This window comes from Rana temporaria, chromosome 1 (genome assembly GCF_905171775.1).
Source record: "Rana temporaria chromosome 1, aRanTem1.1, whole genome shotgun sequence".
Lineage (NCBI taxonomy): Eukaryota > Metazoa > Chordata > Amphibia > Anura > Ranidae > Rana > Rana temporaria.
In genome coordinates, this window is record NC_053489.1 from 62,311,397 (window position 1) to 62,599,754 (window position 288,358).

General features: G+C 44.7%; 2 protein-coding genes across 3 annotated transcripts in view; both read right to left on the minus strand.

Annotated features, from left to right (window-relative positions):
- Nucleotides 1-29,506, minus strand: part of RICTOR (RPTOR independent companion of MTOR complex 2) — a 214,684-nt gene extending 185,178 nt beyond the window's left edge. Inside the window, 1 exon segment of the mRNA XM_040338626.1 lies at nt 29,256-29,506. Coding sequence (XP_040194560.1) covers nt 29,256-29,304 — 49 coding nt within the window. The 5' untranslated portion in view covers nt 29,305-29,506.
- A 31,504-nt stretch (nt 29,507-61,010) lies between these two features.
- Nucleotides 61,011-225,621, minus strand: FYB1 (FYN binding protein 1). 2 transcript variants are annotated; one of them, XM_040338638.1, is made up of 19 exons: nt 225,364-225,621; nt 165,559-166,621; nt 139,728-139,866; nt 133,479-133,513; nt 126,956-126,975; nt 119,086-119,135; nt 116,014-116,122; nt 114,342-114,498; nt 107,500-107,641; nt 99,294-99,310; nt 94,753-94,816; nt 92,298-92,426; nt 79,016-79,035; nt 74,815-74,872; nt 73,279-73,381; nt 70,620-70,782; nt 68,054-68,087; nt 63,793-63,827; nt 61,011-61,362 (listed from the first exon to the last, which is right to left on the minus strand). In XM_040338638.1, exons 2-19 carry the CDS (start codon nt 166,586-166,588, stop codon nt 61,340-61,342), a joined length of 2,328 nt encoding a protein of 775 aa, XP_040194572.1. In that variant the 5' UTR covers nt 166,589-166,621; nt 225,364-225,621; the 3' UTR covers nt 61,011-61,339. The 2 variants fall into 2 exon arrangements, with proteins under 2 accessions (XP_040194572.1, XP_040194580.1); XM_040338646.1 differs by lacking the exon at nt 92,298-92,426 and having other exon boundaries at nt 225,364-225,620.
- Between the last annotated feature and the right edge of the window lie 62,737 nt (nt 225,622-288,358).

Consider the following 288,358-nt stretch of genomic DNA (forward strand, 5'->3'; position numbering starts at 1 on the left):
GGAACTACAAGAAAAACAGAAATGCGAGCGCGCAAACACATAGTACATTACCAGAGATAATTTATTAATAAGAAAGGTTTGTGTAAAAGTGGGTACTCACAAAATACAACTGACAAAAGGCCATAAACACAGTGCATGGACATGCACAAAATACAGGGTACACATTTCAGAGGCGCACCCCATGTCCAGTGTGCATGAGGCCTGAAGATTTGGACATGTGGGCACCCCAGACAATTTTCGGATCAGCTCTCAGGTGCTGCCATTCACATTAAAAGAAACCGGAAAAAAAGCCTTCCCTGAGTTGCGCTTTGTAACTGGCCTGGCAGTAGAGCTGCACGATTCTGGCCAAAATGAGAATCACGATTTTTTTGGCTTAGAATGAAGATCATGATTCTCTCACGATTCTCACGGCCTATAATCTTTTACATTTATACAAAAAAAAAAAATGGGCTAACTTTACTGGCTATTTTTTTTCAAAAAAAATTGCATTTAAAAAGACTGCTGCGCAAATACAGTGCAACATAAAATATTGCAGCAACCGCCATTTTATTCTCTAGGGTCTCTACTAAAAATATATATAATGTTTGGGGGTTCTAAGTAATTTTCTAGCAAAAAAAAATAATGATTTTAACTTGAAAAGAGCTGTCAGAAAAAGGTTTGGTGTTTAAGTGGTTAAACGTTCCTAATTTACATACAGAAGTTTATTCCTTTGATGTACAAGTCAATGTGATACAATGACTTTCCACTGATAAAGAATGTTTTCAAAACTTGGCAGATTGCCCAGACTTTGACTTTTGGCTGAGAGCAGAGAGGAAATTCTTTGCATAACAAAGTGCAGAGAGAAAACTCTTTTCATGTCAAAGATCATGAAACCCTGTGTCAAGAATCACAACGGGAAAAAGATCGCGATAACGATTCTTGACGATTAATCATGCAGCTCTACCTGGCAGCAAAGGAAATAGGAGGGGAGTCGAACTTCTGAGGAACGGCTCTGCGGCATTGTCAAACAGTAAAACAGGTCAAAAACATGTACCCGTTCCCCACCTGGGGGGGGGGGGGGCATATAGGGGGTCGAACTCCGCTTTAAATGTTTGGGCAGCTGTCAGTTTACAACTGCAGAGAACCGCGGTGTGGGGGCGGTGTGATGCGCATTTCAGTGAATTACACTCTTTCACCCCTTTAAAACTTTATAGGAAGTACACAAAGTGACGCTTCATTCATGTCTCCGCACAGCAGCACGGTGCGTTGTGACATGCAGTGCTTACCTCGGCAGCATGTTTACCGCAACTCATTGCACTTCCCACCTGCATTGCAGTATGGACAGCGCACATAGAACATACAGTGACTGTTTTCTATTACTTATTAACCACTTGAAGCCCAGGCCAATTCTGACACTTGGCTCCTACATGTAAAAATCATATTTTTTTTTTGGGCTAGAAAATTACATAGAACGCCCAAAAACTATATATGTATTTAGCAGAGACCCTAAAAAATAGGGTCAATGGATGAGGAGGGCAAGGGCCGATGGAGGAGGAGGGCGAGGGCCGATGGAGGAAGAGGGCGAGAGCAAGGGCCGATGGAGGAGGAGGAGGAAGAGGGCGAGGGCCGATGGAGGAGGAAGAGGGCAAGGGCCGATGGAGGAGGAGGAGGAAGAGGGCAAGGGCCGATGGAGGAGGAGGAGGAAGAGGGCAAGGGCCGATGGAGGAGGAGGAGGAAGAGGGCAAGGGCCGATGGAGGAGGAGGAGGAAGAGGGCAAGGGCCGATGGAGGAGGAGGAGGAGGAGGAGGGCAAGGGCCGATGGAGGAGGAGGGCGAGGGCCGATGGAGGAAGAGGGCGAGAGCAAGGGCCGATGGAGGAGGAGGAGGAAGAGGCGAGGGCCGATGGAGGAGGAGGAGGAAGAGGGCAAGGGCCGATGGAGGAGGAGGAGGAAGAGGGCAAGGGCCGATGGAGGAGGAGGAGGAAGAGGGCAAGGGCCGATGGAGGAGGAGGAGGAGGAAGAGGGCAAGGGCCGATGGAGGAGGAGGAGGAAGAGGGCAAGGGCCGATGGAGGAGGAAGAGGGTGAGGGCCGATGGAGGAGGAGGAGGGACGGAGGAGGAAGATGAGGGTCAGACGGAGGAGGAAGAAGAGGGTCGGACGGAGGAGGATGCGGGTCGGACGGAGGAGAATGCTGGTCGGACGGAGGAGGATGCGGGTCGTACGGCGGAGGATGAGGGTCGGACGGTTGGAGGTTGAGGGTCGGACGGAGGAGGGTGAGGGTCGGACGGAGGAGGTGGAGGGTCGGACGGAGGAGGTGGAGGGTCGGACGGAGGAGGATGGAGGGTCGGACGGAGGAGGGTCGGACGGAGGAGGATGGAGGGTCGGACGGAGGAGGATGGAGGGTCGGACGGAGGAGGATGGAGGGTCGGACGGAGGGACGGAGGAGGATGGAGGGTCGGACGGAGGAGGAGGGTGAGGGTCGGACGGAGGAGGATGGAGGGTCGGACGGAGGAGGATGGAGGGTCGGACGGAGGAGGAGGAGGATGGAGGGTCGGACGGAAGAGGAGGGTGAGGGTCGGACGGAAGAGGAGGATGAGGGTCGGACGGAGGAGGGTGGAGGGTCGGACGGAGGAGGATGGAGGGTCGGACGGAGGAGGATGGAGGGTCGGACGGAGGAGGATGGAGGGTCGGACGGAGGAGGAGGGTGAGGGTCGGACGGAAGAGGAGGATGAGGGTCGGACGGAGGAGGGTGAGGGTCGGACGGAGGAGGTGGAGGGTCGGACGGAGGAGGTGGAGGGTCGGACGGAGGAGGATGGAGGGTCGGACGGAGGAGGATGGAGGGTCGGACGGAGGAGGATGGAGGGTCGGACGGAGGAGGATGGAGGGTCGGACGGAGGAGGATGGAGGGTCGGACGGAGGAGGAGGGTGAGGGTCGGACGGAAGAGGAGGATGAGGGTCGGACGGAGGAGGGTGAGGGTCGGACGGAGGAGGTGGAGGGTCGGACGGAGGAGGATGGAGGGTCGGACGGAGGAGGATGGAGGGTCGGACGGAGGAGGATGGAGGGTCGGACGGAGGAGGATGGAGGGTCGGACGGAGGAGGATGGAGGGTCGGACGGAGGAGGATGGAGGGTCGGACGGAGGGACGGAGGAGGATGGAGGGTCGGACGGAGGAGGAGGATGAGGGTCGGACGGAGGAGGTCAGGACTTGCATATAAAGTCCTACATATCTGGATCTGATTTGCAGATAAACAGTGGAAGTACTCTCTGCTTATGCATGATTTCACCTTTTGCTGTTTGAATTGCCCAGTTTTATAACTTGGATTATATTTTCTTTCTATTTAAGTAAACCCATGAAGAACACGTGTGCAATGAGAATTTCATGTGACAGTTATCATGTGATTTCAGCCTTGAAGGCGCAGACATTCAGAAACCAGTCTGCACCACAGAGAATCACCTGCAAGGAGCCGACCTCCTGCACTGGAAGAGAGAGGACATTCTACAAACAGAACAACAAGGTTTAATATTTCCAGAATTAAGGGATTATCTCTGCCGGTAAACTCTTCCATACAAGCAGCCTTACAGGGCAGATCTCCGTCATCACAAACAAGAGCTCTGATATCAGACCATGAACACACCACATGGAGAAGTGCAATCAAATGACCAAATGAAAGAAAACTCTTACAGTAATGACTAACAACAGTGCTGTAATGCAAGACTCCGGCGTGACTCATCCTTTGCTTCAAAAAAAAACAAAACTTCCCAACACACGGCCTTGTGGGAAATAAAAGGATACGTGTGCTGCAACAATTGCCATTGTTCTGGAAGCGGACTATTACATGGAGATTAAAGGGAAACGCGCACAAAAAGCTCAGCAACAGTGCAAACGTCATTTCCAATCCTAAATACATTTCAGAATTTTAGTTCATATCTCCTGATTTTTTATTTGTTTTTTCACAAGGAAAACTGACCCAAAAAAATTGTTCTATATACTTTAGCTGTTTATCTCATGCCGCTACTATGAGATCACAAATGTGTATATTACTTGACTAGAAATAAAAGTTTTGTTATTTTTTAGTTTTCGATTGTTGAGATCTAGAGCAGGGGTCTCAAAACTTTCTAAACAAAGGGCCAGTTTACTGTCCTTTAGTCCTGGCTCACACTTGTACGCTCTGCAATATCGCATGAGATTCGCACTGCAGTGCAAATCACATGCAAAGTCCGTGCAATGCGATTTCAGCCATACAGTATGGCTGATATTGCATCGCATTCGCATCAATGTCGCGCGAGACCCCTTTTTTGGTCCACACCGGAATCAGATCGCATGGGTGTTCACACCCACGCAATCCGATTCATGTCCAAACTGTCAATTCACAGTGCGATATGCGAGCTGAAATGGGGGTGTCATTAACAATGTATTGACACTCCAAGCAGTTTGCATATGGCAGTGTGAACTGCTCTGCGAGTCAGGTGCGATGCTGGAACTCGCAGTGGATTCGCAGGATTTTCGCATCGCACAAGTGTGAACCCAGCCTTACACTTTAGGGGGACCCAAATTGTAGTCAGCGACAGTAGAAAATGCCCTGTTATAAGTAGGAGCAAACAATGCCCAATCGTTGGGGGTCAGTGGAAGGAGTAGCGCCCCATCGTTGGGGGGTCAGTGGAAGGAATAGCACCCCATCGTTGGGGGGTCAGTGGAAGGAATAGCGCCCCATCGTTGGGGGGTCAGTGGAAGGAATAGCGCCCCATCGTTGGGGGGTCAGTGGAAGGAATAGCGCCCCATCGTTGGGGGGTCAGTGGAAGGAATAGCGCCCCATCGTTGGGGGGTCAGTGGAAGGAATAGCGCCCCATTGTTGGGGGTCAGTGGAAGAAATAGCGCACCATCGTTGAGGGGGGGCAGTGGAAGGAATAGCGCCCCATTGTTGGGGGTCAGTGGAAGGAATGGCGCCCCATCGTTTGTGGTCAGTGCAAGGAGTAGCGCCCCATTGTTGGGGGGTCAGTGGAAGAAATAGCGCACCATTGTTGGGGGGCAGTGGAAGGAATAGCGCCCCATCGTTGGGGATCAGTGGAAGGAATAGCGCCCCATTGTTGGGGGTCAGTGGAAGGAATTGCGCCCCATCGTTGGGGGTCAGTGGAAGGAATAACGCCCCATCGTTGGCGGTCAGTGGAAGGAATAGCGCACCATCGTTGGGGGGTCAGTGGAAGAAATAGCGCACCATTGTTGGGGGTCAGTGGAAGGAATAGCGCCCCATCGTTGGGGGGTCAGTGGAAGGAATAGCGCCCCATTGTTGGGGGTCAGTGGAAGAAATAGCGCACCATCGTTGGGGTTCAGTGGAAGAAATAGCGCACCATCGTTGAGGGGGGGCAGTGGAAGGAATAGCGCCCCATTGTTGGGGGTCAGTGGAAGGAATGGCGCCCCATCGTTTGTGGTCAGTGCAAGGAGTAGCGCCCCATTGTTGGGGGGTCAGTGGAAGAAATAGCGCACCATTGTTGGGGGGCAGTGGAAGGAATGGCGCCCCATCGTTGGGGATCAGTGGAAGGAATAGCGCCCCATTGTTGGGGGTCAGTGGAAGGAATTGCGCCCCATCGTTGGGGGTCAGTGGAAGGAATAGCGCCCCATCGTTGGGGGTCAGTGGAAGGAATAGCGCACCATCGTTGGGGGGTCAGTGGAAGAAATAGCGCACCATTGTTGGGGGTCAGTGGAAGGAATTGCGCCCCATCGTTGGGGGTCAGTGGAAGGAATAGCGCCCCATCGTTGGGGGTCAGTGGAAGGAATAGCGCCCCATCGTTGGTATAATAGGAGGAATATCGCCCCATAAATCTTAATGGCACCTCCACGCATCGGAATATGCGGTGCTGTTCCATGCGTCAGGGACTTTTTGTAAAGCATCCCATTCAAATTTAAGGAGACGTTCAGCTCAAGTTTGTTAGGCTGGGTTTCTCCTCTGGGTCACAGGAGTGCAAATCATTTTGCACTCCTTTGACCCGTTTTCAGCAGACATCCCTTGACCCGTTTTCACTGACATCCCACAGAGCAGTCCAGGCACCGCGTCATCCTGACTCTGAAACTTTAGATCCGCCAAGTGCCTGGACTGTTGGATGTCTCAGCCTCTCAGCTCCTCGCTAAGATGGCCGCTCCCTGCCCCTCTCCACAGCTCAGCGCTCCAATGAGCGCGGTGGAGCAGAGCAGGAGAGATGCTGACGAGATCCGAGCCATCGTCGGTGTTTGATCACTCGGTCCTCAGTGCAGAGACGCCGGGGGACAGATGCAGCATCCACCTAGGTCAGTATAAAAGGGGGGTAAAACACACTTCTCCTTTAATGACCTGCTCTGCCTACACTCTCATCAAAGAGAGATAACAAAACACTGCAGATATATGTGCCCAGCTCAAAGTTCATGAATTGGGTTTACATCCGCCTTCCACGTACAGCTATTATTGCGGCCCCACTGATAAGCAAAAAAGCAACCTGCTGTTTTAAACATCAAAATGCCAACCTACCATGCCACAACCACATGCATTTCATATACGGTACTTGCAGGGCGGTTTTGGCGCAGCCCCATTTACATGAATTTATTGGTTGCAGGGAAGAAATGTGCATTGTCTATGGCATGCCTAAACCCCCATTCACACGGGCTGAATGTCTGGTGACATCGGCCGATTCCATGAAAACTGGCTGAAATTTGACCGGTGTGTGCTGCAGCCGGTCCGATAGACGCTCATCATTCTGCTGGCTTCTGTTGATAGGGCATGATGGAAAAAGGTCTGCCGAGCGGTGTGTTCTGGCGTCCCCCTGTCAGAACACAACAGAACAGCAAGGGAGATCGCTGGACTAACAGTGGATTGTTAGTATAGCGGGTTCAACCTGAGCCGTCAGGTTTTTTTTTTCATTCAGAACGAAAAAAAATAAAATGGCAGTTTATAGCACCATTTGTTAAAATCCCTTCAATATACATAGATGACCCGGGCTTCGTGTTTTTTCACCTTAATTCATCATATGCATTAAGGTGAACAACACACCTTGCTGTGTTTAACTGACCTGAGCCCCGAATTTCCGTGAATGCGATCCCACGTTGCTCTCCCCACGGCTTCTCGGCACTTCATTGGACAGATTGATAGCAGCGCAGCCATTGGCTCCTGCTGCTGTCAATCAATTCCAATGATGCAGCCGCTTGGGGGGCGGGTCCGAGTCATACACTCGGCTGCTATGGACGTCAAGTGTATGACACGGGAGCGCGCCCGTAAGGTAACCCCCTCGGGAGAGAGTTTGGACGCCGAGTGTATGACACGGGAGCACGCCCGCAAGGTAACCCCCTCGGGAGAGAGCTTGGACACCGAGTGTGTGACACGGTAGCACGCCCGTAAGGTAACCCCCTCGGGAGAGAGTTTGGACGCCGAGTGTATGATACGGGAGCCTGCCCGTAAGGTAACCCCCTCGGGAGAGAGTTGAAGCCGAGTGTATGACACGGGAGCACACCCGCAAGTTAACCCCCTCGGGAGAGAGCTTGGACACCGAGTGTGTGACACTGTAGCACGCCCGTAAGGTAACCCCCTCGGGAGAGAGTTTGGACGCCGAGTGTATGACACGGGAGCGCGCCCGCAAGCTAACCCCCTCGGAAGAGAGCTTGGACACCGAGTGCATGACACGGGAGCACGCCCGTAAGGTAACCCCCTCGGGAGAGAGTTTGGACACCGAGTGTATGACACGGGAGCGCGCCCGTAAGGTAACCCCCTCGGGAGAGAGTTTGGACGCCGAGTGTATGACACGGGAGCACGCCCGCAAGGTAACCCCCTCGGGAGAGAGCTTGGACACCGAGTGTGTGACACGGTAGCACGCCCGTAAGGTAACCCCCTCGGGAGAGAGTTTGGACGCCGAGTGTATGATACGGGAGCCTGCCCGTAAGGTAACCCCCTCGGGAGAGAGTTGAAGCCGAGTGTATGACACGGGAGCACACCCGCAAGTTAACCCCCTCGGGAGAGAGCTTGGACACCGAGTGTGTGACACTGTAGCACGCCCGTAAGGTAACCCCCTCGGGAGAGAGTTTGGACGCCGAGTGTATGACACGGGAGCGCGCCCGCAAGCTAACCCCCTCGGAAGAGAGCTTGGACACCGAGTGCATGACACGGGAGCACGCCCGCAAGGTAACCCCCGCGGGAGAGAGCTTGGACACCGAGTGTATGACACAGGAGCACGCCCGTAAGGTAACCCCCTCGGGAGAGAGTTTGGGCGCCTAGTGTATGACAAGGGAGCACGCCCGCAAGGTAACACCCACGGGAGAGAGCTTGGACACCGAGTGTATGACACGGGAGCACGCCCGCAAGGTAACCCCCACGGGAGAGAGCTTGGACACCGAGTGTGTGACACTGGAGCACGCCCATAAGGTAACCCCCTCGGGAGAGAGCTTGGACACGAGTGTATGACACGGGAGCACGCCCGCAAGGTAACCCCCACGGGAGAGAGTTTGGACACCGAGTGTATGACACGGGAGCACGCCCGTAAGTCAACCCCCTCGGGAGAGAGTTTGGACGCCGAGTGTATGACATGGGAGTGCACCTGTAAGATAACCCCCTCGGAAGAGAGCTTCCCAGAGGGGGTTATCTATTGTGGGGAAGAGTCGCGAGAGCCGCCAAGGGACCCCAGAAGACGACGATCTGGGCCACTCTGTGAAAAACAAACTGCACAGTGGAGGCAAGTATGACATGTTTGTTATTTTATAAGAGAAAAAAAACCTGAACCTACGGTATCACTTTAATCTGTAATGTAGGACAAAGTCAGGTGGATGATCTGACGGGAAGAGTGGAATATTGTTTTTTTTCCCCTTCTCTATGCAGAGAGTCCTCTTCACACCACATGCAGCACTGCCCTCCACCCACACTGCTGACAAGGGGCATCCTCCTGTACTGCGCTTCTTACCTGAGCTTGTGAGGAAAATCATGCAAATCACTAAATCGGGAATTTGCTTACAAGTGGCAAAATACGGGTTAAATATTGAACCTTACGGGCAGGTTTCACCACGTAAACAACATTTATCACACTGAGATCACAAAGCAGAATGGTGCCCACCGACAGCCAGCAGACGAAACCTGACCTGAAGCATCTGTAATGAGCCAAGTGACAACTGGCCGGAGCGGGACGGTCACTAGGGGGCAGTACTTTGATGTCACTGTCACTTCAAGCCCTGGCTCTGTTCCTCTACCACAAACATGTTTTGAAAGCATCTTCTCCCCACTAAAAGGAAGTGGGCTCAAAGCTAGACTGTACAGCGGGTGCTCGCTACTTCTTTCCAGTGTAAACAACTCTGAATGAAAAAAACAGGCAGGCCTATAGTAAGCGGTAACAGCAATTGACAAAATCCGACAGACTAATCTGATATATTCATGCTGTAAGCAAGCCTGGGCCTACACAAACACACAGCCCAGAGACAATATGTTACAATGTATTTTACCATTACAAAAACACAGGGAGGAAATGCAAACAAGGATGGAGGGTGAGATATCCCTGCAATATATAAAATCAGCAAGCTGGCCATAGACGGTTCGAATCTCAGCAGGAACCGGCCCGAGATTCGAACCCTGAGTGGTCAGACAATGTACCAAGTTGATCGATCAACTTTGGGTACAACCAGCCTGCCGGATTCACTTGCGATTATTGCTAGCGACTGCTATAGCCGCTAGCAATAATCACTGTCTTCTCCCAGCGGGGACGGCGTCCAGACAATTGCTAGGCAAGAGGGATTCTTCAGTCTGCAGTGTCTGTGTTAATGGAGGAATCATGTCATATGGCACCGGCTATGGCCTGCCTTAGTCTAGAATGGCATCTGTGCGGGTAGTGCCCCTCAACTTTGTGCAGACACAGCAGCACATTAATTTGAATACCTGTGTTTCCCACATGGAAAAAGTCCCTGACCCCGTTTTTTTTTTTTTTAAACGCGTTCACAAGGAAACACATAGCGCTCTGGCACTATGCAGTTTCACTCACCCAAAAACACGCCACATTTCCTGATGCATGGAGGTGCCAGTAAGACTTAGACCCCTTTCACTATGAGGTGTTTTTCAGGCGCCTTTGGGTTAAAAATATCGCCTGTAAATCGCCTGAAAAACACCTCCCCTGCAGTCCCCTGGAGCGGTGCGCTAGCAGGACGTTAAAAAAAGTCCTGCAATCAGCATCTTTGGAGCAGTGAAGGGGCAGCGTATACACCTGCCCATTAAAATGAATAAGCATCGCTGGCGAAACGCCTCAGGAGCGGTGCTACACCGGTGCATTTAACCCTTTATTGGGCCGTTAGCATGGGTTAAAAGCACCCCGCTAGCGGCCAAATAGCACTGCTAAAACTAGTGGCAATTTACTGTCAACACCCGCCTGCCCCAGTGTGAAAGCACCCTTAACCTCCTGAGACCCGCGCTATAGCCGAATGACGGCTACAGCGCGAATCTTAAAATCCAACTAGACGTCATTTGACGTCCGCCCCTTTGGGCGTTCCCCGCGCGCGCAGCGGGGAAACTCTGTGTTGGCCGTGTCCCTTGGACACAGCCAATTACAGATCGCCGCGAACGGCCAATCAGAGTGGCCGTTTGTGATGCTATCTGTGCGGCCAATGAGAGATGATCTCATATGTAAACATATGAGATCATCTCTCATTGCCGGCTCACACAGAGACAGCGTGCTGTCTCTGGAGAGAAGACCGATCTGTGTCCCTTGTACATAGTAAAAAAAAAAAAAAAAATAAATAAAAAAAATTCTGTCCCCTATTTTGTAGGCGCTATAACTTTTGCGCTTGTTGCGATTTTTTTTTTTTTTTTACCAAAAATATGTAGAAGAATACGTATCGGCCTAAACTGAAAAAAAAAATGTGTTTTTTTTTTAATTGGCATATTTATTATAGCAACTAGTAAAAAATATTGTATTTTTTTTCCAAATTGTCGCTCTTTTTTGTTTATAGCGCAAAAAATAAAAACCGCACAGGCGATCAAATACCACCAAAAGAAAGCTCTACTTGTGGGGAAAAAAGGACGTCAATTTTGTTTGGGAGCCACGTCGCACGACCGCGCAATTGTCAGTTAAAACGATGCAGTGCCGGAAGCTGAAATTTCACCTGGGCAGGAGGGGGGTATATGTGCCCAGTAAGCAAGTGGTTAACCATTTCCCGCCCGGCCTATGGCCGATTTACGTCCGGGAAGTGGTTATGAAATCCTGACAGGATGTTCTAGAACGTCCTGCAGGATTTCATGCCGCGCGCGCCCGTGGGGGCGAGCATCGCGGCGATCGGTGATGCGGGGTGTCAGTCTGACACCCTGCATCTCCGATCTCGGTAAAGAGCCTCCGGCGGAGACTCTTTACCACGTGATCAGCTGTGTCCAATCACGGCTGATCACGATGTAAACAGGAAGAGCCGTCGATGGCTCTTCCTCACTCGCGTCTGAAAGACGCGAGTAGAGGATAGCCGATCGGCGGCTCTCCTGACAGGGGGGGTTAGCGCTGATTGTTTATCAGCGCAGCCCCCCCCTCGGATCGCCACACTGGACCACCAGGGATGCCCACCCTGGAGCACCAGGGTGGGCAAAAAAAAAAAAATGGCAGAAAATAAATAAATAAAAAGTCTAAAAAATAAAAAAAAAAGCATAAAGAAAAAAGATGCCAGTCAGTGCCCACAAATGGGCACTGACTGGCAACCTGACAAAAATCAGTGCTGCCACCCCAGTGTCCATCAGCGCCACCCCAGTGTCCATCAGCGCCACCCCAGTGTCCATCAGCGCCACCCCAGTGTCCATCAGTGCCACCCCACAGTGCCCATCCATGCCCAGTGCCCACCTATCAGTGCCCATCTGTGCCACCCATAAGTATCCATCAGTGCCGCCCATGAGTGCCCATCTGTGCCGCCTATGAGTGCCCATCAGTGCCGCCTATGTGTGCCCATCAGTGCCGCCTATGTGTGCCCATCAGTGCCGCCTATGTGTGCCCATCAGTGCCGCCTATGTGTGCCCATCAGTGCCGCCTATGTGTGCCCATCAGTGCCGCCTATGTGTGCCCATCAGTGCCGCCTATGTGTGCCCATCAGTGCCGCCTATGTGTGCCCATCAGTGCCGCCTATGTGTGCCCATCAGTGTCGTATACCAGCGCCGCCAATCAGTGCCACCTCATCTGTGCCCGTCAGTACTACCTCATCGATGTCCATCAGTGCCATCTCATCGGTGCCCATTAGTGCCGCCATATCAGTGCCCGTAATTGAAAGAGAAAACTTATTTACAAAAAAATTAACAGAAAAAAATAAAAACTTAATTTTTTTTCAAAATTTTCAGCCTATTTTTAGTTGTTGTGCAAAAAAAAAAAATCGCAGAGGTGATCGAATACCACCAAAAGAAAGCTCTATTTGTGGGGAAAAAAGGACGCCAATTTTGTTTGGGTACAGTGTAGCATGACCGCGCAATTGCCATTCAAAGTGCGACAGTGCTGAAAGCTGAAAATTGGCTTGGGCGGGAAGCTGCGTAAGTACCTGGTATGGAAGTGGTTAAAGTGGAGTTCCACCCTGGAAAAAAAAAAAATCACCAAAAATCTACAAAAAATAAAAAATAATTTTACTTACCAGAAAAAGCAGTTTTGCTATGCGAAGTTCCTAATCTGCCTGTTCCTCGTCCTGGGTAATGGGGCATGCTGCCTTCTGGGAACTGTGTGTATCCCAAAGAGCAGCCGCCCATTCAGAAAACACTGCGAGATTCGGGCATTGCGCAGTAGGAAACGGGCAGTGAAGCCGCAAGGCTTCACTGCCTGTTTCCCTTAGTGAGGATGGCAGCGCCAGGAAACCTTCCAGGATCGATGGGTCGGCCTCGGGGGGCCAACATCGCGGGTGCCTAGGACAGGTAGGTGTCCTTATTAAAAGTCAGCAGCTACACTGTTTGTAGCTGCTGACTTTTAAAAAAAATTATAATAATCGCGGGTGGAATCCCTCTTTAAAGAAGCAGTAAACCTCCTTGTATTGTTTGTACCTATAGACAAGCCTATAATAGGGGTGCCTTGAAAAAAGTATTCATACCCCTTGAAATTTTCCACAGTTTGTCATGTTACAACCAAAAATGTAAATGTATTTTATGGGGATTTTACGCGACAGCCCAACACAAAGTGGCACATAATTGTGACGTGGAAGTGAAGTGGAATTTTGGGGTAGGGCTTATATTTCAGCCATCATAGAAAATATAGAAATCATAGAAACGCACGCTAGGTTTAATTTTTTGGGGTAGGGCTCTTTTTTAGTTTTTTTGTTTTACAGCTTCAGGTGTTTTTGTTTAGCCAATAGAAAGCAATAGGGGGAGGAGAGGGAATTAGGGGTGGAGAGCTGGTGTCCGAGCAGAAAACACGCAACAAAACGATCGTAAAACGCTTCTATTGAAGTCTAAGTCTATGGGGCCAAAAAGGTTTGTGATCAGCCAAAAAGAAGCTCATGTATTTTTCTGAGCGACGGGCGTTTTGCTTCAGGTGACAAAAATCTCAGATGTGAACAGGGGCCATTGAAATGAATGGGATTTGGCTTGTTGAGCATTTTAGAGCTACAAGGAGAAAATCGCTGTGGGGCCTTCGTAAAGCAGAGATTTGTAGGAAAATATCTGCATTGAGACTCGCGGCTCATTTTTCAGCAGGGAAATTATCTACATGGAAATGATGGCCCAGATCCACAAAGAACTTACGGCGGTGTATCTATTGATACGCCTCGTAAGTTCTACGATGCGCCGGCGTATCTTTGTTTTGTATCCACAAAACAAGATACACCAGAATGTAGGCTAGATCCGACTGACGTACGTCTTAGTACGCCGTCGGATCTTAGGTGCATATTTACGCTGGCCGCTAGGTGGCGCTTACGTTGATTTCCGCGTAGAGTATGCAAATTAACTAGATACGCCGATTCTCAAACGTACGTCCGCCCGGCGCTTTTTTTTACGTTGTTTGCGTAAGGCTTTTTCCGGCGTATAGTTACCCCTGCTCTATGAGGCGTATGCAATGTTAAGTATGGACGTCGGGCCAGCGTCAAATTTTTTACGTTTTACGTTGTTTGCGTAAAACGTTCGCGAATAGGGCTTTTGCGTAAATTACGTTCACGTCGTCTAGGCATTGAGCGGGCGTAATTTAATTTGAAAATTCAACGTGATACTGAGCATGCGCGCACATGCGCCATTCGAAAAAAGCGTCATTTACTTGGGGTCATGCTTAGTTTACATAAAACACGCCCCCTGTTCCTCATTTGATTTAGGCACGCTTACGCCTTCCCATTTACGCTACGCCGTCGTAACTTTAGACGAAAGTGCTTTGTGAATACAGCACTTGCCTCTCAAAGTTGCGGCGGCGTAGCGCAACTACGATACGCTACGCCTATTTAAATTTACGCCTATCTACGTGGATCTGGCCCGATATGTTCTCTCACAGTTTGTGTAGGCCTGACATCCCACAATACAAATTAAAACTTCTGCCTTCTCACAAAATAGTTTTTTAGGATTGTTGTGACTATATTATACACCGGTATATCAATATCGAGGAAGGAATGATGAGCAAGATTTGAAGTGCTCTGTAAAGCAGGCAAGACAGGGAAGTCAGTCATAGCCACTTCAAGTGAAAGTGGAGAAGCTACATACCATGCAACAGTATTAGCAAACTTTGTTAAGAATCTCAAAATCAGCACTAAAACTTGCTGCATAGTAAACAATGACAGTGGGAGAACTATGCAGCAGCATGAAAGGGGTTGTAAAGGCAGAAAGTTTTTTTATCTTTAACATTTTATGCATTAAAGGGGCTGTAAAGGTATTTTTTTTTTAACCACTTAAGACCCTGACCTTTAGGCAGCTAAAGGACCCGGACAGTTTTTGCGATTCGGCACTGCTTCGCTTTAACTGATAATTGCGCGGTCGTGCGACGTGGCTCCTAAACAAAATTGGCGTCCTTTTTTTCCCACAAATAGAGCTTTATTTTGGGGGTATTTGATCACCTCTGCGGTTTTTATTTTTGCGCTATAAACAAAAATAGAGCGACAATTTTGAAAAAAAAATCAATATTTTTTACTTTTTGCTATAATAAATATCCCCCAAAAATATATATAAAAAAAAATGTTTCCTCAGTTTAGGCCGATACGTATTCTTCTACCTATTTTTGGTAAAAAAAAAAATCGCAATAAACGTTTATCGATTCGTTTGCGCAAAATTTATAGCGTTTACAAAATAGGGGATAGTTTTATTGCAATCAATCAAACTAAGCAAAAAAAAAAAAAAAAAAAGACTTTTTCAACTTAAGGTTGAACTGTGAGACGAACAAATATTGTCCAAATACAAGAGGCTTGTGTATTATCGGTGTGCTTTGTGTATTTCTCCCAGATCTGTGCAGTAATCCAATGTGAAACACTACCTCTGTTCAAGATCTTCCTGTAATAAAGACTGATCACTGCTGCTCTCTCTCCTTGTGCAGGGTGACTGGTCTTGTCTCCGCCCCCTACTGTAGTTTTCTGCAGGAAGCCTTAGTAGGTGGGGCCTGCCAGGTCCCACCCACAGCTCTGTTTGCAGCACAGACCATGAGCAGCACATTGATCACCGCTAGTTTTAAAAAGTAATAATAGTGTTTGCATAGGAACTTATATTCTTTGTGGCTAACAAGGAATACATAAATTCTTCCCACTGACCTAAAATGTAAGGGGCATTCTTCCCACTGACCTCCAATGTAAGGGGCATTCTTCCCACTGACCTCCAATGTAAGGGGCATTCTTCCCACTGACCTCCAATGTAAGGGACATTCTTCCCACTGACCCCCAATGTAAGGAGCATTCTTCCCACTGACCTCCAATGTAAGGGGCATTCTTCCCACTGACCTCCAATGTAAGGGGCATTCTTCCCACTGACCACCAGTGTAAGGGGCATTCTTCCCACTGAGCACCAGTGTAAGGAGCATTCTTCCCACTGACCACCAGTGTAAGGAGCATTCTTCCCACTGACCACCAGTGTAAGGAGCATTCTTCCCACTGAGCACCAGTGTAAGGAGCATTCTTCCCACTGAGCACCAGTGTAAGGAACATTCTTCCCACTGACCCCCAATGTAAGGAGCATTCTTCCCACTGACCTCCAATGTAAGGAGCATTCTTCCCACTGACCTCCAATGTAAGGAGCATTCTTCCCACTGACCTCCAATGTAAGGAGCATTCTTCCCACTGACCTCCAATGTAAGGAGCGTTCTTCCCACTGACCTCCAATGTAGGGGAAATTCTTCCCACTGACCTCCAATGTAAGGGGCATTCTTCCCACTGACCACCAATGTAAGGAACATTCTTCCCACTGACCTCCAATGTAAGGGGCATTCTTCCCACTGACCTCCAATGTAAGGGGCATTCTTCCCACTGACCTCCAATGTAAGGAGCGTTCTTCCCACTGACCTCCAATGTAGGGGAAATTCTTCCCACTGACCTCCAATGTAAGGGGCATTCTTCCCACTGACCTCCAATGTAAGGGGCATTCTTCCCCCTGAGCACCAGTGTAAGGAGCATTCTTCCCACTGAGCACCAGTGTAAGGAGCATTCTTCCCACTGACCACCAATGTAAGGAGCATTCTTCCCACTGACCACCAATGTAAGGAGCATTCTTCCCACTGACCTCCAATGTAAGGAGCATTCTTCCCACTGACCTCCAATGTAAGGGGCATTCTTCCCACTGACCTCCAATGTAAGGAGCATTCTTCCCACTGACCTCCAATGTAAGGAGCATTCTTCCCACTGACCTCCAATGTAAGGGGCATTCTTCCCACTGACCTCCAATGTAGGGGACATTCTTCCCACTGACCATCACACTATTGTACTGTGAGCTGTAAATGTAATAATTAGCAGGGATTCCCTGAAACCAAAAAATATTTCAAGGGTTCCTGCGGGAAAGGCTGATGTATATGTATAAATGGATGTGTGTGAGGTGGGGATATGTAAATGATTGGCACTATATCAATACCTGTAGAAAATAAGCAATAGCGGTAGACTGGCCACAAGCGCAATTTAATTAAAGCGGAAGTAAACCCATCGACATAACAGTTTCAAAAAGCAGTTACATTTCCGGCATGCCGGGATTGCTAACTGTCACATTGGTTGTGCTCTCAACCAAACTGTCAAACCATCCAATGGCTGGTGTCATAACTGATCACATGTGCAGCATCATAGCAGTTGAAGATTAAACATAGGCCAAGATGGCAGCTTCCTTGCCTGAAAATGATAGGTGGGTTTACTTCCACTTTAATTTCTCAGACTGACAGAATTGGGTTCCTTCATCATTACCAACTGATCAGTCTCAGTGTGGAAATATAAGGAGCACCACTGGGCATTCCTTTGGCATTGGAACCGTTTTACAAAATACCTCACCAAAAATCAGAGGCGTAACCAGAACCTTCAGGGCCCCTGAAGCAAGAAATCAAGCAGGGCCCACTACCGAGGCCCTTCCCACTGATCCTGGGGTCTTTATTACGGTCCTGCAGTGGGCCACCTTGGGGTTCCCCCCCCGTATGGTGGTAGAACGCCAAAGCCCATTCGCAAGTGCGACCCTGGTAGTTCCGGCGCTGGTGTCAGTACGTTTCTTTTTTATTATTTTGTTACTATTTTATTTTTATATTTTTGAAATATTTTTTAGGACCCCTGTTGGGGGGCATTAGTGAAATATCAGGGGCCTAAACAAACCCCTGATGTCTCACTTTCATCAGTCCCTTTCTCTACAACAGCTGGAATAGCTTTGTACAGAGCTTCCAGTTCATTCATAAACTGAGGTAAAGTAAACACAGTTTAAAAAAAAACAGTGAGTGATCGGCATGGATCACTGACTCTATTCAAAGGATCGGGTATAGGACACATTTACCAGCTCCTTCTCCTCTCTCCAGCCTGACCGATCCCCTGCAGCATCTGGTGGGAGGAGGAGTGGTGCTGCAGTGGGGCCAAAGAAGCACACAGGAGCCCGGGACAGCAGGACAGCAATAGGGAGGCAGTGGGAGCGGCCCGTGGAGGAACCGATGGCCTCCATTTCTGTCCTGCAGCGGCTGAACGTCTTCAGGAGGGAGAGGAGGAGAAGCGGGCATTCAGCTGTTACATGGAGGGATTTGGTTCCTCTACATTTCACAGCCCTCCTTTCCAGGCGTACAAGGGGGCCACACGGAGCATGGGGCCGGGCTGCAATGGTGGCCCCTCTACGTACGCCCCTGCCAACAATTCTACAGATGAGGCGATGCATTGTATAAAAAAATAAAAACCTCAAGGGTACTATATTGCAAGGATATAATATTTGATTTTTTTTTTGTTTTATAAAATCATAATGGATGCTGAACACTGAACCACAGAGGGAAGTGGGGGACCAATGTCTGAACATTCAGTTTCTCTTAAAGTGGAGTTTCCATCCCCAAATTTTTTTTTCATTATTGTGCTCATTAGACCTAAAAAAGAAATTAAAAAATAGTTTTACTCATCTGGAAATGCCTGTTGCTATGCGGTCCCACGAAATCTGCCTTTGGAATCACCTAGGATTCTGACATCATCTCCCTCTAATGCTCCTGGGAAATGTGTGTCATCATTTCCCAGGATGCAGTGCGCTGTTCAATTATCACTTCCCATCCAAGACTTCCAGGAAGTAAGTGCTTGTGGGCTTCACAATGCCCACAAGCAAAATGACAACGGTGTAGATATAGTTTTATAAACTATCTTTTTTGAATAACTATGCGGAGCGGCGGCGGATTGTAAAATAGTAAGTCACCGGATTTATATTATAAAAACGCAGGATGAAAGCACATACATTTAAAAAATGCTAATTGTGGTTGGAACCCCGCTTTAACTACCTGAATGGACTGGCAGCAGGAGAGGGGAGTGTTAGTCATTTTCTTTGCAGGGAGAACTTTTTAGCAAGCCAGAGCCAAGCAATTCGATTTCAGAAGGGGGCCAGCAATGGCAGAGCTATCCTTTTATCACGCCAGGAGTCTTTTAACCACTTGCTTACTGGGCACATATACCCCCCTCCTGCCCAGGTGAAATTTCAGCTTCCGGCACTGCGTCGCTTTAACTGACAATTGCGCGGTCGTGCGAAGTGGCTCCCAAACAAAATTGACGTCCTTTTTTTCCCCACAAATAGAGCTTTCTTTTGGTGGTATTTGATCACCTCTGCGGTTTTTATTTTTTGGGCTATAAACAAAAAAAAGCAACAATTTTGAAAAAAAATCAATATTTTTTACTTGTTGCTATAATAAATAGCCCAATTTTTTTTTCCAAAAAAAAAAATTCTCAGTTTAGGTCGATACGTATTCTTCTACATATTTTTGGTAAAAAAAAAAAAATAAGCAATAAGCGCTTACAAAATATGGGACAGAATTATTATTATTATTATTATTTATTTATTTTTTTTACTAGTAATGGCGGCGATCTGTGATTTTTTTTATTGGGACTGCGACATTATGGCGGACACATCGGACACTTTTGACACATTTTTGGCGCCATTCACATTTATACAGCGATCAGTGCTATAAATATGCACTAATTACTGTATAAATGTGACTGGCATTGAAGGGGTTAACACTAGGGGGTGAGGAAGGGGTTACATGTGTACCTGTATTGTGTTCTAACTGTGGGGGAAGGGGGGTTACTGGGGGAGGTGACCGATCTGTGTCTCTATGTACAAGGGACACAGATCGGTCTCCTCTCTCCCCTGACAGGACGTGGAGCTCTGTGTTTACACACAGAGCTCCACGTGTCCCTGCTCTGTCATTACCGATCGTGGTTACCTGGCGGACATCGCGACCGCCAGGCACACGCATCGGCATCTCGGGGACGCGCCCCCCAGTGGCCGGAGGAATCCAGGACGTCAATAGACGTCCTGTTGGATTTTCAGAGCCACCGTGAAGACGTCATTTTACAATGACTGGGGGCTCAAGTGGTTAAAGTGACCCCGCTGAGTCCTTTAGTGACACAGGGGTCAGAGGAAGGAACGGCAGCACGTGGTATCTGACGCACCCGGAAGTATTGAATGGCAGAGACATTGACAGAGGCTGTAGTGCTGAAACGGGGAGGAGCTAGGACACACAGGCTGCTGAGAGCTCTTCTGTCACACTACTTAGCATTTAGGGCCGCTATAGGAAATGTGAACATATCTATAAAGCCCTATGACTATGCACACGACTATACTGCTGTGGTCTGCACTGCATTTTAATTCATACGAGAACTTTTGTCCGTATGGTAAAGATGTGTACTAACTACAATGTGCGCATGCCCCGCCAGCACCTACACATTGTTGATGTTTACGTCGCCTTGAATGAGTCATTCACACGGCGGTGGCGCATAGGTAGATCGACGTCAGCTTCTGTCATTCAGAATGGTGAAAGCCAAGGTCATTCTGCACCCGCCCCGCCATCACTGACTATAGATATGAAATCAAACATAAAAGAAGGCCAGTTCTAAGAGAATTCAGAAATAAACCCTGCACAGTTCTAAGAGAATTCAGATATAAACCCTGCACAGTTCTAAGAGAATTCAGAAATAAACCCTGCACAGTTCTAAGAGAATTCAGAAATAAACCCTGCACAGTTATAGGAGAATTCAGAAATAAACCCTGCACAGTTATAGGAGAATTCAGAAATAAACCCTGCACAGTTATAGGAGAATTCAGAAATAAACCCTGCACAGTTCTAAGAGAATTCAGAAATAAACCCTGCACAGTTCTAAGAGAATTCAGAAATAAACCCTGCACAGTTCTAAGAGAATTCAGAAATAAACCCTGCACAGTTCTAAGAGAATTCAGAAATAAACCCTGCACAGTTCTAAGAGAATTCAGAAATAAACCCTGCACAGTTATAGGAGAATTCAGAAATAAACCCTGTACAGTTATTAGAGAATTCAGAAATAAACCCTGCACAGTTCTAAGAGAATTCAGAAATAAACCCTGCACAGTTCTAAGAGAATTCAGAAATAAACCCTGCACAGTTCTAAGAGAATTCAGAAATAAACCCTGCACAGTTATTAGAGAATTCAGAAATAAACCCTGCACAGTTCTAAGAGAATTCAGAAATAAACCCTGCACAGTTATAGGAGAATTCAGAAATAAACCCTGTACAGTTATTATAGAATTCAGAAATAAACCCTGCACAGTTCTAAGAGAATTCAGAAATAAACCCTGCACAGTTCTAAGAGAATTCAGAAATAAACCCTGCACAGTTCTAAGAGAATTCAGAAATAAACCCTGCACAGTTCTAAGAGAATTCAGAAACAAACCCTGCACAGTTATAAGAGAATTCAGAAATAAACCCTGCACAGTTATTAGAGAATTCAGAAATAAACCCTGCACAGTTCTAAGAGAATTCAGAAATAAACCCTGCACAGTTCTAAGAGAATTCAGAAATAAACCCTGCACAGTTCTAAGAGAATTCAGAAATAAACCCTGCACAGTTCTAAGAGAATTCAGAAACAAACCCTGCACAGTTATAAGAGAATTCAGAAATAAACCCTGCACAGTTATTAGAGAATTCAGAAATAAACCCTGCACAGTTATAGGAGAATTCAGAAATAAACCCTGCACAGTTATAGGAGAATTCAGAAATAAACCCTGCACAGTTATAAGAGAATTCAGAAATAAACCCTGCACAGTTATTAGAGAATTCAGAAATAAACCCTGCACAGTTCTAAGAGAATTCAGAAATAAACCCTGCACAGTTCTAAGAGAATTCAGAAATAAACCCTGCACAGTTATAAGAGAATTCAGAAATAAACCCTGCACAGTTATAGGAGAATTCAGAAATAAACCCTGCACAGTTATAGGAGAATTCAGAAATAAACCCTGCACAGTTATAGGAGAATTCAGAAATAAACCCTGCACAGTTATAGGAGAATTCAGAAATAAACCCTGCACAGTTATAAGATAATTCAGAAATAAACCCTGCACAGTTATAAGAGAATTCAGAAATAAACCCTGCACAGTTATAGGAGAATTCAGAAATAAACCCTGTACAGTTCTAAGAGAATTCAGAAATAAACCCTGCACAGTTATAGGAGAATTCAGAAATAAACCCTGCACAGTTATAGGAGAATTCAGAAATAAACCCTGCACAGTTATAAGATAATTCAGAAATAAACCCTGCACAGTTATAAGATAATTCAGAAATAAACCCTGCACAGTTATAAGAGAATTCAGAAATAAACCCTGCACAGTTATAGGAGAATTCAGAAATAAACCCTGCACAGTTATAAGAGAATTCAGAAATAAACCCTGCACAGTTATAAGAGAATTCAGAAATAAACCCTGCACAGTTATAAGAGAATTCAGAAATAAACCCTGCACAGTTAAGCGAAAACAGGACAGGCGGTTTCCCTAAAGAGAGTCAGGCTGCGTGCTTCTTCCCTATTCAGAAGCCTTGTATTTTTATCAATGAATTCCTCTGACTGGAAGAAGAGGTGGAAATCGTGATGTCATCTGCCCATCTCCTCACCTCAGCCAGCCAATCAGAGGCAGTCTTGTATTCATTGATAAAAATAAAAGGCTTCTCCTGAATGGCAAAGAAGCACTCAGGCTTGGCTTGGTTCTGGCAGCAGACGGGAAGTCACTCACTGTATGTAGCCGACTATATTACAGTACATTGCAGTGTACACAGAGGCCGCCATCAGTGATTAATGGAGATGGGTGGTTTGGACCATCTTGTCCCAAGTAAACTGAAAGTTGGAATTCTGCTTTAATTTCCTGATATATACAGGCTGCTCTAACCTACTGATAGAGTATAAAAGTGTCAGATCTAAAATCAACCAGTACAGGCATGGTATAATCAAGTCAGATCTTCCATTGGTCAGTACTAAGAAAGTGTCAAATCTGGGAACAGCAGGGTCCGGGCAGTCAGTGTTGGAGGAGTATCACGGGGTGCGGGCAGTCAGTGTTGGAGGAGTAGAGTGGGGTCCGGGCAGTCAGTGGTGGAGGAGTATCACGGGGTCCGGGCAGTCAGTGGTGGAGGAGTATCACGGGGTGCGGGCAGTCAGTGGTGGAGGAGTAGAGCGGGGTGCGGGCAGTCAGTGTTGGAGGAGTATCACGGGGTGCGGGCAGTCAGTGTTGGAGGAGTAGAGTGGGGTCCGGGCAGTCAGTGGTGGAGGAGTATCACGGGGTCCGGGCAGTCAGTGGTGGAGGAGTATCACGGGGTGCGGGCAGTCAGTGGTGGAGGAGTAGAGCGGGGTCCGGGCAGTCAGTGGTGGAGGAGTAGAGCGGGGTCCGGGCAGTCAGTGGTGGAGGAGTAGAGCGGGGTGCGGGCAGTCAGTGGTGGAGGAGTAGAGCGGGGTCCAGGCAGTCAGTGTTGGAGGAGTAGAGCGGGGTCCGGGCAGTCAGTGGTGGAGGAGTATCACGGGGTGCGGGCAGTCAGTGGTGGAGGAGTATCACGGGGTGCGGGCAGTCAGTGGTGGAGGAGTATCACGGGGTCCGGGCAGTCAGTGGTGGAGGAGTATCACGGGGTCCGGGCAGTCAGTGGTGGAGGAGTATCACGGGGTCCGGGCAGTCAGTAGTGGAGGAGTAGAGCGGGGTCAGTGTTGGAGGAGTAGAGCGGGGTCCGGGCAGTCAGTGTTGGAGGAGTAGAGCGGGGTCCGGGCAGTCAGTGTTGGAGGAGTAGAGCGGGGTCCGGGCAGTCAGTGGTGGAGGAGTAGAGCGGGGTCCGGGCAGTCAGTGGTGGAGGAGTATCACGGGGTCCGGGCAGTCAGTGTTGGAGGAGTATCACGGGGTCCGGGCAGTCAGTGTTGGAGGAGTAGAGCGGGGTCCGGGCAGTCAGTGGTGGAGGAGTATCACGGGGTCCGGGCAGTCAGTGGTGGAGGAGTAGAGCGGGGTCCGGGCAGTCAGTAGTGGAGGAGTAGAGCGGGGTCAGTGTTGGAGGAGTAGAGCAGGGTCCGGGCAGTCAGTGGTGGAGGAGTATCACGGGGTCCGGGCAGTCAGTGGTGGAGGAGTATCACGGGGTCCGGGCAGTCAGTAGTGGAGGAGTAGAGCGGGGTCAGTGTTGGAGGAGTAGAGCGGGGTCCGGGCAGTCAGTGTTGGAGGAGTAGAGCGGGGTCCGGGCAGTCAGTGTTGGAGGAGTAGAGCGGGGTCCGGGCAGTCAGTGGTGGAGGAGTAGAGCGGGGTCCGGGCAGTCAGTGGTGGAGGAGTATCACGGGGTCCGGGCAGTCAGTGTTGGAGGAGTATCACGGGGTCCGGGCAGTCAGTGTTGGAGGAGTAGAGCGGGGTCCGGGCAGTCAGTGGTGGAGGAGTATCACGGGGTCCGGGCAGTCAGTGGTGGAGGAGTAGAGCGGGGTCCGGGCAGTCAGTGTTGGAGGAGTAGAGCGGGGTCCGGGCAGTCAGTGTTGGAGGAGTAGAGCGGGGTCCGGGCAGTCAGTGGTGGAGGAGTATCACGGGGTGCGGGCAGTCAGTGGTGGAGGAGTATCACGGGGTCCGGGCAGTCAGTGGTGGAGGAGTATCACGGGGTCCGGGCAGTCAGTAGTGGAGGAGTAGAGCGGGGTCAGTGTTGGAGGAGTAGAGCAGGGTCCGGGCAGTCAGTGTTGGAGGAGTATCACGGGGTCCGGGCAGTCAGTGTTGGAGGAGTATCACGGGGTCCGGGCAGTCAGTGTTGGAGGAGTAGAGCGGGGTCCGGGCAGTCAGTGGTGGAGGAGTATCACGGGGTCCGGGCAGTCAGTGGTGGAGGAGTAGAGCGGGGTCCGGGCAGTCAGTGTTGGAGGAGTAGAGCGGGGTCCGGGCAGTCAGTGTTGGAGGAGTAGAGCGGGGTCCGGGCAGTCAGTGGTGGAGGAGTATCACGGGGTGCGGGCAGTCAGTGGTGGAGGAGTATCACGGGGTCCGGGCAGTCAGTGGTGGAGGAGTATCACGGGGTCCGGGCAGTCAGTAGTGGAGGAGTAGAGCGGGGTCAGTGTTGGAGGAGTAGAGCAGGGTCCGGGCAGTCAGTGTTGGAGGAGTATCACGGGGTCCGGGCAGTCAGTGTTGGAGGAGTATCACGGGGTCCGGGCAGTCAGTGTTGGAGGAGTAGAGCGGGGTCCGGGCAGTCAGTGTTGGAGGAGTATCACGGGGTCCGGGCAGTCAGTGTTGGAGGAGTATCACGGGGTCCGGGCAGTCAGTGTTGGAGGAGTAGAGCGGGGTCCGGGCAGTCAGTGGTGGAGGAGTAGAGAGACATGGGATAGGTGTATAGAATGGATGTAATAACAGGTATACGTGTACAGAGTGGATACACACAATGACGGGTATAACAATGTATAGAGTATGTGGTATAGGAGGGGAGCAGAGATAAAGGTGGGGGGGGGGGGGGTAATAGAAGGTGTAGGGGTCCTCTGATTATATATACAGACAAGTATATGGAGATGTGTGGTATATAGGGGGTAAATGGGGTACACAGAACAGAAGGGAGGGGGCGGGGTATAATAAAGGGCAGTATTTTGATTGACAGGTAGTAGGGAGGATGTGGAATATATTAGGGGTATAATTAAGTACATCAAAGATGAACACAGAGGAGAGTCAGTCAGTGTGGAATGATGTAAAGTGAGGTCAGATCTCAGGTCAATCAGATGTATGGAGGGGGGGGGGGGGTGTCACCTGTATGAAGGAGGGGGGGAGTGTCAGCTGTATGAAGGAGGAGGGGGGGGTGTCACCTGTATGAAGGAGGGGGGGTGTCACCTGTATGAAGGAGGGGGGGGGGAGTGTCAGCTGTATGAAGGAGGGGGGGAGTGTCACCTGTATGAAGGAGGGGGGGAGTGTCAGCTGTATGAAGGAGGGGGGGGTGTCACCTGTATGAAGGAGGGGGGGGGGGAGTGTCACCTGTATGAAGGAGGGGGGGGGAGTGTCACCTGTATGAAGGAGGGGGGGAGTGTCAGCTGTATGAAGGAGGGGGGGGGAGTGTCAGCTGTATGAAGGAGGGGGGGGAGTGTCAGCTGTATGAAGGAGGGGGGGAGTGTCAGCTGTATGAAGGAGGGGGGGGGAGTGTCACCTGTATGAAGGAGGGGGGGGTGTCACCTGTATGAAGGAGGGGGGGAGTGTCAGCTGTATGAAGGAGGGGGGGGGGGTGTCACCTGTATGAAGGAGGGGGGGGGGAGTGTCACCTGTATGAAGGAGGGGGGGGTGTCAGCTGTATGAAGGAGGGGGGGGAGTGTCAGCTGTATGAAGGAGGGGGGGGGAGTGTCACCTGTATGAAGGAGGGGGGGGGAGTGTCACCTGTATGAAGGAGGGGGGGGGTGTCACCTGTATGAAGGAGGGGGGGAGTGTCAGCTGTATGAAGGAGGGGGGAGTGTCACCTGTATGAAGGAGGGGGGGGAGTGTCAGCTGTATGAAGGAGGGGGGGAGTGTCAGCTGTATGAAGGAGGGGGGGGGTGTCACCTGTATGAAGGAGGGGGGGGGGGGGAGTGTCAGCTGTATGAAGGAGGGGGGGGGGAGTGTCAGCTGTATGAAGGAGGGGGGGGGGTGTCAGCTGTATGAAGGAGGGGGGGGGGGGAGTGTCACCTGTATGAAGGAGGGGGGGAGTGTCAGCTGTATGAAGGAGGGGGGGGGAGTGTCAGCTGTATGAAGGAGGGGGGGGGAGTGTCAGCTGTATGAAGGAGGGGGGGGAGTGTCAGCTGTATGAAGGAGGGGGGGAGTGTCAGCTGTATGAAGGAGGGGGGGGGGGAGTGTCAGCTGTATGAAGGAGGGGGGGGGAGTGTCAGCTGTATGAAGGAGGGGGGGAGTGTCAGCTGTATGAAGGAGGGGGGGGTGTCAGCTGTATGAAGGAGGGGGGGGAGTGTCACCTGTATGAAGGAGGGGGGGGGGGCACCTGTATGAAGGAGGGGGGGAGTGTCAGCTGTATGAAGGAGAGGGGGGGGAGTGTCACCTGTATGAAGGAGGGGGGGGGAGTGTCAGCTGTATGAAGGAGGGGGGGGGGTCACCTGTATGAAGGAGGGGGGGGGGGGGTCAGCTGTATGAAGGAGGGGGGGGGGAGTGTCAGCTGTATGAAGGAGGGGGGGGGGAGTGTCAGCTGTATGAAGGAGGGGGGGGGAGTGTCAGCTGTATGAAGGAGGGGGGGGGAGTGTCAGCTGTATGAAGGAGGGGGGGGGAGTGTCAGCTGTATGAAGGAGGGGGGGGAGTGTCAGCTGTATGGAGAAGGGGGGGGGGAGTGTCAGCTGTATGGAGGAGGGGGGGGAGTGTCAGCTGTATGGAGGAGGGGGTGGGAGGAGTGTCAGCTGTATGGAGGGGGGGAGTGTCAACTGTATGAAGGAGGGGGGGGGGGGTAGATGTATGGAGGGGGGGGGGGTGTCAGCTGTATGAAGGGGGGGTGTCAGCTGTATGGGGGGGGGAGGGGAGTGTCAGCTGTATGAAGGAGAGGGGGGGGAGTGTCAGCTGTATGAAGGAGGGGGGAGTGTCAGCTGTATGAAGGAGGGGGGGGGGAGTGTCAGCTGTATGAAGGAGGGGGGGGAGTGTCAGCTGTATGAAGGAGGGGGGGGAGTGTCAGCTGTATGGAGAAGGGGGGGGGGGAGTGTCAGCTGTATGGAGGAGGGGGGGGGAGTGTCAGCTGTATGGAGGAGGGGGTGGGAGGAGTGTCAGCTGTATGGAGGGGGGGAGTGTCAACTGTATGAAGGAGGGGGGGGGGGGTAGATGTATGGAGGGGGGGAGTGTCAGCTGTATGAAGGGGGGGTGTCAGCTGTATGGGGGGGGGAGGGGAGTGTCAGCTGTATGAAGGAGAGGGGGGGGAGTGTCAGCTGTATGAAGGAGGGGGGGAGTGTCAGCTGTATGAAGGAGGGGGGGGAGTGTCAGCTGTATGAAGGAGGGGGGGGGGGGGTCAGCTGTATGAAAGGGGGGGGGAGTGTCAGCTGTATGAAGGAGGGGGGGGAGTGTCAGCTGTATGAAGGAGGGGGGGGGAGTGTCAGCTGTATGAAGGAGGGGGGGTGTCAGCTGTATGAAGGAGGGGGGGGTGTCAGCTGTATGAAGGAGAGGGGGGTGTCAGCTGTATGAAGGAGAGGGGGGTGTCAGCTGTATGAAGGAGGGGGGGGGTGTCAGCTGTATGAAGGAAGGGGGGGGGGGGTGTCAGCTGTATGAAGGAGGGGGGGTGTCAGCTGTATGAAGGAAGGGGGGGGGGTGTCAGCTGTATGAAGGAGGGGGGGGTGTCAGCTGTATGAAGGAGGGGGGGTGTCAGCTGTATGAAGGAGGGGGGGGGGTGTCAGCTGTATGAAGGAAGGGGGGGGTGTCAGCTGTATGAAGGAGGGGGGGTGTCAGCTGTATGAAGGAGGGGGGGGTGTCAGCTGTATGAAGGAAGGGGGGGGGTGTCAGCTGTATGAAGGAAGGGGGGGGGGTGTCAGCTGTATGAAGGAGGGGGGGGAGTGTCAGATGCATGAAGGAGGGGGGGGTGTCAGCTGTATGAAGGAAGGGGGGGGGTGTCAGCTGTATGAAGGAGGGGGGGGGGGAGTGTCAGATGCATGAAGGGGGGGTGAGATGTATGGAGAGGGGGTGAGATGTGGGGAGGGGAGTGTCAGATGTATGGAGAAGGGGGAGTGTCAGATGTATGGAGGGGAGGGATGGGGTGTCCCCCTGTGGTGGAGGAGGGGGTAGGTGTCCCCCTGTGATGGGGGAGGGGTGTCCCCCTGTAGTGAGGGAGGGGTAGGTGTCTCCCTGTGATGGGGAAAGGGCGGGTGTCCCCTGTGGTGGGGGAGGGGTAGGTGTCCCCTGTGGTGGGGGAGGGGTGTCCCCCTGTGGGGGGGGAGGGGCGGGGTGTCCCCCTGTGGTGGTGGGTGTCCCCTGTGGTGGAGGAGGGGGTAGGTGTCCCCCTGTGGTGAGGGAGGGGGTAGGTGTCCCCCTGTGGTGAGGGAGGGGTAGGTGTCTCCCTGTGATGGGGGAAGGGCGGGTGTCCCCTGTGGTGGGGGAGGGGTAGGTGTCCCCTGTGGTGGGGGAGGGGTGTCCCCCTGTGGTGGGGGAGGGGCGGGGTGTCCCCCTGTGGTGGTGGGTGTCCCCTGTGGTGGAGGAGGGGGTAGGTGTCCCCCTGTGGTGAGGGAGGGGGTAGGTGTCCCCCTGTGGTGAGGGAGGGGGTAGGTGTCCCCCTGTGGTGAGGGAGGGGTAGGTGTCTCCCTGTGATGGGGGAAGGGCGGGTGTCCCCTGTGGTGGGGGAGGGGTATGTGTCCCCTTGTGGTGGGGGAGGGGCGGGGTGTCCCCCAGTGTCGGTGTCACACACTCAGGGAAGGTAGGTAGCCGGTGTTGTTGTCTCTCTCCCGGTCTCAGTGACACATTACGCCCCTCCCATCTTCCTCCCCTCCCTAGGGGCCCCTCAGTCCCCCTCTAGGGGCCCCAGCCCTCCCCGGTGTCCCCCTTACCTCTTATTCTGAGGTGGCGGAGGGAGCGGGCGCGGATGCTGGCCGCCATGTTGCTCGGAGGGGAGACATTCACAACACCGGAAACCTCGTGAGATCCCGCGAGAAGACGGGAAGGGGCGGGGCGAGTGGGGAGGTCGGTGTCCGGGGAAGTGTCGGGATCTCGGATCACCACAATGATTTCTCTTTGGTTTGGCTGCAAAGGGATTTTGCCGTCAGTGACGCCATCTTTGTGATGGGCAAAGCGCTGGGTTGGGAGCACGGACTGGAGTAACCCTCACTGGCAGCACAGGAAAATGATTCGTCTACTGTGAATCACCATCGGCCATGTTTGTTGTGGGCACATCATTGTGTTGTGATGGAAACTGAGGAATTATCTAGGAACCGTCTTTAGTTCCTCCTTAACGGGATTAGATTACAGAGAACGGGCCGGACAGACCAGCCTGAGGTGGAGATGTGGTCTGTAAAGCCGCAATACACTACTAGGTGGATTGGACAAGGCAGCGGCTGGGCGCGGACTCACAGCTCAAGGAAATGGGACGTGCTGTGTGGATGCTGCGGCCGCCATGTTTGTTATGGGCAAATTGATCTATTTACACAGGCATGATACATGCAAGATAGGATGTTATTTTCCTAACTGTAAGTGGCGTCAGCTTTCCTCGTATTTCTGACATATTTTATGATACACTTGGCTCACAATGCAGTGTAGTCTCAGCTGTGTGCCTCCAGGGTTGCCCATAACAAAGATGGTGTAATAGCTGATATGAAATAGCTGGGCAGTGGGTGTCTAGGACCCCCTAGTGGCAGATATTCTGAACTGGTAACAGTGACTGTGGAATCAGTGCACATGATCTACATATTGGGGGAATTTACTAAGACTGGAGCAGCTGTGCATGGCAACCAATCACCTTCTGGCTTTCATTTTCAATGAAATGCTTTTCACACAGGCGTGGCAATTCTATGGATTCCGCATGCTCAGTGGGAGATCGATCCTCTGAGCAGACGGATGACGGGTCCTGTCCGCTCACTGTACAGAGACGGACCTGTCAGAGATAAAAACAGACCGCCTGTCTGCTTTCATCCGATCTGCCAGACGGATGGAATATAGGACCACAATGCACCTGGATTTGGCGAACAGGATTGGATCGGATAGCGGCGGGTGTCAGGGGAAGGGGTTGCCACATGTCCGGGATTCACCCAGACAGTTCAGGTTTGGAATCATGCGTCCGGGTTTCAGACCGTCCGAAACCCAGACGCATTATTCACCCTGGACAATGACTTCGCTGCAGGGTTGCTGGCTGTAGTCTAAGCTGAGAGTGTCTGTTACACTCTCTCTCACACTCCCCCCCCCCCCACATACAGATGGGAAAGGAGAGAGGGATCGATCTGCACCTCTTCTTCCCACCCCTACCCATCTGTGTCTGCCCACACTCCAATCCCTGGCTCTGTGCCTCAGAAAAGGAAGGTGGGGACCGGAAATTTGTAGCCCAGCAGCCACAGATATATCTAGATGAGAGGTGCTGACTGCCAAGGGGTGAGCTGACCATCCATCCCTGTCTGTGACTGAAGTCTCCCCCATTCTCTCTCCTGCCTCTGAGTGAGCACACTATGTTAAATCAGGGTTCTCAGAGCACTCCTTACATCAGAGTTCCTCTTTACACCAGAGGCAGAAATGTTTCCCCTTACATCAGTGTCCTCTCTATACATCAGAGTTCTCAGTGTTCCCCCTTAAATCCATGTTTCCAGAGCATCCCTTATGTCAGAGTCACCAGAGTTCTCCTTAAAATCAGAATCTACAGTGTAAGGGAAATCTGCAAGTTCACATGTAAAGGGGGGCTTTGTGGATTGAGATGTAAAAGGGGGGCTTTGTGGATTGAGATGTAAAAGGGGGTCTGTGGACTCAGATGTAAAAGGGGGTCTGTGGACTCGGATGTAAAAGGGGGACTCTGTGGACTCAGATGTAAAAGGGGGTCTGTGGACTCAGATGTAAAAGGGGGAGCTCTGTGGACTATGATGTAAAGGGGGATCTCTGTGGACTCCTATGTAAAGGGGAAACTCTGTGGACTCCTATGTAAAGGGGGAACTATGTGGACCCTGATGTAAAGGGGAAACTATGTGAACGCTGAGGTAAAGGGGAAACTATGTGGACTCTGACGTAAAGGTGGAACTCTGAGGTGAAGGGGGATCTCTGTGGACTCTGATGTAAAGGGGGATCTCTGTGGACTCTGATGTAAAGGGGGATCTCTTTGGACCCTGATGTAAAGGGGGAACTCCGTGAACGCTGATGTAAAGGGGGAACTACCGTATTTTCCGTCGTATAAGACGACTTTCTAACCCTTAAAATCTTCTTAAAAGTCGGGGGTCGTCTTATACGCCGGTAACCTAACATCTTACCTTACCAGAATCGCAGCCGTACGATTTTTCAAAAGCCGCGCCTCCGACGTCTTCTGTTCCGTGATAGGCGGAAACAATCAGCTTCCCAGGAGGCACTGTGTTCAGTGTCCGCCTATCACGGAGGGCCTCTCGTCCTGTGTTTAGTGTCCGCCTATCACCGAGGCCCTCTCGTCCTCGGACGAGAGGCCCTCCGTGATAGGCGAACACTGAACACAGTGCCTCCTGGGAAGCTGAATGTTCCGCCTATCACGGAACATAAGACGTCGGAGGCGCGGCTTTTGAAAAATCGTACGGCCGCGATTCTGGTAAGGTAAGATGTTAGGTTACACGTCCGCGATTCGCATGGGATAAGGTAAGGGCACGGTCTGGTCATGTAATGGGGCACAGTCTGGTCATGTAATGGGGCACAGTCTGGCATGTAATGGGGCACAGTCTGGCATGTAATGGGGCACAGTCTGGCATGTAGTGGCACAGTCTGGCATGTAATGGTGGCACCGTGAGGCGAGGCATGACTAGTAGGAAAGGGGGTAGTCTTATACGGCGAGTATATCCCAAAACCAACATTTTAGCTGGAAATTTAGTGGGTCGTCTTATGTAAAGGGGGACTCTGTGGACTCTGATGTAAAGGGGGACTCTGATGTAAAGGAGGAGTCTTGTGATTAACTTCATATGATTCGAATTGTTATTTTATTGCAAAGTATAGTTTATACTATAAGTGAAAAGAATTATCAGAAGAATTGTCCAAGAGCCAAGGACTACTTGCAAAATGGCAGATAGATCACTTCCTGATTTTCAATTTCTCGAAAGAGCAGTTTTGAGAGGCTATATGAACTATAGCCTGTCCTCCCTGACAAAACGCGTTGGATAGGACACACGAGTGCTGTTGTCAGGTCACTGTCTGATATCGGGGGTTGGCAGTGGCACTGATTGTCAAATGTTTTTATGATTTATTTTATTTTGTTTTTTAACATGTAAATCCAATAAATCCTACACCATGGAGACTTCATGGCAACCAGTGAACTTTACTTACCACAGCTACCGTATTTGCCGGCGTATAAGACGACCCCCTAATTTTCCAGGAAAAATATTGGTTTTGGGATATACTCGCCATATAAGACTACCCCCTTCTTACTAGTCTGTCTGGAAGCTGAGGGGTAGCCAGAACCACTGACAGAAACAGGTTTTTTTCAAATCTCACTGTGCCATTACATTACATGCCTCACTGTGCCATTACATTACATGCCCCCACTGTGCCATCACTTGCCCCCACTGTGCCATCACTTGCCCCCACTGTGCCATTACATTACATGCTCCCACTGTGCCATCACTTGCCCCCACTGTGCCATTACATTACATGCCCCCACTGTGCCATCACTTGCCCCCACTGTGCCATCACTTGCCCCCACTGTGCCATTACATTACATGCCCCCACTGTGCCATCACTTGCCCCCACTGTGCCATCACTTGCCCCCACTGTGCCATTACATTACATGCTCCCACTGTGCCATCACTTGCCCCCACTGTGCCATTACATTACATGCTCCCACTGTGCCATCACTTGCCCCCACTGTGCCATTACATTACATGCCCCCACTGTGCCATCACTTGCCCCCACTTTGCCATCACTTTCCCCCACTGTGCTAACAGTGCCATTACTCACGTTTTGTTGATTCTGACAAGCCGATGACCGTCTCCGTGCTGCGAGCGTCCATGATTTAAAAGCCGCGCCTTCTTTTCAGACTGTCCTGTGATAGGCGGAACACAAATTTTCCCAGCAGCGCCTCTGTTCTGTGTTCCGCCTATCACGGACATCCTCTCGTCCGAGGATGAGAAGGCATCTGTGATAGGAGGAACACAGAACAGAGGCGCTGCTGGGAAAATTTGTGTTCCGTCTATCACAGGACACGCTGAGAAGAAGGAGCGGCTTTTAAATCAGGGACGCTCGCAGCAGACGGAGACTGTCCCCGGCGTATAAGACGACCCCCGACTTTGGATGCATTTTTTTGCATCCTAAAAGTCGTCTTATACGCCGGAAAATACGGTATCCTCTGGATGTTGCTGAAGAGCCTTCCCCACAACAGATGGCAGATCTACACTGAGCGCGTGTTTGCTGCTGTAACGGCAGCCAGCTTTTCCAGTGAATGTCCATTTCGCAGGGGTGCGTTGGATGATTCTGGAGCACTGTACTGGATCACCTCTTCACTTTTCAAGTCTCCACCAATTTTTTTGTGCACATCTCTGCACTGAACTATTGTGTTTTTACTAATAATTTTAAATTGCTGATAGAGCTGCACGATTCTGGCCAAAATAAGAGTCACGATTTTTTGGCTTAGAATAAAGATCACGATTCTCGCAGCGCAACATCATCTTTCACATTAACCAAAAAATTTGGGAACAAAGATTGTCTCTGGACAGCCGCACTCTGAACAAATTGTAGCCTTTTATTAAAAGAAGGACAGCACTACAAGTCACAGCAAAATAAAACCTGCTGACGCGTTTCGCACTAAAACTAGTGCTTAGTCATAGCTCAACATCATCTTTCACATTAAACAAAAAAATTGGGTTAACTTTGCTGTTTTTTTTTTTTTTTAAGTCATTGAAGTGTATTTTTTCCCCAAAAAAATGCATTTCAAAGACCATTGTGCAAATACAGTGTGACATATTGCAACAATCGCCATTTTATTCCCTAGGGTCTCTGCTAAAAAAAATATATATAATGTTTGTGGGTTCCCATTAATTTTCTAGCAAAAAATACTCATTTTAACTTTGTAAGAAACAAGTGTCAGAAAAAGGTTTAGGGCCAGATCCAGAGAGAATTGGATCCGCGAAGCGTATCAGAGATACACTACGCCGCCGTACCTTACCTGGCGGAATTTCGAATCCTCACCGATTTCGCGCCGTAAGTTACGGCGGCGTAGTGTATTTCTGGCGGCGGAATTCAAATCGGCGATTAGGGGGCGTGATTCATTTAAATGAAGCGCGTCCCCGCGCCGAATGAACTGCGCATGCGTCGTCCAGAAATTTCCCGCCGTGCTTTTGCGCAAAATGACGTCGCAACGACGTAATTTTTTGAACTTAGACGTGAGTTACGTCCATCCCTATTCACGGACGACTTACGCAAATTTTTTTTTTTTTCAAATTTCAACGCGGGAACGACGGCCATACTTAACATGGAAAGTCTATCTATACCCCGCAAAATACCAGATTTAACTATACGCCGGAAAAAGCCGACTACAGACGACGTTAGAAAATGCAACGGCCGCGCGTACGCTCGTGGATCGTCGTAAATCGCTAATTTGCATACCCGACGCGGAAAACTACGCGAACTCCCCCCATCGGGCGCCAAAGTATTGCATCCTAAGATCCGAAGGCGTACAAAGCTGTACGCCTCTCGGATCTTAGCCAAATGCCGTCGTATCTTTGTTTGAGAATTCAAAATAAAGATACGACGCGGCAATTTTGAAAGTACGCCGGAGTATCAGCAGATACTCCGGCGTACTTTTTCTGTGAATCTGGCCCAATGTTTCTACTTATCTACTAGCACAGACAATATTATTAAAAACTTGACAGACAGCCCTTTTTTTTTCTTTTGACAGCTGAGTGAGCAGAGAATTCTCTACACTTACATGAAAGAATCGGGAAACTCTGAATAGAGATCGTCAGGGGGGTTGAATTTTTAATGACTAATTGTGCAGCTCTAATTGCTGATTCTATCATGGGACTGTGGATTTAAATATCTTTATTTTTCATTATATTGTTTTTTTATTGTTGATTTTCATTCTAGATTGGATGGATATATATATATATATATATATATATATATATATATATATATATATATATATATATATATATATATACAGTTGCAATAAAAAGTATGTGAACCCTTTTGGAAGGATATGGATTTCTGCACAAATTGGTCATAAAATGTGATCTGATCTTCATCTAAGTCACAACAATAGACAATCACAGTCTGCTTCAACTAATAGCACACACAAAATTAATTGTTACCATGTTTTTATTGAACACACCATGTAAACATTCACAGTGCAGGTGGAAAAAGTATGTGAACCCTTGGATTTAATAACTGGTTGAACCTCCTTTGGCAGCAATAACTTCTACCAAACGTTTCCTGTAGTTGCAGATCAGACGTGCACAATGGTCAGGAGTAATTCTTGACCATTCCTCTTTACAGAAATGTTTCAGTTCAGCAATATTCTTGGGATGTCTGGTGTGAATCGCTTTCTTGAGGTCATGCCACAGCATCTCAATCAGGTTGAGGTCAGGACTCCGACTGGGCCACTCCAGAAGGCGTTTTTTTCTTCTGTTTAAGCCATTCTGTTGATTTACTTCTATGCTTTGGGTCGTTGTCCTGTTGCAACACCCATCTTCTGTTGAGCTTCAGCTGGTGGACAGTTGGCCTTAAGTTCTCCTGCAAAATGCCTTGATAAACTTGGGAATTCATTTTTTATTTGATGATGGCAATCCGTCCAGGCCCTGACGCAGCAAAGCAGCCCCAAACCATGATGCCCCCACCACCATACTTCACAGTTGGGATGAGGTTTTGATGTTCGTGTGCTGTGCCTCTTTTTCTCCACACATAGTGTTGTGTGTTTCTTCCAAACAACTCAACTTTGGTTTCATCTGTCCACAGAATATTTTGCCAGTACTGCTGTGGAACATCCAGGTGCTCTTGTGCAAACTGTAAACATGCAGCAATGTTTTTTTTTGGACAGCAGTGGCTTCCTCTGTGGTATCCTCCCATGAAATCCATTCTCGTTTAGTGTTTTGCGCATCGTAGATTCGCTAACAGGGATGTTAGCATATGCCAGAGACTTTTGTGAGTCTTTAGCTGACACTCTAGGATTCTTCTTCACCTAATTGAGCAGTCTGCGCTGTGCTCTTGCAGTCATCTTTACAGGAAGGCCACTCCTTGGGAGAGTAGCAGCAGTGCTGAACTTTCTCCATTTATAGACAACTTGTCTTACCGTGGACTGATGGAACAGCAAGGCTTTTGGAGATACTTTTATAACCCTTTCCTGCTTTATGCAAGTCAACAATTCTTAATCGTAGGTCTTCTGAGAGCTCTTTTGTGCAAGGCATCATTCACATCAGGCAATGCTTCTTGTGAAAAGCAAACCCAGAACTGGTGTGTGTTTTTTATAGGGCAGGGCAGCTGTAACCAACACCTCCAATCTCATCTCATTGATTGGACTCCAGTTGGCTGACACCTCACTCCAATTAGCTCTTAGAGATGTCATTAGTCTAGAGGTTCACATACCTTTTCCACCTGCACTGCGAATGTTTACATGGTGTGTTCAATAAAAACATGGTAACATTTAATTCTTTGTGTGTTATTAGTTTAAGCAGACTGTGATTGTCTATAGTTGTGACTTGGATGACGATGAGATCACATTTTATGACCAATTTGTGCAGAAATCCTTATCATTCTAAAAGGGTTCACATACTTTTTGTGGCAACTGTATATATATATATATATATATATATATATATATATTTCCCGCACTTTTTTGGACTTTATTTCAATGTGCTGTGACTTTATAACACACATATATACAGTATATATATATATCTATTATAATAAATATAATTAATTATTATACATTATATAGAGACCATTATCCTAAATACAATACATTTTGACAGTTTAACAATTTTCTCATCATTTTAGAATTTTTTTTAAATAACAATTATGCATAGTATTTAAATCAAAGAGGGGAAAAAATAGAACACAAGAAGAATATTGTGTAGTATATTCTTGATCATTGATATTATTATTATTAATGTGGGGATGCAAAAATCGAATTCCAGTATATACACCATAGCAAGAAAGAAGAGGAGCATCCAAACAGCACAACAGGCTCAGTCCATGAAGCAATGCACCATCATAGAACAAAAAAAAAAGGAAGGGGGAAAAGAAAATAGGGAGGACAGATGAATAAATAATAATAGATGGAGCAAAAGAGGAGCTCCAGACGTTGTACAAACAGCCAAATATTAAGGAGCCTTAAACCGGATGTGTGGCAGCCTGCCAAACAAAAATAAGTAGAGTAGAGTTATCTGCGAGACACACATTGCAAATTCTAACCTCTATAAAGTTGCGCTTATCATGATATCCTCAATTGTGAACAAGAAAAAATATATGAAAGAAAGAAAAAGTCCATATATTGACAATGTCCATCCAAATTTGAATACACCATTAGTCACCGAAACGTGCATAGTATAAAATGTAAACCCCCACCTTAATGAAATGCTCGTTTACCAGAACTTATCGACCTCCTATTACAGAAGGTCAATCTTACCTGCAGCTCATAACCCAGCCAGGGCCTTTGTGTCCGTCCGAGACAGGAATGGCCGTAATGCCGAGATCCACCACTTTACAGGTATTCGATCATTTAGACTCTCCAAAAAAACATAAACTTGCCATAGCATAAAATCCTTTCAAAGTTTATTGCTTTAAAAAAACAGTTGTACTTACATCAAGTACTAAGAAATCGGGCATGTGAAAAAAAGCTGTCCGGCACCAACTGCAGCACGTCCTTCCGGGAATTGCGTACGCGGTGACGTCAGCACGTCGCTCCACCCGACGCGTTTTGTTAACGTGTGCACGCTCACCACGCAATACTCCCTTGCCAAAAAAAAGCATGTTGAAGCTCGTTTAAAGTTTGCTGCACAACATTTTGACAAGGCTTTGAAATACTGGGAGAATATCGTCTGGTCAGATGATACCAAAATTTAACTCTTTGGATGCCATAATAAACACTGTGTTTGGAGGTCAAATGGCACATCACCCCAAAAACACCCCCATACCAACAGTGAAGTTTGGAGGTGGGAACATCATGATGTGGGGCTGTTTTTTTCAGCATACGGTACTGGCAAACTTAATGTGGTTGAACACAAGCTGGATGAGGTAGACACGGGCTGGATGAGGAGGGACACAGGGTGGATGAGTGGTGACACAGGCTGGATGAGGGGGGACACAGGCTGGATGAGGGTGGACACAGTGGGGATGAGGTGGGACATAGGCTGGATGAGGGGTGAATGGCTGGATAAGGGGTGACGGGGACACAAGCTGGATGAGGGGTGACACAGGCTGGATGAGGGGGGACACAGGCTAGATGAGGGTGATGGAGACACTAGCTGGATGAGGGGGGACACAGGCTGGATGAGGGGGGACACAGGCTGGATGAGGAGTGACAGGCTGGATGAGGGGTGATGGGGACACAGGCTGGATGAGGGGGGACACAGGCTGGATGAGGAGTGACAAGCTGGTTGAGGGGTGACGGGGACACAGGCTGGATGAGGGGGGACACAGGCTGCCCTCACTTACCCCTCTACTTCCCACCCTCCCCTTACCCCAGCCTCGCCCAACTCCCTAACAACCCCCCCCCTGCCAAACCATCCTCCTACCTAAGCGATAGGTATCGGTAATTGGTATCGCCGAGTAAATGAGGTAAAGTATCGGTACTCGTACTCAGTGTTAAAAAAGTGCCATCGGTGCATCCCTAAAAAGAACTAAAGATAAGAGTTCATAGAAGAGGCCTACAGAACCTTCAAGATTTGTGTGGAAGAATGGGCCAAAATCACACCTGAGAAATGCATGCGACTCGTTACTCCATACAGGAGGCGTCTTGAAGCTGTCATTACCAACAAAGGATTTTGTGCCAAGTATTAAATACATTTTAGTTACATATTCAATACTTTGTCCCTGTGTCATTCCATTTTATTATACATAACTTAATCTCTGAATTTATTTGTTTGGGTTTCTTTGTGTGTATGGATTGTATGGCTTGTTACCGACATGTGGTGAACATTTCATGTCGGCAGCACCTTTAGAAATATATTTACCTAGAAAGATGATTTTATTTATATAAAACCTTAAAAAAATAGCTGTAACGGCTTATAACATGTTAGCTGGAGTTTGACTTCAGTTTGATAGATGTACAAGCAGATTTAAATACAATAACACTCCCCTATCCTTGACTAGCAATGCTGCTGTCCAAAGGCGCCACCTGTTCTCCTTCATCCAGAGTGGAGGCACTTTAACCACTTTGCGTCCCCCCTATAGCCGAATGATGGCTACAGCGCGGACCTACTTTGCCGGGAGGCCGTCAATAGACGTCCTCCCATGCTCGAGCGGCCTGCACGCCCACTGAAGGGTGTGGCTCGCTCTGTGATCAGTGAGTCGATCCCGACCCCTTACCACATGATCAGCTGTCAGCCAGTGACAGCTGATCACGTGACGTAAACAGAGCCAGTAATTGGCTGTTTTTTCTCCTCCGGTAGGTGACAGAGGGACATCGGTCCCGATCAGGGAGAGCTGCCCAGCTCATCTGTGCCCATGTGTGCCACCTGTCAGTGCCACCTACCAGTGCCCACCAGCACCACCTACCAGTGCCCACAGTGCCACCCATTAGTGCCCACAGTGCCATCTATCAGTGCCCACAGTGCCACCTATTAGTGCCCACAGTGCCACCTATCAAAGTCACTAATCAGTGCCTCATCAACAGTGCTGCCCATCATTGTTACCTACCAGTGCATATCATTGTCACCTACCAGTGCCCATCAGTGTTAACTACCAGTGCCCATCAGTGCCATCTATCTGTTCCCATCAGTAACACCTATCAGTGCCACCCATCAGGGCCCATCATTGCCGCCTTATCTGTGCCCATCAGTACCACCTTACCTGTCCCCATCAGTGCCACCTTATCTGTGCCCATCAGTACCACCTTACCTGTCCCCATCAGTGCCACCTTATCTGTGCCCATCAGTGCAGCCTATCAGGGCCGTCTCATCAGCGCATATAAATGAAGGAGAAAAATTACACGTTTTGCAAAATTTTATAACAAAATATAATTTTATTTATTTTTTTCAAAATTTGCCATCTTCTTTTTTTGTTTAGCAAACAATAAAAACCCAAGTGGTGATTAAATACCACCAAAAGAAAGCTCTATTTGTGTAAAAAAAAAATTATAACATTTTCATATGGGTACAGCGTTGTACCGTGCAACTGTCATTCAAAATGCATCGGCGCTGAAAGCTGAAAATTGGTCTGGGCAGGAGGGGGATTTAAGTTCCCGGTAAGCAAGTGGTTAATACTGTAAAGGAGGTGTGTTACTATCCAGATCACTAGGTGAAAATAGAGGGGGAAAAGTCTAAAAGAAAGAAAATGAATGCAGCCACCACATCTAATGATTGGTAACCTGCAATATATTACAGTTTTGGGTTTAGTACCGCTTTAAAGTTCCTCTTTAAGTCATGTTTTATTGCTTCAAATCTATAAATCCTGTTTGATTGTTATTGATGTGTTCATTGCGTTTTACAGCTGTGAAGCTTGAGTGACCCCTAGTGGTGACTATGTGATATTGGCGTACATGGGGACACATCAGCATAGAATAGTCATGCATCCTCCTTCCCGGAACACAGAGGTGGAAGGACTGAGGTGCACAGAACAAAGTCCGTCTTATACACAAAGGCTAAAAGTGTCTGCAGGCACCAATTCCAGCTATTACATGCAAAAATTGAAGAAAGAGCTGTAGCGTGTGTAATAGGGAACTTTGCACTTTGGAGGGCCTGAGAAGAGAAATGTGCCACCAGCCAGACAGAAAGAGGAAGTAAACTTCCAACACTGAATTTTATCTATAGGTAAACCTATAATAAAGTCAGTGGTGTATTTAGGTTTTGTGCTGCCCTAGGCCTGACTAAACTTATGCACTCCCTAATTTAAAAATGACCCACCCCTTTCTGTCAAGGTCACACCCCTTCCTGTTTAAGACCTGCCCTGAACGTTCTGAGGGCCTTGGGGGAGGGATTTCCTTAATCTGCAGAGATTTCCTCCCACTTCCTGTTTGGCTATGGTGCAGGAAATGAAGGGAAATGAACGAATGACAAAAAAAAATAACAGGGGTATCCTGGCCTAGGGCAGCACCTTGCAGGGGGCATCACGGAAAGAGTCCCCGCCAGCTTGCGCTACACTGTTAGTGTAGCGCCAGTCTTATAGGGGGGGACTGGGCTGAGAGGCAAATTAGTAAAGCACCCCCATAAAGGGGCCTCACTGCTTTTGGTATGCAGTTCGCCGGCCTTCCGCAATTGTGGGGGGGGGGGGGACGCTGCTTCTAATTTTGACTTTCCTATCATCCTGGACCACAAAACTTCCTCACTGTGCTATATGTTTTCTGCTGCACCATTGGCATGGTTATATCTTCTTAGTCCTCTCCATAAAATTATCTTTTTTTTTTCCATTTTGGATAGAGTATATGGCTATATATGGTTATAGCCCCTGCCAGTTTATTTTTTGCAGAGATTTCCCTTCACTTCATGCCCCATAGCCAAACAGGAAGTGAGAGGAAATCTATGCAAATTAAGGGAATTTCTTGCCCCCCCCCCCCGGCCCTCAGAACTAGTTTCCCCACTCAAAAATCTCAGGGTGGGTCTTAAACAACAAGGGGTGTGGCCTTGACAGAAAGGGGTAGGTCATATTTAAATTAGGGGGTACACGAGTTTAGTCAGATCTAGGGACGCACAAAACCGAAATACACTACTGTCCAACATGGAAAAGAAAGTGTTGCCTATAGTTCTACTTTAAAGTGGAGTTTTCATCCCAACATTTTTTTTCCATTATTGTGCTCATTAGGAAATGAAATCTCGCGCCAATATATTAGTGAAATAAATAAAATAAATTAAGCAATATATGGATAGCCGAGCTGCTCTCTGTGAAATTACATAAATGTAATTTTTGGACAGTGAGGTGAAGTTTAGAGGCGCTAGCTGATAGTGTGTGTACACTGAATAAATAGTAAAAATTGTATGCATCAATAGTTAAATATAAATAAGTGGATATAACAATGACATGTGAATAAATAGTGACCATATATAGAAATTAAACCACAATGGTGGTTATAAAACAAATGGTGATAATCCACAATACAAATGGAAATAGGAAATAATAATTGTGCCAAAACTAAAAATAGAGTCCATATATATGATGAATCTTCAAAAGCGTGACCTGTAAGCCTCAAACAGGTCACGCTCGACCCACCCACTTCCTGGTCCCGCTGGCTCTCTCATCCTGGAGGGTGGAACGCACGCCAACAACGTTAGTGCGGCTCTGCACGGTTCTTACACCGGCCACGGGACTCCATCTATTCTCCCATATACATCCACGCTTTTAACCTCAGTGCCGGGGCTAGGCACCCCATCAAGTAGGAGGCCATTTGGCGTTTTCTTTCTCTGTTTTACCAAATAAAAAACAATATTATTCTATGGCGTTTTTCTCTCTCTTGCTCTAATTATCCCATGTGGCGTGGAGTATTGCTCTATCAAGACAGTTGAGACTGAGAGATCTGGGTCTGGAATATTATCTTTATCTGCCTGATTGACCTCTTTTTAATTAAAGTGGTCCATTATTTGCGGTAAGGTGCCATCCATGAGCACTTTTTTGGTGGTCTTTCTTTATCTTGGTGAAGGTGGAAGATCTTCTGTCTATGGTTTTGAAGATTCATCATATACCGTATTTATCGCGGTATAACGCGCTCTGGCGTATACCGCGCACCCCCAAAGTGGCCCCCAATCCTGTGGGAAAAAAAGATTTTTTGTTGTTTTGTACTTACAGTTTTGCGCGGTGTCCATCTGCGGCCTCGTCGGGTCCGGCGTCCTTCTGCGGCCTCGTCGGGTGTCCTCTTCGGCGGGTCCGGCGTCCGTCTTCGGCGGGTCGGGCGTCCATCTTCGGCGGGTCGGGCGTCCATCTTCGGCGGGTCCGGTGTCCATCTTCGGCGGGTCCGGTGTCCATCTTCGGCGGGTCCGGCGTCCTTCGGCGGCGTCCTCCCGCTCGTTTCCCGCCACGACTTTGAATACTGCGCCCGCATATAGCGAGCGCAGTACACTCGTGAATCTTCGGGCAGGCTCGGGCGCCTCTCGCACTGACGTCCTGTACGCTCAGGACGTCAGGACGTCAGTACGAGAGGCGCCGAGACTGGCCGAAGATTCACGAGTGTACTGCGCTCGCTATATGCGGGCGCAGTATTCAAACTCATGGCGGGAAAGCGGGTATCAGCGTATATCGCGCACCCACGATTTTGCCCTGATTTTCAGGGCAAAATAGTGCGCGGTATACGCCGATAAATACGGTATATGGACTCTATTTTTAGTTTTGGCACAATTATTATTTCCTATTTCCATTTGTATTGTGGATTATCACCATTTGTTTTATAACCACCATTGTGGTTTAATTTCTATATATGGTCACTATTTATTCACATGTCATTGTTATATCCACTTATTTATATTTAACTATTGATGCATACAATTTTTACTATTTATTCAGTGTACACACACTATCAGCTAGCGCCTCTAAACTTCACCTCATTGTGCTCATTAGACCTAAAAAAGAAAAAAAATTTTTTTTTTACTCATCTGGAAATGCCTGTTGCTATGCGGTCCACAAAATCTGCCTTTGGAATCACCTAGAATCCTGACATCATCTCCCTCTAATGCTCCTGGGAAATGTGTGTCATCATTTCCCAGGATGCAGTGCGCTACCCAATTATCACTCCCCATCCAAGACTTCCAGGAAGTAAGTGCTTGTGGGCTTCACAATGCCCACAAGCAAAATGACAATGGTGTGGACATAGTTTTATAAACTATCTTTTTTGAATAACTATGCGGAGCGATGGCGAATTGTAAAATAGTAAGTGACTGGATTTATATTATAAAAACACATGATGAAAGGACAACCTGCCAGCAAGGCGTGTCACCTTGGATCGTCGGGGAGAAGTTATCCCCACGACCGTGTGAATGTGGTATGAATGGACAGCAACACCATTGGGGCCTTGGCGTGGCGTTGCTGCTCCCAAGTCCTGCATGGTGGGCTTGGGCTAATCCAATATGAGGTGGATGTGGTGTGTGTGAGCTAGTGTGGTGTGCATGCGTGCATTCTCCTTGTGCCATGATGAATGTGTGTGTTTAACGTGCAAAGATACGTTCCACGAGGCAACTCCTGACTGCTGTTCCTTCAGCAGACAGGGTAGCCTCGGTTAGGGGGGGACTGTCTTTTTCGGGGGTCAGGTCATCATTTATGTCAATCTCCAGGCCCTTTCTCATGGCGTAGTTCTGCAACATGCAGCGATGATCTGGCACACAAAGTTTGGGGAATACAACAGGGTCCCCCCAGACTTATCCAGGCATCGGAAATGGGACTTCAGGATGCCAAATGTGCGCTCCACCACTGCACGGGTGCGTATGTGTGCAGCATTGTATCTTCTCTCTCCTATGGTTTGGGGGTTCCGGTATGGAGTCAGGAGATGGGGCCCAAGTGCATATGCAGAGTCACCTGGAAGGGAAAAAACAGGAGTATGTCAGTCATGCATGTACCCCTCGTGATGTTTGCATCATGGGGGGGGGACAGTCATGCCTGACACCCATGTCACTCACCAACCAGCCAGCTGTCCCCATACACGTTCTGTTCGAATTCTGTTGGGATGTTGCTTTGACTGAATATGTAGCTTTCGTGGCTGGACCCTGGGTGTTTGGCACGGACGTGCCATATGAGGCATTGGGCATTGGCTATCACCTGTACGTTGATGGAATGCCACTGCTTACGATTACGGTATATGTGCTCTGTGGCACGGGGGGCTGTAGTGCCACATGTGTGCAATCAATGGCCCCCACAGTGTGTGGGAATCCGGAAATTCTGCATTGCCTTCTGCCGCAGATGCTCCTGGGTGGGTCTGATGATGTGGTTGGACATGCGTCTGAGGATTGCGGGGACAACCTGGTGCACGCATCTGCTCATGGTGGATTGTGACATCCCAGACACGACTCCACTTGTACGCTGGAATGATCCACTGGCTAGGAAATGCAGTGTTGCCAGTACCTTGACCAGTGGCTGCACTGCATGTGACCGTTGTGTCTGGCTTGTGATGTCATCATATAGGAGATATAAAGATATGAGGCTTATAGTTGTTAAATATGTAAATAGGTCAGGTTTCCAGTCCTATAACTGCATATATGAAAAAATTGTTTGAACAAGAGGGTCAAACCGAAAAGAAGGACTATAAGGAAATACACCTGACTAAATAATTATTCAAAGGTAGAAAATGTTTTAATTAAATATTAATAGTACATATAATGGAAGAACTTGATTGGATAAGGAACAATATTATTAAAAGATTGGCTGCAGTGCGGTTCACCGACTATAGGGTATATTGAGACCAGCAAGGCAGCCTCCACATACTAACAATTAATTGCCCACGATACGCCGGCGTAGGCAAGTTACGTCGGTCGGATTAAGCCTATTTTCTGGCGTATCTAGTTTTGTGGGCACGGCACACAGATACGACAGCGCATATTTGCACTTATGCGGCGTATCTGTAGATACGTCGGCGTAAGTGCTTTGTGAATCCGGGCCAAAATCTTTATCCCAAAAGGAGAAAAACAGCTTTTAGGCGATTGGCTTAAATTTTATTAGAACATATAACACCCCCCTCCCCCCAGGCTGACAATGCTGCTGTCCATAGGTGTCTTTGTTCTCCTTCATCCAGAGTGGGGGCACTCTAATACAGGAGGTGTGCTACTGGCCATATCACCAGGTGAAAAAAGAGGGGGGGGGGACTAAAAAAGAAAACAAATGTAGCCACCACATCTAATAAATGGTAAGCTGCAATATATTACATTTTTGGTTTTGGGTTTAATACCAATTTATTTAATGTCTGTGGGAGCAACAAATGGTAATGTAAGAAAGCAGCACAGTGGCTTAGTGGTTAGCACCTCTGCCTGGCAGCAATGGGGTTCTCAGTTCAAATCCTGGTCAGTATATTGTCTGCATGGAGTTTGCATGTTCTCCCTGTGCTTGTGTGGGTTTCCTCCTGCCCTCCAAAATACATGCTGGTTGGATTATTGGCTGCTATCTACATTGGCCCTAGTTTGTGTGTGAGATCGGGATCTTATATATCTTCAACCACTTGCCAATCAAGTTATAGCCAAATGACAGCTACAGCGTGGCTCGTGCTTCTCGCACGCCCCCTGGGGCACGCATTCGGAAGTGTCTGTGATAGCTGGGTCTGCAGTATTTGTGCAGTGGGTTTTCAAACACAAATTTTTGGGACAAAATACATTTTATTGAATTAAAATTTAAAAACGTAATTTATATAACCCATTTTTTTTTTTAAATATGAAAAATGATGTTATGCTGAGTAAATAGATACCTAACATGTCTCGCTTTAAAATTGCGCACACTTGTGGAATGGTGCCAAACTACGGTACTTAAAAATCTCCATAGGCGACACTTCAAACATGTTTACAGGCTACCAGTTTAGAGTTACATTGGAGGTCTAGTACTCACAATATTGCCCTTGCTATAATGTTTGTGGCGATGTGTGGTGCGGACACAGTTTACATATGTGTTCGCCACTGCACGCAAGAACGGGGAATTGGGCTGCTTTATATATTTTATTTTTTTCATTTTTTTATTTTTACACCTTCATTTTTTTTTTGCCACAAGAAATGTAAACATCTCTTGTGACAACAATGAAGCATGACAGGTCCTCTCTATGAAAAGATCTGGGGTCAATAAGACCCCACATCTTTCCTCTACAATGAAAAGCATCAGATCAAAAAAATCCTATTGGTCCAATGCTTTCCAATAAAAAAAAGCCTTGTTTACATCTGCTGTGAACCAGAAGTGACATCATGATATCACTCCCGACCTCCTAAGCCATAGAGATGAGTGAGGCCATCTTTCCTCTGCTAATCTCGATGGCATGGCCAGCCGCTGCCACTGCCGGATTGGTTCCTGGGCTTCCCGATGAGCCAGGTAAGCCCGAGAATTACCGGAATGTGGCAGAAGGGGGGCACAGCATTTTTTTTTTATTTGGCGTGGGGTTCCCCTTAAAATCCATACCAGACCTAAAGGCCCTGTATGGATTTTGGGGGGGGGGACCCCCCACGCCATCTTTTTTTTTATTTTGGCGTGGAGTTCCCCTTAATATCCATACCAGACCCGAAGGGCCTGAAAATGGACTGGGGGGACCCACACTGTTTTTTTTTTTCAATAATTTTTATGTACATTGCCGGGATCTGACAATAAATTACAGCTGCAAGCAATTTTAAATTACATTTTTTCCTTTAGAAATTTCATTTTGCTTTGGTACTGTTATAAACATGGGAAAGAGGCGCTACCTTACAGGCAGACTAAAGGGATCCCCAGGCACGATATTTAAAGGAATATTTCATTTTTATGCATTATTAAAATCACTACTCCAGAAAATGGGTGTTTTAAGAGCTTTTTTTTTTCATTGATACATGTCCCCTGGGGTAGGACCCGGGTCTCCATACACTTTTTATGGCAATAACTTGCATATTAACCTTTAACGTGAACCCTTTTGATTTTTCACGTTCGTATCCCATACACTTTAACGGTGTTGCTATGTTCATAAAAATGTTTTGTCTGTTCGCATGTTCTGGTGCGACCCGAACCAGGGGGGGTGTTAGGCTCATCCCTAGTGGCTAATTAGCTTTTAGCAGAAAAAGGGGATATGGCATCTAGCTGCACCCATAACCCCGGTATTGAACTGTAAATGAATGATGTATCTTCCCTGTTAGGCAGTCAGCAAGTGGATATGCTTTGGGGAACAGAGTGGCATGGGAGGGAAGAAAAGATGAGTATAGACTGTTGGTAGAACCAACTTGGTGCTTTCCTTGTATGGGCTAAGCACAGGTTCACTTTAAAGTGATTGTAAAGGATCAGTTTTTTTTCTAATAACAAACATATCATACTTACCTCCACTGTGCAGTTCGTTTTGCACAAAGTGGCCACTAACACCATTTTCTGGGGTCTCGCGGCTCCTCCCCGCATCAGATAACCCCTCTAGGAGAAGCACTCTCCTGGAGGGTTACCTTGCAGGCGCCCTCCCGAGTCATTCATTCGGCGTCCATAGCCGACGAATGTATGACTGCCCCACCCCCCCGGCATCCGCATTATTGGATTTGATTGACAGCAGCGGGAGTCAATGGCTGCGCTGCTATCAATCTATCCAATCAAGAGCCAGGACACCGTGGAGAGAGGAATAGTGCGTCCCCGCAGAAGGAAATTCGGTGCTCAGATAAGTAAAATGTGGGGGCTGGGGGGGCCGGTGACTGCCAGTTTTTTTTTTTTTTTTTTTTCATAGGATGCATTAAAGGGGTTGTAAAGGTTTGTTTTTTTAATTTTCCAAATAGGTTCCTTTAAGCTAGTGCATTGTTGGTTCACTTACCTTTTCCTTCGATTTCCAATCTAAATGTTTTTTTTCTTTGTCTGAATTTCTCACTTCCTGATCCTCCTCAGTAAGCTGTTCTGGCTGACTAACCCCCAGCCAGAACGGCTCGGATGATGGGGGCAAGCTTACTGAGGAGAAACAGGATGTGAGAAATTCAGACAAAGAAAAAAACATTTAGAAGGGAAATGGAAGAAAAAGGTAAGTGAACCAACAATGCACTAGCTTAAAGAAACCTATTTAGGAAATAAAAAAACGAACCTTTACAACCCCTTTAACCACTTCCCGACGGCTGTACGACTATATACGGCCGCAGGGTGGTTCTACTTCTCTGGGACGCCGTCTTTTTACGGCCGCCCCTTTCCTCGTTCCCCTTGGACACAGCCAATCACGGCCAAATGTGCGGCCAATGAGAGATGATCTCATATGTAAACATATGAGATCATTTCTCATTGCCGGCTCTCAGAGACAGCGTCCTGTCAGGGAGAGAGGAGACCGATCGGTGTCTCTTGTACATAGGGACACAGATCGGTCACCTCCCCCAGTCACCCCCCTTCCCCCACAGTTAGAACACTATACAGGGTACACATTTAACCCCTTCCTCACCCCCTAGTGTTAACCCCTTCCCTGCCAGTCACATTTATACAGTAATTAGTGCATATTTATAGCACTGATTGCAGTATAAATGTGAATGGTGCCAAAAATGTGTCAAAAGTGTCCGATGTGTCCGCCATAATGTCGCAGTCCCAATATAAATTGCAGATCGCCGCCATTACTAGTAAAAAAATAATAATAAAAAATAATAATTCTGTCCCTTATTTTGTAGGCGCTATAACTTTTGCGCAAACCAGTCGCTTATTGCGATTTTTTTTTTTTACTAAAAATATGTAGAATACTTATCGGCCTAGACTGAGGATAATTTTTTTTATTTTTTTTAAATTGAGCTATTTATTATAGCAACAAGTAAAAAAAAAATGTTTTCAAAATTGTCGCTCTATTTTTGTTTATAGCGCAAAAAATAAAAACCGCAGAGGTGATCAAATACCACCAAAAGAAAGCTCTATTTGTGGGAAAAAAAGGACGTCAATTTCGTTTGGGAGCCACGTCGCACGACCGCGCAATTGTCAGTTAAAGAGACGCAGTGGCGAATCGCAAAAAGTCCTCTGGGCAGGAAGGGGGTTTAAGTGCCCAGTAAGGAAGTGGTTAAGGTGGAAAAAAACAAGGGTTTACAACCCCTTTAAGCATAATATTAATTTTAATTTTAATTCCATACCTGGAATTTCATAAATGTGGAGACAGACAGTAGACAGTAATTTTGGTAGTTGTATTTCATATTTATTCTTCATTCTTTGTCCTTACATATGAACTGAAAACATCATAACTAGTACAACGCTTGGAAAGCAAAATGTGGTCATATTTGATACGTTTGACCTTGTACTACAATTTTGTACTTTAGTAAAATTCAATAAAAACTATTGAAAGCAAAATGCATATTTACAGACAACCTTATATAAACATTCTGTTCCAGTGCATGATATTTTATCAAAGACTAACAAACTAATGGCACATTTATTTTGTTCTTAGAATGTTAATACAAAGTAGCAATTTATTATTACAGCATATCTCAGGATTTAAAGCGGGGGTTCGCCCTGTAAAAAAAAAAAAAAAAGTTTTTTTTTATTAGACAATTAAATTCGGCATCGTAGCGCGAGCTACGGTATGCCGGTCTTACATTTTTTATGCCCGTACTCACTGCGGTATCGTTGATTGAAGAATCCGGGGAATGGGCGTTCCTCTGGTGAGAGAAGGTGATTGACGGCCGGCCCTGGCACGTCACGCTTCTCCGGAAATAGCCGAAATAGGCTTGGCTATTCACGGCGCCTGCGCATAGCCTGTGCGCAGGCGCTGTGAATAGCCGAGACCTACTCCGGCTGTCTTCGGGGAGCGTGACGTGCCAGAGCCGGCCGTCAATCATCCTCCCTCTCCATAGGCACGCCCATTCCCCGCGGGAGTCGGATTCTTCAATCAACAATAGCACAGTGAGTACGGTGTTTAAAAATTTAAGACCGGCATACCGTAGCTCGCGCTACGATGCCGAAAGTAATGGAATAATGGGGTGAAGGAGGGTGAACTACCGCTTTAAAGATTTAAAAAAAAAAAAAAGTAAATTCAAGTACAGTACATACATCAATATTCTGCAATAAGGCTGATGTCAGATGGGCGACCTGGCTTCTAGTGACCCTGCGTTTTTTGATTGGTTGCAATCAGGTGTGGCAGGATCCACTAGGGAATCACAAGAGATTCAGCAGAAATGGGAGGGGGATTGAGTTGCCTCAGCTGACAAGGGCGAGATTCCAACTGGGGAAAAACAAGGAAACCTCCTAACAAATCTGATGCTGTTGATTTTGTCACTTTCACCAAAGTCACCCATCTGACATCGGGCAATGGCAGTGATATTTTTAACAGACAGTAAAAGAGACCACATAGAGAAATATAGTCAAATCTGAACTGTTTTATAGTCATTTTCATACAGTGAATCACGTTCCTCATCTTTAATCTGAAAGGCAGGTTTGATCTGCTCTTGTCCTCCATTTGCATGCCTGTCATTATTGTACGGCTCTTTCCTATTATATGCAGTAGCAACCTATAACCAGATTTATACCTTCTTCTCCTAATATTGGGGCCAATATGTATTCTGCTACATGTCTTTGGTAAAAAATAAAATACAATTTTCCAATAAGCGTATAGTGATTGATTTGCGTAAAAGTTATAGGCCCGGATTCACAAAGCACTTGCACCGACGTATCTTGAGATACGCCGCGTAAGTGTAAATATGCGCCGTCGTATCTATGCGCTGGACTCTGAAACCAAGATACGCCTGAAAATAGGCTTCATCCGAACGAACGAACGAACATTGGGCGCATATTTACGCTGGCCGCAAGTTGCACCCCCATTGATTTCCTATTCACATATGCTAATGAGGAAGATACGTCGATTAACGAACGTAGTTGCGCCCGGCGCATAATATACGCGGTTTGCGTAAGACTTACGTCCGGCGTAAAGTTATTCCCCATATAGGAGGCCAAGTCATGCAAAGGTATGGACCAGGGAACACAGCCGTCGTATTTTACGTCGTTTACGTAGTACGTGAATAAAGCTGGGCGTAGGTTACGTTCACGTCGTAGGCAGTGATTCGACGTATCTTAGGCAGTTGTTTCGACGTGATCCTGAGCATGCGAACTGGGATACGTCCACGGGACGGCGCATGCGCCGTACGTTAATCGTATCTTTATGACGCTCAGTCCATCATTTACATGGGGTCACGCCTCATTGGCATGGCTCACGCCCACTTCCACCTCTGCTGACTTACACCGAGGAAACCCAGCGTATCTTTAAGGCCCCGTACACACGACCAAACATGTATGCTGAAACTGGTCCGCGGACCAGTTTCAGCATACATGTTCGGTCGTGTGTAGGCGCGAGCGGGCCGAATTTCAGCAAACATTTGCCCGCCGGGCCTTTTCCCAGCAGACAAATATTCCTGGACGTGTTTTAAAACCGTCCGCTGGAATCCTGCCCGCTCGGACATGTACGGTCGTCAGTACAGACCTACCGTACATGTCCGAGCGCCCGCCGTCCCTCGCATGCGTCGAATGACTTCGACGCATGCGTGGAAGCCTTTAAATGGCAGGCCCGCCCACGTCGCCGTGTCATCGCCGCGGCGACGACGCGGACACGCCCCGCGTAGTGTTTACGCGCGGACTTCTGTACGATGGTTAGTACAACCATCATACAGAAGCCCTCTGGCAAGCATGTACGGTGAAAACGGTCCGACGGACCGCTTTCATCGTACATGTTTGCTCGTTAGTACCCGGCCTTAGAGCGAGTGGGAGCAAGCCCAGAGGCGATTCAGTTCGCATGTGCCGCGCTATATAAGTTTTTCATTCATTCATTCAAGTGCTTTGTGAATCCAGTGCTTGCCTCTGTGCGCTGCGTCAATATGCGCCAAGGTATGTGAATCCGGGCCATAGTGTCTACAAACTAATCTATATATATAAAACTCAACGTGTGTGTGTGTGTGTATGTATGTATGTATGTTCCAGCATCACGTCCAAACAGGTAAAGATATTAACATGAAACTTGGCACACATGTTACTTATATGTCAGCAACAAACATAGGATAGGCGGTTTAACCCTTACCCACCCCCATTTGCCATGGTCGGGGTTTTTCTTTAAAGTCCCATTCAACTCTATGGGAAATACATGTTACTTCATAACTTCCAAACGGCTGTAGATATTTCGATAACACTTGGTCACATGTTACTTATATGTCCACTTAAACTATAGGATAGTTAATTTATCCCTTAACTACCCCCATTTGTGAGGGTCGGGGTTTTTGTTTAAAGTCCCATGCAAATCAATGGGAAATGTATGTTCCCACATAACTTCTGTACGCCTGGAGATATTTCAATAATACCTGCTACACATATTACTTATATGCCAAATAAAAATATATGACAGTTAAATTAACCCTTACCTACACCCTTATATAAAAGATGGGTATATTTATATTACTATGATTTTCCTTCACAAAAAGGTTAAGATAGGAAGACCGGGCAACGCCGGGTATTCAGCTAGGATATATATATATATATATATATATATATATATATATATATATATATATATATAATTTGAATTTTGTTTTCATTATTTTATACTATTAATGGCGGCGATCAGCGACTTATAATGGGACTGCGATATTGTAGTGGATAGTCTGACAATAACTGACACTTTGTGAGAACCAGTGAAAGTTCAATACAGTAATCATCCCCAAAAAATGCACTTTCACTGTACTAATGACACCGGCTGGGAAAGGGTTAAACATCTAGGGTGATCAAAGGGTTAAATGTGTGCCTAACCAGTGTTTTTGTGTACTATGTGTGCTGCTTTCACTAAGGGATGTGATGGATTTTCTTTCTCTGCTTTGCATTACATCCCCGCCAACAGAACAAAGCTCTGCATTGTTTACATATGCATAGCTCCGTCCTGTGTCTCTCCTAGACAATAAGCAGGGGCCGGTGGTCATCCATTGGAGGGCACCCAGTAATCGGTGTGCCGGCAGCACTAAAGTGCAGAATCACACACATATATATATATATATATATATATATATATATACACACACACACACACACACGATTCATAATGGCCACTCTGTAGCAGTAAATCTGACACTTTTATGGGGACAAATGACATTATTACAGTGATCAGTGCTAAAAATATGCACTGTTACTGTAATAATGACACTGGCAGGGAAGGGGTTAACATGAGGGGTGATCAAAGGGTTACGTGTGTCCCTAGGGGGTGCCTTTTAAGTGTGTGGGGGATGGACTCACTGGACGAACAGATAGATCCGTGTTCCTGCTTAGCAGGAACACAAGTTTACTCTGTTCATCCCTGTCCTAACCGCGATCTGCCTTGTTTACCAACGGCAGATCACCGTTCTGTGTCTCTGAGGAGAGATCGCGGGTGGTCAGCGGACATCGCGTCTGCCGGACCCGTTGATTGGCTTTACCTGTGGCCAATTAGCGCACGCTCCCCCTGGCTATTGCACGAAATGACATACAGGTGAGTCGTTTCGTGCAATAGAGCCGATAGTATATGAACTGCGGTCAGTCGGCAAGTGATTAACTACACTACCAACTGCCCGTGTAATGGAGATGAAGAGATACAGACATATTTGTACTGCATAATAGAAGAACAACCTAGGGTGACATCCATGATTCCCTCCATAGATACAGTAGGGGAATGACGTAGCCAATCCCAGTGCGCATGCTCCAAATGACGTCGGCAACTCGTCATGCTTTCGTCGTGAACGTAAATTGCGTCCAGCCATATTCGCGAACGACTTACGCAAACGGCGTAAAAATTTCAAAACTCGGCGCGGGAACGACGCCCATACTTAACATTAGCTACCCCTCATATAGCAGGGGTAACTATACGCCGGAAAAAGCCGAACGCAAACGACGTAAAAAAAAAGTGCCGGGCGGTCATTCGTTTCTGAATCAGGGTAACTCCTCATTTGCATATTCCTTGCGTAATAATACGGAAGCGCCACCTAGCGGCCGGCCTGGAATTGCAGCCTAAGATCTGACGGTGGAAGACACACCTGTCGGATCTTAGGGATATCTATGCGTAACCTGATTCTATGAATCAGGCGCATAGATACGACCATCGGAACTCGGAGATACGACGGCGTATCAGGAGATACGCCGTCGTATCTCTTTCTGAATCCGGCCCAGTAAGTGTGTTATTTGCAGGGTTACCAGGCAAAAATAAAGCAAAAGAAGCTTGAAAAGAGAAAATTAATGCAATCGCCACACTAAGCACTAGTGATTTGCAAAATCTTAAATTTTTGGTTTAGATACTCTTTAACCTCTTCCCGACAGGGCCATTGTAAATTGACGCCGGCGGGAACCCTCCCTTGATCCGGGTGGACGTCATATGACGTCCTTTGTTCCCGGCGATCTAGAAAAGCAAGATCGCCGCCATTACTAGTAAAAAAAAATCATAAAATAAAAATGCCATAAATCTATTTTGTAGACGCTATAACTTTTGCGCAAACCAATCAATAAACGATTATTGCGATTTTTTTTAACCAAAAATATGTAGAAGAATACGTATCTGTCTAAACTGAGGAATATATATATATATATTTTTTTAATTGTGATATTTATTAAATAAAAAAGTGAAAAATATTGTGTTTTTTTTTTTAAATTGTCGCTCTTCTTTTGTTTATAGCGCAAAAAATAAAAACCGCAGAGATGATCAAATACCACCAAACAAAAGCTCTATTTGTAGGGGGGAAAACATAAAGATTTCATTTGGGTACAGTGTTGCATGACTGCTCAATTGTCATTCAAAGTGCAACAGCGCTGAAAACTAAAAATTGGTCTGGGCAGGAAGGGGGGTGAAAATGCCCTGTATGGAAGGGGTTAATGGAATTTGTGCTGGCTCTCCTTTTCTGCTAACTGCTTTGCTGCCATGCTTGATCAACGCTGCATGGGAAACGCACACAGAACGCAGGTTTTCAGCTCCCAGCGCTGCCATCCTTACTGAGGGAAACAGGCAGTGGAGCCTTGCGGCTTTACTGGCTGTTTCCTACTGTGCATGCGCGAGTCTCGCAGCGCTTTTGTGAATGGGCTGCTGCTTTCTGGGATACACACAGTTCCCAGAAGGCAGCGTGCCCCATTCCCCAGAAGACAACGTGGGGAGGACGAGGAAGAAGACCTGCCGCGGTATGGGAAGAGGCAGATTAGGAACTTCTGCATAGCAACAGACATTTCTGGTAAGTAAAAAAAAAATATATATATTTTTTTTTTTTTACGGGATTTTTGTGTATTTTTTTTTTTAAGTGGAACTCCACTTTAAGTGCCATTTTTATTTAAAATGATTACACAGCATATACCTATTATCATTTACAATTAATTAGGGATCCCCAACCTTTTGTATTGAATGGTATTGTAACTGTACTGTCTCCTTTTTTTTTATTATAAAGTGCTGTTGGCGTTATATAAATCCTGTGTAATAAAAATTATAATAATTATAAAAAGGCTTTATTTGTAGGCACTCATACCTTTATCACATACAAATTTTAACATTTAAATCTTCTTCTCTTTTTGAGGTTATTTCACTTCTATGGCATATCATTGCTGAATAGATCTGAATCAGGAACAAAAACGTATTTTGATTCATTGGAATCTCTCCCAGCTATGCAACTGTTGACGTAGATGTGTTGATGTTCAAATGCAGTAGCATAGAGCAAGTAATCATCGATTGTGTAATTATATTCTAATTACTGAAATGTGATGAACGGTGGATTCTGATTGGTTACTAAGAAAGATATGAAGACATTTTACATATACACAGAAATATAGTAGTCAACTAGCTACAATGTAGAAAAGACTGTCAGAAAATGGCTCTATAGCACCACATGGTGGTCAAACCGGTTATTAATGGTCTATTTTACACATTTATTTAAAACATAACTACTCTGACATTCACAGACATGACTAGGCATGATGGGAAATGTAGTTCTGAACAACTGGGGGGGGGGGCATAATTTGGAGACACCTGATTTAAAGGATAAGTTCACCTTTTAAAAAGAAAATGCATTTTTTTTTGCCAGCAAAAAAACTATGCAATTAGCGGACCTCCAGCACTTGCAGAACTACAAGTCCAATGAGGCATAGCAAGACTCTGACAGCCACAAGCATGACATTCAGAGGCATGATGGGACTTGTAGTTTTGCAACAACTGGAGGTCCGTTAATTGCATATCCCTGCTGTAAAAAATTGCACCCACGATCAGTAGATCGCGGGTGCCACACAGGACTCCTGCAGACTGTCAGGGTAGCTGTCTGCTCGTACCTCGTACGGACAGGCAGATACACAGAGGGGAGATCCCCAGCTTGCTGTCACTTTTTTTTTTCTTCACCAAAAAGAACAGACACAAGAGCCAATAGTGGTCTTTTTGGAAGTAGGATGGTGGATCTTTTTTTTTCTCTTCCTCTCCCTTTTCTCTCGGGGTATAGAAGGACATAATAGGAGAACACACGATTCAAGTAGAAGAAATGGAGTGTGTAGAGACAGAGCAGACATACCCCACCGTAGCGAGGGGTGATGCGGAAGAGGGGAGGTGAATTATAATTCTTTTTTTTTTTTATATCTTTCTTTACCTTTTTTTTTGGGGGGGGGGTAGCATAATTGATAAGTTTTTGATATGACAATCTTAGATTTTCCCTGCAATGTTCAATTGAGTCTAGTATGTAAATGATGGAACGTAAGAATGTACAATGTTGTATGGAATATTGTTACCAATAATAAAAAAAATTGATTATAGAAAAAAATAAAAAAGGAAGGGGAAAAAAAGAAAGCTTGCTGTCGCTAGACGTAACGGATTGAGTGCCAGCTGCAGGAGTGGAAACATGTAACGTTCCCAAAGGTTAACTTATCCTTTAAAGTGGCACTAAAATCACAATTTGTTTTCTATAAAATAAAAAAAATGCATTGGGCCAGATTCTCGTAGTTTCGCGTAACTTTGTGTGGGCGTAACGTAACCTATTTAAGTTACGCCTCCGCAACTTAGACGGGCAAGTGCTGTATTCTCAAAGCAATTGCTCCGTAAGTTGCGGCGGCGTAGCGTAAATAGGCCGGCGTAAGCCCGCCTAATTCAAATTTGGAACAGGGGGGCGTGTTTTATGTAAATGTTCTGTGACCCGACGTGATTGACGTTTTTCACGAACGGCCCATGCACCGTCTGTGGAAGTCTCCCAGTGTGCATTGCTCCTAATACGCCGCAAGGACGTATTGGTTTTGACGTGAAAGTAAATTACGTCCAGCCCCATTCACGGACGGGGCTGGACGTCCAGCCCCATTTACGCAAACGACGTAAAATGTTCAAATTTCGTCGCGGGAACGACGGCCATACTTAACATTGGTACGCCGCACTTACGCCACCATATAGCAGGGGTAACTTTACGCCGGGAGAAGCCTAACGTAAACGGCGTATCTGTACTGCGTCGGCCAGGCGTACGTTCGTGAATTCGCGTATCTAGCTGATTTACATATTTCGACGCGGAAATCAGCGTACACGCCCCTAGCGGCCAGCGTAAATATGCAGTTACGATCCGACGGCATAAGAGACTTACGCCGGTCGGATCTAATAGAAATCTATGCGTAACTGATTCTATGAATCAGGCGCATAGATACAACCGGCCGGACTCAGAGATACGACGGCCTATCTGGAGAAACGCCGTTGTATCTCCTCTGAGAATCTGGCCCATTATGTTTAAATATAAGTAGAATGTGCCATGTATTTATCTCTCAAATGCAATCTTTATTTTCTGCTATGATTAGACTTCCTGGTATAGGGTGGCTACATTTGTTCTCTATGCCTCCTTGTGTATGTGAATGTAGCCACCCTCTCCCGCTCACCCTCCCGCTCACTACACATCTATGTACAGATATATTCAGTGCTATGGGAATTGTAGTACTCAGAGAGGAGTATGTGACCAGAAAAAACAGGTACTGTGGGGGGTTGGGGGGGGGGGGGTACATCTTCGGAGGATCGATAAGAGAATCTGAATCCTGAACATAATAAATGGTAGGAGGCTTTTTTGAAAAATGGCTTACTTGATATTTTAGAACAATTGATGTAATAAACATTTAGATCAGTGTCACTTTAAGTTGTCCATACACTAATAGAATTATTTCATTCTGCCAGCTATGCAGTACAGATGGACAAATATGCAGTGCCAGCAGCTAGCAGCTGTCAAAATACTTAAATAGGGGTTGCATCTGTTTGGATGCAGCTGCTGTTCGCCCATCGATTTTCCACTAGGCTCCTTCGATTTTTCGAAGAATGTTGTGTGGAGGATTTCATCAGGGACTAATCAGAATTCACCAGCTTTAGTAATATATCCTTAATTTGAATAGCAAAACATATTTTGCTAATCCTCTAAAATGTTGGAAGCAGTACAATATGTATTGTCTGCTGATTGCTAAGACCACAGAAATGAATCGAATGCCATCATGGGAGTGTCATTAAAGTGGTTGTAAACCTTTGAAATGAAACATAAAGCATATCCTTCTACAGAGTGTATTTGCCCTGATCCAAAGCACCTAGTGGTATTTCTGGCTCCTGTCTCCTTCCTCTGCTATCTGCATGAGTAACTACTGACAGTCTATGCCAGGGTTGTGAATTAACCACTTAAGCCCCGGACCATTTTGCAGCTAAATGCCCAGGCCAGGTTTTGCGATTCGGCACTGCGTCGCTTTAACAGACAATTGCGCGGTCATGCGACGTGGCTCCCAAACAAAATTGGCGTCCTTTTTTCCCCACAAATAGAGCTTTCTTTTGGTGGTATTTGATCACCTCTGCGGTTTTTATTTTTTGCGCTATAAACAAAAATAGAGCGACAATTTTGAAAAAAAAATCAATATTTTTTACTTTTTGCTATAATAAATATCCCCCAAAAACATATATATATAAAAAAAAAAATTTCCTCAGTTTAGGCCGATACGTATTCTTCTACCTATTTTTGGTAAAAAAAAAACGCAATAAGCGATAGTTTTATTGCATTTTTATAATTTTTTTTTTTTACTACTATTGGCGGCGATCAGCGATTTTTTTCGTGACTGCGACATTATGGCGGACACTTCGGACAATTTTGACACATTTTTGGGGCCAAAAAATGCATTTAAATTGCATTGTTTATTGTGAAAATGATAGTTGCAGTTTGGGAGTTAACCACAGGGGGCGCTGTCCGTGGCAGTGACGTAGGTGGCACCGCCCTCTCAGAGGAATTCCACGATACCCCGGGGCGAGAGGCGGCCGGAGGCGGAGCGCCCGCAGCCTATCTGCGCTCGCCTCGCTCCAGCCCCCTCGAAGCATAGGCCGCAAAGCCGCGGCCTCAATTAGCGGCGATCGCAGCACGACGAGATCGCGGGTGGGGGCCGGATTAAAAGGTCCGCTGGGCCGTATACGACCCGCGGGCCGTAGTTTGCCCATTCCTGTTCTATGGCTACACCAAGCAATCCCAGGAAAGCCCCCCCCCCCCAATCACAGCACATACCATGTGATTGACAGCCTCAAGTGTGCATGTTTTCCGATGAGACTGTGGGTGTGTTCTTTGCCCCACTCAGGTCTCAGATTACACTCAGCTCCTTGCTATATACTGTGCAATGTGTGATATCAGATCTTCTGAATCTCAGGAATGTTCTGCAAAATGTGTGCTTTAGGAAGCTGTAGAGGAGAGAGGTCAACAGATACAACTTATGTGGAAGGATTTGTTTAGGTTGGTCACTTCAGTGGGTATATAATGAATGGTTTACAACCACTTCAAGCTAAATGTTCAAAGGCCCAGCTAAGGTTATAGAAAGCTTGGAAAACATTAGGCTCTCCAAGGTAGCCTATCCTACAGGTAACGTTCTTATTACTGGGCTTTTGCATGACTGTGTCAGATAAGTGCGCCCCCTAATGCTACAAGCCTGAATGTGAAATATTACCAGAAAAATATGGCACAACGAGAACATAAAACATTAAAACATGTTGAAAGATGTTTGGCCATGCATAAACAGAAGAATGCTTGCTGAACATATACAATAGTCACTCCGTATGTTGAGTGAATAATACGTCACATTGATAGGAAATTTAAAGAAATTCGATTTTTTTTTTGCCACAAGTAATTTTCCTTTATAGAAAGTACTTGCAGCTCATAATTTTTTTTTTTTCCAAGAAAACACAAGTGCAAACTGAAGTGATCATATTTACAACAATATTTTGTATGACGCGACAATCCTGGCGAGTAAAATCCTATAGGGAGGGTGATGTATGAGGTTGCAGGAAAATGTCATAGTAGGCTCAGTCATTGTCATAGATGCAATCTGTGAATAAAGAATACAAAAACATCATTTGTCTGTTCTATCGACTAACCGTAATGTCCGAAGATGTTTCTGTTATAATCCTGAGGCCTCATGCACACTGGACGTTAAAATGATGTTATAAAAACGCCAGTAGCTCTGCAGTGAGTTTTTCAGCTTTTTTCAACGTTCTTTCAATAGCGTTTATTAGCGTTTTTCCGCGTTAGCGTTCTTTAGCGTTTTTTGTTGAAGAAAAAAAAAATATTTTTTTTTATTTATTTCAATGGATCAAAAACGTAAAAAACGCTGTTGAGTGTTTATCGACGTTTATCAGCGCTAGGCTGCTTTCACATTGAGGCGTGCAGCCGCGGTGACGGTATAGCCGCGCTATTTGTAGCGCGGCTATACCGTTGTATTTACCGCGATATTCGGGCGCTAGCGGTGAGGTTTTAACCCCCGCTAGCGGCGGAAAAAGGGTTAATACCGCCCGAGCTGCGGGCGGTATTACCGCGCTTTCCCATTGATTTCAATGGGAAGGCGCGGTATAGGAGCGGTGAACACACCGCTCCTATACCGCGGTAAAGATGCGGCTAGCAGGACTTTTGGTGCGCTCCTGCTAGCGCACCGCTTCAATGTGAAAGCCTTCGGGCTTTCACATTGAACACTACAGGGCATGATTTTTCATGCGGTATAGCAGCGCTATTTTTAGCGCTGTACCGCATGAAAAACGCCTCAATGTGAAAGGGGCCTAAGGCTGGAATCACACTAGTGCGGTGCGAATTTCAGCTCTCTTATCTCTGCAGAGAGATAAGAGAAGTGTTCAGCAGATTAGCAACGGTTTAGATGAGAATTTGGAGACCTGGGAGAAGTTACGGGTGAGAGGAGAGTGGGGGAGAAGTGTATTGAGCTGAATGAGAGAAATTCCTGAAGAGAAATGAACACATCTGCGAATCAGCTGCGTACCTATAGAAGATAATGGGCTTGAATTCGCACCTGAGCCGCACCGCAATGCCTAAAAGCCGCACACGGTTTGGCGGCAATGCGCAGTGCGAATGCATCGCACATATGTGAACCAGCCTCATTGAAAACAATGTATTTTAAAATGTTCTGCGAATTGGATGTGGTTTAAGCCGCACTCAATTTGCATAGGTGTGAACCTGGCCTAAAAGTTTCAATTTGTATGCAATCAGGCAGGCCCTTGCACTACATGGTTTTGGTAAAGCTAAAGCCTTATACACACGGTACGATTGTTGGCCAACCGAGCGTCTGATTTTTGTCAAAAGGGCGTGTGCTAGGATCTTGTCTTGAATACTAATGTTACACAAATTGTCGTGCCACAAACACGAACGTAGTGATGTACTACAAGGAATTTCAGCTCTTGAGCGCCACCCTTTGGGCCCCTTCTGCTAATTTCGTGTTTGGTGAGCATTGATTTCTGAGCATGCGTGTTTTTACTTTTGTGTGACGGATTTGTATACTGACCATCAGAAAATCTGACGTCAAAAAACGTTGTCCGCCGAAAATTTACTAGCCTGTCATCCAACATTTGTTGGCTGAAAGTTGGACAGCAATTGTCAGAAGGATATAAAGACTGAACCTGCGCTGGGACTAGGATAAAGGCTGCTGCCCCCCTAAAATCTGTCCCCCTAGGGAGAAAGGTGATAAGGTGAAATGCGTTGGGCCAGCGCCACCACCCCAACGCATTTCATCAAATTGTCAGAAGGAGCGTACTAACGGTCAGATTTTAGGACAACAGTTTGTCAACAGATAATCCCCTGCCAACAATCGAACCATGTGTACGAGGCTTTAAGGGAACCAGACAACAAAAGTTGTATAATGTGTATGGGGTCTTAATAAATCCACCCCAGTGTCTCTTTAGGCTGGGTTCACACTATTGCACATTGGCTGCATTTTTTCCACATACAATTCGTAATAGCAATAGATTTTGACCGGCGCGTATAGCCGTAAGCAGTCTTTGTTTTATGTTCATTGTAAATCCAAAAATATCTGCACTGATTCTAAGGCCCCTTTTTACAATGGGGCGGGAGCCGCGGTGGCGGTATAGCGCCGCAAAAAATACCGCTATACCGTCGGATTTGCGCTAGCGGTGCGGTATTTACCCCCGCAAGCGGCCGATAAAGGGTTAATACCGCCCGCAATGCGCCTCTGCAGAGGCGCATTGCAGGCGGTATTGCCGCGGTTTCCTATTGTTTTAAATGTGAAGAAGCGGTATACACGCCGCTCCTCTCACCGCTCCAAAGATGCTGCTTGCAGGAGATTTTTTTCTCTCCTTTCAGCGCATTGCCTCAGTGTGAAAGCTCTCGGGCTTTCACATTGAGAAGGCTGGGCAGGAGTTTTTCAGGCGGTATAGCAGCGCTATTTTTAGCACTGTATCGGCTGAAAAACTCCTCACTGTGAAAGGGGCCCGTGGACTGTAAATATTCATGAACTTACCTTCTCCAATATCGTCATAAATTTCCCCATCATCACTGCAATAAAGAAAACACATGATTTAATAATAATAATAATAATAATAATAAGTCAATAGTAAACATTAAAGTATAACTAAAGACAAAACTTTTAGTTTTAACCACTTCCTTACCGGGCCTATTCTGACCCTTCTCTCCTACATGCAAATATCATATATTTTTCCTAGAAAATTACTCAGAACCCCCAAACACTATATATGTTTTTTTTAGCAGATACCCTAGGGAATAAAACGGCGGTCATTGCAACTTTTTATCTTGCACAGCATTCGCGCAATCATTTTTGAAAAAAAAAAACGGTTTCATGAATTAAAAAATAACAAAACATTATAGTTAGCCCAATTTGTTTGCATAATGTGAAAGATCAAGTTACGCCGAGTAAATAGATACCTAACATGTCACCCTTCAAAATTACACACGCTCGTGGAGTGGCGCCAAACTTCCGTACTTAATTTTTTTTTTACTGGTTACATGTTTTGAATTAGGATGGTCTAGGACTAGAATTATTGCTCTCGCTCTAACGTTCGCGGCGATACATCACATGTGTGGTCTGAACACCGTTTTCATGTGTGGGCGGGACTTATGTATGCGTTCGCTTCTGCGTGCGAGCACATGGGGACAGGGGCACTTTAATATTTTTTTTATAGTTAATTTTCATTTAAACTAGGAAGCGGTAATAATGTCATATCATCGCGCCCAGCCTCCGACGAGCATAGAGACTCCAGTGACCATCTGGTCCGCCGGAAATCTCTATGGTAGGCATCCGGGGCCGGCGGATCACCGATCAAAGCGGTGAGTCGGTAAAAGCACCGGAGGGCGGTGGGATTGGGGGATGTCCCCTCTCGCCGCCCGTAAGAACGATCAAGAGGCAGAAACTGCCGATATGATTGCTCTTACGGTGCACAGAATCGCAGGCTCTAAAAGAGGATATCTGAATGATGCCTGTAGCTCCCGGGTCAAAGTCAAGGACGTCCACCCGGTAAGAAGTGGTTAAACAGAGTGGTGAGGGATTAGAGCCCTTGTCAGGTCTTTATTGCTGTCAGTTCCCCGTTAGGGAGATTTACCCTCTCTATTTATCCTATTTACCATTATCATTAAAAGTGAAAGTAAAAGAAAGTCACAAATTTTGCAATTTTATCCAATGGGGACTCTAGTTCTGGTCACCTGGGAGGCCCCAATGGATTCATTTAATTTGCAGGGATTTCCTCTCACTTCCTGTTTGGCTATGAGACAGGAAATTAAGGTAAATCACTGCAATGAGAAATAGATGGCAAAAAAAACAACTGACACATTTTTGCCTATAGTTCTGCCCATCAAACAAGAGTTTATACATTTCCTTATTAGCCAATATGTTTAATTACCAACTAGATTTATGGGTCATATAAAGGTTAAAACAAATGTAAGCCCAAACTCGGTGACATTTAGTTTGCAGCAGCATTGCTCTGTATGTCATAAATAGCTGTTTTCTTCTCTTTTTTTTTGTAGAACATAAAGCGTTCACCTTCACCTTTCATCATGAATTTACATTTCTTGGGATCAATTTCCTCCTTTTTTTTTTTTTTTTTTTTTACGCAAACATATAGTCATTAGGGAGAGCACTGTACAGCAAAATACATTACATGATCCTTCGCTGACAAATGTTTTCAGGTGACAAGCAGGGCTGGTACAAGGATTTCTGACACCCTAGACAAACCTAATTTTGCCACCCCTCTTGACTCCACCCCTGACTCCACCCCCTTTGTCATGCCCATGTATATCCCTACTTTTTAATGAAGTGCCCATCAAATGCAGCCTCACCAGCGCCCATCAAATGCAGCCTCACCAGCGCCCATCAAATGCAGCCTCACCAGCGCCCATCAAATGCAGCCTCACCAGTGCCGATCAAATGCAGCCTCACCAGCGCCCATCAAATGCAGCTTTACCAGCGCCCATCAAATGCAGCCTCACCAGCGCCAATTAAAGGCAACCTCACCAGCGCCCATCAAATGCAGACTCACCAGCACCCATCAAATGCAGCCTCACCAGCGCCCATTAAAATGCAGCCTCACCAGCGCCTATCAAATGCAGCCTCACCAGTGCCCATCAAATGCAGCCTCACCAGTGCCTATCAAATGCAGCCTCACCAGTGCCCATCAAATGCAGCCTCGCCAGCGCCCATCAAATGCAGCCTCGCCAGCGCCCATCAAATGCAGCTTTACCAGCGCCCAACAAATGCAGCCTCACCAGCGCCAATTAAAGGCAACCTCACCAGCGCCCATCAAATGCAGCCCCACCAAATGCAGCTTTACCAGCGACCATCAAATGCAGCCTCACCAGCGCCAATTAAAGGCAACCTCACCAGCGCCCATCAAATGCAGCCTCACCAGTGCCGATCAAATGCAGCCTCACCAGCGCCCATCAAATGCAGCTTTACCAGCGCCCATCAAATGCAGCTTTACCAGCGCCCATCAAATGCAGCCTCCCCAGCGCCAATTAAAGACAACCTCACCAGCGCCCATCAAATGCAGACTCACCAGCACCCATCAAATGCAGCCTCACCAGCGCCCATTAAAATACAGCCTCACCAGCGCCTATCAAATGCAGCCTCACCAGTGCCCATCAAATGCAGCCTCACCAGTGCCCATCAAATGCAGCCTCACCAGTGCCCATCAAATGCAGCCTCGCCAGCGCCCATCAAATGCAGCCTCACTAGCGCCCATCAAATGCAGCCTCAACAGCGCCCATCAAATGCAGCCTCACCAGCGCCCATAAAATGTAGCCTCACCAGCGCCCATAAAATGCAGCCTCACCAGTGCCCATCAAATGCAGCCTTGCTAGTGCCCATCAAATGCAGCCTCACCAGTGCACATCAAATGCAACCTCACCAGTACCCATCAAATGCAGTCTCACCAGCGCCAATTAAAGGCAACCTCACCAGCGCCCATCAAATGCAGCCTCACCAGTGCCGATCAAATGCAGCCTCACCAGCGACCATCAAATGCAGCTTTACCAGCGCCCATGAAATGCAGCCTCACCAGCGCCAATTAAAGGCAACCTCACCAGCGCCCATCAAATGCAGACTCACCAGCACCCATCAAATGCAGACTCACCAGCGCCCATTAAAATGCAGACTCACCAGCGCCCATTAAAATGCAGCCTCACCAGCGCCTATCAAATGCAGCCTCACCAGTGCCCATCAAATGCAGCCTCACCAGTGCCCATCAAATGCAGCCTCACCAGTGCCCATCAAATGCAGCCTCGCCAGCGCCCATCAAATGCAGCCTCACTAGCGCCCATCAAATGCAGCCTCACCAGCGCCCATCAAATGCAGCCTCACCAGCGCCCATCAAATGCAGCCTCACCAGCGCCCATAAAATGCAGCCTCACCAGTGCCCATCAAATGCAGCCTTGCTAGTGCCCATCAAATGCAGCCTCACCAGTGCACATCAAATGCAACCTCACCAGTACCCATCAAATGCAGTCTCACCAGCGCCCATCAATGCAGCCTACCAGTGCCCATCAATGAATGTTTGCTTGCTGTCATTCATTCGGGAGTCAGACACAGTCCTCCGCCGCCGCTGCGCCTCTGACACTATGTACGAACGGAGCAGCGGCTGCCTGCTGATGCTGAGACCTAGTTGCTTGCTTCAGAGAGAAAAGAGTAGCAACACTAGTGGCCTAGGTGTGCTAGGCAGCAGTGCGCTCTAGGCGGCTGCCTAGTTTGCCAAGTGGTAGCTCCGGCCCTGGTAACAAGAGAAATAGGCTATGCTGGTTGCTATGCTGGTTCAAGTTTGGTTTTCTGATGGTGACAAAGGCAGAATACCATGCCTGCACAATGAGCAACCGCCTGGCCACTTATAGTCTTCACTAGGAGCACATATGACAAGGTGACAACACAGGAGAACAGGGACAGAGGGTTGTCACTTTATAACAGGAAGTGCCTGCACAAGGACCAGATATTAGTTTAAAAGGATTAAAGTTGACTTGAAATTGCGTTGTCATGTTAAAGATGAGATTTAATATCTGGATTTATACATTTGCTGTAATGATCATAAAAAGTAGAAGAATAGGCACAGCTTTTCAAGACACTACATATTTTTTAATATATAATTTGTTGAGAAGGTGGAGTCTAAAGGGCTTTCCACTTACATCAGCAAGTGGACCCTGTGTTCAGTCTTATCTATGGATTACTTATTATTTTATCTATGCTGTTGATGATTGGTAGAAAAAAACAATAAAAGCATACTTACTGATCAGCTATATTGCTCCTTAATACGTAACCATCTGCAAAGCAACACATTTTGATTATGACACTGGAAAAACAAATATATGATTCCTCCTGTATTGAACTGTATTGTAATTGTACTATAATGTCTGCCCTCATGTTGTAAAATGCTGTGCAAACTAGTGGATCTATATAAATCCTCTATGTTAATAATAATTAAAGTAGAACTATGGCTCCACTAAAAAAAAGTGCAGCAGCACTAAGACCGTGTCAGGAGCATCCTTCACAGCTGCTTGTCTCATTCCAGTATCCTGGTTTTGGTGGTGATACATTCTCTGCCTGTCCACCGGCAAGGCGATTATTGTGGACAGTCCCTGGGTGGAGACCAAACCAGATTTAAGCCAGCAAAGCCTGCAGTCTCATGCTTGTGATATTGTGTTATTAACACATGCTACAAGCTCTCTGTCTGTCCTTCTCTGCTGTTTGGATTCCCTAGTTGACGATCTTGGATCAGATATTGACTACTCTCTGAACTACGGACTGACTGAACTGCCTAAAGACTACGGATTTGACCCTGACTATTCTGAACCTTGCCTGCCTTGTACCTGGACTGTCATTGAACCATTCTGCACCTGTTTGCTTTGCTCAGTTTGTGCCTGCCCCTGTGTGGTGGCCAGGCACTATAGCATTTTGTATAAGTAATGGGGGTAACCGAGTACCGGTAGGCCTGATATAGGTGAAGAATACAGAAGCCAGCTATAGAGTCTGGCCACCTGCGTTAGGGGTAAGCATGATATTCTCGTGCAGAAATAGCAGTGGGACAGTCTCATGTAATGTGTCTTCTGAAGCATGTCCCCAGTCTCCAGCATGGTTGCAATATCTGATTATCTCCTGTTGCACATGTTCAGTCTGTAACAGCTTTCTGTAGTATTACATTCATTGATTATTTGCGGCCCTTTGGTGATGTCAGGGGCCACACTTGAGGCCGACTATATCAAGTAAGTTGACCACCACCTACTTAGACACTCCCTTCAGGGAGCATAGGAACATTACCCTTTACTGCAAATCACAAAGTCACTAATGACTGGTACTGAACACACAGAAATTACCCATCGCAGCAGGCTTTGGGGAGATATAACAAAATCATAAAGAGCTTATGTGGGAAGCAGTCAGCAATGCCTATCTACAGTAAGCAATGTGACAAAATCTTGACATTAACCCATTTTAAAGTATATGTGACCCCTTTTTATAAGTGATCACATAACATCAGCTGCCTAGAGGGCTCAGAGAGCTAGGGATGGAGAAATAGCAGTACACTGACCTTCCCAGTGAATGGCTGTGGGGGGGTCGTTTTAGCACAAGTCTGATCACTGGAGGACAGGCAGGCTGTTCTTTCCAGCACAGACAGAAACCTAACCACACTGGGATTGATGTGTTTTCATGCCTAATGAGGTCAGTTAGAAATAGTAAAGCCGTAGGTGACTTGCAGACACCAGGGATTTCACACATAGGAAGCAATACAAAGAACAGGATACTTTTTAACACAAGTACATGGTACAACAGGAATGTGAAATGTGGAGGTAACATATTCTTTAAAGAGGAAGGAAACCCTGATGGGCATTACTTCCTCTTTGTTTCCCTGCAAAGGTAAATCATAATGGGCATCGCATCACATAGTAGCCCATTATGTGACACTTACCTGCAGGAGAAGCCCACAATGTCCCCGTCTTCCTCGTGAGTAGCGAGCGGCCATTCTTCACCCCTCTTCCTTCCGGGGCCACGAACTCTGGCTCTGTGAGTGGCCGGAGTCGCGTGATGTCACAAGCCTCCACTCACGGCATGACCCGAGTTAGAAACTCTGGGGCATGCGCAGAACAAATCGCTGTACGGCGATTTGCAAATATCTCCTAGACCGTGCAGGTCTGGGAGATATTTCAAGCACCTACAGGTAAGGCCTCGTTCACACGACCGAGTTTCTCGGCAAAAACCAGCAAGAAACTTGCTGTTTTTTTTTTTTGCCGAGGAAACCAGTCGTGTGTACATTTTTCGACGCGTAAACTGTCGAGGAATTCGACGAGCCAAAAAGAGAGCATGTTCTCTTTTTCCTCGATGGGAATGGAGAAAATTGGCACGTCGAGATCCACGACAGCCTAACAAGGAACTCGACGAGCAAAACGATGTGTTTCACCCGTCGAGATCCTCAGTCGTGTGTACGAGGCCTAAGGCCCCGTCCACACGTCTGAGGAACTCGACGGGCAAAACTCATCGTTTTGCTCGTCGAGTTCTGTGTGAAGCCGCCGAGGATCTCGGCGAGCCAACTTTCCTCATTGAACAACGAGGAAATAGAGAACATGTTCTCTATTTGGCTCGACGAGGAACTCGTCGGCTTCCTCGGCCGAAAGTGTACACACGGCCGGGTTTCTCGGCAGAATACGGCTCCGATCGAGTTTCTGGTTGAATTCTGCCGAGAAACTCGGTCGTGTGTACGGGGGGCCTCAGCCTTAATCTAGGCTTACCTGTAGGTTAAAGTGGTTGTAATGGGTTTACAACCACTCTAAGGGATATATATCATGTGACCTTTATGTACTTACATTTGCCCTCATTGTTTCTACACAGAAGTGTGGAACCACTCGAAAGTTGTATCACATCCAAGGTTTCTCCAGCCTTCAGAGGTAAGTCTTTGGATCCCCATTTCTTCGTTGACAGATTTAACACTACCTGGACTGTGGAGAGTGCCCGGATCTCTCCTGTGAACTGCACAACAAAGACCTTAGTGGGTTACATTGTTGACCACAAATATAATACAATATAACAATGGTGCTAGCTGAAATATTGCACAGTGTTTATAAGAGAATTAATACTTGCTTTTTTTTTTTTTTTTTTTTTTTTTAGGTTTTGACACACATTATTAATTTGCATGTCTCAAATTATATAAAACCTAATCTTTATTGTTTCGTAAATAAAATCTTTTTATCAAATCATCTAATTTGTATGTTTTTATTTCACTTTTTTTACATACTCTATTTTACACATTTATATTTAAATCCCATTTTGTTATGTATCAGCTCTCTAGAACCCATTGTACTTTTTCCTATTTCTCTCCAGCATAGTTGATTTTTCTACTTTCCAAAACGTGCTCTGAATTTTCGATCTTGCTTTTTTTGTAGCTGATCCTTCTATCATAGGTTCTAGTCTATGGATGTTTCCTATAAATTGTTAATTCTCAAGTTTCAATAAGAAGGATGAAATGAAAAAAAAGAGATAGAAAATCTTGAGTAAGTTTTGAAAAATAAAGTATATAAATATACTGGAGAGAAATAGCAAAAAGTACAGCATGTTCTAGAAAGATGGTAAATGATAGAAGGGGATTTAAAAAGTCACATAAAATGCACACTTGATCTCTTTGTAGAGTTTGTAAAATCTTTTAATAAACGGTTTAAAACAGATTACACTATGTGCTGCATTGAGCTCTATTTCTATGGGATACAATCTATTGATATACTGTATAAAAGAGTGAAGTGCAGCCGTACCTCCGGGGATGAAGATTAACCCTTATGTGGGTAGCTAGTGCTTTTGATGGTACTACTAACATAATCAAGTTAAGGTCCACCCAAGAAGGTGAGTCCAGGCCTATTGTGTGTATGTACCCGGAGTACACATACATGTACAAGTATTACACAGAGAGTGTTCACAAGTCAGTTCGTAGATAATGGCTTATTTGGACACAATTTACATACTTGGAAGATTACATTTGGATTTAAATGCATGTATACAAGTTGACGTAAACTCTTCTGATTGATCATTGATTAAATGCTTACAGACATACCCCACTTTTAAGTACACAATGGGGTTTATTTACTAAAGCTGGAAAGTGCAATATCAGGCTCACTTCTGCATATAAACCAATGAGCTTCTTTTTTTTTTTTTTTTCCTCCCCCCTCCCTCCCCTTGCTACCTCACCGTTGCTGCACTTGCTACCATCTTTATAACCTTCCTGCCTTGGCTCCTGTTGGGTCTATACCCTTGGATTTTCCGCATAGCTCCAGGATTTCTTAAATGCCCTCCACTGTTCCCACTTTTCTTTATGGGCTATTTTACCTTTCTCTAAGCTGTTCCTTAGGCCTTCCATATTATGCGTTTCCTCCACCGCATCTATCCACTCCCAAATAAATGGGCTTTCCACCTCCTGCCATTTTTTGGGAATCAGCCTTTTGGCTGCATTTAGAAGATGTGGAACCAGAGAACCTTTGTAAGGCTTAACCGCTTCCCCACCTCCATGGAAAAGTACAGTCCATGGGTCATTCTTTATTTCCTTACTGGTGATATATTTTATAAATCCTAAGATTTTTTCCCAATACTTTTTTACTTTAGGGCATTCCCACCATAGGTGGGCCATAGTACCCAGGGACTTGCAGCCCCGCCAGCAGTCAGTCAGCAGTCAGCTGACTGGCCCTCCTTAAATTTACTCAACCTTACAAGCTTCTAACCCCAGCTTGTTCAATTAAGCTTTGGTAATAAAACCTGGAAGCTCATTGGTTTCTATGCATGACTGAGCCTGATTTTGCGCTTTTCAGCTTTAGTAAATAAACCCCATTGTGTACTTAAAAGTGAGGTATGCCTGTATATGTGTTTGTTAAGTATCTGATTGATGAATACACTATTGATGTTATTTTGTGTGCGTTGGGTTAGGAATGAGGGATCAGCACTAATTTAAAAAAAGCACAAGTGTTTTTTTTTTTTTTTTGGGTTGGGTAACCCATTAGACAATCTGTTAAGCCGGCTATAGAAGGAGCAATTTTCTTCGTGTTGCAGGAAATAAAATTGCTTGATTCCCCCATCAACACCGTTCATGTTTAATTGTCTTGTACAATTTTCCTTTAGATTTACCAAAAACTATATAATATGAGGTCAAAACTAAACAACTTTCAATTGTATCTAGTTAGGCAGGCCCTGGAACTACATAGTTTAAGGTAAATCTAAAGGAAAATTGTACAAGAAATTTAAACATGTATGGCCTGCCATACTGTGGTAATGGGGAATCCCTCCTGCGGAGTCATTGTGTTCTTTCTGGCGAGGGGGGGCGGGGGGGGGGGAAAACCTTTACCAATCCAGTCCTAGGACATAGACAGGCAAATTGGCCTTCTTTCCTATTAATTCAGTTCACTGAAAAAATGACGCACTATGCCACATCGCAACGCGCAGAAATATATAAAGAAGAATGAAATGTCATCTGTTTCACCAAAATGTTACCTTAAATTTTTTCCTGAAATCCTTCTCCTCTTTTTCCAGCTTCTTGAGAGTCTTGTAATCTGATGACCTTCCCAGAGTGTCATTTCTTTTGCTCATACACAAACTAAAATACATACAAAATATATGTAATTTTCTGCCTTAGCAAAAGGTACATTATATATATATATATATATATATATATATATATATATATATATAGTATAAATGCTCGGCCCTAGACACATTTGTTTCATTGTGATTAGGGAAGACTAGGTTAAAGGGGTTGTATGGGTTTGCTTTTCTTTTTTTTTTTAAATAACAAACATATCACACTTACCTCCACTGTGCAGTTCGTTTTGCACAGAGTGGCCCCGATCCACGTCTTCTGCAAATTAAGCTTTACCTCATTTACTAACCTCTGGAACAAACTGCACTTTGCAAATTGCACAGTCTATGTGCCTTTAGTAAATCAACCCCAATGGCTCTTATTTCACAAAGAACTTCAGATATAATTTTTAAGAGACTCAGGCCTCGTACACACGACCGAGTTTCTCGGCAAAAAACAGCAAGAAACTTGCTGGGAGATATTTTGCAGAGGAAACCGGTCGTGTGTACATTTTCGTTGAGGAAACTGTCGAGAAACTCGACGAGCCAAAAAGAGAGCATGTTCTCTATTTCCTTGACGGGAATGGAGAAAATTGGCTTGTCGAGTTCCTCGACAGCCTGACAAGAAACTTGACGAGGAAAACGATGTGTTTCGCCCGTCGAGTTCCTCGGTCGTGTGTACGAGGCTTCACACTTCTCTTTGAAGCAAATATGGAATAAAATATACAGTTGCTTTTAAAATACTAGTTGCCTGGATGTTAGGCTGACCATCTGAAAAACAGGAGTGCAAAACAAACTGCACCCCTGTGAACTACGGGAGAAGTACAGCCAAATGAGCTTTGGATGTATTTCTCTTTTAATAAAATAGCATAAGTAATTTTAATCAGCTGTCGTTTTCACTACTGGAGGCATAATTAAAGTTCCATCGGTTTTTGATTTCACATATACCCCTTAGGTGTCAGTTGCACCCCCTCCATAAGCCGTCCCCCCGCCTAAACCCTCCAAGACACTGTGCCCGGCCATTTCCCATCCCTGCACTGTACACACAGCTTGAACACAAGCACATCGTTTATGAAAAGCAGTGTCATTTATTGCATTCGTTTTAAGTTTCCCTCCTTTACTTTTATAATGAAAAATATTACCCCCCCCCCCCCCCCCCTTCATAAAAAATGAAGTTTTATTACTCAGATAGGTACATTATCTATATTAGTAATCATTAATTTATGATAATCCCAACTGTTTCTGCTCATCAGCTATCCTTAGTTAGTGTATTTTATTTGCGATCCAAGACAATTCCTCCTTTTCCAATGTGGCCCAGGAAGGTCAAAAGTTTGGACACCCCTGCTTTATGATGATATGTTAGTTTCTCTAAACAGCATTATTTTGCTGGTGACGGGTTTTAAACAATTAAACTGAAACTATGAAAATATTCTTAGAGCTTTTCATACCCACCTAGATTCTAAAGGAGGAGGTGGGAAATCAGTTTCCACATCGTCGTAAACATCGCTATCTGTATAAAGGAAGAATAAAGAAAAAATTCAAAATTGCAAATAGGACTAATGAGCTTTGTTTTATTCATAGTCATAAATTATAATGTATAATATATTGATAACTGATGTGGATCTGGTTCATTAAAGCACTACTTCTCAACCTCAGTCCTCAAGTACCCCCAACAGGCATACATAAAAGGGTTCTTAGGGAAATTGTGAAGCTAGTATCCAGTATCCAGTATGGGTGCCATGCCATTCTGGATAAGAATACCAAATAGTTTATTATCAAAAGATCAACAAAATGAGAAGGCCAATGCATTTTGTGACTTCCTGAAGGACACACAATCCTTGATGAAGGGGGATTTTGTGAACCTCCCAAAACATGTTGGCTTTCTTATTCTGTTGATTTTGTAATAATCAGACTTTATCAACATTGGATTGGTGCCCTTACAGTTATCTACAGATTATTGTAGCCTGCTTCCCTATTACAGAGACGTTGAGGTTGATTTACTAAAACTGGAGAGTGCAAACTCTGGTGCAGATCTGCAAACCAATCAGCTTTCAGGTTTTATTGTCAGGTTGGGTTCACACTGATATGACACAACATCCGACTTTCATCCTACTTTGCTCTGCGACATCAGTCCTACATCGGTCCTACATCCATCCATCCTTTCATGAACAGGATACTACTTTGATCCGACTTTGTGATAGTCTGACTTGTTCTTTGACCAATCAAAACAATCCCAGTGCGAGATAAATTCTTTTTACTGCTGCTGTAATCACAATGTCGGATGTCACAACTCGGATGGTAAGGACAAGGATCCTACTTTGATCCGATTTCAATGATGTTCAATGGGCTGAAGTAGGATCAAAGTCATACAGGGAGCATTTTCAAAGTCGGACCAACTTGTGTCGGGACAGTTAAGACGGCTCTCATAGGGAAATATTCATTTTCACACGTCATGTGACATGAGCTCCCAATGTCGGAGCGTTTGTAGTACCAGTCTGAACCCAGCCTCACTGAACAAGCTGAAGTTAAAGGCTGATTGGTTACCATGCACAGCTGCACCAGATTTGCACTCTCCAGTTTTAGTAAATCAACCCCTTTGTCTCATTTCCTGGCAGGACAGACAGAGATGGAAATCTTTTGAATGGGATAGAAAATCATACAGTTCAGTAAACTTCATACAGTGTACAGACCCAGATCTTGGTGGGTAATTAACCACTTAAGGACCCCTTCACGCCAATATACGTCGGCAGAATGGCACGGCTGGGCACATCAACGTACCTGTACGTTGCCCTTTAAGCCCTTTAAGCCCAGCTGTGGGGTCGCGCATGGACGTGACCCGGTCCAAAGCTCCGTGACCACGGCCGCGGGACTCGCGGACCCGATCGCCGCTGGAGTCCCGCGATCAGTCCCCGGAGCTGAAGAACGGGGAGAGCTGTGTGTAAACACAGCTTCCCCGTTCTTCACTGTGGCGCCGTGATCGATCGTGTGTTCCCTTATATAGGGAATCACAATCGATGACGTCACACCTACAGCCACACCCCCCTACAGTTGTAAACACACATGAGGTCACACATAACCCTATCAGCGCCCCCTTGTGGTTAACTCCCAAACTGCAATTGTAATTTTCACAGTAAATAATGCATTTTAATTTTTTTGCTGTGAAAATGACAATGGTCCCAAAAATGTGTCAAAATTGTCTGAAGTGTCCACCATAATGTCGCAGTCACGAAAAAAATCGCTGATCACCGCCCTTAGTAGTAAAAAAAATAAAATAATAAAAATATCCCCTATTTTGTAAACACTATAAATTTTGCGCAAACCAACCGATAAACGCTTATTGTGATTTTTTTTTACCAAAAATAGGTAGAAGAATACGTATCGGCCTAAACTGAGGAAAAAAAAAAAGTTTTATTTATTTTTGGGGGATATTTATTATAGCAAAAAGTAAAAAATATTGAATTTTTTTCAAAATTGACGCTCTATTTTTGTTTATAGCGCAAAAAATTAAAACCGCAGAGGTGATTAAATACCACCAAAAGAAATCTCTATTTGTGGGAAAAAAGGACGCCAATTTTGGTTGGGAGCCACGTCGCACGACCGTGCAATTGTCAGTTAAAGCGACGCAGTGCCGAATCGCAAAAACTGGCCAGGTCCTTTAGCTGCCTAAAGGCCTGGGTCTTAAGTGGTTAAGATCCATTGACAGAAGGCACTAATATGAACATCAACCATACAGTATCAAAGATACCAGCACACTCTATATTGCTCAAGAAGAGAATATTTTATTTTTGCAGAAAGAAATGTGATGTTTCAGTGGGGAAGTGTTACAGCCTCTGACAAAATTTTGTTGTTGCTAGTGCCTTCATACCTCTGTGACAATCACATACCCCGATTTCTTGTAGAAGTAATACAAAGACAGGAGGCGAGAGTCACAGACACAAATAAAAACCCAACATATACCCAACATACAAGCGGGGCGCCAGGCGTTATTTTTATTTTGAAGCACGTGATTAGAGCCAGAGGCATTAACAGGTTTCAAAAAAGGGTGGGCTCGGGGCGCAGAACACTGCGCCCTGAGCACACCCACTTGTGTGACAATATCAAATTAATATTCGCTATTGTCACACTGATTCTCCTCCTGGCCAATCAAGAAGCAGGTCCTGAGACTAGCTGAAAGGACAGGTGATCCTATTGGATGCCTAGGAGGAGGAGGGAGGAGACATACAGCAGAAGTCGCCGTGATGCAGAGGAGGAGACGCGATGGAAGCCACCGCCCGTAGGAGTGCTGCCCGCCTGTGACCTAGATGTTGTAAGTGTGGGGCTGAATGACCAACAGACGCGGGGGTGACCGGGGTAGGGGGGCTTGTTTGCTGCCCCCTCCCCAAAAAAATCACCAGGCGCCACTGACTAAAAAATATGCTATAACCAGAGCATCCTATAGGAAATCATATTAGACTACTTTTGCATTAAAAACAGTCTGTTTATAAAAGGTGCATGCAATAAGCATGTAGCCAATTAAGTGTTGGGGTTAAAGTTTGTTGCTATGGGGCGAACCAGCTCATTTGGGGTTGGCATTGTTTTGTCCCCATGGAACAAACGCTCTGCCTTAGGGTGGCCTCGATATGGGTGGCGTGTAGGGGGTGGTTAGTTGGAGGCCCTTTCATATGCCACCCTCCCCTTGCACTCCGCCCCGAGGGGACCCAGCCCTTAATGTCTTTAGCACACTGTTATTACTTGTTGTTTGGAAGCTGGCCAGCCCACTTTCGTATTGCAATTCTTCCTCTTATGGAGACAGGGCAGTTGAGGTTCCCCTCAGTTGAGGTTCCCCTCAGTTCCTGTGAGAGGGGGTGCCCCGCTTCCACCCTGCTACATGACTGTTGATCCTTTTATACTTCCTGTTATAATACCTATTATACTGATGTTATCTGTGTTTTAAGTGTTTCATACTTTTATATATATGACTCATGCAGCATATGCTTCCTGTTCATTGAGTTGTGATGCCTTGTCTTTAATAAATAAAGATTATATACAAAGTGCTGGGGGCCATGATATGCAGATGCTTATTTTCGTGGATAACTAGGTAGTGAAGGAAGCAAAAGGATAACAGGCCAAGAGTATGCACCAAAAAACATGTGAGCAATGGTAACTTCTATTTTCCCATCATATTAGATTCAACTTATAAAAAGCTGCTCCTTCTGTTTCCCTATTGGCCTATAAGGTCATCCTCCACACTCTGCAGCCAGTACCCCCCAAGAAAGATAGGGTTGAATGACACAGAGGGGTTGATTTACTAAAGGATTATGCACTTGTAGTGCAGTTGCTCCAGAGCTTGGTAAATGAGGTGAAGCTTTACTCTGCGACAAATACCCAATCACATGCAGGGGAAAAAATAAATAAAAAAAATGCATTTTTGCTTGCACATGATTGGATGATGGAAATCAGCAGAGCTTCCCCTCGTTTACCAAGCTCTGGAGCAACTGCACTTGCTAAATACACAGTCTATTTGCCTTTAGTGAATCAACCATAAAGTGTGACCATAATAATTGTGGCCCAAATTTTCTTTTGACAAAGCACAGCCAATTTTCAGGGCTCATAGAGTAAAATAAGAATGCATAGTTCAGTGACAAGATAAATGTAAGGCTTTAAGATCACTTACCAGGAATGGATGAATGTGACCTGTAAAATATAAAGAAAAAAACTTGGATTACTAGCTGCACACATTATTTGAAAATAATAATAACCTCTTCCTTTCAATGGTATAGCAGCTAACAATTAATGGCATGCTTAACTAACATGGTCTTAAATGATAATCCTTTATGGGTTTATCATGGAGCAGTGATGTGTAGTACAAATTAACTCTTGTGTGGGTACAAGCATCCCAATACTAGGTGACATTCAACTAAACAAATACAGGAAAACATATACTATATCTACAGTATTTCACAAAAGTGAGTACACCCATCAAATTTTTGTAAATATTTTTTTCTATCTTTTCATGTGACAACACTGAAGAAATGACACTTTGTTACAATGTAAAGTAGTAAGTGTACAGCTTGTATAACAGGGAAAATTTGCTGTCCCCTCAAAATAACTCAACACACAGCCATTAATGTCTAAAACACTGGCAACACAAGTGAGTCCCCCCCATAAGTGAAAATGTCCAAATTGGGCCCAAAGTGTCAATATTTTGTGTGGCCACCATTATTTTCCAGCACTGCCTTAACCCTCTTGGGCATGGAGTTCACCAGAGCTTCACAGGTTGACACTGGAGTCATATTCCTCTCCTCCATGACGGAATCACAGAGCTGGTGGATGTTAGAAACCTTGCGCTCCTCCACATAAGAGATGATTCACTGTAGACTATACTTACATATATTTAAGTATATTTAAGTGATTGTAAAGGGTTTTTTTCTTCTTTAAAAATAACAAACATGTTTTACTTACCTCCTCTATGCAGTTGGTTTTGCACAGAGCAGCCCGGATCCTTCTTTTCTCGGGTCCCTCTTTGCTGTTCCTGGCTCCTCCTCCTATTGCGTGCCCCCACAGCCAATAGCCTGCTACAGGGGACACCCGAGCTGAGTCAAAGCTCCATTTATCCATTCAGACATGGACCCCCGACCTGACATTTCCCCCTCTCTCTCCTGATTGGCTGACTGATTTTGAGTGACTGCCGTGGGAGCCAATGGCACCGGTGCTGTGTCTCAGCCAATCAGGAGGAACAACTAAGACATGCGTGGACATTGCTGGGTAGAGATGGGGCTCAGGTAAGTAATTAGGGGGTGCTGGGGATGCTGCTACACAGTTTTTTTTTTTATCTTAATGGATAGATAAAAAAAAAACTTCTGCCTTTTCAACTCCTTTAAGTTGAGGGCTACCTAGTATTTGGTAAAATGTAAAACTCACTTTCAGTATGATTGTTTTTGGTGATTTACAATTAATTTTGGTAGTTGTTGGTCCTATAGGTAGAAGGTCACATCATGGTGTAGTGTGGTACACTTCAGGAAAGGTTGTTTGTTATAAGGAAGACCTAGATTGTCTTGATAAAACCCATCAAATTGTGTAATATATATGGACACTTCATCTGTACTGTTAACCCCCCTGGCGGTTCTCCCGAGTCTGACTCGGGGTTAGATTTTTGTGCTGCGATCGGTAACCCCGAGTCAGACTCGGGCTCGCCTCACTGAATCCACAGGCATGGTTTACTTACCTTGTCCCTGAATCCAGCAATGCCACCGCGCTGTGTGAGCGAGTGGGTGCTCGCTCGATTCACACAGTGCCTCTGTGTGCCGCCGATCTCCGTTCCCTGCGACGTTACGATGCACGGGAGCGGAGAACGGCGCCAAATTCAAAAAGGTAAACAAACACAATACATACAGTATACTGTAATCTTATAGATTACAGTACTGTATGTAAAAAATACACCCCCCCCCTTGTCCCTAGTGGTCTGCTCAGTGTCCTACATGTTCTTTTATATAATAAAAACTGTTCTTTCTGCCTGCAAACTGTAGATTGTCCATAGCAACCAAAAGTGTCCCTTTATGTCAAAAATGGTTTTAGAGCAGCTACAAAACAGCAATAATAAATTATATTCACTTGCAGAATTGTGCGATAGCGATTTGTGGGGAAACTCGTCATAAAAATAAATAAAAGTAATGACAGCGACAATTCTGCAACTTAGCAAATTTCAGTGATTTTGAGTTGATTACATTATTGAATAATTTTTATTATAATTATATTATTATTTGTTAGAATTATTTATAATTATTTATTATATTATAATTTATAATTTTTTTTTAAAAAAAATGTCATACCCGGGATGCCTACTAGACTCCTGTTTGGTCAGATTTAAGTGAGTTATTCCTAAAAATTACAGGCCTACAGTATAAAACGCCAAATTTCCATGCAAATAATGGTACCGCTTTCAGCACCTAAAATCTGAAATAATCATACCACTAGGGAGGTTAACGCCGCGTGCACACGCTCGGAAATTCCGACAACAAATGTTCGATGGGAGCTTGTTGTCGAAAATTCCGACCGTGTGTAGACTCCATCGGACATTTTCTGTCGGAATTTCCGAAAACAAAAATTTGAGTGAATAGAAATCAATACTAAATTGATTAAACCGCGCTCCTTCCGTTTTAAAGTGCAAACGTGCAAAGTGATTTCAACTAGACACCAACATGATAATATGTATATAAAAAGTCCAAAATAAGTTCAACAGTGCAAATAGTGAATGTTCAAACAATGTATCAGAGTCCTCAGACAATATATAAACTTCTTCAAATAGTGAAAGTTACATATATTTATTATTCTGTATTTGCTAAGTTGAGGGCCACCTAGTATTTGGTAACATGTAAAACTCACTTTCAGTATGCTTGTTTAGGGCCTGTGACTTACACGTTGCTGATGGCATTCACAGCTAGGAATTTTTAAAATGAGAACACTAATAGCAGCCCTATCCCTCTCTTAATCATAGCCATTTTAAGGCAAAGGGCTTATCATTAAAAAACATTAAAATATAAAAAATACATTTAAAACAGTAAAAAAAGAACAAGTGCATCCTCTTTTTTCTATCCTCCTACTTTGAGGCATATTGTTTGCCATGAACACCACAGGTATACTTTAAACATAGGTTGTAGTAATGCTGGAACCAGCACCCTCCAGCCTGAGAAAGGCCGAATATAACACTGTGACATCAATCGGAAAATAAGCAGCTTCTAAAATTCACATAAATCATATTTGCACTTACCACTCTGATTCATATTGATTTTATATAAAGTTATATAGATTATTTATATTAGAACAGTAAAATAAAATCACATAAATATCGTAGAATGGTAAAATCAAAAATTTCAGGAGGAGAGGCGTGATTTACAATAATAAATAATGACACACCACAGTTAGTGCAATCACAGAAATGTGTGAAAGTAAGTGAATATTAGAACAGATAAGAAATAAGTGCTGTTACTGATTATGGGCCTAATAATAAGATATCAATAGAAAATTGCTGGAGGTCACATGTAAAAACTGAAAGTTGAGATTTGTTTAAAACCTGAAGCGACCCCCAATATAAATGCAATAAATAGTGCAAGGTTTTTAGCAAACTTCATTGTAGGATCCTACTTGCTTCTGTGCTGAAGAGAGTTGGAGTCCGATAACAATCCTCCACAGTACTTTATTTGGTAAAAGATAAGAGATCTGGGACATTCAAACAAACCAAGTAGAGTGCTAACACGTTTCAGCCAAAGCCTTAACCGGGTGGCCATACACAGAGCAAAATTTTTTTCCTGCAATCATGGGTTGCAGGAAAGAAATGTGCTTGATTTCTGCATCGATACAGACAGTGTTGATGCAAAAATCCCTCCTGCCGAGACATTGTCTTCTTCCTGCTGAACCAGATAAGATTTGAACCGTGTATGGTTGGCCTTAGGCCTCGTACACACGGCCGAGGAACTCGACGTGCCAAACACATCGAGTTCCTCGGCCAGTTCAGTCCTGGAGCCGCCGAGGACCTCGGCGGGCCAAGTTCTCCCATAGAACAACGAGGAAATAGAGAACATGTTCTCTATTTCCTCGCCGAGGTCCACGTCGGCTTCCTCAGCCGAAAGTGTACACAGGGCCGGGTTTCTCGGCAGAATTCAGCCAGAAACTCGGTCGGAAGCTGAATTCTGCCGAGGAAACTGGTCGTGTGTACGGGGCCTGAGTCACATATGCTAATGCTGCAGCTAAAATGCTGGGTTTGTTTGGAGGCCCCAAATCTCTTGTCTTTTACTAAATAAATTAATGTGAAAGATTGTTATCAGACCTCAGCTCACCCATCAAATGTATGCTGAAGACGTTAATAGGAACCTGAGCTGTTGAGGCTGACATCGCTAGTGTGTATATTGGCGTAAAGGTAAATTGGCATAGAGGTGAATTGGTGTAGAGGTGAAGATACTGTGATATTTTTATGTTGATTCAAATGACAACCAAATGGCAGTTCAAAGATGAAAAGTTTTTCAATCTGGAATTTCTCTAACTAAAATTAAACTACATCCTTTAACACTTTCAGGGGTATGCCCAATGCAGCCTAAATTATAATGCTGGATGATAATATTTCATAACTACAGTACAGACCAAATGTTTGGACACACCTTCTCATTCAAAGAGTTTTCTTTATTTTCATGACTATGAAAATTGTAGATTCACACTGAAGGCATCAAAACTATGAATTAACACATGTGGAATTATACATAACAAAAAAGTGTGGAACAACTGAAAATATATTTCATATTCTAGGTTCTTCAAAGTAGCCACCTTTTGCAGCAGACACATCTCTAGAACTATTAAGAGGAGACTGTGTGAATCAGGCCTTCATGGTAGAATATCTGCTAGGAAACCACTGCTAAAGAAAGGCAACAAGCAGAAGAGACTTGTTTGGGCTAAAGAACACAAGGGATGGACATTAGACCAGTGGAAATCTGTGCTTTGGTATGATGAGTCCAAACTTGAGATCTTTGGTTCCAACCCCTGTGTCTTTGTGCAATGCAGAAAAGGTGAACGGATGGACTCTACATGCCTGGTTCCCACCGTGAAGCATGGAGGAGGAGGTGTGATGGTGTGGGGGTGCTTTGCTGGTGACACTGTTGGGGATTTATTCAAAATTGAAGGCATACTGAACCTGCATGGCTACCACAGCATCTTGCAGCGGCATGCTATTCCATCCGCTTTGCGTTTAGTTGGACCATCATTTATTTTTCAACAGGACATTGACCTCAAACACACCTCCAGGCTGTGTAAGGGCTATTTGACCAAGAAGGAGAGTGATGGGGTGCTGCGCCAGGTGACTACCTCTTGAAGCTCATCAAGAGAATGCCAAGAGTGTGCAAAGCAAAAGGCGGCTACTTTGAAGAACCTAGAATATGAAATATATTTTCAGTTGTTTCACACTTTTTTGTTATGTATAATTTCCACATGTGTTAATTCATAGTTTTGATGCCTTCAGTGTGAATCTACAATTTTCATAGTCATTAAAATAAAGAAAACTCTTTGAATAAGAAGGTGTGTCCAAACTTTTGGTCTGTATTGTATGTCCAATGTACATAGCCAAATGTGAACACCTGACCATCATCCCTATACTGTATGTTGTTGGACATCCCATTCCAATACCATGGCCATCCCTTTGCAGTTATAACACAGCCTTTATTCTTCTGAGAAGGCTTTCCACAAGATTTTAGAGTGTGTTGGTGGGAAATGTTGTCCATTCAGCTAAACAAGCATTTGTGAGGTTGGGTACTGATGTTAGATGAGAAGACCGAGTTCACTTTTTGGGGGAAATTGCACAATCTGGTGCATCAGCTTATAACTTCAGCTTGTTCAATTAAAGTGATTGTAACCCCTATCATATACTCAGTGAAGTGACTGGCCTCAGGGAATACACAGAGATAAAACAAATCCTCCTACATAAGTTTTACTTGTGTCTGCAGTCTTCTCTTCCCTACATACCTTCAAAAGGACAGATCATGTTAAAATCCTTCTTCATCTGTTAGTACCACAGAGGAGGGGTGGAGAGCTGCAGTTACACTGTGTGAGAGCTGATTGGTGGAAAGGCACACATCCCCTTCACACAGCAAATGGGAGGGAAGGAAAGATACAGAGCTGTGTTCTGAATAGACAAGCTACTGTGCTGAGCTCTCCTCCCCATCACAAACGTATCTCATATGTTGGAAAAACTTCTCAGAAGTGAGACATTCTGATAACAGAGGAACAAAGTACCAGAGAGAAACTACACTTAGAGATTTGGGGAGAGATAAGTAAACACTGCAGATATATGTGATTTGTGCAGATTTTATGACTGAGGTTTACAACCACTTTAATCTTTGCCAAAAAACAACTGAAAGCTGATTGGTTTCTATGCAGAGCTACACAAGATTTTGCACTCTCCAGTCTTAGCAAATCAACCCCATTGGGTACCAACTAATCCCAAAGGTGTTCAGTAGTAACAAGGTCATGTTTGTGCAGGTCAATTGAGTTCCTCCACACCAAACTCATCAAACCATGTCTTTATGGAGCTGGCTTTGTACACGGGGCACAGTCATGCTGAAACAGAAAATGACCTTCCCCACAAGGTTGGGAGCACACAAATGTCTACAATACGTTTATTTGCTGTATTGTTAAAAATTCCCTTTAACTGAAAATACCAGGAAGCTCTAAATGAGAAGTAAAATACACAGCTTAATCTTAATTTTATCTCTCTTTGCAAAATGTGGAGCCAGACTAGTCAGCCAGGGTTGCAGAGAGATGGGATGCCAGTTTCCAGTGTAGCTACATGCTTGTCTAAACTGCTATTCAGAAAGAGGAGATGTGAACGTAGTAGCACCAATGCTTTTAAGTTAACTAAGTATATTTAAGGAGACCACATTCCCAGACCTTTAAATTCTACAAAAAATATTCCCATAAAATTATGTGAGCATTTAACATATTTTATGCATGTTGTTTACCAGTAAACCTCTCCCTTATGTAGACATTTAAAAGTTCTAAGAGTGCTGCTAAAAGACCTTAGAGTGCTGCTGGGTGCCGCCATCTGGAGTGTAATATCAGCTGCCCCAGGTGATTCATAGTATTATTTCTTATGACATACTAGAGCAGCCTTTCTCAACCTTCTACTCCAGAGGAGCCCTTGAAATCATTTTCAAGTCTAAGGCCCCGTACACACGGCCGAGGAACTCGACGTGCCAAACACATCGAGTTCCTCGGCGTGTTCAGTCCTGGAGCCGCCGAGGAGCTCGGCAGGCCGAGTTCTCCCATAGAACAACGAGGAAATAGAGAACATGTTCTCTATTTCCTCGCCGAGGTCCTCGTCGGCTTCCTCGGCCGAAAGTGTACACACGGCCGGGTTTCTCGGCAGAATTCAGCTCTGAACCGAGTTTCTGGCTGAATTCTGCCGAGAAACTCGGTCGTGTGTACGGGGCCTCAGGCTGGGTTCACACTGATACGACACGACAGTCATCCAACTTTCATCCTACTTTGCTCTGTGACATCAGTCCTAGGCCTAGTACACACGAGAGGATTTATCCGCAGATACGGATTTCCACGGATTTGGATCCGATGGAGTGTACTCACCATCGGATCGAAATCCGCGCCGAAATCCCCTCGCGATGACGTGTCGCGCCGTCGCCACGATGATGACGCGGCGACGTGCGTGACGCTGTCATAAAAGGAATTCCACGCATGCGTCGAATCATTACGACGCATGCGGGGGATCCCTTCGGACGGATCGATCCGGTGAGTCTGTACAGACCACCGGATCGATCCGCGGGAGCCAATTCCAGCGGATAGATTTGTAGACATGTCTACAAATTTTTATCTGCTGGAATTGGGAAATTTCCGCGGATAAATATCCGCAGGAATGTACACACCATAGAATCTATCCTCTGAAACCGATCTGCTGAGATTTTTCAGCGGATGGATTCTATCGTGTGTACGGGGCCCTACATTGGTCCTACATCCATCCAACTTTCATGAACATGATACTACTTTGATCCAACTTTGTGATAGTCTGACTTGTCCTTTGACCAATCAAAACAATCCCAGTGTGAGATAAATCGCTTTTACTGCTGTTGTAATCACCATGTCGGATGTCAGAAGTCGGTTGGAAACTACAAGGATCCTACTTTGATCTGACTTAAATGATATTCAATGGGCTGAAGTAGGACCAAAGTCGGACCAATGTTATACAGGGAGCATTTTCAAAGTCGGACCGACTTGTGTCGGACCAGTTAAGACGGCTCTCATAGGGAAACATTGATTTTCACACGTCATGCGACATGAGCTAAAAAATGTCGGAGCGTTTGTCGGACAAGTGTGAACCCAGCCTAAAGCCCCATACACACTATTAGATTTTCTGCAGATTCTTGTCTTCAGATTTACCAGAAACATGTAGTGCAAGGGCCTGCCTGATTGCATTACAAATTGAAACTCTTCGTACACACGACCGTTTTCCTCGACAGAATCCATCAAGAAACTTGGTGGCAGTGCTTCTTTGCTGAGGAAAACGGTCGTGTGTATGTTTTTCATCGAGAAAACTATTGAGGAACTCGACGAGAAAAAAAGAGAACAAGTTCTCTTTTTCCTCGTCGGGAGTCTCAATTTCCTCGTCGTGTTCCTCGTCGGGCTGGTTTTCAACGAGAAACACGTTCGTGTGTATGCTTAAAAACCCGCACATTGCTCAGAATAAAGTATGAGACGGGAGCGCACCTTCGGTAAAAGTAGCGTTTGTAATGGAGATAGCACATTAGTCACTCTGTAACAGACTGAAAAGCGCGAATCGTCTCTCACCAAACTTCTACTTAACACGCAGTAACATGAGATTAGCAGAAGCAGCCCCAAGGGTGGCGCCAGTGGAATCGAACTTCCCCTTTATAGTGCCGTCGTACGTGTTGTACGTCACCGCGTTTGAGAATTACGAGATTTGGTCTTGACAGTGTGTATGCAAGGAAAGCTTGTCAAGTTTCTCGACAAGCCTAACAAGGAACTCGTCAAGGAAAACGATGTTTCATTTACGACGAGTTCCTCGGTCGTGTGGACGAGGCCTTAGGTTTGACCTCATATTATATGGTTTTGATAAATCTGAAGACAAAAACCTGCAGAAAATCTAATAGTGTGTATGGGGCTTTAGGGAACCCCTATTAATATTAGTCCATCAAGCATCATTGGAAAAGTGCCCCATACATTGGTGGCGGTAAAGGGGAAGAATACCCCTTCCAATACAGAGGTCACCAGAATGACACCCGTGCAGTCATGTTGCTGGCTTTGCCAAGTGACGTTGGACATGGAACTATGTAGGCACTATCATATGGGAGGTCAGTTAGCCACAGCTCAAGTAACCCTTTGCTTTCCCTGAACGAACCCTAGGGTTCCATGGAATCTATGAAACCCTGGCTGACAATAACTACTCTAGAGTATTCCTCTTCACTACTCTCACATCTGCTACAAAAAAAAAATATGTAAGGAACTAAGTGGAGGGGCCGAGATATTGGAACAGCACACAGAGTAATTAGACACTCCCAGAAAAGGAGAGACTATGACATGCAAGGGGAGGGGCTGTGCTAGGGATTTGACTCTTCTTGGAGTAGTTCGATTTTCTATCAAGTTCAAAAGCACATCTATTAAAGACAACGATACTGGTTTGGCTTAAAAATTAGGCCTCGTACTTTCCAGATTTTGACAGATAGTGAACCAAGGCGGTTTCATACAGCCTATAGATCAGTGGTTCTCAACCTTTCTATTACTGTGACCCCTTGATAAAATTTCCCAAGTTGTGGGGACCCCTAACAGTAAAAAAAAAAAATCGTAGCATGGGTGGTCAGCACCTAAGCCAAGACAATTCATTTGCGCCCCCTAACCCATGGACATTTAGCGATCCTTAAGTCCCTTCCAACTCGTACAGTATTAAAACCCTTTATGGTACATTTTAGGATGTACCACTTTGTTCTCCTTTTTTCCCCTTTTATCTCTCTATCCTAATTTCTTGTCCCCCCCCCCCCCCATCCCTCTCTCTCGCCATCTTTCTTTTTCTTTCTCCACCTTTTATCTTTGTCCCTCCCCTCTTTTCATGTATTCTTTATTTTGTATTCCTTCTCTTACTCCTTGGTGGGGGGGAATGGGATCAGTGACAGTGCAGGTGGGGGGTGGGATCAGTGGTAGTGCAGGGGGGTTTTGATCAGCCAACTTTGGTGCTCTTGATCAAGGTCATCTGCTGATCTTAGAACTGTAGTGGGGGCTTTTAATGGCAACTCTAATCACAGGTAGTGTTACTCTTCGACTTTGTAGTGTCCCTCAGCAGTGACACCTATGCCGAAATCCGGAGATAGGGTCTCATCCAGCCCCTCCCACTTCACATTCCTCACCAGTCAGCTGACCTCCAGTCTTTGCCCCCCTGCCATGCTGTGAACTGAATGGGCAGCTGCGAGGATGCTAAGTGGGCGGCCGCGGGCTCCAGGAACAGCCTAGCTGGGCAGCCGCAAAAAGGCTAGGGAGAGCAGAGCGGGCTTCAAGAACAGCCCAGGATTCGGGGACCCCTGGCAAATCGTCATTCGACCCCCAAGGGTGTCCCAACCCCAGGTTGAGAACCACTGCTATAGATGCTCAATCAAAATTGCTACTATTGAACAGCTAGTATCCAGAAACATTTTGTATTATTGGGTCAGCTAAGGCAGTGATGAAATGCCACTACCATGCTGGTGGTGCTAATCCCCTGCTCTCAAGATCCTTGCCAATATTTTGGCTATGGACATCTGAAAAAAGTCCAGGGAAACAGATTCCCCTGGGCAGAGACGATCATATCATTCATGCATGCATGCCCCTGGGCATTCAAAAATGCTGGTTTATAGCCTAATTATACATCTGGTGTTACATACAGGGCACACATACATTAAACGTTTCCAGACTTGCTATCTCTCTCCCCAGGGCTTTTTGTCAGGGGGACCTTGATGGAACTCAGTTCCACCACCTCTAGCTCAGACCCTTTGGTGTCTGCTCACCACAATCACTTGTAAACACAGAAGTCTGGTTTCTGCGCTCTGTATGTAATTTAATCCTGGTATTTAATGCCCCTTTAAGACCCTCCTACTGTTCTTGAAATCTTAATGACCACACCCACTATTTGATGTGATTTGGAGGATGTCTGTAGAAGGGGGGGTTTTGTTGGGTCATGGCTAAGTTCCAGCACCTATTGTTTGAGAAAAAAAGCCCTGCATATCCCTGCATATTGCATTTGCTAAGATGCCCACCTAAGAGTTTTTTTTCTTTTTCATTTTTGATACTCCTTGCAGACACCACCAACTATGGAAGGATTTTTCCACATGCTTACTACTCTGATAGTAAAGAAACCCTTACGCAGTTTAAGGTTAAACCGCTTCTCCTCGAACTTCATTGAGTGGCCACATGTCCTGTTAAGCTATTTGAGCCTGCATAGTTTCCTCTCAATGCTAGAATCTCCATTAATATATTTGTATATCACTAATGCCGCATACACACGATCAGTTCATCTGATGAAAACGGTCTGATGGACCGTTTTCATCAGATGATCCGATCGTGTGTGGGCCCCATCGGTTTTTTATCCATCGGTCAAAAAACTAGGAACTTGTTTTGAAATTATCCGATGGTTAAAAAACCTATAGAAAAAAACGATCGTCTGTGGGTGCGTCCATCGGTTAAAAATCCACGCATGCTCAGAATCAAGTCGACACATGCTCGGAAGCATTGAACTTCATTTTTCTCAGCACATTGTTGTGTTTTACGTCACCACGTTCTGACACCATCATTTTTTTAACCGATGGTGTGTAGGCACGACTGATCATCAGTCAGCTTCATCGGATATCTAATAAAAAAATCCATCAGACCGTTTTCATCAGATGAACTGATCGTGTGTACAGGGCATAATATATCCCCTGTTCTCCAGGGGAGAATACGTTTATTGTTTGTAGGTGTTCCTCGTAACTGAGGTCCTCCAGACCCTTTAATCTTTGTTGCCCTTCTCTGGACTTTCTCCAGTTCTAGTACATCCTTCCTGAGGACTGGTAACCAGTAGTGTTGCTCACGAATATTCGTATTGCGAATATTCGGCTCGAATATGGCATATTCGAGTATTCGCGAATATATCAAATTTCGCGGCCAATATTCGCTATTCTGAATATTCGCATTTTTTCAATTTTATTTTTAAAACAGATCACATCCTAGTGATCTCCATCGACGTCTAAAAGCATTGCTGGTATGATTAGAGACACTGGGCCGAGTAGCTGAAGCGATCATTTTATATTGCCGAATATTCGCAATGCGAATATTCGGCAATAGGAATATTGCGCGATTATTTTCTCCGCCCTTCTTTTGCATCAGAGTTCTCCTACCACAGTTGTTAAAATTTCGCTATCATTTTCGCATCCGCATTAGCGAAATTTCGCAATATTGTTTTTTGGATAAAATGTCACGAATATTCGATTTCAGAATATTAGCGAATACTTTCTCCGCCCTTCTTTTGCATCGGAGCCAATCAGAGTTCTCCTACCGAAATTCCGCAATCAATTTCGCATTCGCGAAATTTCGATAATATATCACGAATATTCGATTTCAGCATGAGCCAATCAGAGTTCTCCTACCGCACTTGTCGAAATTTCGCAATTATTTTCGCATTCGCAATAGCGAAATTTCGCAAAAATTTCATTTGGATAAAATATCACGAATATTCGATTTTAGCGAATATTTCTCGAATATTTGGCTATATATTCGTGATATATCGAGAAATCGAATATGGCATATTCCGCTCTACACTAGTAACCAGAACTGGACAGCACTCTCATGATGTGGCTGAACCAGAGTTCTGTAAAGTGGTGGAATTAAAGTTTTATCTCTTGAGTAAATATCCGATTTGATGCATGTTAATATTCTTCTAGCTTTGCTTGCTGTAGCTTGGTATTGCATTCTACTGCTGAGCCTGTCATTAACTAGGACCTCCAGATCTTTTTCCATCCTGAATTCCCCCAGAGATTCTCCCCCTAGCAAGTAACTTGCATTCACATTTTATATACAGGTGTATATATATATATATATATATATATATATATATATATATATATATATATATATATATATATATATATATATATATATATATATATATGTGTATTTTTTTTTTGTTACACCCTTGCCCCACTTTTAAACGTGTTTTTCCTTATCTTTTTACTGAAAATTCCCTTCATTGTAACAGCAGTTGGTCTCTCTGTTAGCTTACATTTTAACAGTGAATCAAACACAGATCAGGTGAATTTGGTTAATCTTTGACAGAGAAGCAAATGATTAATGGCAGATATTTGATTGGGAACAGTAGCATAGATATATCAGTGAATTAGTACAGCCCAATTGCTGTAAGCAGAGGTGCCACCAATTTTAAGGCGTTATCTTACAACGAAAACTCGTCTTCACCCTCTTCAGACTCAGTTTTTTCGGAGACATGTTTCTGTTTTTGTTGGGTCCCCATCCGCTTCTTAAACCAGGACCACGTGCCGCTTTTCTCTTCCTCCTGCGGTACAGAGCTTTGCAGTGTGTAGAGTGCACCGTTCAGTTCAGACATTCACATTTCAAGGGACAAAGCAACAACAGAACACCAACTGACAGAGTCATTTCCTAAAGGGATAGAATCGCTTCCTACTTCTTAGATCTCATGGGGAAGTGGATGGAAAGTCCTATTTTTCTGAATTCTGCTTACCTGCCCTAATATAGGGAGTTTCACTTTTCCGGCTGCATTTATTATAATATGTAAAGCTGAAGTCCAAAAAAAAAAAAAACAGTAATGTATTCACTACAAAAAATAAATGAATACATTTACATGCAGTTTTGAATTTGACTAGTGTAAGTACCAGAGTTTAATTCCATATCAGCCTACTGTGATTTTTGCTACAGTAGAACTCAGGCCATATGAGGGAGGGGCAACATTAGGGGCCAATCAGGTGTGTTACATGTTCTGATAAGGACACATTTGACACTATTTTGGGACCATTGTCATTTATACAGTGATCAGTGCTATAAAAATGCAATGATTACTGTGTTAAATGACACTAGCAGGGGTTAACCACTAGGGGGCGAGGAAGAGGTTAAGTGTGTCCTAGGGAGTGATTCTAACTGTGAGGGGGCTGAGCTAGCAGTGACACGACAGTGATCACTGCTCTCGATCGCAATGAGCAGTAGATCAGTGTCCTGTCACTAGGCAGAACAGGGAAATGCCTTGTTTACAAAGGCATCTCCACGATCGCGGGACACCGTTGGACAACGAGTCTGCGCGTCCCGCGGGCCCAGTCACGGAGCTTGCGGCGGGCGTGCACGCCACCAGCGGTGTGCGCGCTCACCCGCTAGGTGGCAGATTCAAAGCAACGTACCTGTATGTTGCTTTGCCTGCCCGTGCCATTCTGCCGACGTATATCTACGTTAGGCAGTCGACAACTGGTTAATGGCAACCCAAATGTGGGAAGCAAACACAAGTTTTGCTACATGCAAAAATGTGCAATAAACACGGCTAAATGCACGGTAATAACTGTGCAGATCGGAATGAGGAAAAATGCGCCATGAGATACTTGTCCATGTTTGTCCTGCATAGGACAGTCCATCGAAATCATAGAGAGTGTTGTGCAAAAAAAAAAAATTGTGCATTGCAAATTGCTAGGTGTGAATGGAGTCTGAGGCCTCGTACACACAACCGTTTTCCTTGACAGAATCCATCAAGAAACTTGGTGGCAGAGCTTTTTTGCCGAGGAAAATGGTCGTGTGTATGTTTTTCATCGAGAAAACTGTCGAGGAACTCGACGAGAAAAAAAGAGAACAAGTTCTCTTTTTCCTCGACGGGAGTCTCAATTTCCTCGCCGTGTTCCTCGTCGGGCTGGTTTTCGACAAGAAACACGTTCGTGTGTATGCTTAGAAACCTGCGCATGCTCAGAATAAAGTATGAGACGGGAGCGCACCTTCGGTAAAAGTAGCGTTTGTAATGGAGATAGCACATTCGTCACGCTGTAACAGACTGAAAAGTGCAAATCGGCTCTTACCAAACTTTTACTTAACACGCAGTAACATGAGATTAGCAAAAGCAGCCCCAAGGGTTATGCCAGTGGAATCGAACTTCCCCTGCCATTGTATGTGTTGTACATCACCGCGTTTGAGAACAAGGAGATTTGGTCTTGACAGTGTGTACGCAAAGAAAGCTTGTCAACTTTCTCCACAAGCCTGACAAGGAACTCGTCGAGGAAAACGATGTTTCATTTACGATGAGTTCCTCGGTCGTGTGTACGAGGCCTTAAGCCTCGTACACACGACCAAGGAACTCGACGGGCGAAACACATCGTTTTACTCGTCGAGTTCCTTTTTTGGCTGTCGAGGAACTCGACAAGGCAAGTTTCTCCATTCCCGTCGAGGAAAAATAAGACATGCTCTCTTTTTGGCTCGACGGGATCCTCAACAGTTTTCTCGTCGAAAAATGTACACACGACCGGTTTCCTCGGCAAAAAAAAAATCCCAGAAAGTTTCTTGCTGGTTTTTGCCGAGAAACTCGGTCGTGTGTACGAGGCCTAAGTGTTACAGAGAATGCAGCAGGAGAAGTGATAACCCTTGGCAAGTTTGAGCAGAGCACAGAGTTTTTAAGACATATTTTGGTTGGAATCCCCAAGCAATACTAGAAGTCAGCATTTATTAGATGCAAAACATGAACATGGGCCATATTAGAAATGGTGAATTTTGGTATTTCACAATACAACTTGCTGGTAGCAATAGCAGCTAATAACAAGAAAAAAAATATCTTGTGCTGAAGTATTGGCATTTACACAGTGATAGTAGCGGATTCATCATTTTGTTCACTAATGTATGCAGAATACATACCTGTCATGGGGGCCGTCATCAACTCCATCATAGATGTCATCATTACTCGGTGGAGGTGGGAAGACTAGGCAAACAAAATATCCAGCATTAACTGCTCATTTCATTTAAAGCAAATTTGTCAGCTAGTATAAATGTATAGTAAAAGCCCCAGACACTACAAGATGCTACTACATTTAATATCCAGATAATCTTTATTTGTGACTCTCTGAAATGAGTGGTTAGCCCCATTCGCAACTTTGGTAGATAGACTGCGTACCTTCCCAGTCTATCTACCAAAGTTTCCACTCTCATAGGCTTTAAGGAAGCCTCTACAAGTCACTACATAAGCATTTTTTTAAAATATTAGATTACAAATACTAAGCTAAAGATAATTATTTAATAAGATTCAGCAAGTATTTACTAAGCATTAGCAAATACCTACAGAACTCAGTCCAGTGGTCTCCCAAAGCTCATATCTAGTCCCAAGTACAAACATTGATTATACAGCAGCCTATCAGCTTTTAGGCTGCATTCACATCTGAGCGACAGCCGCGTTCGCGTGTAGCGGCGTATTTTGCCGCGAGTACAAAACTTTCACTTTTTTTTTTCTCAAAGTCTTCCCATTGCTGTCAATGGGAAAACGCCTATGTCGCCTGAAAAAAAGGGTCCGGGACTTTTTTTCAGGCGTTCGGCGTCTATGAGATGTGAACCATCTCCATAGACAGCAATGGGAATTCTCCCCTCGAGCGACAGAAGCGTCCGGCGTCGGGCGTTTTGTCGCTCAGGTGTGAATGGGGTCTTAGATGAAGCGGCGGCGTAGCCTGGTCACTCCTTTTGAATTTTATCCCCCTCCCGCATTCGGCTGTCAGCAAGGACATCAGACGGACTCGCGCCGACACGGAATGAGAGGCTGGTGCCTCCATATCTGAGCCTGCAGACCTAGTGCCGGGTTGGGCACTTTTTAGTGTAAGTGGCCACTTGGCCCCTCTTTGTTTTTAACTTTTTTATTTCAATAAACCGGTTGCACTATGAGTTGTTCTCTGCCTTTCCATGTCCCATCTGCCTAATTCCCTGAAGTGAGATAGCCCGTGACACAAGTGGAAGACGCTCCATATGTTTGCAGACATCATTCTGCTAATGCGATTTCGGCTTTCTTTTCACTAAGCAAGCCCTATCGCTCTGGTAAGAGCCCATTTCATCAGCACTTCTCGGGTGTTTACTAATAAGTGGTGGAAGATTCTAATTGTATACACTTGGTTTAAAGAAGATTGCATGCCTATCCGTCAAGTTGAATCACTGCGATTTTGGAATAAGCCAACTATCACTTTAAGAGTGCATGGACAGTGTTGTTAATACAAATTTTTTTTGGACTTTTTTTACTTTTTTTGTTTTTTTCTGGTTTTTGAGAGCACTTTTTTTCTATTGTGTTTCACATTTATATTGTTTTACCGGTAGATCCAATTTTATGGCTATTTGGCACTCTATATTTTGGTATCAAGATCCAGTTTCACATATCACCTTATGCAGTTCCTGCTGTTAGGGCCCGAATTGCATTCAATCACTCACCTTTATGCATATATTCATATCGAGTTTATGCTCTTCTAATTGTGGTACACTATTTAGTTAGCCCACTGTTTTAGCGCCCCCTACCACTCTCAACCATCTCCATAGACAGCAATGGGAATTCTCCCCTCGAGCGACAGAAGCGTCCGGCGTCGGGCGTTTTGTCGCTCAGGTGTGAATGGGGTCTTAGATGAAGCGATTGCATTAGTGTATATTTTAATTTTTTTTCTGTTTTTTTTTTTCCCTTATTTTCACCCAGTAATCCAGTCATTAAAATACTTTGGGCCAGATTCTCAAAGAGATACGACGGTGTATCTCCTGATACACCGTCGTATCTCTGAGTTAGGCCGGTCGTATCTATGCGACTGATTCATAGATATGCCTAAGATCCGACAGTTGTAACTGTCGCTGAATTACGGCGACGATATGTAAATCAGCGAGATACGCCAATTACGCGGGCCCGACGCAGTCACTTTACGTCGTTTACGTAAGCCTTTTTACCGGCGTATACTTACCCCTGCTTCTATGAGGCGCAGCCAATATTAAGTATGGCCGTCGTTCCCGCGTCAAATATTTTTTTTACGTCGTTTGCGTACGTCGATTCACAAAACCGTTCGTCGCAAGTTACGCTCACGCCGAAACCAATGACGTCCTAGCGACGTCATTGGGAGCAATGCACGCCGGGAAAATTCGCGGACGGCGCATGTGCAGTTAAATCGGCGCGGGGACGCGCCTGATTTAAATGCTACACTCCCCCTAGCCGTGGAATTTGAATTCCGCTGGGGGATTTAAGATACGCCGCCGCAAGTTTGGAGGTAAGTGTTTAGTGAATTACCCACTTGCCACTAAAACTTGCGGCGGCGGATCTTAAATCAGATAGATCAGCGGATCTATAGATCCGCGTAATCTATCTGAATCTGGCCCTTTGTCTTAGATTGCCTTCCTTCTGGATGGAAGGGCAACAAGGACACTTTTGGACAGCAGCATTGTCAGTCTAGGGAGAGGGTAGTGTTACCTACAAAAGACAACAGACTTAGTGGCCGAATCACCAGGAGAAGATTACACCACATTTTAGAAACGGTAAGCTGCAATATTATTGGGCAGCACAATGGCTAGGTAGTTAGCACTACTGGCTAGCAGCACTAGGGTTGTTGGTTCAAATCCCAACCATGGTGCTACCTGCATGGAGTTTGCATGTTCTCACTTTGTCTGTCTGTTTCCCCCCGCTCTCCAAAGCATAGCTTCCAACTGTCCCTGATTTTGAGGGACTGTCCCTGATTTGGAACAATGTCCCTCTGTCCCTTATTTGTCCCTCCTTTTGGTCTGATCTATATAGATGTATATAAAATGCACTATTTATCCATCACAAAGTGTGCTAAACCTTTCATCTGATTTCTAAATTTCTGCATTTGTAAATAAAAAAAAAACAATACAAAGGAACAGAAGTGGTAAAAAGCACTTGTGGGTTTAACCAAATTTTTTTTTGGTACAATTCTCCTTTAAGGGTGTGTGGCAAGGTGTGTGTCCTATGCCTGCATACATTTGCTGATAGGTGTCCCTCATTCCCATCTCAAAAAGTTGGGAGGTATGTCCAAAGGCATGCTGATAGGTTAATTGGCTCCTGTCCACGTTGGCCCTAGTATGTGTATGTATGAATGTGAGTTAGGGACCTTAGATTGTAAGCTCCTTGAGGGAAGGGACTGATGTGAATGCATAGTATAGATGTAAAGCGTTGTGTATATTGATGGAGCTATATAAGTATCTGCAATAAATACATATGATAGATTTTTGGGTTTAATAGAATTTTAATTTAACATTCTCAGACTGGAGCTGGCTAGCACTTATGGTGCTCCAAAAATGCATTTTGACCCATACAGGGAACATTTGAAGGAGGAGATTATCAATGATGGTCATTGTATGTATGTCATGACAGGTTTCCATGAAAAATAATTAGGATAAAAGTGACCACAACACAAGAAATCCCAAATTGAAGAGATGTTAAATGTATTTTGATTTAGTTCTTGTATAGATATAGAAAGGTATCCACCACTCAATGCAAACACCATGGAAGAAGAAGCATATACTCTTATCGCTTGGCATGACTCAACTTGGTGTAATGCAAAGCCGGTCCCACCGATATGGATACTGAGCTCTGTTTTTGGAATAGATGTCAAAACTCCCATGGAGTGTCCATATAGATGAACCCTTATGTTGGAACTGTAAGCTGTGTGTGTAGCATTAATGTCATAGCATATCAGTTCAGTTTGCATTCTACCATTATGAATGACCACAGCATACAGAGATATACAAAGTACCGTATATACTTGAGTATAAGCCGACCAAAATATAAGCCGAGGCACCTAATTTTACCACAAAAAAATGGGAAAACGTATTGAATCGAGTATAAGCCTAGGGTGTCCATCTGCATGCCTCACTGTGCCTCACTTTGCCTGACTGTGTCCATGTGCATGCCTCACTGTGTCCATGCCTCACTGTGTCCATGCCTCACTGTGTCCATGCCTCACTGTGTCCATGCCTCACTGTGTCCATGCCTAGACTGACGTTTAACATGGGAGTCTATGGAAGGGGTGCCCGGCTTTGAAAAATTGGTGCTTCCCGGCCGTAGGTCCCCTGGGAAACAAACTTTGCACTTGTAGAGGAAAAGTGGGGCTACACATGTGCCAAGTTTGGGGTCCAGGGAACCTACGGCCGGCTGGTACCGGGTCCCCAAATCTGGGAGATCAGGCGCAAAAAGGTGACTTGAGTATAAGCCAAGGGGGGCATTTTCAGCACAAAAAAAATTGCTGAAAAACTCGGCTTATACCCAAGTATATACGGTAATACTGACGTAACATCACACACATAGTTTGGACTTGATGAACTTGTGTCTTTTTTGAACCTCACCTACTATGTAACTATGCAATTATGGTTGTATACCTGAAGATATGTTATAAGTGTTATAATTGATTGGCCTTTTCATACAAGCATATGATACTTACAGGAGTTCCCGGCGGAGCTGTGAATTAAGAGAGACAATAAGGTAAGTATGCTGTACTGTTATTCTTAGACATATACCTTATTCAGTAATTGGCAGCATTCAGTGCTGTGTGTGTGTTCTGGAATGCATATGTAGACTTATGCCCTGTACACACGATTGAAAGTTTCTGTCGGAATAAACTCAGACGGGTTTTTCCGACGGAATTCCGTTCAAATTCCGACTGTCAAAAACGCAGTGACGCACAACATTACAACAAGCCTAAAAAAAAGAAAGTTCAATGCTCCTTAGCATGCAAATTCTTTCTGAGCATGCGTGTTTTTTTCTTCATCGGAGTCCGAAAAAGTCCGATGGGGCATACACACGGTCGGAATATCCGATGGAAAAATTCCGTCTGACTTTTTCCATCGGAAATTTCGATCATGTGTACGAGGCATAAAACATGAAAAATGTGAATGCTTATGGCTTTATTTTCTACTGTAGGCCCCAGGGCCGAGCTTATACTTTTTGCCCCTTAGGCCAAATGTTTTTTGCCACCTCCCTCCTACCGAAATTGTCTAGCTAGCCAAAAGCTGGACATACATGGCTCGATTAATGCTGAATCAGCTAAACATCAAACCGTGGGTGGGCCTGTTGGCACCACTCAGCTCCACATAATTCAATTAAAAAATCAAGGTGCCAGGCAGAAGACAAATTATCAGCCAAATCGTGACTGCATCCTATCAGATGTAACCACTGTTTAGTTATTTAGACAGCTGTGGGAACTGTGGCTGTCTAAATACCATAGCCGGCAGTGTAGATTCTTCTATCCACACATGTTTAGTTTGGATGGAAGAATTGACTGATTTCTCTAGTTCAGTCCTGTGAAATTCAAAAATGTATAGCTAGTTTTAGGCCCCGTACACACGACCGAACTTGTCTGCTGAAACTGGTCCGCGGACCAGTTTCAGCAGACATGTTCGGTCGTGTGTACGGCCGATCGGACAGGATTCCAGCGTACATTTGCAAATGTTTCTAAACTTGCTTGACTTACACTGATCCTATCTATGCGCCTGATTCATAGAATCAGTTACTTGCCAGTCGGACATGTTCGGTCGTCTGTACAGACTTACCGTACATGTCCGAGCGGCCGCCATCCCTCACATGCGTCGAATGACTTTGACGCATGCGTGGAAGCATTGAACTTCCAGGGCCGCGCACGTCGCCGCATCATCATCGCGGCCTCGTCACCGCGTATCGTGTACGCGCGGATTTCTGTATGATGGTGTGTACAGCCATCATACAGAAATCTCCAGGCGGGCATATACGCTGAAAACGGTCCGGCGGACCGTTTTCATCGTACATGTAGCCCCACCAGTCACCATATTCTTAGCAGTTCTGTTTTAGGTGACGGACCAGGTTGTAGAGAACTATAATATATACTTTTGTATACATATGAGGTATATATACAATAATTCCCAAGACACACATACTGTATCTGAGAGCTGAGAGAAAATGAGCCCTGGTGCTCATGAATAGGGATGAGCCGAACACCCCCCGGTTCGATTCGCACCAGAACCTGCAAACGGACCGAAAGTTTGTGCAAACTTTAGAACCCCATTAAAGTCTATGAGACTCGAACGTTCAAAATCAAAAGTGCTAATTTTAAAGGCTAATATGCAAGTTATTGTCTTAAAAAGGGTTTGGGGACCCGGGTCCTCTCCCAGGGGACAGGTATCAATGCAAAAAAAAGTTTTAAAAACTGCACTGGGAGCAGTGATTTTAATGATGCTTAAAGTGAAAAAAAAAGTGAATTATTCCTTTAAATATCGTACCTGCTGGGTGTCTATAGTATGCCTGTGAAGTGGCACGTGTTTCCCTGTGTTTAGAACTGTCCCTGCACAAAATTACATTTCTATAGGAAAAAAAGTAATTTAAAACTGCTTGCGACTTTAATGTAATGTCTGGTCCTATGCAAAGGACACTAAATCAAAATACTGCAGGTCCTTGTCTGTATTTGTATGAGAACACTAGCAATTGTATTCAGGTAAGCTTTAGGTGCACACTGTGCAAAGGACACAGTACACTAAGTGAAAATACTGCAGCTAGCACAATCACCTGCCTGCCTGTCAGTATATTAGGAAGAGAATAACAGGAACGGATCTACCTAAACTGAATACAGTGTATAAATATATATACAACACCTGGGATGCATATATATCCTCTACACTAGGGGTGTCCAAACTTTTTTCAAAGAGGGCCAGATTTGATGAAGTGAACATGCATGAGGGCCGACCATTTTGCCTGACATTCTGCGAACCATTAAAATTTGGTCTAAGTGTGTTCGTTCGAGCACTAATACATGGCCCAACAAGAATTCAGTTGCCTTTGTGGCTGTGTGTGGTAAAGAGATGAGCTCAGGCATGTTATTTGGATGTACCGTATTTATCAGCGTAACACGCACCTTCACTTTAAAAATTTTAAATAAAGAACTGTGAATCAAAATTAGGGTTACTGCCCATCAATACAGCCTCACAAGTTCCATACATGCAGCACCCCTGTTGCCCTGAATGCAGCACCCCCGTTGCCCTGAATGTAGCACCCCCGTTGTCCTGAATGCAGCCCCCTCGTTGTCCTGAATGCAGCCCCCCCCGTTGTCCTGAATGCAGCACCCCCGTTGTCCTGAATGCAGCACCCCCTTGCCCTGAATGCAGCACCCCCTTGCCCTGAATGCAGCACCCCCTTGCCCTGAATGCAGCACCCCTTTGCCATGAATGCACCATTGCAGTCTGATTCATTCATCTGCAGCATTGGAGGAGACAGGGAGGGGGCGGGACGAGCGCCGACAGACATACAGGAAAATTTCCTGTTTTATCGCGGCCTCTTTAATCGAAAGTCCCGCCTCCTGTGATGGACAGAACAGTCGTCCAATGGCAGCAGAAGAGACGGGACTTCCTTTTACACAGGTCGTAGTGTAAACAGGAAGTACTCCTGTATGCACAGCGCTCGTCCCGCCTCCTCCAAGGCAGCCAGCATGTATTTCTTTTGTGGCCCCCGGCGCTCAGGGATTCATTGGGGGCCACAGAAGACATACATGTCAAAATGACCAGACGGGCCGTCCGAAACCGGAATGCGGGCCGCAATTGGCCCGCGGGCCGGACTTTGGACATGCCTGCTCTACACACTGTAACTAAAGCTAACTGACTCGCCTGCCTGCTCTATCTAACTCAAAATAAATGACACTGTCTCTCTCTCTCTCTGTCTGTCTTTAATCACCGCCGCAACACACTACACAAGGCCACCACGCAGGCGGCCTTATTTAGTGTGGGGTGTGTACTAAATCCCCTGAGACATAATTGCCCAAAGCCACCCTGGCTTTGGCCAATTACGGCTCTCTGCTTTTTCCGCGCTGTGATTCGCCAAAGCATGCGGGTCATAGTGCATGCTTGGCCAATCATCAGCCAGCAATGCACTGCGATGCTGCAGTGAATTATGGGCCGTGACGTGCCACTCGAATTTGGCGCGAACAGCTCATAATGTTCGAAATTCGGCGAACGGTCGAACAGCTGATGTTCGAGTTCGAGTCGAAGCTCATTCCTACTCATGAAGTATGGTACATGTACTGTAATGACGTTTCTATGAGGCATAAGCTTGTCTTCCTCAGAGCCTAGGCCAGGTCCTCATAACCCTGAGGAAGACAAGCTTGTGCCTCATTCCAACAAGTACAACACAGTTCAGACTTAGCTCACTGTTCAGTATTCAGCAACAGTTTTGAGCATGCCACAATATTCCTCAAGCTGCAAAACTGTTCATATGCAACAGCAGATTTACTGTATATTTCAACAAGTACAATGCAATTCAGAATTAGATCAGTGTTCAGCTTTCAGCAAGAGTTTTGAGTGTGCCATGCCTGCAACTTGAGGAAGAACAAATGATGTTCAAAAATGTCGCTAAATGCTGAACACTGAGCTAAATCTGAATTGTGCTTGTTGGAATATACAGTGCCTTGAAAAAGTATTCACACCCCTTGTCATGTTACAACCAAAAATGTAAATGTTTTTTTATTGGGATTTTATGTGATAGACCAACACAAAGTGGCACATAATTGTGTGAAAAAAGTGTGGGATACATTTGTATTCAGCCCCCCTTAGTCAAAATTTGATCTAAACCATTCCATTGTAGCTCTGGCTGTACGTTTAGGGTCGTTGTCCTGCTGGAAGGTGAACCTCCACCCCAGGCTCAAGTCTTTTGCACACTCTAAGGCCCCGTACACACGACAGAGTTTCTCGGCAGAATTCAGCGAGAAACTCGGTCAGAGCCGGATTCTGCCGAGAAACTCTGTCGTGTGTACACTTTCGGCCCGATGGAGCCGCCGAGGAACTCGTCGAGAAAATAGAGAACATGTTCTCTATTTTCTCGTTTTTCTATGGGAGAACTCGGCCCGCCGAGCTCCTCGGCGGCTTCAGGGCTGAACTCGCCGAGGAACTCGATGTGTTTGGCACATCGAGTTCCTCGGCCGTGTGTACGGGGCCTAACAGGTTTTCTTCTAAGATTGCCCTGTATTTGGCTCCATCCATCTTCCCACCAACTCTGACCAGCTCCCTGTCCCTGCTGAAGAAAAGCATCCCCACAACATGATGCTTCCACCACCATGTTTCACAGTGGAGATGGTGTTTTCAGGGTGATGTGCAGTGTTAGTTTTCTGCCATACATAGTGTTTTGTTTTTAGGCCAAAAAGTACAATTTTGGTCTCATCTGACCAGAGAACCTTCTTCCACATGTTTGCTGCGTCCCCCCACATGGCTTTTTCACAAACTGCAAACGGGACTTCTTATTGCTTTTCTTTTTGCCACTCTTCCATAAAGGCCAGATATATGGAGTGCACGACTAATAGTTGTCCTGTGGACAGATTCTCCCACCTGAGCTGTGGATCTCTGCAGCTTATCCAGGGTTACCATGGGCCTCTTTGCTGTGTCTCTAATTAATGCTCTCCTCACCTGTCAGTTTAGGTGGACGGCCATGTCTTGGTAGGTTTGTAGTTGTGCCATACTCTTTCCATTTGCGGATGATGGATTTAAAAGCTTTTGACTAGTTCAAAGCTTAGGATATTTTTGTATACCCTAACCCTGCTTAAACTTTATCCCTGACCTTTCTGGTGTGTTCCTTGGCTTTCATGATGCTGTTTGTTCACTAAGGTTCAATAACAAACCTCTGGGGGCTTCACAGATCAGCTGTATTTATACTGAGATTAAATTGCACACAGGTGGAATCTATTTACTAAAAACATGACTTCTGAAGGCAATTGGTTCCACTAGATTTTAGTTAGGGGTAGAGCTGCACGATTCTGGCCAAAATGAGAATCACTATTTTTTTGCTAAGAATAAAGATCACGATACTCTCACGATTCTCGCGAGGTAAAATCTTTCACATTATACAAAAAAAATTTGGGCTAACTTTACTGGTTAGTTTTTTATTATTATTATTCATTAAAGTAATTTTTTTACCCAAAAAAATTGCATTTGAAAGAACTCTGCGCAAATACAGTGAGACATAAAATATTGCAACAACCACCATTGTATTCTCTAGGGTCTTTACTAAAAATATATATATATAATGCTTGGGGGTTCTAAGTAATTTTCTAGCAAATTTTTTTTATTTTAACTTGAAAACAACAACTGTCAGAAAAAGGTTTAGGGCCAGATTCACGTAGATCGGCGCATCTTTGAGCGGGCGTAACGTATCCTATTTACGTTACGCCTCCGCAACTTAGACGGGCAAGTGCAGTATTCTCAAAACACTTGCTCCGTAAGCCCGCCTAATTCAAATTGTGAAGAGGTGGGCCTGTGGTATGTAAATTAGCCATGACCCGACATGATTGACGTTTTTCACGAACGGCGCATGTGCCGTCCGTGGACATATCCCAGTGTGCATTGCTCCAAATACGCCGCAAGGACGTATTGGTTTCGACGTGAACGTAAATTACGTCCAGCCCCATTCACGGACGACTTACGCAAACGACGTAACATTTTCAAATTTTGTTGCGGGAACGACGGCCATACTTAACATTGGTACGCCGCATGTATGCCTCATATAGCAGGGGTAACTTTACGCCGGGAAAAGCCTAACGTAAACAGCGTATCTGTACTGCGTCGGCCGGGCGTACGTTCTTGAATTTGCGTATCTAGCTGATTTACATATTTCGACGCGTAAATCAGCGTACACGCCCCTAGCGGTCAGCGTAAATATGCAGTTAGGATCCGACGGCGTAAGAGACTTACGCCGGTCGGATCTAATAGAAATCTATGCGTAACTGATTCTAAGAATCAGGCGCATAGATACAACGGCTCTCATTCAGACTTGCGACGGCATATATGGCGATACGTCGTCGTAAGTCCTTTGAGAATCTGGGCCTTAGTGTTTAAGTGATTAAACTTTCCTAATTTACATAAAGAAGTCTATTCCTTTGATGTAAAAGACAAATTGATACAATGTTTAGACTTAACGTTCCACTGATAAAGAATGTTGTAAAACTTGGCAGACTGCCTGACTTTGACTCCAAATACGCCGCAAGGACGTATTGGTTTCGACGTGAACGTAAATTACGTCCAGCCCCATTCACGGACGACTTACGCAAACGACGTAACATTTTCAAATTTTGTTGCGGGAACGACGGCCATACTTAACATTGGTACGCCGCATGTATGCCTCATATAGCAGGGGTAACTTTACACCGGGAAAAGCCTAACGTAAACAGCGTATCTGTACTGCGTCGGCCGGGCGTACGTTCTTGAATTTGCGTATCTAGCTGATTTACATATTTCGACGCGTAAATCAGCGTACACGCCCCTAGCGGCCAGCGTAAATATGCAGTTAGGATCCGACGGCGTAAGAGACTTACGCCGGTCGGATCTAATAGAAATCTATGCGTAACTGATTCTAAGAATCAGGCGCATAGATACAACGGCTCTCATTCAGACTTGCGACGGCATATATGGCGATACGTCGTCGTAAGTCCTTTGAGAATCTGGGCCTTAGTGTTTAAGTGATTAAACTTTCCTAATTTACATAAAGAAGTCTATTCCTTTGATGTAAAAGACAAATTGATACAATGTTTAGACTTAACGTTCCACTGATAAAGAATGTTGTAAAACTTGGCAGACTGCCTGACTTTGACTTTTGATGGCTGAGAGAATTCTCTGCATAAGAAACGATCGGGAAACACTTTGTCACGATTGGAACAGGGAAAAAATCGCAATAATGATTTGATTAATCGTACAGCTCTAGTTAGGTGGTATCAGAGTAAATGGGGCCGAATACTAATGCATTCCACACCTTTTAGATGTTAATTTGTAAAAACATTTGTAAAACATCTATCATTTTTCTTCCACTTCACAGTTATGTGCAACTTTGTGTTGGTCTATCACAGAAAATCCCAATAAAATAAATTTACGTTTTTGGTTGTAACATGACAAAATATGGCAAATTCAAGGGGTGTGAATACTTTTTCAAGGCACCGTACATGTTTTTGCATATGAAGAGTATTGCACCCCTTTCTTTGGACATATATTGCAGGAGAGAGAGGAGACTTGGTTGTGGTTTGTATACTCTTAGGCCCCGTACACACGTCCGAGGAACTCGACGGGCAAAACTCATCGTTTTGCTCGTCGAGTTCTGTGTGAAGCCGCCGAGGATCTCGGCGAGCCAACTTTCCTCATTGAACAACGAGGAAATAGAGGACATGTTCTCTATTTGGCTCGACGAGGAACTCGTCGGCTTCCTCGGCCAAAAGTGTACACACGGCCGGGTTTCTCGGCAGAATTCAGCTCCGATCGAGTTTCTGGCTGAATTCTGCCGAGAAACGGGGCCTCATTGAAGATTTTGATTGATGCAGCTCATCCAAACTGGAAATCAGCTAAAAAATCTAAATGTAAAAATTTTTTTTTAATTCACCCCAAACCTTATGAGTTTCCTTAAGGCTACATTTTTCTACCCATCAGGTGCGTTAGTACCATTACCAAGGTATTTTTTTGGATGGAGGATGTTTGCATGTATTTGAGGCCTACAACTTATACCCTGGGATTTGTGCCTGGAGTTCTACTTACATATCAAAAAATTAATTATTAATAATTATTAATCATAGACATCTGAGACTCCACCAGCACAATATATCCAATGAAATAACAAAGAGCAGAGTTTTGGGTATGGTTATTGGATCCAATTGTGGTTCTTACATTCTGCTGGCCTCATCCTCTCCAACATCGTCATAAATGTCCTGGTCTGAATCGGGTTTCACGAGAGTTTGCATAGTTACTGTTTTTCTTCTCCTTAGAGAATCATAGTCAACATTCACCATCGTCGTTTTGATGTAACCATCTAAGAACATAAATAACAACGTAAAAGAAAAATGACTATATATGCAATTACTAAATTAAACTACCATATACCAGTTGTTCAGCAGTATGTGGCAATGATGATGTTCAAATCTTTGCTCTGGTATAGTTGTGCATTATTACACAGAGAAGTTAGAAGCTGAGGACCAATTCTATGCCATCAAGAGCCCCCCTACTCTCCTTTAGACTTCCAAATATTATGTACATCCATTTTCAACAACACACTAGTTTTCCGATTCGGGTGATATGCAAAGAGTAGCACACCACTGCAATCAATGGGCAAAAATCATTGAGTGCACCACTATAAAAATATGGGGCTGGATTCAGAAACGATTTAAGGTGGCGTATCTCCAGATACGCCGCCGTAATTTAAAATATGCGCCGTCGCATCTTTACGCCTATTCAGAAAGGCATTTACGTTTGTTTTTCTCCAAGATACGACTGACGTAAGTCTCTTACGCCGTCGTATATTGGGTGCATATTTCCGTTGGCCGCTTCAGTATATTTCCGCATCGAATATGCAAATTAGGTAGATACGCCGATTCAGAAACGTACTTGCGCCGTCGGATTTAGCTGAACCGTGTACGTAAGGCGTCGGTCCGGCGTAACTTTACCCCTCATAAAGCAGGGTTAAGTCATGTTAAGGTATGGACGTCGGAACAGCGTCGTATTTTACGTTGTTTGCGTAAGTCGTACGTGAATGGGGCTGGGCGTAAGTTACGTTCACGTCGACTAAGCATTGAGCCAACGTATCTTGGGGAGTATTTGCGACGTGACTGTAAGCATGCGTCGTTCGTTCGGCCCCTCATTTGCATGGGGTCACGGTTCATTTTAATAAAACACGCCCAGTGCCAACCTACTTTGAATTACGCAGGCTTACGCCGGCCCATATACGCTACGCCACCGTAACTAAGGACGCAAATTGTTTCTGAATACGGTACTTGCCTGACTTAGTTACGGCGGCGTAGCGCATATGAAATGCGCTACGCCCGCAGAAAGATACGCGATTCTTTCTGAATTCGGCCCATGATGTCTGATTGGTTGCTTGGAATTGGGTACTTGGAGATTATACAGTATGTTACTTTAGGGAAGTTATAATAACAATATATATAACAAAAAGAGGGTGCAATCAGCGCAAATAATTAAATAAAATAAACCTCCCCCTTCACTAATGCAAGCTGAACACTGACAGGACAATCACAAAATCCAAAAGATGCAAAAATGTATAAGAAATAGTGCAGCACAATATAAATACAATTAAACTAAAGTGCAAAACACAGTTTTTATACCGATAACAAACTAATCATGAATGGTGCATAAATAATGCAAAAAAACAGTCCAAAAAGTGAAAAATTCCAAAGGAATAGGGTGACAACCACTCCAAATCTTCACCGGTGACTTTAACTTTAAATAAGTGATCCCTCCACCATTAAGAATGGCTACTCTCACCTTAAGGTATGGACCCCTGTTTTACTAGGCAGTCATACCAGCAGAAATCGATAGACAGATTGGTGCAATATGTGGATAGCAAACTTCTTAGGCTCGGCAGCATTGAGATCGAGTATAAGAGAAAAAACAGATCTAAGTGCTCTCTGCTTTAAAAACGGCTTAGGTTTATTAAAAAGGCATTAACGTTGTAGCAACTTCCTCAACTTCCCGCTGAAGAAGTTGCTACAACGTAACGCGTACGGGGGAAGGAGCCTAAAGTCGCTTGCTGCCATCTCTGAGAAGACACATGTTGTGTGTATTTCCTTTCTGCCGTTTTGCCTTTCGGGCTTAACGGTGGAGGGGTCACTTAATTAAAGTTAAAGTCACCGGTGAAGATTTGGAGTGGTTGTCACCCTATTCCTTTGGAATTTTTCACTTTTAATATTGTTTTTTTGCATTATTTATGCACCATTCATGATTAATTTGTTATCGGTATAACAACTGTGTTTTGCACTTTAGTTTAATTGTATTTATATTGCGCTGCACTATTTCTTATACAAGTTATAATAACAGTCAGAGAAGAAAAGCCAAATGAAAAGAAAACAATTTACATAAACTAGTCAATACAAGAGTCATTTAGGTAAAGACTTCAGTGAATGACAAAATAGGCATATTATATATAAGAAATATAAGAAAATAATACCTTGTATAAGAAATAAGAATTTTTTTTTGTACACACGGACGGACAGTCCGCCCGGAGATTTCTGTCTGATGGTTGTACACACCATCAGACAGAAATCCGCGCGTAAACAATACGCGGGGACGTGGCCGCGCCGTCACGATGACGCGGCGACGTGGGTGGCCTTGAAGTTCAAAGCTTCCACGCATGCGTCGAATCAGTACGACGCATGCGAGGGATGGCGGTCGGTCGGACATGTCCGGTGAGTCTGTACAGACGACCGAACACATCCGACGGACAGGTTTCCAGCGGACAGATTTCTTAGCATGCTAGGAAATTTTAGTCCGCTGGAAAAAGTCCGCTCGGCCGGGAATCCGGTCCGGTCGGCTGTACACATGACCGGATCTGTCCGCTGAAACTGTCCGTCGGACAAATATCAGCGGACAGATTCGGTCGTGTGTACGGGGCCTTAGTGGCTCAGTACAATCAGTTTTCTTGTTAATCATTTAGCCAAGTCTGATTACTGAATGTAATCAACAACTGTGGCTACTCCAATGTACTTACGTAATTACAACCTAAAAACAGAAACAAGGATTCAAAAGCGTTAGCACATATGGATAATTTATTTATATCAAGCTGATATTTTTATGTTTATCAAAATCCTTGAAATGACTATACATTCATTCAATCGCTGGGACGTGTTTATAGTGGGGAAAATAATTATTTGATCCCCTGCAGATTTTGTAGGTTTTCCCACTTACAAGGGTCTATAATTTTTATCATAGGTGTATTTTAAATAATAGAGACAGAATATCATCCAAAAATCCAGAAAAAACACACGATAAAAATGTTATAAATTGAGTTGCAGTTCAGTGAGTAAAATAAGTATCCCTAAAGAAAAACATGACTTAGTACTTGGTGGAGAAACCCTTGTTGGCAAGCACAGAGGTAAGACATTTCTTGTAGTTGGTGACACATCTCAGGAGGGATTTTGGTCCACTCTTCCTTACAGATCTTTTCTAAATCCTTAAGACTTCTTGCCTTTCACATGGCAACTCTAAGGCCCTGTACACACGATCAGTCAAAACCGATGAAAATGGACTGAAGTTCAGTTTCATCGGTCCAAACCGACCGTGTGTGGGCCCCATCGGTCAGTTATCCTTCGGTCCAAAAATTTAGAACTTGCTTTAAAATTCAACCGATGGACGCCTAACCGATAGGTCAAAACCGATGGTTAGTACGCAAAAGCATCGGTTCCAAATCGCGCATGCTCAGAATCAAGTCGACGCATGCTTGGAAGCATTGAACTTCATTTTTCTCTGCACAGCGTTGTGTTTTACGTCACCGCATTGGACTCGATGGGTTTTTGAACTGATGGTGTGTAGGCACATCAGACCATCAGTCAGCTTCATCGGTTAACCGATGAAACGGACCTTCAGTCCATTTTCATCAGTTTTGACTGATCATGTGTATAGGGCCAAAGTTTCAGCTTCTTCCATACATTTTCTGTAGAATTAAAGTGGAGTTCCTCCTACCCCCCCCCCCCCCCCAGGGGTCAAGTCCTGGGGAAAAAAGTGTGGGAACTCCCACCCAAGATCCACTCCCCCCACCAAAAATGATACGCTCATATGCATAATTACTAAACCACAACTTTAACCAAGTTCTTTCTAAATCCCGCGATAACTCGCGGCAGACCTCCGCAATGTCTCCTGGGAACAATGACAAAAGCTCCCAGGAGACATTGCGGCATCGAGGAAGTGACGGAATACCCGCACACTACCCGATGAATCCATATACAGGAAGCGGCCAGTAACATGAAGGATTACTAAGGTTCACCTGCCCCTGACAGTGACTCGAGCTGGGCATCGCCGCATAGTGAACGATTGGCTCGGGCGGTTCGGCTGCTCAAGTCCTGCAAAGGGAACTGCGTTCCTGCTGTGAAAAGAGTGCAGGAACTCTGTTCCCACGCGTTCCCGCAGGACTTGAGCCCTGCCCCCCCCCCCAAATTAAAAGTCAGCAGCTATACATACTGTAGCTGCTGACGTTTAAAGTGTTTCTATCTGCTGTCGGGTGCTTCCGCCACCATTGCTAGTGAGGGAACCCGTCTGTGCATGTGCTGTGCTTTCATACTGGCCTGATAGCATGGGAAGGAGGAGGAGGGGGACAGACTTCCAAAGTACCTTGCCGTGGCGTAGTCCGACGGAAGTGGGGACAGTCAAAGTCAAAAACAGGTACATGCTTCCCCCAAAAGGTGCCAAATATGGCACCGGAGGGGGGGGGGGGGGGGAGGGGGAGACAGATAAGCCTGTCTTGGCTGTATGTTTTAGGTAATTTTCATGCTGGAAGACCCATCCACGACCCAACTTCAGTGTTCTGGCTGAGGGAAGAAGGTTCTCATCCAAGATTTTACAATACATGGCCCCGTCCATTGGCCCCTCAATGTGGCAAAGTGGGTCTGTACCTTTAGAAGACAAACAGCCCCAAAGCATAATTGACTGTAGGGATGGTGTTTTTAGGGCAATGGTCAGCATTTTTCTTCCTCTAAACATGGCGAGTCGAGTTAATGCCAAAGAGCTTAATTTTGGTCTCATCTGATCAGAGGCCGCCCCCCCCCCCCCCATCCATGCATCCGGCCCCTTTCAGGATGCTGGATGCATGGATTCCAATAGGGGGGGGGGGGTGTTTTTTTGAAGCACCTTATTAGAGCCAGAGGCTCTAATAGGCTTCAAAATAGGGTGGGCTCAGGGCACAGAGAATGCGAACCAAGCCCACCCAGGTGTGTTACAATAGAGAATAAATATTCATATAACACTGATTCTCCTTCCAGCCAATCAGGAAGCAGGTAACAGGTAAGTATAAACACACAATTGGCATAAAAACCAAAAGTTTTTTTTAGAAAAGCTAAAACATCCCCTCTACATTAAAGCCACCCCCCTACAGTTAGAACACACCCAGGGAACATACTTAACCCCTTCCCCACCCCCTAGTGTTAACCCCTTCCCCGCCCCCTAGTGTTAACCCCTTTCCTGCCAGTGGCATTTTTATAGTAAATCCAATGCATTTTTATAGCACTGATCGCTATAAAAATGCCAATAGTCCCAAAAATGTGTCAAAAGTGTCCGAAGTGTCCGCCATAATGTCACAGTACCGAAAAAAAAATTGCTGATCGCTGCCATTACTAGTAAAAAAAATATATTAATAAAAATGCCATAAAAATACCCCCTATTTTGTAAACGCTATAACGTTTGCGCAAAACAATCAATAAACGTTTATTGCAATTTTTTTTTACGAAAAATACGTAGAAGAATACGTATCGGCCTAAACTAAGGAAAATTTTTTTTTTTTATATATTTTGGGGGATATTTATTATAGCAAAAAGTAAAAAATATATATATATTTTAAAATTGTCGCTCAGTTTTTGTTTATAACGCAAAAACTAAAAACCGCAGAGGTGATAAAATACCACCAAAAGAAAGCTCTATTTGTGGGAAAAAAAGGACGCCAATTTTGTTTGGGAGCCACGTCGCACGAACGCGCAATTGTCAGTTAAAGCGACGCAGTGCCGAATCGCAAAAAGTGCTCTGGTCTTTGACCACCAATATGGTCCGGGGGTTAAGTGGTTAAATATTAATTAAATATAAGTCCATAAAACACATCAAGTAGGTTTGTGAAAAAATAATAATGATAATAGCTTCCAATCTTCCACCACACCCGGTTTCAGTGAATCCTCCCCCGTCAGATGCAAAACTCACCAACTCAAATTGCCTTACACTCTCGTGTTCGGCGTGTAAACGAGTACAAAAATACCTCACTGGTAGGTATAGCAGATAATCCCAGTTCCAACCAATTCACTGCCAGAAAGCTCCGCATGTAAATAAAAGAAGTGCTCAAAATAGCGTGATACCGTAAAATCTGTTTAATAACACACTTAAATCTTCAAATATAGCACTCACATGAATCTCAAAAAATAGAGCAATACACTGCACAGCAAACACTCGTTCAGAGATGAACCGAAAACCGAGTATATTGGTCACAGCAGACCCAAGGTGTCAACTGATCACTCACCACCTCCCCGCTGTTCCTTCCTGAATCTTCCTTGATCGGCCTTGGTACGTCACACGTTCACTTCAGATGGTTGCCGCACAGCCACGCCCCGACATGTTTCGTCATAAAAGACTTAGTCATGGGATTGCCTAATATGTTTTTTTCCTATGATCGTCATCTTTATCTAGTAGCCATTATGCAGTATTTTTTATAAATATTCGAAAAATACTGCATTATGGCCACTAGACGGAACTGATGTTCATAGGAAATAACTGTTTCGGACAAATTATGGGGATTATTCGTGATGGCTTGAGACATGTCTTTTTTTTTTATAAATCGACTCCTTAAAGTGTAAGTCAAGCCACTTTTTTTTTCCGTTTTGAAAAGAGTGTGGATATAACAGAACCCCAGTCTGTTTTTTCCTGCTACCCAGGGTTCCAGAGAGACTTTTCCTTACTTTCTCTCCTGTTGGCAGGAGAGAAAAAAGTAAAACCAAGTTGGATGATAAACGAGTGATTTGACATATACTCACAGATTCCATTCATTCTACCCAGCCATTTTCCTTCAGGGTTATCTGTGACCCGTATGATTTCAATCTGATCACCATTCTTGAAAGAGATTTCATTTTTGCCACCTTTGTGGTCCACGCTGGCCTTGACTTGATGAATAACCTCAATCTTACTTGTTAACTGTGGAGAAAAAGAAAATAATCATTAAAACTTATTTAACCACTTGCTTACTGGGCACTTAAACCCCCCTTCTGCCCCGACCAATTTTCAGCTTTCAGCGCTGACGCACTTCGAATGACAATTGCGCGGTCATACAACCCTGTAACCAAATTCAATTTTTATAATTTTTTCCCCCACAAATAGTGCTTTCTTTTGGTGGTATTTGATCACATCTGCGGTTTACATTTTTTGTTAAAAAAAATAAAAAATACTGATTATATATTTTTTTAGATTTTGTTATACAACTTTGAAAACGGGTAATTTTCTCCTTCATTGATGTACGCTGATGAGGCTGCACTGATGGGCACCGATGGGCTTCTCCGTTGGGCACTGATAAGGCGGCACTGGTGGGCACTGATAGGTGGCACTGGTGGGCACTGAGAGGTGACATTGATGGGTGGCACTGAAGGGCATTGATAGGTGGCACTGAGAAGTGGCACTAAAAGATGGCATTGATAGGTGGCACTGATAGCTGGCAGTGATGGGCACTGATGGGTGGCAGTGATGGGCACTGATGGGTGGCAGTAATGGGTACTGATAGGCAGCACTGCTAGGTGGCACTGATGAGGTATTGATAGGTGGCACTGGTGGGCATTGATAGGTGGCACTTGTGGGCATTGATAGGTGGCACTCGTGGGCACTTCCAGGTGGCACTATCAGGGGGTACTGGCAGGGGTTACTGGTGGCACAGAGGAGTCAGATGTACATCCTTCCTCTTCAGGACCGATGTCCCTTTCACATAAGCCGGTGATCGTTTTTTTTGTTCCTCACGTTGTTAGCGCGAGGAGAAAAAAAATGATTACCGGCTTTTGTTTACATCACGTGATCAGCTGTCATTGGCTGACAGCTGATCACGTGGTAAGGGACCAGGTCCATCCCCTTACTCGGATCCATGATTACCCGAGTCGCAGTGACTGCAGGGGCGGGCGGTGAGCTTGCGAAAGGGAAGGACGTCTGTTGACACCTACCCGGCATTTGGGGTCCGCGATGTAGCCGTCATTCGGGCGCTAAGTGGTTAAACCCAAAAACACACACAAAATGTTGTATTGTCCTCAGAACAAAAATAGAGGGAAAATGTTTCAATGGGTACACTAGTTCTTGTGACACACTCTGGATTTCCGTCACTTTGGAGGGATTTTCTCTCACTTCCTGTTTTTGCTATTGGACGGGAAGTAAAGAGAATTCTCACGTATGGGACACAGATTCAAAAAACAAAACTGACAGGGGTTATAACCCTCCCTTACTCTATCCAAAATGAAAAAAAAAAGTTTTACCTATTGTTATACTTTAACATTTGCAGAATGACATGAAAGAGAACAGCATGTCAATAGGCGGTGCACCAGTCTATTCTTTCACTAAAGAAAACTCCGGCAGCCATTGACCACCTTACTACCTACTCTTCTCCAAGTTTTCCTAATTATCATGGGATTGTACACCTGGAATTTTCACTTTGGTTAAAGCATCTTATAAATTCACCTTAAATTTCTTTCGTATCTCTTGCTCCTTCTTTTCTTTGTCCTTTTGCTCTTTCCTGGCTTGCTCCAGTTCTTTTTTTCTCTTCTTTTCATCTTTTTCTTGTTCTTTCCTGCAGTGAGTACAGTGATGAATATGATAAATTTATAAAAGAAAAAAAAAAACTGAATAATGTGCTATGGGTGACTGCTAGGGTGATTACTTGCCATCTACTGTATCACAATTATACATATTCACTATCTCCTGCATTGCAGAAATCAAACTGAGTGTGGGGGTGGCAGCATTATCCTGCAGTCATTGGCTCTTCCTTGCTCCCTTCCACCTCTTATTGGCACATCACTTTACAAAATTATTACCCAATAACAATGTGTAAGATGCAGAAGAGTGTCAGAAACAAAATGTATAATTATATTAACCCCTTCATGCTTCAAGGGTAAAACAAATCTTAGGCCCAGATTCACAAAGGAGATACGACGGAGTATCTCAGATACTCCGTCGTATCTCTCAGAGTATCTATGCGACTGATTCATAGAATCAGTTACGCATAGATATCCCTAAGATCCGACAGGTGTAATTGTTTTACACTGTCGGATCTTAGGATGCAGTACCGCGGCCGCCGCTGGGGGGAGTTTGCGTCGTAAACCAGCGTCGGGTATGCAAATTAGGAGTTACGGCGATCCACGATGGTTTTTCGCGTTCTCTACGTCGCCGCTAGTCTAGTTTCCCGTCGCAAAGTTAGTCGTCGTTTTGGGTGCCTTAACTTTAGACAGCAAACGTATTGCTGTCTAAAGTATGGCCGTCGTTCCCGCGTCGAAATTTAAAATTTCACGTCGTTTGCGTAACACGTCCGGGAATAAGGAAGTACGCTATGCACGTCGCCGATCGCAAAAATGGCGTCAGTTCGCGCAAAGCACGGCAGGAATTTCGAAACGGTAACAGATATCACCTGATTTTTTTTATTATTATCAAAGGAAAACTGGCCTGAAATAGTAAAAATATATATATATATTTTTTATTTAATTTAGCTGCATATTTCTTGCAGATCTACCACCGACAGTTAATTATGCATTGTCATTTTTTGACTAGCTGACCCAGGTTGATGTGGTCCGCCCTTAGTTTGGTGGTATTTTGGTTTGGTAGGCATGTTTGGTTCCACTCTTGCATTTTTTTTGTTTTTCCAGTGCTCTTTTTTGCTAGACCAACTATAGGTAGGGGCGGGATTAGGTTATCACCTGCCCCCTATCTATTGATTAGCACACCTGTGCTCCTTTTTAGGAGACTTTAAAATTCATAGTTAGAACTGCAGTACACGGAGTGCCTTGACGTTGGCCTGCAGCTTACACAGGTATTTGCAAATACATGCAACTAAACCTTTGTTTTTAATGCATACAGCTAGACAGATTAATTTGGTTTAGTGCTTTTTTGGTTGGTAATTTTGAGCCTGGCCATTATGGAAACATTTTTTATATTCCATATAGATATTTAATCGCATACTGATAAAAACGCATCTCATTTAAAGTCCCAACGCCCCTTTTTTATATATTTCTTGCTATTACCATAATTTATCACCATTGAAAAACCCAAAATAAATTCTCCTGCTTCTGATGATTGCAGCGATACCCACATATATGAAAGTTAGTTGGTAGTAGGGCCCAGAAACAACGATGGGCATTTTGCATTTTTATTTATCCTGTCTAAAACACCCTGGGGGTTATTTACGAAAGGCAAATCCACTTTACACTACAAGTGCACTGCAAGTGAAAGTGCACTTGGAAGTGCAATCGGTGTAGATCTGAGGGGGACATGCAAGGAAAATAAAAAACAGCATTTTAGCTTGCACTTGATTGGATAATAAAATCAGCAGAGCTTCCCCTCATTTCAGATCTTCCCCTCAGTGCACTTGTAGTGCAAAGTGGCTTTGCCTTTAGTAAATAACCCCCACTGACACTAACTGACACTGATATTAATTAAAAAATATATTAAAATTCTACCCAAAATATCATGACTGTGACCTTTAACCCCGACCTTGAACTTTGACCCCGATGTTGACCTTAAAGGGGCTGTAAAGGTTTGTTTTTCTATTTTCAAAATAGGTTCCTTTAAGCTAGTGCATTGTTGGTTCACTTACCTTTTACCTTCAATTTCCCTTCTAAATGTTTTTTTTCTTTGTTTTCTTTGTCTGAATTTCTCACTCCCTGTTCCTCCTCAGTAAGCTATTCGGGCTGACTAACCCCCAGCCAGAACGGCTCAGATGATGGTGGAAAGCTTACTGAGGAGAAACAGGAAGTGAGAAATTCAGACAAAGAAAAAAAACATTTAGAAGGGAAATAGAAGGAAAAGGTAAGTGAACCAACAATGCACTAGCTTAAAGGAACCTATTTAGAAAATAAAAAAACAAACCTTTACAACCCCTTTAACACTAACCCTGGCAAACCTTGATTTTGTTATTTTTTTCTTTATTCTTTTCTTTATTTTTTATTCTTTATTTTTATTTGATTTTTATTTTTTTACGCTTTGGTTTGTTTACATTTTCCTTTCTTGTAAGAAGAGGAAGATACAACATATCTTCCTCTTCATTCAGCAGAGGAAGTAAACACAGGGACAGGTTCACAGTTACTGATCACTGTGATATCCAATCAGAGGCTGAAGCGATGGGGTGACCCAGAACTGAGAGTTTTGGGTCCCGATCGTTAGATTATGGATTATTTTTGAAGAAAATTATCTCGCTTAGTGCCACTTTAAATTGTCCATAAATGGTCCAATTCCAACAGTTTGTCCATAAATTGGTTTCCATTCCAACAGTTTTTTTTTTTATTGTTACTTTTTTGTTAATAGGATTTAGATTTTTTAGCAGACACAGCCAGACCACTAGCACAACAGCAGATTCCCTTGGGACAGTGTGAATTTAAAAACGGAGAAAACATAATTTGAATAAAAGTGTTGTATAGCAAAAAAGATAAAACCTGTTCAGTTGCTATTGCCAATACCATCACTTTGGTTTCATTGTGTTCCCTTGTTTAAATGAATCCCCTATTGTGTTACCACAGAGACAAACGCCAATATATTAAAATATACCTTGGCTCGTCAAGTTCATCATAGACCTCATCACCTTCACTCTCCTCACTCTGTAAAACAATAAAAAACAATAAAAGATGAATTATTCGGAAATAAAATAAAATGTCATGCATACTTCTACCTATAGTTAGGCCTATAATAAGGCTTACCTGTAGAAATAGTAAATATCTCCTAAACCTGCACAGTTTAAGAGAAACTTGCTTTAATAGCAGTGATGACGTCACCAGCGCATGCGCACTGTGCTCTCAATAAACAGCATGCTGTCCATGGAAAGAGCTATGTCCCAGGACTGATGTCATCCTGACCCAGCCATTCAAACAGCCAGAGCCCGCAAACCCAGAAGAAAGACCGGGTAAAGATGGAAGCCCTGTCAGCAGGGACATCGCGCCACTGGAGGACCTCGTTCTAAGGTAAGTATTTCATATTGTGCTAGTATGCCATGCATACTAGCGCATTATCTTACAGGGACCTTTTTTTATTTTTTTTGCGGTTTACTACTGCTTTAAAGAAACAAAAGAAAAGCATTACGTATATTTGTATTGAACCTTGCTTGCTATAAAGTGGTTCAGAAGGATAAAGGTTTTTTACCTTATTGTATTCTCTGCATTCAGGTAAAAAATAAATTCTGTGTTCTGCTCCCCCCCCCCCTCCCACTATGCCTACTGAGCCCAATCTTGATCCAGGGATGTGCATGAAAACAGCAGCTCTCTGGTCTCTCTCCCTCCTCATATGCTAAAAGACGGGCTGAAAAGTGGAGGATCAGTGGTTTTCTGTGCAAAACCATTGCACAGAGCAGGTAAGTCTGACATGTCTGTTATCGAAGAGATAAATAAGGGTTTACAATCACTTTAAAGGGAAACTGTAATGGTTGTAGGGTCAATTTTATTATTTTTTACTAGTGTTGTTTTTAAGTATTATCTTAAGTGTTTAGCCTCATGTTTAAAAGTTGTTTTCACCGAATGTACACAATCTTTGTTCAGCAAGTAAACATTAAGCACAATACCAACGATTCCCAGAGCACTATGGATTATCTAAAGAGTTAATACATAAGAAGCTATCTGCCTTAAAAGGATACTGTCATGAGAGGATCCTGGAGGCTGGGCATGCTAGTTCCCTAGCTGTCATGTTGTTCCATGACTTCAGTGCTATCTACTGACCTGGGAACAAGTACAGAGATAAGGAGGCCTGACACTTTTCTCAAACCCAATTAGAAGATGCTTTCTCTGGGTCTGTGACCGAGTACTTGAAGCGGATAGCTTCCCAATGACATCACACAAGAACATCGGCGGGGGACCCAAGCAGTGGCAGAAGAGATGTAGATCTCAGCAGGATAACACTGGATCCACTGGGTGGGTGGGTATCTGAATTGAGGACAACCCAGCATCAGGCAAACAGTTACTGACCTGGAAACAAATATAGAGATAAGAAGGTCTGACACTTTCATCAAACCCAATTAGAAGATTTTTTTGGGGGTCTGTGACTTAAAAGTACTTAAAGCAGACAGCTTTCTGAGACAATGTCACACAAGAACCTGGCGGCGCAGGAGTAGTGGCAAAAGAGAAGCGGATCTATGCAGGACAAAATTGGATCCGCTGAATGGGTGAGTGTCTAAATTAAGGACAACCCAGCATCAGGTAAGTAAGCAGGGATTTAAAAAAAATAGAGGGAGGGTGAAGTCCCTCACTAAAATGGAAACAGCTTTAAAGTGGACCTTCATTCATTACCATGACTTACAGCCCTTCCCCCTTCTGCAATATATAAAGCTACCTTTATACTCAATTCTTGCCTAGTTGAGAATGACCTCTCCTCCGCTCCTGAAGCCTCCCAAGATATACACGTCACCTTTTAGAGGAGGCACTGGAGGACAGAGCTGGCGTGCATCATCGGGGGGCTGGCTGCCTGAACCTGGAGAGACAGCGGGCTCCCGTTGATGTCAGAAAAAAATATTTGGGCTTGTGGCAAAGGCATGGCCGGGCAACACTGGATTGGCTATGTGGGTGAGTTTTTTTATGTAGATACCAGCAGTGACGGAGCTTATGGTACTTCTTATATTTCTCTCAGGACAGTGCGGGTCTATTTAGAAAAAAAAAAAGCCCAGAATATGTAAAAAAAAAAAAAAAACTGTCTTTATTGTAATATTCATCTTCTAGAGCTGTCTCCTGTAGTAACTCCTTTGCATCATATGACACACTTCCATAGTTTCTCAAAAAGTTTTATTGAAGCAAGTAGAGAGGACTCTCCACCTGCTGGGTTTCTCGGGCACACCTCTCTCCTTGCTGGATTATAATTGTACATCTAGCGATTGGCGTCACAGGCTGCAGGAGAGGTATGCATTTACATTCTTAGATACAGGGAGCTCCTACATTTTCATACGCAGATCAGCGACAAAAGTCGCCTTTAAAAAGCGAAATAACTTTTCACCTGGTAAATCATAATTTGTTACCGTTATTTCTACTACCACTTTCCAATATTATGTTTTAAACAAATGTCATGATCACTTAGTGCCCCTGTTCCTCATTCCGGCACCCGGGTGTTGACTGTTGCTTTTCCTCCCTGTCTGTGTTCACCTGTTAACTGATTGATCTGGTCAGTCACCTGATATAAACAAACTGAACATGCTATCCCTCGCTTGTGATAGAGACAGACTTACCTACATTGTTCTAGAATAAAGCCTCCAGTTAGTCTGCCTTGCTAGCTGTTGCATCCCCTGTGTATGACCCGGATAGGTCTGGATTATCACCTGAACTCAGCCTGCCTTTACCTGAACTGTCTTTGAACCACACTATCTGCTAAACTGCAAGTACCTGTTTGCTTCGCTCAGTTCGCATCTGCCCAGGCGTGGTGGCCAGGCACTATAGCATTGTGTATAAAGTCCTGGGGGGCAATCAAGTACTGGTATGCCTACTTGCCTTAAGGGAAAGGGGGCTGCTATAGGTGAAGCGCACAGTAGCCAGCTATAGTGTCTGACCACCTGCGTTGGGGTAGACGTGACATTTGTGACAACAAAGTTCTAAAACTTCTCTGTTCTGCACTAGAAACTTGAGTTTTTAAAAATGGCCTTGTGTTCCTGCCAGTCCTTGTCATATATATGTGTACCTTTGTATGTGGGTTCCTGTAGGCCTTTATCTGTCAATGGCCATCTTGTTTCATGGCCAGCAGGGAAATTACACTATCTGCTGTCCCTAGCGAGGGACACAGGCAGGGCCGGACTTACCATTGGCCTTGACTGGGCTCAAGCCCAGGGGCCCCACCCAATAGGGGGCCCCCTTTAAAAAAAAAAAAAAAAAAAAAAAATTTTTTTTTTTTTTTTTTTTTTAGGGGTCCGGAGGTCCCCAGGGGCCCGGAGGCCCCCAGGGCCCCGGACGGCAACCCCCCTTTTTTTTATTTATTTTTTGTAAAAAAATGTTTTTTTTTTATATATTTTTTATTTTTATATATATAATATATATATATATGTATATATATATATATATTTTTTATTATTATTATTAAAGGGCCCAGGGGTCTCCAGGGCCCCCGGATGGCAACCCACCTTTTTTATTTTTTTATAAAAAAAATTACATTTTTTTTATATATATATATATTTTTTTTTATTAAAGGGCTCAGAGGTCCCCAGGGCCCCATGTGGCAACCCCCCCTTTTTTATTTTTTTTATAAATGTTTATTTTTTTATTTTTGTTTATTTTTTTATTTTTTATTAAAAGGCCCAGAGGTTCCCAGGGGCCCAGAGGTCCCCAGGGCCCCCGGGTTTGGCAACCTCCCTTTTTTTATGTATTTTTTATAAATGTTTTTTTTTTTTTTATTATTAAAGGGCCCAGAGGTTTATTTTTTCTTTTTATTAAAAGGCCCAGAGGTCCCCAGGGCCCCGGATGGCTACATATATTTATATATATTTGTTTTCTTCTTTATTTCTTCTTTTTTTTGTAAAGGCCCCCCCCGCTTCTCAATTTGCGGCAGCCCCCACGCTTCTCAATTTCAGGCGGCAGCACCCCCACCCCCCCTAGGTTCTCTGCTTCAGGGGGCCCATGCCTTAAGCTGTGCAAGGGGCCCCAAAATTCCTGATGGCGGCCCTGCGCATACCTCCCAACACGCACGGATTCTGTGGGACTTTCCCGCACAGACAGCTTCTTCCCGCAGTCCCGCAAAAGGGTTAATTTTCCCGCACTGCAAGAGGAGGCAGCACGGAAGCAGGAGGAACCGGAGTGGTGTGTGGAGGACTGTGGCTGCTGAAGGGAAGATAGCCGAGAGCCGGGCTAATGACAGTCTGTGGCCCCGGCTGTTGGCACAGGTGAGAGGCACTCCCCCCCCTCAACAACTGCAAAATCCCCCCCCGCTCAACAACTTTAATGCGCTCCCCCCCGCTCAACAACTTCAATTCGCCCCCCCCCCGCTCAACAACTTCGATCCCCCCCAATTCTCGGCTCCAGGGGGCCCCTTCAACACTCAAGCCCAGGGGCCCCCACCACCCTAAGTCCTGCCCTGGACACAGGTATATTGCTGTCACTCACTTTATAGTTTGGAACACAACTTAAATTGTAACAGCCTGCTACGTACGTTTAACCTGTCAGTCTGACCAGACTTGATGATTTCAGTGTTTGGTAGATGCTGGCTGGAAAGTGAAATCTCTGAATAGTTTCTGATGTCTCTATTCTTGAGTTCCCAGACCTGCACAGCTGCTGCAGTATGTACAACGGGTTCCTGCTCTCCCATATAGATTTTTTGGTTTCAATATTTTTATTGATTTAAGAGCTTTGACAATTGTGTAGCTCAGGCAGGACCAAAGGTTCAGTGCAAACATCAAAGCATAGAGAAACAAAGCTGAAGATGATAATGGCAAGAAACAGTGGCTTAGTGTCAAGGGCCACTATGCAAAGTCATAGATTGCTCACCTTCAGGGCCCATTTACACCATTTGCATTGGGATGTGGCGGGCAGCATTACAGTGGTGTGCATGGAAAAAAGTACTATGGGCCAAATCCACAAAAGGGATACGACGGAGTAACTGCTGTTACTCCGTCGTATCCCTGTTCCTAACTATGGAACTGATCCACAGAATCAGTTTTCCATAGTTAGGGAGAAGATCCGGCATGTGTAATTGAATTACACTGCCGGATCTTAGGATGCAGTACCGCATCCGCCGCTGGGGGCATTTTGTGTCGAAATGCCGCCTCGGGTATGCAAATTAGCACTTACGGAGATCCACGAAGCTTTTCAGCTTCGTTTTTTCTCCGTAAGTTTTAGTTTGCATACGCAAAATTAGGGCTGCTTTTACAAGGTGTAAAGTTAGTACACCATGTAAAAGCAGACCTTTCTGTCCAGCGACGCGATTTTTTTTTAATTTTTAATTTTTTTTTCCCGCCGTATCTTTTTTTTTTCCGACGCAACTTTATTGACCCGTCGCAATCCACAAAGCTCGACGTAACGTAATTTTGCGCTATGCACGTCGGGAAAATGACGTCACAAGCATGCGCAGTACGGCCGGCGCGGGAGCGCGCCTCATTTAAATGGGAATCGCCCCCATTTGAAGAGGAACGCCTTGCGACGGTGGAATTTAAGTTACACAGCCCAAAATTTCTAGGTAAGTGCTTTGTGGATCGGGCACTTAGGTAGAAATTTTAAGGCAGTGTAACTTAAATGGAAAAATTTACGTTGGGCACGATCTTTGTGGATTTGGCCCTATATGCTGTACCACCATGTTTTCCTGAGTCACTGGGGGAGCTATCCGATTAAATGCTGGTGCCTCATGCGACTCTGCTGGCCGTCTTGGGTCAGGTAGAGTCTATTCCCTGACTCTCCGTTGGTGCACATTTTGCATGTGCGTAGTGTAGGGACAGGTGACCCATCTGTCAGGGACAGTAATGAGTGGCAGGGAGAGGTTTCAGACTAGAAGAGAAAGTGCAGGGACACGCCATCCTTCTTGGAAACCTCTTAACATGGGTGCGGACCAGCCAAGCCGCATTCCACCCCTCCAGAATGACGCTGTTGGGCGCACCTGAGACCTACTGCTACACTCAACGCTGTAACTATCTGTGAGTTCACCCAGTCGGGTGGTCTCGCCATCGGGTTAGTTGTACTTTGCTGAACTTTAACTTCAATAGAGTTTTGGTTCTGCAACTGAACTCTGAGTCATTACTGTCGCCACACTGTACCCCCCCACACTGGTGACTACACAAGCCTTTGTACAGCATGGTTGGCTACACAAGTCTTTGTACAGCATGGTTGGCTACACTAGCCTTCATTCAGCATGGTTGGCTACAAAGGTGTTTGTTCAACATGGGTGGCTACACTAGTCTTTGTTCAACATGGGTGGCTACACTAGCCTTTGTTCAGCGTGGGTGGCTACACTAGCCTTTGTTCAGCGTGGGTGGCTACACTAGCCTTTGTTCAGCATTGGTGGCTACAGCAGCCTTTGTTCAGCATGGATGGCTATACTTGTCATTGTTCAGCATGGGTGGCTACAATAGTCTTTATTTAGCATGGGTGGCTACACTAGTCTTTGTTTAGCTTGGGAGGAGACACTAGTCTTTGTTCAGCATGTGTGGCTACACTAGTCTTTGTTCAGAATGGGTGGCTGCAGTACCCTTTGTTCAGCATAAGTGGCCACACTAGTCTTTGTTAAACATGGGTGACTACACTTGTCTTTGGTTAGCATGGGTGGCTACACTAGTCTTTGTTTAGCTTGGGAGGAGACACTAGTCTTTGTTCAGCATGTGTGGCTACACTAGTCTTTGTTTAGCTTGGGAGGAGGCACTAGTCTTTGTTCAGCATGGGTGGCTACATTAGTCTTTGTTTAGCTTGGGAGGAGACACTAGTCTTTGTTCAGCATGGGTGGCTACACTAGTCTTTGTTCAGCATGGGTGGCTACACTAGTCTTTGTTCAGAATGGGTGGCTGCAGTACCCTTTGTTCAGCATAAGTGGCCACACTAGTCTTTGTTAAACATGGGTGACTACACTTGTCTTTGGTTAGCATGGGTGGCTACACTAGTCTTTGTTTAGCTTGGGAGGAGACACTAGTCTTTGTTCAGCATGTGTGGCTACACTAGTCTTTGTTTAGCTTGGGAGGAGGCACTAGTCTTTGTTCAGCATGGGTGGCTACATTAGTCTTTGTTTAGCTTGGGAGGAGACACTAGTCTTTGTTCAGCATGGGTGGCTACATTAGTCTTTGTTTAGCTTGGGAGGAGACACTAGTCTTTGTTCAGCATGGGTGGCTACATTAGTCTTTGTTTAGCTTGGGAGGAGACACTAGTCTTTGTTCAGCATGGGTGGCTACATTAGTCTTTGTTTAGCTTGGGAGGAGACACTAGTCTTTGTTCAGCATGGGTGGCTACATTAGTCTTTGTTTAGCTTGGGAGGAGACACTAGTCTTTGTTCAGCATGGGTGGCTACACTAGTCTTTGTTCAGCATGGGTGGCTACACTAGTCTTTGTTCAGCATGGGTGGCTGCAGTACCCTTTGTTCAGCATAAGTGGCCACACTAGTCTTTGTTAAACATGGGTGACTACACTTGTCTTTGGTTAGCATGGGTGGCAACACTAGTCTTTGTTCAGCATGTGTGGTTACACTTGTCTTTTGATAATGGGTAGAAGCTAAACTATAAGAAGGAAAGATAAAACTGAAGAGAGGGGGGCTTCCTAACACACCAAAAAAGGTACATGTACTTTTTTTTGCAACGCAGTACACCACGACATGTGGTAATGGGTCACCATGTGTTGTGGTGCTCTGCAATACGCACATCCATTGACAGGGTGCTTTGGGATATCACTATTTTATTTTTTATTTATTTAAAAAACTAAACATCAGCAAAACTTAAATTGTTCCACTCGCACGTACATGTAATGCACATAATTTCAAAGGTAACTACGTTACTTACTATATCATTGGTTGCAGGGCCTGAAAAAGAGAACATCAGTTTACTATATATATAGCAGTGGAATAAACAGAAATTCATATTGATTTATATTTCTATTTTTTGACAAGAATTCTTACAACTTGTTATACAAGTTCCTGTGCTGAAATCTAGCACGTTTGGTATTGGTATGCCATCATTTTCAGCACACACATTTTTTTTGCGCTAGTTGCATTTACTGCAATAATCACATAATACACATAAGGAAATGTATACAGAGTCCATATATTATTATAATATTGAATTGGATCCTTCTCATGGCAGTGTACTCATTACTGCCCCCTGTCTCACCTTGCATTGAAAAGCATTATAATTATTTAAATATATTAAATCCTAAGAACTAACATGTAATATATTGCAGTTGACCAGTATTTGGATGTGATGGCTGCATTTGTTTTCGTGTTTCAGGCTTTTCCTCCTTTATTTACACTTGGTGAACCTGCCATTAACACTTCCTGTCCTGGGGGGGACTATGCTCACTCACCGTGCTGTATTTGTGGAGAAGAAGCGTTGTCACCGTAGGATTCTTGCTCCCGTTTGGACTGTAGAACACCTTTGATTCCCCTCATCTTCATAAAATGAGGGTCAGGTGTTCTATTGTCCATGCATAGAGGTAACCAGGGATGAAAGTACTGTTTGGGATTTCAATGCAGAATAGGCACAGAAATTTTAGAGCTCCCTGGATTTTTGTCAGGAGCCACAGGTATTTTTCTGTACTTGCAGTGTTTTTTTTGTTTTTAAGGAGACAAAGCATGGGGAATTGTACACGTATTGGAGATGTTTTTTTTTTATTATGTCCTGATATACATTTTGAAGTCTATGTATAAAATGTTCGCTGTGCGGAAATGACAAAAATATGCACAATCAGGACCAAAATTTACAAATTTTCTTTGATTTGTGTAGTTCCTTTATCGTCAGTGCCACCCAGTGTGGCCACTTTATGGAGCTGATGATCTAGGAACCACACATAAAGTAATAGAGGAATTCTGAAAATGCGCAAAATGAATGTTTTTTCTAAAAGTAGCTAAACTTACGATTTTGCAACATGGAGAGGAGATGAAAAAAGATCCTCCTCATTAGGACTGCTGATGAATGGTATAGTCAGGCCCGTCGCTACAGGACAGGCAAAACAAACAATTGCTTGGGGCCCCCAAGCTGGCCTGGGGCCCCTAACTTCCCCTTCCCAGGCTGTAGCGTGGCCAAGCTCCTCTTCCTTCCTCCTGGAGTCCTGTCAGTCCGGGTACAGGAGATTTTGTTTCCTGTTCCCGGCCGGACTGACAGGAAGTGCCCACTGAGTGCTCACTTCCTTTCAGTCCAGCCGTGAACACAGAAAACTGAATCTCCTCTACCGCGTGGTACCCGGCCCGGCCCAGGCACTATCTGATAGGTGGCTGGGGACCCGTAATGATAGAACACCGGACTGACAGGAGGAAGAGGAGCTCGGCCACGCTACAGCGGCAGCCTACAGGGAAGATGTGGAGGTGAGATTAAAAAAACATAGGGACAAGAGGGGGGGGGGGGGGTAAGAACATGGGTTTAAAAAAATTGTGTAGCGCTAATGTAGGCTTTGCGTGGGGGGGGGTGCTTGGGGCCCCAATTTTGCTTGGGGCCCCCAAATTCCTTCAAACTGCCCTGGGTATAGTGATGGTATCCTTTATGTAGGTTTGTCATCTGACCAGTAAATACTGTTCTGGCCAGTAAAAAGGGGACTTTTTCCCAAAAATAATTATTTGGAAGGAGATCATAAGCATAGGTGTGTGCAGGGGGTGGGCCGGGTGTGTGCCTGGGCACACCCTAATCACCCTGTGTGGTACAGATTCCTCCTGCTGATATCTCACCAAAGCCCCCCAATGCGGTTAAAAAAAAAGTAAAATAATAAAAAAAAAACGACTTACACCTTCCACTGCCCTACTGACACCAACCTCTGCCCTACTGACATATCCACTGCTCTACTGACACCATATATGTTTTAATACATTTGGGGTGCACATTCTAATGCAATAAGCTGCACACACCTATGATCATAAGACTGATATTTTTCCCAGAGATAGTGAGAACCTCAAAAGATTTTATTAAGCATGGCCCTTTGATGATATGATGTGGTCATCTGTAGTTTCGTGTTTTCTAAAGAATGCCAACTTTCTTTATTACTGAAGATATATACATTTCATGGGTGGGCCTGTGATTCTTACCTCAATGTAACCACTAAGCATGACACTTAACCTGAAACTAACCCCTAACACTGACCTTAAAGTAAACCTGTGCTTCTCACATCATCAGTTAAAAAGTATTCCTGTTAGAAAAATTGGGCTTACCCACACCAGGAAGCTAACAGAGAGGTGTGATTGGAGTTTCACTTTGACAAGTGTCACTCCTTTGCATGTATTGTGTAACCATTTTACATTACATAATTTTCAATAAGGGCGGCAGGGTCAGGGTTGCAGCACAAGTTACAGATTTTATAATTTTTTTTTTCTTTTTGTTTTGTTTGGTCACCACTGTATACTTGTAGGTCAATACAGCCAACAAGTTGAATGGAGAGCAGATATGGAGCTACTTAGAGGAGTAACAAGTTGCTGTAGTGCCCTGCTCCTGATGACCAGGCACTATGTTAAATTTAGTGGGTGTCTGAGCTCATAATTGGCTCAGACTTTGATTACTGATACAAAATCAGCCTCTGTTCTGGCTGTGGCTGTGCTTGGAGGGATTTCCCACTGTTGCCTGTAGGTGGCGATACCACCACAGGCAAATGTTGGAACTCAGGCAGGCTACGGTGCATTGGGTGTCTTTTACCGGGAGCAGCCCAGTGGGAGTGGTCTCCCTGCTGGGCATGCTGGGGAAGGATACATAAGGGACATACGCCATGTTGGGAGAAGCTCTGCCTTGAGGCTCTCCTGGCTCGAGGTCCGCGATGGTCGTTTGGCCTCTGGGCCTTGTTGGTCCGAGGCTGTACTTCTACCAAGTAGGCCCAGCCATCCTGACTGGGGCCTATGATTTCAAGTGATCCTGAGCTGTCCGTCTCACGAGAGGAATCTACCTAATGGAGGAAACCAGGGGAGGACCTGCCCAGGATGGGACAATGCTGATGTTTCGGGATAGGCCTGGTAACTCTATTAAGGGATGATCTACAATCCATGTTTCCCTACAGTTTAGCTGGGTCGGCTTAAAGGCTCTTAAACTGTTTGGCTGGAAGTTCGGGTACCAAATCCTGTGGCAGAGGATTCCGGACTGTTCACTTTTCCTTGCAACCAGTCTGTGGCAGAGACTGTTACTGATCATAGTTCGTGCTTCATTCCGGCTGCTAGGCCAGGTGAGAGGGGCCTATCCGGGTGAGCAATACCCACTCGAGAGGAGGTGGTGAGTGACTTTTTTGGAACTTAGAATTTTTTCCCCAGTGATCTGTACTATGCGCCTGAATCTTCCCCTGCTCCTCCATATTTCTACTAGTTATGAGAAAAATAAAACCTGACAGCTAAAGGTTTTTACAACTTGTGTGGACATTGGAGTTCTTTACAGACTTTCTTCCCCTAGACAACGAATGTTTAGGTAACGTGCAAGGCCCAAATCTAATCCAGCAGCTCCCACTGGGGAAGTGCTACATAACATACAGACATCTCCCTTTCTTTGCAATCTTGTGAGGGGTGCACTGTTCAATCCAGTTTTAGCCCAACGAATACAACAGATGACATTCCAAACATGATGTTCTGGTTTACATTGTAAGTTTGCTGTTAACTCAGGGTACTGTGGTGGGTGACCAAAGGTTGGAGCTGGTATGAACGAGACAAATTATTTATACACTATATTACCAAAAGTATTGGGACGCCTGACTTTACACACACATGAACTTTAAAGGAGAAGCCCATCCTGCGCTTTTTAGGCTGGGCTTCTCCTATGGGTCACAGAAGTGCAATTCAAATGTTTCCAGAAGCGCATTTGTGAGGTCTGGCACTGATGTTGGACAAAAAGGCCTGGCTCGCAGTCTCTGCTCTAATTCATCCCAAAGGGGTTCTATCAGATTGAGGTCAGGACTCTGTGCAGGCCAGTCAAGTTCCTCCACCCCAAGCTTGCTCATCCATGTCTCGATGGACCTTGCTTTGTGCACTGGTCCAAATCATTTGGCGAAGGATGGATTATGTTGTGGGGCTGTTTTTCAGAGGCTGAGCTTGGCCCCTTAGTTCTAGTGAAGGAAACTCTTCACAGCCTACCAATACATTTTGGACAATTTCATGCTCCCAACTTTGTGGGAACAGTTTGGGGATGGCCCCTTAGAGTGGAGACTGAAAGCCAGGCCTTTTTATCCAACATCAGTGCCTGAACTCACCTTGTGGACAGCCTTCCCAGAAGAGTTGAAGCTGTTATAACTGCAAAGGGCGGACTAACTCAATATTGAACCCTACAGACTAAGACTGGGATGCCATTAAAGGTAATGTGTGTGTAAAGGCAGGTGTCCCAATATTTTTGGTATTATAGTATGTAGCGCTCCAGTAGGCTACTAGTGTTAAGTACATTTTGTTTTTGGCCTACCTGTAGCCAGGGAGAGCAGCAATTGTTTAGTAGTGTCTGTTCTAAGTTATGCTGATGCAGGCTCAGCTACTTTCCCCTGCATCCCACTGAGCTCTGGGTTATAGTGGGCAGGAGAGCTTAGGCCTTGGTTTGCATATTCATGCCTCTTCAGTCAATCAAGTACGTGACCAGCAGGGGGCTGAGAGGGGTATAAATAGGCTGGGGCTTAGATCAGCTTCGTCTTGTTCCTTGGGGAGTAAGACCCAGCCCAAGGACTGAGACATCCCTGGGAGATCAGCTGCATCATGCAAGAATCCTTTTTGGGGTCCCATCCCCTGCTTTGGCTCTGGAACCTCTAGCCTAGCCTCCTGAACACATACAAAAAGTTCATCTGAGGATCCAGGACACAGGCAATTAAGTACAGAAGCTGACTAATAGTGCAGGAGGCAAAACAGCATTCAGTGCACAGTGCGTACTAGCTTTTTGCTAGGACTATTGTCCTGTTGAGGGATCCCTGTTTGGAATCAGTTTATCCTTCACTGTAAGCCCTGGTACACATTGGTCCAGCTTTGAAATCACGCTACTTCAGCACGATTTCAAAGCTGCACATCAGTGCAATTTGCACTGCAGATTTCATTGCAGAAGTCTATGCAAGTCGCATTGAAATCGGTAAAAAGTAGTGCAGGAGTGTATGACAAGTCACACTGGTGTGTATGAGAGCTAAAGAGGAGGCCATCAACCTGAAGACACAGATCAGCTATAGAGTCCTCATCCACAGTATTGCTAGAAGTTTTCTTGGAGTATGCCAAGGCTCACCCTCACCTTATCCAAGTCATTTTAAGCAAATACACTGCAAGAAGACATGCAATCCCTGTTCTTTGACTCAAGTGATTGTCAACTACTGTGTATCTGGCTGCTTTGCGCCTATCAGGGAATGGAACCTGGGACCAATCAGCTATAATAGGGGTCTTTCTAACCCAGGCGAGTTTACTGTCCTTCAGACTTCAGAAGGCCTAGTGGGAGAAGAAAAATTCCCAGAGTAAGTGGGAGCAAAAAAATTACATAGCACCTTTGGTCAGTAGGAAGAGCAATAGTGCCCGTTGTTGGTGTCAGTGGAAGGAATAGTGCCCCATTGTTGGTGTCAGTGGAAGGAATTATGCCACACTGTTGGATTTCAGTAGAAGGAACGGGTCTCATCGTTGGTGTCAGTAGGAGGAATATTACCTTGTATCTGTGGTAGGAATAGTGCCCCAAGGGCAATATAAATGCAAGGAAAGGACCACAACAGTCTAAGGGCCACAGTTTGGAGACCACTGCTTTATAATGTGACTAAGACTTGGAATGGTAACTATTCTGATGCCTCGTACACGCGACCATTTTTCTCGGCAGGAAAGAAAACTAAGTTTTTCCCGACGTGATTCCTCTCCAGCCTGACTTGCATACACATGTTAATGCAAAAGAACGTCCGACCAAAGCGCGGTGACGCACAACACATACGACGGGACTATAAAGGGGAAGCTCCTTTCAAATGGCGCCACCCTTTGGGCTGCTTTTGGGCTGCATACTTGATTCTGAGCATGCACATTTTTTTTCCCCTCGGAAAAGCATACACACGACCGTTTTTCGCAACGAGAAAAAGACTGACGGGAAAAACGACGAGAAAAAAGAGAGCTGGTTTAAATTTATTTGCAGGCAATTTTTTCGTTGAGAAAACTACTAGGGAGCCTACATACGACCGGTTTTCACGACCAATATAAAAAAATGGCAGTTTTCTCGTTGTGAAAACCGGTCGTCTGTACAAGGCATTATCGTCTTATTCTACCATAGGCCTTTGTATCCTTGCTCTGTTATGTGGCCTTAGCATATCATGACAAGCATTTATAGGTAACATTTAAACGGGTTCAATTCTCCATTCATGAAATGAATCATGACAATCACGATGATTTAAACAAAAAATCAAAAAAATGCTGTGTAGCATACATACCCTCAACGTCATCATAATTATCATCATCAGGCATACTGTGGAATAAAAAGGAACATTTTAGTTTATTAGCACTGCAACAACACGGATGTCAAAGTGGGAGCAGTGGCTGTGTCCAAGCAGCTGCTGCATCCCAATAAACATAAATGGAACTGCCTGCACGCGGACGCATAGAACACCTGTGTATCTTGTGTGGGCAAAAACAGCCCTTTGCAATTTAAAATGGGTGGACAGGCAGGATTTTAAAGCACTTTGTTCAGTATGAATCCCAAATCTGAATCCCACTTATTCTTTGTTTATACCGTTTTAGCTGGATGGAACCACAATGTGCAGTGGAGGATCAGGCAGCCATCACACTCAGTAGTGTTCCAAAGGCTGAAGATTGGTTAGCTATCATAGCTCTTCTAGACAGTGAAATGGAGATTGTACAGGGTCAGTGCAAGGATTTTTGTCTACTTAGACAATCGCCGTTTTTATACGTAGGTGCCCCAAAGCGTGTGTAGGGGGCTCTAAAAATGTTATATGCTTAAAACATTTTTGGTTTAATGTTTATTTTTACATAACTTTTATTTCTATCACATAGGGCACCAATAGCCCCCTATTTGATAGCATATAGGTGACAGGTTCTCTTTATGGAGACACCCAGGGTCTATTAGACCCTGGATGTTTTCTCCCAAATTCACTGCAGCTGATGGAACACAGGCCGTGTTGTAGAGAGTGACCAGTCTTCTTTACAAAATAGCTCAAGCTCTGACCAGCTTCCCTTTCTCTGCTGAAGAAAAACATCCCCACAACATGATGCTGCCATCACCATGTTTCACAGTGGGGATGGTGTGTTCAGGGTGATGTGCAGTGTCAGTTTCCCACCACACATAGCGTTTTGGTTTTAGGCCAAAAAGTTAAATTTTGGTCTCATCTAACCAGAGCACCTTCTTCCACTTTGCTGTGTCCCCCCACATGTCTTCTCGCAAACGGCTAATAGACTTTTTATGACTTTCTTTCAACAATGGCTTTCTTCTTGCCACTCTTCCATAAAGGCCAGATTTGTGGAGAGCACGACTATTAGTTGTCCTGTGGGCAGATTCTCCCACCTGAGCTGTGGATCTCTGCAGCTCCTCCAGAGTTACCATGGGCCTCTTGACTGCTTCTCTGATTAATGATCTCCTTGCCCGGCATGTCGGTTTAGGTGGACGGCCATGTCTTGGTAGGTTTGCAGTTGTGCCATACTCTTTCCATTTTCAGATGATGAATTGAACAGAGCTCTGTGAGATGTTCAAAGCTTGGGATATTTTTTCATAACTTAAAGGATCACTAAAGGAATTTTTTATTTGTTTTGCTGAAATGACTGTTTACAGGGTATAGAGACATAATAGTTAACTGATTCCTTTTAAAAATGATTAAAAATAGATAAAAAACAATCATATAATGTGCCTCTTAGATGCAAAAACTAAACTGAAACTAATTTAGTCTTTGCATGTTATGCCTCTGTGCTGGACAGTGCCATAGAGAGTCATGGCTAGGAAAACGAACCTAAACTCTCCCATGACTTTTTTCATAAGGAGCCAGACAACCAGGAAGTGTCCAGAACAGAGTAGTATTACAGCAACATCAGAGCAAAAACGAGCAATGAGGACATGAAACCAGGACTGCAGTAAGTTAAAGGAAGCTATTTAGCAAAAAAAAAAAAAATTCCTTTAGTGACCCTTTAAGGCCTCGTACACACGGACGGACAGTCCGCTGAAAACGGTCCGCCGGACCGTTTTCAGCGGACATGTCCGCCCGGAGATTTCTGTCTGATGGTTGTACACACCATCAGACAGAAATCCGCAAGTAAACAATACGCGGGGACGTGGCCGCGTCGCCGCCGCGACGATGACGCGGCGACGTGGGCGGCCCTGAAAGTTCAAAGCTTCCACGCATGCGTCGAATCAGTACGACGCATGCGAGGGATGGCGGGCGGTCGGACGTGTCTGGTGAGTCTGTACAGACGACCGAACACGTCCAACGGACAAGTTTCCAGCGGACAGATTTCTTAGCATGCTTAGAAATTTTGAAATTTTAGAAATTTTTGTCCGCTGGAAACTGTCCGATCCGCCAGACAATTGTCCGGTCGGGCCTACACACGACCGGATCTGTCCGCTGAAACTGGTCCGTCGGACAAATATCAGCGGACAGATCCGGTCGTGTGTACGGGGCCTAACCCTGCTTTAAACTTTGTTACAGCTTTATCACTGACCTGTCCAGTGTGTTCATTGGCCTTTATGATGCTCTTTGTTCATTAAGGTTCTCTAACAGGCCTCTGAGGGCTTCACAGAATAGTTGTATTTATACTGAGATTAAATTACACACACATGGACACTATTTATTAGTTAGGTGACTTCTGAAGGCAATTGCTTGCACTAGATTTTAGTTATTGGTATCAGAGTAAAGGGGGCGGAATACAAATGCACGCCACACTTTTCAGATATTTATTTGTAAAAAAAGATCCACTTCACAATTATTTGCCACTTTGTGTTGGTCTATCACATAAAATCCAAATAAAATACATTTGAGTTTTGTAACATGACAAAATGTTGACAATTTTAAGGGGTATGAATACTTTTTCAAGGCACTGTATTTAATGACTGGAGCAGTTCCTCATTTTAAAAGCAATATTCTGCTTTATAATTAGAACAGGGTTAGGTTTTTTAAAACTATATTTCTATTTCTTCTTTTGAGCATTCTTTACAAATTGTTTAGAGTTTCTTATCTTTAGGAAAATGTAATGCCGCGTACACACGGTCGTTTTATGTGATGAAAAAAAATGAAGTTTTTAAAAACGTCACTTTAATTGACCGTGTGTGGGGGAAAACGTCGTTTTATGTCTTCTAAAAAACGACCAAAAAAAATTGAAGCATGCTTCAATTTTATGTGTCGTTTTTCAAAACGTCAACTTTTACTTCACAGAAATTGACCGTGTGTAGCAAAAACGTCGTTTAAAACTATGTTTTTTCATCCGCGCATGCCCAGAAGCTAGTTATGAAGCAAGCTTCAATGGAAAAACGTGGTGGAGCGTAACCTCGCTTTGCTAGAACATTGTGAGAAAAACGATGGTGTGTAGGCAACTTCGTCTTTGAAAATTGAAGTTTCAAAAACGTCGTTTTTTACTTCACAGAAAATGTCGTTTTTTTTCATCACATAAAGTGATGGTGTGTATGCGGCATAAGCCTTTTTTTATGAAGAGAAAAATACTTCTGGATCTTAGGTGCACCATCTAAATGCAATTCAATTTAGAGATAAGCCTGGTGTGTCTGATTTTTTACTAAAGAACAATATAAAACATTGCTTTGAACAGAAACATAATAATATCGATGATAAACAAACAACCAAGGTTTCTGATCTTTGAAGGCACTGAAGAAGCAAAATTAGTTTTTGTATCTGCGTAACCACTTACAGGTCCCCAGCTGCAACACACCGACTCGGGATGATATCAGCACTCCACATTCTCCGCAGATACCGCCATGTCCCAAATGCCAAGTTAACCCACCATTAACTGGAATTTTACAGAGGACCCCATACCATTCCTGGTATGTAGCCTCCTATCTCCTGACTGAGCTGTTTACCCTTTATCTGCCTGTTTCCCTAGTCATGCCAGCCCTTTCGCTTATTATGTATTATTTATTTTTTGCTTTGGGCCTCTCTGTCAGTTATCCTACACTTTAATGAAGCCTAAGTGAGGCGAGAGGAGTAAGGCAAACATTCTCCGAAAAATAATCAACACCGATAAGTCTAAAGGACTTAATTAATTTATATACAATAATATATCTGACAGGGTTAGAAGGGGGAATGAGGGGCTTGACTAGGGCAGCCAGTCAGATAACATACTACCCCCAACCACACATGCAAATACCCTTACCATCATTATTGAATAATACCACTGACACCTTCTGCATTTAAATGGCCTGTTCGGCCTATTATTAACAAAGCCAAATAAACTATAACCATTATTAAAATATTTAAATATTCCAGTTCAAACCAAATACTTGGTTGTCGTCCCTTGACGACCCCATCTTCAACTTTTAGAGTCTGTGGTACCTTCTAGTGATCTGTGAGAGGGAAACCTGACCATAGAACTGCGACTGACGATCGTTTGGGGAGAGTGTGGTCCTCCAGCTAGTTTATATTTTATCAATATATTGATCTGGAAAATCCAATTTATTGAGAACGGTGAAGGATTCACACAGTGGTGGAGCACTTGAAATTTTTTACAAATTTTAAATGTTTTATTTTCACAGTTTTCACTATTTTGATCATATTGCTTTTTTCATTATGATATTGCAGATTGATTTTCTGGACAATTTTTTTCAGCAACTTAAGAGTATTGGGCCAGATCCTCAAAAGGGATACGCCGGCGTAACTGCTGTTACGCCGTCGTATCCCTGTTCCTAACTATGGAACTGATCCACAGAATCAGTTTTCCATAGTTAGGCAGAAGATCCGGCATGTGTAAGGGACTAACACTGCCGGATCTTAGGATGCAGTACCGCATCCGCCGCTGGGGGCATTTTGTGTCGAAATGCCGCCTCGGGTATGCAAATTAGCACTTACGGAGATCCACAAAGCTTTTCAGCTTCGTTTTTTCTCCGCAAGTTTTAGTTTACAAACGCAAAATTAGGGCTGCTTTTACAAAGTGTAAACTGTTTACACCATGTAAAAGCAGACCCTTCTGTCCAGCGACGCGATATTTTTTTTGTTTTGAATTTTTTTTTTCCCGACGCAACTTTATTGACCTGTCGCGATCCACAAAGCTTGGCGTAACGTAATTTCGCGCTATGCACGTCGGGAAAATGACGTCACGAGCATGCGCAGTACGGCTGGCGCAGGAGCGCGCCTAATTTAAATGGGAATCGCCCCCTGTTGAAGAGGAACGCCTTGCACCAGACGGATTTAAGTTACACCGCTCAAAATTTCTAGGTAAGTGCTTTGTGGATCGGGCACTTAGTTAGAGATTTTGCGGCGGTGTAACTTAAATGGAAAAAGTTACGTTGCGCCGGGTTTTTGAGGATTAGGCCCTTTGTTTATAAGTTTTTCTTCTTGCAATTTGATGTGCACTAGTACTTTATACATACTTTTATTCACAGAATTTGTTTATTATGTATGGGGAACTATATATATATATATATATATATATATATATATATATATACACAAAGTTTTATAATATTATTAACAATTATTACCTAGGGGGTTCACAAATTAATTGTGCGGATTAGCGCCACTCTCAATATTATACACAGTTTTAAAAAAGGGTGGGCTCTGTGAGCAGAGCACTGCACTCCATGCCCCCCCCCCCCCCCAGTTCTGTGACAATAGCAAATTAATATTCACTATTCTAACACTGATGCCAATCAGGAAGCGGATCATGAGACCTGTCACCAGATTGGCCAAAAGGAGATCCCATCCGATTGGCTGGCGAGGAGGAGGGGCAGAGATGCTGGGGGACCGAGACAGCCGCCACCCGCAGACCGGAAAGAAGCCACGCTGCCCATGAGATGGGGTAAGTGCGGGGCCCTGACTGACTGGAGAGGGGCGACCGCATCCCAGCCGGCGGACCGGGGGGGGGGGGTGAAGTTGGGCTTCTATGCCATCTGTGACACAACAGGGGAGGCTGTGGCGGCGGGTGTATTGTTTGCCCCCCCACTGGGCTATGGGGAATGGTCTTAAACCATGGAGAAAGCCTTCAGGAGCGGAGGATTCGGTAAGTAAAAACTGCTTCTGACAGCCCCCTAGGCCTAAACAAGCGGGGGGGGGGGGGTATTTTTACTTTCCCTGTAGCTCAACTTTGATGTTTACCAGACCATTCCCTATTGAGGTAAAGGGCAGGTATTGGCTTTGAAAAGTGTTATGAAAGCTTTATAAGTTGGGAGCAAGCTTCTGTGTGTACAAGACCCGGTAGTTTTTTTCAATCTCTGTCACTGTCATTTTTGCTGGGCAGCTCAGCTGGCACATATTAAAGATGGAAAAAAAAAAAAAAATTTACTATATGAATCTCAGCATTACAAGTTCAGAACGTAGGTTATCACATTTTTCACAATAGTGCTTCTTTAGATCATTCGCTTTCATATTGATGGACAAACCACAAGGACATTTTTAATTATAAAAAATGCTGCCTTTAAACCCCCCCTGTCTGACCTCCAGCTATATATGAGGACAGTCTCTGAATCGTACACATACAGGACAATAGTGTCTGAAGATATTAGAAGCATTACTTACATGGGCTCTGGAAGTTTCATGTTCCTGGGTGGTAAATTTGGGACTGACGCTGGGCCTAGTGGTGATTTGATGGGGGGCGGTGGAGGCAATGCGGATGATAAGGCAGATGACTTCTGTTCACTGACGAGTACTTTTCCACCTATTGATGTATAAAAAGATATAGATCTGTTAACAATACAGTGCATATAGAAATTGAGCATAACAAAACATTTTTTTTCTATTTTAGGGTGCAGGTTATAATTTCTGTAGATGTTGCCTTTGGGGAAATTTTCCCTCATTTCCTTTTCTGTCCGACACCTTTCAAACAGGAAGTGAAGGAAACTCCTCCCAGTAAGGACACAAACCATAAAAAAAATCCTGGTTGGGGTTGTCAGGAACGCATGCCCATGGCAGCTAGCTAACTGGGGTGTGGACCTTGACTGGGGTAGAAGGGAATGAGGGGGAGGGGAGCTTATTTTGAGCGTATAAGACTTACTGTAATACACTTTTCACAGCCTCTGGCCATCACTAGAGGGAGACTCCACTACAATCCAACTGGCTGACCACATACAGGCAGATATGAAGCGTACATAAAATCTGGTGCACTCGAAGGGTTGGTTTTGGTTCAGAACATTTTTATTGTATCCTATTTTGTATGTGTTCTATTTATTACTTGTTAATAAAACTAACTTTGTTATACTTTAATACATCCTCTCCATTCTTTTGGTAGTGCTTTTAAAGTCCCGCCCCCAGGGGTTCCCCCATTTCTTTATTCTATATCCATTGGGATGTGGCACACCTGCATTAGTTTTCTCTATCAGATCCCTTCTCTCTACTCGAAGGGTTGGGGAGCAGTCCAGCCTATAGCACACACTACTAGGATTCCTCCAGCTATCCTACAAGTTAAAACCCTGTGTTCATCACTCTTCCCACTGTCCACACACCAGACACACAACAAGGGGTAGCTTGCCACCACCTAGCAGTTTGTTCACTGATTGGCCTGCTAGGCAACCACACAAACACACACACACACACACACACACACACACATCTTTATCTGGCAGATTTGCTAGTTTACAATCTGCATGCAATCTGCCAGCACACATACAATTGCATACAGATTGGCAACAAACTTAGATCAAGCACGTAGACACTAAAATGCAGCAACTCTCTAGGGATATGAGTCCTAGCTTAGTGCACAAAAAACACTTAATTTTATAACTTAATATCCAAAAATTAGGCAGTGCATAAAATATATACAAAGGAAAGGAATAATAAAAAAAAAAGAAATAAAAATAATAGGGATAAAAACAGGCCATGGTTTACCCTGTGATAGGAGCATGTCAGAACGTCCACAATTTACCTGTTAGATAGACTGGCTCTGTGTGAATCACACATCCTTAACTCTCTGTGTTCTGAAGGGGGTGAAGTTAAATGAGCCATGGATGGTTCTGACCTGCTGGGTCGAGGATAGGATTTGCTGTCTCTGCCCCTGTTAGGGAGATTCACCCTCACTATTTATCCTCTTTATCATTATCATTGAAAATGACAGTAAAAGAAAATCCCACATTTTCCAATGGGGGTACTAGTTCTGGTGACCTGGGGGTTCTGACGAGATTCCCTAATTAGCAGGGAGTTCCTTTCACTTCCTGTTTTGGCTATGGGACAGGAAGTGAATGTAAATCTCCCAAAGGGACAAAGATGGCAAAAATAAAATGACAGAAGTTATAACCCTCCCTTACTCTATTCAAAATGAAATAACAGAGGGGTGGCAGCAGCCCAAAAGTCTCTAAGATCTCGTTCAGCAGTCTGTATTTACAAAGGACAGGGGCAGTTGGTTGCCTCCTTCCAAGACCTTTCCCCAGTGATACCAGACTAGATCTTCAGCAGACAGTCCCTCAATTAGCTCTCCTTAGCCTCAGCATCCAGGCCCTCAGGTCACCCACCAGAGGCCTCACAAACAACAAGCGCATGGCAACACTGCCCTGGAGGGCATTAAGTCCTCCAGGCTGGACTTATCATCTCCAGGAAATGACCCCGAGCCCAGTGCGCTCAGAGAATATATACAGTCTCCCAGTATGCCTTAATTGCTCTGCTCCCTGGGATTGGTCAGGGCTGTATAAATATCAATGCTACAATCTGCATAGCTCCACACCTATGATACAGAAGGTTCTCTGGAAATCAGAGGGAGTAAACAGACTAGCAACTGCTGAGTACAGTGAGCAGACCTAACTAGTCAAATGCAGCTTTACTGAACACAGTGAGCAATTCAATTGAACTAACACAGCAATTGCAGCCACACAGAATACAGCGTGACAAGCTAATTTTATCCCCCACGTCATATGATGTCCTTGCATTCCCAGGCGGCTAGGGGGCGCATTGCTCGGGACCTGGTGCGTGTGCCCAGCGGCCGCGATGTCCGCCGGGCACCCACGATTGCCCGCAATCACGGCAGGACCATGGATCTGTGTGTGTAAACACACATATCCATGTCCTGTCAGCAGTGAGGAGACAGATGTGTGTTCCCAGTAAAGAGGAACACACATCGGTCTCCTCCCCTTGTGAGTCTCCCTCCCCCTACAGTTAGAACACACTTTAGGGAACATATTAACCCCTTACTCGCCCCCTAGTGTTAACCCCTTCCCTGCCAGTCACATCTCCACTTTACAGTTTTATAGCACTAATCGCTGTGTAAGTGTGAATAGTCCCAAAAATGTGTCAAAATTGTCCGATATGTCCGCCGCAATGTCACGGTCACAATAAAAATCGCAGATCGCTGCCATTAATAGTAAAAAAAAAAAAGCCATAATTCTATTCCCTATTTTGTAGATGCTAGAACTTTTGCGCAAACTGATCAAATACGCTTATTTCGATTTTTTTTACCAAAAATATGTAGCAGAATTCGTATCGGTCTAAACTGAGCAAAAAAAATGTTTTTTTTTTAAAAAAATTATGATATTTATTAAATAAAAAAGTTAAAGATATTGTGTTTTTTTTTTCAAAATTATCGCTCTTTTGTTTATAGCACAAAAAATAAAAACCGCAGAGGTGATCAAATACCACCAAAAGAAAGCTCTATTTGTGGGGAAAAAAATGGATGCCAATTTTGTTTGGGAGCCACGTCGCACGACTGCGCAATTGTCATTCAAAGTGCGACAGCGCCGAAAACTAAAAATTGGTCTGGGCAGGAAGGGGGTGAAAATGCCCAGTATTGAAGTGGTTAAGTACTGTCAAAATCTCATACAAATAAGCAGTGCTGGACAGCTTTGTAAGTCTGTCTGGTTCCCTTGGTTGGGTCACTGTACCCCACATCTCCCTTCATAGTCCTGGGTGACAATCAAAGCCTGCACTACACTCATGGAGCAGTTGTAGCACCAATTGGCAGGTCACATGGCAGAACTTTCACAGTTTCGCAATACCACTTTCCGTAGTTAGAGTGTGAAGTCATTTATGAGAAATGTCTTTACAAATAACTTGCCCTTGTTTCACATTGGTCAACATTTTAGCTTTTTAGAAGTCAGCTTTGAGAAATCTAAGAGCTCTTTCACACTTGTATTAAATTATAAAGCAGCCTAAAAGCACATTGATGCTCCTATAGCGTTAATGAGCATTTAGGATGCATTGTCCAGGGCGTCAGGCAACACTTCTCAAACACCCCGTGTTTTTTTTTTTTTTTTTTTAAACGAAAATGGGAAATAATAACTGACGCTTTGCATAAACACTGTAAATGCACTGTAAACGCCAAAGGCATGTTTACTGTGCGATTACGGTGCGGTTGTGGTGGGTTTCAATAGAACTGAATAAAGGCAGTTGCAAAATGTCAACGCTTGCTTAACTCAGCAGACAGCAATATTTCTGCCTGGCCACAAAGCAACGCTAACGCAGCAGACAGTGTACACACCTCCATCTGCTCCCAATTGTAACAATTTTGGGCCAGATCCACGCAGATCGGCGTAATTTTAAGCAGGCGTAGCGTATCGTAGTTATGCTACGCCGCCGCTACTTTGAGAGGCAAGTGCTGTATTCTCAAAGCACTTGCGTCTAAAGTTACGGTGGGGTAGCGTAAATGTGTCGGCGTAAGAGCGCGCAATTCAAATGGATAAGATGTGGGCGTGTTTTATGTTAATTGTACTTGACCCCACGTAAATGACGTTTTTTTTGAACAGCGCATGCGCCGTCCGTGGGGGCATCCCAGTGCGCATGCTCGAAATCATGTCGCAAATAGTCAATGCTTTCGACGTGAACGTAATTTACCCAAAGCCCTATTCGCGAACGTTTTACGCAAACAACGTAAACGACATTGCGTAAGCCTTATAGACCCAGGGGTAATGTTACGCCAAAAAAAGCCTTACGGAAACGACGTAAAAAAATTGAGGATTGGCGTATCTAGCTAATTTGCATACTCTACGCGGAAATCAACGGAAGCGCCACCTAGCGGCCAGCGTAAATATGCACCTTAGATCAGACAGCGTACTAAGACGTACGTCAGTCGGATCGAGCCCACATTCAGTCGAATCTTGTTTTGTGGATACAAAACAAAGATACAACGGGGCATCTTAGAACTTACGCGGCGTATCAATAGGACACAGGAGCGATCCGTATCGATCGCTCACTGTGTCCAATTCAGAAAAGTGAGGTAAATGACACATTTACCTGCCCCCTTCCCCACTCCCCATCTGCCTGTGTACCTGCAACAGCCAGCGGAAGAGGAAAGTCAGCAGTACTGCGGTGGGGGGTGGTGCACAGGCACACAGGGGGGGGGGAATCAGATGTGGGCAGACCAAGGAAGGGGATCGGTGCAGTGGGATTAAGGGAAAATTACAGAACGATGCATGTCTGTCTCTCCCTTCAGCAGCTGAAAGCAGGTGGGAAGGTGAGGGGGAGAAACCAACTTTCAGCTGCTAGAGGGAGAGACACAGTGCATCTTTCTGTAATTGTTCTCCCATCCCACCACACCGATCCCCCTGCTGTCTGGACCCCCCTGTGTGCCTGTGCCCCCTACGGCCCTGGGTGTGGGGGTCACTAAGGGTAAGTACATTGTAAGTACACTATTGCCACGTACACACAACCGTTTTTCCGGTTAAAAAATTACGTTTTTTTTATGTCATTTAAAACGATCGTGATGCTCCAGAGCATTTTTCACGATGTAAATAATGGCCATTAAAAATTTAGAACATGCTCTAATTTTTCACGTCGTTTTTAATGTTGTAAAAAAATGGTCATGTGTGGGCTTCAACGACGTGAAAAAAACGCGCATTCTCAGAAGCAAGTTATGAGACGGGAGCGCTCGTTCTAGTAAAACTAGCGTTCGTAATGAAGTAAGCACATTCATCACGCTGTAACAGACTGAAAAGCGCAGATCGTCTTTTACTAACACGGATTTAGCTAAAGCAGCCCAGAGGGTGGCGCCATCCGAATGGAACTTCCCCTTTATAGTGCCGTCGTACTTGTTGTACGTCACCGCGCTTTGTTAGAGCATTTTTTTTCACGATCATGTGTAGGCAAGGCCGGTTTAACGATCGGGTTGAAAAAAACGTCGTTTTTTTCTAGACCATTAAAAATGTCATTTTTTGCAACCCGAAAAACGGGCATTACACTTTAAAAGTGCTTTAAAACAGAGTAAGCTCTCTTTTCCTTCCTTTTTGTTTTCAAAATACTTGTTCATACTTGTTAAGAGCTTGTTCATACCATATCGTGGCCAATAGAACAGGAAAGTGTATTTTACAACGTAAAATATTTTTTAAGAAGAGCTGAAATACATTTTTATTAATCCTTTTTTAACTTTTTTTTTGTTACTTTATTCTTTTACACTGCTCTGCAAAAATCCATGCTATGCTATGTATGAACGAAAGCCATAGGCCCAGATCCACGTAGCGGATCGTATTTTTATGCAGGCGTAGCGTATCTTAGTAACGCTACGCCGTCGCAACTTTGAGAGGCAAGTGCTGTATTCACAAAGCACTTGCCTCTAAAGTTACGGCGGCGTAGCGTAAATCTCCCGGCGTAAGGGCGCGCAATTCAAATGTATGTGATGGGGGCGTGTTTTATGTTAATACGTCTTGACCCAACGTAAATGACATTTTTTTTGAACGGCGCATGCGCCGTCCGTGGGGGTATCCCAGAGCGCATGCTCGAAATTAACTCGCAACAAGCCAATGCTTACGACGTGAACGTCATTCTACGCAAAGCCCTATTCGCGAACGACTTACGCAAACGACGTAAAAATGTCAAAATTCAACGCGGGAACGACAGCCATACTTAACATTGCGTACGACTCATAGAGCAGGGGTAACGTTACGCCGAAAAAAGCCTTACGTAAACTACGTAAAAAAAAGCGCCGGGCGGACGTACGTTTGTGGATTTGCGTATCTACCTAATTTGCATACTCGACGCGGAATTCGACGGAAACGCCACCTAGCGGCCAGCGTAAATATGCACCTTAGATCCGACGCCGTACTAAGACGTACGCCAGTCGGATCTAGCACAGCTTCAGGCGTATCTTGTTTTGTGGATACAAAACAAAGATACGCCGGAGCAAAGTAGAAGTTACGCGGCGTATCAATAGATACGCCAGCGTAACTTCTTTGTGGATCTGGCCCATAGGGTATAAGACTATTTGCTTTGTCCTTGCGCTGGGACTTTATTGGGCAATCCAGCACTGATGGTGTGAAGGAGTCCATACAGGCAGGAAATCCATTCTCTTATGAATAAGCTTTCACTTAGCAAGCGGGCACTGAAACAATGAAGAGGGCAGAAGGTGGCTCAGGAATAAAGTGGATTGTACTGCCCTAAGGATTTTCAATAAATGAAATCTTCTGCATTAGATGTTACTGAAATGACTTCTCTTTTCTAGTAGATTCTAAGTTGTTTCTCATATTCTTTTCTCAAGCCCATTATCTCACTGCTCATAAATATTAACCTGAAAGGAAGAAGTGAAAACTGCAATATCAGCCTGCAAGATTTTTTTTTTTAACGGTAAACGAACACATCTAAACAAATATATCCTTCATATTATATTGTCATTGGAAGCTTCACATAATCAGACATAAGGAGAAGTGAATTTACAAATGAATTAGCGCATGGCAGAGCTATGATGGCTAATCTATGTATTCAATTCATAAACTATTTCCAAACGCAGTTACTTAACCACTTAAGCCCCGGACCATATTGCTGGTCAAAGACCAGAGCATTTTTTTGCGATTCGGCACTGCGTTGCTTTAACTGACAATTGCGCGGTCGTGCGACGTGGCTTCCAAACAAAATTGGCGTCCTTTTTTCCCCACAAATAGAGCTTTCTTTTGGTGGTATTTGATCACCTCTGCGGTTTTTAGTTTTTGCGCTATAAACAAAAATAGAGCGACAATTTTGAAAAAAAATAATATTTTTTACTTTTTACCATAATAAATATCCCCCAAAAATATACAAACTTTTTTTCCCCTCAGTTTAGGCCGATACGTATTCTTCTACATATTTTTCATAAACAAAAAACACAATAAGCGTTTATTGATTGGTTTGCGCAAAAATTCTAGCATTTACAAAATAGGGGATAGTTTTATGGCATTTTTATAAATATTTTTTTTTACTAGTAATGGCGGCGATCAGCGATTTTTTTTCGGTACTGCGACATTATGGCGGACACTTCGGACACTTTTTTGGGACCATTGGCATTTTTATAAAAATGCCACTGGCAGGGAAGGGGTTAACACTAGGGGGCGGGGAAGGGTTTAAGTATGTTCCCTGGGTGTTTTCTAACTGTAGGGGGGGGGGTGGACTGACATGGGGAAATTACTGATCGCTGTTCATACATTGTATGAACAGACGGTCAGGCATTCCTCCCCTGACAGGACCGGGAGATATGTGTTTACACACACAGCTCCCGGTTCTCGCTCTGTAACGAGCAATCGTGGGTGCCCGCCGGTGATCACGACCGCCGGGCACGCGTGCGCGCCCCTATTGGCTGCTGGGAGAGCTACGTATAGCTACGTGCTCTCGCCCAGCAGAGCCGACCTGCCGCCGTATAACTGCGTCGGCTGGTCGGCAAGCAGTTAAAGTGATACTAAACAAGGTTTCCCCTATTTTGTAGGCAATATAACTTTTGCGCAAACCAGGTTATTGCGATTTTTTTTTTTTTTTACCAAAAATATGTAGAAGAATACGTATCGGCCTAAACTGAGAATTTTTTTTTTATTGAATATTTATTATAGCAAAAAGTTAAAAATATTGTTTTTTTTTTCAAAATTTACGCTCTTTTTTTGTTTATACCCCAAAAAAAAAAAATTGCACAGGCGATCAAATACCACCAAAAGAAAGCTCTATTTGTGGGGAAAAAAGGACGTCAATTTTGTTTGGGAGCCACGTCGCACGACCGCGCAATTGTCAGTTAAAGCGACGCAGTGCCGGAAGCTAAAATCTCGTCTGGGCAGGAAGGGGGTGCATGTGCCCAGTAGGCAAGTGGTAAACATGGTAATATAATTTCAAAGGTTATTTTTTTTGTATATTTAAATCTACAGCTGTTATACAACATGATACAGGATGATGCCTCCATGAAGGTCCTTGATAGGTATTTTCAAGGATAGGATGACAATGCTATATCATTCTCTCCCAATGGTGCTGCTGTGTTGTCACCCTGGATAATTTTCTCCCAATGAAAACTACCAGTGGCCATTCCAACCAATGCATACTAGCTCATTATGCATTTTGTCTTGCAGTTTTTTCGCTTTGTTTTTTTTGTTTTTGTTTTTTTCTGAGGTTTACAACCTCTTTAAATGTTAAATGCCATTTTAGAAATGTAGCAGTGTTGTTAAACCTACTAAAACAAGATGGATTCCAAACCGTTACAGTTTCCTATACATTTTTGAAAATGTCTGGGATTTAATAAAAAAAAAAAAAGAATATCAACAGGATTGTTTAGTTACCACACTAAATATATGCATGCTTGTTTGCTCAAGTGTTGACAGATGAATCTGTTAAAGTGGTTGTATACCCTCTGATTTTTTATTTTTTTTTACCCCTGAAAGGCAAAAGGCATAATGAGCTAGTATGCACCGCATACTAGCTCATTATGAAATACTTACCTTAGAACGAGGCGTCAGTAACTCACCTGGTCCACGCCGAGGTAGCTGACATGTTGCCTCGAAGTGTCTTCCGGGTATCGGGGCCTCTGAGTGGCTGTAGCCGCGATGTCACTCCCGCACATGCGCGCGGGAGACTTCTTTCCGGCAAGGTCCAGCGTCTGCCGGGCTTTCAGCCGAGAATCTCCTGTGCGTTTAGGAGATATTTTTTTTACCTACAGGCAGGGCTTTTTTTCAGCGGGAACGCGGGGGAACGCAGTTCCGGCACCTCCTGGACTGACTGTATGTAATGGCAAGGGGTGCTGTGGTGTGATGCAGGGTATTGATGGGGGATCTATTCAAGCTGGAAGGGATCTATTTTTGCAGGGGGGGTCTATTGTTGCTGGGGGATCAGTTGCTGGGGGATCAGTTGTTGCTAAAAGAGATCTACTGTTGGGGGAGGTGTCTATTGTTGATAGCTCCAGGAGAGTCTATTAAGGCTGGTTGTACTATTGTTGCTGGGGGGTGGATTTTTTTGTGAGTGGTCCATTGTTGTTAGGGGGATCTATTGTTTCTGGCTGCAGGAGATCGATTTTACTGATTTTCTTGATATCATTACCAAATTTCATACAAATTTCTTAGCACCACAAAATGATACTCGGTTTTGTATTGTCTAAAAGGCGTGGTACTGGTAGGTATGGAATGGAAACAAGGGACGGTGCTTGGAGGTGGGTAGGGACAAGGAAGAGGGGTGACTCAGAAAGAGGGAGTTCCTGCACCTATTGTCTGAGAAAAAAAGCCATATTATAGGCTTACATGTAGGTAAAAGTAAAAAAACTGACTATACAATCACTATAAAACCAAGTGGGTTATTAAACAAATATCCAAATCAGATTAGGGGCCAACTGCGACAATCCGACCTTGTACTGAGATATTGGTGCTGAAATGTGCTTTATCATTTCCTGTCACACATCTAAAGGGAAGAGTACCTACAATTGGTGAAAGGTACCATGTGCTCTGCAACGGGACAGGGGGGCACTTGTAATATCCCTGGAGAGGAAATGGAGGAATGGGTAGGAAGGGAAGCCAACTTCTAAAATACAAACCCAGCAGGTCTTACATGCAAAAAGAGGATATTGGTGTGTATAGAAAATAAATAGATAAAAATGTCACGGTTTTCAGAGGAAGTAGATAAGGCTGCAATAAAGGTTCCCATAGATACTAGATAACAATCACTGAATCTGCTCCTTTTTGACCAAATCAGACAACAATGCAATTTTTATAGGTTAGTGTACGAAAGTCCTATAACAAAGTGGTCAAACATGTTAGGAAACCTTGAATGATCATCGATGTACCCCAGTGCTGGAACTGTCTACACTTTTAGGTAGATTCAGGTACGGCCGTGCAATCTTAAAGCGGTTCTCCACCCTAAAGTGGAGTCCCGCTGATCGGAACCCTCCCCCCCTCCGGTGTCACATTTGACACCTTTCAGGGGGGAGGGGGGTGCAGATACCTGTCTAAAGACAGGTATTTGCACCCACTTCCGGCCCGGCATTCACGGGCAAAAGACGGGCATTCCGTCACATCCCGTCTCCCCCCCCCTGTTGTGTGCTGGGAACACTCGGCTCCCAGCACACAGCGGGAGCCAATCGGCGGGCGCGACTCGCGCATGCGCCGTAGGGAACCGGGCAGTGAAGCCGCAGCGCTTCACTTCCTGGTTCCCTCAGCGTGGATGGAGGGGGGAGCAGCAGAGTGACGAGCGATCGCTCGTCATCTGCTGCGATCGGCGCTGGACTCCAGGACAGGTAAGTGTCCTAATATTAAAAGTCAGCAGCTGCAGTATTTGTAGCTGCTGGCTTTTAATATATTTTTCCCGTGGCACATCCGCTTTAAGACGGCGTAGCCTAGCGTGTTTACACTACGCCGCCTTAAGTAAGAGAGGCAAGTACATGATTCTCAAAGCACTTACCTCCTTACTTAGGGCGGCGTAGTGTAATCGCGGCGGGCGTAAGGGCGCCAAATTCAAATTGGTTGGAGGGGGGCGTGTTGTATGGTAATGAGGCTTGACCTCACGTCTTTTGACGTTTTTGCTACTGCGCATGCGCCGGGCACCTACATTTCCCAGTGCACATTGCGGCTAAGTACGCCGTACGGGCCTATTGATTTAGACGTGGACGTAAACGAGGTAACTCCCGATACGACTTACGCAAACGACGTAAAAAATTCGAACCTCGCGGCGGGAACGGCGGCCATACTTTAACATTGTTATTCCACTTCATAGGTGGAATAACTTTAGGCCGCCTAAGGCCTTACGGAAACAACGTAATTCGACTGCGGCGGCCGGGCGTACGTTCGTGAATCGGCGTACAAGCTCATTTCCATAATCTACGCCGGCCACAATGGAAGCGCCACCTAGCGGCCATCCGAAAAATTACAATCTAAGATAGGACGGTGCAAGCCGGCCTATCTTAGATATGTTTAAGCGTATCTCTGTTTGAGCATACGCTTAAACATACGGCGGCGTAGATTCGGAGTTAGGTCGGCTTATCTACTGATAAGCCGGCCTAACTCTTTCTGAATCTACCTAATGGTTCCTCTCCTATCTTTAGCCCAATCTGAGACACTAATGTAAACAGAGTACTCCTGTTTAGGTGGGAAAATGGCCCTGTAGACATTAGAAGATGGATAAATCATCTCTGCATGTCTAAGGCCGCGTACACACGATCAGTCTAAACCAATTAAAACGGACTGAAGGACCGTTTCATCGGTCCAAACCGACCGTGTGTGGGCCCCATGGGTCAGTTATCCTTCGGTCCAAAAATTTAGAACTTGCTTTAAAATTCAACCGATGGACGCCTAACCGATAGGTCAAAACCGATGGTTAGTATGCAAAAGCATCAGTTAAAAACCTGCGCATGCTCAGAATCAAGTCGACGCATGCTTGGAAGCATTGAACTTCATTTTTCTCTGCACGTCGTTGTGTTTTACATCACTGCGTTGGACTCGATCGTTTTTTTAACTGATGGTGTGTAGGCACATCAGACCATCAGTCAGCTTCATCGGTTAACCACTGTTCTGACAGGAGGGAAGGGATGGAGTTTGTGTCCCTGCAAAGCAGGAAATAAATTCCCTCCTAGTAAAAGCAGCCCACACAGTGTAGTAAAACACAGGCTATGCACACGGTTAACCCTCTGATCACCCCTGATGTGAACCCCTTCCCAGCCAGTGTGATTAGTACAGTGACAGTGCATATTTTTAGCACTGATCGCTGTAATAGTGTCACTGGTCCCCAAAAAGTGTCAAAAGTGTCAGTGTCAGAATGTCCGCTGCAATATCGTAGTCACTAATTGCTGCCATTACTAGTAAAAATAAAAATAAATATAAATATTCCATAGTTTGTAGACACTACAACTGTTGCGCAAACCAATCAACATCTGCTTATTGGGATATTTTTTATCAAAAGTATGTAGCAGAACACATTTTTGCCTAGATTTATGAAGAAACTTGATTTTTTTTTAATTGGATGTGTTCTATAGCGGAACATATATATACAGTGGGTATGGAAAGTATTCAGACCCCCATCCTCTCTCTTGCACCCTTTCTGCCGCTCTGTGCTGCTTCTGGTTCCTGGGTCCTAGGTCCTCTTTTCCCAGGAACTCTGCTATTCGCCTCGGGACCCTTCGGGGGAAGACCGCGCTATATTAAGATACCACTTAACTCAACTTACAAAAAGAAAAACTGAAATATCACATGGTCCTAAGTATTCAGACCCTTTGCTCAGTATTTAGTAGAAGCTCCTTCTAATACAGCCATGAGTCTTTTTGGGAAAGATGCAACAAGTTTTTCACACCTGGAATTTTTGGGATCCTCTGTCATTCTTCCTCGCAGATCCTCTCCAGTTCTGTCAGGTTGGATGGTAAATGTTGGTGGACAGACATTTTTAGGTCTCTCCAGAGATGCTCAATTGGGTTTAAGTCAGGGCTCTGGCTGGGCCATTCAAGAACAGTCACGGAGTTGTTGTGAAGCCACTCCTTTGTTATTTTAGCTGTGTGCTTGTCTTGTTGGAAGGTAAACCTTCGGCCCAGTCTGAGGTCCTAAGCACTCTGGAGAAGGTTTTCGTCCAGGAAGTCCCTGTACTTGGCCACATTCATCTTTCCCTCGATTGCAGTCATCCTGTCCCTGCAGCTGAAAAAGCCCCCACAGCATGATGCTGCCACCACCATGCTTCACTGTTGGGACTGTATTGGACAGGCGATGAGCAGTGCCTGGTTTTCTCCACAAATACCAGGGGTGAAGTCCTGGGGAAAAAAGTGTGGGAAAAAAAAAGCGTGGGAACTCCCACCCAAGATCCACTCCCCCACCAAAAAAAAAAAATTATGCGCTCTGTACCTTAGTAATCCTTTATGTTAATGGCCACTTTAGAAAGAAGTTCTTTATAAATCCCGCGATAACTCGCGGCAGACCTCCGCAATGTCTCCTGGGAACAATGACAAAGGCTCCCAGGACACATTGCAGCATTGAGGAAGTGACGGAATACCCGCACACTACCCGATGAATCCATATACGGGAAGCGGCCAGTAACATAAAGGATTACTAAGGTACGCCTGCCCCTGACAGTGACTCGAGCTGGGCATCGCCGATTAGTGAAGGATTGGCTCGGGCGGCTCGGCTGCTCTAGTCCTGCAAAGGGAACTGAGTTCCTGCTGTGAAAAAAGTGCAGGAACTCCGTTCCCACGCGTTCCCGCATGACTTGAGCCCTGACAAATACTGCTTAGAATTAAGGCCAAAAAGATCTATCTTGGTCTCATCAGACCAGAGAATCTTATTTCTCACCATCTTAGGAATCCTTTAGGTGTTTTTTTTTTAGCAAACTTCATGCAGGCTTTCATGTGTCTTGCACTGAGGAGAGGCTTCCATCAGGCCACTCTGCCACAAAGCCCCGACTGGTGGAGGGCTGCAGTGATGGTTGACTTTCTACAACTTTCTCCCATCTCCCGACTGCATCTCTGGAGCTCAGCCACAGTGATCTTTGGGTTCTTCTTTACCTCTCTCACCAAGGCTCTTCTCCCCCGAAAGCTCAGTTTGGCCAGCCGACCAGCTCTAGGAAGGGTTCTGGTCGTCCCAAACATCTTGCATTTGAGTAGACAAGTGGGTGACTAAAGCGCTAGCCAACAGTGAAAATTAAAAGTGACCAGTGAAAAACAAAATGCTGCTCAAATCTAAAATGTGCTAACAACAAATAAAGGTCTGAATAAAGAATGATGAGCGCAAACTGAAAATCTAAAAGTGAATATAAAGACAGTCCATAGGGGACTGATAACAATCAATAAAGATATGCAGTGAATTCAAAATTAGTGAAATGACCCAAAACTGATAATAAATCCAAAAATAAAAGTCCAAATATATAAATCAAAGTTTGGATAAATCAATCTAGTGTGCCAGTGATAAACAAAACTTCTGCACTTCGGGCATCAATGTGGACAATCTTGATAACTCTTTGCTTAGCCTGGGCTCGCAGTGCGCTTACCTCCAGACACTAGGTCATGCGTGTCAACGAAATCCTCCCAAAACTGGAACAGAATCCAAACAGTGGGTAACACGTGTTGCACGGAATCTTCCCAGTGCTGAGATAGAATCGAGGGGCGTTCTCTGTATCCAATACCAGTATAGGTCCAGGCGCAGCGAAGTCGACTCCACAGGATAGCTTTTTATTTCTACATTTGCTCCTGATACACCTTGTGGCTATCCTGTGGAGTCGACTTCGCTGCGCCTGGACCTATACTGGTATTGGATACAGAGAACGCCCCTCGATTCTATCTCAGCACTGGGAAGATTCCGTGCAACACGTGTTACCCACTGTTTGGATTCTGTTCCAGTTTTGGGAGGATTTCGTTGACACGCATGACCTAGTGTCTGGAGGTAAGCGCACTGCGAGCCCAGGCTAAGCAAAGAGTTATCAAGATTGTCCACATTGATGCCCGAAGTGCAGAAGTTTTGTTTATCACTGGCACACTAGATTGATTTATCCAAACTTTGATTTATATATTTGGACTTTTATTTTTGGATTTATTATCAGTTTTGGGTTATTTCACTAATTTTGAATTCACTGCATATCTTTATTGATTGTTATCAGTCCCCTATGGACTGTCTTTATATTCACTTTTAGATTTTCAGTTTGCGCTCATCATTCTTTATTCAGATCTTGCATTTGAGGATTATGGAGGCCACTGTGCTCTTAGGAGCCTTAAGTGCAGCAGGATTTTTTGTAACCTTGGCCAGATCTGTGCCTTGCCACAATTCTGTCTCAGAGCTCTTCAGGCAGTTCCTTTGACCTCAGGATTCTCATTTGCTCTGACATGCACTGTGAACTGTAAAGTCTTATATAGACAGGTGTGTGGCTTTCCTAATCAAGTCCAATCAGTAGAATCAAACACAGCTGGACTCAAATGAAGGCATAGAACCATCTCAAGGATGATCGGAAGAAATGGACAGCACCTGAGTTAAATATATGAGCGTCGCAGCAAAGGGTCTGAATACTTAGGACCATGTGATATTTCAGTTTTTCTTTTTTAACCACTTCATTACTGGGCACTTAAACCCCCTTCGTGCCCAGACCAATTTTCAGCTTTCAGCGCTGACGCATTTTGAATGACAATTGCGCGGTCATACAACACTGTACGCAAATTATATTTTTATCGTTTTTTTCCCACAAATAGAGCTTTCTTTTGGTGGTATTTGATCACATCTGTGTTTTTTATTTTTTGCGCTATATACAAAAAAAGACAGAAAATGTTGAAAAAAAACTCAATTTTTTACTTTTTGTTATAATAATATCCCAATTTATTTATTTTTTTTAAATTTTTTTCCTCGGTTTAGGCCAAAACGTATTCTTCTACATATTTTTGTTTAAAAAAAAAATCGCAATAAGCGTATATTGATTGGTTTGCGCAAAAGTTATAGCATCTACAAAATAGGGAATAGATTTATGATTTTTTATTTATTATTTTTTACTAGTAATGGCGGCGATCTGCGATTTTTTTTTTGTCAGGCCTGCGATATTGCGGCGGACATAGCGGACACTTTTGACACAATTTTGGGACGATTCACATTTACACAGCGATCAGTGCTATAAAAATGCACTAATTACTGTATAAATGTGACTGGCAGGGAAGGGGTTAACACTAGGGGGTGGGGAAGGGGTTAAATGTGTATCCTGGGTGTGTTCTGTGTGTGGGAGGGGGACTGACTGGGGGAGGTGACCGATCTGTGTCCCTATGTACAAGGGACACAGCATCGGTCTCTTCTCTCCCTGACAGGACGTGGAGCTCTGTGTTTACACACAGAGCTCCACGTCCCTGCTGTCACCGCCAATCGCGGGTACCTGGCGGACATTGCGGCCGCCAGGCATTTGCAACAGCTTCCCAACGATGCGCCGGGCACAGTGTTTCCCCGCTGCGCGCCCCCAGCGGCGCGCACGGGGAATGTAAACAACAGGAAGTCCAGGGACGTCCACCCGGCACTTGAGAGCCGCGCTGTGGACATCTTTCGTCTACAGCGCGGGTCCCAGGTGGTTAATAAGTCTGCAAAAATGTCAACAATTCTGTGTTTTTCTGTCAATATGGGGTGCTGTGTGTACATTAATGAGGAAAAAATGAACTTAAAGCAGAGTTCCACCCAAAAGTGGAACTTCAGCTTAATCCACTCCTCGCCCCCTTACATGCCACATTTGGTATGTAATTTTTTTTTGGGGGGGGGTGGGGAGTGGGGCCTTCAGGAGGAGTGGGACATCCTGTCCCACTTCCTCCTTCCGCCCAGGGGCCGCTAAGGCGATACGTTATATCGCCTTTTGGCGGCCCCTCCCTGTAAGGCGATCGCCTGGGACACGTGACAGGTCCCAGGCGATCGCCTGTCCAATCATGCGCTTTCGCATGCGCAGTGAGTGCCCGGCCGTGAAGCCGAAAGCTGTCACAGCCGGGTGCCCACAGTAACAATGAAGACGCCGGCCGGAGAGGGGGGGAGAGGCCGTTGCGTCGCTGGAACGTGGAGCAGGTGAGTGCATGTTTATTAAAAGCCAGCAGCTACACTTTTTGTAGCTGCTGACTTTTAGTAAACATTACAAATTTCTGGAACTCCCCTTTAAATGATTTTTGCAAATGGCTGAAATATAACAAAGAGTGAAAAATGTAAGGGGGTCTGAATACTTTCCGTACCCACTGTATATATATGTATATATTATATATATTTTTTAATTGCCAGTCTTTTTTTGGTTATAGTGAAAAAATTGAAAAAAGCAGAGGTGATGAAATACCCCCAAAAGAAAGCTCTATTTGTGGGAAAAAAAGGACATCAATTTTATTTGGGTACCGTGTTGCATGACCGTGCAATTGTCAGTTACAGTAACACAGTGCCGTATCGTAAAAAATGGCCTGGTCATGAAGGGGGGTAAATCTTCCGGAGGTCAAGTGGTTAAGTAGGGTTGCCACTTTTTCATCCAGCCAAACCCAAACACTTTGACAGTACACAGCTAATTTATTTTTATTTTTTCAGCATACACTCTAGGATTGTAACAGAACTGGGCGCTCCAAAGAGATTAATAATGCAGCATGCATAGTGCCCCTTTACCCTCCTCTCAGGCCCTGTTCCGAGCCACATTCCTGTCTGAATATTGTGTTCCGACTTCAGGCGGACTGAAACCCGGACACGTGATTCAAAACCCAAGCTGTCCGGGTGAATCCCGGACAGGTGACAGCCCTATGGTTAAGGGATATGGCGTCATGTTAATTTAGTGGGATGTTGAATATACAGTTTGAATACTTCAGGCAGGTCTTCCCTGTCCTGTCTCCGGATGCCAAGCACTAATACCACAAAAGGACATCACACATGAGCTCATTGTACAGAGAAACAAGGTCTGGGGATGCTACTAAAAAAAAACACCTTTTAATTTCCTTTAGCTAAACTAACTCAGTTCAGCGTAGAGAGTCAGACAAACACCCCCTTCACCAGCATGAAACACCTGACACATTCACATAAAGTGTGTGTAAAGGCAAAAAATGTTGTTTCATTTGTGTCCCCACTGTAAAGACTCACTCAGTCTGGTTGTCCTGGTGAACATTGTCACCAAACCTGGAAGTGATGCATAGCTCCCAACTGTCTCTAAATTCGAGGGACAGTCCCTGATTTGGAGCAATTTGTCTTACCATGGACTGATGAACAGCAAGGCTTTTGGAGATACTTTTATAACCCTTTCCAGCTTTATGCAAGTCAACAATTCTTAATCGTAGGTCTTCTGAGAGCTCTTTTGTGCGAGGCATCATTCACATCAGGCAATGCTTCTTGTGAAAAGCAAACCCAGAACTGGTGTGTGTTTTTTATAGGGCAGGGCAGCTGTAACCAACACCTCCAATCTCATCTCATTGATTGGACTCCAGTTGGCTGACACCTCACTCCAATTAGCTCTTGGAGATGTCATTAGTTTAGGGGTTCACATACTTTCACATACTTTTTCCACCTGCACTGTGAATGTTTACATGGTGTGTTCAATAAAAACATGGTAACATTTAATTCTTTGTGTGTTATTAGTTTAAGCAGACTGTGATTGTCTATAGTTGTGACTTAGATGAAGATCAGATCACATTTTATGACCATTTTATGAACAATTTGTGCAGAAATCCATATCATTCCAAAAGGGTTCACATACTTTTTATTGCAACTGTAGATGGGCGATTATTTTTTTTCCTCCAAAGCTAGCTGGAAGCAATACTAACTGATTACTTACAGTACGCTTTGCCTCTACTGACTGTTATCAGCTGACAAGATTTCTGACAGGATCCACAGGTAATTTATTACATTTGTTGAACAGGTATATAAAACAGTTTTATTGGTATATTTAACCTCTTAAGGACCACCCACCCGCAATGTACTATGGATGTGTGGCCCGTGCAGGCAAAGCGACTAATGGGAATGTCGCTGCCTGCTTCTGGGTTTAGGGTGTGATTGTACACAGCGGGAGTCTGTTAGCAGATCCCGGCCAATGATTCATGGCCAGTACCTGCTGATCAGCTGTGTCCAATCACAGCCCAGTACCCTGTATTGGCTCTGTACAGAAGGAACAATCTCTCTCTGTTTCTTGGACCCTGTAGTGTCAGCATACAATGGCCCGGATTCAGAAAGAAGCTACGCTGGCTATTGATACGCCGCGTAACTTCTAGGATGCTCCGGTGTATCTTTTTTCTGTATTCAGAAAACAAGATACGCCGGAATTTTGCTAAGATTCGACTGGCGTAAGTCTCTTACGCCGTCGTATCTTAGTTGCATATTTACGCTGGCCGCTAGGTGGCGCTTCTGTCGATTTACGCAAGGAATATGCAAATTAGGTAGATACGCCTATTCAGAAACGTACGTCCGCCCGGCGCATTTTTTTACGTCGTTTACGATAGGCTTTTTCCGACGTAAAGTTACCCCTGGGTCTATGAGGCGTACGCAATGTTAAGTATGGACGTCGGGCCAGCGTCAAATTTTCCGTTGATTACATCGTTTGCGTAAGTCGTTAGGGCTGTACGTAAGTTACGTTCACGTCGAAAACATTGACAGTTTGCGGCGTAATTTGGAGCATGCGCACTTGGAAACGTTCACGGACGGCGCATGCGCCGTTCGTAAAAAAAACGTCAAATGCGTGGGGTTACTATTAATTTAAATAAAACACGCCCACATCATCCACATTTGAATTAGGCGGGCTTACGCCGGACCACATACGCTACACCACCGTAACTTAGGGCGCAAGTTCTTTATGAATACGGAACTTGCGCCCTAAGTTACGGCGGCGTAACGTATCTGAGATACGTTACGCCCGCCGATAGATACACCATTGTATCTGAATCCGGGCCAAAGAGATCTTTAGTAAAAATCAGCACTCATTACACATAGTTAGGCACACATTAAACCCCCTGATCACCCTAGATGTTAACCCCTTCCCAGCCAGTGTCATTAGTACAGTGACAGTGTATAGTATTAGCACTGATCACTGAATTCGTGTCACTGGTGATGTCAGTGTCAGTTAGTTAGTTCCCCCCAGCGTCAGTTAGTGTCAGATTATAAGTCGCTGATCACCGCCATTAATGATATAAAAAAAACGATATACAGTGCCTTGAAAAAGTATTCATACCCCTTGAAATTTTCCACATTTTGTCATGTTACAACCAAAAATGTAAATGTATTTTATTGGGATTTTATGAGATAGATCAACACAAAGTGGCACATAATTGTGAAGTGGAAGGAAAATAATAAATGGTTTTCAACATTGTTTACAAATAAATATGTGAAAAGGGTGGCGTGTATTTAGTCAATACTTTGTAGAATCCCCTTTCGCTGCAATTACAGCTGCAAGTCTTTTTAGGGATGTCTCTACCAGCTTCTAGAGAGTGACATTTTTGCCCATTCTTCTTGCTCAAGCTCTGTCAGATTGGATAGAGAGCGTCTGTGAAGTGCAATTTTCAAATCGTGCCACAGATTCTCAATTGGATTTAGGTCTAGACTTTGACTGGGTCATTCTAACACATGAATATGCTTTGATCTAAACCATTCCATTGTAGCTCTGGCTGTATGTTTAGGGTCGTTGTCCTGCTGGAAGGTGAACCTCCATCCCAGTCTCAAGTCTTTTGCAGACTCTAATGCCGCGTACACACGACCGTTTTTTCCGTCGGCATAAACAACGACGGGTTTTTCCGACGGAATTCCGCACAAGCTGTCTTGCATACACACGGACACACCAAATTTCCGACCGTCAAAAATGCGGTAACGTACAACACTACAACGAGCCTAGAAAAATGAAGTTTAATGCTTCCAAATATGCGTCAAAAAAGTTTCCAAGCATGCGTGTTTTTTTCTCTGTTGGAATTCCATACAGACGAACAAAATTTCCTTTCTGAATCCGTCGGAATTTCCGAGGAAAAAAGTCCGATGGGGCACACACACGGTCGGAATATCCAATGAAAAAATTCCGTCTGACTTTTTTCCATTGGAAATTCCGACCTTTCACACTGGGGCGGGAGCTGCGGTGGCGGTATAGCGCCGCTAAAAATAGCGCCGCTATACCGTTGGATTTCCCGCGGGATTCGGCCGCTAGCGGTGCGGTATTAACCCCCGCTAGTGGCCGATAAAGGCTTAATACCGCCCGCAATGCGCCTCTGCAGAGGCGCATTGCGGGCAGTATTGCCGCGGTTTCTTAATGTTTTAAATGGGAAGGAGCGGTGAAGGAGGAGCGCTCCTCTCACCGCTCCAAAGATGCTGCTTGCAGGAGATTTTTTTCTCTCCCGCCAGCGCATCGCCTCAGTGTGAAAGCCCTCAGGCTTTCACATTAAGGCTCCATTCACACCTAGGCGTTTTCACGCCCGACGCCTGACGCTATTGCAGCCTGCAATACGCTGGAGGGGTGATTTAACATTGTCGGCTATGGAGATGGTTCACATCTCCACGCCGAACGCCGAAACGCTGTACACCTGAAGCTCAAAACAAGTCCCGAACCCTTTTTTTCAGGCGGCTTTCGGCGTTCGGCATAGCCGACAATGTTAAATCACCCCTCCGGCGTATGCAAGGCTAAAAAACGACGCATTTTGTCGCGGCAAATCACGGGAAAAAACGCTGCAATTTGTCGCGGCAAATCGCGGTACAATACGCCGCGTTCAGGTGTGAATGCAGCCTAAGATTGCTGGGCAGGAGTTTTTCTGGCGGTATCGCAGCGCTATTTTTAGCGCTGTACCGCCTGAAAAACTCCTCAGTGTGAAAGGGGTCTTATAGTTGTCCTGTGAATAGATTCTCCCACCTGAGCTGTGGAACTTTGCAGCTCCTCCAGAGTTACCATGAGCCTCTTGGCTGCTTCTCTGAATAATGCGCTCCTTGTCCGGCCTATCAGTTTAGGTGGACGGCCACGTCTTGGTAGGTTGGCAGTTGTGCCATACTCTTTCCATTTTCGGATGATGGATTGAACCATGCTCTGTGAGATGTTCAAAGCTTGGGATATTTTTTTTTTTTATAACCTAATCCTGCTTTAAACTTCTCCACTACTTTATCCCTGATCTGTCTGGTGTGTTCCTTGGCCTTCATGATGCTGTTTGTTTACTAAGGTTCTCTAACAACCCTTTGAGGGCTTCACAGAACAGCTGTATTTATACTGAGATTAAATTACACACAGGTGGACTCTATTTACTAATTAGGTGACTTCTGAAGGCAATTGGATACACTAGATTTTAGTTAGGGGTATCAGAGTAAAGGGGCTGAATACAAATGCACACCACACTTTTCAGATATTTATTTGCAAAAAAATGTTGAAAACCATTTATCATTTTCCTTCCACTTCACAATTATGTGCCATTTTGTGTTGGTCTATCGTATAAAATCCCAATAAAATACATTTACGTTTTTGGTTGTAACATGACAACATGTGAAAAATCTCAAGGGGTCCTTTTTTAAGGCACTGTATATACCATAATTTGTAGACGCTATAATTTTCACGCAAACCAATCAATATTCTCTTATTGAGATTTTGTTTTACCAAACACATGGAGCAAAATACATTTTGGCAAAAATTTCTGAAGAAATTTTATATTTTTTATTGCATATGTTTTTTAGCAGAAGTAAAAAAAAATATAATTTTTTTTTAAATGTCTGTCTTTTTTTTGTTTTTATAATAAACAATAACAAAACGCAGTGATGATCAAATACCACTAAAAGAAAGCTCTATTTGTGTTGGAAAAAAATTATCCAAAGTTAATTTGGGTAAAGCGTTGCATGACCGTGCAATTATCAATTAACCACTTAAGCCCCGGACCATTTTGTTGCTAAAGGACCAGGCCCCTTTTTGCGATTCGGCACTGCATCGTTTAACTGACAATTGCGTGGTCGTGCGACGTGGCTCCCAAACAAAATTGACGTCCTTTTTTTCCTCACAAATAGAGCTTTCTTTTGGTGGTATTTGATCACCTCTGCGGTTTTTATTTTTTGCGCTATAAACAAAAATAGAGCGACAATTTTGAAAAAAACCCAATATTTTTTACTTTTTGCTATAACAAATATCCCCAAAAATATACATATATATATAAAAAAAAATGTTTTTCCTCAGTTTAGGCCGATACATATTCTTCTACATATTTTTGGTAATAAAAATCGCAATAATCGTTTATTGATTGGTTTGTGCAAAAGTTATAGCGTCTACAAAATAGGGGATATAATTATGGCATTTTTATTATTATTTTTTTACTAGTAATGACGGCGATCAGCGATTTTTTTTATCATGACTGCGACATTATGACGGACACATTGGACACTTTTGACACTATTTTGGGACCATTGTCATTTTTACAGCGATCAGTGCTATAAAATCCACTGATTACTGTGAAAATTACACTGGCGGTGAATGGGGTTAACCTGTAGGGGGCGCTGAAGGGGTTACGTTTGCCCTAAGGGAGTGATTCTTACTGTGTGGGGGCGTGGCTTGGCGTGTGATGTCACTGATCGTCGTTCCCTATGACAGGGAACAGAGACGATCAGTGACAGTCTGACCAGGAAGCACAGGGAGAGGTTTACACTTACCTCTCCCCGTTCTTCAGCTCTGTGACCCGATCGCGGGACACCGGCGGTGATCGGGTCCGTGGGTCCCGCAGGGTCACTGAGTATCCGACCGGGTCGCGAGCGCGCCGCATATTAAAGGGGACGTACCTGTACGCCAATATGCACAGCCGTGCCATTCTGCCGACGTACATCAGCGTGCGGCGGTCGGCAAGCGGTTAAAGTAGCACAGTGCTTGATCATGAATTGGGTAAAACCTTCCCGGAACTGAAGTAGTTAATAGGCCAAACAGGAACAAATAACATTGTTAGGGTTTATACACACTTTAAATAATATGCAATGTTTATTGGTCTATTAATGCTGAAATTGTTATTTTTAAGCTGTACTAAAATAATAAAAGGGGGTTAGAGCTCGGCATTAATAATAGATAACAGTCAGAATTGCAAGTCCAATCTGATGACAAACAGTTATTCAATATGGGCCAGATTCTCGTAGATACGGCGCCGGCGTAGTGTAAGTCATTTACACTACGCCACCGCAACTTACTGGAGCAAGTGCCGTATTCTTCAACCACTTGCTCCGTAGTTTGCGGCGGCGTAGTGTAAATGGCCCGGCGTATCCCCGCGTAATTCAAAGGGGGCGGCTTGTATTTAAATTAAGCGCGCCCCCGCGTCGATTGAACTGCGCATGCACCGGGCTGAAAAATAGCCCAGTGCGCATGCTCCAGCTCACAACAGAAAACGTCAATGACGCCGACGTGTGCGTCATTGATGTAAGGTCGTATTCAAGAACGACTTAGGAAAACGACGTACCCGACGGGAAAAGACGACGCGGACCCGACGCCATACTTAACATGGCATACGGCGGACTGGCGTAAGGTTACCCCTCATATAGCAGGGGTAACCTTACGTCTACGGAAACAACCTAAGCGACGAGTACGCGACGCAAATTTGTTCGGGAATCGGCGTATCAGGCTCATTTGCATAGTCAAATGAGACCTGAACGTAAACGCCACCTAGCGGCCGGCGGCGAATTACATTTAAGATCTGACAGTGTAAGTCACTTGCACCTGTCGGATCTACAGCGTATCTATGCGAAAATGATTCTAGGAATCACTCGCATAGATACCCGGGCCAAAAAACAGAGATACGACGGTGTTTCCTGAGATACACCGTCGTAACTCTTCTGAGAATCTGGCCCTATGTGCTTTTTATGCATATCTACTCACTGTGCAGAGAACTTTAGAGCCAAGCCTGATTACCTTGGGAACGTTCAAGAGATTAGCCCTACACATTTTGAACTGAAACAAGATGGAGACCACTGGGCCTAATTTAGAATGACAAAACCTGAACCCTCCTGTTTTGGCCATGTAGCATAGTGTGACAGTACAGTTCCCTGTCCTGGTAATTGTCGCCCAGGGTTCTCAAATAGGCAGATTGAGGGGCTCCAGGGTTATTTAATGTGAAGGAGTCTGTTTTATCAGTTTCCTCCAAAGTTTGTAAAATCCAGTTGGGGACCTGGAGCCCGGAGATTCCATAGCGATATGGGTGGGATGGAATCTCCAACCCTGGGATCGGGTTTTGGGAACAGCAAGGAGTATGGCTGGTTGATTGAGCAGGTGGGTCCTGGGCTTATAGCAGAGTCCGGACTATGGTTCTGGGCTCCACCCTCCCAAGGAGTCCAGGCAAGCAAGGGAGAAGCATGCATGTCTGCATGGTATAGTCCAGGGGTATGCAATTAGTGGACCTCCAGCTGTTGCAGAACTACAAGTCCCATGAGGCATAGCAAGACACTGACAGCCACAAGCATGATACCCAGAGGCAGAGGCATGATGGGATTGGTGGTTTTCCCAACAGCTGGAGGTCCGCTAATTGCATATCCCTGGTATAGTCAGAGGGCCCAAAGCTGTGGGCTGAGCAGCACAAAAGCTAAAAAGAGGTACAGTGGTTGTACGGGAACTCTGTTATATGACCAAGAGGACTGAAGTGCAAAGTCTAAGCGGTAGTACTGCTAAAGAGAGCTTGGTATTGTTTGTTTATTATTACGTTACTGCTGTAGAAAATTTGAGACTTCTGGATGGACATTTTCTTTCTTTAATAAAAGTGGGCCAATAATCCCTTTAACGGCATTACTGGCGTGGACTCTGCTCACTGGTGTGCTCTACACAGAAGCTACCCCTAATATTACAATAGATAAGCAGTTTAGTTTCACATATACAAACTGATAATAAAATTTCAGCTTACCGGCCCGCTTTCTGAATTTTTCTATATCCACATTTGGCGGTCTTGTAGGTTTTTGAGGTGGAGGACCTAATTTGGCTAGAGAGGGAAGTGGCTTTCGTTTTGGTTCGTTGGGATCTTTTGGTTCTCCTAAATTTTCCGGGACAGATGAGGTTCTAGGATGTTTGAGTCCGAAAGGTGAAGAACTGTTACCGTTTTGGTTAGTTTTCATTTGAAAATCTTTGGCTATGGCGCTAGGTTTCGGGCTTTCATTTGGCTCCTCTGTGCTTTTATTTAGAAACGGGCTTTGGAGTTGTTTAATACCAGTAGGCCTTAATGGTACTCCATGGAAAGGTTGTAAGGACGGACTTGCAGACATGTTTTCTTCTGTTGATTGCTTTATCTGTTTTATAGGCTTGTTGTCCGGGGAACCCGAAATTGTCTTTGTTACCAAGTTGTGTTTGTTGAAACTGTTCTCACTTGGGGATCCGCCCAAGTTAATGGGAGGTTTCGCCCCAAATGGCGGCCTCTTTTGGAAAGAAGGTTTGGATTCATTTTCTGAAGTTGAATTAACTGATTTAAGTTGCGATGGTCTTGGGAAAGTTGGCTTTTCCTCAGTTCCCTTTGGCTCTGGTGGAAAAGGTGGCTTGAGTCCACCAAACTTAGTCTCCTGTGAAGCATTATTAGCGGACACAAAAGGTTTGTTAGCTATAGGCTTTGGAAATGGGAACTTTGGTTCTTCAGTCTGTTGGCTGGGCGTTTTAAATCCAGATGGTTTTGGAAATGTAGTTTTCTCCTCCCTTGCTTGGATGTTTGTGTTAGAAGAGACAGCATTCCTGTTGATGCCTCCAACTGGTTTTACAAGTGGCGGTTTGATTTCGTTTGCTTTTGGTGCCAGTCCAGGCTTTGGAACTGCTGGTTTCTTAGGTGTTAATCCTGGTGGAGTGTTGCTTGGTGACTCAAATCCTTTTCTTCTATCTTGAAATGATTTTAAAGCAGGTGGCCCCGGGGAATTCTCTGCCTCCTCCATGGAACTGGGAACTCCACTGAACATAGCTGCAATCGACTTCACATTTGTGCTTTTCTCCTGCAAGCCGAAAGGAAGAAAAGAGCTCAAGTGAAAGGTTTCACATAGCACAAGCACACGCACACAGCTCTTTCAAAGGCTTCCTGAGCTGAGGCTTGCAACAGAGCTGATTGGTAGAATGGATTTAACAAGTATCTTCCTGTATGACTAAATAATGCTCCTTTCTTACTTAGTTTGGTGTACTTTAGTATTTATTTTTATAGAACATAAACATATCTCTTTAGCAACTTTCTTTACTTTTAACAGGTGCATATACACTTTGGACTACTTAAAAGACACTTATACACTTTCATGTACACAAAATAACCTTTGTTTCAAACTACATGGACATTTTACATCGGATCTATTTACTTATGTAGAGGTTGTATTGAAGTACAGTAAAACCTTGGCTTGCTAGGATAATTCGTTCCAGAAACATGCTTGTAATCAAAAGCACTCATATATCAAAGCGAATTTCCCCATAAGAAATAATGGAAACTCAAATGATTCGTTCCACAACCATTTATTCATATATCCTTCAATTTATAGTCCATATAAAAAGATTATAGCTAGGGTTGTCCCGATACCACTTTTTTAAGACAGAGTACAAGTACCGATACTTTTTTTCAAGTACTTGCTGATACCGATTACTGATACTTTTTTTTAATCTCATGTGACAGTGGCACATGTGTCAGTTTTTTTATTTGTTTTTCACTTTTTTTTTTTTTACAATATTTTATTTTTTAAGGGGGGGGGGGGGTGCACAGTGTCAGTGTTGTTTTTTATTATTATTCTTTTTTACAATAATGTTTTTAGTGTTTATTGCAATTGGGGGTCTTTGGTGAAATATCAGGGGTCTTAACACCCCTGACATCTCCCCTTTGAGACAGGGAAAGGGACTAAGGACACATATTTCTCAGTCCCTTTCTTTGCAGCCTCAGCTGCGCTGAAAATGAATGGAGAGAAGATAGCGGCTCCTCTCCATTCATAAACTGAAACATTGTAAACACAGTTTATGATGTTTCAGTTATGTGAATGGACAGAGTCAGTGATCGCATTTTACATTCGGAAAAGGTAGGAGCCAGATTTGACCGACTCCTTCCTCCGCTCTCCATCCTGACAGATCGAGGGGGACAGCAGCACAGAGGAGAAGAGAGGGGGACACGGAGGAGGAGAGAGGGGGACAGCAGCACGGAGGAGAAGAGAGGGGGACACGGAGGAGAAGAGAGGGGGACAGCAGCACGGAGGAGAAGAGAGGGGGACACAGGAGAAGAGAGGGGGACACGGAGGAGAAGAGAGGGGAACAGCAGCACGGAGGAGAAGAGAGGGGGACACAGGAGAAGAGAGGGGGACACGGAGGAGAAGAGAGGGGAACAGCAGCACGGATGAGAAGAGAGGGGGACATGGAGGGGGAGAGAGGGGGACAGCAGCACGGAGGAGAAGAGAGGGGGACACGGAGGAGGAGAGAGGGGGACAGCAGCACGGAGGAGAAGAGAGGGGGACACGGAGGAGAAGAGAGGGGGACAGCAGCACGGAGGAGAAGAGAGGGGGACACGGAGGAGGAGAGAGGGGGACATGGAGGAGGAGAGGGGGGGACAGCAGCACGGAGGAGAAGAGAGGGACATGGAGAAGGAGAGAGGGGGACAGCAGCACGGAGGAGAAGAGAGGGGGACACAGAGGAGGAGAGACAGGGACAGCAGCACGGAGGAGAAGAGAAGGGGACAGCAGCATGGAGGAGAAGAGAAGGGGACAGCAGCATGGAGGAGAAGAGAAGGGGACAGCAGCATGGAGGAGAAGAGAAGGGGACAGCAGCATGGAGGAGAAGAGAAGGGGACAGCAGCATGGAGGAGAAGAGAAGGGGACAGCAGCACGGAGGAGAAGAGAAGGGGACAGCAGCACGGAGGAGAAGAGAAGGGGACAGCAGCACGGAGGAGAAGAGAAGGGGACAGCAGCACGGAGGAGAAGAGAAGGGGACAGCAGCACGGAGGAGAAGAGAAGGGGACAGCAGCACGGAGGAGAAGAGAAGGGGACAGCAGCACGGAGGAGAAGAGAAGGGGACAGCAGCACGGAGGAGAAGAGAAGGGGACAGCAGCACGGAGGTGAAGAGAAGGGGACAGAAGCACAAAGGGGAACACAGAGGGGGACAGCAGCAGAGCAGCAGAATGGAGGGGGACTGGAGGAAGATGCGGGGACAGTCAGAGGGGATTGTGTGTGGGAGAGTTACAGGCACCGATCACCTCTGATTTCACTAAAAGCCGGACTTTGAAATCTATACAGGGTGATCAGTGCTTGTAACTCTCCCACCGCACTGATCACCCTGACTGCCCAGGTATTGGGTGACGCATCGGAGCATTTGTCCGAGTACAAGTACTCGGGCAAATGCTCGGTATCGGCATCGATACTAGTATCGGTATTGGGACAACCCTTATTATAGCAATGTGATGGGTTGTGTAACCATTAAATGTCCATCCACAAATGGAAGCCTCCATAATGGGATTAGAAGCAAAATCCAGCAGGAGCTACAGAGTATAAAAGAGAAGAGAGGCGCCTCGCCTCTAAGTGTAGCAACATGGTTACATTTAATGAAGGAACAACATTTAGCAACTCGCATGGCACACCTAAGTATGCAGGCATTCCGAGTAAAGCTGTCCACATAGACCATCCTCCTCACCGCCAGCTCTCACCGCTGTCAGTCTGCAATTGTGATCGTAAAGACTACCCTGCAGTAGAGCGATCTGAACGCAAGGCTTGAAGCGCTCATGGAGTGCAGAGTGGAAGAGATGACGTCGATGGCGGTGTTTTATGTAAAACTACTGTGACCCGACGTGATTGACGTTTTTGCGGAACGGCGCATGCGCCGTCCGTGGAATTTCCCAGTGTGCATTGCTCCAAAGTACGCCGCAAGGACGTCATTGGTTTCGACGTGAACGTAAATGACGTCCAGCCCCATTCACGGACGACTTACGCAAACGACGTAACTTTTTCAAATTTCGTCGCGGGAACGACGGCCATACTTAACATTGGTACGCCGCACTTATGCCTTATATAGCAGGGGCAACTATACGCCGGGAAAAGCCTAACGTAAACGTCGTAACTTTACTGCGTCGGCCGTGCGTACGTTCGGGAATTTGCGTATCTAGCTAATTTGCATACTCAACGCGGAATGCGACGGAAGCGCCTTCTAGCGGACAAAAAAAAAATGCAGTTAAGATCTGACGGCGTAAGAGACTTACGCCTGTCGGATCTAATGGATATCTATGCGTAACTGATTCTAAGAATCGGGCGCATAGATACGATGGGTCGGATTAGGACTTACGACGGCGTACATGGCGCTGCGCCGTCGTAAGTCCTTTCAGAATCTGGCCCAATGATTTTTTTAAAACTATGTCCGCAGTCACTTACTATATAAATGTTTCCAATTCGCTGGCTCTTATTTTCCTAGCGTTGCTGTCCCCAAAATTCAGGTAAGGGGGGATATTGCACACTAAAAATGGCATAAAAGAACAAAAAAAAAAAAAAAAATCACATGACTGGGACTATATGTCCCATCAAAACCAATAATGCAAGTGCATGCCTGCCCACAGCTGCCAATCACTCCCTTTAGAAAGAGACGAGAAGTTATTTATGGGGTTCCAAAGTCAGTGCAGGGAGCTTTAGCATGTCTGGAGTGCGATGTCCAGAGTATGATCATAAGGGTGGCTCTGGGGACCCTACAAAATAACTGAGCCACCCTTAGAATGGGATATTGTTTTGGGGAATTTCAGAGGAATGGGAGCCATAAAACAGAATTCAAACATCAAACCAAATAAGTGTAAATCTATACTGTAATTTATTTTATAACTTTAATTGTATTATATTAAAGTGGTTGTAAACCCTTACATCTACCCAGGGAAGTGACTATCCTCAGGTGATACACAGAGATAATTTAATCCTCCTACATAAGTTGAACCTGTCTATCTACAGTCACCTCTTCTCAACATCTGTTCAAATTCCAGTGTTTATAAAGCTTTTTTGAGCAGTCTGAAAACGGGGGTGGAAAGCTGAAATTTCACACTGCATAGTTCAGTAAGGTGAGTTCTGAGAGCTGATTGGAGGGTAGAATTACACCCCCTTCACACAGAACACAGGAACAGCACTTAGGCTGACAATCAGCTGGAGGTCCCTCTGCTGTCACCTTTTTTTCTCTCTGTGTCAGGAAAACTTGTCAAAGGTGATTTATGCTGATAGCAAAGGAATAAAGCAACAGAAAGAACTGACACTTAGGGCCAAATCCACAAAGACCCGGCGTAACGGCGAAATTCTAATTTAAGTTACACTGCCTTAAAATTTCTACCTAAGTGCCCGATCCACAAAGCACTTACCTAGAAATTTCTGGCCGTGTAACTTAAATTCCGCCGGCGCAAGGCGTTCCTCATTTCATGGGGGCGATTCCCATTTAAATGAGGCGCGCTCCCGCGCCGGCCGTACTGCGCATGCTTGTGACGTCATTTTCCCGACGTGCATAGCGCAAAATTACGTTACCCCGGGCTTTGTGGATTGCGACGGGTCAATAAAGTTGCGTCGAAAAAAAAAAAAGATACGGCGCGAAAAAAAAAATTCAAATTCGAAAAAAAAACGCGTCGCGAGACAGAAGGGTCTGCTTTTACATGGTGTACTAACTTTACACCATGTAAAAGCAGCCCTGATTTTGCGTATGCAACTTAATACTTACGGAGAAAAAACGAGGCAGAAAAGCTTTGTGGATCTCCGTAAGTGCTAATTTGCATACCCGAGGCGGCATTTCGACACGAAATGCCCCCAGCGGCGGATGCGGTACTGCATCCTAAGATCCGGCAGTTTAATTCAATTACACATGTCGGATCTTCTGCCTATCTATGGAAAACTGATTCTGTGGATCAGTTCCATAGTTAGGACCAGGGATACGACGGCGTAACAGCAGTTACTCCGTTGTATCTCTTTTGAGGATTTGGCCCTTAGTGCTGTTAATTGAGACAAATACACACTATAGAGGGATAAGCTTTGTTTATATTTCATGTCTGAGGTTTACAACCACTTTAAAGTGTAAGTTCACCTTTACAGAAAATTTGGAAGGTGAACTTACACTGGACCCCTTCCTCACCGGAGTCTAGCGATCCCCGCTGAGAGACACCAGGTTGCCGCTTCACTGGTCCAGGGATTTGAAGTCCCATGGCTTAAAGGAACACTAAAGGTTCGTTTTTTATTAGATCAATTGATTGCTGTAAGCTAAATACAGTAATCCAGGTTTGAAAATGCCATTTCCTGTCACTCCTCTTCTTGCTTTCCACCAGCATCTGAGCTGTTTTGCATGGTGGAAAGCAGAATGTGCTCACCCCCTTCCTATGACTACAGTCCTGCGTGAAGATGCTCTCTTATTCCTCACAGGCATGGGGGCTAAGCCTGATGGGAACTGTAGTTCCCATCAGGCGGTGATGTAGCGAGAATGAATGCGCACCGCAAACCAGGAAGTCAGTGAGAATAACGATTCAGGAGTGACGGAGGTGAATAAAACAACTCGATTTCAACAGGTATCAAACTAGTTATAATGCAAAACATTACTTTTTACTTTATCAGCTACTGTCAGACTTTAATTTAAGAGGAAATTATTTTTGTCTTTACAACCCCTTTAATCTCCTATCCATACCTATCAGCATGTATGGATAGGAGGCATTCTAATTGGTCAGCATGGTCACAATCACAATCAGAACCCGCCTAGCACATCCTATTCATGCTTAAGGAGAGGAGAGAAAGCCAGGAGGATTTAATCTTAAAGATTTGCTATAAAGGCGAACTTACTCTATAAGTTTTGTTAAGAACATGCCAACAAATTCAGGAGTACTGTACAATGAAAGGGTAAACATGAGGCCAGACACACCTCTGCCTCATTGTACAGTTTTGAAAATGACAAACAGTTTTTGTCCCCTTTCCTTTTCTAGCCTGCTCAGTGAACAATAATTCAGGATCGTCATACTACCATATCATTGTCCAGTATCATCTTTCTGGCTATGCAGTGTGGCAGAAATGTGTGTTACCTGAGGGGGACATTCCCCTCAATCCCCCACCCAGGCTTCATTTGCAGTGGCTGGCAAGGGAGCTCAGTAACACCAAGCCTACGATTTTACCAGTGGAAACTGGTCTCAATGCCGTCACCTTCATAAGTGCCACCAGAGGCAGTCGGCTCAACTTGCCTCATGGTAGGAGCACCCCTGGCTGGGGAAGAATTCTGAGGCTCAGAGTCAGTTCTGAGGGGCATGATCAGGGGAAACTGAGCTGCTAAGACACAGATGGAAGGAGGGAGTAGTGGGAGTAGAACTTTTGAGTCACTGTTTATAGGGGAAGCAAGGGGAGCTGATTTACTGACAGATGTATTTGAATTACATCAGCAATTCTTTTGTGAAATTTGAGGATGAATTGCTCCTCTGTGCCTACAGTTATAGAGGTCAGTTAGAGCTAGTTTTAAAACTAATTTACTGCTTGTAGATTTTTTTGTTAGGTGACAATACATGAAGAAACTGTTTGAGGGAGGGTCCTGTTAATCATTTTTTTTTTTTATTCTTTAGTTATATTGTCATATTACATCCGAAAACGTAAGTGTATTTGATCATAAATGAATTTACAGTGGCATGTTTCCAGTGGTATGTATACTTTGACAGTTGAAACATAACCAATACCTGTCAGACTAAGGCCTTGTACACACGGGCAAACATGTCCGCTGAAAACGGTCCGCCGTACCGTTTTCAGCGGACATGCCCGCCCAGAGATTTCTGTATGATGGCTGTACACCATCATACAGAAATGAGAGACAATCCGCGCGGACAGACAGCGCGGTGACGTGTTCGCGCCGTCGCCGCGACAAACGCTGAAAGGTCAATGCTTCCACGCATGCGTCAAAGTCATTCGACGCATGCGAGGGATGGCGGCCGCTCGGACATGTACAGTAAGTCTGTACAGACGACCGAACATGTCCGACGAACAGGATTCCAGCGGGCATGTTTCTAAGCAAGTTTAGAAACATTTGTCCGCTCGAAAACGGTCTGGCGGGCAAATGTACGCTGGAATCCTGTCCGATCGGCCGTACACACGACCGAACATGTCTGCTGAAACTGGTCCGCGGACCAGTTTCAGCAGACATGTTCGGTCGTGTGTACGGGGCCTAATAGGAACCATATTATATTTATACAGTAAATTGTATCAAGAAAACCAGATCAAAAGGAAATGACCCAATGAGTGATCACTGAAACAGAGAAACACTAGAGCCTCCAGTTTCAGGTTTGTACCTGCTGTTCTCCAGAGAAAACTGTCTGGTGCTACTGGGTGCTAAGATCCACCCATCGTCTACTACAGCCTTTCTCAACCTTTCCAACACAGGGGAACCCTTGAAATAACTTTCCAGTCTCAGGAAACCCCTGCTAAAAATGACTATTTCTACAACTCATGATGCATTAGTGTGATGGTCAGTGGGAAGAATGGGCCAAATCCACAAAGACCCGGCGTAACGGCGAAATTCTAATTTAAGTTACACTGCCTTAAAATTTCTACTTAAGTGCCCGATCCACAAAGCACTTACCTAGAAATTTCTGTCCGTGTAACTTAAATTCCGCCGGCGCAAGGCGTTCCTCATTTCATGGGGGCGATTCCCATTTAAATGAGGCGCGCTCCCGCGCCAGCCGTACTGCGCATGCTCGTGACGTCATTTTCCCGACGTGCATAGCGCGAAATTACGTTACGTCGGGCTTTGTGGATTGTGACGGGTCAATAAAGTTGCGTCAAAAAAAAAAAAAAGATACGGCGCGAAAAAAAAAATTCAAATTCGAAAAAAAAAAAACGCGTCGCTAGACAGAAGGGTCTGCTTTTACGTGGTGTACTAACTTTACACCTTGTAAAAGCAGCCCTAATTTTGCGGATGCAACTTAATACTTACGGAGAAAAAACAAAGCTGAAAAGCTTTGTGGATCTCCAGAAGTGCTAATTTGCATACCCGAGGCGGCATTTCGACACGAAATGCCCCCAGCGGCGGATGCGGTACTGCATCCTAAGATCCGGCAGTGTAAGTCCCTTACACATGCCGGATCTTCTCCCTAACTATGGAAAACTGATTCTGTGGATCAGTTCCATAGTTAGGACCAGGGATACGACGGAGTAACAGCAGTTACTCCGTCGTATCTCTTTTGAGGATTTGGCCCATAGCTCCTTACACTTGTGGTCTTTGTGAAGAATTACCCAAAGACAAATAGCTAAAAAGATCAGTGGTGTCTGTGGAAACGTATCTGAAAAGCAGAAATTGTTCCTTGCTCAAGGAACTCCTAGCAACCTCTGGAGGAACACTAATGCCACGTACACATGGTCGGAAAATTCCGACAACAAATGTTCGATGTCAGCTTGTTGTCGGAAAATCCGACCGTGTGTATGCTCCATCGGACATTTGCTGTCGGAATTTCCGACAACAAAAATGTGAGGGCTGGTTCTCGAATTTTTCCGACAACAAAAGTGCCGTGTGTACACAATTCAACGCGAAAAATTCTACACATGCTAGGAATAATTTGAGTGTTGTATGTCACTGCGTTCTTAATGTTCGCAATTTCCTACAACATTTATGTGACCGTGTGTATGCAAGATAAGTTTCTGGGTGAGTTCCTGGGTGAAATACCCTGGTCTACTAGATATGAAGTTGTAGGAAGCCCTCGTAAAAGTTTTAGGTTTTCTTCTGTGTCCATCTGTCCGAACTCAAGTTAAAGCAAAGCACTTAAACTACTTTCAAGTGTAAACCTACTTTACTTCAAGGGAAAGTAATTGTTATTCTTGTGGACTAGAAATGTCGTAAGAGGGAATCCCACTTATGTATGCACGACCCCTTCAGGTGGAGGCAAATATAGTGTTAAGTACATCAGGACATGGTTTTAGAATTCCCACTTGGCAGAGGCTCAAGATCCCCTTTTACCCAGGTAATACAGTGTCGGGAGTGGAATTACTGCATAGTAGGGGTGCAACGGATCAAAAAACTCACGGTTCGGATCGTTCCTCGGATCAGGAGTCACGAATCGAATCATTTTTGGATCGGCAAAACAAATAAAAAATTCTCCCCCACTGTAATATCCACATCTCTCCCCCACTGTAATATCCACATCCCCCCACTGTAATATCCACATCCCCCCACTGCAGTGGCTTCACTAGGGTTGGTGTCACCCAGGGCAGAAAAAAATGGTGTCACCCCCCCACCAACTATAGTCCCCCCTCAGTAAAGAACCCCCTCGGTGCAGACACCCGCATCAGTGCAGACACCCGCATCAGTACAGACACCCCCCCCCAGGTAGTACCGACACATACCCCCCCCAGGTAGTACCAACAGACACCCCCCCTCAGGCAAGACACCCCCCCTCAGGCAAGACACCCCCCCTCAGGCAAGACACCCCCCCTCAGGCAAGACACCCCCCCTCTCAGGCAAGACACCCCCCCTCAGGTAGTACAGACACTTCCAGCGGTGTGTGTCCCACGAGTGCGGGCTCCTCCTCCTCTGTGGGTGTAAGCAGAGGAGGAGGGCCGCCGCCGGGTGTACCAAGATGGCCGTGGCTCCAGAGCTAGGCCGAAGCCGCGGCCTTTCCTAACGTTATGGCCGCGGCTCCGGAGGTAGGCCGAATCCGCGGATCACAGTGTGTGCCGATTCGAAGGTGGTGACCCGTTCGGATCACGGATCAACTGTGATCCATTTCACCACTACAGTGCATAGTCATGCCCATCTCACATGAACCCCCAAAACAGGGTTATATGTATATCTCTGCAATGTCTTTAATATGTACAGTATATACTTACAGTACTAATTGACTACAATGTTTAACCAGAGGCCCCAGTGCCCCACCAATATTTAGGCTACATATGAAAAAAAGAAAAGAACAGGAATTCTTCTACACAACCTTTTTTGTCTAGGACAGAGGTCTCCAAACATTTTAAACAAAGGGCCAGTTTACTGTCCTTCAGACTTAAAGGGGGCCGAACTGTGGCTATTGGGAGTATAAAAGGTCCCAAGTCAGTAGGAATAAACAATACCGCATCTTTTGTGTCTATGCGAGGAATAGCGCCCCATCGCTGATGTCATTGGGAGGAATTGTGCTCCATCATTGGCACCATTGGGAGGAAGTGTCCCCAATCTATGGTGTCATGGGGAGGAATTGTGCCCTATCATTGGTGTCAAATTCTGCCCCTTCAGGGGGGGGGGAGGGAATCATGTCCCATTGTTGGTATCAGTGGATGAGAATAGTGCCCCAAGGGCCAGATAAAAGCATGCAAAGGCCTTCTTCTGGCCCCCTGGGCCGCAGTTTAGGAAGTCCCAGCAGCCATGAAAACCAGGGAAAAAAAAGGAAAAAAATTAAATAAGTCAGGATGGCTAAATATTTTCCCCCACAGCCACTTTGTGGAACATTGTTAACAATCCACCCTTAGTCATAGAAAATGGGTGATTGTCATGTGTTTATCCTGACTATTTTGTCTGTGATCCATCTTATGTAGGCATGAGGGCAATGAGCAATGAGCATACTTAATCGCTGTAAGCTTTTCTCTTTTTGCAAAAAAAAACAAAACAATAAAAATGATTGAAAAGAAAATGGCTCATTGTGTGAACATTCTGTGTGTCAGGTTACAAGCAATATTTCCCATTTCGGTCAGCTTACATGTCTGATGGATTGCAAGGGAGCTGAATGTGAAAGCTATAACTACACCATGTGAAAGCTACAGGGACCCAACAAGGATAATGCTGATTGACTATATATAAAGCCAATTCATATAGCATGTTGTGGTTTAGGGACCTAGATGCTGGTAAAAATGTATATATATATTTTTTCCAAAACAAGGACTACCTGGGGTATTAAAGCAGTAGTAAATTTTGTAAAAAACAAAATTCACCTTGCAAGGCAATATCATAATGTGCTAGCATGTTTTGCCCACTAGCACATTATGAGAGACTTACCTTAAAACAACACAGCAACATGCTGTCACCGCTGGCAGGGCTGCCATCTTTACCAGATATCCCTTCCTCCAGCCGTCTCATCGGCCGAGCCGCAATGGCATCACTCCCGCGCATGTGCACGACACAGACCTCCTGAAAGGAATGTTCCTTCAGAACACATCTGCCAGTAACATCACCGGCTGCTGCTCTACGGAATATCTTCTAAACGGTGCACATTTAGGAGATATTCATTTTCCCTATAGGTAGGCTTTATTATAAGCTTACCTGTAGGTAAAAATGGCTGACAAGACTTTACTTTAAACTCCAAAACAAAAATGTATTAAATTGCAGTTTACCAGTTTGCAGTTTGCGTTTTTGAGCGTTTATTAGCTTTTATCGGCGTTTTGCGGTTTTTAGCATTTTTTTCCTCCAAAAAAATGCACTTTGAACGCAAGTTTCTGGCGTTCAGAAAAAAGCCCATAATCTCCACTGCTCGTTAACACTAAAAAACTTCCATAGACTAACATAGAGTACAGTTTATGGGCTTTTAAAAAAAAGCCAAAACGCCAATAAACTACAGTTTATCCGCTTCAGTGGACATGGAGCCTTAGGCCCCTTTCACATGTGCGGACCGTATGTCCGCATTTTCATCCATCCGTTTGCAGATGAAAACAGGACATACATTGGTCCCTATGTGATTGCGGGTGTCAGCGGATGAACATCCGCTGACACCCGTAATCACCCGCCTCCGCAAAGATCCACATTTGCGGACGGAAGAAAATCCTATTTTTTCTTAAGTCTGCGGATCGGATGAACACGGACACACGGTTCGTGTTCATCCGATCCCCCCATAGCGGAGGGCGGAGAAAAGACAGGGCGGTCCCTGCACAGTGTGCGGGGACCGCCCTGTCAGCCGATGGCTCAGCGGGGATTTTACGGAGCGATCCCCGCTGAGCTTACGGACACACGGAGGCGGATCATTACTGATCCACCCCATGTGAAAGGGCCCTTAGGCTTTTGTTTTTCTTTATTTACACCTGGTGATCCAGTCAGCAAGTCTGTAATTTTTCAACTTCCTTTAACAGACCAAGCTGTCCAGAAAAAGTAGCAGAGGGTTGAGACAAACCATTTAACAGTGGCAGGTGTACTTACAATGATCAGCTTTTATTTATGTATGGAAAACCTTATCCCAAAAGGAAAAAAACTGTTGCTATCTGTTACGGGGGCCGCCCCCTCTTTTCATCGCCGCCTCCCCCTATCCATGTGTCCGGCCCCCTTCAGAATGTCGGACACATACATTACAATGCAGGGTGGGTGCTTTTTTGAAGCACCCTATTAGAGCAATAGCCTTCAAAATAGGGTGGGCTCGGGGCGCAGAGAATGCTCTCGGAGCCCACCCAGGTGTGTTACAACAGCAAATGAAAATTAGCTATTGTAATACTGATTCTACTCCTGGCCAATCAGGAAGTGGGTTTTGATGCTGAAAGGACAGGCGATCCTATTGGATGCCTAGGAGAAGTGGAAGCGGTGGAGCTGCACGCGTGAAGCCGCCGATGGAGAAAAGGACACAGAGCCACTGCACGCTGCCAGCTACCCTCCTAGACGGGATAATTGCCAGACAAACCAGCAAATAGCGAGAGGGGGGGGGGTACCGCTGACCGCCCACCTCCAAAAAAAACAGCAGCCCCCACTGTTGCTATACCTGTTTATAAAGTGTTAGCTGGAGTTCAGCTTCAATTTTTTAGTCAAGTCTAAATCTGCTAGTCCAACACTTCCTTCTCCCCAATGCTGCTGTCCAAATGTGTCCGCTTTACTACTTCATCCAGAATGGAGACACCTAAAGACAAGGGCCGGGATTCAGATACATTGGCGTATCTTTGAGTGGGCGTAGCGCATCTCATATGCGCTACGCCGACGTAATGTAGAGAGGCAAGTACTGTATTCACAAAGCACTTGCTCCCATATGTACGCCGGCGTAACGTAAATGGGCCGGCGTAAGCCCGCGTAATTCAAAGTAGCAAGGCAGTGGGCGTGTTGTATTATAATAAAGCGTGACCCCATGTAAATGCATGGCCGATCGAACGGCGCATGCGAGCGCATGCTCAGAATCACGTGGCAAATACTCCCTAAGATACGTCGGCTCAATGCTTTCGATGTGAACGTAACCTACGTCCAGCCCCATTCACGTACGACTTGCGCAAACAACGTAAAATACGACGCTGTTCCGACGTTTCCGACGTCCATACCTTAACATGACTTACCCCTGCTTTATGAGGGGTAAACTTACGCCGGACGTACGCCTTACGTAAACGGCGTAGCTAAATCCCACGGGCGCAAGTACGTTTGTGAATCGGCGTATCTATGTCATTTGCATATTCGACGCGTAAATCTACGGAAGCGCCCCCTGCGGCCAGCGTAAATATGCACCCAAGATACGACGGCGTAGGAGACTTACATCGGTCGTATCTTGGCCAAATTCAGGTGTATCTGGTTTCCAGAATACGCTTAAAGATACGACGGCGCACATTTGGACTTACGACGGCGTATCTGGAGATACGTCGTCGTAAGTCCTTTCTGAATCCCGGCCAAGAAGTGTATTACTGTCTGGATCACCGAGTAAAATAAAGGAAAAAAAGCCTAAAAAAGCTAAACAAATGCAGTCACCTCAAGGATTGGTGAGATGCAATATATTATGTGTTTGGGTTTGAATACTGCTTTAATATAGTCCATCATTGGTAATTTTTAATGTTCGAGGGCTGTAGAGAAAAGTAAAGGGCTGTACAGACTGAAGTAGAAAAACTAAGGCAAGAGTAAGGACCATAGTATTTCACTGACATTAAAGAGTATGTAAACCCAAAGTTTCACGTTCCTGAAACGTGCCATGTACTTGTAGGAAAGAGTATCCTGTTCTCTTTGAATTGCTTCCTTTGCATGATATACCTGGTGTTTCTCGCAGTCCCTGCTTTCCTTTTAAAAACTGACCACACTAGGCATGAGAGCACAGTTGGGTCAATTCTGTAGCCGGACTGGGAATTCAGCCTGCTCTCCTCCAATGATCAGACATGTCCCAACCCCCCCCCCCCCCTCATTCACTGGGAATACCAGTGTATTGCTGTTGCTTATTCCCCCAGCTCTCTGAGCTCATGAGAACACAGGTTTTGTGATCACTTAAAAAAAGGGGTAGAAAAGGTACATATATAGATATACAGGGCCAGATTCATGTACATTTGCGGCGGCGTAACGTATCGCATTTACGTTACACCGCCGGAAGTTTTACGGGCAAGTGCTTGATTCACACTTGCCTGTAAAGTTGCGGCGGCGTAGCGTTAATCCCTCTGGCGCAAGCCCACCTAATTCAAATGGGGCGTGGATCATTTAAATTAGGCGCATTCCCGCGCCGAACCTACTGCGTATGCTCCGTTTTGGAATTTCCCGCCGTGCTTTGCGTGAAATGACGTCACACTGACGTCATTTTTTGAACGTCGACGTGAGTTACGTCCTTTCCTATTCACTTACGAAAAAAAAAAAAAAAAAAATTCGACACGGGAACGACGGCCATACTTTAACATGGCAAGTCTAACTTTAGGCCACAAAATAGCAGCTTTAACTATACGCTGGGAAAAGCCGACTAGAGACGATGTAAGAGAATGCGACGGCCGCGCGTACCTTCGTGAATCGCCGGAAAAAGCTAATTAGCATACCCGACGCGGAAAACGACGCGAACTCCACCCAGCGGGCGCCAAAGTATTACACCCACAGTTTTTTTTATATATCTATACACAAATAGTTTGCCTTTCATTTTTATTTTAAACTGAATGGGTTTTTTAAGGTGAGAGTTTACATATACTTTAGATAAAAAAGACCACATCAGATGGCCTGGCATTAGTTGTGACCACAGCTGCTTTTTATAGTACCCCACAACATGTATTCTCATAAATATCATTTAGTGCAGCCAAAGCAAACACAACTGCCACGCAATATAATTCATTTAAAAGATGGCCGCGATTAATTAATAATTCTAAAGTACTTGTCTTTTACAGAAACTTCCCACCCAACAAGATGAAAACATGATCAGTAAGAGTAAGAAAAAGTAAGAAGCTGCTTTTGGTTCCCATAATGCGCTCACTGTACACACACACACACACACACACAGACACACACACACAGACACACACACACACACACACACACACACACACACACGGTTAGTGTAATGACAAGTCACTGTAACCCTGAAGACAATGTGATGGTTGCTGAAGCCACTTCCTGATTACACCAGAGATGAACTGGCTTCTGCTGATTTTCTTTTATTTGAAAAGCATAAGCTACAGCAATGCCTCTTAAATTAGAGCGTATTTCCCTATTCTTCCATCAGAAATCTAAACAACAAGTATCTCATACAAGGATAATAGGCATAGCCAAGGTACAAATCTTCCTGCATGACCTTGCTGGAGGCTCTTGACTCTTCTTTCCTGCCTCTACCTTTGGTGAGCCAACAGAACTGTAGAGCAGAGAGACATACAGAGGTGGTAGGATTTGAACTGCCAAGTCTTAAAAGGGCCAGACAAATCCAATTTCTGAGCTTTTGCAACTTGCTGCTTTTTCATGGGGGGGGGGGGGGGGGGGTGACTTGCCATTTCCAGGCATTTTTTAAAGGAAACCTGATGGTGGATTGAAGCTGCAAGTAAGCAAGATTTTAGGACCAGCATATTGACAATCATAGCAAAACAAATGCTTTTGCGCACAAGGCTCTGAGGAAGAAGGTAACCCTTCGAAACACGTCAGCCAGCAGTGGTTCTCACTTCCTCTCTTTAGGATCTAGAGACTGCTACTGGTAGACGGATCATCATAAACCAAAGATGTTACATTGTGGTTTTCTTTCGATGCTTGTGAGTAGATTTTAATAATTTTTCTTTTAATAAATACATCAAAGGATAATGCACAAGGCTGGTGTGCCCTCTCTTTTTCTCCTTTCTTTTTATTGACAATCATTATGCTGCATGCAGGGCCAGGTCAAGAAAGAAAAGGCTCTCACCTCGAGCATTGTGTCCAAACAAGGAATCAACAAACTCAAGCTCAAAGTGTTCTCCCACACTGCAGGTAACAAACGATGAGGAGCCGGAAACTCTGGTATCCATATCGTAAAAGTGACATAAAGAGAGCTAATGTTTTTCGGCAAGAGCCTTAATCATAGCCATAGCGATACGGATACCAAAGTTGCCGGTGTGTTGTCACATTCAGCTCCCCATCACAGAATGCTCCGGAAGTCAAGTTCCGTCGCCGCCATCTTGCTACACCCCACACCATTGCACAGTAATGATAGAGTGAGAAGGGGGCAAGCGGACATCTTGTTACACCCATCAGAGTTTTAGATTTCACACTTATTTTCAACACAAAACGGAGCTTATATGCTTAAATACAGTATTTTTAAATCCGACGGACTGTTTAGATGTTAAATGTGAAAATCAGAGGTGTTTTGTCAGATGAGCAAACATGTAAGGTCATCAGGTTTGCTGCTGCTTTTAACATTTAACATTAAAAAAGTCCGTCGGAATTCCAAATTCTGTCTTTAAGCAAATAAGCTCCGTTTTGTGTTGAAAATAAGTCTCAAATCTAAAACTCCGGTGGGTGTAACAAGATGTCCGCTTGCCCCCTTCTTACTCTATCTTTACTGTCCAGGAGTGTGGGGTGTAGCAAGATGGCGGTGAAAAAACCTGACTTCCGCAGCATTCTGTGATAGGGAGCGGAATGTGACACTGCACCGGCCTCTTCTCGTTTCTTGAGAAAACTTGTGTACCTATACAAAAAAGGACACCTTGCAAAGTAAAAATTTAACAGAATCATACTAATTTACCAAGTCGCAACAAGCCCTTCCTTCATTGGTCCATGGACCAAAGGTAGTAATCCTAGGCCCAACCACTGTACATGTGGAAGCACGCGCTCCATCCATCTCAGCAGTGGCCTGCTTTGCCATTTTAAAGTTGGTGTCAGAGGACCTTTTACCAGGAATGATGGTATGACTAAGCCCTGTGGACCTGACTTGGTATTAGTTTTTTTTGCTCAACAATTCTCATCTATTGGTAATGAAATGTAACCACCAAGCTTCTTGCCTGGACTGTACTGTATATTCTTTAAATTATCATTAGGAAAGTTCCTCCTTCTGTTATGCAATGCCCTTATTTCATTACCAGGAACTATCTTTCCATGTTCATGCAAATTATTGCTACAGGCTCCTGTGAAAAGTGTGACTTTAGAACCAGTGTTGTAGCTGCTGACATAGAAGGATCTATTTATAAAAACAATGGCTGTACAAATGTCACAGCATTTGCACAGCCATCATGAATAATCCCCATAATGTGTCTAATATGATTATTTCCTTTGATCATCAGCACCATGTAGTGGCCATAATGTGGTATTTTACTGATTGAGGTATTTCTAGAAAATCACGAATCGTGGCCTTTGAGGTGGTCATGGTGGTCACAATAAACATATGGACAAATTATGGGAATTATTGGTGACAGCTGTGTGAATGCTGTGATATCTGTACAGCAAATTTTTTATAAATAGTCCAGACTGAAAGCCCAGGGAAGGCACAGAGACTCATATACCACCTGGTTTTCACCAGAGCTCCTAGAGGTGGAGATGTTGCATTGCAATCGGTATCCGGGTTTCGGTCATCTGATTTACCCAATCAAATAACTCTTGTGCAGTGTTAAGGCACTGCACACATAAGGCATCAGGGTACTAAGAGAAATAACCAAAGAGCACAGAGAGACATCAAAAGAGGAACACAGGCTGGGAGTGAACAGGTCTAGATAACAAGACAGGATGGAATTCTCAGGGGAAACATACTGGTAAGGAGAAAAAAGTAACACATTGAAGAGCTAAGAGAGAGTGAAGGAAGAGGGGACAGGCTGGGACACACTGGGAGCAAGGCTATGACACACTGAGTGTAAAGCTGGGACACTTTGGGATCAGGGCTGGGGCACACTGGGAGCAAGGCTGGGACACACTGAGAGCAAAGCTGGGACACATTGGGAACAGGTCTGGGACACACTGGGAGCAAGGCTGGGAAACACTGAGAGGAAAGCTGGGACACATTGGGAGCAAGGCTGGGACACACTGAGAGTAAAGCTGGGACACATTGGGAACAGGTCTGGGACACACTGGGAGCAAGGCTGGGACACACTGAGAGGAAAGCTGGGACACATTGGGAGCAAGGCTGGGACACACTGGGAGCAAGGCTGGGACACAATGAGAACAAGGCTAAGACACACTGGAAACAAGGCTGGGACACACTGAAAACAAGGCTGGGATATGAGAGCAAAGCTGGGACACACTGGAAGCAATAGAGAAATTACCAAAGAGCACAGAGAGACACCAAGAGACAAATGAGGAACACATGCTGGGAGTGAACCGGTGCAGATAACAAGGCAGGATAGAGAGAGTGAAGGAAGAGGGGAAGATAGAGGGACATAAGGCTGGGACACACTGGGAACAAGGCCTGAACACACTGTTAGAAAGGCTGGGATACAATAAAAACAAGGCTGGGACAAAATGAGAGCAAGGCTATGACACATGGAAAGCAAGGCTGGGAAACACTGGGAACAAGGCTGGAAAACAATGGGAGCAAGGCTGGGATATGAGAGCAAAGGTAGGACACACTGGGAGCAAGACTAGGGCACAATGAGAGCAAGGTTGGGACACACTGGAAACAAGGCCAGGACACACTTTGAGCAAGGTTGGGATACAAGAGCAAGGCTGGGACACAATGAGAGCAAGGCTGGGACACAATAAGAGCAAGGCTGGTACACAATGAGAGCAAGGCTGGGACACAATAAGAGCAAGGCTGGGACACAATAAGAGCAAGGCTGGGACACAATGTGAGCAAGACTGGAAAACAATGAGAGCAAGGCTAGGACACAATGAGAGCAAGGCTGGTACACACTGGGAGCAAGGATGGGACACAATAAGAGCAAGGCTGGGACACAACGAGAGCAGGTCTAGGACACAATGAGAGCAAGGATGGGAAACAATGAGAGCAAGGCTGGGACACACTGGGAGCAAGGCTGGGAAACAATAAGAGAAAGGCTGTGACACAAAGAGAGCAAGGCTGGGACACACTGGGAGCAAGGCTGGGACACACTGGGAGCAAGGCTGGGAAACAATAAGAGAAAGGCTGGGACACAAAGAGAGCAAGGCTGGGACACACTGGGAGCAAGCCTGGGATACAATGAGAGCAAGGCACCTGTTGGGAGAGAAATTTGTGGACTGCCATGGCTGATGTCACTTTTTGAAAATGCTAGTTTCCTGGTTGTCAGTTGATGCTTGCACTTCAGTGCTTGCTTTCGGTGCTGTATCAATAGTCAGAATTGAAAATTGTATGCTAATTTCTGCATTGTATTTCAATTGTTTTTAGCCTACTACTATTAATCTGCACAATCTTGAAGATTGTAAACGATGTAACTTTGTGAAGATCATCCCACATTTACTTCCTTGAATTCTGTGACATGTAGTCACTATGCCCTGTGGGTAGGCACTGCTGTGTCACATATTTCACAGAGCCTTCTGAACTACAGAGGAGCTGGGAGAAGGAGTTCAAGGAGATGGAGTCAGTACAAAAAATAACCTCTTGTAGGCAGCAAGGTATCATGGGATAGTAGTCCTTAGAACCACTTAAAGCGGGGGTTCACCCTAAAACAATTATCTAACATTACATCCAGCATACTAACGACATGTACAGTATGCTGGTATTTTTTTTTTTCCGCTGTACATACCGTTTTATTGTTATTTTCCCCCCGGCTTCCGGGTTCTGATTCATGCTAAGAAACTTGTCCGCTGGAAGCCTGTCCGTCGGACATGTCCGATGGTCAGTACGACTCATCGGACATGTCCGCTGGCCCGAAATCCCGTGCATGCGTCAAAGTGATTCGACGCATGCGTGGAAGCATTAAACTTCCGGGTTCGCACACGTCGCCGCGTCATCGTCGCCGCCACGTCACCGCGTATTCTGTCCGCGGGGAATTTGGTCTGATGGTATGTACACACATCAGACCAAATTCACCCAGCATACATGTCCGATGAAAACGGTCCGCGGACCGTTTTCATCGGACATGTCTGGTTGTGTGTACGAGGCCTCAGAGGTGCCTCTCTTCTCTTTTATGCCCTGTAAAAAAATGCTTTGATATACAAGTGCTTTGGATTACAAGCATGTTTCTGGAACAAATTATGCTCGCAATCCAAGGTTTTACTGTACTTTAATTGTCAATTTACAAATCCTCACTCGTGGCCCCGGTCTTTGTGTACATTATCCCCTGTCCTTACTGTCCTGCTTTAGACTCACTAGAGGGCACCAAGTAAGCTACAGGATATTTGCAGGTGAACTTTATATACGTGTCTCTGGATTTGATCGTGTGAACTAAGCTGATGTAAAATACAGGGGACACTTGGAGAAGTGTCAAGGCATAGAAGTAGTGACTTGTGACTTGAACGCTTTTTTCCTTCTATTCAACCTCATATACCCTTTTTGCCAAGCTCTGGGGCTGCAACCAACCTCTGTGTTTTTGGAAACTTGTACACATGTTCATTTAATTTTTTTTTTTTTTTTTTTTTACTTAAGGTTTCATTTGAAATGTTCAGAGTTTACATACATTTATGTTTTGCCCATGCAGTTCAAAGCCACAGGGTCACATCACTGGTGGAACCACAAGTTGATAATACCTACCTAACATTTTCTTCCCTGCCTCTTCTGCCAGACATACGGAGGAAACCTTGTGTTAGCCCAATGTTGTGATTTGGAGCCTAAACAGGAATGAGTATACCCTCCCTGTCCCCATATGATAGTGCTGGGTTCCTGAGGGACCAATCCCTAAGCTTATAGAATGAAGGAGAGTTAGTTACATTCTCAGAGGTCCCTAGTGTTGTTCTTCACTCCTGGTGACCAAATGGAGCCATGGGGTTAGCAAAGGCAAGGTATTACCTCTCATGGGCAAATAAAGGCAACCAGTTGCCTTGCTCTGCATACCTGTCCTTACACGAACACCAGGACCAGCTTGTAAGCAGCTGTCAGTGATAGGGCAGTCTAGTGCTGCAAGCGCAAGTGGTAAAGTATTCATATGTGTTCATACTGCAGTCAAATTGTTATGTTTTTGTATGTATTTATGTTTAACACTTCTGCCTCTAGAGTGTCTCCAACACCATTTTGGAAGAGCCCTGTGTTCTGATAGGCCGCATGAGATCTCGAGAGATTTGGGCGACCATCTTTGGGTGGTTTCTTTATATAGTAAAGGTCAGGCAAGTTTTTAGGCAGAACACGTGTGGATGTAGATAGGGACAGAGACCCTGCTTGTGAGGGAGAGAGAGGAGAAGTGAGGGATAGTTCAGGGGTCCTACGGAGTCCTGCAGTGATAACCTTGGTCGGATGAAAGACTCCCAGCTTCTACGGGTAATGTGTTTCCAGCCTCTTCCAATAAGCATTGTGTGCTGGGGTATATAATGTACCATTAAGTGGGAAGTGCCTGTGATACTCAGAAATCCACATCGCTTAGAACAACAGTATCTGTACTGCATATCTGTGCCTCCATGCCTGGAGAGGAACCATTTGCCGTTTGATTGTAAAGACTGTTACTACTACCGCCTCTCGGTAATAAACGTTACCTTGTTCAAAGAACTTTACGCGTGTCTCCCTCAGTGAATCGCCGCACCCCTCACCCCGCTTACAAGCTTAGATCCTTGCGTGTTTCTGAACCTTAGATCATTCACTCTTTAAAACAGGTAAGTAAAGGTTCGGCCCTCTTAGAGAGGGATTTTCCAACAACATAAAACAAACAGAAGAGAGCGTGCAAAGGGGTTTTATCTAACTGATCATTTCTGTGGCGTTTACTGCTAGGCAGAACTTACTGTATGCTTTTTAAAGTTTAAAACAGTTTACAGGTTCACTTTAAATGTTCTTAGAAGCAAGTCTTTCTCATATCATCTTTACAGGAAACAAAAGAAGATACACAAGTATGGCAGCGCCTCTGCACCCTCGTTATCAAGGATATTACTTCCTCAATGTGTCAGTGTATATTCTAAAATGGCAAGTGCATTTCCTTAGAAACGTGCATACAAAATCAAGCATATCATACGAGCACAGCCGGTCACAGAAAGGAAGTCATTACATGGATTATAGTGTTTAAAATAAGTAAATAATGAAAGTACCAAATATGTCCTCTTAAAGCAGACCTTTGGTCCAAAATAGAGTTTTCATTCCACCAACTCCCTCATCCTTCACAATCCGAAATGGGTTTTCATTTTTCCTTGTTTACATTCTTTAATTTCCTTACTTTACTGCGGCCCCACTTCCTGCGGTGATTCTTACCTAGCTGATAATGATGTATACCCATTCCTTCTCATTCTAATAATTTCCCTATTGGGATTAGTAAAGCATTCTTAATCGGAATATCCCAAAATTCGGCACGAGTAGGGACTAAGGGCCAAATCCACAAAGACCCGGCGTAACGGCGAAATTCAAATTTAAGTTACACTGCCTTAAAATTTCTACCTAAGTGCCCGATCCACAAAGCACTTACCTATAAATTTCTGGCCGTGTAACTTAAATTCCGCCGGCGCAAGGCGTTCCTCATTTCATGGGGGCGATTCCCATTTAAATGAGGCGCGCTCCCGCACCGGCCGTTCTGCGCATGCTCGTGATGTCATTTTCCCGACGTGCATAGCGCGAAATTACGTTACGCCGGGCTTTGTGGATTGCGACGGGTCAATAAAGTTGCGTCGGGAAAAAAAAAAGATACGGCGCGAAAAAAAAATTCAAATTCGAAAAAAAAACACGTCGCTAGACAGAAGGGTCTGCTTTTACATGGTGTACTAACTTTACACCACGTAAAAGCAGCCCTAATTTTGCGTATGCAACTTAATACTTACGGAGAAAAAACGAAGCAGAAAAGCTTCGTGGAACTCCGTAAGTGCTAATTTGCATACCCGAGGCGGCATTTCAACACGAAATGCCCCCAGCAGCGGATGTGGTACTGCATCCTAAGATCCGGCAGTGTAATTCAATTACACATGCCGGATATTCTCCCTAACTATGGAAAACTGATTCTGTGGATCAGTTCCATAGTTAGGACCAGGGATACAACGGAGTAACAGCAGTTACTCCGTCGTATCTCTTTTGAGGATTTGGCCCTAAGATTGGACGGTGGGTGGGCCTGGCATGGGTCATCGGAGCCTGTATCCCAAAGATGTTACAGGGAAAGGCCTCATACACACGATAGGTTAACCAGAGGACAACGGTCTGATGGACCCTTTTCATCGGTCCAAACCGATCGTGTGTGGGCGCGACGGACCATCAGTCAGCTTCATCGGTTAACCAATGACAACGGTCCATCAGACCCTTTTAATTGGATGGACTGATCGTGTGTACGAGGCTAAGGATTGTGCCGTGGGACCGGGGCTGCGGGATCTGAGCAGGGGATTGCAGAAGGACAATGATGGATATGATGGGAAAATGAGTATCTGATTAATGACAACCCAGTGTAGCACCCTCTTAGTTAGGTGCTAGCAAAGTTAGATAAGTGCTAGTGTATGTTTTTTTTTAATAGGTAAATTTTGTTACCACACTGCAGTGTGTGGCTGTAATTTTGGTTAAAGTAAAAGAATAGTTTAGCTCACTGTACTCCGTGAGCTGTAATTGTTTAGTTAGGTCTGCTCTGTGTGCGCTGTCTGCCTGATAGCTCCCTTTGTTTGCAGGTAACTTTTTGGATGATAGGTGTGGAGTTATGCAGATGGCAGGATAAATATTGACGCAGCCCTGGCCTATCCCAGCGACGCTGGCTCCCAATGGCATGCTGGGAGACTGCATATATCCTGGGAGCACACAGAGCTCTGGGTCTTGTCCCAGAGTGAAGGAGTCCAGCCTGAGGGGGCAACACTGATCTCTCAGGCACAAGCTGCAGAGAGGAGGCCTCAGCTGATCGACCTGAGGGAGGAATACAGAAAGGTGCATGGAAGAAGCTGACTGAGGGGTGATGTCTGCCATAGATGTCTGCCATAGATCTGTCTGTGATGGAGGGCATCACTTGGAAAATAGGAAGGGGGCATCTATCATTTCTTGGCCCTAGTGAGTACAGATATTGCCAGATCTTGTGCTCTAGCTACCCCACTGGTGCCTTATTATAGTCAGCTGTGGGTCTATTAACGTGATGGGGACCACCCCACGTACATTTACTGCGGCAGGGTAGCCGTTCTGTGCAGAATCACGTACCTGTACGTGATTCTGCATTTCCGGGTCTGGGGCGCTCAACCGCCGACCCGCTTCCACTGTGATTGGACACAGCATTAGCCAATTAGTGGGTCCATCAGACGTGATGTCTGCCGGTCTTTCGAGGCACAGGCAGAAGTAAACAAGGCAGATCGCCGTTCTGTGACAAGGGAAGGTAAGGATCCTGTATTTCTGCTAAGCAGAAACACAGATCTCTGACTTTCCACTGTACAACGAACCCCCCCCCCTCCCACAGTTAGCAAGCACTCCCTAGGAACACATCTAACCCTTTGATCGCCCCTGATGTTAACCCCTTCCCTGCCAGTGTCATTAGTACAGTGACAGAGCATATTTTTAGCACTGATGATCACTATTGGCGTCACTGGTCCCCAACAATCGCAGATCTTTCGGTTGACCCCGCCGCCATCCTCGGTGAAGGAATCAGGAAGTGAAGCCTTGCGGCTTCACTGCCCAGTTCCCTACTGCGCATGCGCAAGTCGCGCTGTGTGTCTTTCACTGGTCCCCGCTGTATTCTGGGAACTGTGTGTTTCCCAGAACACAGCACACAGCGGAGGGGCGGGAAGTGTCGTAGATACCGCAGATTCTGCGGCTATTTATGCCCGGAAGTGGGTGCAAATATCTGTATTATACGGTTATCTGCACCCCCCCCTGAAAGGTGCCAAATGTGACACCGGAGGGGGGGAGGGTTCCAAAAAGCGGAAGTTCACTTTTTGTGTGGACCCCCGCTTCAAAGGGACTTTATTCTAATGGCTCTACTTACAGTTTGTTACATCATAGCTTGTCCTAAGGGAAAACCAAGTCCTCAGTTGTACTGTACATATTTCTTAGTATTTCACCACTTTCCTCATCCCTATCCAATTTCTCCAAAAATAAGAAAAACAAGACTGGTCCTTGGAGAAAGAGTGAATAAGGCTGTTGCGCGCCTGGCTGCAGGGCAGACGTTTGGAAAGACCTGGACAGAAATCTTGTGGCTCCTTCAGAAGTAGTGCTACACCAGGGTAATGGTAAGAAGGGAGGAAGAAAATGGGCGTAGTGGTAGGGGGGCATCCTTTTCATTATGTTTGACTCGTTTTCTTGTAGTTGCATCCTGTATGTATGTTTGTGCCTTCCCCTTTATCCACATTATGCTGATGGACTGCTCAGAGCACGCAACTTCCCACAGAATTAAAGGATTTATATTTCATTTTTCTCGTTTACTTGGTTCTCATGACTCAAGTTACAATATGCCATATAGTGGTCATATAGATTTTTTTTTTCTAAATTCTGCATTAGCATGGCAGTTGCAGATCTGGGAGCACCAGTACAGGCTGTAGAGAGTTGTACCATGTGGCCATTTCAGATATTAGGACCGTTTCTGTAATAAAAGGGATTTTTTTTTGTATATACGTTCTTTATTTCATCCTAGATGAAAAAATATAATTTAAAAAAAATCCTTTTGCATAGCACCTGAAAACAAATAGCCACTGCTCCCTTTTAACCACTTCACCACCAGGCACGTAAACCCACAATAACCAGACCAATTTTCAGCTTTCAGTGCTCTCACAATTTGAATGACAATTACTCAGTCATACAACATTGTACCCAAATGAAATTTTCGTCCTTTTTTTTCCACAAAGAGAGCTTTCTTTTGGTGGTATTTAATCACCGTTGGGTTTTTTATTTTTTGCGCTATAAGAGAAAAAAGACTGAAAATTCTGTAAAAAAAAAGAATTTTTCTTTGTTTCTGTTATAAAATTTAGCAAATTTAGTATTTTTTCTTTATTCTTTTGCATAATGTGAAAGATGAAGTTACGTCGAGTAAATAGATACCTAACATGTCACCCTTCAAAATTGCACACGCTCGTGGAATGGCGCCAAACTTCGCTACTTAAAAATCCCCATAGGCGACGTTGCAGAGTATTGTGGGGTATTGCAGAGTATTGTGGGGTATTGCAGAGTATTGTGGGGTATTGCAGAGTAGTGTGGGGTATTGCAGAGTAGTGTGGGGTATTGCAGAGTATTGTGGGGTATTGCAGAGTATTGCACAGGGTATTGTGTATTGCACAGTATGGCCAGGGATAGCTGAGCATGTACGGATGGATGGAGGCTGGATATGTGACTGCATTTGTCACAGATCCAGCCCACAGCACTCGTGCTGCATCCGCTCTCTCCCCTCTCCTCTCACACTGTACCGTTCGGTACAGAGAGGGGAGGGAGGAACCGGCGCCGGTTTGTTTACAAGTGATCGCTCCGTCATTGGATAAACCGCCGCTATCAGCGGCGATTTACCATGATCCGTGATGCGCCGGGTCCGGGTGACCCGGCGGTCACAGACATTCCCGTGTGCGCCCCCCAGGGGGCGCGTGGGAGCGGGATTCTGGGAGGACGTCCATGGACGTCCTCCCAGAGTTAAGGAACCGCTTTGTAGACGTATATCGTCTATAGGGCGGTGATTAAGCGGTTAAAGTGTTGGTGACCAACAGGTCATATTCCTGATATGTGCCTGCTGTACCATGTACTTGTATATAAAGTATCCTGTTCTCTTTGTATTGCTTCCTTTGTATTGCTTCCCTGGTGTTGCTGCTAGTCCCCTTGCTTTCCTATTAAAAACTGACCACACCAAGCAGGAGAGAACAACATGGTCTGTTTTCTAACTATGCTGGGATCTCATTATACTTTTCTTCAATGATCAGACTTGTCTGGACACGCCCCTGCTGCCCAGCCATTGATTGGGAAGCTCAAAGTACTGCTGCTTCTCCTCCCCCAAGCTTTTACAGTTTGCAGCTGAGAACAGAGGTAATGTGATTATTTATAAAAAAAGGGAAAAAGGAATTTTTTATGTTTTTTTATATCTATACAAAAATGTTTTGCCATTTATTTCAATTTTAAATGGAATGGGTTCTAATACAAGGTGATTATTTACAATTATTTTAAAGCAACTTTGTCACCAAAAGAGAAAAAAAACTGTAAAACAAGGGATGAGTTTAAAGCGGTAGTAAACCCGAGGATTTTTTTTTTTAAACCTGTAAGGCAAAAGGCATAATGAGCTAGTATGCACCGCATACTAGCTCATTATGAAATACTTACCTTAGAACGAGGCGTGGGCAGGTTATCTCGGTCACGCAGAGGGAGCGGACATTTTCCCCTGGCGTGTCTTCCAGGTATTGCAGCTCCGGCGCTGTGAGTGGCCGGAGCCGCGATGTCGTCACTCCGCGCATGCGCCCGGGAGTCTTCTTTCCGGCAGGGTCAGGCATCTGCCAGACCTTTCAGCCAGAAAAATCAGAGGGCATGCGCCGCTGAAGTCAGCGGCTGCATGCGAGGAGAATATCTCCTAAATCATACAGGTTTAGGAGATATTCTTTTTACCCACAGGTAAGACTTATTATAGGCTTACCTGTAGGTCAAAGTGAAAAAAATAGGTATACAACCACTTTAAAGTTTGGGTTGAATATGAGTTCAACCCAAACGCAGCCTGTTCACAGTTCAGTGAATAGGCGAACAAACTGGCCTGGGTTAAAACCTAGCACACACGATGAGAATATCAGACGAATAATTTTTTATTTTGTTTGCATGCTAGTCTCATATAGTTACATAGTAGGTGAGGTTGAAAAAAGACATCAGGTCCAACCTATGTGTGTGTGTTTATATGTGAGTATTACATTGTATATCCCTGTATGTTGTGGCTGTTTAGGTGCTTATCTAATATTTTTTTGAAACTATCGATGCTCCCCGCTGAGACCACCGCCTGTGGTAGGGAATTCCTCATCCTAGCCACTTATACAGTAAAGAACCCTCTATGCAGTTTAAGGTTAAATCTAATTTATTCTCACTTTAATGAGTGACCACGGTTCTTATTAACCACTTCACTACCGCACATAGTCATATGACGTCCACAAAGGGGATCTCCCATCCCGGGTGGACGTCATATGACGTCCTGGGCTTTGTGCAGTGATATCTGAATGATGCCTGCAGCTAGAGGCATCATTCAGATATCATTCTTTTTTGCCGGCGATTGTGTGTACGATATTAATGATCATATCGGCAGTTCTGCCGCTTGATCGTTCTTATAGGCGGTGGGAGGGGACATCCCCCCTTCTCCGGGCTCTCCCGTGCCATCGGGGGCCTGGAGAAAGAATCGTCCAGCGCAGGCTACGAAGCATAGAGATGACTGGTGACCAGATGGTCACCAGTCATCTCTATGACCGTTGGAGGCTCTGGCGAGATGGGATGACGTCATGCCTGGAAGTAAACAGAGCCGCGATTGCGGCTAGTAAGCATGAGATCGGTGAATTTTTTTTTCACAATCTCATGCTTTCCAGCCTGGAGGAGAGATGTGGGGTCTTATTGACCCCGCATCTCTCCATGAAGAGGACCTGTCACACACCTTTCCTATTACAAGGGATGTTTACATTCCTTGTAATAGGAATAAAAGTGATAACAATTTTTTTTTAAAAAAGAAGTGTACATTTTTTTTTTAATAATACAAAAAAATGTAAACGCCCCTGTCCCTGGTAGCTCATGCGCAGAAGCGAATGCACACGCAAGTCTCACCCACATATGTAAACGCCGTTCAAACCACATATGTGAGTTATCGTTAGAATGCCAGCAACAATTCTAGCACTAGACCTCCTCTATAAATCTAAACTGGTAACCTGTAAAAAATTTCAAAGCGTCGCCTATGGAGATGTTTAATTCCCGAGGTTTGGCACCATTCCATGAGTGTGCGCAATTTTAAAGCGTGACATGTTAGGTATCTATTTACTCGGCGTAACATAATCTTCAATTAATTCATGATACCATTTTTTTTTTCAAAAACAGGCATTTGAAAAATTATTGCGCAAATACCGTGCGAGATAAAATGTTGCAATGACCGTCATTTTATTCCCTAGGGTGTCTGCTAAAATATATATATATATATATATATATATATATATATATATATATATATATATATATATATATATAAAATGTTTGGGGGTTCTGAGTAATTTTCTAGCAAATGAATGATGATTTGTACATGTAGGAGAGAAGTGCCAGAATAGGCCCGGTATTGAGGTGGGTATAAAAGCCCTGTATTGAAGGGGTTAAACTCCCTTCTGCGGAAAAGTTTTGTGGGGTCACCACTGTCAGTACGGTATTTGTAAATTGAAATCATATCCCCTCTCAAGCGTCTCTTCTCCAGAGAGAATAAGTTCAGTGCTCGCAACCTTTCTTCATTACTAATATCCTCCAACCCGTTTATTAGCTGTCATATCGAAAAACAATAGGTTACTATTAACTAAGTCACAAAAATTCTCATACAAAAGAATACAACTTCGGAAGTGATGTAATGTATTGTAATGTATTCTTTTGTTTCTGAGCATGTGCGGTCTTGGTCACATGATTTCTTCTCAAAAGCTTTGCACTAATGAACAGATTATCGGACAATCGCTTGGAACACATTTTTTTTTGTTTGATTTTCTTATCATGTGTAAGGGCTAGAATGGATAAGGGGTGTGGGATACTCCATAACTCCATAATAGACAGAGGATGCTTTCCTCTCCAGAAAATAAAACAGACTGTCTTTCGCAGCTATACGGTACTATATGGTAGTTTGTCAGAGAGAAACAGTCTGAAGTCTTAGGCCGCGTAAACACGGTCAATCCAAACCGATGAGAATGGTCCGACGGACCGTTTTCATCGGTTCACCGCTGAAGTGGCCTGATGGTCTGATGTGCGTACACACCATCAGTTCAAAAACCGATCTGGTCAGAACGCGGTGATGTAAAACACACGACGTGCTGAAAAAAACGAAGTTCAATGCTTCCAAGCATGCGTCGACTTGATTCTGAGCATGCGTGGATTTTTAACCGATGGTCGTGCCTACTAACGATCGGTTTTGACCTATCGGTTAGGAATCCATCGGTTAAATTTAAAGCAAGTTGGCTTTTTTAACCTATGGTTAAATAACCTATGGGGCCCACACACGATCGGTTTTGACCGATGAAAACGGTCCATCAGACCGTTGTCCTCTGGTTAACCTATCGTGTGTACAACGAGGCCTCACAACTGAGGAACACAAGGTAATTGGCAGTACAAGTAGAAGAAGTCGGGGAATTCTCTATGTTCTATATTCTCTAATTCTCAATGTTATGGGCTGGGGACCTTGAAGTAGATTTTAGCAGAGGTAGACTAACGACCATAAATTGAGGTGCAGCACATAAAGGAGACTCTACTCACAGAATCCTTGAAGAGGGTCAGTCTATTGGTGCAGCCTCTTGTAGAGTAGTCCAGCATACAGTCCAAAGTGTTCCACGGGGAAGAGGCTCCCTATCTATTTGCAGCTCAAAGATGAATTCCCTCACAGGGAAAAAAGGCAATCTTTCCAGGGACACAATCAAAAGAAATCCAGAATTCGCTGCAACACTTCACCTTCATTGATCCTTCATACAAAAGACATCACAGACAGTGTGGGGTACAGTAAAGGTTGATGTATTTCACACGGTGACTAGCGTTTACTCCTAACCTCATATCGTATTGAAAGTCACAGCGTGAAACACGTCTACTTTTACTGTACCCCGCACTGTCTGTGATGTCTTTTGCATGAAGGATAAATAAAGCGGTACAGTGAATTCTGGATTTCTCGATTGTGCATCTACAGACGAGTTGTGCTAGCGCCTTCACCCAAACCCTCGCTATGCTGTGGATGGATGGCTAATGTGCTCACCTGGAGCGTCTTTCTCTTCAGTGGTTGCCACAATCTCTCAAAGGCTTCAGCCTATTTACCAATCTCCCAGCCACCATCTGGGCACACCTCCCCAGGGATTGGCTAGGCCCTGTTCAATATGCAAGCTGATCATTTGAATTCTACGTAGGTTCCAGAAACTTCCTTTGGAGGCAGGGGTAGGCAAACAAACTCCCAGCCTGTGAAGCTCTGACAAGACCCTTTCCAAACAATATCCTGCTCCCCTGATTTCAGAAGGAGCCAAAAACAAAATTTACCTAGCAGCTTACCTAGGAGGGTGCTACGCCGATAAGTATTAACTGTATTCTTTAACAGGTGGTCCTTTTTTATGCAAATCAGCAGTAATAATAACTAATTGGCTGCCTCTTCTTCCCACCCTACAGATGCATAGCTTCCCCAACTGTGTCATATGCAGTTTAGAACCAGTAGTCCCGCAGTGTATGCCAAAGGCCCACCCATATTCCGGAAGAGACAAGAGTGCTTGCTGCTGCTAGAGGGAGCCTGTGGGAGAGGAGGATCAGGTAAGTAAATGTGATTTTTGCAGCCCCCCTAGACATAAACAAATATATAACCCTTGCAGTGCATGGGGCAGCTTATCATGTATTCCAAATGCCTTAAAAGCACACCTTTGCAATTTGGGAGGATAGTATGAATAGAATAAAGTGGACCTTTATGAACGTTCACATTTTGCATGAAATAATAGGGCACAAATCAGCTTTATCATTATTTTCTGTAAAAATTATTGATTTTCTTCTTAATGTAAATTTTCTTCTTTAATAAAAATACTAGTCCCAAGCTTTTTTGTGCGACGTAAAGCCAGGCAATGATAACATAGGCCCGGATTCACAGACACTGGCACATATTTATGCCGCCGTAGCGTATCTCCTTTACGCTACGCCGACGCAGCGCAGAGAGGCAAGCACTGAATTCACAAAGCACTTCCTCCCAAATCTGCGCTGGGTTTCCAAGGCGTAAATCGGCGTAAGTGGAAGTGGGCGTGAGCCATGCTAATGAGGCGTGACCCCATGCAAATGATGGGCCGAGCGCCAGTCAGATACGAATCGCCAACTGCGTAGGCGCCGTCCCGTGAGCGCATCTCAGTGCGCATGCTCACAATCACATTGGAACAACTGCCTAAGATACGTCGGATCACTGCCTACGGCGTGAACGTAACCTACGCCTAGTCATATTCACGTCCTACGTAAAATACGTTGGCTTGTGTTCCCTGGTGCAGCCCTTTGCATGGATGCTGCTGAGTTACACCTCCTTTATGGGGCATAACTTTACGCCGGACGTATGACTTTACGCGCACTGCGTCGGACGTACGTACGTTCGTGAATCTGTGTATTTCCCTCATTTGCATATGTGAATAGAAAATCAATGGGAATGCCAAATACGACCAGCGTAAATATGCGCCCACTCTATGCCAGCGTAGGCAAGTTACGTTGGTCGGATGAAGCCTATTTTCAGGCGTATCTTAGTTTCTGAGTCAGGCGCATAGATACAACGGCGCATATTTGCACATACGCGGCGTATTTCGAGATACGTCGGCGCAAGTGCTTTGTGAATCCGGGCCACAGTCTCTGGCTACCAGGTTTTCTGCGTATTTCATGTCATTAGATTGCTGTGAGTCTAATATTTGCAATCAGTTAGTCCCTGCCTTATGTGTAGTGAGAGAAGAGAACAAAGAAGTCACACATAGAACTAGTTGTTTGTACCATAAATATAAATAAAAAAATGATTAAAGCTGATGTAATATGTGAATTGCTACATTGACATATAGGTCAGGGTTTCTCAACCAGGATTCCATGGAACCCTAATGTTCCTTCAGAGGTTATTAGGGGTTCCTTGAGCAATCAGCAATTTCTGCCTCTCGATAATTGCTACTGACACCATTGATTATTTTAGCTATCTGTAAGGGGTAATTCAACGGCCACAATTGTAAGGAGCATTCTCCCCACTGGCCATCACACTAACTAGATATGTAGATATAGTAGTTTATAGCAGGGATTCCCAGAGATTGAAAAGGTTATTTTAAGGTTTTGAAAAGGTTGAGAAAGGCTAATATAGCTATTTGAAAATGCATTCGTTATACAGTGGAACCTCGGATTTCGAGTAACGCGTAGCACTGTATTTCCTAAAATCCTAACTTGAGTGTTGTCTCTCAAAACTAGCAGGATTCAGGCCAAAGCGATGTGCAGTACCGCATTTGGCCTGAAATGGGGGGGGACGCTGGAGATGAACGGCGCCTATCGCAGCTGATCTGCGCCATTTGGAAATGCAAGGAAAGGAAAGGCCAAGGACAGTTCGGCTTACCTCGGAAAGACTCAGGAACGGAGTCTTTCCCAGGTTTTTCGAGGTCAGCCGAGATGTCGTTGAGCCTTTCCGGCCGTTTCCGAGGCTCTCTGGTGCCCCCCGCCTCTGGCCACATGCGGTATTGCATGCCATTGAAGTCAATGCGGAACAAATTATTTTAGTTTCCATTGACTTCAATGGGGAAACTCTCTTTAATATGCGAGTACTTTGGATTACGAGCATTCTCCTGGAATGGATTATGCTCGTAATCCAAGGTTCCACTGTACAAAGGTTTTTTCTAACCAGTTTTATGGATTTTGATGTAGGATGCGGAGAGTTCAATGACCTTGCATTCTGTGCGTGTATCAATAAAATAGTACAATTCTCAAATGTGAGTTTATAATTTTAAACGGAAAATTCAGGAGACTATAATTCTCTTTTAAATATTAGGATTTAACTACTTTAGTCCGGGGCCATAGTAAAAAGACAACCTCCAGGTGGCTCTATAAATCCGGGAGGCTGTCTTTTTACGGCCTCGCGTCCTCCGGCCACTGGGGGGTGCAAGCGCACCCGGTGCGTCCCCGAGATGCCGATGCACGTGCCTGACGGCCGCGATGTCCGCCAGGTACCCGCGATCGGCAATGACAGAGCAGGGACGTGGAGCTCTGTGTGTAAACACAGAGCTCCACGTCCTGTTAGGCCTCGTACACACGATCGAACATGTCTGCTGAAACTGGTCCGCGTACCAGTTTCCGCGGACAGGTCCGACCGTATGTAGGGCCTAGCGGACCGGATTCCAGGCCGAGTGGACAGGTTTCCAGTGGACAAAAGTTTCTTAGCATGCTAAGAAACTTGTCCGCTGGAAGCCTGTCCGTTGGACATGTCCGATGGTCAGTACGAATCATCGGACATGTCCGCTGGCCCGAGAACCCGCGCATGGCGTCGAAGTGGTTCGACGCATGCGTGGAAGCATTGAACTTCCGGGTTCGCGCACGTCGCCGCGTCATCGTCGCCGTCACGTCACCGTGTCGTCACCGCGTATTCTGTCCGCGGGGAATTTGGTCTGATGGTGTGTACACACATCAGACCAAATTCTGCCAGCAGACATGTCCGATAAAAACGGTCCGCGGACCGTTTTCATCGGACATGTCTGGCCGTGTGTACAAGGCCTTAGGGAGAGGAGACAGATGCTGTGTCCCTTGTACAAAGGGACACAGCATCGGTCACCTTCCCCAGTCAGTCCCCTCCAACCATGGTAAGAATCACTCCCAGGATACACATTTAACCCCTTTCTCGCTCCCTAGTGTTAACCCCTTCCCTGCCAGTCACATTTATACAGTAATGAATGCATTTTTATAGCACTGTTCGCTGTATTAATGTGAATGGTCCCAAAAATGTGTCAAAAGTGTCCGATGTGTCCGCCGCAATATCGCAGTCTTGACAAAATTTGCAGATCGCCGTATTACTAGTAAAAAAATAATAATAAAAAAAAAATCAGAATTCTATCCCCTATTTTGTAGCCACTATAACTTTTGTGCAAACCAATCACTATACGTTTATTGCAAAAAAAAATTTACCAAAAATATGTAGAATACATATCGGCCTAAACTGAGATTTTTTTTTATATTTTTTTAAAAAAAATGGCATATTTATTATAGCAAAAAGTTAAAAATATTGATTTTTTTTTCAAAATTGTCGCTCTTTTTTTGTTTATAGCGCAAAAAATAAAAACCGCAGAGGTGATCAAATACCACCAAAAGAAAGCTCTATTTGTGGGAAAATAAGGACATCAATTTTGTTTGGGAGGCACCACGCACGACCGCGCAATTTTAATTTAAAGCGACGCAGTGCTGAAAGCTGAAATTTCGCCTGGGCAGGAAGGGGGTATATGTGCCCAGTAAGCAAGTGGTTAATTAAAGGAAAACTAAGCAAAAATACTGCAATGTAAAGCTGGTTCAACCAGATCAAGTGATTCGAGTCATCTAGATTTTGATCTAAAGGCTTACTGGTTCCTGTCCCACATCCTGCCATTAAGCAGAAAACAGGTGCATAGTATGCAGTAGTCAAAGGAAAATGAAATTGGACTTGTAGAACGTAAGGCAGTGGTTGGCTTAGAGCTGAACTTCAAGAAGCGTAGGCAGATCCTTCACTCCCTGAGACCTCTCTGCAGACTAAACTGCAATTAAAGTGATACCAAACACACGGTTTAATTTACAGTGTACCTTCTATTTCTGTATGTAGATGATGGCAGTGTAATTACTATAATAAAAAGAAAAAAAAAGAAACATTTAAAGGAGAAGTACAGCCAAAGCTTGTTTGGCTGTACTTCTGTGGATCACCGGAGTGCAGGTAAAGGGGTTGTAAAGCTTTGTGTTTTTTCACCTTAATACATCCTATGCATTAGGGTGAAAAAACATCTTGTAGTCACCGGCCCCCCTGAGCCCCCGTTTTGCTTACCTGAGCCCCAAATCTCTGTGGGCGCGAACCCGCGTTGCTTTCCCCCTGCTCTTGTTGGCTCTTCATTGGATGATTGATAGCAGCGCAACCATTGGCTCCTGCTGCTGTCAATCAAATCAATGACGCGGGGTGCCGGGGGCGGGGCCGAGTCATACACTTGGTGGCTTTTAGAAAAGTTACTGTATATTATTATTAAACACTTGAGACAGTGACTATTTGTTCCAGCTACCATGACAATGTGGAGCACCGTGGTAGTTAATTCTCTCTTCCTGTCAGATTGTATCTGCTTACCCGTATGGGATGTATGGGCACACAGATACACTGACAGATCTGCTGGAGACCTGCATGGCATGAGTCACGTGTGCGGGTTTTTAAAAAATGTCAATGGGTCTTAAACATTATTTTTTATATATAAATCTAAACAAAATGAAATAACTTTTTTTTATGTTAGATATGTCTAGATCTAATTCTATTCTCAATTTCCTAGTTATTTTTAATAAATTGTTATTTATTTTCTAGATATGCATATTATTAAGTATAACTGCATATAACTGCTTGTAAGTCTAAATATAAATCAAATTTTGTCATATTTTGTTCACAAGGTTAGTTTATTATGATTCAGAGGGGGTAAGGGATTACACAACACTTCAATAATTTTATTGACCGTTTGGTGAGTCAAGCAAATCTATTAATTCACTTTAACTGTTCTAATTTTATATTCAGATTTTTTTGGCCATTTAATTCAAATAACTGGCAGTTATAACATATTACTGTCCACCACATAGGTTGTTAAATTATTATTTTATGAATACACCTGATAATCATATTCTTAGACCATTAGTAATTTTTATGGATTTATTTTAATAATCATTTGATTCCTTTATGTATTCACTTAGAGAGTTGTCTCACTATATCCACAAATATGCCAGCAGATATATTTACACTGGGGCATTATTAATATTGGTGGGATTTATTATATTATACATTCCCACTATCTCAATCAAACATTTATGTTTGTTTTTGTTTGCTTTTTACAAGTACGCCCAATATATTGTCTCTATTAATATAGATGGGTTGCCCAAATCCAAAATGGCATTTTCGGTTCCGCACACGGCACTCAGAATGAGCTATGGTTTTGCTTATAAGGTGGTGAATCAGCATGCTACCTGTTCCCCAGTGACAACGTCACATATGACGAAACGTGTCTGGAAGAGAATACATGCTGGACTAGGAGGACAGGAGTTTGTTTGCAGCTTATGTTTTCATACGCCATCTTTTACTCTGCAAATGTAAGTGCAATACTGCTTCATTTTAATAAATATTAGGTTAGACACTATTATTATTAATGTTAATATTAATATTAATGTGCATTTATTATATTTCTCTAAAATGTGAACTTATCCTTTAATGCTCTTAATTGAGAGAAGTACACACTATAGAGGGATACGCATTAAGTGGTTTACAACCACTTTAAATATAATAATTACCTGAAACCCATCCTTATATTTATATTCTATAATCCCCTGCACAAGGAATTACAAGGAAATTGTGGATACATGCATGTAACATGCCTGATTTTTTACAACACCACGCAGATGTAAAGAACCTCATTGGACTTAAAGGGTCACTAAAGGAAAACATTTTTTTAGCTGAAATGACTGTTTACAGGACATAGAGACATAATAGTTAACTGATTCCTTTTAAAAATTATTAAAAATAGATAAAAAAAACAATCATATAATGTGCCTGCAGTGTAGTTTCGTTTTTGCTGTTGTTTGCTGGTTCTCTGATGTACAGAGAGCCACTAGAGGGCAGTCAGCCAATAGAGAGCAGTGATACTTTGTCTAAAACTCCTCAGCACCAATCCAGTTTCGTTTTACACACAGCTCCTTGATTAGTGACCACCGTGAGAAATCTCCCAGTACTGTGGTTATCAGGAAACAGGCAACCAGGAAGTGTCCAGAACAGAGAGGATTTACAGCAACATGAAAGCAAAAACGAACAATGAGGACATGAAACCAGGACTGCAGTAAGGTAAAGGAAGCCATTTAGCTAAAAAAAAAAATTCCTTTAGTGACCCTTTAATGTACTTTCATGACACAAAATGCACATAAAAATGCACAGGTGTGAACTAGGCTTAAATAATAACAATATAACAATAAAGGCATTGCAATATAAACTGCACTAAATTTCTACAACAGGAAATAGGTTTCCTTGATCTTTTGCTCTTGATCATTTTCTGAAAAAATCAATTTAGACTCTTAAACATCAGCATATATATATAATCATTAATACATGGAATCATGTGATCACCCAGCTTTTTTGGTGATCACTCTGGTGTACCCATCCCTAAACACATCGACAATCTCCCGTACAGACATCTCCAGGAAGAGACAAATTGTAGCAAGTTATCTTGACTAGGAAGTGACAGTGTTGGCTGAATGTGGAAGTATTCTGCAATTAGCAAAGCGTCGCCTTGCATGATAACTTTGCTTTTCGGTGCTTCCCTTTTTCACATTTCTTCCCCATTTTATGAGTTTGCATTTAGTGTCTATTATTATTAGCAGGGTTCATTGCCTGTTTTGACAAACACCAGAAATTTAAGGAGAGTCCAGCATTAGCAGCTGATTGAAGAACTACACCAGCCGCTATATGATTTCCTAAAATTTATATTCAGGTTTGTGTAAAAGAGGTTTAAGGAACCTTCATGCATAAATATACAAAAGTCGCAGTGGGATTTAAAAAGTAGCAAAGATGATTTCAGAGAAACTGGTGCTTAGGCGAAATGTGCTAAAATATTTATTTAGAGGGTGTGTTTTTTTTCTTTTTGGGGGGTTATTTAAAATAGTTTTTGGTTATTAAATTCAGTTTTCTTAGTATTTTTCTTTTTCTTTTTTTTTTGTGTATATTTGGGGTATTATTGCTTTAAACAATTTATTTAAAAAAAAAAAAAATAGCTTTCTCTTTTTCCTCCTCTGAAAAAAAAAATATGGCTTCTAGAGAGCACAGGAACAGGTCCCTGATAGGTGAAAGGAACTTCATCTAAAGCTCATCATAAAATAAACCAAAAAACATTGCTTGTACCTTAAGTCAAAAAAATATGAAGTAGGACGTTGCATATTAATGGCGAAACACAAAGGGCGGGACTTCCGGAGACGTCACACTCGGTTTATTGGAATGCACGCTGTGCGGCATTTCCTGTTTCGCTTCTGTGTATACTCGGTTACATGGTGAACACTTAGAACAAAACAACCTCTAAATGGGACTTCGAAGGGCATAGACAACTATATTCATGTAAAATAAAATACATTTTATTGGTACACATTAAAAATATACAAAAGTTAAAAAGAATTAGTGTGGTTCTAACATAATTGTTGTTGGTAAAAATACAGAGATAACCATGTGCTTCTGTCCACAAGTTGAGTCAGGGAGACAGAAATCACTTGAAGCGTTTCAAAATAAACACATTTCAGCTTTCTTCTTCAGGGGTAGATGGTTATCATGAGTAATTATCCACGTAGGCAAAAAACATCAAGTACAAAACTGCTTAACATAAAAACACAAGGGAAGGAATTTTGCTATTGCGTGCTGCCAGAAATCCACAAGAGAAGGCTACCGGAGCCTTCGTCTTAGCATTGCTATGCTCCAGATACCATACTGCCCAGACACCTGTATTGCTTTGTTCCATATACTCTTATGCCTTGTACAAACGGTCAGACTTTTGACCATGCAAAGTCCTCCGTGAATCCGGGAAGTCTGATGGAACGATAGAGAACATGTTCTCTATCTAATGCCGCGTACACACGGTCGTTTTATGTGATGAAAAAAAATGACGTTTTTAAAAACGTCACTTTAATTGACCGTGTGTGGGGCAAAACGTTGTTTTATGTCTTCTAAAAAATGACCAAAAAAAATTGAAGCATGCTTCAATTTTATGTGTCGTTTTTCAAAACGTCAACTTTTACTTCACAGAAATTGACCGTGTGTAGCAAAAACGTAGTTTAAAACGAAGTTTTTTCATCCGCGCATGCCCAGAAGCTACTTATGAAGCGAGCTTCAATGGAAAAACGTGGTGGAACGTAACCTCGCTTTGCTAGAACATTGTGAGAAAAACGATGGTGTGTAGGCAACTTCGTCTTTGAAAATTGAAGTTTCAAAAACGTTGTTTTTTACTTCACAGAAAATGTCGTTTTTTTTCAACGGCCTTCTCTGGTGGATTTCTGGCAGCACACAATAGCAAAATCCTTTTCCTTGTGTTTTTTGCCTTTGTGGATAATTACTCATGATAACCATCTACCCCTGAAGAAGAAAGCTGAAATCTGTTTATTTCGAAACATGTCAAGTGATTTCTGTCTCCCTGACTCTATTTGTGGACAGAAGCACATGGTTATCTCTGTGTTTTTACTTTTAATTTCTGTATACTTTTAATGTGTACCAAAAAATGTGTACCAATCTCTATGTATTGATGCCGGCGCCGCTGCCACCCACTATTCATATGGCCGGCCCCCTGGTGAGCACCTGCCATCTGAATAACAGCAGTTTGTTGGTGTTTGGAAGTGCCTATCAGAGCCTGAGGGCTCTAACAGGCTTCCAAATAGCTCACCAGGGCATGCAGGGGGTGTGCATTCCCTGGTTAACACTGACACTGACACTCGTCTCAGCCAATCAGGTTCACTGGGTCTGGTTACCGGTAACCTGATTGGCTGAAGCAACATCGAGGGCGGGACTCGGGAGAAGACATCAAGGTGAAAATGATGAAAGTTTGTTGAGAATGTATTAGATACTTCCATGATTAGGAGAACAAGTACCTTATTCATCTCACATAACAGTGATGGTGCGTTGTGATTGGTCGCTGGAGAACCTTGTGCTCCAAAAATTCCACCCGGTGCAAAAAAAAGTGCACACAAAATGTGAAACACAAAAGGTGTATACATAGTCCTCTAAAAGAAAAGGACCTTGACCCTGATCCCCCGGGGGATTGGGCTCCGGACAGGGCCTGAGGTAATTACACTTGGTCAATCTGGCCGAAACCAGATGGACCCCATTCTTTGGAAGGTCTGCCGAAACACACCCACCCAAGTACTAGGTGGGGTTACCCCGAAGGGGGACCTTATGAGAGAGGCAAATCAAGCCAAAAGGCCATGTCCGACCCCCCCCCCCTCAAGATGTTTAGGGAAGGCCCGAGGACCTACACCCTACCTGTCACACATACAAAACCGTGTACAACAAAAAAAGTACAAAAAAGTGACAAAACAGGCAATAAATTAATAAAGTTGGGGAAGAAAGTGGCGAGAGGACGTGAAAGTGCCATTGTGCCCTATAGAGTTCTATACTGTGGGCAAAAGCAGCAGTGGGGTCCAACATTACAGCACATCTTTTCCTTTACCTTCCATGGTTAACTTTACAGCACCTAAAGAAGTTGTGGTTATTATGATTGTTTTTTTATAGGGCTGTGGAAATTAACTATTAATTCATCGATTAATCTTTAATTTTTTTGATCGATCAAAATTTTTTTGATCGATCAAAATTATTTTGATTTGTACTCACCTCTCCGCCGGCTTCAGGGAGTTCCGTGGGAGATCCGGTGATGTCACCGGCTCCTTTGCTGTGCCTTCATATCTGCATGTCGGCGGGACCTTACTATCTGCCACACGCAAGGGCTGTTACACTTCCCTCTATCAACCTGGGATTCTACAACCATCCACTGGGAGTTGTGATAGTTCCCTTCATGGGACATCTACATGCCGACGGACTGATGTTAACTTCTCCTCATCTGGATTCAGCAGTGGCATCGTTGTACACATTTTTATACCAGTATCATACTTACTGTAGCTACATGTTTTTATGACTGCTTTTGCTACCGTTTGGTATTACTCGCACCATTTTTACAGTTTATGTAGCTAGATCGATTTTTTTCTCCAGTGCAATATTTATTTTGTTACCTACTTGAAGACTATAAAAGTTTTAATGCTATTCCCATCGAGCACTGGCTTTGTGTGTTTTTTGTATCCTGCTATCCATTTTTACAGTGGTTGGTAGCTGCATTGGGAATCAGCCTGCAAGGAGGAGATCCGCTAAAAGTAGTTCGATCTGTATGTGCGTTATAATTAATCGAAATTAGTCGATTAATCGAACACAAACATTTTGATTAGTAACAGCCCTATTTTTTTTATTATGATTGTTGTATTTTTATTTATATTATAGAGAATGTAAAAGGACTAGCTATAATACACCAAAGGGTGGGAACACTCTAGATCAGGGGTCTCAAACTGACGGCCCTCCAGCTGTTGCAAAACTACACGTTGTGACGGACTTTTATGCAAATATCAAATATGCTTCAGTCTAATTCTCTCCCTGCTAGTTTAATGCTGTGTGTTAGATGAAAAGGTGATTTCATGTGTGACTCATCTCTCTGTGAAGACTGTTAATATGTTAAATAAGGCTAGCTTTTGAAAGGCCTTTAATTGTGTGATAACACTGTCTAAAACCTATTGATGCTCAGAGGTGTGAATAGGTGTCAAGCGGCATGCGGAGACGAAACGTCTGCCTAGGAAACTCAGTGTGTGAAGGTGGTTTGTTTGATGCCATTAATTAAGGAATGTGCAGTGATTAGACATGATAATTATAGGCCGGTGCCGACCTGTCTAGAATGTTGTAGTAATTAGCCTTAGTGTGTGATTAGGGGGGGTGGAGATCTCATTGTTGCTTTAATGCCTGGTACTGTATATAAAGCTGAGAAGAAACCATTAAAGTCTGTCTTGTTCCAGCAGTAAGAGTGACCCATGTGTGGCTTATTGGGTGATTCCAGGAATATCCCTCCTCATGGAATATTGGGGTGATTTTCTTTATGGGGAGAAGGGAAGACTTTGACGGGGATATCATTCTAATACCGTCACACACGTCCCATCATGCTTGTAACTGTCAGCCTTGCAATGCCTCATGGGACTTGTAGTTTTGCAACAGCTAAAGGGCCACCAGTTTGAGACCCCTGCTTTAGATGGACAGGAACAGAGTCATATACATTATTGTGGTGGTTACAGGTTTATAACTACTCCCTCCTGACTTTCTGACAAATCTTTTGGACAATGTCAATACCCACTCTATGACCACATACCATTGCATATGTGTCAGTTTGTGGCAGCTCCAACCAATATATATATATATATTCGCCAGCACACCAGGGATCATAACGTCCAAAGGTTTAATGCATATCTATTATTTCAAAAAGAGCAACGTTTCGAGGCCACGCAGGACCTCTTGCCTGACGAAGAGGTCCTGCGTGGCCTCGAAACGTTGCTTTTTTTGAAATAATAGATATGCATTAAACCTTTGGACGTTATGATCCCTGGTGTGCTGGCGAATATATATATATATGATTTGCTTTCCGGTTCCCAGCCGGTGATCGTTTCAGCACCCTTTTACTACTTGGCCATTTTGCCGGAAGGTGTGCAATCGGAATATTTTTGAGCTCCAACCAATAGGCATCATACATTTTTAAATACTTTTTGCCCAATGACATGTATTTAATGTTACCACTTTCTTCTGTGGTTTAATGAAAATGCTAGCTTTTTTACATGTATTATGTTGCAATTGGGTATGGTGTATTGTGATGTAACTGTTGACTACATTTTGGTTTTGGCCAGAATGTGACATTATTAATGATGCCATTGATGGCTTGGCATTGGTTATCTTTTTGTTCTATTGAACCTCTTTGTGAACTCTTCCTTTATAAGAAGATGCTTTGTGGTTTCAGAAAGTTCAACTATACTGTAACCAATATGTATTTCTGTTTATCAGTTGAAAATTATGGGTGTGCCACGTACGCCCTGAAAATCGACACATTGTACTTCATGTGATGTTTCCCCGGCACTCTTGTCAGCAAGTCCAAATCAAAATGACAGCTGGGGCTTTCTATGTATTATAGCATCAGCTGTAGTGTTCAGAAAAACTGTTCAGAAGCTTAACTCATGCCTCGTACACACGACCGGTTTTCCCGTCGGGAAACTGCCATGTGAGCTTTTGGCCGAGAAATCCTGTCGTGTGTATGCTCCATCGCAGTTTTCCCGACAGGAAAAAAAGAGAACCAGATCTCTTTTTTCCCACTGGGATTCCCGGCGTTTTTTTTTTTTTTTTTTTTTTCAAATATGTTTATTGGGTTTTTAAAACATGTAAGAGTATACAAAGCGATCTTGTTACAATGTATGCAATAAGTCGAATAAGTGACATTACATTCAAGAACATAAAACAAGGATCAATATTTAAAGTTAGTGATCCATCATAGTCACAACAAAGCAGTCAAGATAAAATTCAAGTATTTAGGGGGGAAAGGAAGGGGTAGGGGAAGGCAAGGTAGAGGGAGGGTTGAGGAAACCATCCTATTATAAGCGGTGTGATTCAAATTGACAAAGTTATAGAAAATAGGAACAACAGAGGAGATTAATCAGATTCCGGGACTCATTAGGAATCCAACAAAGTACGGTATTCAGAAGAATCCGCAAAGTGGTGCCAGCATGCCCATTTATCTCGGAAATTCCTAGAAGAATCTCTAGAATGGGATATCAATTCCTCCATATATGCAATGTGATCCACTTTGCGTATCCACTCTGAAATTTTTGGAGGGGTTGCTTGCGACCATTTAACCGGAATACACAGCTTTGCCGCGTTGATAAGAAACACAATAATAGATTTCTTGTAGACTGAATTGGGTAGAGAGGAGAGGTGTAATAGGTACTGTCCAGCTGTAAAGTCCGGGGTGTAGGTGGTAATGGACACAATGAGATCATGGACTGATTTCCAAAAAGTCGTGATAGCTGAACATTCCCACCATATATGGAGGAGAGTGCCAGCCTCTAGTCCGCATCGCCAGCACAAGGGAGAGACGTTTGGGCTAAATTTATTAATAATGTAAGGGGTTTTATACCACCTTGAGTATATTTTGTAACTGTTTTCCTGTATCAGGACGTTTAGTGAACCCTTGTGTAGGCGATGGAAGACCGAAGTCCACTGGTCATTAGAGATTGTTATACGTAGATCCCTTTCCCATTTCTTGTTGGTGTTGTCTGATTGTGGGTCTGATGTTGAGCTCAATACACAATACATGAGGGAAATTAAATGGCCTTGGGGAGCCTTTCCTATGCAGACGGATTCAAAGGTTGTCTTAGGCCTGTGCCAAATGTTAGTGAAACCGAATTTTTTCAAAAAAAGAGTGATTAGTTCAAAGTTATGAGGAGAGACAGTAAGATTCTGGAATTTAGCGGAGAAATGAACCAGAGAAATGAGATTCCCTTTTTCAAAGAAGGCTTCAGCCCTGCAAGTCGTGTCTGAATCCAAGTCGGAGGAGGTAATGATATGGTGTTTCCGGGATATTTCAGGGTTAAAGGATATTGGGGTAATAGGTCCATATATTGAAGAGATTTTAAATTTTTTACAGAGAGACCTGAAAATTTTCAATGAAGTTCCCGTAATGGGATGTGTGTTTGCAAGGTGCGGAACCTTCCTAGGATCAATCCATGGAAGGTTTTTCAGAGGGATTGGTGGAGAGATTAAAGATTCCTCCAGTTGGATCCAGTCCTTGGAGCCACTGTGTAGGTGCCAATTAATAATTCTGGACATATGACAGGCCCAATAATAAGTTTTAAAATCTGGTAGACCAATTCCACCCAAAGATTTCCACCTATCATTCCAGATAAATTTCAAGCAGACACGGTTTAGAGATTTGAAGAATGTGGCAGGGATCGTAATAGGAATGGTCTGGAAGAGATACAAGACTTTAGGCAAGATACACATTTTTATGACGTTAGCCCTCCCAAACCACGAGAAAATGCCTTTGTTCCATTCAAGCAAATCTTTTTTTATGGTGTTCAGCAGGGGAACAAAGTTGATAGTGTACAGATTATCCATGTTGGACGGTAAGTGGATTCCCAAATAAGGTATAGATTCATTCTCCCAGGTAAATGGAAAATTAAGTTTGCATTGGTTTACCGTGTCAGTGGAAAGGGAAATATTTAAGGCCTTAGATTTGGAGAAGTTTATTTTGAAATTTGAGATGGTTCTAAACATGGAGAAATCTTTAAGTAGGTTCGGAATTGTAATTATTGGGTTGGTAAGAAATAGTAGAATGTCGTCTGCGAAAGCCGCTAATTTATAAGTTGTGTTATTAATCTTAACTCCACTAATATCCACATTCTCTCGTAGTCTACATAAGAAAGGCTCCAGGATAAGTATAAAAATTATGGGTGACAGAGGGCAACCCTGACGAGTGCCATTCGACAGGGAGAAGGCCTCCGACAGGACACCATTAACTTTGATTCTAGCCGTAGGGTATGAATATAAGAGGTTAATGAATCCCAACATTCGATCTTGTATGCCCAGGGATTTAAGGACATCTAACATATAGTCCCAGGCTATCCTGTCGAAGGCCTTCTCCGCATCGAGGGATAAGAAAAAACCCGGAGATTTTGATTTGATGAGCCAGTGTTGAACATGTATAGCCTTTATGGTGTTGTCCTTAGCCTCTCTTCCCGGCGTAAAGCCCGTTTGGTCGAGGGATATTATTTGAGGTAATAAGGGAAGTAAGCGATTAGCTATGATTTTAGCATATAATTTGATGTCGTTATTTAAGAGGGAAATGGGTCTGTAATTGGAAACAAGGGTTTTATCCTTGTTAGGCTTAGGAATCATGACAATGTGGGCTTCTAAGAGATCATTAGGAAGTGGGGACGGGAAAGGGCTAGAATTAAACGCGTTAAGAAATTGTGGGATCAAGACATCTTTGAAAGATCTGTAGTAATTAACCGAAAAACCGTCTGGGCCAGGACTTTTTCCAGTCTTTAATTGACCGAGTGCAGTTAAAGCTTCTCCTGCTTCCAGAGGCGTATCTATACTTTTCGCTGTGTCCGAGGATAAGGTATTAGGGCAGTAATTTTTCAAGAACTCAGAAATTAGATCTTTTCTTGAAGGCGTATTTTTAGGGCCAAATTCAGGAGTCAAGTTATAGAGTTTGGAGTAGAAGATTCGGAATTGGTCTGCGATATCTTCAGAAGAGGAATATTTTTTACCTTTAGGGTCAGTAATGGCAAATATGTTCTCAAATTTTTTAGATTTTGAGTGCAAGGTGTTAGCTAGTAATTTCCCCGTCTTATTTCCATGCTCATAGAAAAATTTTCGAGACATATCAAAACTGCGTTTGACCCTTTTGTCTAGGACTTCAGACAGTTCTAGCCTGAGTCTCGAAAGCTCCTCAAGCGTTTGTAGTGCCAAAGAATGTTTATGTATAAGTTCCAGGCTATTGATTTTATTAGTTAAATCGTTTATATGAGCCTGATGTAGTTTCTTCCTTCTCGCACCGAGCGAGATCAAACTGCCTCTAATGACACACTTGTGCGCGAGCCAAACATTTATAGGATGTACATCGCCAGTGTTGTTATGTATGAAAAATTCGGAGATCTGAACGTCCAATTTTTGCATGTTGTCAGCATATGTGAGGAGAGAATCATCTAGTCTCCAATATCTAGGAAGGATTGGTTTATTTTTGAAGGTCAAATGCAGAGTGATTGGGTCCGATATGAGCATGGGTTCTACTGTAGCGCTTTCAATAGTGTTTAGATCGTGGTGGGACAAGAAAAAATAGTCTATTCTAGAATAGGAGTCATGTGGGAGAGAGTAAAAAGTAAAGTCTTTTGAAGAGGGATTTAGTATTCGCCAGGTGTCGTGAATGGAAAGGTCTTTTAGCAAAGATTTAATACTACTCAGTGTTTTATATGATATTGTAGAGGAGCCAGTGGAGGTGTCTAGAAGGGGATTCAGGGCTATGTTGAAGTCTCCACCGAGTATCAATGAGCCGACGGAGAATGACTTAAGGACTTCAATAGTGTCCTTAAAGAATTGAACGTGGAGCCTGTTAGGGGCATATATGTTGGCCAAAGTCACAGGTTTATTATACAAGGATCCTTTAACAAACAGGTACCTGCCTTCATTATCAGTTTTAGTGTCCAAAATTTGAAAGGGGCAATACTTAGAAATTAGTATTGAAACTCCCTTCGATTTGGAGTTCGGGTTTGTAGTGTGGAGTATCAGAGGAAATCTCTTATCCGTAAAGGTTGGGCAATTGTTGGACTTAAAGTGGGTCTCCTGAAGGAATATTATGTCTGCTTTTGATTTCTTCAACAATAGTAAAAGCTTTGACCATTTCTCTGGGATATTGAGGCCCTTTACATTAAGAGAGTAAAGTTTGATTGTCTTTTGAGGGTCTGTTGTAGGATTATTGGGGGTAGTCATATTAGTCAAAAGTAGGAGGGGATCCTCAAGTTGAGAAAATAGGAAAAACGAGGGTGAAGGGGTTTAAGGGAAGGTTTAGGTGTTGAGTATTAAATACTCAAAACAGATAGTACCGGTGACTATCACAAAAATAAAAATAAAAATTAACAGGAGTAAAATTTCCCCGCAGGGAAAAATATGCGGTACAAGGTGAAGTAGTATCTTATTAGAAAAAATAAAGAGATCTAACAAGAGCTACTCAGTGGGGGTTGGAGTGAACCGAGTCAGAGAACAATAAATCGGAACGACTGGATGCCCGCCGCCTACAGACTATTAAAGAAAGAAAGCAATATGCTATAGTAGAAATGATGAGGCTAACGGAATTCCAATTATAAAGGGTAATGAGAGACCGGAATCTGATAACATTCCAAATATATAAGATATAAACAATTGAAAGTAGTAAAACTGCTTTCCTATGGGAAACACTGCAGTGAAGCATACACACGGCCGGGATTCCCGACCAAAACTCTCATGGCAGTTTTCCCTAACTCACATTTATACATACTAGGGCCAATTTATACAGGATCCGACTAACCTACCAGCATGTCTTTGGAGTTAGGAAGGAAATCGGAGTACCCAGAGGAAACCCACGCAGGCACAGGGAGATCATGTAAACTCCAGGCAGGTGGTGTCGTGGTCGGGATTCAAACCAGCAACCTTTTTTTCTGCTAGGTGAAAGTGTTAACCACTACACCACTGTGCTGCCTGTTGTGATGCTTTGCTGCAAGCCCACAGGCAAAAATGATCTCATCTGTCACGGGCGGTGCCACCATTGAACATGACCAACAAATGGGGACGCTCCACAAATGCCCTACAACCATGTGCATTACACACAGTTGTGGTGCATTGGTGCAGCATTTATAGGGTTTAAACTTATCCTAAATTAAATAAACCAAACTACTCTAAATACACTCAACACCTCCCACCGCCCAATGTCAAGGTCAGTAATTTTGCAGTACAATCATTTTTGTGATAAATTACTACACACATTCTTATTTATTATATATTATATTAATTTATGAAATCCAGTCATTTATTGGCCCTGATTTGTTGCACACCTCTGCTGTAGACAACTATAGGCTGTTGCTTAGATTAAAATGCAAACTCTTCCCACTAGGCAATGGTCTACACCAGTGGTCTCCAAACCCGGGAGCCAGATGTGGCCCTTTGCTTGCCTTTATATGGCCCTTGGGGCACTATTTCCCCAAATTACACCAATGATTGCACATCATTTCCTCTACTGACGCCATCAAGGGGGCACTATTCTTCCAAATGATACCAACAATGGGAACTATTCCTCCCAATAAAACCAATGATGGGGCACTAATGCCGGAGCATTTTCTACTTTCATTGGCCACAGTCCAGCCTCCTAAAGCATGAAGGTCAGTAAACTGGCCCTTTGCTTAGAAAGTTTGGAGACCCCCCAGTCTGAGCAAAATGAACATAAAGGAGCATCAGGTAATACATTTGAAACATATGGAGTATTTTGTTGTAGAGATTCAACATAATTCTGTCCTTACTGAAAGTACTATTGGAATTCAGAAGAGGATGTTTCTCTTCAAAGCCCCTTTGTAAAAATGGAAGATGGAAGAACTGAAAGCCATGACAGTGTATAGAGTAGATGTAAACTGTTACTGAATGACATCTAGGGGGACCATTTATAATTTAGAGCACATATCGGTTTCGATTATACGCCATAGTGTTACTCCACTCCAAGGCCTGCCATTTACAGCCCATTCATAAAATACAGTCTCCAGTATGGGCTTTGATGTTTGGCTTGAAATAGAGAGAACTCTGCAGATAGAACTTGACCTGACCAATCAAAACCAAGACACGGCTTTGAGGGGTCATGTGACCAAACTCTCCAAGCAATTTTTTAATACTATTAACTTTAATGCCGCGTACAGACAATCAGAAATTCCGACAAGAAAATCGTGGATTTTTTTCTGACGAAATGTTGGCTCAAACTTGTGTTGCATACACACGGTCACACAAATCTTGACGGAAATTCTGACCATCAAGAACGCGGCGACATACAACACGTATGACAAGCCGAGATCAATGAAGTTCAATAGGTAGTTTGGTTCTTCTGCTTGATTCCGAGCATGCGTGTTTTTTTTGCGCTTCGAAATTGCATACAGACGAGCGGATTTTCCGATAGGAACTTTTTCCGTCGGAACAATGGAGTTCCTGCTCTCAATCTTTTGTTGGTGGAAATTCCGAAAGCAAAAGTCTGATTGAGCATACACATGGTCGAAATTTCCGACCAAAAGCTCACATCGGACTTTTCCTGTCGGAATTTCCGATCATGTGTACGCGGCATAAGAGCACTACACTCATTGCCAAAGCCAGGTCTGTGCTTTGAGTACTGCTGCGTCTCTATTCTGCATATGTGCCAGTTGTGGAGAATCACCCTCTCGGTTTGTCCTGGTATCCATTGTCTCCAACACAGAATGTGACAAGAACAGGCAGTGAAATAATGATGGGGGCAATATCCAGAAAAAAGAGTTGCCCTTGGGACTTTAAATGAGGTGGTCACAGTTTGCCACTGAGTAGCAAAAGTAGTAACAGTATAAATGTTTATTAAAATTGATGTACATATATGAATAATATAGCATAATTGCTCATCCAATGAATTTGCACATAATAAAATAATCAGAAAACCTGACGCACGATTATTGCTCGCTCATCAGGGGTGGATGCGGGTGGGATGTATCTAAAAAGATAAATAGCTGGATTCAGAGACGCCGCCGCAACTTTAAGGCGGCGTAGCGTATTGTATTTACGCTACGCCGCCTTAAGTCAGAGAGGCAAGTACTGTATTCACAAAGTACTTGCCTCCTAACTTACGGCGGCGTAGTGTAAATGGGGCTGGCGTTAGTGCGCCTAATTCAAATTAGGCTGAGGGGGCGTGTTTTATGTTAATGGGGGGTGACCTGACGTGATTGACGTTTTTACGAACAGGGCATGCTCCGTCCGTGTACATATCCCAGTGTGCATTACTCCAAAGTACGCCGCAAGGACGTATTGGTTTCGACGTGAACGTAAATTACGTCCAGCCCTATTCACGGACGACTTACGCAAACTACATCAATTTTTAAATTTCGACGCGGGAACGACGGCCATACTTAACATTGACTAGTCCAGCTATTTAATGTAATAACTTTACGCCTGAAAACGCCTTACTTAAACGGCGTATCTTTACTGCGACGGGCGCATGTACGTTCGTGAATAGGCGTATCTAGTCATTTACATATTCTACGCCGAACTCAACGGAAGCGCCACTTAGCGGCCAGCCTAAATATTGCACCCTAAGATAAGACGGTGCAGGCTGTTGTATCTTAGCTAGGTTTAAGTGTATCTCAGTTTGAGAATACACTTAAACTTAGGACGGCGCAGATTCCGAGTTAGGTCGGCGTATCTACTGATACGCCGGCCTAACTCTCTCTGAATCTAGCTAAAAGAGATGTTTCACAGTGGTAAATGTAAGAACAATGGCAGAATGGGCCAGAGTAAAACGGCCCAATACTTACCAATGAACAAGACCAGAGTTTCCATCGCTGCACCCCCAAATGGACGGCAGCAGCCAGAGTATGGCACTGGAGCTGAGAGGGATAAAACAGACACAGATACCCCCAGGGGGGAAGCCAGGCGGCAGACATGGCATGGGTGAAGGTGAATGGTCCTAATTGTCTCAGTCAGGGCCGTCTTTACCGCAGGGCAAAAAGGGGCAGCTGCCCAGGGCCCAGTCATTGTTGGGGGCCCAAAACAGCTGCCCTGTCAATCCCGCGGTGCCTGCTAGTGTTTTGTTCCAGACGGAATTCAGCCACCTTCGGCGATGCTCTGTCCCGTGAAGCACTGCCTCTGTATTTACAAGTAAAAGTGTTCATTTCCCCGCGGCCGCTCAAACCCCTCCCTCCTCTATACATCGATCTCTATGAGAGAGCAGTGGAGGGAGGGGTGGGGGAAGCTACACGAGCACTGAACGCTATAGGAGAGCAGAGGAGGGAGGGGCGGGGAATCCTCACAAGAGCCGAATGCTATAGGACAGCAGAGGAGGGAGGGGCGGGGTATCTACACAGAGAGAAGCTTCTCCTGACTGCCAGCCTACATGGACACACTGTGAGTACTCTGCAGCTCCACTCTGAAATTTTCTAGGTGGTGGGAGAGGAACTGGGGGGAGTTCTGGACTGGGGAAGCAAGCTTTGTACTGTGGGGGGGGGGGTGTACACAGCGCACCCCATACACAGGCACCCCTCACCCCTGCACTCCGCACACACAGCGCACCCCTCAGCCCTGCACTTCGCACACACAGCGCACCCCTCAGCCCTACACTCTGCACACACAGTGCACCCCTCAGCCCTGCACTCCGCAAATGTTTGCCCAGGGCCCAATCAACATTAAAGACGGCCCTGGTCTCAGTATGTGACTTGATAGATATCAGCTTTAAACATAATGTATATGTCTCAATGATTTGCCAAAATTAGTAAGATACACGTCAAGTTATATATTATAATAATATTTTTGTATGAGAGCATGTATACTCGAACATAAGTATGTATAACATGCCTTACTAAATAAGCAAAGTAGACAAAGGTTGTACAATTGTTTGTATAGAAACATGTGTGGACTAACCTGATTCAATAATGGAGCAGACATAGAGACCACGGCCCGGATTCAGAAAGATTGCCGTAAGTTTAGGCGGGCGTAGCGTATCTCATATACGCTACGCCACCGTAACTTTGAAAGGCAAGTCCTGTATTCAGAAAGAACTTGCGCCCAAAGTTACGACGGCGTAGCGTATATGGGTCGGCGTAAGCTGGCCTAATTCAAAAAAGGCTGGTAGGGGGCGTGTTGTATACTAAACAGTCGTGACCCCACGTAATTGACGTTACTAACAAACGGCGCATGCGCCGTCCGTGAAAGTATCCCAGTGTGCATGCTCCAAATTACGCTGCAAATAGTCATTGCTTTAGACGTGAACGTAACTTACGCACAGCCCTATTCGCGTACGACTTATGCAAACGACACAAAATTTTACGCTGGCCCGACGTCCATACCTAACATTGGCTACGCCTCATAGAGCAGGGGTAACTATACGCTGAAAAAAGCCTTACGTAAACGACGTAAAAAAATGCGCCGGGCGCACGTACGTTTCTGAATCGGCGTATCTAGCTCATTACCATATTCCACGCGTAAATCTACGGAAGCGCCACCTAGCAGTCAGCGTAAATATGCAACTTAGATACGACGGCGTAAGAGACTTACGCCGCTCGTATCTAGGCAACTGTGAGGCGTATCTGATTCTATGAATCGGGCGCCGAGTTGCGACGGCCCGCATTCGGAGTTACGACGGCGTATCTGTAGATATGCCGTCGTAACTTCTTTCTGAATCTGGGCCCATGGGTAAGAAAGTAAATCCTGAAAAAATGTGTTTGTCTGGGAAATCAATCCCTATAGTGCGGAAAAAAGCAGTTTTAAGCCCAGGTTCACACTGGGCTGCGGGAGTTCAGCTGAACTCGCATGTTTTCACTCCCGCTGGCAGTCCCAATTTCGGCTGCGATTATAGAGACATCTGTGCAAAAAGTAGTACAGAAACTACTTTTTGAAAACGGTGCAGCGTTGCACCGATTAGGACGGCACCATTGCCGGCAATTTGCGGCAAATACTGCCGTTTTGACATGCGATTTGACATGCCAAATCGCATGTCAAAACGCACCAGTGTGAACCAGGCCTTTATGAAACAAAAAAAATGGAGGGAATGCAGATGAAGCACCAGGTGAGTGCCAGGATGGGGAAAGTCACATACTGAGACAATTAGGACCATTCACCTTCACCCATGCCATGTCTGCCGCTTGGCGTCCCCCCTGTGTCTGTTTCCTCCCCCTCAGCTCCCGTGCCATACTCTGGCTGCCATTTGGGGGTGCAGCGACGGAAACTCTGATCTCGTTCATTGGTAAGTATTGGGCTGTTTTACTCTGGCCCATTCTGTCATTGTTCTTACATTTACCACTGTGACACATCTCTTTATCTCTTTATCCCATCCGCATTCCACCCCTGATGAGCGAGCAATGATCTCGCGAAACGTGCGTCGGGTTTTCTGATGTGTGCATTTGTATAGACTGCATTGTATAACGTCTGTATCAATTCTAACTATTCTCTTTATTATGTGAAAATTCATTGGCTGAGCTATTATGCGGTATTATTCATGTATGTACATCAATTTTAATAAACATTTATACTGTTACTACTTTTGTTACTCAGTGGCAAACTGTGAACACCTCATTTAAAGTCCCAAGGGCGACTCTTATTTCTGTATATGTATATAGGGATGGAGGTGCATCACTGGTGACTGCAGACCTTTTATTTTTGTTTCTAATGATGGGGACAACTCCTGATGTGTCTCTGGTACAGGAAGTGAAGGGAAATTCCCTAAATGCTAAGTTTCTGAAACAGACAGCAAAAGCCTAACTATTCTTTATAAAAAAAAAAAAGGTTTTGAGTTTGAATAAAAAAACAACAACAAAAAAACCCTGTTCCTTTAAGGCATGAACTATAGTACAGTGCTTGTGCTGTGTAATTTATCCCTTCCTATGTTGTAATATACCTTATTGATCATACATGTTCCTGTGTCCCCCTGTCTGTGCTAACCGCGATAATCATGGCTGCTGAGCCATGATACCGTGGTCCGTTTACGTGCCTCCATAAGCCCGCTCTTTGCTTTGCTTCTCTCCCCTCTCCCCCTCCCTCCCTGCCTGTCAGCATTAGAGCAGTTCTCCTCCCCGCTCCTCCTACCGCTATTCAACTGCAATATGCCGCATATATACTTGTATCCCCTCTGGATTACGCTGCCAATAATTACAGTGTGTGTGTTTTCTTAAAATGAAAAGGCTAAATACCTTTTCCCACACTGCCGCTATGTGGTCACGTGATCACAGGGGAATCTTGGCCCCTCCCACTTCCTTCCATAGATCATGGAAGGAGAGCAGAGGAGGATCACGTGACCACACAGCTCCGGTGTGAGAAAAGGTATTTAGCCTTTTAATTAAAAAAAACCCCACATACTGTAGTTATTTGCGACATAATCCAAAGGGAATACACGTAAAGTCACAGTTAGGTGGATTCAGATATCAGATACGCTTAAATTAGGCTAAGATACGAGCGGCGTAAGTCTCCTACGCCGTCGTATCTTAGGGTGCATATTTACGATGGCCGCTAGGTGGCGCTTCCGTTAAGTTTGGCGTAGAATATGCAAATTACTAGATACGCCGATTCACGAACGTACGTGCGCCCGTCGCAATTAGTTACGCCGTTTGCGTTAGAGATACGCCGGCGTAAAAATAAAGCTGCTCCCTAGGTGGCGCAGACCATGCAAGGTATGGACGTCAGAACAGTCCTATCTTTTTACATCGTTTGCGTAAGTCGTACGCGAATCGGGCTGGACGTAATTTATGTTCACGTCGGAACAGCGTAATTTGGAGCTAATAATATGCACACTGGGATATGTCCACGGACGGCGCATGCGCTGTTCGTAAAAAACGTCAATCACGTCGGGTCACGAGTAATTTACATAAAACACGCCCCCCTCATCCTCATTTGAATTAGGCGCGCTTACGCTGGACCATTTACGCTACGCCGCCGTAACTCAGGAGGCAAGTGCTTTGTGAATACAGCACTTGCCTCTCTGACTTACGGCGGCGTAGCGTATATGCGATACGCTACGCCGCCTCAAAAGTGAGCCGCCCTACCTGAATCCAGCTAAATGTCACTTTACAAACACCTTAAAGCAAAACAGAGCCAGGTAATTTTGTATATATATATAGAAGAAGATCAGCAATGGCAGTCCTGTACTCAGTAATAGCCTGATTTGTATGCTAATTTCAGATGGGTAAATCTAAAATTGAAGCTTCATCCTGTAATATTCGACTCCACGAGGTTTATCCAACACATAAATTGTATATACAAATTCAATGTATTTTTAGGGCAGAGAAAATGAAACGAGTTGACATTTATATACAGTTTATGTTGCAATAAATCTAACTTTTGGACTGGAATATTACAGTCAATTTTAGATTTACCTATCTCAATCACAACCCAAGGTAATTATGTAAATCCTTTGGTGTGCAGAAGCTGGCAGTCCAATATTCACATTGTCCGCAGTCACAGCACCATCATTATGTTGGATGACCTCATTCAACCAAACTTTCAGGTTCAAGGACATGGATTAGTTCAGTGGTTTGCAAGATAACTGAAATACATCACAGGTGATATTATTTGCTGCTCAGCGATTGCAGTATTCTAGTCTGCATCTCCCCAAGGTAATACATAAAACCTGGCCTGTTGGTGGGCCCTGAGGACAGGGTTGATGACCACTGGATTAGTTGATTAAAGTGGTATTAAACCATCAGCTTTTTTAGCCTAACACATTGAGCACAAACAATTCCCCATTGATAACGTCCATTAGTGACGAAACGCGTCTGGTAGGCTGCATCAGTAGAACAAAGGATGGGGCTACAGCGGTGCAAGAAACATACCAAAGAAGAATATATTAAGATACAATTTTAAAAATGTATAATATATTTAAAACAGAGTCATATTTTTAAAAGACATTAGCTTAAACCTAAGGATATGGCTCGTAAACTCCTGACATGTTTCGCCTTGTATATTGGGCTTCCTCAGGGGATGCTATCGGCCATAGGGTATCAGTCTTTTTGTATTTCTGAAACAGCACTTAGAATAAGTTCATAAATGTATTAAAAAAACTAGATTAAGTGCTAAATCCACTGAATAGCCTACAGATGGCCGCAGGTGGCAGATAAGGACCAAATTAGGTTAAGCTGTATATATATATGAATGACAGCGGGGGCAGGGATCACAAAGCAGTTTGGTTCAGATAATGTCTCAGTTTATTCACACCCTTCCCCCCTCCACATACACATTTGGCACATATTTTTAGAAACAGGTACCTGATTTTGACAGGTACCCACTCCTACTTCCTGGTAAGATCACCACACGGCGATCTACGTCATGACCGGCCCCTTTCCCTGCTGCTTTCTGGGACCTGTGTATCTCAGAAGACGACGGGACCATTTGGAAAGCGTAGGATGACTTGCGCGTGCGCAGTAGGAAACCGACTGTGAAGCTTGAAAGCTTTACTGCTGGTTTCCCTTACCGGTGCTTGCACATGAAGCCAATTAATGAATCGGCTTGGGGTGCGGACTATGCGGGATCTCTGGACAGGTAAGTGTCCTTATATTAAAAGTCAGCAACTACAGTTTTTGTAGCTGTTGACTTTTACAGGCTGCAATTCTACTTTAACAGTGGCGAATGTAGTTTCAAGAGGTCTGTTAGCTTTGAGAAGGAAGGGGGAGGAGGAGGGGAGTGCCTTTCTAACCTGGGCTAGGGAGCTGTTTGTTTCTATTGATGCACACAGCATAGGCAGACACAACTTTAGTCCCTGCATGCAATAGTGGCTCCATAGGATGCTGCAAGAAAAAGGAGCCACCCTGAAACAGGAAACCCGGGACACTGGTCATGGCTACAGCTTAAACTGAAACATAGGCAAGGATAAAAGATATAATTAGGTAGATTCAGAGAGATTGGACTAACTTTAGGGCGGCCTAGCCTAGCCTGTTTAGGCTACACCGCCGTAAATTAACTAGGCTAGTAGTGATTTTCAATCTACTTAGCTGCTAATCTACGGCGGCGTAGCCTCAAACGAGCGGGCGTAAGGGCGCCTAATTCAAATTGGTTTGAGGGGGGCGTGTTGTATGCAAATGAGGCTTGACCTCACGTTTTTTGACGTTTCTTGCTACTGCGCATGCGCCGGGCGCCTACATTTCCCAGTGCGCATTGCGGGTAAGGACGCCGTACGGGCCTATTGATTTCGACGTGTACGTAAACGACGTAACTCCCGATTCGCGGACGACTTGCGCAAACGACGTAAAAAATTCTAACCTCGCGGCAGGAACGGCGGCCATACTTTAACATTGTTATTCCACTTCATAGGTGGAATAACTTTAGGCCGCCTAAGGCCTTACAGAAACAACGTTAATCGACTGCGGCGGGCTCACGTACGTCGGGAATCGGCGTAAAAGCTCATCTACTTTCCATAGGGAAACTGCCGGGAATTGCGGCAGGAATAAAGAGAACATGTTCTATTTTTTCCTGCCAGTATTCCCGGCGGTTTTCCTGTCGGGAAAACTGAAATAGAGCATACACATGGCCAGTTTTCCCGGCCAAAAGCTTTCATGGGAAAACTGGACGTGTGTACGGCATCAAAGTGCTTTATACATTGAGGTTTTAATATCATTTTAAGTTTAGCGTTACTACTCTAGAAATACCGTTGGTATCTTTCTCAATAGAATAATCACACAGACTGCTTTGTGATGGAGGATCTGTCAGCAGCCATGACTCCGAGCTAACACATTGAAGTATACAGTAAATCCAGCTAACTCTTATTAGTCAGATGCCTGTGGGGCATTTCTCTGTGTTTATCGCTGCCAGCTTCCTGGTAACTTTTCTTTCTATATAAGAGTATGCACAGTATATGTTTCTTATAGGGCGAGGCATGCTGTATAAATCACATTCATTAATCATTTTTTAATGATCAATAACAATAGGAAAGACCTGAGCAATGCTACCATGCCACATGGATAGCGTTTGCAGTTGGTATGCCTCTGCTACAATGTAGTAATCAGAAAAAAGAAACAAAAATAATGCAATAGCTAACTCATTACTAACTTTGATGTCTTGCTACTTACATATGCAGTGATTCTGAAGTGCAGTAATGGTGGAAGACAAAGGCAGGTAACAGGAATGATCCTATTGGTGTATTCCACGTAGCTGTGAAAATACCTTCTTGTTTTATATGGAGAGCAATGCTAGTCGGGTTGCCAAGTGAGGAACAATTACTCTTCTCATAAGGTGACTTTGTTTAAAAAGGAACTGGCTTAATAAAGGGAAGCTGAAAGGGAAACTAAAATGCTCCGTTCTTGCAACAATTCCTGCGGACTTAAAGTAAACCACACGCGAGGCACCATTGCAGCGTTGTAGAAACAATGTAGAAATCTGCCTTACTTTTCACATGTATGATTCTGTTGCTAAGTATTCTGCAGTGGAATATAAGCAAAAACGGTTTGTAGCCTATACTCCATTTCCTGTGCAATCTTCAAAAAAAACAATCTAAATACATACAGGGCAAAAAAATCCTCCCTAGTTCCTATGCGACAGCCCTCAAGCTTTGGAGGGTGGCCAACTAGACACCAAGCAATAAATTAGGGTGAGGAAGGATTAGTATCCATAGGCTTGCACAGTGGGTGTGCCAGGTGTGCCAGGGCCCACTGTAATCACTACGTGCAGTACTGATTCCCTCTACTGCCCCGGGCTTCCCACAGGTTGGCCGCCCCCTCCACATTGCTGCTTGCTTTCCTCCTCTCCTTTCCCACCAGCTGCTGTGGGGGGATATTTCAGGATGGAGAATGGAGGAAGGGGCTAGTAAATACCGTATTTATTGGGGTATAGCGCGCACCCCTAAAGTTGGCCCGGAATTCCTGTGGAAAAAAGGATTTTGTACTTACAGTTTTGGTGTCTTGCGCGGTGTCCATCAGCGGCCTCGTCGGGTCCAGCGTCTGCCTGCGGCTTCGGGTGTCCTCTTCGTCGGGTCCGGTGTCCTTCTGCGGCGTCCTCCTCGCTCGTTTCCCGCGCCGAGTTTAAATACTGCGCCGGCATATACTGAGCGCAGTACACTCGGGGAGGCTCGGCTAGTTTCGCGCTCACGTCCTGTACGTCCAGGACGTGAGCGCGGGAGGAGCCGAGACTGCCCGACTATACACGAGTGTACTGCGCTCGGTATATGTCGGCGCAGTATTCAAACTCGGCGCGGGAAAGCGGGTATCGGCATATATCGCGCACCCACGATTTTGCCCTGATTTTCAGGGCAAAAAAGTGCGCGGTATACGCCGACAAATACGGTATGTCATTTACCAAATGCCTTCCTTTTCTAAATGAACACAATCCCTCACTGTGTCCATAGTACACTGTTTACTATGCTTCAGTTTGTGAATGAACAGAAAGCCACTCAGCACAGAGCACTTCCTATAGATTCACTTCCCAGTGCTTTAAGGTTCAGACCCTAATACAATAGGCTATGCACGCCTATGGTAGTATCACATGTGCCCTATATCCAGAAGTACCAGGCATTTCTTGGAGGTCTGGAACCAGCATGGGACATCTAAAGAGATTCGGTACCACCCAAGGATAAAATGACCAGTTGAACCTCACATTTGTTTTTTTTATTTCCTATTACATATATGTGCTAGAAGTAGAGTAGGCAAACCATACTCTGACTCATGCATTCGTGAATTTGTGAGTCTGCAATTGTGTAAAGGTTATTAGAGTTCAGGGCTGGATGACTCATCTCAGCAGCTCTCCGGTGCCTCCCTTGTTTCCAGAGTGTTGGAGAACATTCTGGAAGATAGTGGGTGGAGACTAGGAGGGGCTGCTCAGCAGGTGCAATTCCATAGCACAGGCAGCAGCAGGCAAAGTGAAGAGGCAAGTAGAATAGACTAGTGCGTTTCAAAAAGTAGTGCTTGCAGTAATTTCTCCACAATCTGGTGCATTTGTAGCCCATCCAAATGATGGGCTGTCAAAACCCAATAGAAGGAAATGCGCAGGTATTGCATTGGAATGTGCGTGATTTGGTGTGAACCAGTCCTTAGGGGCATGCAAACAAGGAGTTGGCCCCGGGCATCACCAAATTTCTGCACGTCACTGGACTAAAGATATTTAGAACATTGTTGAAGACCACTATACTATCTGGTGGAATTGCAATGTAAACACAATCCTGCAATGATGCCTGTTCATTTATAATAGTACACGACCAGTGCTGCTGGGCTTCCGGTTGATAGTAAACACGCACTGTGCCGGCAGATACTCACTGGAGCTGAGGCCATAAATCAAGACCCCATTACCAAAGGGAACTCAATTGTTACAGTGCACATAGGAGTTTCCTTTGGCCAATAAAAAACAGGCCCTACCTCAGGGGCAGAGGCTCTAATAGGCTTCAAAATAGGGTGGTCTCGGAGCGCAGAGAATGCGCTCTGAGCCAACCCATGCGTGTTACAATAGCAAATTAATATTCACAATTTTAACACTGACCCCAGTGACAATTTTAACACTGGTCCTATTAAATGCCTAGGAGGAGGGGAGGAGTCGCACAGCCGCAGCTATGAAGGAAAAGACACAGGAGCCGATGCCCAATGCCCGCCGACCTGATGCCAGCCTCCAGATGACCGATGCCACCGCCTGCCACCTGATGCCTACCTGCCTGATGCCCGCCACCTGATGCCCAATGTCGCTGCCTGATGCTCGCCACCTGCCACATAGATGGGATAAGACAGCGAGCGGGTGGGGGGTTGAGGTGCTGCTGGCCACCAAGGGGGGAGGGTGGTTATTAGCCGCCCCCAAAAAAACACCAGCCGCCACTGCCGTACCTGATAGAGCAGGAGTCTCCAAATTCTCTAAACAAAGAGTCAGACTTCATAGCGGCTGGAGTGTGGCCAGTGGAAGTAAAAAATACCCCAGCTTCAGAGGGAGTAAACAATGGTTTAAGCTTTGGTGGTCAGTTGGAGTAAAAAAAATGTGGCCAGTAGAAGGAGTTATAGTGCCCCATCATTGGTATTAATAGGAGGAATTATGTTCTATTGTTGGTGTCCGTGGAAGGAATAGTGCCCTTAAGGTGGTGTCATTGGAAGGAAATATGCCCAACTATTGGTGTTGTTGGGAGGAGTAGTGCTCCATCATGGGTTTCAATAGAAGGAATATTTCTCCATTGTTGGTGTCAGTGGGATTAATAGTGACCTATCATTTGTGTCAGTGGAATGAATAGTGTCCTATCATTGGTGTTAGTGGGAGCACTAGTAATCCATGATTGGTGTTAGGCCCCATTCACACCTGAGCATAGCGTTTTCAGGCAGAAAGTCGCGCAATTTTACCACGATTTGCTGTGTTTTTTTACCACGTTTTTACTGCGTTTTGCCGCTATTTTGTACAGGTCAAAAAGTCACAATGTAAAAAAAAGAAAAATGCCCAAATCTGCATAAAAAAAAGTCCCAGAACTTGTTTGAGCTTCAGGCGTTTTGGAGCTTCTGGCTTCAGGCGTTTTGGAGTGGAGATGTGAACCATCTCCATAGAGAATAATAGATTTTTTCCCCTCCAGTGTTTTGTAGCTTCAGGCTTCAAGCGACAAAACGCTCAGGTGTGAATGGGGTCTTAGTGAGAGAAATAGTGTTCCATCATTAATAATGGTGTCTTGTATCAGTGGAAGGAATAGTGCCTCGTATCAGTGGAAGGAATACTGCCTTGTATCAGTGGAAGGAATAGTGCCTAGTATCAGTGGAAGGAATAGTGCCTCGTATCAGTGGAAGGAATAGTGCCTCGTATCAGTGGAAGGAATAGTGTCTCGTATCAGTGGAAGGAATAGTGCCTCGTATCAGTGGAAGGAATAGTGCCTCGTATCAGTGGAAGGAATAGTGCCTAGTATCAGTGGAAGGAATAGTGCCTCGTATCAGTGGAAGGAATAGTGCCTCGTATCAGTGGAAGGAATAGTGCCTCGTATCAGTGGAAGGAATAGTGCCTAGTATCAGTGGAAGGAATAGTGCCTAGTATCAGTGGAAGGAATAGTGCCTCGTATCAGTGGAAGGAATAGTGCCTCGTATCAGAGGAAGGAATAGTGCCTCGTATCAGAGGAAGGAATAGTGCCTAGTATCAGTGGAAGGAATAGTGCCTCATATCAGTGAAAGGAATAGTGCCTCGTATCAGTGGAAGGAATAGTGCCTCGTATCAGTGGAAGGAATAGTGCCTCGTATTAGTGGAGGTAATAGTGCCTCGTATCAGTGGAAGGAATAGTGCCTAGTATCAGTGGAAGGAATAGTGCCTCGTATCAGTGGAGGGAATAGTGCCTCTTAATAAGTGAAAGGAATAGTGCCTCGTATCAGTGGAAGGAATAGTGCCTCGTATCAGTGGAAGGAATAGTGCCTCGTATTAGTGGAAGGAATAGTGCCTCGTATCAGTGGAGGGAATAGTGCCTCGTATCAGTGGAAGGAATAGTGCCTCGTATCAGTGGAAGGAAAAGTGCCTCGTATCAGTGGAAGGAAAAGTGCCTCGTATCAGTGGAAGGAATAGTGCCTAGTATCAGTGGAAGGAATAGTGCCTCGTATCAGTGGAAGGAATAGTGCCTCGTATCAGTGGAAGGAATAGTGCCTCGTATCAGTGGAAGGAATAGTGCCTAGTATCAGTGAAAGGAATAGTGCCTCGTATCAGTGGAAGGAATAGTGCCTCGTATCAGTGGAAGGAATAGTGCCTCGTATCAGTGGAAGGAATAGTGCCTCGTATCAGTGGAAGGAATAGTGCCTAGTATCCTTGGAAGGAATAGTGCCTCGTATCAGTGGAAGGAATAGTGCCTCGTATCAGTGGAAGGAATAGTGCCTAGTATCCTTGGAAGGAATAGTGCCTCGTATCAGTGGAAGGAATAGTGCCTCGTATCAGTGGAAGGAATAGTGCCTCGTATCAGTGGAAGGAATACTGGGCCAGATTCACGTAGAATCGCGGTGGCGTAACATATCGTAGACGCGCGTAGCGTACTTCCGTATTCCCGGACGTGTTACGCAAACGACGTTAAATTTAAAATTTCGACGCGGGAACGACGGCCATACTTTAGACAGCAATACGATTGCTGACTAAAGTTAGGGCACCCAAAACGACGACTAAATTTGCGACGGGAAACTAGACTAGCGGCGACATAGCGAACGCGAAAATCCGTCGTGGATCGCCGTAACTCCTAATTTGCATACCCGACGCTGGTTTACGACGCAAACTCCCCCCAGCGGCGGCCGCGGTACTGCATCCTAAGATCCGACAGTGTAAAACAATTACACCTGTCGGATCTAAGGGCTATCTATGCGTAACTGATTCTATGAATCAGTCGCATAGATAGAAACAGAGATACGATGGTGTATCAGGAGATACGCCGTCGTATCCCCTTTGTGAATCTGGCCCACTGTCTCTTATCAGTGGGAGGAATAGTGTCTCATATCAAGTGGAAGGAATAGTGCCACAAGGGCCAGGTAAACGCAAGCAAATCATGGCATCTGCCAAACAGGCCACAGTTTGGAGGCCACTGTTAGACCCCTTTCACACTGAGGCTCTTTTCAGGCGCTTTCACGCAAAAAAAAAAGTGCATGAAAAGTTCCTGAAAACTGCTTCCCATAAATATCAATGGATCCTTTCACACTGTTTTGTGTGCTGGCAGGGTGGTGAAAAAAGTCCTGCAAGCAGCATCTTTGGAGCATGTTTGGATCGCTTAAAAAAGCATCTTAAAAACATCCCTGTCCATTAAAATAAATGGAAAGTGCTTCAAAAACTCATAAAAAGCAATGCAAAAGAGCGTCAAAAGCGTGGAAAAATGTTTCTTCTGAGTCACGCAACCTTAAAAAAAAGGCACTGCTAATGCCGCAAAAGTGCCTGAAAAAAGCGCCACAAAAGCGCTGCAAAAAGTCTAACATTTTATGGGCAATTTTCGAGCACCTCAGTGTGAAAGGGGTCTTATAGAGTATGCTGGTCACATATGACACACATGGATTGTACAATATCCTATGGTAGTGTGAAAGTCTTCCTGAACATTACCCTTAATTATATATCAAAACATGAAGACCTCTATCCTAATGTATATACTGCATACCTCCCAACTTTCTGAGATGGGAATGAGGGACACCTATCACCTATAATTTACAAATGCAGAAATTTAGAAATCAGATGAAAGTTTAGTGCTGGGAAACACTTTTTGATAGATAAAAAGTGCATTTTTTTTATACATCTATATAGATCAGACCAAAATGAGGGACAAATGAGGAGAATGAGGGACAGAGGGACATTGCTCCAAATCAGGGACAGTCCCTCGAAATCAGGGACAGTTGGGAGGTATGTATACTGTACATTTTAGTTGCTCTAATGGAGATTGTAAAATTTGACATTTATGTGCTTGGCCAGTTTTAGATTCGTTTTATGTGTTTCTTTAAAAGAAATTGGATATTTTAATAGCTATAATATATAGTTAGAGTGCCAGAAAGTCTGTAAGACTGTATTAATTCCGGTTTGTTAATCTCATTGAGTTTTAAAGCCCAATTCATCCCTGGGCACTGAAGTATGAGAAAAGCCGAGATACCTCCCTGGTCTGGGTCTTGTTGTACAGCCACAAGGAATCCTGCTTAACAACACAAACCTCCGACAGTCCCCCGGTCAGAATAGAATGGCACAGCAGGGGAGATTCCTACCTTGCTTTTGTGGATGGAGGGAGCTGTAAATTCTTTTTTCATTCATCTTGCTGTTTGAATGGAAAAAAAAAACTCACTGGGGTAGATTCAGGTACCTGCGCGCTTAGTTACGGCGGCGCAGCGTATTGTATTTACGCTACGCCGACGCAACTTACAGGAGCAAGTGCAGTATTCACAAAGCACTTGCTCCGTAAGTTGCGGCGGCGTAGCGTAAATGGGGCCGGCGTAAGCCCGCGTAATTCAAATGTGGAAGGGGGGGCGTGTTTTATGCTAATGTGTTATGACCTGACGTGATTGACGTGTTTTACGAACGGCGCATGCGTCGTCCGTGTACATATCCCAGTGTGCATTGCTCTCAAGTACGCCGCAACGTCATATTGGTTTCGACGTGAACGTAAATTACGTCCAGCCCTATTCGCGAACGACTTACGCAAACGACGCAAACAATTCAAATTTCAAAGCGGGAACGACGTCCATACTTAACATTGGCTGCACCACCTAATAGCAGGAGCAACGTTACGCCGAAAACTACTTACGCAAACGACGTAAAAAACTACCGCCGGGCGCACGTACGTTTGTGAATCGGGGTAACTAGGTAATTTGCATAATCTACGCCGAAAACTACGGGAGCGCCACCTAGCGGCCAGCGTGAGAATGCACCCTGAGATACGACGGCGTAAGAGACTTAGGCCTAGTACACACGAGAGGATTTATCCGCGGATACGGTCCAACGGACCGTTTCCGCGGATAAATCCTCTCGAGGATTTCCACGGATTTTGATCCGATGGTGTGTACTCACCATCGGATCGAAATCCGCGCCGAAATCCCATCGCGATGACGTGTCGTGCCGTCGCCGCTATGATGACGCGGCGACGTGCGCGACGCGGTCATATAATGAATTCCACGCATGCGTCCAATCATTACGACGCATGCGGGGGATCCATTCGGACGGATTGATCCGGTGAGTCTGTACAGACCAGCGGATCAATCCGTTGGGATGGATTCAAGCGGATAGATTTGAAAGCATGTCTTCAAATTTTTATCCGCTTGAAATCCATCCCAGGGGAAAAAAATCCGCGGAAACAGATCCGCTGGGTTGTACACACCAGGAGATCTATCCGCTGGAACTGATCCTCAGATCAATTCCAGCAGATAGATCCTCTCGTGTGTACGGGGCCTTATGCCAGTCGTATCTTAGGCCCCGTACACACGGGAGGATCGATCCACTGAAATTGATCCGCGGATCGGTTTCAGCGTATAGATCCGCTGGTGTGTACGATTCAGCGGATATTTATCTGTGGATATATTTCGGGCCGACCGATTTTCCAGCGGATAAAAATTTCTTAGCATGCTAAGAAATCTATCCGCTGGAATCGGCTCCAGCGGATCGATCCGGTGGTCTGTACAGACTCACCGGATCGATCCGTCCGAACCCATCCCTCGCATGCGTCGTAATGATTCGTGGATACGTGGATATCCTTATATGACAGCGTCGCGCACGTCGCCGCGATGTGAATTCGGCGCGGATTTCGATCCGATGGTGAGTACAATCCAGCGGATCGAAATCCTCAGAGGATTTATCCGCGGAAACGGTCCGGAGGACCGTATCCGCGGATAAATCCTCTCGTGTGTACCCGGCATTAGGCTAATGTCGGCGTATCTTGCTTTCTGAATACAGAAAGAAGATACGCCGGCGCAGATTTGAATTTACGCGGCGTATCTATAGATACGCCGGCGTAAATTCTCTCTGAATCTACCCCACAGTGTGTACCCAGCTTAAAGCAGTAGTAGAGCCCACTTTTATTTATACCTACAGGGAAGCCAATGATAAGCACAGTACAAATAATAAATATTTACTTTTGTAGCAGTCAGTGACATCACCAGTGCATGCGCACTGCGCTCTGCTGCGGCTGTAACTCCAGTGCAGCTTGGCCATTCAAACTAGACATGTGCACTGCCGGAAAATTTGTTTGTTTCCTTTTCATTCGTTTTTTTTTTTCTTTTTCGTCTGTGGCATCATTCGTTATGATAGCAATTCGTAAATACGAAAATTCGTAAATTCGAAGCTACAAAAATCCATAAATAAGAAACAAAACCTGAAAATTTGAAAGAATAACTAACTAACTAACTATTAAATTATAGGTATTGAAATTTTCTTTCAAATGTGTCTGTTAGTGAACGTAAAGAATACAAATTTATCCAAAGTTACAAATTATCAAAAATAAAGAATGCCACATCTAGACAAATGGAATGTAACAAATGAATAATAAATAATAATAATAAAAAGTTTTATTATTATTATTTATTATTAATTTGTTGCATTCCATTTGTTTAGATACGGCATTCGTTATTTTGGATAATCCGTAACTTTGGATAAGTTCGTATTTGTTACGTTCACTAACAGACAACATTTAAACCAAATTCCAATACCTATAATTTAATAGTTAGTTATTATTCTTTCAGGATTTTCAAATTTTCGAATTTTCACATATTCAAATCTATTCAAAACGGGTTTTCATTAATTCGGACATTTCCAAATGAACAAATTTGTCGGAATTTGTTAAAAAACTAATTTGGAACTAAGGCCCAGATTCACAGCGGAGATACGACGGAGTATCTCTCAGAGTATCTATGTGACTGATTCATAGAATCAGTTACGCATAGATATCCCTAAGATCCGACAGGTGTAATTGTTTTACACTGTCGGATCTCAGGATGCAGTACCGCGGCCGCCGCTGGGGGGAGTTTGCGTCATAAACCAGCGTCGGGTATGCAAATTAGGAGTTACGGCGATCCACGACGGTTTTTCGCGTTCGCTACATCGCCGCTAGTCTAGTTTCCTGTCGCAAAGTTAGTCGTCGTTTTGGGTGCCTTAACTTTAGTCAGCAAACGTATTGCTGTCTAAAGTATGGCCGTCGTTCCCGCGTCGAAATTTAAAATTTCACGTCGTTTGCGTAACACGTCCGGGAATACGTAAGTACACTACGCGCGTCGGCGTTCGAAAAAATGATGTTACTTCGCGCCAAGCACGGCGGGAGTTACAAAATGGAGCATGCGCAGTAGGTCCGGCGCGGGAGCGCGCCTAATTTAAATTGTACCCGCCCATTCGATTTGGACCGCCTTGCGCCGGACGTATTTACGATACACCGCCTCAAGTTTCCAGGTAAGTGCTTTGTGGATCGGGCACTAAAACTGAAAACTTACGGCGGTGTAACGTAAACGGCTTACGTTACACGGGCGCAATTGTACCTGAATCTGGCCCTATATGAATTGCACATGTCTAATTCAAACAGCCGACCCTGGAAGGAAGACCAAATGAAGATGGAAGCAGCGGTTGCAGCGTGCCACTGGAGGTCTTTGTTTTAAGGCGAGTATGTCATAAACTTTTTTTTTTGTTTTTTTGCTGTTTACTACTGCTTTAAGGTTTAACATCCTAAAGTAGACCTTCCATTAAAATGAAAAGGTCCACTTTACCCACAGGCCAGTCCCCACTCCCCATATGCAAATGAATTAAAAAAGCCATTGAAAATAAAGTTGGTTTAAAAAACTAAACTAACTGAAGACAATTTCTTTTTTTTTTTGTCTCATTTACCAGCGTCATGGGGAATAAGAGTAAAGGTAAATCCAAAATGTTGAATTGCTGCAGAACAGCAGTACGGGGGACATCTTCCAATGGGTACACTTTTTCCCGTGAAAACTGTCTAAGACAGGGTTTCTCTTTTTTCCTGTTGAGTCCGCAGGACAGGAAGTGAAAAAAATTCTCCCTAATAGGTCCCAGATTGCAAAAACAAAATCTGACACCAATATTAACACTCCCCTGCTTTATCCCAAATGAAAAAAGATGTCACTTTAGATACTGTATAGTTCAAATCCAGAGAGAATGGGCTTGATCCCACTGCAGAAGTGCATCAGAAGCCATTTGTAGGGTGAGGGAAAGTGAGTAAGATTACCTTTCATTTATATTTACATTAAAGATGCATTTTATAGTCATTTCAAAAGTTATTTTCAGTCTTTTTATATCTGCAATTTTTATTAGGGCCCAATTCACATCTCGCTGTCTTACCTTCTGGCCCTAATCAGGTGCCTTAAAAAAACACCCACACCACATTGGAATCTATTCCTCCGGCGTCCAGAAAGGGACCGTACACAATGGATGGGCCGCCCCTGTTTTGGGATGAATTAGAGCGGAGACTGGGAGCCAGGCCTTCTCATCCAACATCAGGGCCTGACCTCACAAAAGCGCATATGGAAGAATGGTCATACATTCCCATAGACATACTTCTAAACCTTGTGGACAGCCTTCCCAGAAGAGTTGAATCTGTTATAGCTTAAGGTGACCAGATGTTTAACCACTACCCCACCGCGCCATAGCAAAAATACTGCTACAGCGCGGTGGAGTTATTCCGGGACGACGTCCCTGGGACGTCCTCCCAGAATCCTTCACTCGCGCGCCCCCTGGGGCGCGCTCCCGGAATCATCTGTAAACGCCGGGTCTAGAAGACCCGGCGCATCACAGATCGCGGTAAATCGCCGCTGATAGCGGCGGTTTACCACGTGATCGCTCCGTCAAATGACGGAGCGATCACTTGTAAACAAACCGGCGTCATGTCATGACGCCGGTTCCTCCCTCTCCTCTCTGTACCGATCAGTACAGTGTGAAAGGAGAGGGGGGAGAGCGGCAGCAGCTGCTGTGGCTGGATCTGTTTCAAATGCAGTCACAGATCCAGCCATCCATCCCTCCCTCCCTGTGCAATACTCTGCAATTAACCTCTCATACTCTGCAATACCCCCCATACTCCCCATACTCTGCAATTAACCACCCATACTCTGCATTTAACCCCCCATACTCTGCATTTACCCCCCCATACTCTGCATTTAACCCCCCCATACTCTGCAATTAACCCCCCATACTCTGCAATTAACCCCCCATACTCTGCAATAACCCCCCCATACTCTGCAATAACCCCCCCATACTCTGCAATAACCCCCCCCCATACTCTGCAATAACCCCCCCCCCCATACTCTGCAATACCACCCAATACTCCGCAATACCCCCAATACTCCGCAATACCTGCTAATATGACAGAAACTAGATTTTTTTTTTTTTACAGAATTTTCAGTGTTTTTTCTTTTATAGCGCAAAAAATAAAAATCGCAGAGGTGATCAAATACCACCAAAAGAAATCTCTATTTGTGGGAAAAAAAGGACAAAAATTTCAGATGGGCACAATGTTGTATGACTGAGTAATTGTCATTCAAATTGTGAGAGCACCGAAAGCTGAAAATTGGTCTGGTGAGGAAGGGGGTTTAAGTGCCCAGTGGTCAAGAGGTTAAAGTTAAATCCGGGGGCAATCAGTGACTCATAGCGGGACTGCGATATTGGTGCGGACAAATTGGACACTAAGTGCCACTTTTGACACTTTGTGGGAACCAGTGACACTAATACAGTGATCAGTGCAACACATATGCTCTGTCACTGTACTAATGACACTGGCTGGGAAGGGGACAACATCTAGGGCAATCAAAGGGCTAAATGTGTGCCACCCAGTGTTTTCTCACTGTGGGGGATCAGGATCTTCCACACTGACAGCACGACGATCTGCCTGTGTACATAACGATCAGTGGTGGACCCAGAAATGCAGGATCGCGTATATACGTGATCCTTCGCAGCGCGACCACCCTGTAGTAGTAAATCTGCTATCAGGCGATCGACAACTGGTTAAGATATCATCAGCATTGAATGGAAGATTCCTCAAGGGTTTTTTAAGCAGCGGAAAGATATAAAAAGCAAGTAATTTTCCTACGCGTTTCGACCAATTTGAAATACAGGACCTATATTTTAAATCGGTCGAAACGCGTAGGTTTATTATGTGGATTTTCATATAGGTTCTTTGTTGTTACAATTTGAGGTTATGTGTACATGTTCCTTCCTTGAGTTATATTCTTGAATTGGCCAAAACTGCTTTTTATAATTCCCATGCATCTATGCCCCTTATTCCCCGTTTTTGATACTGTGATATATGGAATAAATATATTTTTACAAAAATATACTGTTACTTGCTTTATATATCTTTCCGCTGCCTAAAAACCCCTTGAGGGATCTTCCATTCAATTCTATTGATCGGGGTGTGCAGCACCAACAACTCACCCACATGTGTTACCTATTCTAGATCATCAGCATTATGATAGCTCACAGGCAGCAGGCATTCTATCATGGCTCTGGCACAGTGTGTCACATAACATGGCTGCTGGGTGCTGATTTTGTTAACTTATGACCAATATGTCAGAGAGACAGACAAAGTGCAATGTAGTCTATTCACAGACTCCTCCAAAGCACACCTGTGTCGAAGCCTTGAAGGCAATGGCAGCCCCACCGTTGGATTCTCTTCCCCTCTGTTCCTGCTGTTGGACATCGTCAACTGAGCTCAGCTGCATCTCTCTACCCATCGCCACCGCTGCCCGCCTCACAGCCGCCCACCTCACAGCCTCTCAAGTCTTGCTCTCCGGGCCCCGGCTACTACTGGGTGGGGAGTGGAGGAAGATCACTCTGCCAGGGAAGGCAAGGAGATAAGCAGGCAGGCGGCTGGGACTTGAGCCAAGGCAGAAGAAAATGCGTGTGGAGATGAATGGGCATGCACCCGAAACGGAAGAAATATTGCCTCCGTTCCGACCAGCCCATAGTCATCAGAAAGGGGAACAGATAATGGAAAAAAATCCCCCCTAAGCTAGTAGGAGCGGCAGAGCGGGGGGGGTGTAATTCAGATTTTTTTTTAATTCTGCACTGTCATTGAAATTGCCCCAGCCCCGGCCCCTGTTCAAATCCAATCCGGGGACAGACTTTGTTCGGGGACAGTGTCCTCAATCCGGGGACTGCCCCTGGAAACCGGGGATGTCTGGTCACCCTGTTATAGCTCCAAAGGGTGGGCCGACTCAATATTGAACCCTACAGACTAAGACTGGGATACCATTAGGCCTCGTACACACGATAGGTTAACCAGAGGACAACGGTCTGATGGACCGTTTTCATCGGTCCAAACCGATCGTGTGTGGGCCCCATAGGTTATTTAACCATAGGTTAAAAAAAAGCCAACTTGCTTTAAATTTAACCTATGGATTCCTAACCGATGGGAAAAAAAAACGATCGTTAGTAGGCACAACCATCGATTAAAAACCCACACATGCTCAGAATCAAGTCGACGCATGCTTGGAAGCATTGAACTTCGTTTTTTTCAGCACGTCGTTGTGTTTTACGTCACCGCGTTCTGACGCAATCGTTTTTTTAACTGATGGTGTGTAGGCACGATGGACCATCAGTCAGCTTCATAGGTTAATCTAGGACAACAATCCATCAGACCGTTCTCATCGGATGGACTGATCGTGTGTACGAGGCTTTAAAGTTCACGTGCGTGTAAAGGCAGGTGTCCCAATACTTTTGGTTATATAGTGTATCTTGCTAGACAAGTGGTTAAGGTAAGCTCAGAAAAAGTGTTAGCTCTCTGTGGATGTTTTTTTTTTTTAAATTTTTTTAGGCTCATGTAAGTTAAGACTCTTGCACATGGGTTCCTGAGCCCGTGCAACGTAAATTCCAACGTATTTTCCCTGCCTGGGAGGCCCCGGTGCTGCGTACAGCCACCCACAGACATAAATGACTGTGCATGGCTGTACTATATGCTTTTGCTAACTTAAACACTTGTATAATATAAATAGCATATTCCCAGATTTAATAAAAAAAGTATTTTATAAAAAAAGAAAACACAAGCATTTTTAAGGATATATGTATGGCCTGAAGGTGCTCACTCTGTTCTTTGTTTGGTTAAAGTGCTATTTCTTTTTTCTCTTCTAACCACATACAGTATGCAGCATTTTTGTACTTCTGCCACTAAGTGGTGGATTTGAATAACAACATGTGACAGTGCATTAAACATCAGTGATATGTCATTAGGTAAAAATGTTTTTATTAAAGCCGTAAACCACCAACACTTTTTAGTTTTAGGTGAAGAGGTGCAGGTCTGCATTTCCTGCTGGGTATGTACAGTTAGATTTTCAGAACACCAGCATGAGGCCTACAGGATGTTAGGTGCTATCAATCTGTCCCTTGATCCTTTTTTAAAATGAGCTTTTGGCACCAAGATACCAGATCAGGAGTATTATTGGTATGTCAGGCGCCAAATAAGGCAAGTATCATTTGAGGGTGTGCTCTGTTCAGACAGCTCTATATGACGTTTCAATTGGAGAAAGTCTGAAAGTAAATATGCTCTTACTTTTTTTTGTCATGGGTGCTGAAATAAATGTTCATTCTTTAAAACAAATATTTTATATAAAATGTTAAAAACTGTGGGCCAGATTCTCAAAGAAGAGGCGTTGGCGTAGTGTAAGCCATTTACACCACGCCACCGCAACTTACTGGAGCAAGTGCAATATTCTGCAAGCACTTGCTCCGTAATTTGCGGCGGCGTAGTGTAAATGGCCCGGCGTATGGCCGCGTAATTCAAAGGGAGGGCTTGTATTCAAATTAAGCGCGCCCCCGCGCCGATCGAACTGCGCATGCGCCGGGCGGAAAAATAGCCCAGTGCGCATGCTCCAGCTCACGACGGAAAACGTCAATGACGCCGACGTGAGCGTCATTGACGTAAAGTCGTATTCGCGGACGACTTAGTAAAACTACGTAACCGACGGAAAAAGACGACGCGGACCCGACGCCATACTTAACATGGCATACGGCGGACTGGCGTAAGGTTACCCCTCATATAGCAGGGGTAACCTTACGCTTACGGAAACGACGTAAACGACGACTACGCGGCGCAAATTCGTTCGGGAATCGGCGTATCAGGCTCATTTGCATAGTCAAATGAGAACTGAACATAAACGCCACCTAGCGGCCAGCGTCGAATTACATCTAAGATCCGACGGTGTAAGTGACTTACACCTGTCGGATCTAGGCCGTATCTATGCGAAAATGATTCTAGGAATCACTCGCATAGATACCTGGGGGCCAAAAACAGAGATACACCGTCGTAACTCTTTTGAGAATCTGTCCCTGTAACATAATAGTTAAAAAAAAGTCCAAATTAAAATAAAATGAACCAAAAACACATTATCTTCTCTTTAAGCATAACATTTATATTTAACAGGTTTGTGTCAAAGCACAACTTCACCTAAAACGGGAAGTTCCTCTCTTCCTCCTCCCCCCTCTACTATATTTGAAACACTTTTTTTCTGGGGGGAGAGCGGGTGCCTAGTTTCTGGCGGGTACCTCTCCTTCCTAAACGTTCCAAGTGGAACGGAGTCATGTCACAGGTCCCAGGAGGCTGTGGGACCATTCACCGAGTGCAGCGCAGCTTGCACATGCGCAGTAGGAATTATGATATTTTGTGGATATACAGACACTCAAATTTCAAGCACCTCATCCCATATATGCGAGAAAAAAAGAAAGAGGGGAATGGGTACCTAGAAACCCTGGGACTATGAAGCGGTGCTAATGAAGTTACTACAACTACAACGAGTCGTTTCACTTTGTTGAAATCCGTTTGTTTAAAAGACTTCAGTTGGTTCTTTATTTATTTATTTATATTTGTATGTATTAATGAATTAAAATACTTTTTCTATTTTTCCAAAATTGGTGTCTTGCTACACTTCATTAGCACCGCTTCATAGTCCCAGGGTTTCTAGGTACCCATGCGCAGTAGGAAGCCGGCTGTGAAGCTGCAGGGAGTCACAGCCGGCTTCCCATAGTTAACATACTGACACGAGGGACCTGAAGACAGACAAAGAACCAGCCTGGGTGAGGATGGCACTGGATCCCTAGACAAGCCCATATAGCAAGCAACTGTGCTGCAAGCTTGAAAATTACTTGTTAAGCCATTGCTAGACTTGCCAGGCTTCACAAGTTTGTTGCACAATTGAAGCACGTCCACATTTCATGACTCCAGATCAACTTTCTTTGCAAACATTCTGCAAGTCTGCTGAAAGTTCTGGCTCAGACCTTAGGTGTTTTTCAGATTTGGTGTTTGCAAGACTAAAACAGTTTTTTCTGCTAGAAAATTACTTAAAACCCCCAAACATTATATATTTTTTCTCTAACACCCTAGAGAATAAAATAGTGGTCATTCCAATACTTTTTGTCACACCGTATTTGCGCAGTGGTCTTACAAGCGCACTTTTTTTGGAAAAAATTCACTTTTTTTAATTAAAAAATAGGACAACAATAAATTTGGCCCAATTTTTTTATATATTGTGAAAGATAATGTTACGCCGAGTAAAATGATACCCAACATGTCACGCTTAAAAATTGCGCCCGCTCGTGGCATGGCGTCAAACTTTTACCCTTAAAAATCTCGATAGGCGATGTTTAAAAAATTCTAGAGATTGCATTTTTTGAGCTACAGAGTAGGCCTAGGGCTAGAATTATTGCTCTCGCTCTAACGATCGCGGCGATACCTCACTTGTGTGATTTAAACACCGTTTTCATATGCGGGCGCTACTCGCGTATGCGTTCGCTTCTGCGCGCGAGCTTGTCGGGACGGTGCGCTTTAAAAAAAATTTTTTTTTGTTTTCTTATTTATTTTTATTTATTTTATTACTTTTTACACTGAAAAAAAAAATTGATCACTTTTATTCCTATTATAAGGAATGTAAACATCCCTTGTAATAGAAAAAAGCATGACAGGTCCTCTTAAATATGAGATCTGGGGTCAAAAAGACCTCAGATCTCATATTTAGACTAAAATGCAAAAAAAAAAAAAAAATTTGAAACTGTCATTTTTTCAAATGACAAAAAAAAAATTGTCTCTTTAAGAGGCTGGGCGGGACTGACGTTTTGACGTCACTTCCGCCCAGCAGAGCTATGGGGACGGGCGAAGGAGATTTTTCCTTCAGTCTCGTCCCCAGTCACCAGCCGAACGGTCCCGATCTCCTCCGCCGCTACCGATGGCTCCGGTAAGCGGCGGAGGGCGCGGGAGAGCGGCGGGAGGGGGGGGCCCTCTCCCGCCACCGATAACGGCGATCTCGCTGCGAATCCGCCGCGGAGACCGCCGTTATCGTGTACCAGACCGCGCACACTAAAGATCGATACCTCGGTTGTGGCAGCAGCTGCTGCCGTTACCGAGATATCAATCTTTAAAAAGAGGACGTACATCGTCGTGCGCAGGTCTGGAAGTGGTTAAACATGCAGTGAATAAAACATGAGCAAAATATAACATAAAAAATGATAAAAAAATCAATCATATGAATGTGATATAATGAAATAGGAGCAAAATCCAGTGTTAGGTGAACATAAAAAAGTCTTCAATGAAAAAGTCCTTTTCAATGATAAACAAGAGTGACCATAAAGTGCAAAAAGGTGTATACGTAATGTTGATTGATGAAATCCACCACCAAGCACCAACAATTAGCATATGCTTTTTACCAGATAGCGTGGATCAAAAATTATAATGGTCATAATAGCCGGCATCCGAGATAGGCAGTAGCTGCTCAGCAGCCAATAGATCCTTCTAGCAGGACAACGACCCTAAACATACATAGCCAAAGCTACAAAGTAATGGTTTAGATCAAAGCATATTCATGTGTTAGATCCTTCTAGCCCAGTCAAAGTTCAGACCTAAATCCAATTGAGAATCTGTGGCAAGACTTGACAATCGCTGTTCACAGACGCTCTCCATCCAATCTGACAGAGCTTGAGCCATTTTGCAAAGAAGAATGGACAACAATGTCACTCTCTAGATGTGCAAATCTGGTAGAGACATCCCCAAAAAGACTTGCAGCTATAATTGCAGCAAAAGGTGGTTCTACGAAGTATTCAGGAGGACTAAATACAAATGGGGGACCGAATACAAATGCGCACCACACTTTATAGATATATGTTTGTAAAAAAATTTGAAAACCATTTATCATTTTCTTTACACTTTATAATTATGGACCACTTTGTGTTGGTCTATCACATAAAATCCCAATAAAATACATTTAGGTTTTCGGTTGCAACGTGACAAAATGTGAAAAATTTCAAGGGGTATGAATACTTTTTCAAGGCACTGTGCATTCATCTCAAGTTGCTCATGGCTTGTATTTCTGCATGTTGTTACTGCTGTGGTATTATACTTGTGTTTAAAGCGGAGTTCCACCCAAAAGTGGAACTTCCTCTTAATCCACACCTCGCCCCCTTAGGCCTTGTACACACGATCAGTCCAAACTGATGAAAACGGACTGAAGGCTGAAGTCTGATGGTCTGATGTGCCTACACACCATCAGTTCAAAATCCGATCGAGTCCAACGTGGTGACGTAAAACACAACGATGTGCTAAAAAAACGAAGTTCAATGCTTCCTAGCATGCGTCGACTTGATTCTGAGCATGTGCGGGTTTTGAACCTATGCTTTTGCGTACTAACCATCGGTTTTGACCGATCGGTCATCAGTCCATCAGTCCGATTTTAAAGCAAGTTTGAAAACTTTGGTCTGAAGGACAAAAGTCTGATGGGCCATACACACGATAGGTTTGGACTGATGAAACTGAACTTCAGTCCGTTTTCATCAGTTTGGACTGATCGTGTGTACAAGGCCTCACATGCCACATTTGGCATGTCATTTTCTTGGGGGGGGAGTGGGGGCTTCAGGAGGAGTGGGACTTCCTGTCCCACTTCCTCCTTCCACCCAGGGACCACTAAGGCGATACTTCATATCGCCTTTTAGTGGCCCCTCCCTGTAGGCGATCACCTGGGACACATGACAGGTCCCAGGCGATCGCCTGTCCAATCAGGGAGCGCTGCGCCGAAATCTGTCACGGCCGGGTGCCCACAGTTGCAGTGGAGGCGCCGGCGGTGAAGGGGGGGGCCGGAACGAAGCTCCCAGCGGCACGTCGCTGGACCGGGGAACAGGTAAGTGTATGTTTATTTATTAAAAGCCAGCAGCTAACCAAGGTCTTTGCAGAATGCTAAGATTTATGATCCAGGTGTGTCAGTGGGGACTGAGCGGGTTAAAGAGTTGTGGTATAGAACAGAGGACCCAACAAACCAAGTAGCTAGTGCTACATACATGTGCAAAAAAATACACAAGAATCTCAAGCAAAGTGACTGAAGCCCATCGATTTTGGCAAGTAAGTAGGCCTGGGCCTGGGACATTCACAATTAACAGTCACTGTTAAAGGGGTTGTAAAGGTTAATTTTTCTTTTATTTTCTAAATAGGTTCCTTTAAGCTAGTGCATTGTTGGTTCACTTACCTTTTCCTTCGATTTCCCTTCTTTACAACCCTTTTAAGCTGAAGGTAAATATTTACAAATGTACAAACTGTGCTTCACCCTAGCGTTACAAATACTATATGTCATGGTAGTAGCGGAAGCTCAACTTTCAACCAAGCTCTAAGCAGGGGCGTCTCTAGGGGGGGCAGAGGGGGCCCTGACCCCCCCAACATTATGCTGTGCCCCACCATGTGCCCCCCCAAAAAAAAAAAATTTTTTTTTTTTTTTTGCTTTTTTTTTTTTTTGGGCCGCCGCTGGAGTAACAGTCTCTCCTGAGAGGGAGAGCGTCCCCAGTCAGCTCTGCGGGGCATTCCTCCCCCCTTCCTCTGCTCGCTGACACTGCATAATGCGAGCGTTCACACAACCACAGCCGCCCAATCTGCTCCTTCCCCTGCATCCTCATTGGCACGGAGAAGAGCGAGTTGCAGAAAGGACTCCATGAGCACTGTGGGGGAGGGGGGCCCAAGCCTTCATCTCAGTTACTGAAAAAACAGACTGATTTCTCCCGTCCTTAGGACAGGAGAACCAGCCTGTAAATTCCGAGAGTGGTGACTGCAAGCTGAGCCAAGTGTCAGTCTATGACACTCTTTTACAGCCCAGCGAGTCTAGCCACCCCCCCCCCACTCTCCTCACATACGAGCAGGGAGGAATAAAGCTCCTCCTCCTTCTCCTTTCAGTCCCGCCCACACTATCTCGGTGTGCTGTATCTGAAGAGAGGGAATGTGTGTTCAGGAAATATGAAAATCAGCAGCATGTGTGTGAATGATGCCTGAGATTCTAGCCTGGACCGTGGGTATGTGTGTGCACTGCAGACTGCAGTACACTGTAATTACTGAACTGCATTATCTCTATCCCTTCTCTCCCCCATCTGTCTCCCTCCCCCTCTCCTGTTCTTTCAAGACATTCACAATTTACTTTCTGTAACGGTCACCACCGTTTACGATATTCCAATCCATCGCCCTACGACAGGTTATCCGACAGTCCGACAGACATCAGACACGACCCATTTCATTTCCCAGAATAAATGAGACAAAACATGCTCTGGTACTGGCTCCTAAATGAATTAATGAATCCTTTAATGGTAACTTAGCTTTGTTATATACAGTACAAGCATGTTACAGTTAATCACAGGGACAAAGACACACTCCACCCACACATCACACAATGGGGGGCTTCATACATATTCTTTTAGATAATAACATTCCGATGAGTTAATTACTACTCATTACCCAGACGGTCTGGCTCCGCATTTAGAGGGGTTAATTACTACAGCTTGACAAGTCACATTCCACATCTTAACAGTGTCATTAGCATACACAATGAACAGGTCTTAGGAGCAGACCTAATTAGCACAATGGACACAAAACAGTATTAGCATCACACAAAGGAATGTCTAGGAGCAGACTCAATTAACACCTCAAAAGCATGTGTCCCCACATTGAATGAAAACACTCTATTGACCTGTCGGAGTCAGACTTTAACAACTTGTAATATTTCAAGATATCCTGCAATACATGAATTATCAGTAATGTCCCATCTCATGTCATTTATAATTATCATTTCTCAGTCACCCTATGCCCAAAAGGGCATAGTGACGCTGGCACAGGAGTAAACCCCATCCTTCAAAAGTCTCTGGGTGTCACGGGCCATTCTGTTACACTTTCACTTTCAGTTAGGCAGGTAATATACAGTGCAAATTTCTTTCCTACATCCACAGATTGCAGGAAAGAAACTTGCATGATTCCCCCATCAACACAGACAGTGCTGACAGGAATATCCCTCCTGCCCAGCAATTGTATTCTATACAGCAACCACTGGTGATAATTATAAGAGAATCTGCTCATTAATGGTTCAAATCTCAGCCAGTTCCTGCTGAACCAGCTGAGATTTAAACTGTCTATGGCTGGTCTTAGCTCTTAGGCAGCCCATATATTGATCACTTTTTTTCATTCAACTATTAGGTTGAATAAAAAAAAAAAGAAATGATCCAATTCCCCCATCTACACATTATAGGTAGATGGGGGAATCGTCCCAGTGTGGACCAGTCCTGGAACAACCAGAGTTGCTGTCCTGTCCCGGCTATTCACAGCGCTGGTCTCTGTCTCCATGGCAGCGGCGGCAGGACATTGGAACCCAGAGATGGTTACTTTATGGGGCTGATGTACAGGAGGGCCAACACAATTTGTTGTTAGAGATGGGCTGGGCATGTTCAAAATTCCACATGCCAGAGCCTGCCAGGAAGCCCACACTGCACAGCGCTAATCACAGGCAGTGAGACATTTCCCGGTCCGCAGCTGCACGGATCAGGAAATGTCTCACTGCCTGTGATTAGCGCTGTGGAGTGTCGGCTTCCTGGCGGGATCGGGCATGTGGGATTTCAAACACACCCGAGCCCATCTCTATTGGTTGTAGACAGTTGAGCTCCCTGCAGGTTGCTTAGCAGCAGTGGACCCTTCTCTGACATGCTGATCGGAATGCAATCCAGGTGATGCTCTTAGTCAAATCCTAGTGTTAAATATCAGAGATTTTATTGATCAAAGCCCACACTTTACAGGCATAGAGCCCACATGGCTGCGGAACATACGTTTGATTATATATATATATATGTGGTTGTACTCTTGATGCTAATAAATATTGTGTTTATTAGATCTGACTGGGAGCATTACCTGGATCACATCCCGATCAGCATGTCAACAGAGAAGGTTATACAGCATTACTGCTGCTAGGTGACCAGCTGGGGGCTCGGCTCATTATAACCAATAGTGCCAGCCTTCCCCTGCATGCACCCATAATGTCACCAGCACTAGGTCCTAATAGACTGCAGCCGCTGCCAAGGAGACAGACGCCAGACCAGCGCTGTCAATAGCAGGGACAGGACAGCTGGGGAACCCCACAGTGGCAGAACACCAGGGCCCGGTGGCAAGACAACCTTTGCAACCCTGAAAGTTCTCCCACTGCTTTGGACCCTTATATTTTCTTGGTGTGCTGGTGACATATATCTCTTGTTTTCTGCCACCCTGGGGGGCCCCAGTATAGTAGGAAGGGAGCTCACGACAGAACATGTGAAAGGGCCCGTTGTGGGATCGTAGTAAAGGGCCCCAGGAGATTTTTTATATATATATATATACAGGCATACCCCACTTTTAAGTACACAATGGGACCAGAGCATGTATGTAAAACGAAAATGTACTTAAAGTGAAACAATACCTTTTTTCACTTCTAGGGTGTAGTGGGGGGTCAGGGGCTGTAGTGGGGTTGTCAAGAGCTGTAGTTGAGGTCTCAGTGGCTTTAGTGGGGGTGTCAGGGGCACACTGGAACAGAGCGGGCTATGCTCTCGGAGCTTCAGCTCCTTCTACTGCAGTTGTAAAATGTCTGTAGAGTACTTGTAAGGCACTTTACATACACTCGCGGGTATGTCCTTACTCACGAGTGTATGTAAAGTGAGTGTACTTAAAGCGGGGTATGCCTGTATATAAAATTGCATTTTATAGTTGGCCCCCCTACTTTTTTCCCTGTCCCCCCATGTGCCCCCCCTAAATATGAAAGCTGGAGACGCCACTGGCTCTAAGACCTCGTACACACGACGGGACATGTCCGATGAAAACGGTCCGCGGACCGTTTTCATCGGACATGTCCGCTGGCGGATTTTGGTCTGATGGCTGTACACACCATCAGACCAAATTTCCCGCGGACAGCGAACGCGGTGATGTGGCCGTGCCATCGCCGCGACGATGGCGCGGCGACGTGCGCGACCCTGGAAGGTCAATGCTTCCACTCATGCGTCAAATCACTTTGACGCATGCGAGGGCTTTCGGCCGAGCGGACATGTCCGGTGAGTCATACAGACGACCGAACATGTCCGACGGACAGGCTTCCAGCGGACATGTTTCTTAGCATGCTAAGAAACATTTGTCCACTGGAAACCTGTGCGATCCGCCAGAAAATTGTCCGGTCGGCCGTACAGACGAGCGAACATGTCCGCGGAAACTGGTCTGACGGACCAGTTTCAGCAGACATGTTCGGTCGTGTGTATGAGGCCTAAGGATGTCATGGCCATGAAGGCAATCATGGGAAATTCCACAGGCAGCAGTGAAGGCCCACCCACTCTACACAAAATGTGGGAAATAATTCTGAGTTTGGTTGCTCTTTCACCTCCACGGCTTCCTAGTTGCTTGAAAGTATTATACCATATGTGACTGTGACTTGGATCTGCATTATTTCTAGACAGTTACCAGCAGCCCAAATTTGGCACCAGTGTGAAATTACACTTTTTGGTGTCAGCAAATATGAAGGAGCTTCCTCTTTGCGGTATTCTCAACTAAAGTACAGTACGTAGTATGGCTTGAAACACAGACACTATTTATAAAAACACATTTCTGTAGTTCCACTTGGTGCACAAAGACATTTTCTGTGTGTAACGTTTGCATGGCAGCAAACCATTTAATCCTTATAAATACACAGGTAGAGTGCAAACAAAGGTCTACTCAATGCTTTGTACTTCATATGCAAACTCTTGTACATGTAATACAAACCTGGGGAGTATATTTCATGAAATATGGCCTATAAAGTATACCTCCTTAACTTGATGGTCAGTGTTTCCTTTCATATTTGGTGGTCAGTTTGCCTTTTTGCATTGGTGGCCAATGTGCCCCTGACTTTGGTGTTTTGTGGAATAGTGCCCCCTTTGCAATGGTGGTCACTGTGCCCTCCTTATATTGGTGGTCATTGTCCCCTTACATTGATGGTTGATGCCCCCTTACTGTGGTGGTCAGTGTCCCCTTACATTGATGGTTGATGCCCCCTTACTGTGGTGGTCAGTGTCCCCTTACATTGATGGTCGATGCCCCCTTACTGTGGTGGTCAGTGTCCCCTTACATTGATGGTTGATGCCGCCTTACCGTGGTGGTCAGTGTCCCCTTACATTGATGGTTGATGCCCCCTTACTGTGGTGGTCAGTGTCTCCTTACATTGATGGTTGATGCCCCCTTACTGTGGTGGTCAGTGTCCCCTTACATTGATGGTCGATGCCCCCTTACTGTGGTGGTCAGTGTCCCCTTACATTGATGGTCGATGCCCCCTTACTGTGGTGGTCAGTGTCTCCTTACATTGGTCTGTGTTGGGGGGTTATTTCCAGAAAATATTTTGTAGTGCATCACAGGTGGCACTAAAGAAGATACTAAACTTAGCTAACATGTGATACTGCACTTAGCAGTTCTCTGTAAATAAAAAGTATACATTCTGTTCTATAAGTTTCTCCATTCAAAATGACACAAAATTTTTTTTTTTTTAATATTTAACACCAAAAAGAATAAACAAAACAAACACATTGGCTGAAATTGTGCCAAGTTGAGAGGCCTGTAAAATGCATTTGAAGCATGTTTTCTGCCTATGTGTATGAGACCTAAGGCTGCATTCACACCTTTGCGTAGGCGATATGTGGTGTATCGCAGGGACATAAAATAGACGTTTTGTCCCGTTTTTAGCCTTGTTTTTTGCTGGAGGGGTGATTTTAACATTGTCGGCTATGCCCGAACGCTGAAGCCACCCGAAAAAAAGGGACTTGTTTTGAGCTTCAGGCGTTTCGGCGTTCGGCGTGGAGATGTGAACCATCTCCATAGCCGACAATGTAAAATCACCCCTCCAGCGTCTTGCAGGCTGCAATAGCGGCAGGCGGCGGGCGTGAAAACGCTGAGGTGTGAATGCAGACTTAATGTGTTGACTGCACTATTTTTCTTTTCTTTTAGGATTTTTTTTCTTTGTTTTCACCTGGTGACCCAGACAGAAATACAATTCCTGTCTTAGAGGGTCCCTACTCTGGATTAAGAAGAAACAGAGATACCTTTGGACAGCAGCATTGTCAAACTGAGGAAATTTGTATGGACTTTACTAGGAATGAGCAGAACACATCTAGGTTTGGTTTGGCTGAACATATCAAATGTTGGGATGGCAATTCTACACCAATCACAGTGTGAGCGGGCCGCCAGCAGTGCGCCCAGACCTGGAAGTGCAGGATCATGTACTAGGTACGCGATCCTGCGCAGGAGAACCGATTTGTTGTCGTATATATACAGTATACGGTCAGCAAGCAGTTAAATCCATTCAAATCTTATATGGGTTTTGAGAGGCCCCCCTGCCATGAAAGTAAAACGGTGACGTCACTGGTTTTTAAGGACTTAGCAGTGCCTGAACCTATGGGCATCCTTAACTACTTCAATACAGGACACTTGCAACCCCTTCCTGCCCAGGACAATTTTCAGCTTTTAGCACTTTAAATTACAATTGCATAATTTTTTTCACACAAATAGAACTTTCTTTTGATGGTATTTAATGAAGACTGTTTTTATATGTTTTGCTATATAAACTGAAAAAGAACCGAAAATGTGGAAAAAAAAATGTTTTCTTTGTTTGTTATAAAATTTTGTAACTAAATAATCTTTCGTCACAAATTTAGGCTGTGTATGGAAATGTATGCTGCTACATTTCTTTGGTGGAAATAACCCAAATCCAAAACTACAATTTTTTGGAAAGTAGACAGTCCAAGGTATTTAGTAAGAGGCATGGTAAGTTTTTTGAAGTTGTCATTTTTTTATTTATTTTTTAAATACTGTCACCAGTGTAGTACAACCTCAGCATATTAGTGTGACAGTGATCAGTAACACTGGCTGGTTATAGTATGTTAAAAAACAAAAAAAACATTATTTTTCTTTTTAATTACTTTTTTTTTTCTACATACTGTGACCAGAACAATATAATGTTACCATAGTAACACTGTACTACTCGTGGGAGGTGATTGTGATTTATTTAATTTTTTTACACACTGTGGGGCAGATTCACATACAATTGGACAGGCGCAGCGTATCAGAGATACGCTACGCCGCCGTATCTTACCTGGCGCAAATTCGAATCCAGGAAGAATTTGCGCCGTAAGTTACGGCAGCGTAGTGTTTTTCTAGCAGGGTATTTGAAATTGGGCGGGTTTCATTTAAATGAAGCGCGTCCCCGCGCCGAATGAAATGCGCATGCGTCGTTCCTAAATTTCCCGCCGTGCATTGCGCATAATGATGTTTGATAATCACATCAATGGTGTAGATTGAGCACTGGAGCTTTTTCATCTTTTGAAAAGAATTCAAAGATTCATCATCGGACTGTTATCACTTATGGACTTCTCTTTTTTCTTGTTTCTTTTGAAGATCTTATTTGACTTTCATGTCTATTAATAACATTTATCACCATTTCATGTTAGCATGGCAAATGTTGTACTATGTTAGCTGTAGCCAGTGGCACTGATGGTTTGGGAAAAAAACAGACAGGCTGGTTGTACACAAGTTGATTGATAGATCGACTTGTGTACAACCAACCTGCCCAGACATGGATAGAAATTTTCCCGGTCCCTGGTGAACTAGCTGAATTTCAATCCATGTATGGCTAGCTTAAAAATAGTAGTAGTCCACTGGTAGAATAAAGAACGAAAAATTTGCAGAAAAATTTATAGGAATATATATAAAACATTTAATATGTTCTAAAATAGTTCAAGATCTTGTTTGCTTTTGACATTTGATTATGGAATGAATGGACTTTACCAAATAAAACCACATAACTGTTAGAAATTGGGGCATTTAAGAAAACATTTCTATCTATTCTCTCATCACTGCAGTCGAGAATAAACGCCAATTTGACCCCACTAATGATTAGAAAAACAAACAAATGGTTGTACAATGTTCTTACCACAAAAAATAAACAAAATTATTCTACTGTATACCTAGCTTAAAGTGGATGTAAACCAAATTCATGATATTTGAGCTGGGCACTTAGGCCCAGATTCACATAGAACTGCCGCGGCGTAACGTATCGTAGATACGTTACACCGCCGCAAGTTTTCATCGCAAGTGCCTGATTCACCAAGCACTTGCATGAAAACTTACGCCGGCGGCCTCCGGCGTAAGCCCGCGTAATTCAAAGGGGGGTGTGCCATTTAAATTAGGCGCGCTCCCGCGCCGGACCTACTGCACATGCTCCGTTTTGAAATTCCCGCCGTGCTTTGCGCGAAGTGACTTAATTTTTTCGAACGGCGACGTGAGTAGCGTACTTTCGTATTCCCAGACGTCTTACGCAAGAACAAAAACATTTTTAAATTTCAACGCGGGAACGACGGCCATACTTTATACAGCACATACGTGGGCTGTGTAAAGTTAGGGCAGCTAAAACGACGACTAACTTTGCGACGGGAAACTAGACTAGCAGCGACGTAACGAACGCGAAAAACCGTTGTGAATCGCCGTAACTACTAATTTGCATACCCGACGCTGGTTTACGACGCAAACTCCCCCCAGCGGCGGCCGAGGTATTGCATCCTAAGATCCGACAGTGTAATTCAATTACACCTGTCGGATCTTAGGGCTAACTATGCGTAACTGATTCTATGAATCAGTCGCATAGTTAGGAAGACCCTAAAACAGAGATACGACGGCGTATCAGGAGATACTCCGTCGTATCTCTTTTGTGAATCTGGCCCATACAGTGTATCTGCAGTATTTTGTTATCTCTCTTCAAAGAGCTATGTCACCTAGCTCTCTCCTGAACCATTCCTCTGTTTTCAGCCTGATAACTCCTGACAACTTCTCTGACACATCAGATAAAAGCAGCCTGACATTTCTGTCAGGGGAGGTTGCTAAAATAGATTAACAGGGAGCTGGTCCTGTTACAAAACACCTCTGAGAGTCTCTGCCTATGTGGAGAAGGGGTGTGTGCCTTTCTTCCAATCAGCAATGTTAGCTATCTTGGCTATATGCCCAGATATCACACTCTGTGTTAAACAGGAAGAGAAATTCTCCTAACAGGATCTCAACTTTCTAAACAGTATATAAATGTGAAGACAGCAGATATAGATGTAAAACTTATGTAGGGAGATTTAGTTCATCTCTGTGTATCATCTGAGCCTGTTCACTTCACTGGGTATATGGAGGCTTTACATCCACTTTAAGGCGGAACTAAACCCTCCTATTCTTTTCAGGCAAGGAAGCGGCTATCTTAGTCTCTGTTTGATCTGCAACTGTCATGGTGCTGCACATGTGAGTTGGTATCACACCAGCCATTTGATGGTTTGACAGTTTGGTTGAGAGCACCAGCAAATGTGACAGTTATCATTCCTGGCATTTCGAGAATGTAACTGTTTTCTGAAACTGTTAAATCGGTGGGTTTAGTTCTGCTTTACCACTTGACATCCGGGCAATTGTCAAAAGACGGCCACAAGGTGGCTCTCAATTGCCGGGAGAACGTCTATAGACGTCCTCCGCTCCTCCGGCCACTGGGGGCGCGCAAGCGCCGCCGGCGGCGCGCACGCGTGCCCCGCCACATCACTGAAGTGCCGATGCGTGTTCCTGGCGGCCGCGATGTCCATCAGGTACCCGCGAACAGCGGTTACACAGACAAGGACGTGGATCTGTGTGTGTAAACACACAGATCCACGTCCTGTCAGGGAGAGGAGACCGATGCTGTGACCCTTGTACATAGAGACACAGATCGGTCACCTCCCCCAGTCAGTCCCCTCCACCCACAGTTAGAAAAATTATGCAGGGCACACATTTAACCCCTTTCTCGCCCCCTAGTGTTAACTCCTTCCCTGCCAGTCACATTTATACAGTAACCAGTGCATATTTATAGGTGAATGGTCCCAAAAATGTGTCAAAAGTGTCCGATGTGTCCGCCATAATGTCGCAGTCCCAATAAAAATCGCAGATCGCCGCCATTACTAGTAAAAAAAAAATAATAAAAAAAAATCATAATACTGTCCCCTATTTTGTTGGCGCTATAACTTTTGCGCAAACCAGTCGCTTATTGCGATTTTTTTTTTACCAAAAATACGTAGAAGAATAAGTATTGGCCTAAACTGAGAAAATGTTTTATTTTATTTTTAAAATTGGGATATTTATTATAGCAAAAAGTAAAAAATATTGTGTTTTTTTCGAAATTGTCGTTCTTTTTTCGTTTATAGCGCAAAAAATAAAAACCGCAGAGATGATCAAATACCACCAAAAGAAAGCTCTATTTGTGGGAAAAAAAGAACGTAAATTTTGTTTGGGAGCCACGTCGCACGACCGCGCAAATGTCAGTTAAAGCGACGCAGTGCCGGAAGCTGAAATTTCGCCTGGGCAGGAAGGGGGTATATGTGCCCAGTAAGCAAGTGGTTAAACCTCTGTTGGAGTAAGAAGATTACACCTATATATTGGTATGTGACAGCAGACTGGCAAGAAGCTCAATAAAACCAGCAAATGTGTCCTCCATGTAATGTGCTACCATAGCAACATGTAAACATTGTGAACATCAGATGGCCTCCACACAACATAAAAAAGTTGAGAGCCTGACACCCTCTTCTAGCTAGTACAGAAATCATGATGGTTGCTGGTTCAGCCATGAAGAATAGAGGAAACAATATATTTTCCTACAATACACCTGTCACTGTTATTTACATCTCGAGTTATGATGATGAATGAAGACTAGGCACTGCCAGATGCAGATTGGTATCTTTATTGGGAGTTGCCTTGCGTTGCACCGCGAGTCATTCCTTACCATCACTGTTTCCAAAGCTGAAATATGCATAATGCAGGTCCTGGGGAACCCTGCTGAGGACAAAAACACCTGCACTATATTATCACAAGTATTGGTACGCCTGCCTTAGCACGCACATGAACTTCAACCCCTTGGCGTTGGCCCTTTAAGGGGTTTGCTATGCCAGGAGGTGGGGTGGAGTTTATGGCCACGTGACTGCCGTGACTGGCAGTCACATGATCAGAAAAGTCCCAATCGCAAATGTAAATTAGGAACTTTCTGCGAGCCGCCGGTCACTGTGCCGGGAACGCACAAGACATGCGCTCTCGGCACAGCACTGTCAGCGCTATTGAATTTAAGTATGTGGCCGCTTGGTGCCAAAGCCCAAATGCGCTTCTGGAAGAATGGTCAAACATTCCCATAGACACACTCCTAAACCTTGTGGACAGCCTTCCCAGAAGAGTTGAAGCTCTTATAGCTGTAAAGCAGGGATCCTCAAACTACGGCCCTCCAGCTGTTGTAGAACTACACATCCCATGATGCCTTGTAATGCACTGACATTCACAGACATGACTAGGCATGATGGGAATTGTAGTTCCAACTGGAGGGCCGTAGTTTGAAGACCCATGCTGTAAAGGGTGGGCCAACTCAATATTGAATCCTCTGGACTAATACTGGAAAGCCATTAAAGTTAATGTGCATGTAAAAGCAGGTGTCCCAATACTTTTGACAATATAGTGTAACTTCACATTGAGGGGCTTAAAGCAGAACTTCACCATAAAGAGGTAAATATTATGTCCTCAACCCCCCCTCCCCCCTCCTCTTCTACATTTGGCAATTTTTTTTGAGAGGAGCAGGTACCAGGTTTTGCAAGGAACCCGCTCTCACTTCTGCTCGGATTGCCTAGATCAGGGGTCTCAAACTGGCGGCCCTCCAGCTGTTGCAAAACTACAAGTCCCACCATGCCTCTGCCTGTGGGAGTCATGCTTGTAACTGTCAGCCTTGCAATTCCTCATGGGACTTGTAGTTTTGTAACAGCTGGAGGGCTGCCAGTTTGAGACTCCTGGCCTAGATGATCTGATTGGAAGTGCCCCCCTTTACCACTCCTATGCAGATGACACCCAACTGTATTTTCACATCTGCAACAAAAAGGATCATTATCTCGGACTAGAGAAATGCCTTACTTTGATAGAAAATTGGATGACGAAGAGTTATCTTAAACTCAACGGTTCGAAAACAGAACTTCTCCTGTTTCACGCCAATCGAAAGAATCATCCCGCAACAACATGGACACCGCCGTCCATTCTGGGTAAAACCATCACCCCTAGCTCCAAAGTCAAAAGTCTCTGAGTCATCTTCGACACCCACATGACAATGGATGCACAAATAGGGTCAGTAGTCAGCGGATCCCACCATTTGCTGCGCCTGCTATGTAGACTCACGCCCTTTATCCCGAAAGAAGACATAGCAGTTGTGGTGGGAACAACTATCAACTCCAGACTTGACTACGCAAATTCCCTCTATCTCAGACTCCCTAAATATCAAATCACTCGTCTGCAAGTCGTTCAAAATACGGCCGCTCGACTAGTGACTGGGAAAAAACCATGGGAATCAATCTCACCTTCACTGAGATCCCTTCATTGGTTGCCAGTAAAAGACAGAATCACTTTCAAGGCACTCTGCCTAATACATAAGTGTATTCAAGGAAATGCCCCCCAATATTTATGCGAAAAACTAAAAGCTCATAACCCCAATTGCTTTCTGTGATCCACCAACCAAAACCTACTCCAGATACCCAAAGCCAGATACAAGTCCAAAGGAGAACGAAGATTTGCGGTCCAAGGACCCAGACTATGGAACGCTCTACCAACCTGCATCCGAATGGAGGTGAATCACCTGGCCTTCAGAAGAAAAATCAAAACCCTTCTCTTCTGAGGGCAAAAAAGTTTACTCAGGGAATGGATACTAAGCGCCCAGAGGCGATTCAGTTTGCATGTGTTGCGCTATATAAGTTTCTCACTCACTCACTCGCAGCCTTCTGGGACATGTAGAACATTTTCTTTATCCCTTTTGCTGCAAGAGTCATTTTTGCATATGTTTTTGTTCACAAAAAAATCATGTTAGATCTGAAGATTATATAAAACCTCCAAACATTATGAATTTTTTGAAAAGCAGACACCCTAGAGCAGTGGTCTCCAAACTGCGGCCCGGGGGCCAGATGCGGCCCTTTGCTTGCTTTTATCCGGCCCTTGGGGCACTATTTCATCCACTGATACCAACAAAGGGGCCCAATGACACCAACAAAGGGGCTTAATGACCCCAACGATGGGACACAATTCCTCACAATTACACCAACAACAGGGCACAGTTTCTCGCAATGACACCAACAATGGGACCCACTCAAGCAATAGGGCATTCATTTATCCCACTGATGTCAGAACCTTTTTTCGACTCCAACTGACCATTGTCCGGCCCGCGTAAACTCTGAAGGACAGTAAACTGGCCCTTTGCTTAGAAAGTTTGGAGACCCCTGCCCTAGAGAATAGAATATTGGTAGTTCTAACTTTTTTTATGCCATGTGATATTAGTGGAACAGTTTAAAGCCTCGTACACAGGATCGGATTTTCAGTGGACAAAGCAAAGGACTTTTGTCCGAAGGGCGTTGGCCGTGAACTTGTATTGCATACAAACGGCAAAGAATTGACGGCCAACAAACACAAAACTACGTGTTTTTTTAGCTCTTTAGCGCCACCCTTTGGGCAACTTCTGCTAATGTTGTGTTATGGTGAGCATTGCTTCTGAGCATGCATGTTTGTACTTTGGAGTTTTGTCCGCAACATTTCACACATTTCCACATTTGTCTGTGGAATATCCGACAATTGTCCGATGGAGCATACAAACGGTCGGATTTTCCACCAAAAGCTTGTCATCCCATTGGATAATCCGATCATGTGTATGAGGCTTAAAGCGGGGGTTCGCCCGAATTTTTTTTTTTTAACATTAGATTGAGGCTAATTACTGGAGGCAGAATCGGGTGTTTTTTTTTTAAATCAATGCAGTACTTACCGTTTTAGAGATAGATGTTATCCGCCGCTTCCGGGTATGGTCTTCGGGACTGGGCGCTCCTATTTGATTGACAGCCTTCCGACGGTCGCATACAGCGCGTCACGAGTTGCCGAACGTCGGTGCGGCTCTATACGGCGCCTACGCACCGACGTTCGGCTACTTTCGTCACTACTGGTGACGCGCTTTATGCGACGGTCGGAAGGCTGTCAATCAAATAGGAACGCCCAGTCCCGCAGCCCATACCCGGAAGCCACAGAGAACATCTATCTCTAAAACGGTAAGTACTGCATTGATTTTAAACAAAACACCCGATTCTGCCTCCAGTAATTAGCCTCAATCTAATGTTAAAAATAGATTTTTTGGGTGAACCTCCACTTTAAGATATGCAAAAGTTCAATAAAAAAATACACTAAAGTTAATTTTTAATTTAATAAAAAAATTAAATAAAGTTTTAATTTTTAAGCACATGAATGCAATGAAATTAGCCATTTTGTGGTAAAGTATAAAAGATGAGGCTACACCAAGTAAATAGATACCTAACATGTTAAACATTAAAATTGCGCTCCTGAATCAGTGACAAACCTCAGCACTCTATATTTTCCATTGAAGATGTTTCAAAGCCCCTTCAGGTAATAAATTTAGAGTTAACCGTGAACACCGGGCCTTGAATTTTTGATCCCACTCCAGCATGCGTAGAGATATATAAGCATTTTCGTGAGTAGGTGTCCCCGACGCATGCATTTGCGTTTCTTCCAAGTGTGTATGTGGGAGTGGGAGGGGCCTGAAAAGATTTTGGAGGGGGAATTTTAAGTACTTTTTTTCCAAAAAAAAAAGTCATCTATATGATGCATTTTTGTTGACGGGTTCTCTTTAATGAGACTCCAGGGGTCTAACAGATGTTTTATGCATTACGTCTGTAACAGGAAGGGGATATCAGCAAATTAATGTTTGCTGATCTTCCCCTCAACTTATTGGCACCTGCCATGGTGTATCTGGATCTGCCAATGGCGCGTGTAGCCTGGAAAACATGGTGGGGGGCAAGCACATGAAGGGGAGAGGTTCTGGAAGTAACAAGGGTGTGTAGAAGTGATCGATTTACTTCCACCATCGTCTTGTCAGATTTACACTTCCCAGTGGTTGTATCTGTCCGGATTGTGTGTAAACCCCCCCAACGGTGGTGGCGGTAAAAAGGTTTAAAGCGAAGTTCCACCCATTTACATGTCAGAAGCTACAAAATGTGTAGCTGCTGACTTTTAATAATCGGACACTCACTTGTCCTACGGTCCAGCGAAGAGGGCGAATGAAGACTCACGCCTCTCCCCTCCTCTCTGCAGCGCCGGCATCACTAATGTGGGTGCCTGGCTTTGGCTTCACAGCTGGGCATGCACTGTGCATGCGCGAGCCGCGCAGCGCGATGTGATTGGCCGGGCAATCTTCTGGGACCTGTGACGTGTCCCAGAAGATTGCAGGGAGGGGGGGGTGAACTTCCTTCCAGCACCGCTGAGCCTCAGGAGAAAGTGGGAGCTGGATACCTCTAAAAAGAGGGTATTCGGTCCCCCCCCCCAAAAAAATTACATGCCAAATGTAGCATGTCAGTCGTCCAAAACACGGCAGCCAGATTGGTAATGGGGAAAAAACCCTGGGAATCCATCACCTCTTCCCTGAGGACCCTTCATTGGCTAACCGTAAAGGATCGGATTATATTCAAGACCCTCTGTCTCACCCACAAGTGCACACAAGGAAACGCTCCTCAATACTTGTGCGAGAAAATAAACACTACACGCCCAATCGCCTTCTCCGATCAACCAACCAAAACCTCCTCCACAGTGGCGGAACTACCGCCATAGCGACCCACGCGGGCGCTATGGGGCCCGCAGCTGGGTGAGGATCAGGGGGGCCCGGGCCGGACCTGGCAGGTGGTGGCTGGTGCGGTGCGGAGTGTAGTGTAGTGGGAAACGGCTCCCGCAGCTCCATCTGCTGGCTGGCTGGGAGAAGGAGCAGGCAGACCCCCCCTCCCCCAGAGAGTGACCATGTCAATGTCCAGCAGCTGTGGGTGTTAGCTCTCTGCCCGCCCCGCCTCCCTCCCTGGGTGATGTGCAGGCGTGCAGCCATTGGAGGAGCAGGATGAGGGACATTGTGCACAGAGACACCCGGATGGACTAGCCATAGGACACACGCTGGGTCCTGCAGCCTGCCCTGCTTTCCCAGCCTCTCCGCGGTCGTCTGCCGAAGCCCGGGGGTGGAACCAACAGATCAGCTGATCGGACGTGGGACAAGCTGGAGGAGGTCTCCCTGCATGAGCTGTGACTCACAGCCTGTAAGAGATCTCATCTGCTAATCCTGGGACTTGTGACACCGACTGCTGCCCGCTGCCATGTGGAGAAGTGTACAAGGTAAGAGGTGGTCGGGGAAGCGCTGGGGGTGAAGGATTCCAAGTTCTAGTCAGACCTTATCACTGATCTGTGACTCCCTCCACCTGGCTCCACCCCCTCCTATCCACCTGGCTACACCCCCCTCTTATACACCTGGCTGCAGCCCCTCCTATCCACCTGGCTACACACCCCCTCTTATACACCTGGCTGCAGCCCCTCCTATCCACCTGGCTACACCCCCCTCTTATACACCTGGCTGCAGCCCCTCCTATCCACCTGGCTACACACCCCCTCTTATACACCTGGCTGCAGCCCCTCCTATCCACCTGGCTACACCCCCCCTCTTATACACCTGGCTGCAGCCCCTCCTATCCACCTGGCTACACCCCCCTCATACACCTGGCTGCAGCCCCTCCTATCCACCTGGCTACACCCCCCCCTTTTATACACCTGGCTGCAGCCCCTCCTATCCACCTGGCTCTCCATTCCTTTCGTCTGGCTCCACCCCCTCCTATCCACCTGGCTACACCCCCCTCTTATACACCTGGCTCCATCCCTCCACCTGGCTGCACCCCCTCTTATCCACCTGGCTCCATCCCTTTCGCCTGGCTACACCCCCCTCCTATCCACCTGGCTCCATCCCTTTCGCCTGGCTACACCCCCCTCCTATCCACCTTGCTCCATCCCTTTCGCCTGGCTACACCCCACTCCTATCCACCTGGCTCCATTCCTCCACCTGGCTACACCCCCTCTTATCCACCTGGCTCCATCTCTCCACCTGGCTACACCCCCTCCTATCCACCTGGCTCCCTCCCTCCATCTGACTACACATCCCTCTCCTGCACACCTGGCTCCATCCCTCCACCTGGCTACACCCCCTCCTTTCCACCTGGCTCCATCCCTCCACCTGGCTACACCCCCCTCCTATCCACCTGGCTCCATCCCTCCACCTGGCTACACCCCCCTCCTATCCACCTGGCTCCATCCCTCCACCTGGCTACACCCCCTCCTATCCACCTGGCTCCATCCCTCCACCTGGCTACACCCCCTCCTATCCACCTGGCTACACCCCCTCCTATCCACCTGGCTCCATCCCTTTTGCTTGGCTACACCCCCCTCCTATCCACCTGTCTCCATCCCCCCACCTGGCTCCACCCCCTCCTATCCACCTGGCTACACCCCCCTCTTATACACCTGGCTGCAGCCCCTCCTATCCACCTGGCTACACCCCCCCTCTTATACACCTGGCTGCAGCCCCTCCTATCCACCTGGCTACACCCCCCCTCTTATACACCTGGCTGCAGCCCCTCCTATCCACCTGGCTACACCCCCCTCATACACCTGGCTGCAGCCCCTCCTATCCACCTGGCTACACCCCCCCTTTTATACACCTGGCTGGTCTCGCCTTGGGTGCAAAATAGTTTTGCACCAGCCATGCTTGCCGTTGTAGTTTAGTGTCTTAATTTAGTGACTAAATACTATGGGCCAGATTCACAGAAGAGATACGCCGTCGTATCTCTGTGATCCGCCCATCCTAACTATGCGACTGATTCATAGAATCAGTTACGCATAGATAGCCAAAAGATCCGACAGGTGTAATTGACTTACACCGTCGGATCTTAGGATGCAATTCTAGGCCGGCCACTAGGTGGCGATTCCATAGCGGTCGGCGTAGAATATGCAAATGACTAGTTACGGCGATCCAAGAAGATCCGCACGTTCGTCGCAATCTCGTACGTCGACGCTAGTCGTTTTTTCCCGTCGCAAAGTTACACCTGCTTTAACATGGCTTATCTTTAGATCAGCCATGTTAAAGTATGGCCGTCGTTCCCGCGTCGAATTTCGTTTTTTTTTTGCGTAAGACGTCCGGGAATATGAAACGCCGCAACGCACGTCGCCGTTCAAAAAAAACATTGGGGCGCCGTAATTTCGCGCAAAGCACGTCGGGAAATTTTAACACGGAGCATGCGCAGAACGTTGGGCGCGGGAACTTGCCAGTAAATTTCACTTGGGGGGGTTGGCAACACTGGGCCCGGTGAGGATAAGAGCATCGCCGGCATGGTCTCCCAGCCAGGGGAAGAGAGAGGAGAGGAAGAGGCGAGCTGTCCGTATCAGCAGAGAGCGGAATTGCCCGCTGTAATAGCTTTCATTAGAACTTCCAGTGTTCCCGGGGCTCATGTCACATAGCTCCACCTCTTGGTCCGGCACCTTTGATCGACAGAACGCCGGTCCAGTGTCGGACATGTGACGTCATCAAAGGCGCTGAGCTAAGAGGTGGGGCTATGTGACGATGAGCCCCGGGAAGACTGGAAGTTCTAATGAAAGCTATTACAGCGGGCAATCCCGCTCTCTGCTGATTCGGCCGGCTTGCCTCTTCCTCTGCACAAGTGAGGCTGTATTGGGCACAGGCAGGCCAGGCTGTATTAGGCACAGGCAATGCTGTATTGGGCACAGGCAGTTCAGACTGTACTGGGCACAGGCAGGCCAGGCTGTATTGGGCACAGGCAACGCTGTATTGGGCACAGGTCATGCCGCATTGGGCACAGGCAATGCTGTATTGGGCACAGGCAATGCTGTATTGGGCACAGGCCAGGCTGTATTGGGCACAGGCAGGCCAGGCTGTATTGGGCACAGGCAGGCCAGGCTGTATGGGGCACGGGCCACGCTGTATGGGGCACAGGTCACGCTGTATGGGGCACAGGTCACGCTGTATGGGGCACAGGTCACGCTGTATGGGGCACAGGTCACGCTGCATTGGGCACAGGTCACGCTGCATTGGGCACAGGTCACGCTGCATTGGGCACAGGTCACGCTGCATGGGGCACAGGTCGCGCTGTATGGGGCACAGGTCGCGCTGTATGGGGCACAGGTCACGCTGTATGGGGCACAGGTCACGCTGTATGGGGCACAGGTCACGCTGCATTGACACTAGGGCAGCTCTGGGGGGCCCCATACAACATTTTGCTATGGGGCCCTGTGATTTCTAGTTACGCCCCTGCTCCTCCACATCCCAAAGTTCCACTACAAATCGAAGGGAGAACGAAGATTTGCAGTCCAAGGACCACGGTTATGGAACGCTCTCTTCCCACAAACATCCGCATGGAGGAAAACCATCGGGCCTTCAGGAAAAAACATAAGACCCACCTCTGAAGGATCAGGACGACACTGGATGGAAATAAGCGCCTTGAGGCGATTTAGTTCGCATTTGCAGCGCTATACAAGTTACTCACTCACTCACCATCACTTAGGTGTCCTTTTATGAAAGTGCGGTAAAATACCGCTATTCAGTTCTCAGGCATTCTCAGGGGAGATCGCTCTCCTCTGAGTGCCTGTTTATGAAGCTTTGTAGATTGGTTCTCATGTTGAGATGAGGAGCGATCTACAAATGGCTGAAAACTCCTGAGAACTGCTTCTCTCTCTGTAATCTCGCGTGATGTAGCGGGATAACAGTACGAGGAAGTGAAAAATACAAAAGTTGAATACGAATCAGCACGCATACACCACATATTAATAAAATAATAAAGTTACATTCCCACCAAACAATATACATTAACCTAATTATTAAAAAACATTGGGCCAGATTCACAGAATAAGTACGCCGGAGTATCTGCTGATACTCCGGCGTACTTTCAAATTTGCCGCGTCGTATCTTTATTTGTAATTCACAAACAAGATACGACGGCATTTGGCTAAGATCCGACAGGCGTACGCCTTCGTACGCCTTCGGATCTTAGGATGCAATACTTCGGCCGCCGCTGGGTGGAGTTTGCGTCGTTTTCCAGCATCGGGTATGCAAATTAGCTTTTACGGCGATCAACGAAGGTACGCGCGTTCGTTACGTCGTCGATATGCGGTTTTTCCCGTCGCAAAGATAAGCCTGCTTTTGCATAGCTTACTTTTAGACCAGCCATGTTAAAGTATGGTCGTCGTTAAAGTATGGTTCCCGCGTCGAATTTCAATTTTTTATTTTTTTGCGTAAGACGTCCGGGAATACGAAACAACGTAACGCACGTCGCCGTTCAAAACATTACGTCGGGGCAACGTCATTTCACGCAAAGCATGGCGGGAAATTTTCGCACGGAGCATGTGCAGAACGTTCGGCGCGGGAGCGCGCCTAATTTAAATGGTACACGCCCCATTTGAGTTAGGCGGGCTTGCGCCGGACGGCTTTACATAACACCGCCGTAAGTTTACACGCAAGTGCTTGGTGAATCAGGCACTTTCCCTGAAAACTTGCGGCGGTGTAACGTAAAGACGATACGTTACGCTGCTGCGATTCTTTATGAACCTGGCCCATTGTTTTTATCAATATTTAAAGCTCATACATGTGCCTATTTAAATGTGAATGGTGCATAGTAAATTAATGGAATCCCACATATGTAATGCAGCTATACACCATTCATATAAATGAAAAATACATTTATAATCATAATTTTTTTTTTAAAATAAAGTATACAAATATAAACCCTGTATAACTGTAATAGAACAGTCCATGGGTAAAACCATATTTTAGGGTTTACAATTTTTTTTTACTAATAAATAAAAAATTATATAAAAATGACTTTAATAATAGCATTTTAATGCAGGTAGAATTATATATATATATATAAACACACACACACACACATATATATGCTATATGATATATACTATAAATTCCTAACCTGCTCATTTAGAGGTGTGTAATAGTTGGGAAGATGTGATCTGACTGTATGGCTGCTTGTGTGTGAAGCATGGAAGTCAAAAGACTTCCGTCTTCCTCCACAATACTCAGCCAGCTTTGCGCTTCTCTCTCTGATTCTCCACCTCTGAGATGGTGAATCAGAAAGTGAGAATTCTGTCACAGATCGCCAGTGAGGTGCTGAGATCGCACCTTCATAAACTGGCCGTTTCTGTGACAGTCAGTTACAGATTCTCACTGTGCTGAGGTAATCAGTGGAGAACATGTTCTCAGCTGATTACCTCAGCTTCATAAACTGTGTATGACCTGAGATCAGCGGTAAGAGTCGGGATCGCCGCTGATCTCAGTTTCATAAAAGGACACCTTAAAGCGGAAGTTCCATTTTTGGGTGGAACTCCACTTTAAAGCGGAGGTCCGGTTAGAAAAAAAAAAATATTAAAAGTCAGCAGCACTGTAGTTGCTGACTTTTAATAAGGAGACTTACCTATCCAGGGTTCCCTCGATGATGGCAGCCGAAGCTGAGCAATCGCTCGGATCTCGGCTGCCCCGATGCCATCCTCGGTTAGGGAATCAGGAAGTGAAGCCTTGCGGCTTCATCGCCCGATTCCCTACTGCGCATGCGTGAGCCGCGCGGCACGGCGTGAATGAATGAAGTCTCCTGGGACACACACAAGGTCCAAGAAGACACCGCTCCCCATTCCACAGGAGGCCGCCGAGGAACAGAAGAAAGAAGACGGACCGCGGATCAGGAAGTGGCAGATTAGGACAATCTGCCTAGCAACAGGCACTTCAGGTATGTATAAAAAAAAAAATTCTTGGTGGAGCTCCGCTTTAAGGAAACTTTACCAGAGAGACAGCCATTGCCACTTCTCATTCTGCATATTCTAGCATCCTGACTGTCTTGTTTACTTTCTCTCCTAGCTGCAACAAGCATGCAAATAAGGATGTCTGACTTTACTTGGACTCACATACATACGTCCTGTTCCAGGACAGCTACTCAGACATGTAAATGGATAGAAGGGGGGAGGTTCTATTTACAGGGATGGAGGCTTATGGTTGTAGTTTATCATATGCCTCATGTAAAGTCCCAACCTTCCCTTATCCCCCCTTTTTTTGCTACTCAGACCTTACTGAACCGTGAACCCAGATTATCAGTGTACTAGCCAGACAATTTGTATCTTCAGCTTGGTTCACACTAGTCCAACTCCAAAGTCACGTGACTTTCAGTGCAACTTTGATACGACTTTGATGTAACTTTTTACATTCTGTGGCATTGAAGTTGTAGCAAAGTCGGACCAAAGTAGTGCAGGAACCTTTTATAAAGTCAGACAGACTGTGTAGTATCAGTTAAGACGGCTCTCATAGGGATACATTGAATTTCACACGTCATCCAACTTGGGGTCTCACAAGTCGGATCCCATGTCGCATAAGCCTTCGGAAGAGAATAGGCACTGTATCTCAATGGTGCAGCTGCTTTCTCCGTGACACTTTGCCTGCTATCTAATAAGAACATGCGGTGCAGAAAACAGAGGCCTAGATTCAAGAAGCAATTGCGTCTGCGTAACCATAGTTACGCAGCGCAATTGCTTACTTGCGCCGGCGTTACAAATGCTCCTGATTCAGGAACCTCGTTATGCCGACGGTAGCCTAAGATATGACTAGCATAAGGCTCTTATGCCAGTCATATCGTAGGCTGCATTCTTACGTTGGCCGCTAGGGGGCGTTCCCATTGTGGTCAGCATATAGTATGCAAATTGCATACTAACGCCGATTCACAACCCTACGCGAGCCCTGCGTACGCAGTTTACGTCGTTTGCGTACGTTGGGTTTCACGTAAGGCTGCTCCTGCTAATAGCAGGGACAGCCAATGTTACGTATACGCGTCGTTCCCGCGTTGCGAGGTTTAAATTTTACGTCGTTTGCGTAAGTGAATCGTGAATGGCGCTGGACGCCATTCACGTTCACTTTGAAGCAAATGACGTCCTTGCGACATCATTTGCCGCAATGCACGTCGGGAAAGTTTCCCGACGGAGCATGCGCCCTACGCTCGGCGCGGGAACGCTCCTAATTTAAATGATTCCCGCCCCCTACGGGATCATTTACATTAGGCGCCCTTATGCCGGGCATTTTTGAGGAGCGCCCACGCAAATTACGTGGCTACTGCTTCATGAATGAAGCGTAGCGCAGATAATTTGCGTAGACGCAGGGTAAAAAGGGTACACTGCGCCTCCGTAAGGAGCGCGCAGCTGTACCTGAATCTACCCCAGAGACTATAGTGATTTAAAAAAAAACAACCCTGCAGCTGATTCAGAAAAAGGCATTTAAACCATGGTCCAATTTACTCCAACAAGTAAAAAAACAAATCTTATAAAACAATTCCACAGTGTTATTTCCCATAAACATTTACAATTAATTAGCCATTTAGATTTCCAGCTTTTTTTTTTTTTTTTGAAGCAGTCATTGGCATTACTTTACTAAAGGCAAATAGGCTGTTCACATAGCAAGGGAAGTTTCTCTAGAACAGATCTGTTGCCTCCCATCATCCAATCATGTGCAAGCCAAAATTCTATTTTCTTTGATGTGATTGGCTATTCCTTGCAAATGAAATTTAAAACCTCTGGAGAAAATCTCAAAGTGCGACTTTACTAGCAAAGGGCCAGATTCACAGAACAAATACGCCAGAGTATCTGCTGATACTCCGGCGTATTTTCAAATTTGCCGCGTCATATCTTAATTTGTGATTCACAAACAAGATACGACGGCTTTTGGCTAAGATCCGACAGGCTTGCGGCTTTGTACGCCTTCGGATCTTAGGCTGCAATACTTCGGCCGCCGCTGGGTGGAGTTCGCGTCGTTTTCCAGCGTCGGGTATGCAAATTAGCATTTACGGCGATCCACGAACCTACTCGCGTGCGTAACGTCGTTTTTTCCCGTCGCAAAGTTAAGCAATCTTTTTCATTGCTTAACTTTACACCAGCCATATTAAAGTTTGGCCGTCGTTCCCGCATTGAATTTTAAATGTATTTTTTTTTTTCGGCGTAAGTACGGCGCAAGTACGTTACGCACGTTGCCATTCACAAACACGTCGGGGCACCGTAATTTCGCGCAAAGCACGTCGGGAAAATTGCGAACGGAGCATGCGCAGAACGTTCGGCGCGGGAGCGCGCCTAATTTAAATGGTACACGCCCCATTTGTATTAGGCGGGCTTGCGCCGGACGTCTTTACGATACACCGCCGCAAGTTTACAGGTAAGTGCTTTGTGAATCAGGCACTTACGCTGAAAACTTGCGGCGGTGTAACGTAAACGGGATACGTTACGCCGCGGCGCAGGTACCTGAATCTGGCCCAAAGTTTATATCCTATTTGCCTTTAGTAAATCAACCCCATTGACTTCTTAGAGGTCTGTTGTCAGAATGTCCCTTTCTATCTATCTATCTATCTATCTATCTATCTATCTATCTATCTATCTATCTATCTATCTATCTATCTATCTACCTATCTATCTATCTATCTATCTATCTATCTATCTATCTATCTATCTATCTATCTATCTATCCACCTGTTTGTATAGTTCTATTTATTCTATTTGCAAATAGAAAAAATAACTATTGGTCGTACTCACCATTGTTGCTTCTGTACGAGATCTGTTTGTGAAATGTAGTGAACGAGTTTAATAATTATCCTTTGCACGTAGTTGAAGCTCGGAACACACTTCCTCTTTTTTTTTTTGGTTCATTAGGTCTTATCGGAGAATAGTTATCTGAGCCAGTTTATGTGCTCTCCGTCCTCAGTCCTACTCTGATTTTATGTGAAAAGTGGAGGAAGGCGGACTTCATAGCGTTGTCTGGTGGATCTAGGGAACACTTGTGACTTGCAAGTCAACTTGTGATTTGTTATGTGAATTTCCTCTTTCCAATACTCTGTAGTTGATATCTGCTGGGTGTGTATTTTTTTTTTTATTCTTATCTATTTCACTTGCTGTATTACTTAATCTTTGTATTATTTAATATCCTTTATAAGGATCTCATGCTTTTCCTCTGAGTCACATACACAGGGTTGCCTCTAAGTGTTTTATACATAGTTTTAAAAACACTATACAGTAAAACCTTGGATTGCGAGCATAATTCGTTCCGGAAACATGCTTGTAATCCAAAGCACTTGTATATCAAAGCAAATTTACCCATAAGAAATCATGGAAACTCAAATGATTCGTTCCACAACCATTTATTCAGTTTATAGTCCATATAAAAACATTATAGCAATGTGATAGGTTGTGTAACCATAAAATGTCCATCCACAAATGGAAGACTCCACGGGCCAGATTCACGTAGCGCAGCGGATCTATAGATCCGCTCGATCTATGTGAATTAAGATCCGCTCCCGCAAGTTTAGGAGGCAAGTGGCTAATTCACAAACCACTTACCTCCAAACTTGCGACGGCGGATCCTAACTCCCCCGGCGGAATTCAAATTCCGCGGCTAGGGGAGTGTACTATTTAAATCAGGCGCGTTCCCGCGCCGATTTAAATGCGCAGGCGCCGTCCGCGAAATTTCCCGGCGTGCATTGCTCCCACTGACGTCGCTAGGACGTCAGTGGTTTCAACGCTTACGTAAACGGCGTCCGTCCGTATTCGAGAACGACTTACGCAAACGACGTTAAAAAATTCAAATTCGATGCGGGAACACCGGCTATACTTAACATTGGCTGCGCCTGATAAAAGAAGGGGTAAGTATACGACGGGTACGCCGCTACGGAAACGTCGTAAGAAGACAGCGTCGGGTCCGCGTACGTTTGTGAATTTGCGTATCTCGCTGATTTACATATTATTTATCGTAAATCAGCGGGAACGCCCCCGGCGCCATTTTTAAATTTAAAAATAATATCCGACAGTGTAACACAGTGTAACACTGTCGGATCTTAGCCATATCTATGCGTAACTGATTCTATGAATCAGGCGCATAGATAGGACCAGTGTAAGTCAGAGATACGATGGTGTATCTGTAGATACACCATCGTATCTCTTTGTGAATCTGGCCCCACAAGAGGATTAGAAGCAAAATCCAGCAGGAGCCCCAGAGTATAAAAGAGAAGAGAGGCGCCTCTAAGTGTAGCAATATGTTGCTAAATGTTGTACCTTCATTAAATGTAACCATAATGCTACAGAGGCGCCTCTCTTCTTTTTTATACTCAGTTGTGACATGATGCTACTTGTATATCAAGACATCGCTTGTATATCAAGACATCGCTTGTATATCAGGTCAAAAGTTATTAAAAAATTGTTCACTCAATAAAAATGTATGAAACAAAAAAAAGAAAAGTAATTAAAAATGTTTTCTTGTCTTGCAAAACGCTCTCAAACCAAGGTTTTACTGTATATGTGAACTCTCACCTTGTAAAGCAACCCATTCAGTTTAACATATAAAAGAAAGGCAAAACATTTGTGCATACATAAATAATAAATACCTTGTTTTTAATTTTCTATTAGTGATCACATTCCTTCTGTTCTCAGCTGTGTAAGGAGCTCTGGGAGGAAAACAACAGTACACCAATCTTCCCAGTGAATGGCTGTGCAGGGGGGCGTGTCAGCACAAGTCTGAAAGCAGGCTAAGTTCCCAGCACAACCAGGAAACTGACCACGCTGTGCTCTTGTTGTGTTTGCATGTAGTGCGAAAACGTGGACAAAAACTGCAATAATGCAATGCCCTCATTGCGTGTCATAATGCGTTTTTGCTAGTTTTTTGATGCGTTTTGCATTTTTTATGCTTTTTTTTTGCCCAGTTTGATGTTGGGTGGATTAAAAAATTGCGACAAAAATGCACTACATGCTTTTCTGCAGCTTCTCCATTGAAGTCTATTGAACAAAAAACGCATTGTTTTGCTTTGCGGGGCAAATGAATATTCGCTATTTTGAAACTAAATCTCCTCCCCGCCAATCAGGAAGTCTCAATGAAGCCTATACAAGAAATGGGGGTGCAGTTGTCATTGGGACAGGAAGTTTACAAAGTTACAAAGTTAGCCAGGTTGGAAAAAAGACACAAGTCCATCCTATACCCACAGTTGATCCAGAAAAACCCTATATGAGGCATGGTCCAATTTGTTCAGCTCTGGAAAAAAATAAAACCCTCCCTGTTCTCCCAGAAGGAACGCACAGCAATCAGAAAACTGTCACAGGTTTTAACCACTTTAGCCATAAGAGGATTTACCCCCTTAATGACCAGAGCATTTTTTGCGATACGACACTGCAACGCTTTAACTGACAATTGCACAGTTGTGCGACATTGTACCCAAACATAATTGATGTCCTTTTTTTACCCACAAATAGAGCTTTCTTTTGGTGGTATTTAATCACCTCTGTGCTTTTTTTTTTGCTCTATAAACAAAAAAAGACCGACAATTTAAAAACAAAAACTATATTTTTTACTTTCTGCTATAATTCATATCCCCAAAAAAATGTATTCTTCAGTTTAGGCCAATATATATTCTTCTACATATTTTTGGTAAAAAAAATATCACAATAGGCATATATTGATTGGTTTGCGCAAAAGCTATCGCATCTACAAACTACGGGATACATTCAGGGACTTTTATTTTATTTTATTGTTTTTACTGGTAATGGCTAGTGTAAGGGGTTAGCTTGGTAGCGGGGTGTGTGACCCCCTGGATGGGTTCACTACACACTGAATTTATACAGAAAGGCAGTCAAAGATGGTTGAAAACAAAGATTTTGGTTTATTCTTCCATCTTGCTGGAAACAAGTGCAAGCATCCAAACAGCATAAACAAAATCAAACATAAAATAAACCCTGGCCACTTGGGGAGTCTACCTTCACCACACAGGAACCTATCTATGGAGTCTGGCACAGCCTAAGCCTAGTGCTGGGCAGACACTGCTGGTCCTACAGCAGAAAACAATAGTCTCTTTTTGATTTTTATCACACAGGAAAATCAACAGCACCTCATCTCTTCAGAAGTATTTCTGCTACTGCTCTCCTTCACTCAGAAAGCCTCAGGATGCAGCCATCAGTAGTAATCCTCTGGATTACTTATAGAGGCCTTAATTGCCTCATTCTGAACAGCTGAAGTTTTCCAACGCCCTTAAACCTTTCTGGCTACTTCTGCAGCCGACACCCGATAATAATTGGTGTATTGTCTAAACAAGGCAGAAATGTATCTCCCGTCTGTGACAACACCCACAGATTTACCTGACTTCCTGTCACACTAGCGATCTGCGAGACTGCGACATTGCGATTTTTAGCAGGACTGCGACATTGCGGCGGACAAATCTGACCCCAAATGACACATTTTGGGGACCAATGACATTATTACATTGATCAGTGCTATAAAAATGCACTGATCAATGTAAAAATTATGTAGAAAAGAACTATACTGAAAGTATAGATAAACACAGCGCTACTAAGAAAAACGTATAAATTGCAGCCAACACCACAGAATAGATCAATTCCAAAAAACAGACAAAATAAAACATAAAGTGTAGCGCTCATTATAAGTGAAATAAAAGATTGGATATGTTGATAATTAGCCAATCATAAAAAAGTGTCCATATGAAACACATTGAAGTGGTCCATAAACATAAACTGTAAAAAATTAATAATAAATAAATCTTCAAAATTCAGTTCAAAGTGGAGAGATGTGCAAATAACTTCAATAAGAAAATAATAATAGTAGATCTTCATAGGTAAATGATGTGTAAATCCAGCACTGAAATGAATGGAGGCTTACCAGAAGCTGTGGACCCAGAATAGGCATATACCTAATGGGTCAATTGCGCTTAAAGTTGGTGATACCAGTGAGGAGGTGAAGTCCAACACAGGATCAGGTGAAAGTCGGTTCAGAGGCACTTTGTATCAGGTTGTAGACTTGGGTCCATATGGAGGTTCAGACACTGAATACAACAAAAGTAGGAAGAAAGAAGGCAAAGATGCACATAGTGTAAATCCGTTTAAAAGTTTACTTGGTAGCAAAATCAAAATAGGTTTACACTCACATTTTCAGCACTTGTAACAGGCATGTAACAAAAAGCAGTATTGTCAGCAAGTTCCCGACATGTTTCAATCTAAACGATCATCATCTGGGGTGCTGACATACTGCACAGGGAACGCTTATATAGAGAAGATACCCTTACCTCAATGGTGGCTCCACATGTGGAATCCCTAATTGGTCCAAATTACCTTATGGAAAAAGTAAAAATGTGGCGCCGACATATCTTCCAATCTCAATTGGTAAATGAGGGAGCCGATCGCCAACCCAGCTTACCGCTAGCTCATCTGCGGCGTCCGGGACGGAGTTAATAGATGCCTCAAAAACAAACAAACCTGTCCGACCGGCGTGCGCTTCACCATGCGCTCCACGCCTCGGCCGGAAAGCAAGACGCTGTCACATGTCAGCGTCAGAGTGCGCTCCACACAGGCGCACCAAGCCTCGGTTTGGAGCCGCGATGGCGTCAGAACGATGGTGGCTGAAACACACAGCATGCGTTCCAGCAATGCACTCCACGCCTCAGAATGGATACACAGTGCGCTCCACCGCTTGATGCTAAGTGTAACGCACGGAGGAGGACAAAAGGAAAAAAGGGGAAAGAGAAAGGCGCCTCAAATTAAATGTAAATAAAAAATCGGCAGCCAGATATAAAAATGTAATAAACGAATGGTCAAAGCCATCGAATTATCCAATGACCCAAAAGGGAAAGGCCAGGGAAATAACCACTAAAAAAATTTCTTTGTATAAAAATATACAAAAAAGTTTTATGAGGCAAGGGGACTACAGGCAAAAAAATTCAAGATATCTTAATTATTAAATTCAAAATGCCTCATAGACTATAACGTCTAAGAGCCGAAAATCATAAAAAAATGAGTGAAAAAATAATAAAAGAAATTATAATAAAAAGTAAAAAAAATACTAAAAAGTTTAAAAACAAATACAAAAATATTACGAACTGTCCCAACCAAAAATGTACACCTACCAGAAAGGTTTTTTCTAGATTTAATCTAAAAATAGAAGTCATTCATGGTAATGAAACCAAATGAAACCTCTACAAATAAAATCCAAAAAAACAAGTATTAATTTAAATATAAAAATTGGCAAAATAGACAATGATCTACGCCAAAATTCAAATAAAAAAAAAAAGGGGGGAAAGAACAAAAAAAGTTAAATTAAGATACTGGAGCCACCATTGAATACAGACTGCATGTCAACAATATATTAAGTTATTAAGATTGGTTGATAAATGCATTTATGTCCCAATCCACATTAAGACCATATGGGACATAAGTGCGCAATTCGTAAATCCAATAGGCTTCAAGGCGGGAAACACCTCTAGTCTTGGCTCCTCCCCTCCAAGGTGCCACATATTTGTCAATGATGAGAAACTGGGAACCTTTAGTAAAAATTACACTGACGGGGAAGGGGTTAACACTAGCGGGCGATCAAGGGGTTAAGTGTGTTCCCTGGGGGTGCTATAACTGTAGGGGGGGTGGGCTTACTGAAACATGACAGAGATCACTGTTCCCGATCACTGGGAACAGTAGATCTCTGTCATGTCATTAGGCAGAACGGGGAAATGCCTTGTTTACTTAGTTCCCCGTTCTGCCTCTCCCCCTGCGCGCCCGCTATCCTGCTCTTATGAACTGACGTACAGGTACGTCAGTTTGCGCAGGAGAGCCGACCTGCCACAGTATATCTGCGTGAGAAGGTAAACTTAGCCCAGTGTTACAAAATGTTATTGTTTATCTTTTCTTCATCCCTGTAAGGCCCCAGTCACACCTGGTGTAGCACGTTTTTGTGCACCGGGCAGCCTTTTAGCTTGAGTGAGACAAATGCTCCATAGAAGGTCCTGAACCTTTTTGTGTGTAGAGCTTTGTGCGTTTACTGTGTGTTTTGGTGCATTTTTAGTGCATCGGTTGAGCATTTTGCCACGCACAAAAATGGACGTCTGCTAGCCACGTTTGGGGTGCCATTAAAAATTAATGGCACTGCCACCACCGTTAGCATTTTTCACACGTTTTACATGCAGAAACGCACTTTGTTGAGTGTGTTTCCCGAATTTCACAGGTCTGAATGCAGCCTTATGCCACGTACACATGCTCGGAATTTCCGACAACAAATGTTCAATGGGAGCTTGTTGTCGGAAATTCCAACCATGTGTAGGCTCCATCGGACATTTCCGACAACAAAAATTTGAGAGCTGGTTCTCAAATTTTTGGACAACAAAGTCCGTTCTCGTAAATTCCGAGTGCGTGTAGACAATTATGACGCACAAAATTCCACGCATGCTCTGAATCAAGTACGAGACGGAAGCGCTTGGTCTGGTAAAACTAGCGTTCATAATGGAGATAGCACATTCGTCACGCTGTAACGGACTGAAAAGCACAAAGCTAAAAAATGTGAATCGTCTCTCACCAAACTTCTACTAACAGGAGATTAGCAGAAGGAGCCCAAAGGGTGGCGCACTTGCTATGGAACTTCTGGTTTGTGGTGCCTTCGTACGTGCTGTACGTGACATCGTTCTTGACGTTCGCAATTTCCGCCAACATTTGTGCAACCGTGTGTATGCAAGACAAGTTTGAGCCAAAATCCGTCGGAAATGTATCCACGGTTTTGTTGTCGGATTGTCCGATCGTGTGTACGTGGCATTAGTGTGACTTTCCACCACTTTCTGTAGGGAAAAATCTTAAAAGGTGAACAGACAACAATAAAAAACCTTGCGTAGATTCAAATTCGTCCCTTCCCTTTCCAAAATGACATTGTTTTGGGTAGGCGTTGGGTTTTAAACCGAACAACGTTTTGTTCTTATTTGACATATTGGGGTTGATTTACTAATGGCAAATAGACTGTGCACTCTACAAAGTGCAGTTGTGTTAAAGCTTAGTAAATGAGGTAAAGCTTCACCTTGCAAAGAATACCCAATCACGTGCATAGTGATTTTACGTGCAAGTAAAAATAACAGCATTTTTACTTGCATGTGATTGGATGATGGAAGTCAACAGATTTTCTGCTCATTTACTAAACTCTGGAGCAACTGCTATTGCAGGGTTCAACTGCATTTTGCAAAGTGCACAGTCAATTTGCCTTTAGCAACCCCATAAATTCCCAATTTGGATCCCCAACGTCACATATACCACCTTAACCTGCATTATTGTCCCGAATTGTTATAGTAATCATCATAGGTGTGCACAGCCTATTGCATTAGGGTGTGCACCCCAAAGCTCAAACATATTTGCATGTGTATATACAGTATACTGATGGTGTCAGCAGAGCGGTGGACGGTGTCAGTAGGGCAGAGGACAGTGTCAGTAGTTCTTTTTTTTTTTTTTTGGAGCCCCATTAGGGAGCTTTGGTGAAATATTGGGGGTATATTTCTGTGCATTACTGCATGTTAACGCACTATATTCCAGTGTGTTACTGCACGTTTAATGCAGCATATTTCTGTGCATTAGTGCATGTTTAAAGTAGTATATTTTGGTGTGTTATGTGCCGTTTAATGCTGTATTTTTCTGTGCGTTAGTGCCAGTTTAATGTAGTATTTTTCGGTACAATGTGCACCACACAGGGTGATTAGGGTGTGCCCAGGCACACCTGGCACACCCTGTGCGCACGCCTATGGTAATCATCATGCCGGTCAACTTCTTAAAGCAGATCTTTTATGTTTTATGCCCCTTCGGTTTTTGCCACTGTATTGGGGTGGGGGGGGGGGGGGGTATGGCAGTACCTGTCAGAGCAACCACTTCTGGTCAGATCGACACGGCGAACCCCCAGAAAGTCTCCTGCTTCCTTCTGGAAAACATCACAGGTCTCAGAAGACTGCGGGCTCATTCACAAAGCACAGCGCAGCTCATGCATGGGCCGTGTGCAGCCGGCTGTGATGCCGCAAGGAGGGAAGTAAGTAAGGATCCTGTGGCCAGAGACCCCCGAAGAAGTTTGGATGAGCATGGTGCTGGACCCCAGGTCAGGTAAGTGTTATCAAAAGACAGCAGCTACCATATTAGTAACTGCTGACTTTAATTATTTTCAAACAGGGTGAAGACTTGCTTTTTTCAATGTGAAACCTGTAAATATATGTTAATGGTGTAAAGAAAATAATAAACAAAGCAAACAAAAAAAGTTTTAATTATTAATAGTTTATAAAATAGAATTGAGAAAATATTTTTGCAGGAAAAATTATTAAATGGAGAAGGAGAATAAGGAGTTAATTAAAGGTTAATAGGGGTTAAACAAAAGAACATTTCATAAAAAAAATGTAAAATTCTACCTGACAGGTTGCTTTAAGTTGACTTCATCAGCAGATAAGGCCCCGTACACAAGACCAGTTTCCTCGGCAGAATTCAGCTTCCGACCGAGTTTCTGGCTAAATTCTGCCGAGGAAACTGGTCGTGTGTACACTTTCGGCCGAGGAAGCCGACGAGGAGCTCGTTGTTCTATGGGAGCTCTCGAGGAACTGGCCGAGGAACTCGATGTGTTTGGCACGTCGAGTTCCTCGGCCGTGTGTACGAGGCCTCAGAGTTTATCCCTTTAATCTGTAGCTGATTAAACCGAAAGATACAAAAAGAAAAAAAAATATTTTTGTCTTTCTGTTTCAGTGGCTGAGGAATGTTGTTGAATAAGTTTTTTTGTTTACAAACTTTTTTATTGAGTACAAATTGTGGTACAAAACTGACATGTTATAAGTACATATAAAAAATGGGAGAAGTCATTTTGCATACATAGATTAATACAGCATAAAAAGATAGCAGTAACGTATTTTAGTTAACAAGTGAACTGAAAACAGACGTAATAATAGCTGACACTATGATCAAATACATTTTCCTTTCTATAGACCAGTGATGGCGAACCTTGGCACTCCAGATGCTTTGGAACTACATTTCCCATGATGCTCATGCACTCTGCAGTGTAGTAGAGCATCATGGGAAATGTAGTTCCAAAACATCTGGGGTGCCAAGGTTCGCCATCACTGCTATAGACTGTGCAAGGGAATATAAGGTAGGGTTAAAGAATGGGGTAGAGCGCTCGAACCATGGATCCCATTTGTTGTTGTATATATGGTTCGTGTTCTGCAAAGTATGATACATTTTTTCCATTAAACCTACCATATTTTCCGGCGTATAAGACGACTTTCTAACCCCTTAAAATCTTCTTAAAAGTCGGGGGTCGTCTTATACGCCGGTAACCTAACCTTATCCTACAGACATGCAGAATCGTGGCCGTACGTTTTTTCAAAAGCCGCGCCTCCTACATCTTCTGTTCCGTGATAGGCGGAACACTCAGCTTCCCAGGAGGCACTGTGTTTAGTGTCCGCCTATCACGGAGGCCCTCTCGTCCTGTGTTTAGTGTCCGCCTATCACGGAGGCCCTCTCGTCCTCGGACGAGAGGGCCTCCGTGATAGGCGAACACTGAACACAGTGCCTCCTGGGAAGCTGAGTGTTCCGCCTATCACGGAACAGAAGACGTAGGAGGCGCGGCTTTTGAAAAAACGTACGGCCGCGATTCTGCATGTCTGAATGTCTTAGGATAAGGTAAGGGCTTTAGATATACTTTACCGAACAGTGGAATAACTGATTTCCAAGGGCAGAAAACCCCCTAGGTCTGCTCAGCGAGTCTGGCATGTAATGGGGCGCAGTCTGGCATGTAATGGGGCACAGTCTGGCATGTAATGGGGCACAGTCTGGCATGTAATGGGGCACAGTCTGGCATGTAGTGGCACAGTCTGGCATGTAATGGTGGCACCGTGAGGCGAGGCATGACTAGTAGGAAGGGGGTAGTCTTATACGGCGAGTATATCCCAAAACCAACATTTTGGCTGGAAAATTAGGGGGTCGTCTTATACGCCCAGTAGTCTTATGCGCCGGCAAATACGATATGTTATTAATTCTTGCTTTGAGTGGTGCTAGTGGAATAGTTGGTGATTTCCAGTGATATGCAATTAGCCAATGGATCGCAACACATATTGTATGTATCAATCTCATATTATGTGTGGAAAGACCAATAATGGGAGAAAAGAGAAGGCAATTGTGTAATGTTAAAATAATGTCATCAGTTCTTAAGGACGCTGCGGCCCCCGCTCACTTACAACCGATAATTGCCAGCTTTTTTTTCTTTACATTTCAGCTGTCAGTGGGGGAATCCCGCTGACGGCTGAAAGAACCGAGCCTGAAAGTATCGATTTCAGATTTGGGAGCATTTGCCAAGTACCGATACTCATGCAAACGCTTATTATCGACACTGATATTGGTGCACCCCTAGTAAGCAGTATATTAGCTGGAGTTTTTGGTACTTTAGGAGTTCAGGTGAATAATCACTAGATGGAGATCACTGTTTGTGAATTAACCTCTTAAAGCGAAGTTCCACCCAAAAATTGAACTTCCGTTTAAGTGCAGGTGACCGACCCCCTCCATGCCAAATTTTTTTTGGGTGGGGGGGAGCGGATACCCTCTTTTTAGAGGCATCCAGCTCCCTCTTCTCCTGGGGCTCAGTGGTGCCGAAAGGAAGTTCACCTCTCCCCCCTCCCTCCATGCAATCTTCTGGGACACGTCATAGAATGCCGGCACCAATGGTGTGGAGCTGAGAGGTGGCCATCTTTCCCTCACTCGGCATCCAGCGTGTCTGACACTACCGATGGATCCTGTAAGCGGCGGAGACCACCAGAGCACGGCTATGGCCGTCGGCTGTCTCACGGGAGCGCACCCACAAGGACTCCACACCATGCAAGCTCTCTCACATGAATGTGTGGAGTTCTTGCGGGGAGGACCAGAGACAGCCGCCGAGGGACCCCAGAAGATGTGGATCGGGGCCACTCTGTGCAAAACAAGCTGCACAGTGAAGGTAAGTATAACATGTTTGTTATTTTTAAAAAATAAAAAAAATTCCTTTACAAACCCTTTAAAATAAAAAATGTGTGGGATTTACTGATAAACCATGCAAAGGTGATTTAGAACCCACCTTTCCATGTATATAAAAAACGTATTTTCAAAGCATAAAGGGAAACAGCTTTGACCTGATGTTGACGTTAAAAGAAGGATGATGCACAATAGGTATTTGTTTAAATCATTTGAATATCAAATTGTTGGAACTGGTTTTAGCTGTCAGAGGTCTGCAGCGTTAACAATTGTAGTTGCTTTTATTAAGTATTTCCTCATTTCTTTGAAAGATAATTACAGTTCATTGTATTGTGTTTATATGTGCATGTGGGTGGGATCAGCAAACATAAACTCATCAATGAGTGCCATGCTTTTTTTTTTTCCTAGCAACAGTTTTTAATGATCTTTGTACATAACTACAGTTTTATTTGTGAATTCCATATGCATGTTGTGCTTCCCACTTAGATTGCTCACAGTGAGCTAAGACAGCATGGGCAGACTCTGCAGGCTTTGGCTAATCTTATGGGTTACCTATAGAAGTTTGTTTATATCCTAACTCTGTACAACCTTAAAGTGACACTAAACAATATCTTTATTTAAAAATAATCCATACACATCCACTACTTAAGCACTTGCCGAGCAGCCGCCGTTGTTGTTTGGCGGCAGGTCGACACGTTCCTGCAAATCGCAGTAGTTGACTCCTTTGAGAAGCTGTAGCAGGCACGCCCGCCCGCTGCACAGCGGGGGCCCAATGCCAGCAGGAGCAATGTCTGCCGCCCACCCACGGACGCGGGAACGAGAGGCAGAGCGGGGATCTGTCAATGTAAACAGACCGATTCCCGTTCTGACAGGGAAGTAGAGAGAGATCTGCTGTTCCTAGTGATCAGGAACAGCGATCTGTCTCCTCTTCCAGTCAGCCCAGCCCCCATACAGTTAGAAACACTCCCAGGGAACACACTTAACCCCTTGATCGCCCCCTAGAGGTAACCCCTTTTTTGCCGGTGACATTTATACAGTAATCAGTGGCTATTTTAAGCTCTGATAAATAGCCACTGCCCAAAAAAGTGTCCAATCTGTCTGCCGGAATGTCTCAGTCCTGCTAAAAATCGCATATCACCTCCATTACTAGTAAAAATGTAAAAATGCCATAAATCTATCCCCTATTTTGTAGACTCTATTAGCTGGATTCAGGTAGAGCGGCGCATGTTTCAACCGGCGTAACGCATCCCATTTTCACTACGCCAACGTAACATAGTGAGGCAAGTACTGTATTCACAAAGCACTTGCCTCCTAAGTTACGTCGGCGTAGCGCAAATGGCCCGGCGTAACCCCGCCTAATTCAAAATAGGCAGGTAGGGGGCGTGCTCCATGTAAATTACCCGTGACCTCATGTAAATGAGGGCCGTTGGTACAGCGCATGCGCGTGCATGCTCAGAATCACGTCGCAAATATTCCTTACGTAACGACGTTGGCTCAATGCTTTCGACGTGAACGTAACCTACGCCCAGCCCCATTCACGTACGATTACGCAAACAACGTAAAATACGACGGCTGTTCCGTCATTCATACCTTGCATGGGCTGCGCCATCTTTTTGGTGGTTTATCTTTACGCCGGCGTATGTCTAATGTAAACGGCGTATCTTACTGCGACATGCGTACGTACGTTCGTGAATCGGCGTATCTTGCTCATTTACATATTCGACACGTAAATCCACATACACGCCCCTAGCGGCCAGCATAAATATGCACATAAGATACGACGGTGTAGGAGACTTAAGCCGGTCGTATCTTAGCCAAATTTAAGCATATCTGGTTTCCAGAATACGCTTAAATAAACGACGGCGCGCATTCGGACTTACGACGGCGTATCTACGGCGTAAGTCTTTTTGAATCTGGCTATATAACTTTTGCGCAAACTAATCAATAAACGCTTATTGCAATTTTTTTTACCAAAAATATGCAGAAGAATACATATTGGCCTAAACTGATGAACACATTTGTTTTCTATATTTTCTTGGGGATATGTATTATAGCAAATACGTTATGTTTATAGCGCAAAAAATAAAAACCGCAGAGGTGATCAAATACCACCAAAAGAAAGCTCTATTTGTGGGGAAAAAATAGTTTGAGTACATCGTGGCACGACTACGCATTTGTCAGTTAAAGCGACGCAGTCCCATATCGCAAACAATGGCCTGGTCATTAAGGGGGAAAATCTTCTGGTGTGTAAGTGGTTAAAGAGGAGCTCCAGGCTCCCCCCCCCCCACAAAAAAAATAAAAAATCTGCAGCTGCAAATATTGTGGCTGCTGATTTTTAATATAAGGACAATTATCTGTCCAGTGATCAAGCAATGTCCTCACCAGAACCAATTTTTCAATCAGGTGCAGATGCCAGTACAGCAAGTAAGGAAACAGAATGTGAAGCCTTGTGGCGTCACAGTCAGTTTATGACTGCGCATGCACGAGCTGCGCTGTGCCTTTTGAATGGTCCCGCAGTCTTCTGGGACCTGTGATCTTCCAGAAGACTACGAGGGAAGGAGAGGAGGCTGAACTCCAGGTCAAAACCAGGTACCCACTTCCCCCAAAAACTGCCAAATGTGACAGTGGAGGGGGGAGGGTGTAAACAAGAGGAACTTCCCCTTTTGGGTGGAGCTCACTTTAATGGGCCTGTAATTTATGTTTCATTATCTGCTTGCCGACCTGCCGCCGTCGTTTTACGGCGGCAGGTCGGCTCCCCTGCGCGAGAGCCCGTAGCTCTACGTTGGCTCTCTCACAGGCCACTAGGGGCGCGCCGCCGGAGGCGAAAACACGCGCTCCCCCGCTCGCCCCCGACATGTTTTAACCACTAGATGACCACTAATATATATATATATATATATATATATATATATATATATATATATATATATATATATATATATATATACACGGTGGTCATCTAGTGGAGCTATGCAGCTCTATCGAGCATGGCCATCCAAAGTTGCCTGTGGTGGTTCCTGGGCTTCCCCTTTTCTAGGATCCTGGGACAGCAGGGATCCCTTCACACATAGGAAATGGAGGAACGTCCATTCCCCCATCTCCTCTGTGATGTTGTGATGAATGAAGCTGGCAGCAACAAGGCTTCATTTCCTGTTTTAGAGCTGTCATTCCCTGAAGCAGCTCATCAATCATGATCTATGCATGATTAGCTGCTTTGGAAGCCAGGGAAGACATTGGGAGTCTAATGAACTCCTGATGTCTCCATAAAGAGTACCTGTCACCTGCCCAAAGCTATCACAGGCATATCACATAGCAAATTATAAAAAAAAAGTTATAAAATAAGCAAACATTTAAAAAAAATACATTTAAAATTAAATTACACAGATCAATAAATTTAGCAATAGAGAAAAAATGTATTAAAAAAATGTGGTTTCCGCATCTTTCCCTGCGACTTCTCTAATCATTCTAGCTTAATTTTTAAAGAGGAAGTAAACTCTGCTTCGCATACTATCACATTGTGTGACACTTGTCTGCAAACTAAGCCCTCGTCATCCCCGCTGGAGGCCGCATCCATCTTCGCCCGTCTTCCTTAGGGGGCCGCGGACTGCCGATCCCTTTTACAGAAGCTTTACAATATATAATTGCATTATTTTCTTTCTTTTTTTAGATCTAATGTTTTAGATACATTTGTGCCTTTCAGTTTAGTTTCTATTTCTTCACTGTGTTCCCTTTTTTTCTTTTAGGTTTAGTGAAACAGAAGTGGGGAAATTGAGAGTTACAGTGTTTCAAAATCTGGTTTAAATCCCCCTAGACTTAGAATATCAGACAGGAGTTTCCTACTCTCTCCAAAACTAAAAAAAAGAAAAAGAAAAAAGTTTTTCATGCAGTCCTTTAATTAGTTCAAGCAGTGGCGGTTGGTGCTCAAAATTTTTGGGGGGCGCAAACAAACAAAAATAAAAAACATCAATTGCAGCCTCACTGTGCCATCAAACGTGCCATGCCATCAAACGCAGCCACTGTGCCATCAAACGCAGCCACTGTGCCATCAAACGCAGCCACTGTGCCATCAAACGTGCCATGCCATCAAACTCAGCCACTGTGCCATCAAACACAGCCACTGTGCCATCAAACGTGCCATGCCATCAAACGCAGCCACTGTGCCATCAAACGTGCCTGCCATCAAACGCAGCCACTATGCCATCAAACACAGCCACTGTGCCATCAAACGTGCCATGCCATCAAACGCAGCCACTGTGCCATCAAACGTGCCATGCCATCAAACGCAGCCACTGTGCCATCAAACTCAGCCACTGTGCCATCAAACTCAGCCACTGTGCCCAGCAATTGTCACCACTGTGCCCAGCAATTGTCACCACTGCACTGTGCCCATCAATTGTCACCACTGTGCCCAGCAATTGTCACCACTGTGCCCAGCAATTGTCACCACTGTGCCCAGCAATTGTCACCATTGCACTGTGCCCAGCAATTGTCACCACTGTGCCCAGCAATTGCTGCCAGATTGCTTCCCTGTCACCCAGCACTTACCTTTCTCGGGTCAGCCACGCTCTCTCGATGTCTTCTCCCAAGTGCCACCCTCAATGTCGCTTCAGTCAATCAGGTAACCGGTAACCAGACCCGGTGAACTTGATTGGCTAAGACGAGTGTCAGTGTTAACCAGGGAACGCACACCCCCTGCTTCCCCTGGTTAACTATTTGAAAGCCGATTAGAGCCAATAGGCTGTAATCGGAAAGCCTATCAGAGCTGCTGGCTCTGATAGACACTTCCAAACACCAACAAACTGCTGTTATTTAGATGGCCGGCACTCACCAGGGGGAGAGAGGGGGCGGCGCTCCTGCGCCCACTATGGACGCACCGCCGCTGAGTTCAAGTATGCAAAGTTTTGAGTTTAAACAATCTAGCTCCATATCATTTAGATCTTTGCTTGTGTTTAGATGCATACGTTGTCTTTTTAAATCTGTTCTAAAACCAGCAATACAACCCCCTGCGTGGGTGCGATGTTACCTCTGATTTAGCTTGGTCTCTTCAACCACTCTGTACCCTTAAAGCGGGAGTTCACCCAATCAAGTTTTTTTTTCTCTTTTCCCCTTAGATTCCTGCTCGTTTTGTCTAGGTGAATCAGCTAGTTGTTTTAAAATATGATCCGTACTTACCGTTTTCGAGATGCATCTTCTCCATCGCTTCCGGGTATGGGTCTTCGGGAGCGGGCGTTCCTTCTTGATTGACAGTCTTCCGAGAGGCTTCCGACGGTCGCATCCATCGCGTCACTAGTAGCCGAAAGAAGCCGAACGTCGGTGCGGCTCTATACTGCGCCTACGCACCGACATTCGGCTTCTTTCGGAAAATCGTGACGCGATGGATGCGACCGTCGGAAGCCTCTCGGAAGACTGTCAATCAAAATAGGAACGCCCAGTCCCGCAGCCCATACCCGGAAGCGACGGAGAAGATGCATCTCGTAAACGGTAAGTACGGATCATATTTTAAAACAACTAGCCGATTCCCCTAGACAAAACGAGCAGGAATCTAAGGGGAAAAAGTGTCATGTGCGGGTGAACCTCCGCTATAAGCATTTGTTTATGTATGTGACTTACAGTTACAATAAAACTTTGGTAGCAGACAGAAAACGTTTTTGGGTTGACCTATAATTTAAACTGGTGTGCCCGGTCAAGAAAAGCCACATTTGAGCAGATTGAAAATATAACTTGCTTTGTACTATCAAAACTTGCAACAAAGTATAATATACTCAGATAATGATATCAGTACAATCTTCATACCAACCAAAAGAGTAAAAAAAAAAAAAAGGCTGCCATACCTTATACGATTTTCCTTTAGGTTTCCCAAAATCATATGAGGTCAAACCTAAACAATTTTTAATTTGTATGCTATCATGCCTTTACACGCACATAAACTTTAATGGCATTCCCGTCTTTGTCTGTAGGGTTTAATTTTGATTTGGCCCACCCTTTGCAGCTATAACAGCTTCAACTCTTCTGGGAAGGCTGTCCACAAGGTTTAGGAGTGTGTCTATGGGAGTGTTTGATGATTCTTCCAGAAGCACATTTGTGAGGTCAGGCACTGATGTTGGACGAGAAGGCCTGGCTCGCAGTCTCCGCTCTAATTCATCCCAAAGGTGTTCTATCGGGTTGGGGTCATGGACCTTACGTTGTACACTGGTCCAAATTGTTTGGTGGAGGGGGGATTATGGTGTGGGGTTGTTTTTCAGGGTTTGGGCTTGGCCCCTTAGCTCCAGTGAAGAGAACACTTAAGGCTTCAGGATATCGAGACATTTTGGACAATTTCATGCTTCCAACTTTGTAGAAACATGAACCATGTACCATGGGTACTGTCATTGGTATTCTTGCGAGAAGCCAATGACCCCTGCCAAAACCATTGGGCTAGATTTCAAATCTACGCTGGCGTATCTTTACGCCTATTCTCCAAGGCACATACGTCGAAAAAATAGGCTTCCTCCGCCGACGTAACTTGAATGTGGTGGTGTATAATTGTGTGCATTTTTACGCTGGCCGCTAGGGGCGCTTCCGTTGTTTTCGGCTTAGAGTATGCAAATTACCTAGTTACGCCGATTCACAAACGTATGTGCGCCCGGCGGTAGTTTTTTACGTCATTTGTGTAAGGCTTTGTCGGCGTAACGTTGCTCCTGCTTCTATGAGGCGCACGCAATGTTAAGTATGGACGTCGTTCCCGCTTTGATTTTTGATTTTTTTACGTCGTTTGCGTAAGTCGTTCCTGAATAGGGCTGGACGTAATTTACGTTCACGTCGAAACCAATACGTCGTTGCGGCGTACTTGGGAGCAATGCATACTGGCATATGTACACGGACGGCGCATGTGCCGTTCGTACAAAACGTCAATCACGTCAGGTCATCATAGATTTACATAAAACACGCCCCCCTTCCACATTTGAATTACGCACGCTTACGCCGGCCCCATTTACACTACGCCGCTGCAACTTACGGAGCAAGTGCTTTGTGAATACTGCACTTGCTCCTGTAAGTTGCGGCGGCGTAGCGTAACTATGCGCGCCCCTACCTGAATCTAGCCCATTGTCTTCATCATATGAGAATGTTTTCCAAGAAGAACTATGGTTAAAATAGACATCTTACTAAAAGTTTATTTCACAATAAAGCATTGCATCTTACAAGAAAATAAATGTTTTATGCTTTAACCACTTCCTTACTGGGCACTTAAAGCGGTGGTTCCCCCTAAAACTAATTTCTAACAATAGATTCGTAAGACCCGTTACACTGCGGGTAGGCTGGCTTTTTTTTTTTTTTTTTTGTACATACCGAGATCTCCCCGTCTCGTCCCTAGGCGGTGGGCGGAACTAGTTGATTGACGTTCCTCGGAGGGGCGCGTACGTGACGTCACGACTTTCCGAAAGAAGCCGAACGTCGCTGCGCATGCGCCGTATAGAGTCGGCTCTATACGGCGCATGCGCAGCGACGTTCGGCTTCTTTCGGAAAGTCGTGACGTCACGTACGCGCCCCTCCGAGGAACGTCAATCAACTAGGAACGCCCACCGACAAGGAACGAGACGGGGAGATATCGGTATGTACTAAAAAAAAAAAAAAAAAAAGCCAGCCTACCCGCAGTGTAACGGGTCTTACGAATCTATTGTTAGCAATGTGTTTTAGGGGGAACCACCCCTTTA

What these genes read in the sequence shown, in the direction of transcription:
- FYB1 (XM_040338638.1), bottom strand. Translation starts at nt 166,588, where the DNA reads ATGTTCAGTGGAGTTCCCAGTTCCATGGAGGAGGCAGAGAATTCCCCG. An exon ending in ATGAAACTTCCAGAGCCCAT is followed by an intron (nt 133,514 to 139,727) that starts GTAAGTAATGCT and finishes TTTATTCCACAG; the next exon opens with TATGCCTGATGATGATAATT. An exon ending in TTATGACGATATTGGAGAAG is followed by an intron (nt 61,363 to 63,792) that starts GTAAGTTCATGA and finishes CTTTATTCACAG; the next exon opens with ATTGCATCTATGACAATGAC.